Raw genomic sequence first — 288358 nt, 5'->3', positions numbered from 1 at the left:
TTTTGATTTATTTTAATTTTGATTTAATTATTTTGTGTGAATTGCGTTAGAATTGAACTGTGTTGTTTACCATACCGTTCATTTCGTGAGTATAGTTTATTTATATATATTTTTTATATTTTCATTTAATTTTTTAACTGTTTTTCTTATATTTCAGTGATGGGAACATCAGATCACTTGATGTTCCCAATTTTCTGATGGGAACATCAGACCATTTGGGAAGGCATCGTACGAGGGAGTGGGGAGGATGAGGGAACGGAAATGAGTGATGGTGGGGAGGACGAGGGGACAAGGGAGGGGGTAATGGTGGGGAAGGACGAGAGAACGTGGGGGGGGGGGGAGTTGGGGATGGTGGGAACGAGGGGACGGGGGAATGGAGAACGGTGGGAGGACATAGGGACAGGGAAGTGAGGCATGGTGGGAAGGAAGAGGTGATGGTAGAGTGGGGAATGGTGAGAAGGACTGGGGGACAGGGGAAGGTTGCTGTGGCTCAGCATGTGCGTTGCTGAGCCACAGAAACGCGTGGCCGGGTACAGCTAGTTCATAATAAATTAGTAAATCACATATGTACTTATTCATAAGCCAAATATTGACTAAGCAAGTGAGGCAGTCGGACATTCACATAAAAAAGTTGACATCAGTTCTCTAGCAAAGCACTTTTAGTATATAATACATACAGTTTACATGTTCTCTAGTGGTCTGTGCCCCTCTCTTACGGCTAATTGTAAATGTGAATTGTTGATGCGTTTGAAGATTCCTCAGACTATTCTATTTAAAACTAATTAATGTTAAAATATACAGATTCGTGGTATAGAATAAAAGATACACGTTATTCTCATGAAATCTTGAAAGAGGGAATAATGAATTGAGCGCCAGGGCGTAGAAAACGGTGGTGTGTAAGAGGCGGAGGGGTAACTGGACCAGAGGTGTCAGAGAGCGACGGACGGTAGCCAGGGCAACACTCTACCAACACCGCCCGCTGCCACCTCCATCACCCACCTGCCACTGCTGCCACTGCCACCTCCGGCTCCACCTGCCACCTCCGGCTCCATCTGCTACCCATAGAAGTGAGTTCTAATTTCTGCTTCTTTTTCTCATATTAATTTGTTTTCAATATTTCAAAGTTGTTAAATATTGTTAAATATTTTGAATTTATTAATTTTGTTATAAATATTGTTAAATATTTTTAATATAATTTTTTATTAAATAGTATCAAATATTATTAATTTATTAATTTTTTATTAAATATTATTAGAATTTATACTTTATAAAGTTTTTATTAAATATTTTTAATTTTATGTTTACTTTGCCTCGTCTCGAAATGGTTTGGGTTTTCTTTAAGTGTCATCGTCACCTGGGAGAGAGAGACGCTGAGGGCCTTATGCCGCTACACCAATCAGTGCTCTACTTTATTCACACTAAATCCTGACTAATTGTATAGTTTTGATCGTGGATTTTATCCATGTTTAATGTGTCTACCAATATTATACGGGGATGGGGAAATTACTTGGGTCACTTGTACTCACTTAGTTGTGCTTGTGGGGGTTGAGCTTTGGCTCTTTGGTCCCGCCTCTCGACTGTCAATAAACTGGTAGTGAATAAGGATGATTGTTTGAGGAAATGTGGGGTGGTGGTGCGTTGATACGTGAGTCAGTGTGGTTGATATGTATGTGTGGTGGAGAGAAGTGTCTGTATGTGTCATAATCTTGATACAAGTGTGTATGTAACACTCTGTATTACCCACCTGCTGGTGTGAGTGTGTACCATGACCCATTATATTATTGATCAGTGAACTCATCAACTTAAATAATTGCTTCACTAACTAATTACTGTATTCTATTGCAATAACAAAATTGCTTATTGTTAAAATATGTATATAGACACACAGGTATATATATATATATATATATATATATATATATATATATATATATATATATATATATATATATATATATATATATATATATATATATATATGCGAACAAGCCTGAATGGTCCCCAGGACAATATGCAACTGAAAACTCACACCCCAGAAGTGACTCGAACCCATACTCCCAGGAGCAACGCAACTGGTATGTACAAGACGCCTTAATCCACTTGACCATCACGACCGGACATAATGAGGTGAAAGCCGAGGCTATTTGAACCACCCCACCGCCGGCACTCGGATAGTAATCTTGGGCATAGCATTTTACCAAATCACCTCATTCTTTGGGGCACACGTGAGGAACACAAATGCGAACAAGCCTGAATGGTCCCCAGGACAATATGCAACTGAAAACTCACACCCCAGAAGTGACTCGAACCCATACTCCCAGGAGCAACGCAACTGGTATGTACAAGACGCCTTAATCCACTTGACCATCACGACCGGACATAATGAGGTGATAGCCGAGGCTATTTGAACCACCCCACCGAGTGCCGACGGTGTACATACCAGTTGCGCTGTACCAGTTGTACATTAAGGCGTCTTGTACATACCAGTTGCGTTGCTCCTGGGAGTATGGGTTCGAGTCACTTCTGGGGTGTGAGTTTTCAGTTATATATATATATATATATATATATATATATATATATATATATATATATATATATATATATATATATATATATATATATCTAACACGAATTTTCTCAATATTTCTTATGTTTTTCTTCACTGTCGGTGGTAATAATTATTACCACCGACAGTGAAGAAAAACATAAGAAATATTGAGAAAATTCGTGTTAGAATTATTAATCTTACCTTTACGGTCATATTCAACAACATATATATATATATATATATATATATATATATTATGGATTTACTGTTCAGTGGGTGTGGATATATATGCAGGACAGAGGTGAGGCGAGGTACAATGTCTTGAATGAGATAATGGGATAGTAATAAGATATTAGTGATATAAAAATGAATATCAATGATCCTATTCAAATTACCCTCTAACTGATCAATCAAAATGGATCTAAATTATACAAACCACTGCTAATGTTGAAATTATATGATTATGTAATCTGTATTAAAGCAGATTCAATAAGGTTCCTATTGAAAATGCTTTTACAATTCGTTATTGAAGAGGCCATCTCCCAATAAATTTGGTGAGAACTTTCTGACAAATGAACAAACAAAGCATTAGACAATTGGCCGTGTCTTACAGAGTATTTATGTTGCGAAATTCTAAATTTCAAATCTTTGTATGTTTACCCAACATAGAACCTCTTACAGTCTTTACAAGTTATTTTGCAAATGACACAATTATCATTACGAGGATTGTTTCTAACAAAGTCAGTCATTAACATCATTATCAACACCACAACACCGTCCTGAATCACCAAGACGTAGGGAGAGATACGACAATAATCACACACACCGACGATCGTGGGAGGCTTCATATGCTTTAAGGCTGTGTTCCTTCGGGAGCTGACACCAGTACTCAACATCCAGATGAATCCCTGGAAACACAAACCAAAACTGTCTCTATTTTCCGCTTGTTACAACTTGTAATAAAGTTGTTACATCTTGGCTTAACGTGTTTATGACGTATTAGAACGTTGTTACAACTTGCTATATTGGTTGTTATAACTGGTTAGGAAGTGTTAAAACTTGTTCGAACGTTGTACCAACGTCGTAGTTTCGGCGTGTGTTTGGTGGGATTAGACTTCGAGCGTACAGCCGTTCGATGGTCCTCCATGGATACAAATATACGAAGATGTAAGACCTGGCGGACAACTAGAAGTCGGAGTCAGGCAACAATCACCTCGCCCTATCGCAGGTGAGGTGAACCCACACTTATAAACGTTTAGATTTTTCCTTGATAGCTTATAGAAAATGGGTTAGTGCAATGGAATGCATTAATCTGTTAGCTAACCTGAATGGCAGACCAGGAGTACTGATATTCCTGGACCTCGAGAAAGCCTTAGAACTGGCTAGCGTCCCAGCTATTCTCTGCTGCATCAACGACAAACAGGTCAATGGCAACATGCTCCTCTGGACCAAAAAGTGTCTCATAAACAGAGAAGCAAGAGTAAAACTTCATGGCACAGTCTCTGAATACAAATAGTCTCTGAATAGTTTGAAGTAGCACAAAACAATTCTATGAGAGCTGCCCTGGTAGCCCATTTATGGACCAGGCTTGAAACTAATATTGGAAACCGGTTTATCCTCTCTTCAAGAATGAATATCTCAAAGAACAGATACGATTACCAGTAAGATAATTGTTTCCCATTATCCAGTCCCAGTACGGCAGGCCTTGGTGGTTGGACTTGGCCAAAACACTGGTAACTCTTGGGTTGCCAGAGCGAGACAACTCCTAAACAGACTACAGTTAAAACACCATCACCATAAAAACTCTCACACCTCAACAAAGGCCATCTTCTCCAGAAAGTAGCTGAAGATTCGCCCTCTGCAATATGGTATCTTTAGGCCACCAAGTTAGGCAGGTTAAATATCCCGAAAGGTATCCACAGGGAAATAGCAGTTCGGTTATATAGACTACGTCTAGGTTACAGATGCAACTGGGAGATTGGTGAACCCTGAGAGCGGGAGTGCATCTTCTGCCAAACAATGACAGAAAAGCCATTACTTCACTATCTCCTTGAATGTGCAGCAACCAACAACCTTAGAAGAGCTTTAAGAGTCCCTGAATCTTGCAGTAACCACCCTGAAGCCCTCAACACTGCCACTCTCCTGGTCAAAAAAGGTGTCCAGCAGCTGGACACCTTCATAAATACTGTCAAGCAGTGTCCTTCCCCGCGGTAGCAGCCACATAGTAAGGACTGACGATTTAAATGCAAGTTCAGCACACAGTATATCCTTTCACGAACACAGATCACATTCACTCCAAAACATCTACCACTTAAGGGTTATTCATGTCCGTGCCACCTCTTGGGTGGCTTGATCTTCATCAATCAATCAATCGTGTAAGGTCAGTACAGCTGTGTCAGTCCAACAATGTACTCTTGAAGACGCCACATTGCTGACCAGACGTCGAACAATACAAATGGAAAGATTAAGTGATCCTGTGTTTCTTCACCCTCCAGATGGTAGAAGATATTTGCGTGGAATAGATAATATCCAAACAGAAATTAATAATAGTCACAATGCTGCTGTGTTTAATGACATATTATATATAATGTGAGCGAGTGTTTTTGTACATATATATATTTATGTAAGTGTCTATCTGCCTGTGAGTGAACCTAAGTATCAATATACGCGAGCACATAAATATGCTGCTAATGTAAATGGAATGTTGCTTTTCAAATTCCTAGTACAACGTGTCCATCAGCTGACAGATCTGACAGAGGAGCCTCCAGGACCACCTTCATCTTCTCGACAGTTGCTCACGATACTGAGGCAGTGAACTAATATACTTCCTTGGAAATATTCTGTATCCCTCTGAATCCGGGTCCCCAACCACTCGGGCTGAACGGTAGAGCGACGGTCTCGCTTCATGCAGGTCTACGTTCAACCCCCGACCGTCCAAGTGGTTGGGCACCATTCCCTATCCCCCGTCCCATCCCAAATGTTTATCCTGGCCCCTTCCCAGTGCTAGGTAGTCGTTCTGGCTTGGTGCTTTCTCCTGATGGTTGGCTGCGTGCCTCAGAGTCCGGGTAGACGGCTGACCGGGTCACGCCGGTAATTGTAAATAATTTAGTCTATTGATTGCAAATGTGAGCGTGGTTGTAGCGCCGGAGCCGTGAGATTGTTGGGTAATGACGTGCATGCTTCAAGGGCAAGGCATTAGTGACTTCTGGCATACCTTATGGGTGAGGTATTAGCGGCTCGGTAGCATACCTCACGGTCAAGGTATGCCACGAAACGTGTCAATAATGTCACGAGGCATTATTGACTCGTGGCATACTTCACGGTCAAGACTTTATTAACTCGTGACATACTTCACGGTCAAGGCATTATTGACTCGTGGCATACTTCACTGTCAAGGCATTATTGACTCGTGGCATACTTCACTGTCAAGGCATTATTGACTCGTGGCATACCTCACAGTCAAGGCATTATTGACTCGTGGCATACTTCACAGTCAAGGCATCTGTGACTCGTAGCATACTTTTCACGGTCAAGGCATCAGGGACTCGTAGCATACTTCACGGTCAAGGCATCAGGGACTCGCGGCATACTTCACAGTCAAGTCATCAGGGACTCGCGGCATACCTCACGGTCAAGGCATCAGGGACTCGCGGCATACCTCACGGTCAAGGCATCAGTGACTCGTGGCATACCTCACGGTCAAGGCATCATTGACCTATACTATACGTGATCAATACGAGATGTTGTATATTCATGCATCTTTGCTGGCCAGGCGTCGAGCCCACCCTGCTATGATAGTCTGTAAGCCACAGTACAAAATACAAGTATGGATTTTGTACAAAGTACAAGTACAAGTATTCACAACCCCTCCCCCCCCCCTACTGTACCTTGGCTTAATGTTTATAGCGATATAATACATTTTAATATTCTTGAGAGCCCTTGTTCCCCTCAACAATTGATTGGTGCGGAACTACAGTCCAATCAATCTCTTGAAGATTATTAAAGTCTATCGACTAACAGGAATGCTTTTGCTCACAAGTATGTGAATATATACACATACTTTAGGTGTATATCTCTTCTCTTTGTATATCTAGAGAAGAGGGGCACACCTCTAGAGGTGTATAGAAAGTATAACATGAGCAATTACAATATTTGTTAAAGAATAATAAGTTAAAAATATATATGAAATACGAGCAATAATGCAATTTGAAAATTTTATATTATATGGCAACTACCTAAACGTTATATTTTCTAACCTTTCCGAAAATACAACAAAAATGTGTATGGTTTTAATACACCAAGATTCTTATATTAAGGTTTTATATCTTTTAGTACTGGCATACACTATGTTAACTCCATACTGGTACACCCACTACATCAGTACCGGTTTACAGTCTGCTGCTTCAGCACTGGTATACGATCTGCTCGAATAATACCAGTATACAATCCGCTATCCCAGTACCAGTATACAATTCAGTACCGATATACACTCCACTAATCCAGTACCGGTATACACTCCACTAATCCAGTACCGGTATACACTCCACTAATCCAGTACCGGTATACACTCCACTAATCCAGTACCAGTATACAATCCACTAATCTAGTACCAGTATACAATCCACAAACCCAGTACTGGTAGATAATCTACAATCCCTATACCGGTGTACAATCTTCTACATATGCACTGGTATACAGTCTAGCATAAATTTTCGTTAAAACTTCTGGATCGTTGAATAAATCTGAACTTTTTCAATTATCTCTGAATTGCACTTTATTGTCTAAATGGTCACAGGAACTTACATTTCTCTCACCCAAGTGTTTCTTGCTGCTTTAGGGGGCCGGGAGAGCGCCGTGCGCGGGGTCAGTGCCCGCTTATCTTATATGTAAATATTTTACATTCCTTCCAGCGGGTTCCGAAGAGCCACAGTAAGTCTGTACTCAAACATGGGTGGGAGAGACCGCAGACTTTCCCATGTGATAATCAACTTTACAATTTTTTTCCGTATTTCTCCATTTTAATTAATTTTATCGTTCTAAAGAAATTTTGCTTTCACAAACACACAGCTGCGAGTGTGTGTATGTGTGGGGGGGGGCCTTGCGGGTGAGAGGACAACGCTCGCGGTTTGTAGTCCTCAGGGTCTGGGTTCGATTCCCGGCCGAGGCATAAACAAATGGGCAGTTTCTTTCATCCTGTTCACCTAGCAATAAATGGGTACCAGAGAGTTAAACAGCTGCTACGGGATGCTTCCTGGGGATAAATGTGTGTGTGTGTTTGTGTACCCACCTATTTGTGTCTGCAGGATCGAGCATTGACTCTTGGATCCCGCATTTCGAGCCATCGGTTGTTCACATCAATGACTTCGGTCCCATTTCCCTATCATACCTTGTTTTAAAATTATGAATAGAATTTGCTTCCACAACCTGCTCCTTAAGTGCATTCCACTTTTCAAATACTCTCACGCTAAAAGAATACTTCCTAACATCCCTGTGACTCAGCTGAGTTTCCAGCTTCCACCCATGTCCCCTCGTTCTGTTACTATTCCGTGTGAACATTTCGTCTATGTCCTCTCTGTCAATCCCCCTGAGTATTGTATACGTTCCTATCATATCCCCCCCTCTCCCTTCTTTTTTCTAGTGTCGTAAGGCACAGTTCCTTCAGACGCTCTTCATACCTCATCCCTCGTAACGCTGGGACGAGTCTCATTGCAAACTTCTGAACCTTTTCCAGTTTCCTTATGTGTTTCTTCAGGTGGGGACTCCTTGATGGGGCGGCATACTCTGCAGTGAAAAGCTCCCTAAATGCCTCATTACTTAGATTTTTGAATGATGTTCTAACTTTTACCAGTGTAGAGTACCCTGCTGTCGATATCCTATTTGACAGGATAGATAAAGATAAACTGTTTAGCATGGATATGGATAGTACGCGAACAAGTGGACAAAAAAAAAAAGTGGAATCTTAGTACCTAAATAAGCTACAGAGACATTAGAAAGAACTTTTTCCCGTGTCAGAGTGAAGGGAAGACAAATTATTCAATCAGGAAAAGGAGAAAGACCTGGGAATAGACAAAGCCCCAAATCTGGTGTCACAAGCCCAAATTAGCAGAATAACAACAGCTGCATAAGCCATACTGGCCAACATCTGTGTATTCTCCAGAAACTTGGACAAAGGGCTTCCCGGACCCTATTTACAGCGAAGGTCAGACCCACCCTTGCATATGCATCCTCAGTATGGAACCCTAGCTTGAAAAATGACAAGGAGATACTAAAAAAAGGTCCAAAGATATGTAACGAGACTCGTTCTGGGGGTGAAGGGACTGAACTAGGAGGAAAGACTGTGGGAACTGAACTTTACCACACTGGAGGGAAGGAGACACAGGAGGGCACAAGATAACAAATAATATTCTGAGGGAAATTGACAAAGTAGACAAAACTGGGTTGTTCACAGGTAGTAACAGCAGAACAAGGAGGTTATATATGGCAACTGTAAAGCAAGATGAGTGAAAGAGATATGAGGGAATACATTTATCAGTGTTAAAGCTGTCGATACATGGAACAGTAATTGAAGCTAACTAGATTCAAAATGTTAAATATAAATAAGATAAAATCGTGTGAACTGAGTCATTATATTAATCAACGAATGTTCAGAAGGCGGGGCCAGGAGCCTAGCTCAACCCTGCTAGCACATCCAGGCGAGTACATGCATACACATGTTGAGAATGATGTATGAGGACGACACACCAACTATCCAGCAGCAATAGATATAGAAAGTTCACCGCCAGATGTGCTCCGAAGACCCGAAGAATGACCTGTGAGGAGAGGCTAAGCGATCTTCATCTCCAGTCACAGAAAAGCTCACAAGCTCAAGAGTCCCAACAACATTTTCCATAAAGTAGACATTATACATATATAACCGAAAACTTCTCACCGCTGAAGGATTCGACCCCAGACAGCCAGAAGACCCCCCATGTACCTTAGCGTATCCAGTGCTTTTCCCAGTCGACCACAACGACTGTTAACGGAGATGGAAAGTTGTCGGACCCTTGACCAACATGCGAGGTGACTCGATGAAATACCTGTTCCAAAAATTATCCACAGAATGCTGCTGAGAGTTCGGTTAAGGTTCCAGTCCTTTAAACAGTCGATGTACTCTACCCACAGTCTAGTGGGTAAAGTACTGGATAGGCTAAAGTGGATGTGGCCCCCCCCCCCTGGCTGTCTGGGGGTCGAATCCTTCATAAGTGAGGAGTTTTCTGTTATATTTACTATAGATCACCAGTAATTTATAGATTACTGTTATCAATAAATGTTTTTAATTATTTGATTTATATAAGATTTATATTTATCCTGCCCGAAACGCTGCGCGTGCTAGTGGTTTTACAAGACTGTAATTACCATATTTGTTTCCTCACATTCCTTATGTACATTCTTGTATATGCATAAATAAATAAATAAATAAATAAGGTTTCTGTACGTTTGTAATTATTATTGTAATTTTGAATTACCTTCGAGTACTAATGTCATGATTATCAAATTATATCTTGATTGATCACATCATATAAATGGAACCGAATGTTTTGTTTTGTAAGTGGTGTTGCTTTGTCTCGCTCTAACCTTGTGTTATAGTCAGTAAGGGTTCTTGGAACTGCTGGTGACTTTAATTCAACTTTGGTAGTTTAGATCTGATGAATACAAGAAGTAATCGAAACCTCATCAATTTTAACAAGATGATTTTGCTATATAACTTGCAGAATCATTGACATAGCAAAATCATCTTGTTAAAATTGATGACGTTTCGATTACCTATCGTATTCATCATATCTAAAAGACAAATGTTGAAATAAAATTCACCATCAATGTAAAGGACCGTTAATGACTATAAAACAAGATAAGAAAAAAAAACAGTCGCTTTCATTTACATGAAACGATCAAACAAGATAAAATTCGAAAATCATGACATTAATACTCAAAAGTGATTCAAAATTAAAATAACAATTGCAAACGTACAGAAAACTTATATAAAAGCAAATAATTACAATACTTATAGTTCACCAGTTGAACATCTTGCAAGAAACAATAATACTGCACAAAAATGATAACTAAAGGTTATATTATATATCCTAATTAAAATAATTATAAAGAGTACAAAAATGTCAACACTCAACATTAATATCCGAGACATAAATCAGGGGGGAACTAACGCAAATAATACGTTGCGTTAGAACGCTACGTTGACTATAAATGAAAACAAATGGCCAACTGTGAATTATTCAGTGCACAAATGAGCAGCTGAACCGTAAATATTTAACATAAGCCGCAGCTCCCTGCTATATGAGGATTCCCTTATTCTCGCTGGTCATTCGTGCATGTGTCTATCATTTTAAAATCGGATACCAGCCGAAAATGATTCACCTCATTACAAAGATTTCTAACCTCTGAGAATGATGGTTTGCATAATGGTAAGTTAGGTAATTGTTCGTATAGGCCTGGCCTTATCACTAGAATCTCTAGAAACTCTAGTGATTATTCACCAAACAAGAACGGATAAAGACGAGTTTTCTACCAGTTATCCCTGCCCACCGCCTGACTTAATGTTTGACTGGCATCCAGCCCACATCAGTACCTTATTTTGTACCTTATGTTTGATTACCCTTATATCCCTTATAATGATCCACGTGTGTCTCACTCCAGTGAGCGACCCACGACCGTCGCTTCTCGCTAATGTCACACAACGAACCTGAATAACCACAGTGATTTAGTTATAGATCATTAGTGATAGCAGCAATTGTGCTGGAGAACCTTGGGCGGGCATAACATATATTCTCCCCCCCCCCCTTTTTCATTATTTCCATTATCATTATTTGCCTTGAAATATTACCATTATTTGTTATTTTTTTACCATTATTTGACTGTCCTTGAAATAATGGGTCATTATTACCACCCAAGGTGTTTACACACACACACTTTAGGCTCGTGGGGCGTCACTGGTACCATCGCCAGTGCTTATTTCAGTCGATAAGGTCATCACGACCAGCCAGTTGTGGCAACAGTGTTTGTTAACCAATATATCCTAAATGGAATGTCTAGGGGCAGTAGGATTTATTGACTCGGGCTCCAGCTCCTGGACCCCAGCCTCTAGGCTTGTGAGACGCATTATGGAATGATTTCCGATCATCATTACTGCTCACTCTTACATTAATGTGTTATCTTGTTGTCTTCCTACTCATCTGGGTCTCTACAGCTTCCATACTGAGTTGGCTTTAGCTGCAGATAACTGTATACCTTAATAGTAGATAAGAGGGTAGTCTTTAGAAGTAGATAAGACAGTAGTCTTTAAATGTAGATAAGAGAGTCGTCTTTAATAGTAGATAAGATATTAGGCTTTATTAATAGATGAGAGAATATACTTTAAAATTAGATAATATAATATGCATTAATAAAAAATAATAAAGGAGATAATAATAGTAAATAAGATAATATGTATTGAAAGTAGATAAGATAGTATGCATGCATAATAAATAATGTGTTGCCAGTACGGTTTGATTAAGCCTTAAATGTGAGTGGTCATCTACTAATAATAGCTAAGATCTTATCAACCAATAAAGTCTACTATCATATCTACTATTACAGTCTACTCTCCCATTTGTGTTTCTGTAAACGAGGTTTGACTTGTGAGGAATGGTACTGTGTCGTGTAATGTGGTCGATAAGGTCGTCTGGACGACACAGTTATGACAACGATAAGGTCGTCTGGACGACACAGTTATGACAACGATAAGGTCGTCAAGACGACACAGTTATGACAACAATAAAGTTCACACATCACAAACGACAAGAGTCAAGGAATTCATGCACCTCACCGACCCATCCATCACTGTAATGCACTCGTGCAAGTGCATGATGGCTTGCAAGTGCATGTACACGCGGATCCACTTAGCTATTTGTCACGACTTGTAATTCTAACGACTTCGTTTCTAAACGGGATAGACGTTTTCCATGACGTCCAGACGTTTTGTGAAAAACGTATCTCTCTCTCTCTCCCTGGTCCTCAGCGCCTGCAGGAGGCTGGGCGGTGGGGAGGGTCGTGTCCTCCTCTCACCTGGGGCTCACCATAGCCCGTGCTACTTGGAACTTTTTGTTCTAAATAGTGACTCCTCTCACCTTCATCCCGTACGTAACTGCGTGTCATTTTCGGGTAATTTATCGACCTGATTCCTTTATTTGGTTCCAGTACATAGTAGTCGCTGTCTCTCAATGGTTTCTCCTCCAGGTGTCCAGGCATGTCGTGACCATTGTGAGAGGCGTGCGTGCGTGCGTGAGTGTGCGTGTATTGATTGCAACGTGACCATTGTCAGAGGCGTGCGTGCGTGCGTGTGCGTGTATTGATCGCAACGGGATCATCGCGACATTTGCTAGTATGGTCATAGTTGTTTCTTCCCCGAAATGATCAGTATTCTGTTTAGTCCATCATACAGCCTCGTTCGTCTCTGTGGCCCTTTATGGAACCCCTGGCGGCCATCTGGCGGCCACCTGGCCACCTGGCCACCTGGCTACTTGGCCACCTGGCCACACCTAGCCACCAGGCCACCTAGCCACACCTGGCCACACCTGGCCACCAGGCCACCTAGCCACACCTGGCCACACCTGGCCACCAGGCCACGTAGCCACACCTGGCCACACCTATCATGACTATTGTATGGGTCCTCGTGTTGTATTATCTCACTAAGTAAATCAGCTAAAATTAGACCCGTGTTAAGCGTATTATATCGACAGTTTAAGCGTATTATGCACACTTCAGTTAGTCTCAGCGTCGAGGGTAAACACAACTCTTAACACTGCACTTATGAAACACTTACTTTAACACTTACTTAACACTAACCTTATGAAAGGAACACACAGGAATATTGTGTTGGGAAGTCACACAAGAGTGAGTGGGAGAGTTTAAGTTTATTTAAAATTAAATGTTATTTATTCCTAATGGTAACAGCCGGTTGTCTGCTGGTGACAGGGGTGAGGTTGTCTGTTGGTGACAACGGGTGAGGTTGTCTGCTGGTGACAAGGGTGAGGTTGTCTGCTGGTAACAAGGGTGAGGTTGTCTGCTGGTGACAAGGGTTAGGTTGTCTGCTGGTGACAAGGGTGAGGGTGTCTGCTGGTGACAAGGGTGAGGTTGTCTGCTGGTAACAAGGGTGAGGTTGTCTGCTGGTGACAAGGGTGAGGTTGTCTGCTGGTGACAAGGGTGAGGTTGTCTGCTGGTGACAAGGGTCAGGTTGTTTGCTGGTGACAAGGGTTAGGTTGTCTGCTGGTGACAAGGGTTAGGTTGTCTGCTGGTGACAAGGGTCAGGTTGTCTGCTGGTGACAAGGGTTAGGTTGTCTGCTGGTAACAAGGGTGAGGTTGTCTGCTGGTGACAAGGGTGAGGTTGTCTGCTGGTGACAAGGGTCAGGTTGTTTGCTGGTGACAAGGGTGAGGTTGTCTGCTGGTAACAAGGGTGAGGTTGTCTGCTGGTGACAAGGGTGAGGTTGTCTGCTGGTAACAAGGGTGAGGTTGTCTGCTGGTGACAAGGGTGAGGTTGTCTGCTGGTGACAAGGGTGTGGACCACACCACCATCGACCACACCTGGTAGAAGCCATGTGTCATCCTGTCCTTGACATTGAAAAGTTTAATTTTCGTAGTAAAAAAAAAGTATAAACTGAAGGTCAGCGATGCTCCCAGCACCCTCGGGGACCTTCACGACGAAACAATGCTCCGGGTGCTCCACTTTTCATATGAATATTTCATGAGCATTACGCAAATTGAGCGCAATTTGAATATATATTTTTTAAATAGAGACCATTTTCTGACAAGTGATACGCTACAAAATTCGTGGAATGACTACATTCCCATGTTGTGTTTGTAGCAATGGTGATGAATGGTGAGATGCGAAGGTGCACGAAACTGTACGAATCGTAGAAACTTTCAGAGATACTTCTAGACCCTGAATTATGCCCAGATACTGTTGGGAATAACAGAGACACAACTAGAAATGCTCTGTTGGGCGTTCCTCTTGGCTTGGGCAACGTTCCTTCACTCTGGCCTCATTATCCTTATATCCCAGCTCCTATCCTGCCCTCATATCCAAGCTCCTATCCTGTCCTTATAACCCAGCTCCTATCCTGCCCTCATATCCAAGCTCCTATCCTGTCCTTATATCCCAGCTCCTATCCTGCCCTCATATCCAAGCTCCTATCCTGTCCTTATATCCCAGCTCCTATCCTGCCCTCATATCCAAGCTCCTATCCTGCCCTCATATCCAAGCTCATATCCTGCCCTCATATCCCAGCTCCTATCCTGTCCTCATATCCCTGCTCCTATCCTGCCCTCATATCCCAGCTCCTATCCTGCCCTCATATCCAAGCTCCTATCCTGCCCTCATATCCAAGCTCCTATCCTGCCCTCATATCCCAGCTCCTATCCTGCCCTCATATCCCAGCTCCTATCCTGCCCTCATATCCCAGCTCATATCCTGCCCTCATATCCAAGCTCCTATCCTGCCCTCATATCCCAGCTCCTATCCTGCCCTCATATCCAAGCTCCTATCCTGCCCTCATATCCCAGCTCCTATCCTGTCCTCATATCCCAGCTCCTATCCTGGCCTCATATCCAAGCTCCTATCCTGGCCTCTACCTTTCTTTATATATGTCTATAGTCATTATGGCTTAGCGTTTTCTTCTCATAATCATACTTTTGTATTGCCGCTAAAACAAAAGAGCAGAGCTGTTGTAGGATACACAGTCCTCCACAACACCTTGACTAACAATACTCATAAACCAATTTTGTGGTCAGATACATTGATGGTGAATTTCAGTTCAGAAAATTTCAAAGATCCGGACATCCGGTTTACAGCTACCATACAGTGACCGACCGTTTATCCGGACTCTTCAGGGACCCGCCCTTGTCATTGACCCTCGACAGCCGCAGATCAATTACCGGTTGAAGTATCGGTGATTGACAGTATTGTCGGTTCTAATAGGGGTCACCTCCCACCCCTGCTGTACCGCCCATCCCTGCTGTACCGCCCATCCCTGCTGTACCTCACACCCCTGCTGTACCACCCACCCCTGCTGTACCGCACACCCCTGCTGTACCGCCCACCCTTGCTGTACCACCCACCCCTGCTGTACCGTCCACCCCTGCTGTACCACCCACCCCTGCTGTACCGCACACCCCTGCTGTACCGCCCACCCCTGCTGTACCTCACACCCCTGCTGTACCACCCACCCCTGCTGTACCGCACACCCCTGCTGTACCGCACACCCCTGCTGTACCACCCACCCCTGCTGTACCGCACACCCCTGCTGTACCGCACACCCCTGCTGTACCATCTACCCCTGCTGTACCGTCCACCCCTGCTGTACCACTCACCCCTGCTGTACCACTCACCCCCTGTTTTCCGGTTTGTCCAACTCAATACTATCAGTTTCTACTCTCTAATATCGTTGTACGTCGGTATACGTACTATGGTACCATCGTTACTATGACCACTACCACAACAGGACGATGGGCTGTACCGGCAGGCGATAGTTAATAGTTACATTATAATGGCTTAATTATTAATTAATAATTTGTATTCATTATAATTATAATGAATTATAAATAATATAAATAATATTATTATATATAAATCACACAAACATCATATATCAATTAGAAAACCATTTGGGACAATAAGCCCTGGAAACACAAACCGAAACTGTCTCTATTTTCCGCTTGTTACAACTTGTAATAAAGTTGTTACATCTTGGCTTAACGTGTTTATGACATATTAGAACGTTGTTACAACTTGCTATATTGGTTGTTATAACTGGTTAGGAGGTGTTAAAACCTGCTCGAACGTTGTACCAACGTCGTAGTTTCGGTGTGTGTTTGGTGGGAGGTGACTTGAACCGACGGTCTGGAGGCTCTCAGACTCAATAATGATGGGACAACAGCCAGTCAACTCGGAACTCTGCTGAATTAGGAGGTTGTGGAGGCCGCAACTGGTGACCAACCAGGATGTAGCGAACAGCCCGCCTACACGCTGGCCTGGTGGTGACCCGTCCACACCTCAGCGCCCGAAATGACTCTCCATATTATTATCATTATTAGATGAGTGTGTCTGTAGTTTCTTAAGTGTAATGACGAAATTGTGTAAGCTTGATGGTGGGAGTTGAGCTTCAGCTCTGTTGTTCCCCCTCTCAACCTTTAATCAAGTGGTTATGTGGTCTGTGGCGCCAACATTCCTGCCATTCACAGAATGTATACATTGTTAATGTTAGTGCAGGGAACTAGTTAGTTGACTGACTGCCAGGGGGGGGGGACATGTATTATTCACGACTCTGTACTGGTGGTCGCGTGATACCTGTGTAGCCTTACCCATACTGACCTAAGTGTACCTGCGGGGGTTGAGCTTCGGTTCCTTGGTCCCGCCTTTCAACATGGGCTCTATCATGTCTACCTTTTAAACTGTGTATGGCGTCTGCCTCCAATACATCACTTATATAATGTTTTAAATGATGTCTTATATTTCTAAATGCAGTTCTGATGTTAGCCAGCCTTGCATACGCCGCCGATGATAGCCTTTTGAAGTGGTCTTCAGGACAGGCTCGGTGTGGTATTAACTCCTACATCCTTCGCTCTCTCCGGGTCTTGCAAGATTTCGTGTCCCATTTGGTTCCTTGTGTCTGGCCTCCAGATCACCTAGTTTCATTAATTTGCATTTACTTGAATTAAACTCTTGTAGCCATTTGTTAGAACATATTTTCAGTTTGTTCAGATGATCTTGCAGCCTCTTGCTGTCTTCGTCTTAATCGTCCTCATAATGTTCTCGTCGTCCTCATAATGTTCTCATGTTCTCGTCGTCCTCATAATGTTCTCATCAGCAGCAACCATTGAGAGAAAAGGGTCTATTCTCTATGTGAGAAAGTTTACATAGCACATCTATGAGTATTACCAAAAGTCTAAGAACTGTAGAGGACCACATTATGACGCCTCGCCACTCTGAGACCTCACCCCTCACAGTGACTCCCTGTCTTCTGTTGCTTAGGTACTCCCTTGTCCACTGGAGTGGCACCTCTGTAGCGTTGGTTACGTGGTAACTCTGATTGTAATATATTTGTCTACATAACGTGATTGTTATACATTTTGTTATATTCTGAATTCTCCAAAAACAATAAATAATAAATGTTGTATTATAGTTAATGGGTATAAACTTTAGCTGGTGAGGAAGATCAATAGTTGGATCCCACTATATTGTTCCACCAAGACCTACGTGGACACTGGTCAACACTTCCACAGTGAGGTGTTGACCAGGTCTACTATGTTCATCTGCAGTTACAACGTAACATTTTATCAGGAAAAATTCGCATAAAATAATTTTTTTATATAATCTTATGAAAATTATATATATATATATATATATATATATATATATATATATATATATATATATATATATATATATACATATATATATATATATATACATATATATATATATATATATATATATATATATATATATATATAGTAACCGGGAAGGTACAGGGTATATAAAACTTGTGACTCCTTCTTTATCAAGTTTAGAGCTTCCTTTCCCATAGCTCATGTTAAGGTTATTGAACAAGTTCCCGCCAGAAAGTTCAGATACAGCTTGTCCAGGCGTACCTTAGAACCTTGCCGAAGATCAATTCCTCTATCTACTTGGAGCGGGGGGGGGGGGAGAGATTAATTCAGCTATGTATAATTGACAAACTCACTTGAGTTATACCGAAGAGTCGTTAATGATCTCTGTGGCTCTCACGAACCAGGTCATCCATCTTGGAGTGGAGAATTTATTGTTGACTTAAACAGCCTTGACACATTCTCTCCAGAGTCATTATGGCTGACCCTCTGTACTCCCCCATGACATTCCTGCTTTAATGGGGCGAGTGTAGTCCACTTACACTGTCAGTGGTACAGCAGTAAGTGTAGTCCACTTACACTGTCAGTGGTACAGCAGTAAGTGTAGTCCACTTACACTGTCAGTGGTACAGCAGTAAGTGTAGTCCACTTACACTGTCAGTGGTACAGCAGTAAGTGTAGTCCACTTACACTGTCAGTGGTACAGTGTATTCACCATCCGGGAGAGTTTAGCTACACGTTAATTACTTCAACCAGTAAAAAATGACCCAAATGAACACCACAGTGACTTTAATTGTCAAGAACCACAACATTTGGACAATGGGTTAACAGAGTTGTGTGTGTGTGTACTCACCTAATTGTGCTTGCGGGGGGGGGGTTAAGCTCTGGCTCTTTGGTCCCGCTTCTCAACTGTCAATCATCTGGTGTACAGATTCCTGAGCCTAGGAAATATAGATATCGGAAAGTTGTGTTTACAACTCTCTTTCCCCACAAGTGTAGGAAGTTGTTGAATGGACATTGCTATTTGGGTAGGCTCATCCTCCTGTGAGGTAGTTGACAGGGGTTCAGGGGGAGGTGGGGTGAGGGATGGAGGGCTTAGGTCTTGCCCAGGCCTGCTTGGGGCAGGAAGAAGACCAAGGGATAGGAAGGCAGAGGATCCTGGAGGTAAGGGGGCAGGGAGGATTTGGGTGATATGGTGGGCATTGTGCAGGAGCAAGGAAGGATATGTGTTAAGGGTGGGAGGGGGCCTTAAGGGGTGGTAAGGTGGGGTGTTGCAGTCCCCTCTGGCGTTCCTGAATTGCTGGATTGGAGTTCCCCACTCTTCTCTGGGATTGCTGAGTTGGAGGCTGAGGTTCCCTGGCTCCCTTCGCTCTCCCTGCGCCTTTTCCTTGCATCTGCTGCCCTTATTATCTCGTCTCTGGTCATGTTCCTCTGAAGGTATACATCTTTGTAATACCTTGCATTTTTCAGTTTGCTCTACTTTACTAGTATGTCCTCTTTGGTGCCCTCGTTCCTGAATATTACCTGGATCAATCTGTGAATGTGTGTGTGTGTGTGTGTGTGTGTGTGTGTGTGTGTGTGTGTGTGTGTGTGTGTGTGTGTGTGTGTGTGTGTGTGTGTGTGTGTGTGTGTGTGTGTGTGTGTGTACTCACCTAATTGTGCTTGTGGGGGTTGAGTTCTGGTTCTTTGGTCCCGCTTCTCAACCGTCAATCAACTGGTGTACAGATTCCTGAGCCTACTGGGCTCTATCAGTCTATCTATCAGTCTGGGCTCTATGTGTGTGTGTGTGTGTGTGTGTTTGTGTGTGTGTGTGTGTGTGTGTGTGTGTGTGTGTGTGTGTGTGTGTGTGTGTGTGTGTGTGTGTGTGTGTGTGTGTGTGTGTGTGTGTGTGTGTGTCTCACTTGCCAGACACCACTGACAAACATCCTAGCAACCAGGCAATAGTTACCATTATGGGGTAAATATGAACCAAACACGCGAGCATATATGAGAATGCACATGCACAAGCACACACACACACACACACACACACACACACACACACACACACACACACACACACACACACACACACACACACATTGGTGAAAATGTGAAATAGGTGAAAATGGACATAGGAAAGTGAGCTTCACGGTAATGTACTCAAACATTGATGGGATTACCAACAAAACAAGTGAAGTGGCAGAAAGGGCGCAGGAAGAAAACCCAAAAGTAATAGGACTCACAGAAACAAAATTGTCAGGAGTCATAACAAATGCTGTATTTCCAAAGGACTTTTATATAGTAAGGAAAGAGAGAGACGGGAGAGGAGGAGGAGGAGGAAGAGTGGCTCTGCTGATAAGGAAGGACTGGAGTTTTGATGAGAAGGAAATTCCGGGCTGCGACGGATTCAGAGACTACATAACAAGAACTAAGACAATGGGTGGACCTAAGGTAATAGTGGCAGTCATTTACAACCCTCCATTAAATGACAGAAGACCTAGACAAGAGTTCGACAGAAACAACATGGCTACCATTAACATAATAGAGAGAGCAGCTTCAGTTGCCTGCAGGAATGGATCCAGACTCTTAATCATGAGCGATTTCAACCATGGAAAGATAGACTGGGAGAATGGGGACCAACATGGAGGTGAAGACACATGCAGATTTAAACTTTTGGAAGTGAGTACAAGGAACTTTCTGAGCCAGCATGTCAAGGGGCCCACAAGAATGAGAGGAAATGACGAACCAGCTAGGTTCGTGGCCCCCAGTGTGTGGCCACACTGGGGGCCACACACTTGGTGCCACACACTGGGGGGCCACATACTTGGTGCCACACACTTGGTGCCACACTGGGAGCCACACACTTGGTGCCACACACTGGGGGCCACACACTTGGTGCCACACTGGGGGCACACACTTGGTGCCACACACTGGGGGCCACACACACTTGGTGCCACACACTTGGTGCCACACACTCAGGGCCACACACTGGGGGGCACAGCTTGGGGACCACACACTGGGGTCAACATCCTGGGGGCCACACACTGGGGGCCACACACTGGGGTCAACACCCTGGGGGGCCACACACTGGGGGCCACACACTGGGGTCAACACCCTAGGGTCCCACACCCTGGGGGCTACACACTGGGGGCCACCACACTGGGGGCCACACCCTGGGGGCCACACACTGGGGTCAACACCCTGGGGCCTCACACTGGGGCCCACACACTGAGGTCAACACCCTGGGGGCCACACTGTGGTGAACACCATGGGGTGCCACACACCCCCGCCTCACAACACCAGGGGCCACACACCCCCGCCTCACAACACCAGGGGCCACACAAAACCGTCCCATAACACCAGAGGGCCACACACCCCCGCCACACAACACCAGGGGGCCTCACACCCCCGCCACACAACACCAGGGGGCCTCACACCACCGCCACACAACACCAGGGGGCCTCACACCACCGCCACACAACACCAGGGGGCCTCACACCACCGCCACACAACACCAGGGGCCACACAAAACCGTCCCATAACACCAGAGGGCCACACACCCCCGCCACACAACACCAGGGGGCCTCACACCACCGCCACACAACACCAGGGGGCCTCACACCACCGCCACACAACACCAGGGGCCACACAAAACCGTCCCATAACACCAGAGGGCCACACACCCCCGCCACACAACACCAGGGGGCCTCACACCACCGCCACACAACACCAGGGGGCCTCACACCACCGCCACACAACACCAGGGGGCCTCACACCACCGCCACACAACACCAGAGGGCCACACACCACCGCCACACAACACCAGGGGGCCTCACACCACCGCCACACAACACCAGGGGGCCTCACACCACCGCCACACAACACCAGGGGGCCTCACACCACCGCCACACAACACCAGGGGGCCTCACACCACCGCCACACAACACCAGGGGGCCTCACACCACCGCCACACAACACCAGGGGGCCTCACACCACCGCCACACAACACCAGGGGGCCTCACACCACCGCCACACAACACCAGGGGGCCTCACACCACCGCCACACAACACCAGGGGGGCCACACCCCCCGCCCCTCCAGGGAAGGGGTCATATAGACCAGGTGAGAGGCAGTGCGCGGCGCACACACCTGCCAGCCTCACCTGCCTCAGGTACACCACACCGGCGCTCCTCCACACCTGCGCTACACTCCGCCTTCCACACCACAACCTTCCAGAATTATCACTCAGCTTTATGCACTAAAGGTGAGCTTTAAATACCACTAAGCTTTATGCAGTAAAGATGACCTATTAATATCACTAAGCTTTATGCAGTAAAGATGACCTATTAATATCACTAAGCTTTATGCAGTAAAGATGACCTATTAACATCAGTAAGCTTTATGCAGTAAAGATGACCTATTAATATCACTAAGCTTTATGCAGTAAAGATGACCTATTAACATCAGTAAGCTTTATGCAGTAAAAGGGTGTGGGTGAAAAATTTAGTTCTATAATGAAATTATAGTAAATGTTTCGAAAGACCAATATGAATATTAATTAATAAGAGAACCAGTGGCTATTAGATTCTAATAATGTATTAATAAATGTAATTAATAATATTAAGAGAAATTGACTGTAATATTAATAATAATTTAGAACTAAATCCTTGCACCCTACAACTTAGGGGGTTAATTATATGAAGTTAATGCACTTAAAAAATAATAAGTTATTACATTTCTGTTAATGAAATATTGAGCTGTTAATACACATCTATTAATGAATTATTATATATAAATACAAATTTGACTCTCAATAATAAAGACTATCTACAGTACAAGACTGGAAACGTCTTAGCTGTTTCAGAGGAACGTAGATCGCGTCCAGCCTCTACAACACCTTGAAACCCGCCCCGAGATAGAATCCGTGGAACACGTGATCATGGGAACAGTTGCACGTCTCCCTCAGTTGTAATACCACGCTGAAGTGTGGTATTTATAATTTTATAAAATTTCCACTCCAACATAGTATCCATCCATTTAACTGCAAGATCTAAAATAATTGGAGGGATAATACTTGCACTCACATGGGTGTTTTAATTCGCCTGCATCGTCAGGACAGCAAACTAAATAGGATTGTAAATAATGGCCAATACTACAAACTCTATATAGTACTTCACTGCCGAACGTGGTGAACATAAGTTGGGAAAGTTGCACCCTCAATCGGAAGCTCGTAGAAGTACAGATGCTTGCCAAATTATTCGATTGTTGTCGGGCCGCTTCAGAACACCTTCACGCTAGCTGGTAAATATGGCCAGTCTCTCCTCCTTCCTCTTGGGTGGCGCATGCGCAATAGCTCCCAAGGCTGGGATCCTGAGTATAAAGCATAATATTCATTTAATGTTCAGTATGGAAGGAAATGGGTTTGACGAATATTTAAGTCATCAATAAATGTATTATGCGGCAACAAATATTTTCTCGTAGTGCATGTCAAGTAATTTAGACTACGTTAAATGAACGAGAAAGATTCAAACTGGAAATTTGACTTATTTTATTCACTGGAATAGCTAATCGTAGCTGTATGAATTATTTATAGTAAACGAACGTAAACAAATGAGTAAATCTATTATTAATTGATTATCCTTAATAAGGGAAGGTAAATGAGGCTGGATTCAATTCGATCCATTTATAATTATAAATTATTCCCTGTGAGTAGCTGGCTGACGCAACATGGCCATGATTCCAGGGATAAATCGGGCGGTACTGCGCCTTAATTATTAACTAAATGAATTTAGTTTCACTACTCTACTGGTTAGTATTGTTAGTAAATTATAATACCAAGTTCAAGAATTGCTTCTTCAAGTTCTAGGTGTTAGTAATTAAGTGTTGGAAATTTTCAACATAACTCCTGGGCGAAAAATTACGGGTCGCAGTGCTGACATTCTTATTACTCTTCCCTGAAATTATATTCATTACTTACATGTTAGAAAGTTAGTATGAACAACACGGATGTCCCGTGTCTGTGAAACAGATATGAAACTAAGTCATCATGGGAACATCATTTAAATGTTGAAAACATGAAATTATTGAGTCATCCAAATCAAGAAAGCTCTAAAATCTACAGTAAAATCAATGATGAGTGTCGCTATGACTTGTAATGGTTGAATTACGTAGTCACTGAATGGTTCCAACAGACTCAGAAAATATTCTCAATATCAGATGGTTATTATCTGCAATTATGCAGGATGAAAATACTGTACAAGTGGTAATTTTACATTGTTATACATTAATTAAAGAATATAAAGTATTAATCATTATATCATTGAAGATCAAGGAAACTTCGAATCTACAGTGAGTTCACTGTCTAGGGTTACTGTGACCTGTAACTGTTGAGTTACTAGACACTAACTCAGCATTGGAGTATCATGACCACCTCAAACTCAAATGAGGAATTGTCTGCACTTAAGCAGAATTAAATTTGGCTTAAATTTGTACTCTGGTGCAGTAGTCATTTGAAACTAATAGTATAACTAAGTTTCTAGCCTAGTTAAATTTCATTTATTATTAGAGAACTGATTATGTTTAATCATTAAAATCAAGGATAATCCTGAGTCGACAATGAGATTAGTAGCCTAATCATTATGACTTGTATCTAATTGAATTACAGCTCACAGGCTTGTCACTGAAGACATGAATTCATCCTCAATTTAAATGAGGAATAACAATTTAATTTAAATCAGTCTCTTATTAATAGTCAACTACATATATTTGGGAGCACAGACTCAGCTGATACTCTGTTGACTGTAACTAATGTCCCTTAATATCTACCTAAATAGAGGGTTTAATTTCCCTAAACCTACCTAAGTAGAGGGCTATGCTAATTGTGACAATCTACTATTTCTTTGGTAGCATCACCCTAGCTAAATGGTGAGCAGTTGAGCTGCTCGTTTGTTAATGCATTAGGCTACAGTGCTGTAGCTTGTTGACCAGACCACACACTAGAAATTGAAGGGACGACGACGTTTCGGTCCGTCCTGGACCATTCTCAAGTCGATTCTCACAATCGACTTGAGAATGGTCCAGGACGGACCGAAACGTCGTCGTCCCTTCAATTTTTAGTGTGTGGTCTGGTCAACATACTTCAGCCACGTTATTGTGACTCATCGCGTGCTGTAGCTTTCTTGAGACTTAACGAAGCACCTAGTCTAACAAAACTATTTGTGAGTAGTACGGCTTACTCAGTTTATAGTTATTACGCTACAATACTATAGTCCTCTTCAGACTTAACGGGGCACGTAGCTTAAGGAATTTCATGGTGAGCAATAATGGTTGCTCAGGTTATCATGGTGAGCAAAAAGGTGCTCAAATATCATGGTAAGCAATAAGGTGTTCGAATTATCGTGGGAGCAATAATGGGCTCAAATGATCGTGGTGAACAACAATGTGCTCGAATTAGCGTGGTGAGCAATAAGGCGTTTGAATATCATGGTGAGCAATAATGAGTTCGGATTATCATGGTGAACAATAATGCGCTCTAATTATCACGTTAATTCATAGGTGAACAGTTGAGTCTGCTCGTTTTATTCAGGTTAAATAAGTGCAGGATCCTTCTTGAGGGATAACTAAGCACAGAATCAATTAAAGATTCATTGGTAAGCATCATTGCCTGCCCGTATTAAGCATAATAAGTTACAGTACTATAGGCCCTTGTAAGACCTAACGAAGCACAGCAACTTAAAGTTTAATGTTAATTCATTAGATGGTAAGAAACCTAAGGTTTCTGGAAAGAATTAATTCACTGTTACTACGACCAATCTTGCTTGGGAGGCAATTTGTAACGGATTATCCTAACCTATACGTTTCCCGGTTTAAAGCTCTCTATTACATGTTCACTTACAGATTTGCAAATTATCAATTTTGCTTGTGCTGATACTTCTTCAAAAACGCTTCAAAGACTGCTTATGGGCTGAAGCGAGAAAGAAGAAGTAGGCCAAACAAGACTGAAGCAACACTGCAGGTGATATTTCATCAGGTGAATTACAAAAATCCTAGTTCAAAGAAACTTAGATTAAATGTGTTTGTCTGGTTAAGACTAATCTAAGGTTTTCTTGGCAGACCTTAAGCGCCAGATTATTTTGGACCATGGTCCTGGTAAACTTGCAGGTATGGAAGTTTCTTGATGACTTCATCTTCCTGTGAGATTCTTGGGTACTAGAATTTCTTACCTTAATTTTATTAATTTACATATAGGCTTTTATTTTTTACAGAGGCTTGGTCGCTGTGACTAGCACCGGTTTAGGTTGCTGACCACTGATTATCCACTGAGGTCCATGAAAACATCTCGGCAAATATTAATTGTACTAGACTCAATCTGGGTTTAATTACTCAGCTGTTTTTCTCCCTTATGCTTGTTGCTGGAGAATTAATTTACTGCTGATGATTAAATTTTATTAATATTGATTGTTAGCAGGCATAGGTTTGTTCAGGTTTAAAACTTTACCTGTAAGTAGGTAGCCTCCTTCTGATTTGAGCAAATTCATGCCCTGTTGTTTAACTTGACCAGTAATAAACTGGTAGTAGTAGTCTGCTTCTACTAGTAGATTCACATCGGTGAGGCAGTCAAACATTAACTGGATGTCAGCCAATTTAAATCCATTTTGTTGTAGGAATCTGGCTGTGTACCCTAGACCCTTAACATTTAGGTCAAATGGGATTTGATCGACAACTATGCCCTAGACAGGGCTGACATAACCTCCTATACGTACAAGCGGTTGTATTACTGTATACTCTTGGGGTCCTCTATTAATCATGAACCCTGACAGGTTTAATTTTACCTGTGTTATTGGTTTTAATATAAGTGCCTCTGCCGCTTTCTGGGTAATTAAGGTTTTCTGGGACCCTTTGATCGAGTAGGTCACGAACGGCGATCTTGACCACTTTATTCTTGACTTGGAGTTGGGCAGTGAGCAATATTGCATCAACTTGAGATGCTGGTGATTGTACACTGTAAACTTCTCGCACCTTGCAGCTCTGTACTTGGGTAGAGTTTCTATCACTTACCTTGGGGTTTCAATACTTGATTTAGCATACTTGCACAGTGCAGCATGATGCTGCCCCTTTTTACACCTATTGCATGTGTTTAGTGGGGTCTCACAGTTGTTAGTACTATGTGGTTTGAGATACGCCATCAATTGCACGTAATAGCAACACAGGCTATACTGAATATGTTACAATTCCATTTCAATGTTTCCGATTGCATTGATAAATTAAATTTTCTTAGGTTTCGAATTATTTTCATTTTGATTTATTTGTTTTGTGTGACAATTCGAAGGAATTGAGCTGTGTTGCTTACCATACCATTCATTTTGTATGTATAAGTATAGATGCCACACCTATGACAGGTAAAAACTATGCTTTTCTTGAAAAACAGCGCCATCTGTTGCATGTAAAAGCAACACACATGCTATACTAAATATGTTACAATTCCATTTCAATGTTTCTGATTGCATTGATAAATTTAATTTTCATAGATTTTGATTTATTTTCATTTTGATTTAATTATTTTGTGTGAATTGCGTTGGAATTGAGCTGTGTTGTTTACCATACCGTTCATATAATTTACAGGGGGAAGAAACATCTGGAATTGCTTCACAGAAAACAACAGCAATGTAGCTGTAGAACTTCCTGTCGAAACCGAATATATATAGAATAACATTTTGACTCAATAAGTGACATGACCTCGGCTATAACTGGATGACAGCATTGTGTGACTTGAACCGTCATGCGGTTAATCCCATCACCGATACTAACCAGTCTGATCTAATTAGTGCCTCTCATTGCTGGAGGTGCGAAATAACACTCTTCTGATTTGCTCAAGTGTCCATCACTTAGGCTGGATGGTAGAGCGACGGTCTCGCTTCATGCAGGTCGGCGTTCAATCCCCGACCGTCCAAGTGGTTGGGCACTATTCCTTCCCACCGTCCCACCCAAATCATTATTCTGACCCCCTTCCAAGTGCTATATAGTCGTAATGGCTTGGCACTTGTTGCATCCCTCACTCTTCTGCGATGATTCGCTCTCTTCCTGTGACTTGTGTCGTCTCTGAACTTACTAACGTTACCTTCACACCAAATCTCTCCTGTGTTACGGTCATCGTGTGAGGCGTGATAAGGCTTACATGTACTAATTGTCCGTTGTTGTCAGGAGGCGAGGTGTGAGGGATGGTGAGTGTGAGGTGTGAGAGTGGCGGCTCCCGGGTCCTCCACACCCGCCTGCTGCTGCTGCTGCTGCTGCTGCTGCTGCTGGCCAAGGTCTCCATGGCCTCCATCTGTGTCAAGTCCTTTACCTGGACTGACGCCAAGGTGAGTCTCGTGTGTGTGTGTGTGTGTGTGTGTGTGTGTGTGTGTGTGTGTGTGTGTGTGTGTGTGTGTGTGTGTGTGTGTGTGTGTGTGTGTGTGTGTGTGTGTGTGTGTGTGTGTGTGTGTGTGTGTGTGTGTGTGTGTGTGTGTGTGTGAATGTGTGTGTGTGTGTGTGTGTGTGTGTGTGTGTGTGTGTGTGTGTGTGTGTGTGTGTGTGTGTGTGTGTGTGTGTGTGTGTGTGTGTGTGTGTGTGTGTGTGTGTGTGTGTGTGTGTGTGTGTGTGTGAATGTGTGTGTGTGTACATATGGAGCACATATGTGCCCACATTGTCCACAGTTGGACCATAAAGCCAGACGACTCAACAGCGATAAGATCCACCAGGCTGAAGCCCAACAGAGAGCCTTCCTTTTCCCTCTTGCAGAAGTCAGTGACGCTGGAGAACCGCGGGGGGATGCCCACGCCTCAGGTGGTGGGCGTGTGGCCAGTGGCCTCAGTGGCCGTCCTCAGCCAGACCTTCCTCAGCTCCTCCACCCCCGGCTACTCCACCACCGTCAATGGTCAGGCAACACCTGCTTTCTTCGTGGAATAAATATCTGGGTTTCAAGCGCCTTGAGGCCTTTGTGTTCTGTACAAATTTTCACTGCTGCTCCTGGTATGGGGTGTATAATAAATATACTAAATCTATCATGTTTTGGGACCCCGTCAGGGTCATCATTTGTTAAGTCTTTATACGCGGCCACGTTGCGAAACCTGTACATCTTTCCTCCGTTATTGTGGCTGAATCTGTATTTACTAAACTGTATTAAGATTACGCGCTTAGAACTTCACAACCTGAAGCTGTTATTACTATTATTTTTATAAACAGTTTCGTAGAGTTTCACAGCTCACACAACAAACTTTTTAGTAAATGCACACTATCTCTCTCTCTCTCTCTCTCTCTCTCTCTCTCTCTCTCTCTCTCTCTCTCTCTCTCTCTCTCTCTCTCTCTCTCTATTAATAAATTGTTTCTCTAGGAAACAATTTATTGAAAATAAAGAAAATCACTCGGCCTATTAGACAAATCGGGCCTTGCATAGTAGGCCGAGAAATGCGTTCTGGCTACTAGGTACGACATATATATATATATATATATATATATATATATATATATATATATATATATATATATATATATATATATATATATATATATATATATATATATATATATATATATATATATATATATATATATATATATATATATATATATATATATATATATATATATATATTTGCTGACAACACGAATTATTAACTGTTGGAGGAGTGCTGCCCTTGACCCGCCGCTCACACTGAAGTAATCATTCACAATTTAGGTCACTGTTTGTGGGTCGCAACGACGGTGTCAGTTGCCTGGGCACTGTTGGTTCACAGTTTGTTGTTCCGTGGTGCTTTCTCTCCCCCTTGTTCCATGGTGCTTTCTCTCCCCCTTGTTTCGTGGTGCTTTCTCTCCCTCTTGTTCCGTGGTGCTTTCTCTCTCCCTTGTTCCGTGGTGCTTTCTCTCTCCCTTGTTCCGTGGTGCTTTCTCTCCCTCTTGTTCCGTGTTGCTTTCTCTCCCTCTTGTTCCGTGTTGCTTTCTCTCCCTCTTGTTCCGTGGTGCTTTCTCTCCCCCTTGTTCCGTGTTGCTTTCTCTCCCCCTTGTTCCGTGGTGCTTTCTCTCCCTCTTGTTCCGTGGTGCTTTCTCTCCCTCTTGTTCCGTGGTGCTTTCTCTCCCCCTTGTTCCGTGGTGCTTTCTCTCCCTCTTGTTCCGTGTTGCTTTCTCTCCCTCTTGTTCCGTGTTGCTTTCTCTCCCTCTTGTTCCGTGGTGCTTTCTCTCCCCCTTGTTCCGTGTTGCTTTCTCTCCCCCTTGTTCCGTGGTGCTTTCTCTCCCTCTTGTTCCGTGGTGCTTTCTCTCCCTCTTGTTCCGTGTTGCTTTCTCTCCCTCTTGTTCCGTGGTGCTTTCTCTCCCCCTTGTTCCGTGTTGCTTTCTCTCCCCCTTGTTCCGTGGTGCTTTCTCTCCCTCTTGTTCCGTGGTGCTTTCTCTCCCTCTTGTTCCGTGGTGCTTTCTCTCCCTCTTGTTCCGTGTTGCTTTCTCTCCCTCTTGTTCCGTGGTGCTTTCTCTCCCCCTTGTTCCGTGGTGCTTTCTCTCCCTCTTGTTCCGTGGTGCTTTCTCTCCCTCTTGTTCCGTGGTGCTTTCTCTCTCCCTTGTTCCGTGGTGCTTTCTCTCCCCCTTGTTCCGTGGTGCTTTCTCTCCCTCTTGTTCCGTGGTGCTTTCTCTCTCCCTTGTTCCGTGGTGCTTTCTCTCCCCCTTGTTCCGTGGTGCTTTCTCTCTCCCTTGTTCCGTGGTGCTTTCTCTCCCTCTTGTTCCGTGGTGCTTTCTCTCCCTCTTGTTCCGTGGTGCTTTCTCTCCCCCTTGTTCCGTGGTGCTTTCTCTCCCTCTTGTTCCGTGGTGCTTTCTCTCCCTCTTGTTCCGTGGTGCTTTCTCTCCCTCTTGTTCCGTGGTGCTTTCTCTCCCCCTTGTTCCGTGGTGCTTTCTCTCCCTCTTGTTCCGTGGTGCTTTCTCTCCCTCTTGTTCCGTGGTGCTTTCTCTCCCTCTTGTTCCGTGGTGCTTTCTCTCTCCCTTGTTCCGTGGTGCTTTCTCTCCCTCTTGTTCCGTGGTGCTTTCTCTCCCTTGTTCCGTGGTGCTGTCTCTCCCCCTTGTTCCGTGGTGCTTTCTCTCCCTCTTGTTCCGTGGTGCTTTCTCTCCCTCTTGTTCCGTGGTGCTGTCTCTCCCTTTTGTTCCGTGGTGCTGTCTCTCCCTCTTGTTCCGTGGTGCTTTCTCTCCCTCTTGTTCCGTGGTGCTTTCTCTCCCTCTTGTTCCGTGGTGCTTTCTCTCCCCCTTGTTCCGTGGTGCTTTCTCTCCCTCTTGTTCCTCTGTGTTACTTTCTCTCCCCCTTGCTCCGTGGTGCTTTCTCTCCCTCTTGTTCCGTGGTGCTTTCTCTCCCCCTTGTTCCGTGGTGCTTTCTCTCCCTCTTGTTCCTCTGTGTTACTTTCTCTCCCCCTTGCTCCGTGCTTTACACCTTCATTCATTAATAAAAAAGTAATTAAAATTCCCAACTACAAGTGTTTACAGTTTTAAAGTCGACACGTTGTTCGTCATACCTGGGCGTGGTGTGTATGTGTGTATGACCGGTGACTCCTGCTGGTGCTCCATACATGTTGTGTATGATCACACAGCTAGTTTACGGAGTGTCAACACTGGCTGGGTTAAGTATACACCCCACGAGACACTGTTTACTGTGTACTTCCAGATGCACCTGTAGATGGCAGCACCCTGGCGGTGGACCTCTCCAGCGCCCCTGATGTGGCCCCAGAGGTCAGTCACTATGCATACAACACTATTGTATTATACAACTCATTGGTATTTGAGGATTTTAGCTTTTATTGCAGTATAAAATAGATGCAACAAACCCTTCAGTTGGTGGTCAGATGTTTATGTCAAGTATTGACTTATTAAAGGTGTTGAAAGTGAAAAGTCAAATTCTTAATTATTAAAGTCAGTTAAAGTATTAAAGTCAATAATTATTAACATTATTAGTCAATAATTTTGATATTAAAGTCAATAATTTTGTTTCGTTGGTCACTACTTGTGTTTCCAGGACAATATTCTTGCCCATATTAGTTATACCAACGGCCAAGTTGTTACGGGTCACTGGTAACGACCATTAAGGTGATGCAGACGAGGAGTCACAATAACGTGGCTGAACTATGTTGACCGAAGCACACATTAGAAAGTGAAGGGATGACGACGTTTCAGTCCGTCCTGGAGCATTCTCAAGTCGGTTGTGGGATCGAGTTGAGAACGGTCCAGGACGGACCGAAACGTCGTCGTCCCTTCACTTTCTAGTGTGTAGTTTAGTCAACATTAAGGAGATGTTTAACGAGGCTGTGTTGGCAGACATGTGGGTACTACCTGGTCTGCGTCACCACCATGAATCAACCAGTTAACGCAACTCTACACTTCGACTACAAGTGCGTCATGCAAGTGAAGCAATGTATGGAAGGTGAGTCATCCGTCGTGACTCGTGACTCGTCGTGACTCACGTGAGTCGTGAGTCATACATATGTGTATGAGTGAACATACACTCATACACAGACTCGTGTATCACTTATTATGGATTGAACGTTTAACGTGTATTAAGCAGCTATTGCTTGGACTTGTTCATGCATATATATATATATATTTATATACTTTGATCTTATTTTACATATTTACTTTATATATTCAATATAATTATTATGTGGCGTAAAAATATGATGAGTTAAGAGACGATCTCAGAGTGTGTGGGATTACCCTAACCTAACCTGACCCTTCCCTACATCTCAGTTCCTTGTCCCCACTATCCCTGTACCTTGTCCCCCCCCTATCCCTGTACCTTGTCCCCCCCTATCCCTGTACCTTGTCCCCCCCTATCCCTGTACCTTGTCCCCCCCTATCCCTGTACCTTGCCCCCCCTATCCCTGCACCTTGTCCCCACTATCCCTGCACCTTGTCCCCCCCCCTATCCCTGCACCTTGTCCCCCCCCTATCCCTGTACCTTGTCCCCACTATCCCTGTACCTTGTCCCCCCCTATCCCTGTACCTTGTCCCCCCCTATCCCTGTACCTTGTCCCCCCCTATCCCTGTACCTTGTCCCCCCCTATCCCTGCACCTTGTCCCCCCTATCCCTGCACCTTGTCCCCCCTATCCCTGTACCTTGTCCCCCCCTATCCCTGCACCTTGTCCCCCCCTATCCCTGCACCTTGTCCCCCCTATCCCTGCACCTTGTCCCCCCCTATCCCTATCCAGTGCTGTACAACCATACTGGCTCAGCGCCTTCTTATAACTACCTATTTAATGATGAGTAAATTCTAGAAGTAACTGATGAGTGTGTGGGCAGAGGTGGACCTGGTGTGGGTGGCCGAGGGTGTCGGGGAGGACGCCCCGTATGTCTACGTCAACGCCCAGGGTCCCGTCTACGCCAGTGGTGAGTCACGCTCCTGCCCCGACCTCACCTAACCTACCCTAACCTTACCTAACCTAACCTAACCTAACCTAACCTAACCTAACCTAATCTAACCTAACATTACCAAACCTAACCTAACCTAACCTAACCTAATCTAACCTAACCTAACCTAACCTAACCTAACCTAACCTAACCTAACCTAATCTAACCTAACCTAACCTAACCTAATCTAACCTAACCTAACCTAACCTAACCTAACCTAACTTAACCTAACCTAACCTAACCTAACCTAACCTAACCTAACCTAACCTAATCTAACCTAACATTACCAAACCTAATCTAACCTAACCTAACCTAACCTTACCTCCCAGTGTTTACCTACCGTCGTCGATACAAGAGTATGCCTTAGTCAAGAGTATGCCTTAGTCAAGACTATGCCTTAGTCAAGAGTATGCCTTAGTCAAGACTATGCCTTAGTCAAGAGTATGCCTTAGTCAAGACTATGCCTTGGTCAAGAGTATGCCTTAGTCAAGAGTATGCCTTAGACAAGAGTATGCCTTAGTCAAGACTATGCCTTAGTCAAGACTATGCCTTAGTCAAGACTATGCCTTAGTCAAGACTATGCCTTAGTCAAGAGTATGCCTTAGTCAAGAGTATGCCTTAGACAAGAGTATGCCTTAGTCAAGAGTATGCCTTAGTCAAGAGTATGCCTTAGTCAAGACTATGCCTTAGTCAAGACTATGCCTTAGTCAAGAGTATGCCTTAGACTAGAGTATGCCTTAGTCAAGAGTATGCCTTAATCAAGAGTATGCCTTAGACTAGAGTATGCCTTAGTCAAGAGTATGCCTTAATCAAGAGTATGCCTTAGTCAAGAGTATGCCTTAGACAAGAGTATGCCTTAGTCAAGAGTATGCCTTAGTCAAGACTATGCCTTAGTCAAGAGTATGCCTTAGACTAGAGTATGCCTTAGTCAAGAGTATGCCTTAATCAAGAGTATGCCTTAGTCAAGAGTATGCCTTAGACAAGAGTATGCCTTAGTCAAGAGTATGCCTTAGTCAAGACTATGCCTTAGTCAAGAGTATGCCTTAGACTAGAGTATGCCTTAGTCAAGAGTATGCCTTAATCAAGAGTATGCCTTAGTCAAGAGTATGCCTTAGTCAAGACTATGCCTTAGTCAAGAGTATGCCTTAGACTAGAGTATGCCTTAGTCAAGAGTATGCCTTAATCAAGAGTATGCCTTAGTCAAGAGTATGCCTTAGTCAAGAGTATGCCTTAGTCAAGACTATGCCTTAGTCAAGAGTATGCCTTAGTCAAGACTATGCCTTAGTCAAGAGTATGCCTTAGTCAAGACTATGCCTTAGTCAAGAGTATGCCTTAGTCAAGACTATGCCTTAGTCAAGAGTATGCCTTAGTCAAGACTATGCCTTAGTCAAGAGTATGCCTTAGTCAAGAGTATGCCTTAGTCAAGACTATGCCTTAGTCAAGAGTATGCCTTAGTCAAGAGTATGCCTTAGTCAAGAGTATGCCTTAGTCAAGACTATGCCTTAGTCAAGAGTATGCCTTAGTCAGGAGTATGCCTTAGTCAAGAGTATGCCTCCTGGCCACCCATCCTCCTGTTTACTTTTTATAACAATGTGCACCATAGTACAAAGATTGACGTACTAAGAAATTAGACAGTAGAACTTTGTACTTTTCACTTTATAGAGTCCGACAAAATTAAGCTATAAACAAACTAGGGCCATTATATTTGTATATAGGGACAAGTATAGTACACACTTGTACTATATGAGGCCTCTGATATCGAGTATTAGACCTAGGAAGGTTAAGTTAGTTTATCTCTGCAACAGAAGTAGAAAATCATTTTTCCAGTTTGTTCAAATTCAATAGCACTGATTTCGACTTTCTAACTGCGTTGTACGTTGGTATATGTACTATGATCCTCATCCTTGCTGTAAGTACTACCAAAACAGGAAGATGGGCTGGAAGGTCAGTTATATTTCCTGTTCGTAAAGATGAGTACCTTGGTGGTGCAGGTATGACAGTGAGCATCATGAACGGGGGCCCGGAGGCTCTCTCCAGCTCCTCCGCTCTCAACGCCCCGGAGGTGGCCGCCTTCATCTCCTTGAGGGAACCTTTTGACGACAGCAGCACCCTCTTCTCCAACACCAACATGTAAGTCAACCACCAGATACATTCTGCACCAACACTTCCCCAGATCCTCTAATGTCTGTGAGAACATATTGAGATGCCTGTTAAGGCCCATCATGGGCCAGTTGGTGATGTGTGTGTCTGGGGACACTAGTGGTATATGGTGAGACTATATATATATATATATATATATATATATATATATATATATATATATATATATATATATATATATATATATATATATATATATATATATATATATATATATATATATATATATTGCAAACTATTGTTGGGTGGGAATAGGATTTCATGCATCTACTAACCCTGTATATGTATGTTCGAACACCCCCTCCCCCCACCACTTCCTCGCGGATATGAATCAATGTCACTGGGATGAACATAGGGTGGTCGGAGGTCACCATAATTCAAAAGAGAACAACGTGGCAGTGCCACATTCAGACCCCCACGAGGTGGTTATTTGTCCCTGCCAGACAGCGACGTATCTAAATATTTTAAAAACAAAACATAAGAAAGAGAGAGACAGACAAATAGACAAAGACAGAGACACAGAGACTCAGAAGCAGTAATTATAACATATCATAATGGTCAGGTCTGTCCCCCGCCCCAGGTCCCTCCAGGAGGCCATGCAAGAGTTCACCTCCATCAACCTGGTGTTTGAGTCCTACGGTAATGATGGACTCTTCCGCCTCCCGGGCTGGGAGATGTTGCTGATTGATGCCGGCACCAACACCACCATGGGTAAGTGGACCTCCCCCAGCGCTGTCTCGGTCCTTGGTAACACCTCTGTAACACTGCCTCGGTCCTTGGTAACACCTCTGTAACACTGTCTCAGTAGTTGTCAACACCCTAGCAACACTGCCTCAGTAGTTGTCAACACCTCAGCAACACTGCCTCAGTAGTTGTCAACACCCTAGCAACACTGCCTCAGTAGTTGTCAACACCTCAGCAACACTGCCTCAGTAGTTGTCAACACCTCAGCAACACTGCCTCAGTAGTTGTCAACACCTCAGCAACACTGCCTCAGTAGTTGTCAACACCCTAGCAACACTGCCTCAGTAGTTGTCAACACCTCAGCAACACTGCCTCAGTAGTTGTCAACACCTCAGCAACACTGCCTCAGTAGTTGTCAACACCTCAGCAACACTGCCTCAGTAGTTGTCAACACCTCAGCAACACTGCCTCAGTAGTTGTCAACACCCTAGCAACACTGGGCTGTGAAACCTTTGATAGAATATTATATTCAAATTAGACACATAAAAGATTATTCTCTGGGTGAGACTCGAGGTGGTGATAGGAGGAGAATAGACAGAGAAGGAGATAATAGACAGAATGAGAGAATAGACAGAGAAGGAGATAATAGACAGAATGAGAGAACAGACAGAGAAGGAGAGAACAAACAGAGAATGAGAGAAGTATATGTAGTGAGGGACACAGTACCGGGGACTTACCGACCTGCTGCTTGTCACTTGGATCAGGTTTCTCAGGCAACATAGTGAGGATGTTTTTACATCAAGGATTTTATGGTATTAATTGTTGTGTTGTACATCAGTGTTGTGTTGTTGTGGAGTTGTGTTGTATGTACATCAGAGGTGTTTGTCTGTGCATTGATACCGATGCCATCCAAGAATAAATTAAAGTAAAGCACTTAGACAATATCACATATAGTATGTCACTACCTCAAGTGAACAACATTGTCTCGAAGAATGTTTCACTGTTATACATCACTGCTCCCTGACCTTGTTTAACGACCCCTGCAGAAAAGGTCCACCTCAACTTCCAGTACAAATCTTTGTCCACCGCAGCGCTGCCGGCCAACTCCAGTCTGGCGGTGGACCTGAGCCTGTTGACGGGGCCGTCCAAGCTGCCGTGTCAGTCTGGCATCCTCGTCCTCCTCCTCGACCCTTACAACAGGACCAACGACGTCGACAGATCCAACAACATCGTTATGTTTCCCATCGACCTCCTGTGCTCCGGTGGTGGGGGTGAGTATGGAGATGTTGACTACATTGTTATCAGGGAGGGAGGGAGGGAGGGAGGGTGTTTTGTGCGTGTCTGTGTACTTACCAAACTATGCTTGTGAGTGTTGGGCTTTAGCTCCTCATTCACTTCTTAAATTGCCGTCATACCTATTTTTAACTGCATGGATAGGGGTCATTCGCCTCTATCACTTCCTGGCTCGTTCCCCTTCCACATTATTGTGTGTGTGTGTGTGTGTGTGTGTGTGTGTGTGTGTGTGTGTGTGTGTGTGTGTGTGTGTGTGTGTGTGTGTGTGTGTGTGTGTGTGTGTGTGTGTGTGTGTGTGTGTGTGTGTGTGTGTGTGTGTGTGTGTTTGTGTGTGTGTGTGTACTCACCTATTTGTGTGTGTTTGTGTGTGTGTGTGTACTCACCTATTTGTGTGCTCACCTATTTGTGCTTGCGGGAGTTGAGCTCTGGCTCTTTGGCCCCGCCTCTCAACCGTCAATCAACAGGTGTACAGGATCCTGAGCCTACTGGGCTTTACCATATCTACACTTGAAACTGTGTATGGAGTCAGCCTCCACCACATCACTGCCTAATGCAATCCATTTGTCAACCACTTTGACACTAAAAAAGTTCTTTCTAATATCTCTGTGGCTCATTTGGGCACTCAATTTCCGCCTGTGTCCCCTAGTGCGTGAGCCCCCTTGGGTTAAATAGCATGTCCTTATCTACCCAATCAATTCCTTTGAGAATCTTGAATGTGGTGATCATGTCCCCCCTAACTCGTCTGTCTTCCAGCGATGTGAGGTTAAGCTCCCATAGTCTCTCCTCGTAGCTCATACCTCTCAGCTCGGATACTAGTTTGGTGGCAAACCTTTGAACCTCTGTACAACACTAATAGTGGATTACCTGGTACGTGTGAGACTAATCTCAGTAGACTGTAAGTAATACCATCCTCTCCAGGAGCAGTTAATTCCAGTTGGCGGAGAGTTTGGTGTAGGAGCGATGAGAGTGTCGCAGACGGCGGCCAACGGAGCTTGGTCTCAGTAGACTTTACTGACGGTATGGTTAAGGTCCCTGTTGTGGGTTGCAGAGTCGATTGGGAGCATGTGTGAGGTGATCCCCTACATGGAGAGTGAGGGCCGCGACGCCATGCTTCTTGTCAAGGACAACTTCAGCCCCGCTAGTTACGTCTACAAGGTGAGTTACTCTTGTGTGTTGGGGGCTAGTTACGTCTACAAGGTGAGTTACTCTTGTGTGTTGGAGGGCTAGTTACGTCTACAAGGTGAGTTACTCTTGTGTGTTGGGGGCTAGTTACGTCTATAAGGTGAGTTATGTGCTGGCTACGTCAAGTAGGTGAGTTACTCTTGTATGTTGGGGGCTGGCTACGTCTACAAGGTGGGATATGCCTCAGCTATGTCTACAAGGTGGGGTATGCCTCAGCTATGTCTACAAGGTGGGGTATGCCCCAGATACGTCTACGATTGTGCATAAAAATTATCGATTCTTCGCTACCCAGGAAGATCCTGCCACAAAGCTATGATCTCTACGGGTGCTTGTGTATCTTTCTCCTGCTCACTAGGTAGAGTGAAGCACTGTACCCTTCACACTCCTCACTCTACCGTTATTAGAGCGCATAGCGCACACTCTCTCTTCACAAATCGCTCGAGCTTCAATTTGGAAGATCGATCTTTAATTTCCTAACTAATGAACACAATCCAAATGTCTGCACTTATAATTACCTTAGTCAAAGGATGAGCATTCTCCATGAGTCTCTCTCTCGCTTCACATGCAGTGAGCTCCGTTCTGCTCTGTGCGATGATGTGTTGTCAGGACACCTGTATTCACCTAGTTGTATTCACCTAGTTGTACTTGCGGGGGTTGAGCTCTGCTCTTTCGGCCCGCCTCTTAACTATCAATCAACTGTTACTAACTACTTTTTTACCCGCACACCACACACACACACCCCAGGAAGCAGCCCGTGACAGCTGACTAACTCCTAGGTACCTATTTACTGCTAGGTAACACGGGCATCAGGGTGAAAGAAACTTCGCCCATCGTTTCTCGCCGGCGCCGGGAATCGAACCCGGGCCACTAGATCACGTGTCCAGGGTGCTATCCACACAGCCACCAGCGCCCCGGCGTGTGGGAGTTGGGACGGTGTTGTCAGCACCGCTGACAACATGTGTAAGGGCTCCTGACAGCTGAATGGACAGCGCTTCGGATTCGTAGTCCTGAGGTTCCGTGTTCGTTCCCCGGTGGAGGCGGAGACAAATGGGCAAAATGTTTATTTCACCCTGATGCCCCCTGTTACCTAGCAGTAAATAGGTACCAGGAAGTTAGACAGCTGCTACGGGCTGCTTCCTGGGGTGGAGGTCTGGTCGAGGACCGGGCCGCGGGAACGCTAAGACCCGAAATCATCTGAAGAAAACCGCTTCAGTGGGAGTTGGGACGGTGTTGTCAGCACCGCCTCAGTGGGAGTTGGGACGGTGTTGTCAGCACCGCTTCAGTGGGAGTTGGGACGGTGTTGTCAGCACCGCCTCAGTGGGAGTTGGGACGGTGTTGTCAGCACCGCCTCAGTGGGAGGTGACATAGTCAGTTGAGCTCAATGCTCTACCTTGTCTAGACGCCTCACAGAGATCGCTTATTGTCTGTTCACGTTCTCCTTAAGTACACTTAGAGCTCCTCATAGCTCCGAGCTTCTGTTGCTCTATGTTACTAGAGTACACTTCAAGTATTAAGTAACCAACAGCCAGGTCACACTTGTAACGTCTGGGAACTCTGCCTCCTCTCCTCTCTTCCCCGTCACTTATACCGTTACCTTCCAGGGCAGGGCACTGTTACTTGCATGTCCGTAGCATATGTCTTTCTGAAGAATTACAGTCATGTCTCCCTGGGCTCACTGAGCGCATTATACACGCTTCTTCCTTTGTTTACGTCGCCTTCCATAACACGAAACACCGTGACTACAATATTACCATAGCATCCACGTGTGTGTGTGTGTACGCACCTATTTGTACTCACCTAGTTGTGTTTGCGGGGGTTGAGCTTTGCTTTTTCGGCCCGCCTCTGAACTATCAATCAACTGTTTACTAACTACTTTTTTTCACACCAAACACACACCCCAGGAAGCAGCCCGTGACAGCTGACTAACTCCCAGGTACCTATTTCGTGCTAGGTAACAGGGGCATTCAGGGTGAAAGAAACTTTGCCCATTTGTTTCTGCCTGGTGCGGGAATCGAACCCGCGCCACAGAATTACGAGTCCTGCGCGCTATCCACCAGGCTACCAGGCCCCCTGGTAGTTTGTGTGTGTGTGTGTGTGTGTGTGTGTGTGTGTGTGTGTGTGTGTGTGTGTGTGTGTGTGTGTGTGTGTGTGTATTTGAGTAAATCGTGACTCTTTGTGCACAATAAGGTAACTGTAACAAGGGTCATGGCAGGATTTGTTAGTCTCTGTATTTATTAATTCATGTGGTAATGTACTGTCATGTGTGGCAGGGCGAGGGCCACCGCCGGGGGTTCCTGACGGCGACGTCGGCCGACGTGGAGAAGAAGTCGATGCAGTACAATTGGGCCAACGACCGGGCCGCCAGGCTGCAGGCCCTGAACCTGTGCCCCATGGAGGATCCTGCCTCGGACGGGGCCCCCAACAACTCCCTGGTGATGAGGGCCAAGAGGGTCCTCGACACCCTCCTGGTGGATATGAAGTCAATGACGACGGATGTAAGTGTTTATAGCTTGTAGGAACACTCTGGGGTGACCGGGTGTGTCATCCGGACTCCTCAGCTTGATGGCTGATCTGTGCCCGGCTGCTTCTAAATTATTCCGGATAAGGAGTAAAGAACTCAGAGGAGAGCATCTCTCTCTCTCTCTCTCTCTCTCTCTCTCTCTCTCTCTCTCTCTCTCTCTCTCTCTCTCTCTCTCTCTCTGTCTCTCTCTCTCTCTCTCTGTCTCTCTCTCTCTCTCTCTCTCCTCCTTTCACCTTGCCCCCACAAGCTGTCGTACGGAAACATGTTTCCTTCTATAACTTGTATACATTTATGTTCATGATATTAACAAAGTGTTGACGTATACTAAGTCCTTTTACCTTCTTATCAGTAAACTAACAAGGGACCTTGTTCCTTAAATCTTACTGGGGAGAGTTCACATTGACGAGAGGTGTCTATTTGCCCTGCAACATTGCATCGTATATGTCACGTTGATAACTGTTGATGTCGACAGAGCGCGGAGGAGTTGGAGGCCCACCAGCAGGTGCTCCTGATGGCCGAGGTGGCCAGCGACCTGATTGGCGAGGCCATGGAGGAGGACGGCGTGTGGAGGAGCCTGGCGCTCAAGATCCTGGGCATGGAGGTCCGCACGATGATGAAACACCAGTTTGGCCCCTTGGCCATGATGATATGTTCTGGTGGTATGGGGCCCTTTGGTGAGACGGGACTGTTTGGTGGAAAAGGCATGTTTGGTGGAATGGGCAACCAGGATAAATGGGGGTCGAAGGGGCGAACAGATACATTTTTTGGATCGAGGCTATTAAATATATTACCTAACTTAGCATCTGTGTTTAATGGGACAGGACTCCCCTTCCAACTACCATCCTTCCTACTGAACAGAACAGGACTCGCTGGAATATTTGGATCCTGGAATATGCTTCGATCGTCGCTACCTTTAGGCCTGACAGCTGGACAGTGGAATGGAACGGGATTTCCGTTCGGATCCAAGTGCTGGCGGTTCAATGGAACGGGTTCACCCTTTAATCTGAGCTCCTTACGGTGGGGCGGACTGGGCCACTTGCTCTGGAATGGGTCGGGACTCTGGTTCTTAAATGGAACGGGACAAAATGGTGCGCTGGGACCTTGGTTGTGGAATGCAACCACACCATTGCCTTTTGGAACGGATCCCTGGTTATGGAACGGAACATCAGTCTGGCACTGTAACAAAACTGCAGCGACATCTATATTCCCAAACCTGAACAATTTGTTTGGAACGACAAGATTCCGTTTTCTCCATTCAGGACAAGAGTAAGTACCATCCTTTTTATATATCAATGGTCGTGTAAGTGTTCATACTGAATACATGTGTACAAATTGAACACATGTAATTATATTATAAATGCAATATTTCACATATCTTCGACATGTACTTCATGTCACATGATTCAACAGAAGAACATGTAATCAATACTAAGCTTTAAACTGTCACTTGTTTTCTAAATATGTATTAATCTGGAAATGTTTATAAATGGATACCCATAACAACCAGTGTAATCCGGTAGTTAAAGTTACCCCCCCCCCCATAACCCCGGGACTAGCACCGAAGGGTTTGGTCCTACTGACGTCTCCTAAGATCAACTGGCCCAAGTTACTGCCCAGTTCCCAATTAGTGGCTGTTACTAGCACAGGTGGTGGTGGTGTAGCCGGGCAGGCGAGGGCTGCCCCGCCCCACCAGCGGCCTCTCACTTCCACAACCATCATCTGCCGCTGTCTCCAGCTGGGTCGTCCGTCTTCTCTCCTCCCACCACGTGTGGCACTCTCTGGCACTCCATGACTCTCTGGCACTCCATGACTCTCTGGCACTCCATGACTCTCTGGCACTCCATGACTCTCTGGCACTCCCATTCATTGTGCCTCTATCTCTTCAAAAAGCACTTGAAAGTGACGCTTTCTGAAGTTAATTTTAGTCTCGTCGTTTCACCACTGCCCCGTGTTGGGGAGAGGCGCCCCCTATTGTGTGTGTGTGTGTGTCCCCCCTTTCACACCCCCCCCCCTCCCAGGGGCAAACTATCCCCAGGATGCACCCTTCAACTCTTGCCTAACTCCCGAGCACCTATTTTACTGGTAGGTGAACACCACCATCAGGTGAAAGAAAACGTGCCCAACTGATTCTGTCCTGTCCGCGGACTGAACTTCTCGACTCGGTTGTGAGTCGAGAAGGTACATAACACTGATATTAGCTAAGTCACGCTACAGGAAGGTCCTGGGTAAATACTAGTTTGGGAACAGCTGGATTGTTGATGAAACAAATTACCGGTTAACATAACAGACGTGGATCACTGAGTTGTTTCAAGCGTAGGTTAGACATATATATGAATGGGTATAGGTGGATATATACACAGGAGCCGGCTCGTAAGTTCCAAAAGGCTTTTTGAAGTTTAATTACTCATGTGTTCTTTTGACAATCTCGTGTTCTCTCACGTTGAAAACATATAACAAAAAATTCCATCAATCATGGAATTCATCGCAAAGCTCATCACAAAGACTTAAGAAGTCAGTTAATTTGTTAATTACCCGATGAGTGAGCCCAGAGAGATTTAATGCAACAACATGACTGTATTTGAACAGGTCACCGCGAACAGTTAACTTGAACAGTGGCGGGTGTAAGTTCTCGTGTGGAGACGGCAACACTGTACCGTGTTCCGCCAGGTGTGACGGTCGGCAACACTGTTCCAACGGTGCTGATGAGCTCCAGTGTGGCAACACCGGTGAGTGTTGCTCTGTTGTGTTGCGTCTGTGTCTCAGTGGGCCTGGCTGTGTGTCTGTGTCTCAGTGGGCGTGGCTGTGTGTCTGTGTCTCAGTGGGCGTGGCTGTGTGGCTGTGTCTTAGTGGGCGTGGCTGTGTGTCTGTGTCTCAGTGGGCGTGGCTGTGTGTCTGTGTCTTAGTGGGCGTGGCTGTGTGTCTGTGTCTCAGTGGGCGTGGCTGCGTGTCTGTGTCTTAGTGGGCGTGGCTGTGTGTCTGTGTCTCAGTGGGCGTGGCTGTGTGTCTGTGTCTTAGTGGGCGTGGCTGTGTGTCTGTGTCTTAGTGGGCGTGGCTGTGTGTCTGTGTCTTAGTGGGCGTGGCTGTGTGTCTGTGTCTCAGTGGGCGTGGCTGTGTGTCTGTGTCTTAGTGGGCGTGGCTGTGTGTCTGTGTCTTAGTGGGCGTGGCTGTGTGTCTGTGTTTTAGTGGGCGTGGCTGTGTGTCTGTGTTTTAGTGGGCGTGGCTGTGTGTCTGTGTTTTAGTGGGCGTGGCTGTGTGTGTATATGTACCTGATTCTAGCGTTTGTGTGTATACACATGTATGAAGGCTGGCGGTGCCAGTATGTACTGACAGACATAGTGGCATGCGCTATACCCTCTTGTTTACTGTTTTTTACCTAAATGTATCTATTGTGAGCTCCATCTCTTGTCCCCGCCCGCCCACTCTTAAATTTGAGAGATTAAAAGTACCTTCAGCTACACCAATACCATATCCTGAGTATTAGTAGTATCCATAATCTAAAGTATCTAACAGTGGTAAGGCTATATATAACTCTTAGATACCTATATCTACCTAAGAGTTATAGACCTATAACTCCTAGGTATCTAATAGTTATAGGCTTCAATACAAAAACACAAACAGATAGAGTGCAGCGTTGTTGTGTTCATCAATGTTCAGCGAATCTGACATAAACATCAATTATTTTCAGGTGGCGAGAACAGCAAGCAACCCGCCCGGACGGCCGCCCTCCGGCGCCAGAGAGGTGAGCTCTTGGTAACACTGTGGACGGTACCTCTTGGTAACACTGGGGACGGTACCTCTTGGTAACACTGAGGACGGTACCTCTTGGTACCACTGTGGACGGTACCTCTTGGTACCACTGTGGACGGTACCTCTTGGTACCACTGTGGACGGTACCTCTTGGTACCACTGTGGACGGTACCTCTTGGTACCACTGTGGACGGTACCTCTTGGTACCACTGTGGACGGTACCTCTTGGTACCACTGTGGACGGTACCTCTTGGTACCACTGTGGACGGTACCTCTTGGTACCACTGTGGACGGTACCTCTTGGTACCACTGTGGACGGTACCTCTTGGTACCACTGTGGACGGTACCTCTTGGTAACACTGGGGACGGTACCTCTTGGTACCACTGGGGACGGTACCTCTTGGTAACACTGAGGACGGTACCTCTTGGTACCACTGAGGACGGTACCTCTTGGTAACACTGGGAACGGTACCTCTTGGTAACACTGAGGACGGTACCTCTTGGTAACACTGAGGACGGTACCTCTTGGTAACACTGAGGACGGTACCTCTTGGTAACACTGAGGACGGTACCTCTTGGTAACACTGGGGACGGTACCTCTTGGTAACACGGAGGACGGTACCTCTTGGTAACACTGAGGACGGTACCTCTTGGTAACACTGAGGACGGTACCTCTTGGTAACACTGAGGACGGTAGCTCTTGGTAACACTGAGGACGGTAGCTCTTGGTAACACTGGGGACGGTGCTTCGTAACACTGTAGACGGTACCTCTTGGTACCACTGTGGACGGTGCTTCGTAACACTGTAGACGGTACCTCTTGGTACCACTGTGGACGGTACCTCTTGGTAACACTGGGGACGGTACCTCTTGGTAACACTGTGGACGGTACCTCTTGGTAACACTGGGGACGGTACCTCTTGGTACCACTGGGGACGGTACCTCTTGGTACCACTGAGGACGGTACCTCTTGGTAACACTAAGGACGGTACCTCTTATACAGTTATTATGGTACACTCCTACGTGTCACCAGGGGTGGAACAGGACTACAGTTTTATCTCTCTCTCTTTATCTATATCTATATCTTTCTAATCTATCTTCCCCTTCCACCTTCCTCTCCTGCTTTCCCATTCAAGAATATGAATCCATGAATATGGAATCAAGTATATGGATCTCTCAGATGCTCTACTTTTCTTTTTCATTTAAGCTTCTCTGTGTCTTCGTTTTTTTGTGTCAGAATGTCTGGCCTCTAATTTTAGACAGACAATCTCTCTTATAGTATAGATATAACATTCAATATATAGGTGTTCCTCCAATAACATTTCTGCCGTAGGACAGGCACTTGTGAGTTCTAAAAAATAAATTCTTAATATATTTTTCAGCGTCTTACGGCAAAAACAACAGAACCAGGAATAATTCAAGCGGAGAGAGAACACATTCGAAGCTGCAAGACGGAGGTTCCAACTGGGAAGAATTTTCAGCCGGTGGAGACTTCTCCAGCACCGAAGACTTCTCCAGCACCGAAGACCTTTCTGGCGCAGAAGACCTTTCTGGCGCAGAAGACTTTACCAACCAAGAAGACTCCTCCGGTTTCACAGACTCAGACACGCGAGGCTCAGGCGAGAATTCACAAGAGAGTCGAGAGAATGATGTTGATGATGGCGATGATGAGGACGACTTCAACAGATTCGGCGGACCTCCTCGACGTCGCCATAAGCCACCTCGCGGAGGTGGTCCTATAGGTCCCTGGGGTTCAGGGGGTTCCGGAGATCCCTGGGGTCCTGGTGGTCCTGGGGGTTCCGGGGGTCCTGGAGGTCCCTGGGGTCCTGGAGGTCCCGGGGGTTCCGGGGGTCCTGGAGGTCCCTGGGGCCCTGGAGGTCCTGGAGGTCCTGGAGGTCCCGGGGGTCCTGGGGGTCCCAGAGGTCCTAGGTAAGTCAATATACTAAGAATCTGGCACTGACATGTAAATATTTTGACAGACAATGATGTCAGGGCCCATTTAAAAAACAGGGCCGACCCGCTAAGAATCCCCGAATATTATATGCGCCCAATACTTGTTAGTTGAGTCCAGTAATCGTAGGTTGAGCCCGGTACTCGTAGGTTGAGCCCGGTACTCGTAGGTTTAGCTCGGTACTCGTTGGTTGAGTCCGGTACTCGTAGGTAGAGCCCGGTACTCGTAAGTTGAGTCCGGTACTCGTAAGTTGAGTCAGGTACTCGTAGGTTGAGCCTGGTACTCGTAGGTTGAGCCTGGTACTCGTAGGTTGAGCCCGGTACTCGTAGGGTTCATCTTACGACACACTCGGTCACCATCTTCCCTATACGTGGTTCTCACTGTCACAGTCTCTGTACTACATTGAAAGCAAAAATGCATTTAATATATTTTTCGTACAACTCATTGGAATAATGGTGGTAAGTTGTACACTGTAGGTGTACAGTGGTGTAGACGGTAGAATTGTTACACCCCGGTTGTGCTTCGGAGAAGCTTCGGGACCCTCGTGAGGGCAGTGCCACTCCAGGCTGTAATTCGTTTACCATACCGTGGTACAGTTGACTAAGGAGGTTTTAGTTAGTTTTTTAAACTTTGTTCAATATAAACCAATATTTTTTGACTAATTGTAAATAAAAAGGGCTGCAATTGTTCCAAGTTTTAGTACTGCAGCCTAAATAGAAAGGGAGATTTTTTTTCAACAAATATTACACATTTTCAAGTGAGTTGAAACGTTTCACCTTTTCAGATATAATCATTCTATGACACTTTTCTGACACATTAGCATATAATAAAGGATCTGTAGAAGGGAATTTTCGAAAACATCTTTAGTTTTCCTAATACAAATAGTCAAAGTTCCCCAAAAAATTATGCAAATATATCATGTTTATTGCTATTTATAAAATCAATAAATGAACTTAGGAAAAAAGCGCTTCCATCAGATTTTAGAGACATACACTTTACATATAAGGTGTAAGTTTCATGTAAATTGAATAAAAATGAAAGAGTACCAACTCGGTTATGTTACTTGAAAAATAAATCTTTTAAAATATTAAAGTCTAAGGTGCTGCCATCTGTGGCCGAGGTTGACATCAACCAATTTCCTCTAAAATTGGCACCCTTACAGACAAGCTTACGTGCAGTCAGATGTATAAGTTTCATGCAAATCGCCCGATAAATAAATAAGAAAAAAATAAGAAAACTATTTATAATTTGTTTTGAATATATACTATTGTGATAGCTGAGAGTCACAATAGTGCTGTGCTGAGAGTCACAACACATGAAATCATGAATAGACATGATTTCAGTTGACTTGTTTGATAATCGTTTTTGACCATTTTGTATTATTTTTTGCACAGCATTCAATATTTTTTTCTCCCTTCCTAATTATGCTACGATGCTGAGACTTGCACCAGATGAAACCCTTTTCATATACAACTTGTCAAAAAAGTTTGATTGAAATCGAACTAGTTTTCATTTATTGCATATTTTTTACATATTTGGAACTAAGGGGGCTTAAGGCGCATCTGGGAATATGCCGTGCGTAGGTTCGAACACTCATCACGGCCCTTGTGGATTTGTTCCAACTGGTAGTTTACCTCCTCATGAATGAAATACTTTTTTTTTATTTCTTTAAACTTTTTTTATATTGTATTTCTTTTCTCACGTAGCACACAGCCTCTCACAGTATGACTGTGAAATAGTGAAATGACGGTAAAGAAGACACATTTCAAAACTATTACTGCAAACTACTATGCAAAAATAAACGTAAAAAATATATATTCAGATTCAATAAAAATAATCACTTAATTTTAAAGTTTTAAGAACAATTCAAATTGAAGTTGAATGCAAGAAGTATTTAGTTAGAACAAAAATGAAGAACATTCATATTTAAACAGAACGTCCTCCAATGGATCGTGTTGTATTACACAGGATGTTTGGCGGCGACCCTCAGGCCCGGGCGTTGATGACGATGTGGAAGAAGGTGGAGCTGAGGCTGGCCAGCGGGGCGGGACCCGAGGACATGGTGGAGCTGGCCTTCCTCCCGCTCTCCACCCGCCTCAACATCAAGGACCTCTACAACATGTTCCGTAAAGACGACTTCTCCAAGTACCACAAGTTTATGAAAGCTCTTGTGAAATCTGGAGCCATTATGTTATTAATGTAAGTAGTGCATCAACACTCTCGTTACTAGAACAAGTAGTGTAGTCTTCCCGTTTTTCTCTAATTCTGTTATTATTATAATAACTCTACAAGTGATCGTTGACAAGTCTGCGTTACTGTTCTTGTTGGATGTATTCGTTACTTGTTCCGTTATAACTTATGTTACCGTAACATAAGTTATAAATTTACAGTTCGATTGGGACTTTCCCACATAACTCATGCCATATAACACCTAAATCCTGGTAATAACGTGGCCATATTTCTCGACAGGGAGTACGAGATGAACAATGAACTGTACGATATTCAGAGCATGATGAGCATGTCGGACAAGAGCGTTCAAGATCTGCTCGACTTCTTGAACACGAATGTGTCGGCGGCGGCGAGGGAGCGAGTGGGCGGGAGGCCGGCCTTGGAGGCCCTGCTCAACCTCACCCTCAAGTACTCGGCTCTCCTCCTCGAGCACAGGGTCACCGTCTTCGATTTTATGCGTTCTGTAAGTATTGGCCTTCTATGTGAGCGTGTCAAGGTAAGATGGCGCTACTTGTAGCTACAATTCAGTACGTCTTAGGTACAATTCAGTACGTCTTAGCTACAATTCAGTACACCTTAGCTGCATCGTAGACATTCAGTAGAATGGGCTGGATTTGTTGTGCTTCATTCTTTTTCGTGGTTGATGTTTGAATATTTAAATATTATTGGACCTGGTGGCGACGCTGCCACATCCTGGACTTGGTGGCGACGCTACCACATCCTGGACTTGGTGGCGACTCTGCCACATCCCGGACCTGGTGGCGACGCTGCCACATCCTGGACTTGGTGGCGACGTGCCACATCCTGGACTTGGTGGCGACTCTGCCACATCCCGGACTTGGTGACGACGCTGCCACATCCTGGCCTTGGTGGCGACGCTGCCATATCCTGGACCTAGACTATTTATTTAGACATTTAAACACTTGATTAAAGTTCATGTGAACTATTTACTGGAAAGTTTCTAAAGCCTACAGAATCTAGAAAGCTTCAGCGAGGTTGTTTATACATTACTCACCCCTATTTAAGTGACTGGAGTTTCTCGATTTGTTAAGCATAATAATTTAGTAGGCTGTGTCGCTCTGAAGCCTAAACAGAAAACTATTTATATTATCCTAAATTTATACTGTAACTTGATTCACCGTTATATGCATATAATATTGCAAGGTCTAGAATGCCAGGCCTATTTAGAAAAAAATGTAACAAAATACACAGTTTATGTTTCAAATAGAAATAATACGTAACACTTCCTCGATTTTTATTTCAGATTAGAGTCATTTTAGGGCAGAGCTTTGACATAAGTAACAGTAGGCCCTCGACCATCTAACAACGAGAGATTACTTACAAAAGTTATTGTATAACTATGAATTGGTAGCTTTAGTATTATAAGCAGAGTAACTCACATGAGAGTTATGAGAGTAACTCACAACAACGTGTCAGAAAACAAATAAGTCATCCCAGGCGCATGAGAGCAGGTGATGACGATCTGGTCCTCCTGGGCCCTTATCAGGTAGTTTCTGGTCCTCCTGGATCCTTATCAGGTCGTTTCTAGTCCTCATGGATCCTTATCAGGTCGTTTCTAGTCCTCATGGATCCTTATCAGGTAGTTTCTGGTCATCCTGGACCTTGTCAGGTAGTTTCTGACCGTCCTTGACCTTATCAGATAGTTTCTGGTCATCCTGGACCTTATCAGGTCGTTTCTGACCGTCCTTGACCTTATCAGATAGTTTCTGATCATCCTGGACCTTATCAGGTAGTTTCTGGCCGTCCTGGATCTTATCAAGTAGTTCCTGGTCCTCCTGGACCTTATCAACTCATGACTGGTGTCCTTATATCCTCCAGGTGGTGGACAAGGTGGACCCGCCGACGCTCTGCTCCTTGACGAAGAAGTTTGGCCCCAGCCCCAGCAAGGAGATGCTCTGCCTCAGGTACCGTGTTTCTCTCTCATAGTCCCAGGTGACGTGGTGGTAGCACCCGCCCCGTGCCTCGCCAACAATCTGATCTGGGGTTCGAGACCTCGCCAGGGAGGATTGACTGGGCGCTATTCCGTAACTGATAGCTACTGTTCACCCAGCAGTAATTTGGTGTCTGTCTGTAAACCGATTGGAGGGTCGACTTCCAGGGAACGGTAGTAGGGTAGGTCTTACCCATGAGCTATGGGAAGGGAACGGTAGTATAGGGTAGGTCTTACCCATGAGCTATGGGAAGGGAGTGTTAGTAGGGTAGGTCTTACCCATGAGTTATGGGAAGGGAATGTTAGTAGGGTAGGTCTTACCCATGAGCTATGGGAAGGGAACGGTAGTATAGGGTAGGTCTTACCCATGAGCTATGGGAAGGGAGTGTTAGTAGAGTAGGTCTTACCCATGAGCTATGGGAAGGGAATGTTAGTAGGGTAGGTCTTACCCATGAGCTATGGGAAGGGAACGGTAGTATAGGGTAGGAATGTTGCACCCAACAAATAGTCCACATTTTATATTTGACACACATGTCTCTAGCAGGTGTTATGACAGTCTCCACCATGACACACGTGACTAGCAGGTGTTGTGACAGTCTCCACCATGACACACGTGACTAGCAGGTGTTGTGACAGTCTCCACCTTAACACAGGGCAGCTCAGCAGGACGTGGACATGATGTCAGCGAACATAATGGCTCCACCAGAGAAGAAAAACGCCAACTTCTTCCAGGACCCCTTCAAGGACTTCATGACGTCTCTCAAGCTCAGTAAACAACGACCAGCTTACTGGATTATTGGTTAGTGGTGTTGCTCCTGATGTTACTCCCCCCCTTGTTGATGTTACTATCTCTGTTACTCTCCTCCTCTGCTGATGTTACTCCCCCTTGTTGATGTTACTTCCCCTGCTGATGTTACTGCTGTTGATACCCAGACGATAAGTCACAATAACAGGGATGAAAATATAATGACCAAACCACACACCAGAAGATGAGGAGACGACGACGTTTCGGTCCGTCCTGGACCGATATTATGATAATGGTCCAGGACGGACCGAAACGTCGTCGTTTCTTCTTGTTCATCACTCCTGCCATTTCTTACTGCCGATATTATCCCAGGTCATATTACTCCCGCTGCTGATATAGTGCCCCGACCCGTGTTGTGATCACAGTGCCCTCAGTGCCCAGCCCGCCCTCTGTGTCCAGCCCGCCCTCAGTGCCCAGCCCGCCCTCAGTGTCCAGCCCGCCCTCAGTGCCCCAGCCCGCCCTCAGTGCCCCAGCCCGCCCTCAGTGTTCAGCCCGCCCTCAGTGCCCCAGCCCGCCCTCAGTGTTCAGCCCGCCCTCAGTGCCCCAGCCCGCCCTCAGTGCTCCAGCCCGCCCTCAGTGCCCCAGCCTGCCCTCAGTGCCCCAGCCCGCCCTCAGTGCCCCAGCCTGCCCTCAGTGCCCCAGCCCGCCCTCAGTGCCCCAGCCTGCCCTCAGTGCCCAGCCCGCCCTCAGTGCCCCAGCCTGCCCTCAGTGCCCCAGCCCGCCCTCAGTGCCCCAGCCTGCCCTCAGTGCCCCAGCCCGCCCTCAGTGCCCCAGCCTGCCCTCAGTGCCCCAGCCCGCCCTCAGTGCCCCAGCCCGCCCTCAGTGCCCAGCCCGCCCTCAGTGTCCAGCCCGCCCTCAGTGCCCAGCCCGCCCTCAGTGCCCCAGCCCGCCCTCAGTGCCCCAGCCAGCCCTCAGTGCTCCAGCCCGCCCTCAGTGTCCCAGCCCGCCCTCAGTGCCCCAGCCCGCCCTCAGTGCCCCAGCCCGCCCTCAGTGCCCCAGCCAGCCCTCAGTGCTCCAGCCCGCCCTCAGTGCCCCAGCCCGCCCTCAGTGCCCCAGCCAGCCCTCAGTGCTCCAGCCCGCCCTCAGTGCCCCAGCCCGCCCTCAGTGCTCCAGCCCGCCCTCAGTGTCCAGCCCGCCCTCATCACCGTTGATACCACGCAGACCCAACACACTCTGAGTGTGACTGAAAGCCACTTTACACACACGACTCACGACTGATGTTCGAACATCAGTCGAAGCGTTTCAGTGACAGTGTTCCAATCGTCCCTTCACTTCACAAATACACATAATTGCCAATAGAGCCGTGGCGGTGAACCTTACCTAATATAGGGCTAATTATACACCAATAATACTTTTTTAAATATGAGTAAACAGTCTAAAGTGTTTTTTATTCATGAAGGTGTTTGGGAGCTGGATTAATGGGTATTTGTCCATTGTTTATGGAGAGGCTGCTTGCCTGGTGCTTGTGAGGCGGGTGCTGATGGCATGTACTTGTGTTAGTACTGATTATGTCAACTGTAACCATCTCAGGTGCTCGTATGAGCCTTCATCGTCTCTTGTATATGTTCGCAGAGAATGAAGGAGTGTACTACGGGGAGCAGAACTCCGTGACGGGCTTCTTCGTGTGGGACAAGGTGGCTGTTTGTTCCTGCCCCGACGCCAGTACTGGAGGGCCAGGCCAAGACGGTAGTGGAGCAGGAGGGAGTGGCCAAGGATGGGGAGGAGGAGGAGGAGGAAATGGTCAAGGATGGGGAGAAGGAGGAGGAGGAAATGGTCAAGGATGGGGAGGAAGAGGAGGAGGAAATGGTCAAGGATGGGGAGGAGGAGGAGAAGGAAATGGTCAAGGATGGGGAGGAGGAGGAGGAGGAAATGGTCAAGGATGGGGAGGAGGAGATGGTCAAGGATGGGGAGGAGGAGGAGGAGGAAATGGTCAAGGATGGGGAGGAGGAGGAGGAGGAAATGGTCAAGGATGGGGAGGAGGAAATGGTCAAGGATGGGGAGGAGGAAATGGTCAAGGATGGGGAGGAGGAGGAGGAGGATCCTGGAGCGCATCAGGAGATGGGGGATCGGGTAGTGGATGGGACGATGCATCAGGAGGTATGGGAAGGAGCGGATTCAGTGGTGGATGGGGAGGTGCATCAGGTGATGGGGGATCGGGTGGGTCGGGTAGTGGATGGGACGGTGCCTCAGGAGGTACGTCATGGAGTGGGTCTGGAGGTGGTGGGAATATAGCTGCATCAGGTAATGTGGAGACTAGTGGAGTCAGAAGTGGAGGAGCAGGAGATGGACAGAACGCCTCATGGCAAGACCTTCCGCAACAAGTTAAAGATCTCATCAACCAATATGCCGGAGGAAATGGAAAAGATGTAGACATCAACAAAATCATGGAAATGTTCAACTCTCAATCACCTCAAGACGACCCGAACACAGCAATGCTCCACGGAGACACAGATGGCACAGTCACTATGTTAGGTAAGATATCTCTAGTAGTAATACTTAATCTTTGTTGTTTGCGATTATATATATATACTAGCTGTACCCAGCCACAGCAACCTTCCCTTGTTTCTCAGTCCTCCCCACCATTCCCCCCTCCCCCGTCCCCTCATCCTACCAACCATTCCCCACTTCCCCGTCCCCTCGACCGCCCCACCATTCCCCCCCTCCCCTGTCCACTTTGTCCTCCCCACAATGACCCACTCCACCGTCCCCTCGTCCTACTAACCATTCCCCACTCCCTCCCCTGTCCCTTTGTCCTCCCCACAATCCCCCACTCCACTGTCCCCTCGTTCTTCCTACCATTCTCCCCCTCCCCCGTCCCCTCGTCCTCCCGCTAATACCCCACTCTCCTGATCCCCCTTTGCTGCCCCACTATTCTCCATTTCCCTGTCCCCTCGTCCCTACCATCCCCAACTCACCCGTCCCCTCGTCCTTCCCACCGTTCCCCACTCCCTCATCCCATGCATTCTTAAATGATCTGATGTTCCCATCAGAAAATTGAGAACATCGAATTATCTGATGTTCCCATCAGTGAAATAAAAAAAAACAGTTAAAAAAATACATAAAAAACAATGAAAAATAAAAAAAATAAACTATACTCACGAAATGAACGGTATGGTAAACAACACAGCTCAATTCCAACGCAATGTCACACAAAATAATTATATAAAATTAAAATAAGTCGAAATCTATGAAAATTCAATTTGTCAATGCAATCGTAAACAGTGAAATGAACCCGTAACATATTTTGTATAGCGTGTGTTGCTCTTATGTGCAACAGATGGCGCTGTTTCTTAAAAAAAAGAATGTTTTTACCCGGCACAAGTGTAGCATCTATACTTATACTTACAAAATGAATGGTATGATGAACAACACAGCTCAATACCAACACACTATCACACAAAATAATTAAATCAAAACGAAAATAAATCGAAATATATGAAAATTCAATTTATAAATGCAATCGGAATTGGAATCGTAACATATTTAGTAAAGCATAAATTGCTATTAAGTGCAACAGATGGCGCTGTTAAAAAAAAAACAGCGTTGAATGTAATGAAACTCCATTTTGTGGGTGAGCCCCGGAGGCTCCCTGGAGCTTATCGGGCTAATGTATGTTATATTAGACCGGGACATTAGCTAAGGAGTTCAGACCTACCAGAGACCAGCGCCAGAACCTGGCCTCTTCAGAGAGGTTTCAGGGAGCAATGACCCTGGAAAACCCCCTTTTGGTTGGGGTTTTCCTTATCTGCCATCGACCGGGGTTAGGCATCCAGAAAGGTAGGAATAACAAAACAAATCCCACATGGTAAAAAACTAAAACAGAAAACCGAACAGAGAGGTAGAAACTCCCTACAATCCCTAGGAAACAAGCAAACAATCAAACATCACACTTTACTGCCGCGTCGATCGTCCGCGCAGCCCTCCCCGCCCCGTGAGGGGAAAGGGGAGGCCCCGGACCTCACCATCCCGACTGCCTAGCATCAGTTCGGAAGCTAAGCTTCAACCAACGCGAAAAATCCGCTGACCGGTGGGAGGGAGGGTTGCCAGGGAGCCTCCGGGGCTCACCCAGAAAATGGCGTTTCATTACATTCAATGCTGGTTTTCTGTGGGGAGCCCCTACGGCTCCCTGGAGCTTCATACCCAAAGAGAAGGAAAAGAAAGGGCTGACCCGGGAGGCGGCTGCCACAAACTCCGCAACGTGAAGCCGAGACAACAGGCTGCAACCTGTGACCCAAGACAACAAGAATGCACTGGAGCAGACATGGTCACAAATAACGGGCAGCCAGGAACCTCTGCGACCCTCAAATCCTTGTGTCCGAAATCAGCCCTAGACGTCACTAACACGGCAGCGAAAGCTCCAAACGTCCGAACGGCACGGGCGCAAGGATAGACCGCAGATTGGTAGACTTAAAAACTCTGCGGACGACCTGGGAGGCCCGAGCCCTGAAACAGGGAATGAGGGGAACCGGATCAACCCAAAGTGTATCTCCAGACACAGTACGCAGGTAACGGCAAAGAGGCGCAACTGGACAACAAAGGACGCACCCCCGGCCGAACCAGTCAAGCATCAATAACCCAAGGACTCCTTCGGAAAGCAGCCGTCTCGACCGTTGCCAGAAGGACGGAGAATGGCTGTAAACCTACAAACCTACCACCAGTACCAAAAGAGCAGAAACCCCTGCACCGGAAGATAGCCGGAAGCTCCCTGAACCCGACCTGCAGAGGCTCATGTCAACAAATTATGGCCTATGAAAACCAAACTTGAACTGAAGGGGCTACCACAAACTGAGAAGAAGAAGGGCATCCTGATCAAGAGCCAGGACGGCTTAGGCGACGCATGAGTAGGCCGGAGGTGAAACAAAACACGAAAAAGCATATGGAAAGGGGCAGATGTGAAGTCCACCCCGAACACAAGCCGGAGCGGCTCCTCCAGCGCCGCACGAAACCAGACGACAGTAAGAAACATCAAATAACTGTAGTCCTGAAAACCCAAGAAAGGACAAGACAAACTGATGCGAAAGAGAAGATAATCTACGAAGAGCAAGAACAAGGTGAACAGAAACACCAGGAATGTCATACTATCGCTGAGACGAAGCTCGCAGGTGGGACACCATCAACAAAGCCACCTGATCACCATAGAGATGGTGATACACCCTCATCAAAATACCAGATGCAAAGACCCGAGGAGAAGGCCGAACCAGTTACGTGCAGGACCGGTCCGACCTGCCGAAAGAGACGGAGCCGCGGGAAAATGCCCCAGGTTCGGACACCTATCAAGCTGCGTCTGAAAATAAAGCTGGGCCAGCCACCAAGGGACCATGAGGACTACTCTCCTTGGGAATGGACTCCAACCGAACCAGAACCCGAAGCAACAACTGGACTGGAAGAAGAGGAACAGGTACCCCCACCTCAACCAGTCCTGCCGAAAGGCATCCACCATGAACGCCTCACAGGCGGGTAAGGGCACCACATAGAATGGGCGACGCCAACACGAAGATGTCCATGGCCCAGGAGTTCATACGTCTGGCAGAGCCAACGAAACGAGTCGGCGACGACCGACCAATCCGCGAACAGAGGAATGAACCGAGACAGGCTGTCCGCCAGGACGCAGAACACACCTCGGACATGAACCTCACGGCTAGCCAAACCCCGAGAATTCAGCAAACGAGCCACTCGAAGGGACCATACCCAAAGGTGAAACATCTAAGAAAAACCTCGTGGTTCCGGCAAAGAACATCCAGCGAACAGTCCAAATAGAGCTCGATGGTAGAGCACCGAGTGACCCGAACCCAACGAAGCGCGAACCAGACAGCCACGAACTCCCGAACCGTGCTGTGAGCCCGACGGATGGACAGGCCCCATCATCCCTGGCCGACCTGGAGAACACTAATCACAAAGACCAAGCCAAGAGATGACCCGTCCGTGAACACATCGAGCGAAGGCTCGGGAAGGTGCCAAGACACGGAACCCCAAAAACCCAAAAGAGGAAGCTGGTGACGCAGCACCAACACAAGGTCCCCGGAGGACGAACCCAACGATTGCAAGAGAGGCGGAAGGGAAGTTTCCAAAGGAACCAAACAGACTCCGAAGCCAAACCTGATCCTGCGGGCAGACCAGCACGTTGAAGTTCAGACTCTGGCACAATGTTCTCCAAGCTGGCAGAGTGTAATATGGTGCTAGTTGGCTGTTGACAGATGCCTCGTCATTGTCCAGTCCTATGTTGTCGCTGTATTTGTCGATTATGTTGGTGTTGTTTGATAATATATCTCTGGTGATGATCCAAACCTTTAAAAAATTTACGTTAAAGATTTTGCGTTCGATGATAATTGTTGTTGTTGTTGTTAAAGATTCGCTACCTGGAACAAAGTTCCAAGTAGCACCGGCTACGGTGAGCCCGTGGGGTGATAACTACACAAGTTTTAAATATAAAGAATTTATTTTTCAGTTTTATTAAACAATAGAAATTTTATGCAAAATTTTAAAATACCCTGAGTTACTTTATAATTTATTGAAAGACTTTAGTTTTGTTTTATTAGTTTTATTTAATTGTAATATACAATATATATAGGTTAAGTACTAATTGTAATTACAAAGCAACAAATGCTATTTACATGCTTGTCTTCATACTCTCCTAAGGTTAGGTTTGGTCGTGGATTTCTATACAGCTCTTCAGGTAAACTCTAATATTTACAATATTTTGTTGCGATGCTGGCGATTAAGTGTATTTATGTACTATACTGATAGTCAGGATTGTACTTATTACATTTAGTATTAAAACGTACTGTCTCTTCGGAGGATGGGCTGGATGATCAGATAATCACCAGAGATATTTTCATCCACAACAGTTTATCCCTGTATGATGCTCACGACTAAGCGAGTTCTTTCGATTTGCAACTGTTTTACCTCACCAGACACGTTCGAATCCACGTAGCTTATCAAGGTCAATGCTTGATAGGCTACGGAGGAGGAGCTAGAGGTTACTGCCCCTGCTGATATTACTCCTTCTGCTGATATTACTTTCCCTGCTGATATTACTTTACCTTGCTTATGTTACATTCCCTGCTGAAGCTACTTTTCATATAATATATTGCTTAAAGTAACGTATTGCGTAAAGTGTGGCACTGGAGCCGGCTCCGAGTGGCCGATGACACTCCCATACCACACATGCTTCATGTGTGAAACTTGGATAAGGATAACCCCCAAGTGTCTGACCTTCAATCTTCGACAAAGAAACACATATACATTCTTACAGACAAAGCTAGACGAATAAGAAAACATCTTCACCATGTTTATCTTGTTTGTTATATATTCTTTCAGATCTTTCGGACATATACCTGAGGAACTATCGTCAGGAGGAGGTGGACGGGAGGCTGGTGATCAGCGGACAGGTGGTGGTGTACGACAAGATGCGGGAACAGAACAGCTCCGTGTGTAAGGACTCGGACTGGGACGAGGACGACGCCCGGGTAGTGTGCACCGTCCTCTATGACGACCATCCTCGCGCACGGTCAGTACCTCCTCTCTCCATCTTCCTCTACAGCTTGCCATTGTCATAATCCATTTTTTTTTTTAGATATGGAGAGTGTCGGAAAGTTCAGTATTGTCGTATCTGCTATTTTAAACTGCATCTGCTGGATGCTATCAGAATCGCGGTAAGGCTTAAGTCCCGTGGAAACTCAGCCTTGAGGATAATTAGGAAAACTGGGTTATAATGATTATATCCGTGGATAAGACTGGATACATGTGGCTGCTAGATACGGTTGGATGGATGAAAGTGGATACAGAAGTGAACAGCGTTGGCTTGGAGTCGGTGGCTGGTGAGGTGACTGAAGGAACGCCCCACGAAGCTTGGTGTCCGGCCACAGAGTGACTGTAAAATGGCTACATAGTTCTGGATGCTTTCTCCGGGCTTTCTCCGTAAGATTAAAGGAGGCAGCTTGTTTAATTACCAGGTTGTAGGGGAGATGGGCCTTAGAAGTTTCTGTCCGAAATGTGGTGATCGCCAGAATTGTGTGTTTGGAAGTCAATCTTGCTTCTGGAGGAGTAGCACTTCACCAGAGTCTTCCTGGAGGATTGGTTCTATCACGTTGTTAGAGGACGAATCTACGCTTAGAGGTTATTTTGAATGACAATATGTTCAGGAGTCCTAGACCAGGGACGCTACAGAGCACAGTTCTGCATGCCAACCAGCTTAGGGTTCTCTGATTGTCTTAAACAAACGGGTTATGTCCCGATTGATCAAGGAGGTCTGGCGAGGAGTCCTAGCCCTCATTGGTTAAATCCTTGTCAACAAGACCCTGGCAAGATCGTTGGTAGAGAGGGGGTGGAAGGGAGGGGAGGAGAGGAGGGGTGGAGGGGAGGGGTGGAGGGATGGAGGGGAGGGGTGGAGGGATGGAGGGGAGGGGTGGAGGGATGGAGGGGAGGGGTGGAGGAGAGAGGTCAACAGGGCCCAAAAGTCTCTGCTGACTCTCGTCCAACCCGCCATCTTCCTCCTTCCTGTTTGTAGTCACTGATGGTCCGCTTGTTGGCCAGGTGGTCAGAGGTTCACCTCCCTGAAGGTCCAGGTGCATGAAGTGTTACTCCCACGTAACAGAGGTTTACATTATATAAGTTTACTCTGCCTTTGCTCTTGGTGCTGGATAAATGAAGAACAATTCAACACATAAATGACTCAGAAATACATTTGCATATGAGTAGAATCAGCCTATTTATCACTATCTCCTGCGGAGCCCTCGTCACCTACATGTATACACTACAATGATAGACTGTAGGTTCAGCACCAGTAGATATAGTACTTAACATTAGAAATATCAGCAAAAAGGGACATGTATAGTATAGCCACCTTAGGCCCTGGACGTTTCGGGCCTAATGCAAAATAAATCAGAACAAAATTAAATGTTTAATGTGGTAAACAATTGATAATTAAGAGGAAATAAGCTAATATATATGAGTAACTGTCAATGGCATATATTGTCATTGCCATTGAAGAAATTATTAAGTAAATATAAAATAGTTAAACGACAATGATGAAAGGCATAGGACTACATTTGTAACATATAAAACCCCCCAAAACAGCAAAACACACATAGCTTTTTTTTAGGAGGGGGTTCAGTTTAGATCATTTATTATGCACCCCATACCCATCTTGTGGGCGGTAGTGGAAAGGGATACAGAGGCACATAATGGGCTCAGGGACTGAACCCCACAATTCATTTGCCTAAGCAAGTTACAATCTTGATGAGCTAGTTACAAAATTCAGTAAAAGTCGTCACATCATCAATGGGTTCAGGATCGACCATAAGTACAGTTTCTAAATTAAGCAACTGACATATGTGGAGAGCTAGTGTCAAAATATATATGTTTGTCCTGCACACCGCCCCCCATCCAGTGGGCAGCGGTGGATAGGTTACAATCACTTAGTTACTACCTACAGTTAGCAAACTGGGGATATTTGGCTAAGATTTCTAAGCAGATCATTTTGAATGAAATATTTACATAACTTTGGAACATTGGTTATAGAATTGTCTCTGAATTCCCGTATCTTTTCGCACTCCATCACATAGTGACGGAGGGTATGCGAATAATTTTGTTGACACAGTTTACATTTGGTCAGGTCTACATCAGCAGATAATGAGAATTCCCAGAGATACTTGTAACCGAGTCTAAGCCGAGCAGTAGTAACATCTAGAAGTCTGCTGATTTTATTGGATGAACTATAGATGTGTGGCTCCTCTTGCATGATAGTATGATGATAGATGGAATTACTGGTGTCAATTTCACTCTGCTTCAGAAATCCTCCCCCCCACCTTGCCTTTGGGGTGTGGGTGGGGGGAGGAAGAGGAAATGTGAGTGAAATTTACTACATGATGCTAAGTAGATATTTGTTAGTTTCTCATTTTAAATACTATCTTGAACAGGTTGGAGGCGTCGTACTCTACCAGCGAGTCGTTCAACGACCCTTCCATCCCGGAAGTGAAGCTGGACAAGTTCCAGTGTCACGGGGACGAGGTGGACCTCCTCCAGTGCACTCACCGCTGGGACATCAATCAGTGTAAAGTGAAGGAACTTGCTGGAGTCAAGTGTGTGCTCTCAAAGCTCTCAGTAGAGCAACGCAAGATGCAGCAGCTTAAAAAATAAACAACTTATGCTGACATGAATTAAATAACAACAACAAATACTAAATTATTAATGGTGGTTTATGTATGATTGTATTGTTTGTTATCAAAGAATTGTTTAACCAAACCTGTTTTTAAACATTATTACGTTTACAAGCCCGTTAAAACATGCGTGACAGTTCAACACCTGCTTAAAACACACGCGTGACAGCTCAACACCTGCTTAAAACACACGCGTGACAGTTCAACACCTGCTTAAAACCCACGCGTGACAGTTTAACACCTGCTTAAAACCCACGCGTGACAGTTCAACACCTGCTTAAAACCCACGCGTGACAGTTCAACACCTGCTTAAAATACACGCGTGGCAGTTCAACACCTGCTTAAAACCCACGCGTGACAGTTCAACACCTGCTTAAAATACACGCGTGGCAGTTCAACACCTGCTTAAAACACACGCGTCAAATTTCAGCACCTGCTTAAAACACACGTGTGACAGACCAACACCTGCTTAAAACACCCACGTGACAGTTCAACACCTGCTTTAAAAACATGCGTGGCAGTTCAACACCTGCTTAAAAATACGCGTGGCAGTTCAACACCTGCGTAAAACACACATATTGGTAAAATTTTATATTTAAGATTTACCTCCTGAATAAATAATGTAATAAAATATTATTTATATTATAACTTTCTGTTGTTCTGTCAAGGTAGTAACTTGCGTTCCCTTGTCACCCATGTTGACACATGTCCTCTCCAGGTACACCAACTTGCGTTCCCTTGTCACCCATGTTGACACATGTCCTCTCCAGGCACACCTTATGTTGCTATGTGTCCAGGACACTGGACTGTGACACTTTATGTTGCTTATGTCTCCAGGACACTTAATGTGGTAAGACCAGATTATAATAAGATATGATACAAAATTATCGCGATGGTTAAGTGTGGTTTTAATGTCTCGCTTTCTGTTGTGGGTCCTCTGGTAGGTTAGGATAAGGGCACTTTAGTACGACAGTTTTTTGACGTTGGGGAACCTTAGGAGGACGGGCTGCTGGAAGATCCTGCCCCACAGTCTTAATGTCTCGTATCGTCTTAAGTTTCTTATGACTCAAAAGTCTAAAAATTGTGCAGCAGGTTGTTACACACCCAGGTACTGAGAGGATTATAACTACAGTATGACCATTATTGCCATAACAATAGCCTGGGCAAGGTATAGACTTGCCACAACAATGTAGCCAACTTTCTAACAAAGAATTTGAGTGAACGAGAGCAAGGTAAGGTAATTATTAAGGTATGGTAAGCTATGGCAGTTTGACTATATAACACTTGGAAGGGATATAATTACAGAATAGGAGCTGGGATAGGAGAAAGGAAGGAACTGTGTCCATCCACTTGGACTATTGGGGATCGAACGCCGACCTGCAAGAAAACGAAGCCGTCGCTGTACCGTTCGGTCCAAGTGGATGGACAAACTTAGATCAAACTGGAAGTTGAAATAAAATCTTTAAAACGCTCAACAGATTTGTATCGTATCTTGACATTTTGAAACAAATTAAAATAGAATAGTAAATTGTGACGAAATGAATTTAATATTAACGTTTAGGTAAGGAATAAATGCCTTAAGCTCATCATGGTATCAGTGATAAATATATCTTACAATTACAGAGATCTCTATTATATACAATATTTATGTAATTATGTAATGATAATGTAACAGCACATTTTTCATATTGTAAAATCACAATGCATGTTTTATGTAAATGATCTGAATGTAATATAATAATATTTACTTTGAATTTGGTCAGAGATGAAGATTTAACTTTGTTGTTCATGCATATTAACTGTTGATCATTCCACTGTGATAGTCACCAGCATAGCTTGCAAATGTCAAGGATATATATGGCTGACAATTAGTATAGAAGTCAATATATTAATACAGTATGCACTCTTGTAGGACTATAGATAGCTAAAAATTGAATATATTTCTTAAATATGCAATATATTTATTGTTAAACTCACGTGACAAATTATTTTATATAAGAAAATGTGTAAAGAATCAACTAGGGAAAACTGTAATTTCAGTGATCAGGACTGTGCTCTTTTTAATTGTTTTACATATAAAATTTACTTGCAATAAACTAAAATTGGTATAAAAAACTAATTTTGTTCATCCTTAAAATTTAACGAATATCGTCAACTTTACCTTTGGCAGTTGCCAGTGCTTGATAACTTCCATATTTATAGACCACATGGACTACATCTGTAGCCTCTCCTCATGTTTAGACAGTACTTATAGTAACTATGTAGGACATCGTACATATATTTACGTAATGGACAATTAGAAAGTAAAAAAAATTACAATTGAATTTAGACAAACCGGAAAAGGTTGTGTATTTATCTTGCCTGATAAACATTTACTAACCTAACCATCCTAGGCTACACGCTAACTGAATTGATACCTGCTAAGTTCTTAAAGGGGAACTTAAATATGGGGAAAACTCAGACCAAAAATCACTCATTCGTTCTTAAAAGATTCCTATGAGAGAAATTCAAAAAATATTTCAAAGTTTTATAAAATATATTTCAGGGTTTTTAGTTCCTGTTGTGCCCCACCTGTTTGAACCCGATTTTGTTTCAGAATATAAAACTGAAAATATTTCAAAAGACCATATTCAGGCAAAATATTGTTAAGGAAAATAGACATCTTAGCGGTAAGTTTTAGTTTTATATCCATTTACTGCTGTTTCTGCAGTAAAAAGATCGAAATTATTCAGAGACCATTTGAAGACCGAAATTAGTCAAGAGCCCAAATAAGACCTAAATTTATTCAGAGACCAGTTGAATACCGAAATATGTCAGAGCATAGTTGAAGCCCAAAATAATTTCAGAGACCATTTAGGACCTAAAAGTAGTCAGAGACCAGTTGAAGACAGAAATATTTTCAGAGTTCAGTTTAAGACCAAAATAATTTCAGAGACAGTTGAAGACTGAAAGTCCAGTAAAAGACCGAAATTGTTTAAAGATCATATGACTGAAATTGATCGGAATTGACAGACTATTTTAAGATCAAAATTGACTAGAACTTGACAGATTTTATTTAGAAGTATAATCTGTACTTCTACTGGAGTAATTAATGCCACATATAATCAGTACTGAAACTGGAGTAATCAGGACCACGTATAATCTGTGCTTCTACTGGAGTAATCAGGACCACGTATAATACTGACGGTCTTGGCCTCCACCACCTTCTCACCTAACTTGTTCCAACCGTCTACCACTCTGTTTGCAAAAGTGAATTTTCTTATATTTCTTCGGCATCTGTGTTTAGCTAGTTTATATCTATGACCTCTTGTTCTTAAAGTTACAGGTCTCAGGAAATCTTTCCTATCGATTTTATCAATTCCTGTTACTATTTTGTATGTAGTGATCATATCACCTCTTTTTCTTCTGTCTCCTAGTTTCGGCATATTTAATGCCTCTAACCTCTCCTCGTAGCTCTTGCCCTTCAGTTCTGGGAGCCACTTAGTAGCATGTCTTTGCACCTTTTCCATTTTGTTGATGTGCTTCTTAAGATATGGGCACCGCACAACCGCTGCATATTCTAGCTTTGGCCTAACAAAAGTCGTGAACAATTTCTTTAGTATATCGCCATCCATGTATTTAAAAGCAATTCTGAAGTTAGAAAGCGTGGCATAGGCTCCTCGCACAACGTTCTTTATGTGGTCCTCAGGTGATAGTTTTCTATCTAGAACCACCCCTAGATCTCTTTCTTTATCAGAATTCTTTAAAGATTTCTCACATAATATATAGGTTGTGTGGGGTCTATGTTCTCCTATTCCTCATTCCATAACACGGCATCTATTAACATTAAATTCCATTTGCCAAGTGGTGCTCCATATACTTATTTTGTCCAGGTCATCTTGAAGGGCATGACAATCATCTAAGTTTCTTATCATTCCTATTATCTTAGCATCTTCAGCAAACATGTTCATATAATTCTGTATACCAACTGGTAGGTCATTTATGTAGACAATAAACATCACTGGTGCAAGAACTGAACCCTGTGGTACTCCACTTGTGACATTTCTCCAGTCCGATACATTGCCTCTGATCACTGCCCTCATTTTTCTATCAGTCAGAAAATTTTTCATCCATGTTAGAAGCTTACCTGTCACCCCTCCAATATTTTCCAGTTTCCAGAACAACCTCTTATGTGGAACTCTGTCGAAAGCCTTTTTTAGGTCCAGATAGATGCAGTCAACCCAACCATCTCTTTCCTGTAATATCTCTGTTGTTCGATCATAGAAACTGAGTAAATTCGATACACAGGATCTTCCAGATCGAAAACCATACTGTCTGTCTGATATTATATCATTTCTCTCCAGGTGTTCTACCCATTTAGTTTTAATTATTTTTTCCAATATTTTGACTATTACACTTGTCAATGATACCGGTCTATAATTAAGGGGGTCTTCCCTGCTTCCACTTTTGTAGATTGGAACTATGTTAGCCTTTTTCCACACATCAGCTACAACTCCTGTAAACAGGGATGCCTGAAAAATCAGTTGAAGTGGAATGCTGAGCTCAGGTGCACATTCTCTCAGAACCCATGGTGAAACTCCATCTAGACCAACTGCTTTGTTCTTATTTAGCTCCTTGAGCATTTTTCCACTTCGTCTCCAGACACCTCTATGTGCTCTATGTTGTTCTCTGGAATTCTTATTGTATCTGGTTCCCTGAAGATTTCATTTTGTACAAACACACTTTGGAACTTTTCGTTTAGTGTTTCACACATTTCCTTTTCATTTTCCGTGAACCTATTTCCCATTTTTAACCTCTGAATATTATCCTTTACCTGTAATTTGTTGTTTATGAATTTATAGAATAGACTTGGTTCTGTTTTACATTTGTCTGCAATCCCTTTTTCAAAATTTCTTTCTGCCTCTCTCCTCACTGCCGTGTAGTTGTTTCTCGCATCTTTGTATCGCTGGTATGTTTGGGGGTTCGGCCTCTTACTGTATTGATTCCATTTTTGTGTCTTTTGGTCTCTGGCCCTCTCGCACTTTCTGCTGAACCAATCCTGTTTCCTAGTTCTGCATCTCTGTTTTGGTATAAATTTTTTTGTGCCTTTATCATATATTTCACAAAACCTGACATACATCTCATTCACTTCCTTGCCTAGCAACAAGTCTGTCCAATTATACTCACTAAAAAATTTTCTAAGGTTCCCATAATGTCCTCTCCGTGTGTGTGTGTGTGTGTGTGTGTGTGTGTGTGTGTGTGTGTGTGTGTGTGTGTGTGTGTGTGTGTGTGTGTGTGTGTGTGTGTGTGTGTGTGTGTGTGTGTTTATATGAGTGTGTTTGTGTGTGTGTGTGTGTGTGTGTGTGTGTGTGTGTGTGTGTGTGTGTGTGTGTGTGTGTGTGTGTGTGTGTGTAACGTTTCATGGTCATTTAGCAAGTAGAATGCGTGCGTATATGACACATGGTATGTGTGAGTCAGGTGGCGTGCGTGAGTAAGCTAAAGTGGTCCAGTTATTAACCTTGAGACTAGCAGGAAAGTATCGTGCCAGCGCTACCGAGCCCAGCGACCAACCAGCTCGAAGCATATTTCTAACAACCGCAATACGTGCACACGCACTCATATGTACACATTCTCAAGGATCAGAGTTCTGTACGCAACACAACAAATAATAAGCACACACACATACACACAATAGAGCCCAATAGGCTCAGGAATCTGTACACCAGTTGATTGACGGTTGAGAGGCGGGACCAAAGAGCCAGAGCTCAACCCCCGCAAGCACAATTAGGTGAGTACAATTAGGTGAGTACACACACACACACACACACACACACACACACACACACACACACACACACACACACACACACAATGGAATATATGCAGAGGGAGGAAGATCTTAGAACCAAGACAGTCCGGGAAATGATGGACTATATCAAACTGAGATTAAAAGAAGTAAGAGATTCATACCCTCAGTGAGAAAACAAAAGTAGAATAGAATATAATAACCTGCGGTTCAATAGACAGTGTCTATTGAACCACAGGTTATTATAAAGAAGCAAGAACGGCAAGCAGGAGGGAGTGGAAGAAATAAAGGTCAAGGGACAGGGGAAAACCGGAACAGATGCAACACATCTAGGAATGAATACATCAATAAACGACGAATATCGGAGAAAAACTAGGAAATTTATATTTCTTCGAAAGGAAATACACAACCAAAACTCTTATATAACTCATATAAGAAAGACAATAACAGTGAACGGCCCAGAACGGCCCCAGCAAGCATAAGAAATATTGCCGGAACAACCGTGGACATTTTCAAGAGGAAACTAGATTTATTCCTCCAAGGAGTGCCGGACCAACCGGGCTGTGGTGGGTATGTGGGCCTGCGGGCCGCTCCAAGCAACAGCCTGGTGGACCAAACTCTCACAAGTCAAGCCTGGCCTCGGGCCGGGCTTGGGGAGTAGAAGAACTCCCAGAACCCCATCAACCAGGTATCAACCAGAAGTGAGACTATTAAATATTGAGGTAACAGCCGAACACGTGCGGAAACAACGAGCATCACTAGACTAAACCAACGCTATTGGACCAGACAATGTATCACCGTGGATGTTAAATGAAGTAGCACAGGCCCTCAGCGTATCTCTTTTAAATGAAGTAGCACAGGCCCTCAGCGTATCTCTATCACTGATCTTTAATGAGTCATTTAGAAAGGAAGAATTGCTCAGCTGCTGGAAGAAGGCAAATGTGGTACCCATTTACAAAGAAGGAGGTAGAGAAGAAGGCACTTACTACAGACCAGCGTCTTTGACAAGCATACCTTACAAAGCACTCATAATAATAATAATAATGATTATACGACTATAGTTACATGCCTGGAGAGAATTAGGTTACCTTGAGGTGACCTTCAGGTGCTTCCGGGGCTTAGCGTCTCCGCGGCCCGGTTGTCGACCAGGCCTCCTGGTTGCTGGACTGGTCAACCAGGTTATTGAACCCAGCTGCTCGCAGCCTGACGTACGAATCACAGCCTGGTTGATCTGGTATGTAAACAAATATCAACGTGGTTTTAGGCAACGGAAATCGTGCCTGACGAAGCTACTAGAGTTCTGTGATAAAGTAACAATATATAAGGCAGGACAGAGAAGGTTGGGCAGATTGTGTATTTCTGGACTGTCAAAATGCCTTGGATACAGTCGCTCACAAGAGATTACTACACAAACTCGAGAGGCGGGCGGAGAAGCTCTAACATGAGTAAAGAATTACCTAATAGGCAAAAGCCTTCGACAAATGTGACCATGGTGGCCTCGTAGCCTGGTGGATAGCGCGCAGGACTCGTAATTCTGTGGCGCAGGTTCGATTCTCGCACGAGGCAGAAACAAATGGGCAAAGTTTCTTTCACCCTGAATGCCCCTGTTACCTAGCAGTAAATAGGTACCTGGGAGTTAGTCAGCTGTCACGGGCTGCTTCCTGGGGGTGGAGGCCTGGTCGAGGACCGGGCCGCGGGGACACTAAAGCCCCGAAATCATCTCAAGATAACCTCAAGAAGAAGATGGTGTTATTGCACATAAAATGCGTTCAAAAGGAATTAACGGAAAAATAGGCAGATGGATCTTCAATTTCCTGACTAACAGAACCCAATGTGTAATAGTCAACAAAATAAAATCCGGTCCATCAACCGCGAAGAGCTAAGTCCCCCAGGGTACTGTGCTTGCTCCAGTACTTTTTCTCGTCCTCATATCGGACATAGACAAGGACACAACCTATAGCACTGTATCATCCTTTGCAGATGACACTAGGATTTTTATGAGAGTAAACAACATAGAGGACAAGTCAAACCTCCAATCAGATGTAAATTAGGTCTTTCTATGGGCTACAGAAAATAATATGGTGTTTAACGAAGATAAGTTCCAGCTCATGCACTACGGAAAAAAATAAAATATAAAAACGGAAACCACGTACAAAACGCAGTCAAATCATAACATAGAACGAAAAGGCAATGTAAAGGATCTGGGTGTACTCATGTCAGAAGACCTTTCCTTTAAAGAACACAATAAAGTAGCCGTCACAACTGCAAGAAAAATGACAGGTTGGATAACAAGAACTTTTCACACTAGAGATGCTATACCGATGATCATACTCTTCGAGACGCTTGTGCTTTCTAGAGTGGAGTACTGCTGCACAATGACAGCCCCTTTCAAAGCTGGAGAAATTGCTGACCTGGAGAGCGTGCAGAGATCCTTTACTGCTAGAATCCACTCAGTAAAACATCTAAACTATTGGGACCGACTAAAGAGCCTAAATCTGTACGCCCTTGAGCGCAGGCGGGAGAGATACATAATAATTTACACCTGGAAAATATTAGAGGAGCTGGTCCCAAACCTGCACACAGAAATAACATCACATGAGACCAGAAGACATGGCAGGATGTGCAGAATACCCCCGTTGAAGAGCAGAGGTGCAACAGGTACTCTGAGAGAGAACTCTATCAACATCAGAGGCCCGAGACTGTTCAAGACGCTTCCGCTACACATAAGGGGCATAACTGGCCGACTCCCTCACAGTGTTCAAGAGAGAATTGGATAAGCACCACCTAAGGATACTTGATCAACCAGGCTGTGACTCGTACGTCAGGCTGCGAGCAGCCGCGTCCAACAGCCTGGTTGACCAGTCCAGCAACAAGGAGGCCTGGTCGACGATCGGACCGCGGGGTCGCTAAGCCCCGAAATCACCTCAAGGTAATAGACCAGAGTCAGAGAGTCGCAGTGAGAGGTGAGAGGTCGGAATGGTGTAGGGTAACAAGCGGAGTATCTCAAGGGTTGGTACTAGATCCCATAGTATTTTTCATTTATGTAAATGACCTATCAGCAGAAATTGAGTCTTATATGTCAATGTTTGCAGAACTAATGAGAAGAGTTGTGATGCACTGAGAACTGTAACATTCTCCATGATGACTTAAACGAGTTGCAGAGTTGGTTAAGGAAATGACTACTAGAGTTCAACACTAGCAAGTGTACGATGATGGAAATGTGAACAGGTGCCAGGAGGCCAAAAGGACAGTACACGATGAAGGGAAACTACCTCCCTATAACGAATGGGGAAGGCAGTGAGTTGTACTGGTAACAAGGGTAATAAGGTCTGATACTGTCTCAGGGCAAAGAAGTCCTTATTTACGTACGTATAATATTCTAATGCTGTTATTGTCATTCCTCTAGACTGGAACCAATATTTAATTGCCATCTAAATATTAGTATACTTTCCATTATTTCTTTGTAGTTTTTGCACCTATTTACTGAATATAATTTATGTTTTACCTGTCCGTAAGAACCTTGGAGACCAGGTCATATATATGAGAGGCTGCAGGGAGGGGGGGGGGGGGAGGGGCTAGAACAAGAGGGGTAGCTAGCTAAAATAACAGGGGAAGAACAAGTTAAATCATAGCAGTTACAACCTGCTCAATTTGCACCAACATATCTCAGGCACATAAATTCCTGTTCAACATTATCGTGAGTGGGAGGAGTCTGGAGCCAGTCACAATCCACTCTTACGGATCAATGCCTCCATGTTCCACTGAGGTTAATGACATACTGGAATGTCTTTTTAGTACCGTTAACAAGGAAACAATTAATATTATTCTTCAGCTACATCTCGCATTTAGGCGAGATATAGATTAGGCAGTTCAGTTTTGGTCGCCATACTGTAAAATAGACATAAGTTCAGTTGAACGCGTCCAGCTAACGAGGACAAAATTAATCCCAGGATTTAGTAACGTTTCACATGAACGTTAATTATTGAATAAGTTTTGATTAATGAAAGACGTGGGTAAATACAGGTTTAGGAACAGGGTTGTTGATTTATTGAAAGAGATTACCAGTTAACAGAACAGCAGTGGGATCACTTGATTATTTCAAGCGTTGGACAGACATGTGAATGATCTGCCACGAATGGGCCAATAGGGCTTCTGCAGTTTCCTTAATTCTTATGCTTTAATGTTCATATTATCTTATAATACATGAACACTTTTTCCTTTGTATGTTTAGAATGAAGAATTCGTTTTATCCTGTAAACAAGGCCAAGGTTGGGCACAATTTAGGGGGAGTGAAGATAATTGTTCTCACCTATTTATGCCTACGGGAGAAGTTTCCACTCATGGGTCCTACCTATTGACCTGCATGACGTCATGACTCACCTGCCATGAGTCATGACTCACCTACCACCTAATATATCCATGATTTTTTTTTTTTTTTTTTTTTTTTTGAGATATATACAAGAGTTGTTACATTCTTGTACAGCCACTAGTACGCGTAGCGTTTCGGGCAAGTCCTTAATCCTATGGTCCCTGGAATACGATCCCTGCCGCGAAGAATCGTTTTTTCATCCAAGTACACATTTTACTGTTGCGTTAAACAGAGGCTACAGTTAAGGAATTGCGCCCAGTAAATCCTCCCCGGTCAGGATACGAACCCATGACATAGCGCTCGCGGAACGCCAGGCGAGTGTCTTACCACTACACCACGGAGACTGTTTAAACAGCTCAATTGTTTCCTCCTTTATCTCATACTACGTTTCACCATTCAGACTGAAGAAATGGCTCTAGGATTCCTTGCAAGTCCTCTCGTTTTGTTGTTACTAAACTTAATCACTTCTTTCCTACTCGCTTGGTCAACCCTCCCGAGTATGGTGTTCGTCAAGGTCAGGTCATCACTCTCATACTGACCGTTGTGGGGTCAAGTCTGCTCACCTTCCCCTCGCACTCTGCGAGTGTGAACGTGAGTCTCGTTTAGTTGATAATGTGCGTGTGTACGTGTATGTGCGTGACCAGGTCACTCACCAGTGCGTGCGTGTGTACCAGGCACATTAAGGACGCGCGCGTGTGTGTAATTAAACTGTTCTGGTTGGCTTTGGAATTCTCTGACAAGAACAAGTGGTGGACGCGTCCCTAGCGACCACCCGGGTACTGACCAGGACATATTTGGCGCGCGCGAAAACAAACGTAACTTGTACAATTGGTCGCGCGCGCGTGCACACACACACAAGGCCATGTGTGCCTGGTGGCGCTGGTGGCTGTGAGGACAGCACGCTGGACATGTAATCCTGTGGCCCGGGTTCGATTCCCGGCGCCGGCGAGAAACAATAGGCAGAGCTTCTTTTATCCTGATGCACCTGATGTGATCTTTATATTGTATACTATTTAATAAAGAAAAAAAAAGAGATGATAGAAAGAGGAGACAAGTAGGGAGAAGAATTTGGAGAGAAAGAGAAGGGAGGAAACATGAACCAGTTGTACTGACTGGAACAGTACTTATGGTACTGCGTGTTGGTCGCTACGCCAACACTGGCCCGGACTCACCCAAACATTACCCAGGCACGTTGTGTGGGAGTGGCCTTCCCCACATTGCTACTTCAGCGTTACTCACCGCCGCTACTCAACTCCTGGGTCCCACACCACACCACAACGGAGTCTACATTTTAGTGAGAAATCTTGACGTTCATACATTTATTTTTTTAGCTAAAAGGAGACACTTGCTTTTTTCCCCAGATTATAATTGCCGTTGTTATGGACTGAACCTGTACGTAGGCTTATCGAGGCCCACCTAGGCCGACTGCTGACCCTTCCCAGGATGCAACGCTGAATACGTACACATTGGCATTATCAGAATCAGAAGCTTAATCCGTAATTATGTAAACGAACCATTACACTACTGGTTGGACTAACCAGATGTTTAAGAATTTAAATCAAAGTTCCACTTTTTTTAAGCATAAAGTATGTGATATTTAGTTTACAAGCAGGTATATTATAAAGACAAAGTGAGATTTAACATTTGATCGGTAAAACATTGGCACGATTTATATCACAAAATTTGGATGATGATACAATTAGAAGTAGAACTAATGTAAACTAATCATACCATAACCTTGTGTATATTTGCACACCCTCAACATGAGGATTATTCTTGGATGTCAAAGAAATGCAATGATTGAAATAATGAGAATGGAATTAAATTTACAGAGTGTGTGTGATAGAGTCCGTGACATTAACACTAGAGTAGCTATTCGTTTCATGCGGAGAAAAGGAGGGGATAAGCTGTTTGAGAGCGTTCAGACCTGCTTGAGTGACGTACACACTTCCAGGAAACTGAGGGAGACACGCTACACGAGGGGATTAGCTCATGACCTCAGGGAATACGATGTACTTGACTGCTGTAAACCCTCTCGACAGTGTAATAGGTCTGCTCCCTGGAAAGTACAGAAAATAGACGTCGAAATTGTACCCCTCAATGTGAAAAAGATTCATCATGAAACGGGACAATTACGGTGTATGTATGGAAGCATGATATCCCGGTTACCAAGAGGCAACAGTTTACATGTATATTGCGACGGGTCGGTGGCGGAGGATGGCAGGGCAGGGTGTGGTGTCCTCATAAGGGAATATACAGAGTTTGGGACTGTGGACAGGAAAATTGAACTCCGGCTTAGTAATTATATATCATCCACACAAGCTGAACTGCAGGCCATTCTGGCGTGTTTGGAGGAAGTACGTCATGACGGCAAAAATGTTTTTGTATTTGTCGATAGCCGAGGAGCACTGGAGTCCTTAAACAGTCGAAACCCAGTCTTCATGTCTATAGTTGAGGATTGTAAGAGAAGAATAGCTGAGATACAGCTGAAAGGTCATAGTGTGAAATTCATGTGGATTCCATCTCATGTTGGAATAGTGCTCAACGAGGTGGCGGATGACTTGGCCAAACGTGCCACATCAAAACCACAAATTGACATTGAATGTGAATTCACAATGAGACAAATAAGAAGCAAAATCAGAAATATTCAGGCACAGGCAGGAGTGGAGAGGAGAGGGATAATGTATGAGAGAAGTCTAACCATGCAACACTACATGTATGTGAGTCAAAACACCCTTTTCACTTATGGTAAAAGGAGAAATGCTTGGAGTGACTCTGTGTACATGCGGCTCAGGCTTGGGTACAAATATTACTGGGAATATGGGATAGGCGTTCATGATAATGACACGAAGTGTAAACTATGTGGTATGTTAAGGTCTCACACCCTTGCCCATTATGTTCTTGATTGTCCGTTGATTAATGTATATAGAAACACTGAGATAAGGACTGTTCCTGAGCAAATAGCCTGGATGTGTCACAAAGGAAAGGTTGATGATATTCTTGAGAGATATAAGAATTTTGCACCAAGACTGTAATATTTTGTTGAATTATCCGTATAACTAGGTCATAAAAGTATTTGTGTACGTCTGATACCATACCACTTGTGAAGGAGGAAATGTACATGTTTATCTCTCAGAATGTTTGGTAACAGGTTTATTGTTTGTGATGTGTGTCTATGTATGTACTAACACGTTGTACTGAACGGGGTGAGAATAGCTTGAGCTACCTCATCCCTTTGTGTGTATTTTACCTCAATAAACTTATTTCAATTTCAATTTCAATTTCAACATTTGCACAACATATTCTGAGGCTATCCCGGCTCAAATTCACTCCAAACTCACAGCTCATATAGCATTTTAACTCAAAACGGCTGCTGGTAATTCATCTCTTTGTGACAGTTGTTTCTTGCACAATGAGAACGTGATGTATCAATGAGAAAATCAGTAGAAGCAGTGAGGAGGAGGAGAAGTCGAACCCTCTCACTTGGTACACCCAAGCAAACGCCTTAAACCACTACACCACGTCATGGTCAAAAAGCAATGCAACCTGGGATTCCACTGAATCTTCTAGGGGTTCTGAGGCTTCCAACTGAAGCCCAATCATGTTTTTTACACATTGCCCCCATGCACTCTGGTCCAGCAGTTCTACCTCAAATGCTTCTCTCCAAATGCACAATGAAAGATGCATTTGCTTGGGAGTACCAAGTGAGCGGATTCGAATCCTCCTCGTGGCTCCTATTGATTTTCTCAATAGTTTCTTCATAATTCCAAATATTTAGCTGGAAGTTTCCCTGTTTTCTCTGCTGAATTTTGAATTATTGCCGCCGGAGGCAGCTAGTTTATTGTGCACCCTATACTCACCCTGTGAGCGGTAGCGCAAAAAAGCATTATAGAGGGCACAGAAGGTCTTTATCAGACCTCAACTTAGATTATTACATAAACAATTACATCTATCCTTCACACCTTACAATTACAATGTTAGCTAGTTACAGAAAATGTTCTATTTCAAGAGCTATATATTTACAGTAAGTCATTTTACATACATGTTAGGTCTTATCGCTAATACATAATTGTATGAGCAATGGAGATATTACAGAGTCATAGGGGAGCTGCTGTTTATTATTAGTCTTCACAAACGTAATTGTTGTTTTGATTGTCATCCATAAAGACGTGTCAACGTAAATGAGTTTGTTTACCGAAGACTGGCTCAGTGACTAGGTTTGTTGTGTTGTATTGCTGTTGTTAGATTGTTTGACTGCAATTACTTTGATTTACATCTTGAGTCCAAGTGAGCACCAGGTGTTCAGTTTAGTTCATTATACCAGCCGAGAGCGGGACAAAGAGAGAGTTCTACTATACTGCCTTTGAATAGCTGTCATAGTGTCACTTAGGACAATAAGTTACATTAAATTGTTGTGCCATGTATTAGTATTAAATGTGTTATTAAATGTTAATTGTTGTCATAAGAGGCTTTCATGTCAACACCTTCCAAGGGTATTAACCCCCATAACTCATTCTGCTACGAACTAGACTATTTCTTGCATTTAACGAGGACCTGCTTCTGGATTCGAACCCGATTCATAGCCATAAACACTAATACAAATTTGGTGTGAGAACCTATAGTTTTCCCTTAAGATTGCCACTGTCAATTAAGGAGCTAATCGACCTTGTGGATAGGAGTGCCAAGGAATTGGACTCTGGCGGTTGCTCTCGCCTTTTATTTTCAGTTTTAAAGTATAATCTCACATCTGACACTCAACGTCTCAGTTTTGTGTAGTACTTTCTGACTGAGGGTTTACAAATAAATAAAAATTCTCACAATAATAACATTAATTTATATTTGAGAACATTCCTGTTTAGAATGAACTGCATGTTAAAATTGCTGAATGTGTCTTTGGAGTCGACCGCTGGATGACCTTCACAGTACCAATACTGCCATACCCTACAGTTGTCATTGTGACGTGTTCCAATGTGACTATAACTAAGCTTAGTTCCCTGGGTGCTGTTGTATAGAACCAGCCAATACAGACTAGCTCCATTTAATAGGTTTGATTTGTTATAGATGCAACAAAATTCTATGAGGCTACAGCTACAACAAAATTCTATAAGGTCACAGATACACAAAGTTGTATGTGGTTACAAATACAAAGTTCCACGAGGCTACAACCAGTTATCGTCCCTTTGATCCAATAAACTCCCTCAACACCAAAAGTGGTTGTTTAATTATTTAATTTGAGCTAATGTCAGCAATGATAATTGTGAGCAATTCACGTCTTTGTTTCCAGGTTATTGTTAATATGCTGACCCGCTGGTTATCAAATACATTATTACCCAGCACCTAGAGAAGGTCAAACTGAGTACATATACCAACTCTCCGGTGAGGTGTGAGGGATGGTGAGTGTGAGGTGTGAGAGTGGCGGCTCCCGGGTCCTCCACACCCGCCTGCTGCTGCTGCTGCTGCTGCTGGCCAAGGTCTCCATGGCCTCCATCTGTGTCAAGTCCTTTACCTGGACAAATGACACAGTGAGTCTCGTGTTTATGCATATGTGTACTTTCTTGTTTGTACTTATTTCTACCTAGCTGTGTTTACATGTATTGAACTTCAGCTCCTGAGCTCCGCTTGTTTAGGTATTGGTTGTCTGATGCACTGTCCAGTTGCTTTCTAACATACCTAAATTCCTGTACCTCACTTCATGTACGTTTAAATCCTTCCGCATGGCTCTCAGAGCCATCAATATTACAAATTTTCATTCGTGATCTCCTGTTATGTTGTTACCTATAATAAATAGTTTGTTTTGGTCCACTCTAGCTGTCTCTTGAGCATCTTATGTATCGTAATAATGTTTCCTCTCACTTTCCACTTCTCGACTAATATGAGTCAAGTTCACTTAGTCTCTCTTCCCTTAAAGTTCCATTCCTCTTAAATCTATATACCAGCTTTTTGTCAAGACTGACATTTCTCGTTTCTTTTCGTGCTCTGTTGTACGTAAGCTCCATGCTGGAGGTGTGGGGACTGAGCACTGGTCTCAAGAGATTGATATACAATTCTTTGCCAGATTACATGTCCATGTTCTTGAAGATGGTTCTTATGTTTGCAAGTTTTGTATATAGTACCAATTTTTATCGTATTTATATGACTCTGATAGACTTAGCGTAATGCCTATCCTTAAATCCTTATTGTTTTCCAAATCTAACAACTTTCGTCTTTTTAAGCTGTGCTATTCATCTAGTCTATTGATGTCTTCCGAAATCCCTTGCTCATTACCATATCATCTACAACCAATGTTATCAAGCACTCTACTTCCTAGTTAGGTAATATACAATACGTAAATGATGCAAAAAAAGGTGTGAATGTAGGACTGAGCCTTGTGGGATCCCTCGTCTCTCACTGACAGCTTTCTGTATGTTAGGTACTCTTAAAGTTCACCCAGTTATCATTTTGTATTAAATCCTTGTTACAGATTTTGTTCTTTCTTTAATTTTTTCTAGTGTCCTGCTGGAGAAGAATTACTTTGATTCAAATCTAAACTTCTATTTCTATTGTCTCTCCTTTTTCTTATAAACTGGTATAACATTGGTTGTCTTCCACCTGTCTGGCACCTCACCTGCCCCAAGCGGGGCATTTAAAATAATTGTCAGTACTTTGCATAGAGTTTCTAAAGCTTCTGTTATTATTAATTGTGAAACTGTGTCTGGTCTTTCTACTTTTGTTTCATCTTGCAAAGTTGTTACTTTGCCTCTTCCTCCGTCGCAAGTCTGTCATTCAGTAATATATTCGAGGTAACTTCCTCACTCGTATTTCCCATCTGTTCAGGCTTAAGTTTGATGTTTGACAACCCGATTTTTGTATATCCATTATTTTCGCACTCATACATCATTTCCACTCTAAGGCTGATTACTTCACCAATAACTGTCAGTTTTCTCCTAACAAAGCTGTATAGTAACTTGTACAACTCAGCTTTGGGTTTATGATGTTCTGAAATTATTTATGATGTCTGATTAGGCTCTAATAAAATCATTCCTCCCTTTCTTGCCCCTTTATCGATTTTCTTCCATTCCCTATGTTCCATATTTCTTACATGCTTTCTTAGCTTCTGATCTTATTCCTTGGCGTTGTCTGCTTAACACAGTGTTGCTTATGTGCGTCTCTTAACTTTATTGATTGCATGATGAAGATCAAGCCACCCAAGAAGTGGCATAGGTATGTATAGCCTGTATTTTTTAACGTTTTTTCTCCACAGGAATGAAGGTGCCTTCACCTACTGTGCATTCCTGGAACATATTATACCAGCACATGTGCTGGTTATCTATAGAATTTAGGCTCCTATTATATTTTTGGCAGAACTTTTGTCTGCTTATGTTCCCGTCGGCAGTATATGCTAGGCTTTGGTTAGTTAACTTACTTTGTTCTTTGTCATTCAGTTCGGTTTTAACAGATATTTCAATAATGGTGATCGCTGGTTAGACTTAATGTGGGGAAATATATCGGGATTAAATGCAATAGGAGAATTACATAGGACTATACATCTGGTACAAGAACCATGATTTTAAAATTAAATAAATTCTAAAATTGATAATAAGTGAAACATAATTAAGCTCTTAGCTGCATGCAAGGGTCTTATGCTGGATTGTAAGTCCGCTCCTCTGACCTTGATAGTGGTAATGGGCTGTAGCAGGAAGGCTACAGCCTGAAGGCTGTAGACTGATCTTGAAGGCTGATCTGACTTATAAACTGCAGAATACTTTTCCTGCGGGTATACCCACACATTTGACTCGTAAATATAAACAAGGATATAATATAACAGCTCTATGACTGCAAGCACTGGTAAGGTTCATGATCTAGGACCTGAACTAAATACACACTCTAGCCTAGTCCTAGGAATATTTGTGCTGTTGCACGCAAGGTATATGTAACTTTGCATACACAGATTATTATATGCAATAAAATAAACTTTCTTGATAAATTAAGATAATGAATCTGGCAATTAAATGTATGATAGGTTATAGTGAAACATTATATACATAGGATATATGATTATTCAGCTATAAAAGCTCAGTTACTGCATGAGTAAGTCAGAACTTACTGATGATGAGGCGTTGCCTCGCTGCCTAACGACTCAATTTATATATTGATGTATTAATATTGTAAAACATGCTAATTGGCCAATCTACGCTCTAAAACAATTAATAACTTATCTTGAATTGAGAACTAGGAGCCTAGCTGGCAGTTGTCAGATGATGTCTCTTGCAGAGACCAGGCTCGATATTTTAATGACGAAATGGCAGCTTGATGTTGTTGTTTTGATTTTACAGCGTTGCTGTAAATGATATTAGTTACTTGCTCAGATATGGAGTGCACGTTGTTGCGTCTCACTTGGGAGATGAGGTGGTGGTGGGGCCTCCCAAGCCGGTGGTCCTCCACACTCTTGATTTAGGATTTATGTACCAGGAATTCCTCCCTTTTTACAGTTCAGATACACACATTCCCAGTATTAGGGAGCTATCACTAAAGATTCTGATAAGTTTGTACGTAATATCTTGCTGAAAAAGGAGTCTCCAGCCCTTCACAAGAGTGCACTCCTGGATGTAAACACGAGGCCACCATGTACTCCACGATTCTGGGCGCTTCTGCCGCACCGGCGTCTGCCCTTGGCGTCACTCTAGATGCCGGCAATGATTAAAACATTATTATTTTCTTTATCTAGACTGATTGTTGTGATAAAGTTATATCACAAAATAATTGCTTAATGGATTAAAAGATTATTGGCAGTACTTGATAATATCTTTTGTTCTTTAGTAAGGATTTTGAAATTACATCACAGGATGCTATAACTATGGTACTAGCAATATTTTTGATTACCTGGAAGCTTGTAGATTCTGGAGATCACATCTACAGTATTATATAAGCATTAAGCCCAATAGTGTACTTGACCAATGGTCATACAGGATACTGATGTAGATACAGTAGATATGATCAATAGATAAAGATTCTGATATATAGATGCGATATGGAATAATACATTTCTTAGATAACAATAATATTAATATGAGTGGAATTTTCCACACTTAATAACCAACCACTTGGGCTGGACGGTAGGATGATGGTCTCGCTTCATGCAGGTCGGCGTTCAATCCCTGACCGTCCAAGTGGTTGGGCACCATTCCTATTCCCCTGTCCCATCCCAAATCCTTATCCTGACCCTTTTCCAATACTATATAATCGTAACGGCTTGGCGATTTTTCCTGATAGTTTTATTTATTTTAATATTCTATCACGTCTTTTTTATCCTATTCATCATCTTCTCTCCTCTTGTTACCGGGTTGTTGTGGTCACGGTACGAGAAAATCCTTTCTTTTTACGAAAGAATTTTCGTACCGTGAAAATCCTTCACGGTACGAAAATCTTTCGTACCGTGACCGCAGGATTTGCATTCCCGTATGTTTACTCCTTTTGCGGGGACTCATTCCCAGTCTATCATGTCATGGCTGAAATCTTTTCATTATTTAAGTCTTTCCCACAGTCGCTTATCATTACTCTGTTACAGAAATCAGTGACCTTGGAAAACAATGGTGGCCGAGCACTGCCCCAGCTGCTGGACGTGTGGCAGGTGTCCTCTACAGCTGTCATCAACCACACCTTCCTCAGCAACAACCCTCCACCCTACACTACCACCATCAACGGTCTGACAATGAACCTTTCATATCTTCTCTTGGGAAACTTGTCATTCTAAACTGATATAAGATAAGAATAGAGATACCTTTAGAAAATCTATTGGGTCTGTACTGAATAATCTAACTGAACTGTATAATCTAAACTGGCCTACTTTATCCATTGGGCACTCTCCCTGTTATCCTAGAATACGTTATACAATTTATTCAATAGATGACCCTTCCGTATATCCAGGCTGTATCCCACCGGGATATCTTAGCCAATTTACTCAGGAATTAGTTATGTATGAGATACAAGGGAAATATTATTGTATTTAAGGGACTAGTTATGTATGATTACGAGGGCATATTAGTATAGACAAGGTGCTAGTTACATATGTATTATGTCAGTATGTGTTATGGGTATAGAGGCCAGGAGACGTGGTACACAGGAGGGAGGGAGTTACCAGGGGAAAGCGCCAAGCCATTACAACAATATAGCAGGTTGTGGTGTGTTGACAGATCTTCCCGGGGAAGGCAGCACCAAGGTGGTCGACCTGTCCGCCGCTCCGCCCGTCAACCCGCAGGTCAGCACAACACTTCACGCCACCAAACCACACACCAGAAGATGAGATGATGACACCACTTGGGGTGGGCGGTAGAGCGACGGTCTCGCTTCATGCAGGTCGGCGTTCAATCCCAACCGCCCAAGTGATTGGGCACCATTCCTTTCCCCAGTCCCATCCCAAATCCTTATCCTGACTCCTTCCAAGTGCTATATAGTCGTAATGGCTTGGCGCTTTCCTCTGACGGTTCCCTTCCCTTCATCTTCTGGTGTGTGGTTCGGTCGTCAAGTCTTCAGCCCCGTTGTTGTGACTCCTCGTCTGAACACCTCACCTATTGCTTAGCCCCCGCACGATACTATTATGGTGTTGCTAATGTATAAACAATTGTTTTGCTTCCGGTTGATACTAGAATCAGCAGAGTATGAGGGACACTTGAGGCTGCAATCCTATTGTACCTCTCAACTTCATGCAGTAAAGTAGATATATGGCGAAAGCACTGGAATATATATATATATATATTTCGAACATCGAGAAGCTCAACATTAAGGTGTAATCATATTTCCTAGTGACTGAAATGACGCATTGTGCTGTGCAATGATGAAACAAAACTACATTTACAGTTGTGCGGGAACTACCTGGTGTGCGCCACAGTCATGAACCAGCCAACAAACGCAACACCACATTACCACTACAAGTGCGTCAGCCAGCTGAAGCCATGCGTAGAGAGTGAGTCTATCATGCGTCACTCGTAGTAATGTATATTTTGCCTTCTTGTGAGAATAAGATACATGTTAGTATGCTTATTTGTGTATAATACATGTTTGATGTATAATGTGTCAACAGAGGTGGACCTCCAGTGGGTGGTTGAGAGTGTTGGTCAGGACCGTCCCTCCCTCTCCCTAGCTCCCCTGGCTCCTGTCTCCTCTACTGGTGAGTGTTGGTGGTGACTGTACCGTTATTGTGGTGACTGTACCGTTATTGTGGTGAGTGTTGGTGGTGACTGTACCGTTATTGTGGTGAGTGTTGGTGGTGACTGTACCGTTATTGTGGTGAGTGTTGGTGGTGACTGTACCGTTATTGTGGTGAGTGTTGGTGGTGACTGTACCGTTATTGTGGTGACTGTACCGTTATGACTCTACAAAATGTATACATACACCTGCCTTCTTTATGACACCCCTCCTTGGAGAGTACCCTACACCTGCCTTCTTTATGACACCCCTCCTTGGAGAGTACCCTACACATCCCTTCTCTGGAGACATGATCACCGTACACAAAATTATCTGGGGAATTGACATGGTTGATAAGGACAAATTTTTTTAGCACTGGTGGTACACGCTCCAGAGGACACAGGTGGGAACTGAGTACGGTGATGAGCCACAGAAACATTAAAAATGACATTTTCAGTGTCAGAGTAAGAATGCATTAGGAAGTAATGTGGTGGAGGCTGACTCCATACACAGTTTTAAATGTAGATATGATAGAGCCCAGTAGGCTCAGGAATCTGTACACCAGTTGATTGACGGTTAAGAGGCGGGACCAAAGAGCCAAAGCTCAACCCCCGCAAGCACAAATAGGTGAGTACAAATAGGTGAGTACACACACACACACACACACACACACACACACACACACACACACACACACACACACACACACACACACACACACACACACACACACACACACACACACATATCGAGACAGTTTCATCCAACATTTAATAAACTGATCCGTCAAACTGACCATGGACCAACATATTAACACTGATGAATGCCGATCACTCTTGAGTTCATGAAAGAGTTAGAGAGTGTAACACGGGGCGAGCACAAGCGTCGCCACCACCCACATCACCAAGCGGGAAAGATGGCAGGCAGATCAACAGGTTTTGCCAAATAAATAGTTACTTCTATCTATTGATTAATTATCTTTTTTCCCCCCTGTGGAGGCATCAAACTGAGCATTGTGAACACGGGTCCAGAGCATATGGACGACACGTCCGCCATCAATGCTCCAGAAGTGATGGCCTTCATCTCCTTGACGGAACCTGTTGATGACAGTAGTTTCAACTTCTTCAACACAACCAAGTGAGTCCAGTCGTTGGGACTGCTTGTGACCCCATGCTGTAGTGGCTGTTAGTGACTCATAGCCTAGGGGCTGTTAGTGACTCATAGCCTAGTGGCTGTTAGTGACTCATAGCCTAGGGGCTATTAGTGACTCATAGCCTAGTGGCTATTAGTGACTCATAGCCTAGTGGCTGCTAGTGACTCATAGCCTAGGGGCTATTAGTGACTCATAGCCTAGTGGCTGTTAGTGACTCATAGCCTAGTGGCTGTTAGTGACTCATAGCCTAGTGGCTGTTAGTGACTCATAGCCTAGTGGCTGTTAGTGACTCATAGCCTAGTGGCTGTTAGTGACTCATAGCCTAGTGGCTGTTAGTGACTCATAGCCTAGTGGCTGTTAGTGACTCATAGCCTAGTGGCTGTTAGTGACTCATAGCCTAGTGGCTGTTAGTGACTCATAGCCTAGTGGCTGTTAGTGACTCATAGCCTAGTGGCTGTTAGTGACTCATAGCCTAGTGGCTATTAGTGACTCATAGCCTAGTGGCTGTTAGTGACTCATAGCCTAGTGGCTATTAGTGACTCATAGCCTAGTGGCTGTTAGTGACTCATAGCCTAGTGGCTATTAGTGACTCATAGCCTAGTGGCTGTTAGTGACTCATAGCCTAGTGGCTGTTAGTGACTCATAGCCTAGTGGCTATTAGTGACTCATAGCCTAGTGGCTATTAGTGACTCATAGCCTAGGGGCTATTAGTGACTCATAGCCTAGGGGCTGTTAGTGACTCATAGCCTAGGGGCTGTTAGTGACTCATAGCCTAGTGGCTATTAGTGACTCATAGCCTAGGGGCTGTTAGTGACTCATAGCCTAGTGGCTGTTAGTGACTCATAGCCTAGTGGCTGTTAGTGACTCATAGCCTAGTGGCTATTAGTGACTCATAGCCTAGTGGCTGTTAGTGACTCATAGCCTAGTGGCTATTAGTGACTCATAGCCTAGTGGCTGTTAGTGACTCATAGCCTAGTGGCTATTAGTGACTCATAGCCTAGTGGCTATTAGTGACTCATAGCCTAGGGGCTATTCGTGAGTTCAGTCGTAGAGGCTATTCTTCACTGCTCATATAAGTTAGGTAACAATGATCACCTCAGTGTTTTCACAATAGTTTTATAACTTTCAATTTTACAACAGAATAATGGCCTCGTGTGTGACGTGTATACTAAAATACACCGTGTATAACTGAACTCTTGTGATCAGATACAGCGAGGGGGGGGAAGAAGCGACAATACAGCATTATTGGCTTTTGTATTTCTGTTTAAACGTTATTAAACTCCTGTTGTTTAAAATATTTTGTTTTATTATAAGAACGTAAACACAAGAATAAAGTATACTGCTGAAGGCCTATATTGGTCAATACAAGGCAGCTCCTATATCAACCTATATCATACATATACATGTCGGTATATTTGCTGTATACTGGTCAGAGAGTATAGTTGCTGTCGGTCAGAGAGCTGTTGTGGAGGCTAATATCCGTCCTGAGGGTAATATTAAACATCACACCAAACAAAAGCATGATAAGTCTCCATTTCTCAATAACTGAATAATTATCAAAACATTTGTCCAAATATTTTGTGTATGAGCTGACTTGAGCTCCTGTGTAGACATGTGAGGAAGCCTCTTGGACCAGGATTCATAAGGCATTTATTGGTCCACTTACGAAACCTGTACATCTTCCTCGTCGCAGTGAGGCTTAGTTTCTATTTATGAAACAGTTTACAGAGCTTGAAAAATTCACAACCCATGGTTATATTGTTATGGACAGCCTGGTAGGGCTTCAGAGGTCGTAAACTTTTTAATAAATGCAAATTATGCTGCCATAGCTAAAGAATGATGTTAAATGAACACTTAAGTGCTTGATGAATCCTGTCTTTGGTTCCCATAGCTGTGTTATCAAGGTCAAAGACACATCTTGCCTATTAATATTTTACAATTAATAATGTACAACATTACAAGTACACACTATTAAAATTGTTTAACCCTTTCAGATAATGATCTCTTTGCTGAGGCACTTTAGTATAAGTTGGTTTTGTATACATATACCAGGGTATTGATGTGTGTGTATTTATACCTGTGTATATGTGTATATTAACCCTCAAACTACACGGCTGTCCGTAAGGACTACGTCAAGGCGCATGAATATAAATGGTGTACTAATCAAAGGAAAAAAATGCAAATAGATATTGTAGCAGTGTAAGGGTTAGTGGGACGTTTTATACATTATTTGCCCTCTGTGGGCAATGTGGGTGGGATGGATAGCACATGTATGAGCAGTGTGGGTGGGATGGATAGCACATGTATGAGCAGTGTGGGTGGGATAGTTATCACATGTATGAGCAGTGTGGGTGGGATGGTTATTACATGTATGAGCAGTGTGGGTGGGATAGTTATTACATGTATGAGCAGTGTGGGTGGGATAGTTATCACATGTATGAGCAGTGTGGGTGGGATAGTTATTACATGTATGAGCAGTGTGGGTGGGATAGTTATTACATGTATGAGCAGTGTGGGTGGGATAGTTATCACATGTATGAGCAGTGTGGGTGGGATAGTTATCACATGTATGAGCAGTGTGGGTGGGATAGTTATCACATGTATGAGCAGTGTGGGTGGGATAGTTATCACATGTACGTATGTGGATAAGTATATTATCTTGTTATTTCATCCTAAGATCACTGCAAACTTCCGTGAAGGAGTTCACACAGTTCAACGTGCCCCAGGTGGAGTTTGGAGACGAGGGTTTGATCCGCCTGCCCGGCTGGGAGCTGCTGATGATTGACACACAACAACACGCCAGAGGTCAGTACCTCTCAACCCCTCCACTCATCTAATAGGTCGTATTTTTAACGGAATCGACTAATTATGTATATATATATGCGACGTATTACTAAAACTTTAAGCCCATAATATTGGTAAGTTTTCTGCTCATTGTTCTAGATAGGTTACAAAGAAAATATATAAAGTTCTCTTTCACACGTTTATAGCAGAAATTATATCATAATTGTTTTGATGACACCATGGTGATTGTGTTGACTACAGCACTGGCATACAATGAAAGGCTGGCGGCGGACCTGAGCCTGTTGACGGGGCCGTCCAAGCTGCCGTGTCAGTCTGGCATCCTCGTCCTCCTCCTCGACCCTTACAACAGGACCAACGACGTCGACAGATCCAACAACATCGTTATGTTTCCCATCGACCTCCTGTGCTCCGGTGGTGGGGGTGAGTATGGAGATGTTGACTACATTGTTATCAGGGAGGGAGGGAGGGAGGGAGGGTGTTTTGTGCGTGTGTGTGTACTTACCAAACTATGTTTGTGAGTGTTGGGCTTTAGCTCCTCATTCCACTTCTTAAATTGCCGTCATACCTATTTTTAACTGCATGGATAGGGGTCATTCGCCTATATCTCACTTCCTGGCTTGTTCCACTTCCACATTATTGTGTGTAATTACCAAGGTGAATTATCATTCACCTTGGCGGGAAACGCTGGCGGGTGGCACCGGCACTGGCACTGCAGCAGAAAATTCGTGTTAATTTCGTCTCCACTCAACGTTGCATGGCCTAACTGCTGCCCAGCACGAGTTAAGTGCATGGAGACTTAATATGCCATAACTCACAGTGAACCTCAAAAGTAATCAACCACAATTAACCAATTTTCATTGTGCCTGCCTATCAACAAACCCTTACGGAATGTTATCCTCTTGATATGGGCTTCAGGGGACAGGTCTGGCGTGATATTAACCCCCAGGTCTTTCTCTCTCTCTGACTCTTGAAGTATTTCATCTCCCAAATGATACCTTGTATCTGGTCTCCTGCTCCCTACCCCTATCTTCATTACATTACATTTGCTTGGGTTAAACTCTAACAGCCATTTGTTCGACCATTCCTTCTGCTTGTCTAGGACTTCTTGAAGCCTCAAGCAGTCCTCCTCTGTCTTAATCCTTCTCATAATTTTGGCATCGTCAGCAAACATTGAGAGGAATGAATCTATACCCTCCGGGAGATCATTTACGTATATCAGAAACAAGATAGGACTGAGTACAGAGCCTAGTGGGACTCCACTGGTGACTTAACGCCAATCTGAGGTCTCACCCCTCACCGTAACTCTCTGCTTCCTATTGGTTAGGTACTCCCTTATCCACTGGAGCACCTTACCAGCTACATCTGCCTGTTTCTCCAGCTTATGTACCAGCCTCTTATGCAGTACTGTGTCAAAGGCTTTCCGACAATCCAAGAAAATGCAGTCCACCCAATCTTCTCTTTCTTGCTTAATCTTTGTCACCTGGTCGTAGAATTCTATTAAGCCAGTCGGGCAAGATTTACCCTCCCTGAATCCATGTTGGAGATTTGTCACGAGGTCCCTTCTCTCCAGATGTGTTACTAGGTTTTTTCTCACGATCTTCTCCATCACCTTGCATGGTATACAAGTCAAAGACATTGGCCTGTAGTTCAGTGCCCCTTGTCTGTCACCCTTTTTGTATATTGGGACAACATTTGCCATCTTCCATATTTCTGGTAGGTCTCCTGTCTCCAGTGACCTACTATACACTATGAAGAGTGGCAAGCACAGTGCCTCTGCACACTCTTTCAGTACCCATGGTGAGATCCCGTCTGGATCAACAGCCTCTCTAACGTCCAGATCCAGCAGGTGTCTCTTGACCTCCTCACTCGTAATTTCGAACCCTTCCAAGGTCGCCTGGTTTACTTCCCTTTCTCCTAGCACAGAGATCTCACTTTGTTCTATTGTGAAGACCTCCTGTAACCTCTTGTTGAGTTCTTCACACACCTCTTTGTCTTTCTCTGTATACCTGTCCTCGCCTATTCTAAGTTTCATTACCTGTTCTTTCACTGTTGTTTTCCTCCTGATGTGACTATGGAGTAGCTTTGGTTCGGTCTTGGCTTTGTTTGCTATATCATTTTCATAATTTTTCTCTGCTTCTCTTCTCACCCTGACGTACTCATTCCTGGTTCTCTGGTATCTCTCTCTGCTTTCTGGTGTTCTGTTATTCCGGAAGTTCCTCCACGCCCTTTTGTTCAGTCCCTTTTCTTCCATACATGCCCTATTTTATACCATGGATTCTTCTGTTGCTTCTCGGATTTTTCCCTTTGGGCCGGGATGAACCTGTTTACTGCCTCCTGACACTTTTGGGTGACATAGTCCATCATATCTTGTACAGATTTAGCTCTGAGGTCTGTGTCCCAAGGTATTTCACTCAGGAAACGTCTCATCGTTGTGTGTGTGTATGTGTGTGTGTGTGTGTGCGAGCGCGCGTGCGCACGAGCGATAGCCTTATAATTGTAAATACTGTTTACCATATATTGCTGGATAATACTCAATAAACATGTTGCTTATTAAGCGCATTGAATTCAATTAGACAATATTTATTATAAAACACCATAATAAAACTGTAAGTATCATGAACATCGTTATGTAAATAGTGTCTAATGACAGGAAGGGTAGGGAATTATCAGGAGAAACCCCCAAGCCATTACGACTTTATATCCCTGAGAAGGGATCAAGATAAGGATTTGGGATGGGACCGGGGGGGGGGAAGGAATGGTGTCCAACCACTTGGACGGTCGGGAATTGAACGCCGACCTGCATGAAGTGAGACCGTCGCTCTACCGTCTAGCCTCTGTTTTTTGTTCTGAAGAAGTAACCTTTGGCATTTGACACACGTGTGGCGGGAAGTATAAACATTGTGAAAATTCAGGGAATTGTGGACCCACTGAAGGTCAAGGTGGTGATTGTACACTGAAGTTGTTGTGGCTTGCAGACACGACTTGGAGCATGTGTGAGGTGATCCCCTACATGGAGAATGAGGGCCGCGACGCCATGCTTCTTGTTAAAGACGGCTACAACCCCGCTAGTTACGTCTACAAGGTGAGTTACTCTTGTGTGTTGGGGCTGGTTACGTCTACAAGGTGGGTTATGTGCTAGCTACGTCTACTAGGTGAGCTTAGTATTACTTTTGCAATCAATAGATACACTCATATTTATATAATTACAGACCAGCTTATTAAACTTTATTCTTTATTAGTTTCATGAACAAATCAGCAGTGCTAAGTTATTGCCGAAGCAGTGAACCGAGTCCCGCGGTCTCTCAGTCCCAGGATCCAAGTCCCTGAGCGACTGCACTTCTCACCTTATTTGACTGAAAACTTAACGTTTGTCTTACTATGAAAAGTGTAGAAGTTAACTACGTTCTGGCACATTTTAGGTACAAGGAAAGTGTAGTCTAGTGAGGGAACAAGTTTTGTTAATAAATTTCTCGGTTCTGAATTACTTCGTAAGTCTAATAAAAAGTTAAAATGAACTTCAAAAGAAGCCTTCAGACCGGACCTGCTGGAAGTGTTAATCGAATTTCAACACTTTAGAAGTTTATGATAGAAAATGTAGTACAAAATGTATACCTCCATCGACTGCAGAAATGCGATGGGTACCATCTCTAGTTTCCACTGTTTCCGGAGGGGGTGAGGACGGAATTTATTAGAAGGTAAATAACACGATGACGTCTGTTTCAGAGCGAGGGGCGCCATCGGGGGTTCATGACGGCCAAGGCCGAGGACGTGTTGAGGAAGTCGATGGAGTACAACTGGGCGAGGGAGCGGGCCGCCAGGCTCCAGGCCCTCAACATGTGCCCCGGGAGGAACAACACCATGGACGCCGCTCCTAACAACTCGCTCATCATGCAAGCTAAGAGACTGGTGGATAAGCTCCTGCTGGATATGAAGCAAATGAAGACGGATGTAAGTGTTTGACCTGTTACTAACGCTCGCATGCACAAAGACTGTCTATGTTCCTGACACGCTTACAGCCCTAGAGACTAGTCTCTACTCTTTACTATTGTCACTAAACAATTAAAATAAAAAGAAAAAAGAAAAAAAAACAAATATATATATATATATATATATATATATATATATATATATATATATATATTTTTATATATATATATATATATATATATATATATATATATATATATATATATATATATATGTGTGGTGTGTGGTGTGTGGTGTGTGTGTGTGTGTGTGTGTTTGTGTGTGTGTGAGAAAGCTGCATGAACGCGCAAGCCATATATTACTAAGAACTCTTTGACTCGGCCAGGATTCGAACCCATGCCGTCCAGGATCACCCCTAAACGTACACAGTACCGTGACCACCGCACCAATGATCGTCTATAAGGATTGGTCAGTCTTGGCGCTAATTAACTAAGCTCCCTGACTGATCAACCCCCGACGACACTCATGGATCCATTTGGGTACAGTTTTTCATCAAATTCTGGCGCATGCACGGGCCGCACTGAGTCTAACATGTGTAAGAAAGAATAATAATAATAATAATAATAATAATAATAATAATAATAATAATAATAATAATAATAATAATAATAATAATAATAATAATAATAATAATAATCCCAAGTCCAGTTATAATGATATTCCATGAAGTGTTAGATAGTTCCAATGAGCAATCCCCATTTGACCTTGATGGGCAGATACCCCACAGGAATAGAGGTGCAAAGTTGGGTGAGGCTTTGGGGCAGAGGCCCCAAGCTTCTGGCCTCCAACCTCGAATAGACAGACACTACTATTGCAGCTTACTCTTATCAACTATTGAATTGTACTCTCGTGTTTACTATGCTCTATTCATATATCTACTATTAAAGTCTAGTCTCTTATCTACTATTGAAGTGTACTCATATTAGCTGTTAAAGTCTATTTCTCTTTGATATTTCTGTACATGGTTGTCAGCACTATGTGTCCTACACCAACATAAATGTTGACGTTGACAGAGCGGTGCGGAGGCGGCCTCGCACCAGCAGGGGCTTCTGTTGGTCCAGCTGGTGAGCGACCTGACCGGCCTCGCCATGAAGGAGGACGGCGTCTGGCGGCGGCTCTTCCTCAGGATACTTGGCGCACGCATCGGTTCGTTGGACATTTGCTCCGGTGCAACGAGCAAAGGAGCCCCTTGGTGGAATAGAAGCGGAGGATTTCGGGGAAGGAGCCAAGGTTCAAGATCGCGAAGAAATGCATACGACGGATTTATGGCTTCCCCCATCAAACAGGGGTTAGTTGGTTTGTTTCTCTGCATATCAGGTCACATAGAGGTTAGTACTCACCTAACTGCATTCACCTAATTGTGCTTGCGGGGGTTGAGCTTTGGCTCTTTGGTCCCGCCACTCAACTGTCAATCAACTGGTGTACAGATTCCTGAGCCTACTGGGCTCTATCATATCTACACTTGAAACTGTGTATGGAGTCAGCCTCCACCACATCACTTTCTACTGCATTCCATTTATTAACTACTATGACACTGAAAAAATTCTTTCTAACGTCTCTGTGGCTCATCTGGGTACTAAGTTTCCACCTGTGTCCCCTTTTTCGTGCCCCACCCGTGCTGAAAAGTTTGTCTTTGTCCATCCTGTCCATTCCCCTGAAAATTTTGTAGGCAGTTATCATGTCTCCCCTTACTCTTTTGTTTTCCAGGGATGTGAAGTTCAGCTCCTTTAGTCTTTCCTCATAGTTCATTCCTCTCAGTTCCGGGACGAGCCTGGTGGCATACCACTGAATCTTCTCGAACTTTGTCTTGTGTTTAACTAGGTATGGACTCCAGGCTGGAGCTGCATACTCCAGGATTGATCTTATATAAGTGATATACAGGGGACCTGAATGATTCCTTACACAAGTTTCTAAAGGCAGTTCTTATGTTAGCCAGTCTAGCATATGCCGCTGATGATATCCTTTTGATGTTATACTAGCACAACGTTCATATTAAACGCTAGGCCCGTAAGCCTCGGGGTCATAACTGTTTCAGGTCACAACTGTTTCTTCGCTCTTGTCTCAGCATGGAGGTTATATCATGTTTATATATAAAATTGAATAAAAATATTCACTTGGCTGAAGTAAAAATATATATACGCTTCTCACTGTGGCTATTAAACATGTTGTAAACTTTAAACTTTTGGCCATTTTGTTTTAGCATTACTGGTCTGATCTAACCTAAGGCTCTTGCTTTCGACCGCTTCTAAGCTGGAAGACTAAGTTTATCCATATTTAAGGTTTGTGTCCTTTGATGATGATAACCTTACCATGTATGTCTTAATTCTTCAGGAACAATGTCTTTAGTATTCATTGTCACCTTGTGAGGTTAGATGAGCTCATAAATAAATAAATAAACAACTCAACACAGACATGAAATGAAGTCAGTGAGAAGGTTCAGGTGGGCCTTGGAACATTATCAAGTCATGACTCTAAGATGACTTTTTCAAAACATGTATGTTACTTACCCACTGGTAAGCTCACCTATATCGGCCACTATATAGTCTGCTTCCTCAGGTTTGCCAACAGCGTCTGTATATTATGTTTATTTATTTATTTATTTATTTATTTATATACAAGAAGGTACATTGGGTTTGAGAGAATACTTTGGATAGTATAGTATTTACATTCTTGTAAAGTCACTAGTACGCGCAGCGTTTCGGGCAGGTCCTTAGTCTAGCAGATAATTTTAAGTAGGTAATTTCAATCAGAATTGATAAATGAAAGATACATTACAAGAGAAAAATGAGATGAGAGAGATAAGTAAGTATATTAAAGCACATTGTTATATTAAAGCTCTGATTGATTAGTCGAGAAATGAATCGCCACTGAAGTTGTGAACCCAACACAGATCCCAACGATCGTAACCAACACTTGAAAAGTGACTTTTACCCGCGACAATTTAATTAATCAATACACAGGTGTTAATTATAATAAATAATAAGATTGCGATAAAAAATGTCTTTGAACAGAGGGCAGGACTGTAATTTCTCGTGTACGGACGGGCAGACGGTGCCGTGTTTTACCAAGTGTGACGGGAAGAAGGACTGCCAGAACGGCTTCGATGAACTCAACTGTACCAGCCAAGGTAAGAAGACCAGACCATCGTTAGCCTCAGTTATGTCTTCCCGCTCTGGTCTCCTCACATGTCACCTCTCTCTTGCCTGTGAACTTTCTCCTCCCAGTTGCTCTACTGTTTTCCACCATCGTGTTGTTCCACCTCTGGTATCACATAAGATTTCATTTATGGAAGATGTTTGTGGATACTTTTACCATTGATGAGTTACATATAGGAGGCTCCAGACCACTCAAGATACAGTATATATATATATGTTTATCAGGGTCTTCATCGGCTGGAAGAACTTCCGGCTCATGGAACGGATCTTCCAGTGCAGACGACGCCTCAGGCCAGAATTCATGGGATAATGAAGACGATGATGATGATCATGGTAGTGGAGATAGCAGTGATTATGATGATAATGACGACGACAACACCGACCGTCCTCGACATCACCATCACCATCACCATCACCATGAATTCGGTCGTCGGGGCGGAGGTCCTCCGGGAGGAGGTCCTTGGGGTGCAGGTCCTGGAGGTCCGATTGACCCGGGGTAAGCTAAGTCCTGTTGAGTTTTGTTTACCGTTACAGTGTCATCACAGTTAAGTCGAATCATTTTTTAACAACCAACACCCACTGTGAAAACTAATAATTTTCACTAAGTATTTCTTATTTGGTGCATAAATGTCTATTCAAATACACCACTTTCCCAAATGTTTCCTTCATTACCCAAATTTCCCTATCAGAAGCATTCGTAGTTTCATCCAGTTGAACAGCAAACTTACCACACCGACTGATAAGGAGAATTTGTCCTGCCTTTATGTCTCCAGAAATAATTACAAAATGGCGACTAACCGTATTATTTGACAATGGCACTGCTGCCTCTTTTCGTGCGTGGTCAGACCCAAACATTATTTTGTTGATGGGAACAGCAGGTGGCTGGGTGAGCGATTCCCCTAGTGTGTGTGTGTGGCATCTTTGATTTTGCAATCAAGTCATTTCAGAGCTTGTTTTTGCCACATCCTTTTGATTAACTACTGTTTTGGAATCATTGTTAAGTCGCTGCTTCTTTGTAATACCTTTTAATGTTGAAAATATGCTGGAGGTCTTGAACAACAATGTTGGAGGCTTCCGCGTCAGATGGCCTTGGAGCTTACTGTTTTTTTGTTGACTCATTGACTAAACGGCAGAGCAACACCACACTGTGCAACCCCTCCCCTGCCTCTTACCGCCCATTCTGCATAAAAAAAACAAGTATGACAAAAAAAGGATTTTAGTTCGTACCGTTTCACACTGAGGACCCAACGTCAGCTGGTACGACACAAGCTTACTACAGTGTGTAACTGGTGCAGGGACAGTCACGTGACACGAGAACAGCGAGAGTTACAGTATAATGAGGTGTAGGTGTTAATACGAATAGGTTTTCACTGAAATGGGAGCGGCACACAGCCAGCGTAATACATTCCTGACACGGCCATAGTTAGCAACACAGGTCACTGGTCTACCACGACATACCACACACGACCACAGCAGGCAACACAGGACACTGGTCTACCACGACACATACCACACACGACCACAGCAGACAACACAGGACACTGGTCTACCACGACACATACCACACACGACCACAGCAGACAACACAGGACACTGGTCTACCGCGACACATACCACACACGACCACAGCAGACAACACAGGACACTGGTCTACCACGACACATACCACACACGACCACAGCAGGCAACACAGGACACTGGTCTACCACGACACATACCACACACGACCACAGCAGACAACACAGGACACTGGTCTACCGCGACACATACCACACACGACCACAGGAGACACCACAGGACACTGGTCTACCACGACACATACCACACACGACCACAGCAGACAACACAGGACACTGGTCTACCACGACACATACCACACACGACCACAGCAGACAACACAGGACACTGGTCTACCACGACACATACCACACACGACCACAGGAGACACCACAGGACACTGGTCTACCACGACACATACCACACACGACCACAGGAGACACCACAGGACACTGGTCTACCACGACACATACCACACACGACCACAACTGGCAACACTGGACCTTGTCCTAAGTGTACACTCAACTTTAGGACACACTGATCACTTTCTTCACAGTACTCCTTCTCTACGCTTTTACTGTCAATGGTAATGTGTATTCCCAGGCGTGTCGTTACCCAAAGTGTCGTTACCCAAAGTATCGTTACCCAAAGTAACCTCACTTTTACACAATTTGGGGCAATTTTCCCAGGTTTGGGAAGAACCGAGATACACAATTTTATTTAATGTAACAAACTTGACATTTTAATGTATAATGTAACGGACACCATTATATGAGAGGAATAACATCCCTGTTATACAATGATGTTCGAAATTTCGCTTCTAGTACTTAGTAATTAATATATTTTTTGCCATAGTTGTTACAATGTTTGATAATGGTCCTGGACGGACCGAAACGTCACTTCTTCATCATAAGATTTATGCGTTGGGTGTCTAAGCTATTTCCACTTTATTTTGAAATCAAACACGTTAGCCAATATTCATTGATATAGTTGTTTCTTGACGCTTTGTAAAAGTATCAGAGTGGCATATATATTTGAATACGCCATTTTAACCAATCTAACTTCTATCTGAATCTGAATTACTTCTCAATAATGTTATCAACACACTTCTTTCCAATAATCCATTGTTATTACTCTGCAAAACTTTAAACGCAAATCTGCAACAGAAACACATCATACCTGCTGAAGGTTCAAATTCAAATAAGTATATTGAGGTATAAATACACACAAAGGGATGAGGTAGCTCAAGCTATTCTCACCCTGTTACTGAAGACTATTGACATATGAGCCCCACTCCACCTTCCGTAATTCTTTCACTGATAATGCGGATTAATTAACAGCCATATTCCGGGGTGTTGCATAAGCATGTTTACCAGCTTCTTGAACCCCTTCAAGAACATAGAACAATGGATCGTGTTGTATTACACAGGATGTTTGGCGGCGACCCTCAGGCCCGGGCGTTGATGACGATGTGGAAGAAGGTGGAGCTGAGGCTGGCCAGCGGGGCGGGACCCGAGGACATGGTGGAGCTGGCCTTCCTCCCGCTCTCCACCCGCCTCAACATCAAGGACCTCTACAACATGTTCCGTAAAGACGACTTCTCCAAGTACCACAAGTTTATGAAAGCTCTTATGAAATCTGGAGCCATTATGTTATTAATGTAAGTGTGAATGAGCCGTCTCGTTATTACAGTAAGTGTGAATGAGCCGTCTCGTTATTACAGTAAGTGTGAATGAGCCGTCTCGTTATTACAGTAAGTGTGTATGAGCCCTCTCGTTACTACAGTAAGTGTATCAGCAGTCTCGTTACTACAGGAAGTGGTGTATGAGCATATGATATGCCAGTGAAAAGGTGGAGATGGCAAACTTGGCGTCTCGCTTCAGGAAAAGTCAGATGATCCCGGTGTTTCAAGTTGAGGACTGCTTCCTCAAGCTTGTAGTGTATACACGTGCGGGAGAAGGTATGGTGGGCCAACACCAGTTACAACATGATGCGGGAGGAGAACAGTGCCAACACTGGCATTTAACCGAGCGTTTTTGGAGATCCGAACAGGGGTCTTCCCAATGCAGGACAATGCAGATAAGCGGATAGCTGCATCCGGTGAAAGAGCAGCAGCGACACGTGTACCTAAATGGGTGGGGTTAAAAGTAGCAGAGGCATCCACCAAATCAACAAGGTGTTTATGGAGTGAGAAATTGTCAGGTGTAGAATCCAGAGGGAGGAGATCAAAGTATTTAACCCACGAAGCAGGGCCAAACAAGGCTTGGTACGTATTAGTACGGGAAGGTATCGTGCAAGTGTGGCTGTGGTGGGGACAGCGTTGAGAACCCCCAGAGAGAGAGAGGGGTTAAAAGGTGCAATAGTCACAATGAGAGACTGAGCCACACCAGGGGACGAGGTGGTCACCGCTGGGGGCATGTGGGTCGACCCAACCACAGAGGCGGGAGGGGAGCCGGAGGGAGTAGTCAGGAGGGTCAAAAGAGGAGCTAGGTCTGGGCCCAGTGTAGTGGGGGCTACAGACTCTAGTCCCCAACACAATTCGACTTGGGGGCTTGATCGCCCACCCCACGACCCTAAGAAATCATAAGAGGAACAGTATTCAGCGACATGAAAACGAGAGGTAATACTTTCATTCACGAATGTGCCCCCATACCCACCACGGAGCCACAATTAGAGAATAGGACACCCAACAAGAGACATGTTGCCAGTCTTGCCGGGGCCCCCTAGGGGTGCGTCGTGAGTATACGCCCCACATCAATCGCCACCTTATGAACTGTCAGTCTGTCGAGATCAGGTTAACGCCCAGGTACCTATTTATTGCTAGGTAACAGGGGCATCAGTGTGAAAGAAACTTTGCCCATTTTGTTTCTCCCATCATCCGGGATTGAACTCGGACCCTAGAATTACGAGCCCAGAGCGCTGTCCACTCAGTTATTAGGCCCCCCTGTGTGCTATAGCCTGGGACGTGTGAGTCAACGGTACACGCTCCAACACGGTGTCATTGTGTGCCTTGGTGTCGACGCTACACAGCACCACAGACTATATCAGTATAATAACCTTCCCAACTTGACCACCAGGAACTACGCCGAGGACAATAATCTTAATGATGTCCAGAGCGTGTTGAGCATGTCCAACGCCTCGGCACAAAGCCTCATGGACTTCGTGAGGAAGAATGTCTCGGCGGTGGTTATGAAAGAGACGCGAGGCATGCAGCCTATGACAGCCAACTTTAACAGCAGCATGCAGCCTATGACAGCCAACTTTAACAGCAGCATGCAGCCTATGGCCGCCAACTTTAACATCACCATCAAGTACATGCAGCTTCTCGTCAACCATAGAAATTGTGTTGCTGACTTCATTCAGTCCGTGAGTATTTGTATTTCGTATGATATTCCCTCTCTTGTTTACACATTTCATGCTTTTATGTCCACATACTTTCTGAGTTTTTTATTTTAATAATTTTTCACCCAAATGTAAAATAAGTTAGAATCACAATCAAAAAGTTATTACGTAACAACTTATACAAATCGTTACGGTTAAGACTGCACTAAGTATACCAGTGTAAACCAAACTTGCCTTTTTAAGATATAAATTGAAAAACATTTAACTTACACTTTGACTGAGGATATATATTGGTAAAATATATATCGACATATATTGGTAAAATAAAACAAAGTAAAATGTAATTTAGCACCATAGCGGCAAGACAGATACTGACCAAACATATATCATAGAATTAGGATCATAAGAAGACAATTTGAAAGAGAACTTATATAAATACCTAGCAGCTCTAGTAGGTTTTCCCAACCCATCCTCCTGTTTAGAAAGCAGTTTTTGTAACTATGTACACCATAGTACATAGATTGCCGTACTAAGTAATTAGATAGTAGAACTTTGTATTATTCACTTTATAAAGTTGGAAAATGAAGCTAAAAAACAAACTTAAATATTCCTAGGCCTAGTATGGCACACATATTAGGCCTCAGCTATCGTGTATTAGGCCTAGGAAGGTTAGGTTAGGTTTGTTTATTTTGTCTTTACAACATAAGTAGAAAATAGTTTTCCGGTTTGTTCAACTCAATAGTGCCAATTTATACTTTATAATTTCGTTATACGTCGGTATGTATACTATGGCCATCAACGTTACTATAAGTACTACCAAAACAGGAGGATGGGCTGGGTTTTCACAGCGATAATGATAGCGTAGTGTCCCACTACACTATAATAATGTGTTCATCTATGTTATTTACCAGTGACACCTATTAATGGGAAGCAGTAAGTCAGTATAACGTAACTGGGAAGCTGTAAGTCAGTATAATATAACACTGGGAAGCAGTAAGTCAGTATAACACAACACTGGGAAGCTGTAAGTCAGTATAACACAACACTGGGAAGCTGTAAGTCAGTATAACACAACACTGGGAAGCTGTAAGTCAGTATAACACAACACTGGGAAGCTGTAAGTCAGTATAACATAACACTGGGAAGCTGTAAGTCAGTATAACATAACACTGGGAAGCTGTAAGTCAGTATAACATAACACTGGGAAGCTGTAAGTCAGTATAACATAACACTGGGAAGCTGTAAGTCAGTATAACATAACACTGGGAAGATGTAAGTCAGTATAACACAACACTGGGAAGCTGTAAGTCAGTATAACATAACACTGGGAAGCTGTAAGTCAGTATAACATAACACTGGGAAGCTGTAAGTCAGTATAACATAACACTGGGAAGCTGTAAGTCAGTATAACATAACACTGGGAAGCTGTAAGTCAGTATAACACAACACTGGGAAGCTGTAAGTCAGTATAACATAACACTGGGAAGCTGTAAGTCAGTATAACATAACACTGGGAAGCTGTAAGTCAGTATAACATAACACTGGGAAGCTGTAAGTCAGTATAACACAACACTGGGAAGCTGTAAGTCAGTATAACACAACACTGGGAAGCAGTAAGTCAGTATAACATAACACTGGGAAGCAGTAAGTCAGTATAACATAACACTGGGAAGCTGTAAGTCAGTATAACATAACACTGGGAAGCAGTAAGTCAGTATAACGTAACACTGGGAAGCAGTAAGTCAGTATAACATAACACTGGGAAGCAGTAAGTCAGTATAACGTAACACTGGGAAGCAGTAAGTCAGTATAACATAACACTGGGAAGCAGTAACTTACGTATATTTAGAAATCAACAGAAACTGCTATAACTTTCTCTCTCAGGTGATGAAGGTCGACCCATCAACGCTCTGTTCCTTGGCAAAAAAGTCTGGTCCCAGCCCCAACAGGAAGATGATGTGCCTCAGGTAATCTCTCTAGGTCCCCACAGTGGCAAGGTATCCACACTAGTTAGGTCTCTACAATAGTTACGTTTCCAGAGTGGCTAGGTTTCTATAGTGGTTAAGTTTCCATAGTTGTAAAAGTTACATAGAGAATAGGTTTCCACAGTATTTAGGTCTCCACAGTTGATAGATTTTCACTTTGTTAATGTATCCACATCAGTTAGGCACCACCATAGTGAGGTTTCTATATATAGGTTAGATTTAAGTGGTGCTTAGGTAGTTACAGTAGTTAGGTATCCACAACGGTTAGGTTTCCAAAGTGATTGGGTTTCCACGGAGGTTAGGGTACCTCAGTGATTAGGTTTCCACGGCCAACAGTATTTAAAGTTCTCTTAAATGATTAAGTCTCGGATATTTTTAATAATGATATAGTGGAATAGATTGAATATAATGAGTGCACAATAAAACAAGAAGAACGTGATGAATCTATGAATATATATATATTGGAGCCATATGATGTTTGGAGCACTACGCAGGGACCCCGGTATTCATCAAGCATTTACGCAACCACTTACGAAACCTGTGAATTTTTCCCAATCAATCATGGCGGCTTTATTCACATTTATTAAACAGTTTATGAGCTCCGAAACACTACGAAGATATTTATAACAATCAATACCTCTTGAGTTGTGAAGTTTTCAATCTCGTCAGCTGTTTAATAAATGTAAACAAAGCCGCTAGAATTAATGATCCACAGGTATCATAAGGTAGATGTGTAAATACTTGGTGAATCCTGGTCAATGGCTGCTGGTTCGATATCGTACAGCTTCAGTGCTTAACATAATAGATATTTAATGAGTGTTGTTATACGCAGAGCGGCCCAGCAGGACGTAGGGCTCATGTTCGTGAACACTGTGGCTCCGCCAGAGGAGGAGGATGACGACGACGAGTCCTTCTTCCAGGATCCCATTATGGAGTTCTTGAAGACTGTCAAACTCAGTAAAGAGCTGCCAGGTTACTGGTTAATGGGTGAGTCAGTAATGATGTTGCTGCTGATAATATCAATACTGCTACTACTACTGTGTTTACTACTACTGCTGCTGTTACTACTGCTACTACTTCTACTACTACTACTGATCACTATCGTTACTAATGCTGCCGCTGAATACTACGACTACCTATACCGCTGTCACCACTCTTCCTATCGCCACAACTACTGATACTTTATTTTTGCAGGGATATTCCTGCGTGGGCCCTAAGCCTCTGGCTGGCCCACTAAGTGTTGCTTGTTTCTGTTTTACTTGGGCGGAGTATGAGTATTTATGACTCGTATGGTCGCTTCAGTAAGATTTTGTCCCATGTGCTTAACAACTTCTTCTGCTCTGTTGAATCTAAGTTGAAATATTAATGGGTTTGTAACTGTGCACTGTGCTAGATAATGTTCCAATGGTCTGTCAGTCATTTCTCCACAGTGCTGACATTTCCTCTCATATTCCGGAACCTGCAAGCCTATTTCCCATACACATGGGCATCCAAGCCTAATGGGATGTAAGTGTACTTCCGTTGTTCTACTGCTCCCTTTCATCAAAATAAGTGGTTCGTAGTTGGTTGAATTCTTGTACCAACCCGCAGATCCTGATGTTGCAACTGCTGTGTTGTGGTCATTGGGATTGTGAGGATACATAGCATAGTAATAACATTCTTGTAAAGCCACTAGTACGCGCAGCGTTTCGGGCAGGTACTTAATCTAAGGAACATATATGTAGGTAAATACTTGCAAAATTTATAAAAATGATAACAGTTACATAGCATGAAAAAAATAAAAGATGAGAGAAAAATTGTAGGTATATTAAAACACATAGCCCGCCAAACACACACCGAAACTACGACGTTGATACAACGTCGGAACAAGTTTTAACACCTCCTAACCAGTTATAACAACCAATATAGCAAGTTCTAACAACGTTCTAATACGTCATAAACACGTTAAGCCAAGATGTAACAACTTTATTACAAGTTGTAACACGCGGAAAATAGAGACAGTTACGGTTTGTGTTTCCAGGGAGGTAGCTCAGAATGTTAGTGTATACGCAGCTGTATTAGTCTCAATTACTTGCCAGAGTGTGTAAAACTTGTGTTGTTTACATTTACAGAGAAGGAAGGAGTGTACTACGGACAGCAGAACCCTGTCACTGGCTTCTATGTGTGGGACAAGTTGGCTGTTTGTTCCTGTCCAGGACGAGCAGCAACGAATGGACAAACAGAATGGGGAGGACATGCGGGATGGGGAGGGCAAGCAGGAAGTGAACAAGGATGGGAAGGACAAGGAAGGAGGGGAGGACCAGGAGGAGGTGGAGGACAAGGAAGGAGGGGAGGACCTGGAGGAGGTGGAGGAAGAGGAAGGAGGGGAGGACCAGGAGGAGGTGGAGGAAGAGGAAGGTCGGGAGGACCAGGAGAAGATGGAGATCAAGGCGAGTGGGGAGGTAGTGGAGGGACGGGTGAATCAGATCCCGGAGGATGGGATGGAGCAGGAGGACAGGGTCCATCAAATGCAGGATGGGATGAATCAGGAAATAGTGGACAGGGTGGATCAGGCGTTGATGGACGTGGTGGATCAGGAAATGGTGGACAAGGTGAATCAGGAAATGGTGGACAAGGTGGATCAGGAAATGGTAGACAAGATGGATCAAGAAATGGTGGACAAGGTGGATCAGGAAATGGTGGACAAGGTGAATCAGGAAATGGTGGACAAGGTGGATCAGGAAATGGTAGACAAGATGGATCAGGAAATGGTGGACAAGGTGGATCAGGAAATGGTGGACAAGGTGAATCAGGAAATGGTGGACAAGGTGGATCAAGAAATGGTGGACAAGGTGAATCAGGAAATGGTGGACAAGGTGGATCAGGAAATGGTGGACAAGGTGGATCAGGAAATGGTGAACAAGGTGGATCAGGAAATGGTGGACAAGGTGGATCAAGAAATGGTGGACAAGGTGAATCAGGAAATGGTGGACAAGGTGGATCAGGAAATGGTGGACAAGGTGGATCAAGAAATGGTGGACAAGGTGAATCAGGAAATGGTGGACAAGGTGAATCAGGAAATGGTGGACAAGGTGGATCAGGAAATGGTGGACAAGGTGAATCAGGAAATGGTGGACAAGGTGGATCAGAAAATGGTGGACAAGGTGGATCAAGAAATGGTGGACAAGGTGGATCAGGAAATGGTGGACAAGGTGGATCAGGAAATGGTGGACAAGGTGGATCAAGAAATGGTGGACAAGGTGGATCAGGCTTTAGTGGGCAGGGTGGATCAAGTGATGGTAAACAAGGAGGATTTGATCCAACAAACTCAGGAGGAGGGTTCCCATCTTCGTCAAATCAGGGAGGCAGCAGAGGCATGCTGCACGGTCTCTCAGAAGACACCCTCACACAGCTTGGTAAGAACTCGCTTAACTTGTTGTTGTTGTTGTGTTGATTTAGGGGCGACGACGATCGTGGGATCGGATGCGCCCCGGCTGCCCGATACCGGGAAATAGCGAAGGGATGGGGCCCCTATAGTCTCTTCAGGCCACAGACCCTACAATCTCCTCAGGCGACAAATTTTACAGTCTCTTCAGGCCGCGGACATGACGGATGAAGCGGAAGGTATGGCGAAGGATGTCATGACGGACGTCTTCGTCTCTCGCACCTGCCCCGTCAAGGAGAACGGGAACTGTGAGGCGGGGAATATTCAGCCTACGAACGGAACTCTGTAGTCTGACGCGAGCGCTATGAAATCGAGGGCAGTGAAGTAGAAGGTGCTCCACTGTATCCTCCTGGGTCGGACACCACTGGCAATATGGGGAATCTACCAGCCGTAGACGATGGAGATGTGCGGCCAGGCAAGTGTGCCCAATCCGGAAACGAGTGATGGCAGTGTCGAGGAGTCGAGAATGATGACGACGATAAAATTGCGTAAAAATTGCGTCTTCTTAAAAAGGGAGCGGGCATTCCAAAACACCACAGTATTCTCAGGATGGGGCGCCATTATCCCTGAAATACAACAGCTAACTTTTTGACCACCAGTGCACAGACGTCTCCAAAGGGGGAACCACTAGAAAAAGCCATAAAACCTTCATACAAAGTAAGTAAAATATGTGGTATCAATGACTTCCAGTCAAGAGGATGTTGATCTATGTTTCTCTCTGCCTGACGGAAGCGGTGGTCGGCTCGCGAACTCTCTTGACGGCGTCTGCGACTGGTGGGAGCCTCACTCTGGGCCTCATGTTCCCCCGGTGTCACAATCCCTTCGGAAAGTGCCTGGGGGACCAGAGGATCATCAGGGCTGTCTGTTGGAGCAGTACCTCCTGATCGATGGGTGTGTCGACGACGCCGGTGTTGGCTTCTTTGAGGAAAGGCAGGAGGGTGACGAGTGCTAGGCTCCGGCCGAGACTGAGCGTCCATGTCTGTATCCGTGGATGAGTTTCCGTCAGTGTCAAGGCTACCCAGGAGGGAAAATCGATTAGCAACCTGGGCGTATGTGGCATGTGACTGGGACAGGCAAGAGCGTCTGCTAGTTCCTACTTGTGAAGAGGCCCGACCAGGGGGAACCTGGAGGCGAGAAGAAGCGATAGGCTGATTGAGGGTACGCAACTTCTGGAACAGCTCATGTCGAGGTGTCCCCGCTGTTTTGTGATCGATGTCCAACTGGAGGGCCTCAAGATATACAGGGCAACTCTTAGACGTAACCTTATGATGGCCATGGCATAAAAAGCAGCGGGGTGCAGCAGAGCACCCACCGTCATCTCTGTCTGAATGGCCAGTTTTGCCGCAGTTTGCACACCGTGCTGTATTACGGCAGGTCAGGCGACTGTGGCCCAATAGATGACAAGCGTAACATCGTAAAACAGGGAAATTGTAGGGCTGAACCTGATACGAGGTCCTGTGTAGTGCCACTCGGTCAGGGAGGTGCCCATCGAACTTTACACGGACCATGGATGTCGGCCCTGCTGCTCCGCGAATCCTGGTAACTTCCAATAATCTCACTGATGCACCCCCTAATACCTGCAGAGCGGCCTGGATGTCATCCACATCTACACTCTGGTCAATTGGGCCAATCTTCCCATACCGGGCCCGAGACTCCTCCTCCTGCGACAATACCTGTCGGCACCTGACAGGCCAGTCCCCCAACTTATTAATGTCGGATACACAGATGTGTGATAGAGCCTCCTTTCTGATATGTAGCTTGAGTGCTGCACCCCTACCCAGGGTACGTATGGTCTCAGGCAGGCAATGTGGCCACAATACGGAAGCCTCGATTGCTGCACCTAAGGTACGAGGATTTGCAAAGACGCACTGACCTGATTCTGACTGGATTAGGACTACCACAAACGAGGAACGGGGTACCACAAGACTAAGGTCTTCTGAAGGGGAGGATATCCTCTTAGCATCTCGCTCTGGGGCAGCATCAGCCGACTCATCTTCTAGCAGACGTTTTCCTCTCTGGGACTTGCTGTCAACATCCATGGCGCCCCCGCTCGGGGAGGCGTCCATTTGGGAGGCTCCGGCCTCCCCCGGTCCTGTGAGCCCCTGGGTAGCTGCAGTGAGCACACACTGGCCCAAAGAAGCCAGCTGAATTAAAGATGAGTTCCAGGTAAGGTGTGGAAAGAAAGTCCAGCCAGGAGCGTTCAATCCGCGCGCCAAGATGGCCGACCTTCCCGCCCCCCAAGCTCGTCCGGAGAGTGTACGCCAGGAGTGTCAGCGAGGCCAGGCCAAGCCAGCAGCTGATTTTTGTTTTTCATCGCTTAACTTATTTATTCTTGGTGCAGAATGTGTACGTCGCTTCACATCCGAATGGACCTGAGTTAGATTCCAGGATTCCTTCTATTTACCAAATATTAAATAAATACCCGGGAATTAGGTTAATATATATATATATATATATATATATATATATATATATATATATATATATATATATATATATATATATATATATATATGTATATGTATATATACAACTATAATTGATTGAAATCTGATTGAAACTAAAAAAAACTCCCAAACTAAAATAAGTATGGACTATGGACTACTAACCAACTTAACAGGAAAAAAAAGCAGCTCTCCAGCACAGGTCCATTTCCTCTGATATCCACAAATTGGCTCTTCAAGTAGTGGCAGAGTGCAGAGATGAGCTCCTGCCTCTAAATAGTGTTGACAGCTCGTCGCATAATGACGGTATTTACTAAGTACAAAAGTCCCAAAAATAATCACTGGCAAATGTATCAGGAAATACATAATTACCTTTTATCACATTTCTATAACATCCGATCTTCGAGTTACCCATACATATTCTAAAGAATAACTACCGAAAGTCCGAAACTACACAGCCCTAGAGAGGAGGTTTCCTGCAGGTAATCACTTTAAAACCACTACATAATTAGTGTTATTATCTACTCCCTAGCCACAGATTGGTTTGGGTAACTCCAGACAATGGTACTTGAATGTTAGACGCGGCATATCACCTCAACCGACTGATTCCGGAAAATTTACCAGTCACTCTTTCCGCCCCAATGGGAGGTACATAAAAATTCTTCAAGCTAATCATCATAATGTAAATAACACTGCATGCAACATGGTAAAACCCGTGACTTTACAGCTATTCTACTAACGGAGGCCCCCTGGACTGCAGCCTCTAAAAGCCCATGCCTTAATCTGGCCCCGATTGAGAAAGTTAGAAGTTAGTTAGCATAGGGAAACCTCAATAAGTCTATATACGTACACGCTTTCTGCCCCTGACAAACGGGAATTATACGTACGTGATTCATAGATATGTAACACCACATTCTCGTAGTAGTTATTTCAGTCATTATTAGCGTAATTATTATGTCTGCTCTGCATTTTATTTACGAAGCTATACATTTCCAAAAATATCTCCCTAACTGAAAACTAAACAATGTTTAATACAAACTTACAGATCAATCCGATAAGCTTAGCCTTGCATCTCACACTGTTAAAAACAAAAGTGAATTAATTACCACACATGTATATTTGGTTTCTTATATATTTTGTTTAAAGTCTTGCAAACATGTACTTGAGGAACTATCGGCAGGAGGAGGTGGCTCGGAGGCAGGCGGTGCTGAGACACGTGGTGGAGTGCGACAACATAAGGGCTCAGAACACCTCCGGGTGTAAACACGCAGCCTGGGACTGACGCGGTCTATGGCGACGAATGGTAAGACACTAATCTTATATTAACTCATGATGCTTTTTTTGTATTGTATTTAAAGTATTGCAAGTACATGTCACCTTTATAGGGAACGTCCTCTCAAACGTTTCCAACGTCTTCTCGAACGTTCCCAACGTCCTCTCGAACGTTCCTATCGTCCTCTCGAACGTTCCCAACGTCCTCTCGAACGTTCCCAACGTCCTCTCGAACGTTCCCAACGTCCTCTCGAACGTTCCCAACGTCCTCTCGAACATTTCCAACGTTCTCTCGAACATTCGCAACGTCACATTTTAGTGATCTAGATGTACCAAATTGGCCGAACCTCAGCCTGTCCTCCTAAGGTTTACCAACGTCAATAAATTGTCATACTAAAGTACCCTCTCCTAACCTACCAAAGAACCCAAAAAAGAAAACGGGACAGAATGTCAATTTCGCGAGCCATACTGAAGAAGAAGGTTTTGGTGGTTGACAGTGTCAAAAGCCTTACGTAGGTCCACAAATAACCCAACAGGGAACTCATTTTTATCAAGAGCTGCATGAATCAAGTTAATCATACTAATAAGTGCATCGTTAGTGCTTTTTTTGGATCTGAAACCATACTGACAAGAGCTAAGTATATAGTGTTTGGCTAGATAAGTGTAAAGCTGCTTGTAGATTAGTTTTTCAAATATTTTTGACAAGTTTGGCAGAATTGATAAAGGTCTGAAGTTGTTGACATCAATGAGATCACCACATTTGTGGACAGGCGTTACTCTCACTTTTTTTAGAATATCTGGAAAAGTTTGGAATTCAAGTGACTTGTTGTAGAGCAATACAATGGCAGGGGCTAAAGATCTGGAGGCTTTTTTGTAGATTACAGTTGGTGTCTCCACAAGGGCACTAGACTTGGTCTTAAGGGAAAGGATTACCTCATTTACATCAGTGGAATTAGCGGGCGTTAGGTACAGAGACTGGGTAGTTACCTGTAAAATAGTTCTGAACATTAGTACTGGAAGATGGAATATCATTAGTTATGAATTTATTACAGAGCTTACTTTAACACTATACAGTAGTGGATAATTGCTGTGATACAGCAATTAATTTAAAGTGTGTGTTATAATTATTTACATTTTATGATATACTAATTGATGATGAGTTGGATGATAAAATGACAATGATGATAAAGTTAGATTAATATTTAACAAGTAGTGATAATATAATTATGAGGAATCATATAAACAGTAATATACAAATTATTTTCAACAGGGTACAGGAGCTGTTACCATCCAGTGAGCCATTAAATGACCCCTCAACCCCCAGAGGTCAACTTAGACTTTTTTAGCATCTTGAGGACAAGAGTGACATTTTGGAGTACACTCATTGTTGGGAGACTGACCAGTGTAAAGTGAAGGAGTTTACTGGGGTCAATGTGTGCGCTCACATGTGATGACCTGCTTCAACATGAAACAATATACATAATACAAGTTTTCCTGAATTTAAAAGTAAGCCTATTTGTCCGAGGGCCACCATTTCTAATGGTTTCTCAAAGATCCCCACATATGTCTCCTTAATATTGAGGTTTATCTATATAGCATTGTACACTGTCAGAATTATTTAAGAAATCTACTTAGCACTACTGTATTTACATTTTACAAACCTTGTGTCCATACACTGGTTTCCATGTGTGTCTATAGGCAATGGGCAGTTGGCAGTCTAAGTTCTGTTTACTAAGGAATTTTATATCACTCACGTTGACTATTTGAGCCATAATGTAGCCCATAACAGTGCTTGCAGGTAAGGAAGCAGGACACACACAGCTTACCCCCATGGTCAGGCGTGTAGCTAGTGCACAGGGTTTCTTCCCACCAGAGTGCTACATAGTCTAGCCGTCTTGGCGCCTTCTTTTGATAATTACTTACTTCCCATCAGAGTAAATGAGGTGAACTATGAGATAGGTTTTAGTTTCTTCAACTCCTAGATTCTATTGTATGTTGGCTCCGAATGCATAATAGAAATGGTGAATTAGCCAAAGCATTTACTGGAAAGTACACTCCTCTCAAATGAGGAATTGAGAATAAATAACCCTTAAATTGCCTGTAAGCAGGCTGTTAAAATATTACATAAGAACTTCAACAAAACTTCTTGAACCTGAAATACAGTGAAATCTACACTAGCTAATCTATTATCACACTATCATGCAAGAATAGCCACATAATTATAGGTCATCCAATAAAATCAACACTCAGCTATTACTAGTAGACTTAGGCTTGGCTGTGGCCTCTGGGATTTCACACCTTGCTGATTTGGATCCGACTACATGTATACTGACACCAAACCTATTCATTTGCCTTGCATCACTCACTATGTAACTAAATGTGATTTTTTTTAAAGATAATTATACCACTGATATTCAAGAAATAAACTAATAATTGATTAGAAATTAAATATTGACAAATTTGCCAACTATAAGTAGGTTACAGCATAAACTGAGCCTACTGTATCACTGTAACCTTTCCACCACTGCGCAATGTGGGGGTACGTTTAAAGACAAAATATATTTATGAGAGGTGGTACCCCTTCTTTAGTAGTTAGTATAAATTGGTTAAAGAACATTAAGGTTTAGTTCTAAGGTACATAATATAACTGTTCCTACCTGCCCCTCCCCCTGCTCACAGGTTTGATATGGGGTTCATAATATTCTAAACGGTGTATATTTGGCATGCTTATTCACTTGTTTCGTGTTGCTAATAGTGACACACATTCAGCAGAGGATCTGCGGCGGTAAGTTGGGTCTGGGCTCTTATATTGTTGTACTGTACTGAAGTCTGTGTTTAACTTATACATTTACACTACTTCTAAATAAAGCATTTACGCTGTCTTGTGTTTACCTTGCTACCTGTGTGACTCACACTGGAACGTCTGACCATTCTCAGTTAGTTGTACTGAAACAGATCATCATTTTGTGCCAAGTACTTTGAGCTTGATATTCAACACCTACTTTACAACAATTATTGCAAAAATTTTAAATTTTTAATGTATTAATGATTAATTAAAATTACATAAAAACTCATCATGACTATTCAGAATAAGGGTAACTTCCTTTAACCCATCTTAATAGTTTAGCTCCCTCAACTTTGGAATAAACCTTGTAGTAAATCTGTACACCTTTTGTTTAATTTTGTGTTTTATTAGGAACAAGACACATGCTTTAGAATGACCTCACAGACGTGTGGAAAAAAGCTAACATTGTTCCAATCTACAAAAGTGGCAGCAGGGAAGACCCCCTTAATTATAGACCTGTATCATTGACAAGTGTAATAGTGAAAATATTGGAAAAAATAATAAAAACTCAATGGGTAGAACACATAGAGAGAAATTATATAATATCAGACAGACAGTATGGTTTTCGATCTGGAAGATCCTGTGTATCGAATTTACTCAGTTTCTATGGTCGAGCCACAGAGATATTACAGGAAAGAGATGGTTGGGTTGACTGCGTCTATCTGGACCTAAAAAAGGCTTTCGACAGAGTTCCACATAAGAAGTTGTTCTGGAAACTGGAAAATATTGGAGGGGTGACAGGTAAGCTTCTAGCATGGATGAAAAATTTTCTGACTGATAGAAAAATGAGGGCAGTGATCAGAGGCAATGTATCAGACTGGAGAAATGTCACAAGTGGAGTACCACAGGGTTCAGTTCTTGCACCAGTGATGTTTATTGTCTACATAAATGACAGTTGGTATACAGAATTATATGAACATGTTTGCTGATGATGCTAAGATAATAGGAAGGATAAGAAACTTAGATGATTGTCATGCCCTTCAAGATGACCTGGACAAAATAAGTATATGGAGCACCACTTGGCAAATGGAATTTAATGTGAATAAATGCCGTGTTATGGAATGTGGAATAGGAAAACATAGACATATAGATATGATATCCAAGGCTGGATATCAAATTTCCCGAAAACCGCCGACGGGGAAGAGGGAGGGTTACCAGGGCGTCTCCCAGAAAATGGCATTTCATTACATTCAATGCTGGTTTTCTGGGGAAAGCCCCTATGGTTCCTCGGAGCTACTTCATCAAAGACTAAGGAAAAAAGGGGTCTTACCCAGGAGGCGTCGGTGCTCCACACCAACTCGAAGTCGAGACAGGCTGCAACCGCTGACCCAAAGCGATACAGGCCCAACTAGGAACTGGAACATTCACGAGGTTGCGTGCAGCCAGGACCCAGTTTGATCGCCAAAAACCCCGTGCCCGAATGTCAGCCCAGGACATGTTCCCAAAAACAGCAGCAAGAGCAGCGAACTTATGAACGTCATGGGCACAGGGATAGACCGCAGGCTGGCTAGACTTAATTAATAACCCTGCGGACGACCTGAGAGACCAGTACCCACGAAAAGGGAAGAAGGGAAACCGGATCAACCTAAAGCACGTCCCTGGACACAGAAGCCGTGGCAGGCAAATAACGGCGGAGTACCCTGGAATATGTCTCCCAGCTCACACACCAAAGAAAAGTCCTGAACCCAGGCCCAGCACAAAGAGAATCTGGAGCCACAATGACTTAGCCTTATCCCATCAGTTGAGGAACTGAAGGTGTGGATCGCTGGTGGGAGGGCTGGGAGCCGGTCGGCTGAGCGGACAGCACACTGGACTTGTGATCCTGTGGTCCCGGGTTCGATCCCGGGCGCCGGCAAGAAACAATGGGCATTGTTTCTTTCACCCTATGCCCCTGTTACCTAGCAGTAAAATAGGTGCCTGGGTGTTAGTCAGCTGTCACGGGCTGCTTCCTGGGGGTGGAGGCCTGGTCGAGGAGACACTAAAAAGCCCCGAAATCATCTCAAGATAGCTCCCCCTTCCGGGGAGGGGAAAAACTGCGGACATGCGGTTCGTGTGACGTCACACTTGTTTGCTCGCTTTCCCTTGGGGGAGTTCTATTTGTTTCGTTGGTTTTATCAGAATATGGGTTTGTTTTGAGGGGTTTACCTTTTTGGGTGCTTGTCCCGGTCAATGACAGATATAGAATGCTCCAAAATCACAAATGCATTTCTATAGGCCATTGCTCCTCATGCCTCTGAGGGGGAAAGCTTCTGGCCCGTGGTCTTGGTAGGCCTAGAACTCCACCCACATTGACTGATGCCATTAGTTGAGACTATCCCCATCAGCCTGGATAACTCCTGGGAGCCACAAGGGCTCCCCCCCCCCCCACACAGAAAATATATATTTTTGCATAAAAAGCTTCATATTTAGCCTAATTCTCATTATGGATATCCTCTAGCATGCATTAATTCAAGAGAAAAAAGCCCCACTGTCAAAATCATGAGATCTAGGATTTAAAAAATACTAAATTAACCATACTTTTATTTAATGATTTGCCAAAAGTTTCAAAAGATAATTTGAAATACAAGACTAAAACAATCATTAAAAAAAATCAAATAGACCCTATGAAAATATATACTGTGTTTGATCATACATTCATGCACTGAATAATGATGCAGAATCATGCTAATACAGTGCGCCAGAGCTGGGATACACTTTTATAGTCATACCAGAGCAGTACCTTTCCCATACATTATACATTGAAGGCAACTGACGGGAACATACTGTGGCATACAAAGAGATGACCTGCAGCCCAGATGTGCTTCATACACAGACCAGGTCACTTTTAGAGCAGCTCAACATTTTACAGTACAGTGACAACAGCCAAAAGTCAAATTGTGGCCTTAACTGGGAGGTAAAAATATTAAATAAATAAAATCCCAAACAATTAAATTATTAACACTTTTACAAATACTGTTCTAACTTTATTTTAACAATTTTCTTTGTCTTCTAAACCCTCCATATATAAGATTATTTGCAAAGACAATCATATAGAAAGTGAATATTGTGAAAATCCACACACAGGATGACCTAACCAAACACTGTACTTTGTCTAGAGAAGTGGATTGCAGTGAGAAATTAGCTTTACAAAGTAGTAGACAAAATGTGTTAGGGAAGAATTCATGTGGAGTGATTTAATGTATTAGTAATAAATTTTTTTCTTTTGAGGATTCCAAATAAATACGTGATGATTTTATTTAAAACTGCTTAAATATTTTTAAAGAAAGCAATGCAAAACAACAATGAACAAAGTTTGCTTTACCGCAACCAATTATGGAGGTTAAAAATATTCGAGTGTAGGGTGACAAGACTAATTTGCTAATAACACTCCATGGATACTCCTTTCAAGTGCTCTCTATTTATCAACTAGAACTATAGCATATCCTATTAATATGAATCTGGGACAAAATACTACTGAGCATTATGTTTTATGTGAAAATAACTATAAATGGGTTTCAATGGGAGCTACCCTACCAATATAAAAAAACAACTGTTTTATGGCCAACATATGTATTGTATGTTTAAAGACAATAAAATGAAATATCAATACAATAGGAACAACCAATACAAAATAAATTAAAATAGCTACCACTGGTCTTCACTATCCAATAATGAAAGGACCTTAAACATGGAGAACAAAAAGTTGCCATGGGACTATCACTCAATTTATATTTTATCCAAACTTTGTGGCACAAATTTAAATGTGAGTATTTAAAATTTCAAGTCAATACAGTTGAATAAGGCTTCTATGATGCTCAACAGGAATGCCATGCAAAACAACAAACATAACAAAACCATAGTTTCCGTACTGGGAATACCTAATTCTTACCAGTTTACTTATTGTCAACAACTTGGAGTATTATAAACATTTCCAAGTTTGTAGACAAATTAAAAAAAGTGTTTGTTTATTATGCTGGATATTAAATGTTTAAATTACAGCATTTAAAAGTGTAACTGAATAAAGAAAACAAAGGAAAAAATTCCACAATAAAAAAAACAACTCAGAACTATGGTAAAAAATGTGTGGTGAATTACAGAGTTAAGGTTTATTTCTGTAACAATGTCAGAAGTGACATCAAACCACACGTATAAAGATATGTGTACAGAAGTGAAGAGAGATTAAATGTATGAAATAACTTTGAACAATAATAAAAGGTACAATCTGAAAATATGCAAGTCTGGATAACTGTTCTCATGCAATATGACTTTGAAGAATATTTATAGTATTATAATAGATACACATTATATTCATGAGAACTAGTCCACAATGCAAAACAATCCCCTTTCCACACTAATCTATAAAGTATGGTGGATAATAAACTGGCGCAATGAGGATATAATGTAAATAATCTACTAATACTATACATTAAACCACAGTGTTCAAAGAAAAGGACCAAAGAGTAGTAAAGCCTCTTAAAGCCCTGCCAGATAAACTAAGGCAAACAATATCAATTTGGAAAGTTATGCAAAGTATGTCTGGTACAAAATGTGAAAATCCATGCCGATAAATTTAACAATTACAGTAATTCAAAAGCTTGAAAAATCAGTGATTAAATTTTTGGTTACTGTATTTACTGACACAAGGAATGGACTTCAGAATCATCAAGAAATGCCAGGTGAGTATTTGTTTGGGTGTCATGAAAATTTAAAATTCCCCAAGGTAGTTGCTTTACTTTGTGACCTTGAAGCTCTGCCATTGAACACACAATATGCAGTACGGTACAACAATTTTATTAGCAGCAGTCTCAACTAATGTGCTTCTGACAATACTGTAGCTGCTTTAGTTAGGTTCAATACTATTTTTTATTCAATTTAGAGTGCTCAATATGCTATAAAACTAATTTTTTTTGTAAGGAAAAGTTTAAGAGCTACATAAAAATTGCCACAAACTATCAAACAATTAAGTCAAGAACCATAGCATATCCTCAAAACAAAAAATTTATCACTTGAAAGAACTGTTCATATGTTTTCCCTAAGTCAACACAAATTATTTTATACAGTACTGTAATTATTTAGTTCCCAATATACCAAAGGAAAACAAATTATAGAGCTGACTATTGCTTTTATCCTTAAAAAAAAAAAAAAAAAAAAAAAAAAAGGCTTCAGTGCCACGTACCAACTCTGTATGCCATCATTAGTTAGAACAAAGTCCTAACTCTCTTTATATCAATTGACGACAATGCACAAGATTGTGAAAACCTCATACAGAAGTCTGTACATTACAAATGCTTGCTAGGATCATAAATCCACTTATTACATATATCACAGTCACCAAAATATTGGTACCCTTATCAAAGACATTCCACAACCTAAGACAAAAGGTATGCTCCCATGACCAACCCAAGCTCTTTTTGGCAATGCGGATTTTCTCTGAAAGCCTATATGGCTAGACAATTTTTCATTTTTACGCATTTTCATGTATGATATTAGTCTCCAGCTTTGAATTTATTGAGTAGCTTTCTTGCCTTTTTTCTTAGCCTTCTTTTCTTTCTTAAGGCCATCCATGTTGGAACGGAGGAATTGTGCAAACTGCAGTTGGAATTTCAGAGCATCCAGTGCCGAAACCTTGAGAGTAAAACAAATTAAGGTAAGTACAGTACTGGAATTATGTAACAGTGTTGAGTACAATGAAATGCCCGTATCTGGGTGACCTCTCTGAGTAGTTTTCCTTAGGTTATGTCACCAGCTCATGTAGGACACTGTCACCCTGCCAGGCTTCTGTTGACAACCTCAGCATGCTGAGGATCAAAGATCGACCACCCTAACAATGGAAAACTCAAAAATGTTCAATCCTAGTATGAAAATTATTTGGAAAACATTAATCACCAAAGAACTCTCAACAGCTCACTCTTAACTAACCGAACTGTCACCCAGTGGCGGCCCAATCTATCCAAGCGTTAGGGTGAAGAGGCCATGTCACACTTGAACCACAATATGTCCTATGTATGGGTAACTGGGACTCTAGGACAGGAATGGGAATCTACCAATATGCAACCAAGAAATTAGCATTTCATTGCAATTTAACTATTTCTTGGTTTTCACCCCTTGGCACCCCCAGTGAGGTCTACCTGCGTAAAGACAAAAGCGAAGAAAACTTATTTCTGTGGAATGGAGCTTGGTAGACTGGACCCAGGGACTTGGGACCGGATTCATCAAACAGTTATGCAAGTACTTACAAATCCGTACATCTTTTGTCAATCTTTGGAAGTTCTGCTTACAATTATTAAATAGTTTATGAGCTCCGAAGCACTAGGAAACTGTTTATAACAATAATATTTTATTAGGATATTTTGAAGCTTGTAAAGTGTTTAATAAATGTAAACAATGTACCAAACATTGGGAAAAGATGTGCAAGTTCGTAAGTAGATGTGTATAATGCTTGTTGAATTCTGGCCCTGGACTGGATACTTGAGAACTGTAACCACCGTCCAAAAGCCACACAGTGCTGTTGAGGAACAAGAAACAACAGGAAGGTCCACACAGAGTACATAATGTACAAAAGCCTGGAGTGCCTCCCCGCAGAAAAGCCTAAAGTTACCCGTGAACGAGCACCAATTTGTACACTGCCACCTAATGTGTATACTCGTTCAGTTTGACAACATCAATTTTCGTGTTAAGTCTTTCATTTTGGCATCAAATTGTTCGCAATAAAAAGGCGCGTATTTTAAAACTGGTCCCATAATAATAGAGCAATAACTGGAATTTTAACAAATATTTTAATACTGAAAGCTCATCACAAAATTATTTATATCTTTCCAGTGTTCTGACAAATTTTTGTGTTACATCTTTCATTTTGGTATCAAGTTGTTCGCAACGTAAAGGCGCGTATTTTAAAACTAGTCCCAACATAATAGCACAATAAATAGAATTTTAACAAATATTATAAAATTTTGACCAAAAACCTATTTATAATCATATAAGTGTTCGGACATCAAGTTTCATGTTACATCTTTCATTTTGGTATCAAATTGTGCGCATTCTAAAGGCGCTTATTTTGATACTATCCCGAGGTCGATTGGATAAAAAATGAATTTTATACAAATATTTTTGTAGTGGACGCAAGTCCGGTCCTCGGTTAGGACTCAGGAGAAAAATAATGGACGAGAGTCCGGTCCAAAGTTACCGATAGTGTTAATGCTAATGGTGCACAAGCCATTTTGTAAACTTCTAAACTTTACACAATCTCTATTTTGTGCTTCACTATATGCATTTTCCTAGCTTGTGCTATATTCTAGGACTGGTCTTCCTCTAGCATTCTAGTCTTCTTAAGCGTGTACTCTCCACATTAGTCTGGCATTGTATGCAAACACTGACATGTAGAAACTCGCACCTTTGGACAGGTCATTAACACATTAGAAAGAGCAAAAGATTAAGTAAGTTATTATCAAAAGAAGGCACCGGCACCAGGCTATGTAGCACCGTCAAAAGTGCGAGCTATTCAAAAGGCACTAATATCACTAAGAATGCCAATATGAGAAAAAAAAAAACGAATAAGGCGAATGATATCAAACGTATCTGATTCACCAAGGATACTATTGAGGGACACGTGACCGCGAGGGACAATCGGGAAGCAAGATGCACATACACCCTGGAAGTAAGGATATTCAACAAGGATATGCATGACGGTAGGAGGGACAATGCAGTTTGGACACTAAGGAGCAGGGCGGCGCTTTAAGTGCTTCCGAGTTAGACGGGAATGGCCAATACATACTCACCAGAGCTGTTTCCCACCACTGGTTATGGTGGCAGGAGGATGGCCATGGGGACACACTACCCCTTAAGAGCAAGCAGCTTGTTACCGTAACAGAAGACCAGCAATCCTGCCAACGGGGTATGGATTGAGGAATGAATAACAGGGTAGAAGTTGAAATAAGGAACACCTTTGTGAGAAATGGGACAAGTGTGAATAGCCTTCTTTGCGGCAGCATCTGCACACTCATTAAAGGAAACGCCAATATGGCTGGGAACCCAGCAAAACTCAACTGTCTTAAATTTGCTGGAAGTAAGAAAGTCAATACTGAATTTCAACAACCACAGGATAGACAGGATTAAAGGACTCCAGTCCCATGAGGGCATGGTGAGTCAACTAAAAAAAAAAAAAAAAAAAAAAAAATTACGGCAAGAAAGCAGTTGATGAAGAGCATGTAAAATAGCATAAAGTTCTGCCATGAAGATGCTAGTCTCCAACCCGTTCTCGCAAATTCGTATAGTCAATATTGACTTATTAAATAAGTGCATAGGTGACATACTAAACATAATAGATACCCTTAAAAAGCTTCATAGAAAACACCGACCTTACCTAACCTTGTTAGTATGTTAAGATAAGCATCTTATTGTTTCGTAATTACAATTATTACTTAACCTATACCTATAATAGGTTAGGTAACAATTGTAATTACGAAGCTGTAAGATGCTTATCTTAACATACTAACAAGGTTAGGTTAGGTCGGTGTTTTCTATGAAGCTTTTTAAGGGTATCTATTATGTTTAGTATGTCACCTATGCACTTATTTAATAAGTCAATATTGACTATACGAATTTGCGAGAACGGATTGTAGTCTCCGGAGGCAGCGACACATATATAGGTGCAGTCAGGAAATACAACGGAGTAGCCTACACCGTCAGCAGACTTGGACCCATCTGTGGAGATGGAGATGGAATGGGAGTGTGAAGAACAGTGAACAAGGAAAAGGTGTTTCAGAACTGTAGAAGGGGTAAAAGCCTTAGTCATGTGGGTCAGAATCTACAAAACTTAGGAAGAGGGGACCCATCCATGGGGGGCAAGGACGGAACAATAGGAGAAGAAACATTGGTAACATGAACTGTGAACCTTGCAAGCGAGACTACCGTACAGAAAGGGGAAGGTGGTGAAAGAGAACAGGGCCTACAGGAGGGATAATGGTCAAAGTACGACATAAGCGAGAGTGAGGGTGTTGTAGGGACAAGGCAAAGTATCGAAGACAGTATCGATCACGGCGATACTGTACAGACAGGATGCCGGTCTCAACATACATACTCTGGGTAGGAGCTGGCATATTAAGTGACTCTGGAGTGCCAGTGCCTTAAGCAGAGGTAAACCACAGAGAGCAAGCCTAGAAATGAAACACAGCAAACCATAAGGTATCCCTTCTGAGGATACCTAATTACAATGCCTAACTTAACACTCTTTGGTGAGAACTTCTACTTCATATAAAACATTGTCAAATTAAATGCCCCAGTATCTCAGGAAAAGGTCAAAGCATAACTCAAACAAATCATTGTTACCACTGTACTAATCTTCTTATCGTTGGTCTTTGCTCGCAATAAACAGCTATATTCATCAGGCTCCGGCAAAGGTTCTACTATGGACATCTTCCCATTCTTGAGTTTTCTAGGTTTAGGATGTGGACGAGTGCGACCATCATCTGTAAGGTAATAAATACACCGTACAGTATTGTATTTCTTGACATCACGTCAGATATAACATCAAATTGTCTTTTTTACAAACAAACATTTTGTAAAATTAAATGTTTCATACAATATAAAAAGATAAATTTTATTACTAAGGAATGGAAAATTATATTGAATTCAATGCAAAACAGATTAATCATCTTGACAATAAATTAACGAAATTGCTATATGTCAAAGATTAGACCAGAGAAGATCTTAGGGAAAATTAAAATGCAGAGCAGGGATGTCAATTTATGACAAATTCCATGGATGCAGCATCTTCAGCTGCAGGAAACTTAAAATATTAAGGTCCCTACTCTGTATCTGGCATAATACCCACATTTATGCCAGTTTATGAGGCATCTGTTGAATTATTACTACTACAGTATACAGAACCCTACTAATATTAATGGATATGTTTAGTAGAATACAGGAATAGCACATTGATTTTCTATATAAAAATTACTGTAGGAAAGGGATATACAGTACATCCATCCTGGGCAGTCAAACCCAAATATTGGTTGCTAACATGCTCATGTATTGGCAGGCCTGGGGCTCGATTCATATACAGTACTGTAATAACGGATCAAATAAAATTTGACTATAAATACAGTACAATGTCATACTTTAATACCTGTATATGAACTGTATAATGATGGTAACTTTATAAAAAGGGCTTCTTGTCTGTTTATACTGTACCAGTATTTACATTTCCTTTAATGAGTAACAAGTAATTTTTGGACATGACTGATTACAAAGCAAATATAAACATATTTTTATATCAATACATTTGAAAGGGTTTGCAAGATCTACATTCAAAAGATGTAGAAAGCCATTACAGTAGTAGTCTATGTTCAAGACCCACAACCAAGGATCCCAGATTTAAGTCCTGGGTGGGACAGAATGGTTGGGCACGTTTTTTTTTTTACTTGATGCCTCTGTTCACCTAGCAGTAAATAGGTACCCACGAGTTAGACAACTGTTGTGGATTGGATCCTGGGAAAGGTCAGTAGTTCAACCAAGAGGAAGCCTCAACACGAGCCTAAGCAGAGGCTTTCTGTCCCCAACAATGGAAGTTACATGCACACAGAAAATACTTATCTAAAAGAGAGATTATTAACTTTAGTAGTAAAGTTTTACTCAGCAACATAAACAGTAAGATTTTATGATAAAAATCTTAATATAACACCTGCCAAAATATTATTACTGTACAACTCCTCTTGCTAGTTCCCAGAAACAAAAATTATCTACATTACATAGATTTGTACACCTGCCAATTCCTTTGTTGAGTTGAGATACAATGCTGGTCATTATATTAAACCATTCTCTCAACTGTATCTGGTGATGGGATTGTTTAGTGACAATTGTTGTCATGTCCCACCAGCACTCTGCTGGCTGCTACTCAAAGAAACCAACTGTACCCTTTCTGTTTACCTACCTGTTGATTTTGGGGATCAGTGTCCCCATGGGCTGATCTGTGACCAGGTCTCCCTTTTGTTGGTTTGATCAACCAGGCTGTTCATTGCGGCTGCTCACAGCCTGGCTGATCAGGTATCCTTTGCAGGGGCTTGTCAAGTTCTTTTTTTAACACTGCGAGAGGTCAGCCAGTTATACCCTGAATGTGTAGGTGAAGTGTTGAAAAGTCTTGGGTCTTTGATGTTGATTAAGTTCTCTCTCAGCATGTCTATTGGACCTCTGATTTTTAGTGGGTTATTTTGCACATCCTGCCATGCCTTCTGGTCTCATTCCACATTATCCCCAAAGAAGTTGTTTGGACAAATTGCTTAATAGACGTTCGATCCCCTGCTTTGCACATCATTTTCTTAATTCAAAAATAAAAAATTTCCACTTTTCTCACTTTTTTTTTATTGACTTAAATATTTTTCTTTTATAATTTTCAGCTCCTCCTTAACACTCCATATGAATTTGCCGAACTCCTACTCACACACACACACACACACTGTAAATCTTAGTGAAAGCATATATATTACCAACTTTTTCCATTAAAAAAAAAAAAAAAACTTTTTACTATTACACAAATGTTGATGTTTCAAGCCAATATGCAAAGTCATCCTGGTATCAATAACAAAAATAATGCCCTGTAGCGAGACAAAGCTAGAGTATACCTACCTGGAATACCTAATAAACTAAAAATTGAGTTATTAACTAGCCAATTAATTAATTAAACACTTCAAAAGAAATATTTTAAGAAGTTTCATATGCACACACTTTTAACTCACATCTCTTTATTGTTACCGTCACTTCTCCCTTTGTGCGCGCATTGTGAAACATCAGAGTTAGCTCAGACATAAACTGGAAAAAAGAAATGAATGCATTACTGTATAGTATTTAAAAATAATATATATTTGTTCCATTACTGTACATAATTAATCTTTAGACAGTGACTATAGAGAAATGGTCATCCTGCCTATGCACAAAAAACCAGCATTTAGTGTAATGAAGCGCCTTTTACTGGGCGAAACCTGGAGGCTCCCCAGAGCTATCCAGGATATGTAACTGTATTAGTTTATTGGCATCAGTCAAAGTGCATGGAGTTCTTGCCTACCATGGATCACGAGCCAGAACCTGGCCCCACTCAGGGAGGAACGAGGAGCAATGGCCTGTAGAAACCACCATGTACGAGTAGTTGGGAGCATTCTATGTCTGCCATCAACCGGGTCTGGCACCCAGAAAGATAGGCGCCCAAAAACAAACCACTATTCTGGTAAAAATATTGCTACCGAAGGCTGAACAAGTGGACAGAACTCCCCAAACGAAATTAGCAAATGAGCATGATATCACATTGCCGCGCCGCTGTCTGCGCAACCCCCTCCTTCCCTGGAGAGGGGGAAAGGGGGAGCCCCAGATCCTTGTGCCGGCGATTCAACCGCCAGTTCTTGGGCTGGATATCAAAAACACCCGAAAACACTGCCGACCGGAAGGAAAGAAGGGATACCGAGGAGCTTCTTGGTTTCGCCCAGAAAAAGGCATTTCATTGCATTCAATGCTGGTTTTCTATGGGGAGCTTGTCGGCTCTCCAGAGCTAACAACTCAAAGACAAGGAAAAACAAGGACTTACCCGGGAGGCAGCCAGTCCTCACTCCTCAAAGCGAAGGCGAGACAACTGGCTGCAACCGCCAACCCAATGCAATGCAGGCCTTACCATGTCCAGGGACATCGACATGGTAGCGAGTGACCAGGACCCTGTTCGACCTCCAAATACCCCAGGCCCGAATGTCAATCCAAGACATGTTGCTAAAGATGGCAGCCAAAGCAGCAAACTTACGAATGTCGTGGCCACAAGGATAGACAGCAGGCTGTCTAGACTTAATAACCCTGCGGACGACCTGGGAGAAGCAAGCCCGGGAACAGAAGTGGGAGGGAAACCGGGTCAACCCAAAGCGCATCCCCAGTCAGCAAAGCCATAGCGTGCAAATAATGGCGGAGAGCCGCAACCGAACAACACATGATGCACCCTCGGCCCAGGGAGGGTACTGGAGCTGTGGTGATGGCCCAGGGTGGGTACAGGAGCTGTGGTGATGGCCCAGGGTGGGTACAGGAGCTGTGGTGATGGCCCAGGGTGGGTACAGGAGCTGTGGTGATGGCCCAGGGTGGGTACAGGAGCTGTGGTGATGGCCCAGGGTGGGTACAGGAGCTGTGGTGATGGCCCAGGGTGGGTACAGGAGCTGTGGTGATGGCCCAGGGTGGGTACAGGAGCTGTGGTGATGGCCCAGGGTGGGTACAGGAGCTGTGGTGATGGCCCAGGGTGGGTACAGGAGCTGTGGTGATGGCCCAGGGTGGGTACAGGAGCTGTGGTGATGGCCCAGGGTGGGTACAGGAGCTGTGGTGATGGCCCAGGGTGGGTACAGGAGCTGTGGTGATGGCCCAGGGTGGGTACAGGAGCTGTGGTGATGGCCCAGGGTGGGTACAGGAGCTGTGGTGATGGCCCAGGGTGGGTACAGGAGCTGTGGTGATGGCCCAGGGTGGGTACAGGAGCTGTGGTGATGGCCCTGGGTGGGTACAGGAGCTGTGGTGATGGCCCAGGGTGGGTACAGGAGCTGTGGTGATGGCCCAGGGTGGGTACAGGAGCTGTGGTGATGGCCCAGGGTGGGTACAGGAGCTGTGGTGATGGCCCAGAGTGGGTACAGGAGCTGTGGTGATGGCCCAGGGTGGGTACAGGAGCTGTGGTGATGGCCCAGGGTGGGTACAGGAGCTGTGGTGATGGCCCAGGGTGGGTACAGGAGCTGTGGTGATGGCCCAGGGTGGGTACAGGAGCTGTGGTGATGGGCCAGGCAGGGTACAGGAGCTGTGGTGATGGGCACAGGAGCTGTAGTGGGCAGGTCAGCAGATATAAACCAAACACCTCCACCACCAGCTGTCCTCATCAAAACACCTAGACTGTGAACTAATATAAGGGAATATGAGGCACAAGTCATCGCCATGACATATACCGTAGGTGAGAAGTGTGCTTCACGAGCGTGAGTAAGGTGTGAGAGGAGTATAATAAGGGGGACTGACCACGTCAGTAGCGAGGCGTGGGTGCTCCATCTCTGCCCCCGTGACGGCCGTGTGTACACTACCGCACCAGCCACCCAGCCCGGCACCGCTCCCTCACCACGCTCTCATACAACCACTCACCAATATATAATAAAAGTAGCCAAATATAGATTTTTAGCGATTGATGCCCTTTTCAGAGTACATAACCCAGCTTATTTGAACAGTAGCTACCCCAAAAAATGCAAATAGCAAACATATATAGTTGGATTTTTAACTAGGCTCCAAGAAGCTCAATTGGGCTATAAGAAGCCCAATTGGGCTACAAGGAGCCCCATTGGGCTATTTGTAGCTTAATCTAGCAGCTCTACTGCTAGGCTCGTGTTGTGTATGGAATATCCTCATCGCTTGTATCCATCATGGGTCACACGGAATATTATTATTTATCCTATTACTATGCCACCCAATTGCGTTATAAATATATTAGTGAGTCCCAAACATGTATAATATTGTGTGACCAACTGCATAAATATTTCAACAAACTGTATAAATATATCAACGAAAATGCCTTTTTTTTTATCAGTGATGTTATCTTAATTTGAAATACGGTAGTCTAGATATTGCGTATGAAGGCCTAGTAACTATACGTTGTTGTTGTTGTTTTAGATTTAGATACAAGCACAAAATTTCCATATAGCACGGGCGATGATGAGTATCTGTAGATTAATTGATTGATAAAGATTAAGCCACCCAAGAGATGGCACGGGCATGAATAGCCCGTAAAGTATCTGTACATTAATGCTCCTTCATATAGTCATCACCATGGACGGTATTTTCACCACACATTCTGTAAATTTATATAATTGTCAGTACAATAATAAGAAAGATTTCGACTGAATCTGTAAAATATATTACGCAAATATAACATGAAAATGTTGCTATTAAAAATTGGAACTGCGAAGAAACGTATGTTGTGCGTGCAGCGAGCCTCGGTTATCATAACCTCAATGTTTTGGTTCAGGATCAGCTGAGGCGCCGAGTCTGCTGGTCCGTCTGTCATTGAGGCTTCTCCTCTGCCTGGCAGCCCATCACGGAAACTTGTTACATGTACCACCCACCGGGATACGGCTGCCGCTCGGCAATATTACTCATCAAGACGGATTGTTACGACGTCTGGGGTCTCGGGGGGGATTTAATAGATTGTTTTTTGGGGGCGTCCAGTGGGAGTCCCGACGTGTAGGGCCGCTAGCTTTTGATCTGCTCTGTGTATTTTATGGGTGGCCGGTGCCTTTACTCTCATGGTTGGCCAAGTGTGCAGCACAGCATTGGTTTAGTTTTATGATGACATTTATAATTTTCGAGATATTGTCTCCTATTTGGTGTCCGCAGCAGAAAATGGTTGACAAGGGCACACGGCTAATTCTGTTGTCACAGAAAAATCAATGTAGCATAACAGAATAAATATACTGTATCTGCATGTATAGAAGTAATATGTTAATATGGTGATGTAGAGACGTAGCCAAGCTTTGTCCAGTACTAATAAAGACAAATTGTCTTGAGGAGCAGTACTGGGGTGTGGCATCTGCAGGATGTGGATGTTCGGGGTTGGCTTCCTGGTCCACCTCATATTCTTTGCATCAGTGTTTGACATCTACTTTCGAACACCTTTGAGCCATGGCATGACTCCACATTTACACCAACAGCAGCCAGCAGCACAGAGGCTTGTTCTTATTGTTGCTGATGGCCTCAGGGCTGATGCATTGTATGACAATGTAAACCACACCACCAGAGCTCCATTTCTCAGGTGTGTATTGTGTATATGGTATAGTTGATGTTAATATTTAAATTAAATAATTATATAAATTCTATACTGTATATATTTCTTATTCTAAAATCTAAGGAATTTATCATTATGCATATCAAGGAGCTATTTCCTTGATGTTGTTCTAAAACTTCTCCATGAGTGTTTTTTTCATTGTCATTGACAACACACACATTATACAATTTGCCATTCTCTACCAGGAATATATTAGTTACTGACTGTTACTCTCCAAAACCCTGCCATTGAATATTCTTCCACTTCAACCCAACCATTTGGGCTGGACAGTACAACGACGGTCTTGCTTCTTGCAGGTCAGCGTTCAGTCCCCAACCGTCCAAATGATTGGTTTCATGTATTTATTTTAAAGAGAATCAATTTTAATGTAAAATATATACAGTAGTAAGAATCCAAAGAGGTAATGTACAGTAAAATGATGAGAATGGATGTTGTACAGTATATGCAATACAAAAGGAGTTACAAAACTGCATTATAAAAAAAATGCTACTTTGAGAGATTTGTCATGAAAGCAAATCTCAGGACATTCTAGGACTAGTCTCCTGATTTCAGGACATAACTTCTTTGTAAAGAAATTTTGCTAGTACTGTATAACCATGCTATTAGGCAAAACTCATAGAATAACAGGCTTTTATCTCAGTTGTAGACTCAACAACAATGGTATAGTACTACCAAAATTGGATGAACCCATTGTCAAAATAACACACCATGGATCATGATACACTGGGAGGAGAACTCTCAAAACACACTAGAAGTAACATGCAATATAGAAATTGTTTTATATTTGCAAACATAAAAGCCTTAAAGTCAAAAGCAAGAAATAGAGATTGGTTGGTTGGGCCGGGGATGCATTTTGTTTTTGTCTGATTAAGGCTCTCCAGCCTGCGGTCTATCTCCATGCCCATGACGTCCACAAGTTCGCGGTTCTTGCCACCGTCTTTGGTACTGTGTCCTGGGAGGACGTTCGGGCACGGGGATTTTGGCGGTCGAACGAGGTCCTTGGCTGTTTGTTATCTTGTACAGGCCCAGTCGGGCCTGTGTCGCTTTGAGTCGGCAGATGCGGCCTGTTGACTCGACTTTGGGTTGAGTAGTGTGCAGCGACCGCCTCCCGGGTCAGTCCCTATTCTTTTCCTCTGTGGGTAGTTAGCTCCGGGGAGCCGTAGGGGCTTCCCCCAGAAAACCAGCGTTGAATGTAATGAAACGCCATTTTCTTGGTGAGTCCCGGAGGCTCCCCGGATTCCCTCCCTCCCTCCGGTCGGCGGTTTTTCGCGTGTTTTGACATCCAGCCTCAGAACTGGGGTGTGGATCGCCAGCGTGGTAGATCTGGGGCTACCCCTTCCCCCTCCCGGGGAGGGGGGAGCTGTGCAGACAGCGGCGCAATGATGGGTGACGTCATACTAGTTTGCTCGTTTTTGTTTGGGGAGTTTTATCCACTCGTTCGGTTTTTAGTTGCAATTTTCACCAGAATAGGGGTTTGTTTTGGGACGCCTATCTTTCTGGGTGCCTGGTAGATGGCAGACATAGACTGCTTCCAATTACACGGGGGAGTCTATAGGCCATTGCTCCTTGTGCCTCTCTGAGGGGGGCCCAGGTTCTGGCACTGGGCCCCAGTAGGCCTAGAACTCCATCGATTGACTGTTGCCATGGTCTAATATATACACATCAGCCCGATATAGCTCCGGGGAGCTTCCGGGGCTCACCCAGAAAATGGCGTTTCATTACATTCAACGCTGTTTTTTTTTTTTTTTTTTTTTGCATCCCTGTGTACAGGAGTCCTAGCAGATGTGTGGAAAAAGGCTACCATAATTCCAGTCTTCAAAAGTGGCATCAGAGAAGACCCCCTCAATAGACCTGTATCATTGACAAGTGTAACAGTCAAAATATTGAACAAAATAATTAAACCTAAATGGGTTTAGGTTTTAGGTAAGTTTAGGTCCAGGTTTCACCTGGAGGAAAAATAATATAAAAACAGACACAGTATGGTTTTCGATCTGGAAGATCCTGTGTAATGAATTTACTGTACTTAGTTTCTATGATCGAGCCACAGAAATTTTACAGCAAAGAGATGGTTGGGTTGACTGCATCTATGTGGACCTTAAAAAGGTTTTTGACAGAATTCCACATAAGAGGTTGTTCTTGAAACTGGAACATAGTGGAGGAGTGACAGGAAGGCTTCTAACATGAATGAAAAATTCATGTTAGACAAACGAGGGCAGTAATCGAAGGAATGTATCAGATAGGAGAAATATCACAAGTCGCATACCACAGAGTTCAGTTCTTGCACCAGTGATGTTCATTATCTATATGAACGACCTACCAGAAGGAATACAGGAATTATATGAACATGTTTGCTGATGCTAAGATACTAGGGAAGATAAGAAATTTTGACGATTGTCATACCCTTCAAGAAGACCTGGACAAATGGAGTACCCGTATATGGAGTGCCACTTGGCAAATGGAATTTAATGTGAATAAATGTCATGTTTTGGAATGTGGAATAGGAGAAGATAACCACACACAACCTAAATATAATGTGAAAAAACTTTAAAAATTCTGATAAAGAGGTATAGGGGTGGTTCTAGATAGAAAACTGTCACCTGAGGATCACAAAAAACAATTGTGCAAGGAGCCTATGCTATTTTTTCCAATTTCAGAATTGGTTTTAAATACTGTACATGGATGGTGAAATAAGTGCAGTGGTTGTATGGTACCCCCATATCATAAGAAGCATATCAACAAACTGGAAAAGGTGCTGGAATAGAAGAAAAAGGAGGCGATATGATCACAATGTACAAAATAGTAACGAGAATTAACAAAATTGATAGGGAAGAATTCCTGAGACCTGGAACTTCAAGAACAAGCTGCCAAAGAAATATAAGAAAATTCACTTTTGCAAATAGAGTGGTACACAGTTGGAACAAGTTAAGTAAGAAGGTGGTGGTGGCCAAAACCGTAAGTAGTTTTAAAGGGTTATATGAGAAAAGGTACTGGGAAGATGGGGACACCACTAGTGTAGCTCTCATCCTGTAATTAAGGTAATTAAAGGTCCACAGCTGCTCAATACTCTCCCAGCAAGCATCAAAGATGGACTTCTTGAAGAAGTAATTAGATAATATTTTGCAAGAAATGTTGGACCAACCAGGTTGTAGTGGATAGTGGGCCTACAGGGTGCTCCAAGCAACACCCTGTTGGATTTAAGTTATCACAAGTTGAGCCTTGGCCCAGGCTGGGCCTGGGGAATAGAAGGACTCTAAAACCCTCTTCAGGTATACTCCAAGTTCTATATACTCCAGGTAAGCAATTACATTTTTCAAGGCATAATCATGTTCATTATCTGAGGAAGTATACACTAATGCAATCTCTTACTTTACCAGATCTATCATAGAAAAGAAAGGAACATGGGGAGTTTCACACACACGAGTACCCACAGAATCCAGGCCTGGCCATGTTGCAATTATTGCTGGCTTTTATGAAGATCCAAGTGCCATTGCTAAAGGATGGAAAGAAAACCCAGTTGAGTTTGACTCGGTTTTCAATGAAAGTCGCCATACTTGGTGTTGGGGCAGCCCAGATATTCTTCCCATGTTTGCTTCTGGTGAGTTACTTAGAAGAGGATTTCAGCAAATTGTTGTTTTTAGTTTAGTTTTTCCTTTTAATGATTAACTGTGTTTGAGTTTATGGTGTATTTACATCCTAACCCTGTTTCATCCTGACCAACAAAATTAAGAGAATTTTGTTGGCAAGTTATATGATGCTTTTACATTTTAATCTTAATATTTTTTCTACCTTAGGCAGTAGGATATACATATACTTATTAATTTACACATACGGTATTGTTTTTCCTTAACCCTTAAGTTGCGCAACACATCATATGATGGGTTGAGTGACTTGCTATATATTGTGCATCCCATCATATGATGTATTGGAGTACAGTACTATGCAAGATTTAAACGGCCCGAGGATACACGGGGTTCACCTCACCTTCATCAGGGCTCTTGTAAACAGACGCCATTTTTTTTTTTTTTTTTTGTAAATATCTTGGGCCAAATTCCTGGGTGTGAAGGCCTCAGTATTGAGTGAGCCACCAAACCTGACGCACGAAGCATGAGCTCACAGCACTGCTGTTCAGCTTGTGACCACAGCATCACCTAAAAAATGTCATAATATACATGTTCATGCTATTATTTAGCGATGATATTATTACAGAAGACCCCTGACTGTGATAAAAATGACCAGGATTCTGATAATAGCAGGATTGCTGCAATAGTTAGCGCTGTAGTGGGAGGAGTAATCTTGGTGGGGAGGGAGGTAGCGTTGTCTACTGACTCTGTGTGACCATCTTTTACTGTCTGGACTCACTATACCAGCTTAGGTGTTCGCTATGGTAAACAAAACATGCAGATACTTGTATATAACGTCTGTATATAAAAGCAAAAACAGTATGGTGGGAGGAGAATGGTGGCGAGTCAGGTGAGGTGAGGGAGGAAGGGAGTGGCAGCCAGTGGTGGGCTGCCACTGCCACTGCCACTCAGCATACCAACTTAGTGGTTCGTTATGGTGAACATGAATGTAGATACAGGTACTTATATATAACGTGTATATACAGTGTAATAACAGCAAAAGAGTATGGGGGAGAAGCCATTTTGGTGATTTGGTGATTTTGGTGATCACCCCTACCAACATGACAAATCATGCAGGCCTCCATTTTGTTTCACACCCTCAGGAAGCAGCCTGTAGCAGCTGTCTTAACTCCCAGGTACAGTACCTATTTACTGCTAGGTGAACAGGAGTAGGTCTGTATATTAAAGAGGACCTGGTATGCACAGAACTACTAAACTCAAATAATGAGGTGGTAGAGGTACTTGGAATTAAGGTAGAGAAACTAAACCTAATTATTATTCTAATATATAAACCGCCAGATACAACGGTTGAGGAATTCACAAAGCAGATGCACAAAATAGAGAACATACTTGATAACCTAGCAAACTCAGCTCCAGATATTATCTTCCTTGGAGATTTCAATTTACCGAGTCTAAGATGGAGAATGGTAAACACAAATATCATAGCAGGGAACGACCCGGGAAATAACCAACCACAGGTCAGAAAACTTTTGAGATTCTGTGACAAATTCTCGCTCGATAAACAGATTACAGAACCAACCACGAACGAAAACACACTAGACCTGTTATTCACAAACAATGATGGTATCAATGGACTCGCAATGAAATTTCCAACACGGTGATATGAATATAAGCGTAGAATAACCCGCAAGAGTGTGGGAAGTGGTGAAATTGTTACCCGGTATCGGTGACGGGACAACACATGTGCGATACGGCGCTTTGAAAGTTTATACTTATTTCACTCTCATGACATTATTATTCTATGTACGTCATTCATTTTTGTGTCAATGTGTTCGCAATAGAATGTTCTATGAGCCCGTAGGTAAAAAAGATCAACAAAGAGTAAGATAGAATAGCGCCAAATATAAAACAACGCTGGAACATATCAGTGAGCATCAAACACACACGAAATGTTTTTACTTTTGTTATGTTTGTCAAGTTTATACTTGTTGCACACAGTTATTTTTGGTTGTACATTGATCGGAATAAAATTCCCTAAACAGACATATGCATATAATACATGATATGGGGGAAGCATTACCAGTATAAACGGCTAAAGTCACCCACCTGCAACCCGTTTGGGACACTCATGCAGACACGCTACACCCAAAAAAAAATCTATGAAGGTTCGAGTCTACTTATGGCAGTTTATGTGATACAGTGTTCATTCTGGTATCAAAATACTCGTTTCAGTTTGTAGTTCATGCGATTTTCAGAATCAACTGAATCGCTGGAGGTTCAACATTTGAGTCGGAGTCATCTGACAAAACCGTCTCGTCAAATGGCAGTGTGCCAGACATCTCGGGTTCTGATTCGGTTGCTGCTTCAGCTTGAGGTGTTGAAGTGAACAAGGGCCGCCTCACACCAGATGGTCCAGGAGTTTGCATGGCATCAGCATAGGCAGGACCTGTGTCATCATTTATGTCTGGAGCGTGCCGCAAGTGTTGAGATACTGTTGCTGTTTGAGGCCAATCTTCCGGGTCCCAGCACAATAGGGCCCAATTTGCCACCTCGTGGAACTGTAGCAATGTTAGCTTTTTTTGATCAGTTGTGTTGTATTTGTACAAAACAAAGGCATTATGCAAAGCCATTTGCAGGAAATAAAACGTTATCTTTTAGGTCCACTTGTGAGTTTTCCGGGTAAATGGTAATACCATTTGATTGAAGTGGTCCACACCTTTCATGAACTTATTGTACCATGCAGCCTAGTGGTGAGAAAGAGAGCCTCATGGCGCGCAGTTTGAAACAAACCCAAAGTAAATCGGATTAAAATTGAATTTTATACAAATATTTTAAAAGAGGACATAAATTTATGTCCACCATGCGGGAGCGGGTAGGCGAAACAGGACTCTGGGAGGCGTCCTCATCCGCAGAAAGTGTTAATATGACAGAGTGTTGGGAAGACGGGACACCATGAGCGTAGCTCTCATCCTGTAACTACACTTAGGTAATTGCACTTAGGTAATTACTCAGTATTTCAGATGTGAGTAATAGTCAACGAAGTAGTCCATGGTACACAGTGCGACTTCGCTCTTGTTGCATCAGGTACAGATAGATTTTCGCTTCCTGTTTCTTCGTTCTGTGTGCTTGCAAATAACGCACTCACGTACACCCTTGGCATTAGTACCTGTAGGTGGTATGTAGCCAAGCTTGTAAAACGTAAGGTAGTCTTGAAAAGATTACAGGAAAAGATAAACTTGTAAAAAGTTAGTCTTGAAAAGATCGCTTTGTAAGGTCCCACACAGGATGAGATTCAGCTAGCCTCAAAGAGTGTCCGTCAGTCAAGAAGAGATTCAGCTATTCTTGAAAATATCCATGGAAAACACCACCATGGAAGCCGCTAACACTGTTCATCTACGCTACTTATATCAGATGCATCATCACTGAATGCAGAAAACGATTCATCTATGTATCATCAAAATAAATTTGAGATAGCATAGGTGGGCAAGGGTGGCGCTCAGAGCTACAACTGGATACGCTCACTGTATCCTCCTCATAGGTGCTGTATCACTTGCATCCAACCTTTGTGTTAGGTCCTTATTGCACCTAACTTCACCAATATTATGACCCTTATGTTCTTCAAACAATAAGGTTTGAATTTCACCAATAGAGTGCTATCTTTCGACACTGCGTCGGACGGGTGTTTGGGAGCCAGAGGCGCGTGCACCACCCATGGTTGCTCACTTAGTACTAACCCAGCCAGCAGCCCTAAGGCATTCTGGGAATTTTTTCCAAAATGGCTGCCTCTCACTGGAGGTCCTAAGAGTCCATTTCGTACAGAACCAATTACGCACACATTTAGAATGGGTATGAAAAAACAAAAAAGAATTTTCTTGGCGCATTTTCCTACCGACTGAGAATACTCGGTTGGCGCAGTTGAGTGGTTAAAGACAAGAAACAGGGAAGTGTTGCCAGAGAGGATATGTCAGAATGGAGGGACTTATCTATAGAGCCCCTGAGGACTCATTTCTTGGCCATTTATCCTTCCTGATTTGTATTAATGATCTATTTGAAGAAGGTTAGGACTGAGGTTGATTGTTAGGTATTGTTGGAGGATTTAAAAATAATTAGAAGTAAGCAGACATACATATCACTTCTGTAGTTTAGTCCTAGCAACTGTATAAGGCAATGATGATGATTAGAAGGGAAATGAGACAAGAGAGATATTATTTTATTAAAAAAAAATTATGTTTGATTTGGTGTCTCACAAAGTTTTAAATCAAAATAATATTGTTGCAGGATTAAAAAAACCTTGATTGAACTTTGGAATAATTACATAATTTTATTACAGGTTCTGAAAGAGGTCATATTGAAACCTTTATGTACAAGGCTGAAGAAGAAGATTTTGCCAGCAGTGATGCTTCAAAACTAGATAAATGGGTGTTTGAGCATGTAAAAGACTTCTTCAAAGAAGCCATAGAGGATAAAAAGCTCACTGAACGTCTCCAAGAAGATCGTATTATATTCTTCCTTCATCTCTTGGGACTTGACACAAATGGACATGCCCATAAACCGCATTCAGAGTATGTTAATAATTTGATAAAAGTTAATGATGGATCTTTTTCTGGTGGGAACCCCCTAGGCTTTCCGGAGCTATCCGGGCTGATATGAATGTATTAGACCCTGGCATCAGTCAAAGCAAATGGCGTTCTTAGGCCTACCAGGGACCACGAGCCAGAACCTGGCCTCCTCAGAGAGGCATGAGGAGCAATGTCCTATAGAAACCCCTGTGTGGTTGGAAGCATTCTGTGTCTGTCATCGACCAGGTCAGGCACCCAGAAATGTAAGCGCCCCAAAACAATCCCCTATTCTGGTTAAAATATTGCTACTGAAAGCTGAACTAGTGGACAGAACTCCCCAAATGAAAACAAGTAAACAAGCATGATGTCACCACGTCGCCCCACCGCTAGCTTTGCACCCCCCCCCCCCTTCCTGGGAAAGGGAAGCCCCAGACTCTCGCACTGGCTATCCATCCTGCAGTTCTGTGGCTGATGTGAGGCTGGCAAGATCGTGCGACTGGCTCCCCTCCAGATTTCCAGTCCTGTGCCTTGTGGTGTGGTGCTGTCCTTGGTGGTGCGCAAGCCAAGAGTTTATTCACAAGTACTCGGGCTGCATGTGCCTAGGGTCACCTTTCCAAGGTGCCCTGTAAGTCCTGCCCTTGGGGCTTGGGGCCATCTTCCACAAGTCACCTTGCAGACTACTTCCGCAAGGTCTTTTGCTACTTAGTGATTGGCAGCCCTTGAAGTCAGCTGGGGAGTTCCTTCATCCCTGTTTGCCTTTGGGTAGGGGGTAGCATTCATCACTGGTTGTGGCGCAGGGTACTGTGCAGCTAGTTGTCAACGGCTCTGTTCTGCTGTCCTCTTGCAGGGTTTTTCTTTTGTTTTTGTTTTCTTGCCTGGTGGGAGGTTCTGCCCCTTGGTTTTGGTCTTGCCCGATTGTATCTTGGTGGTCCCCGGTAGGCCCCCGTGAGTGTACACGTCCCGGGGAGGGGGGGGGGGAGGGGTAGCTTTAACAGTTTGTTGGTAACTTTGTGTGCCGGTTAGCAGTACCCTGCCTGGGCTTCCCGTAGCGTGAGTTCTGTCTAAGAACTCTGAAAACCCCCACGGGGGCACGTGAGTCCAATGGATGTGACCCCCTAGGTCCCCTCTCACCTTGTGCGAGTTTTGGGGATGCTCGGTCCCTTTGTCTCCGGGTGACCTTCAACTTTTCTGCCTCCGTCATGCTGCCTGTTAGGTCGGTGACACTTACGACCTAGTGTCCTGCGAGTTTTGTTACTTGTTTGTGACTCTGTTCACCCAGTCCTTTGATGTCACTGTTAGGGTGCAGGCAGCTCAGGCGTTGCATGCTTGTTTTAGGGTGCTGCAGCGCGCTAGGTTGGTTGCTGCTCCGGAAGCCCGAGGCAGCCCCGCTTGGTTATAGGGACCCGGACTTGGAGGTGTTAGTCGCTTCGACTTTGGTTCAGTTTGCGCCCCCTAGTCCTTTCCCTGTTGTGGTTCGTTCTGGTCCTCCCCCCCCCCCCATCCCCCCTGCTTTCAGCTACGAAGAGTCTGAGGGTTTTGGAGTCAAGGCAGGGTTTAGTTGATGTGGAGACTCAGGCGAGATATTTGACTGGTTTGAGCTCCCAGCCGGTCTGCTTGTCTGCTCGCCTGGGATTTGGTTCTTTCCCAGCTCACCGGGTTCAGGTTCCTGGTGAACCTGAACCAGATGGTAAGTCCCATCTGTTTCTCTCTGAAGTTCGGTCTTGGCTGGGTCTTGTGTGGGACTCTCGGACCACTTCCTTGTCTCTCCCTCCGGAGTCTCTGTTTCAGCTGCAGTCCCGCCTTCGCTTGTTGTTGGGGGACTCCCGAGTCACTCGGCGGTTGCTCGAGCGTTTGTGCGGGATCCTGAGCTTTACCGTGATTGACTACCTACCACATCGGGTTTGGCTTTGTCAGTTGTTCTGGTTCCTTTGAGTATGTCCCTTCCGCCTCTCCGCAATTGCTGGGTTCGACCTCCGGGTGTCTTGCGTCGGCTGCTGCGTCACCGGCTTCCTCTTCAGGTTTTTCGGTGTTCAGTGCCTTGAGAGCTCTTGCATGATGTGTTTATGGATGCTCCGTCCTTTGGCTGGGGCTTTGTGATCAGTGCTCACCAGGTCGGTTAGGGGCGGTGGGGTCTGTCCTTCCATCGGGACCACAGCACGGGGCTGGAGTTTGCAGCAATGTGGGGGTTTGTAGCGGTGTGGGAATTTGCAGCAGTGTGGGAATTTGCAGCAGTGTGGGAGTCGCTTTTGAGGGTTCGGGTCGCTCGCGGATCGATGATCCAGCTCCATTCAGACTGCTCCCTGGTGGTTCATTGTTTGACCCGCGAGGGTTCGATGCGGTCCTTGGCTCTTTGGGGCTGGTCGCTTTGGATGACTTGTCTGCTGAGTTCTCTGGAGTTTGGCTCTCATTGCCGTTCATGTTTGAGGGTGTCCGACATCTTGGTGGACGGCCTGTCTCGGTTCATTCCCGTCCACATAATTGATGGTCGACAACAACTCATTCAGTTTGCTCTGCCGGACATATGGGCTCCCGGAAGTGGACCTCTTCGCGTCAGCATGGTCGAGGCGTGTCCCGGTATACTTGGCACCCTGGGGTCATTGCCTTGCTGCAGGACTGGGCGAGGAGGGGTTACCTGTACCTCTTCACCCTGGTTCAGCTGTTCCTTGAGGTCCTAGCTCGCTTCGAGACTTACCAGGGGAGAGTAGTCCTCCTGGCTCTTTGGTGGATGTCCCAGCCTTGGTTTCAGGCGCTGCTTGCTCGGTGTCCGAACCCAGGAGTCTTCTCGTGTTTCCGCCTCTCAGCAGATCGGGCCGGTCCGTTATGAGGCTGGTTCGATCTTCTCCTTGAGTCTTGGCGTATGGTCTTTCTAACTCGAGTCTATCACCACTTGTATGATGAGCAGGCGGCTTCGTTGTTGGTGTCCCTTCTGCGTGCTTCACTTAGATGGCAGTATGGAGTTCCTGGCAGTCCTTGTGTTATTTCTTGTCCCTTTGCTGGTTTACTTTGGTCTCTGTTCGGGTTATCTTGTCCTTTCTCTCGTGGTTGTTTCAAGACCGTCATCTTATGCCAAATACTGTCGCTCCATATTGTGCAGCGCTTGCGGAGCCGACCGTACGGCGTTGATGTTACTTCGGCTCCGATCTGCAGAGTCTTGGGTGTTGTTTCACCTTCGGCCTACTCATGCACTACATGAGCCATCCTGGTCGTTGAATTGGGTGCTCTCCTTTCTCTCTTCTCCCTCTGTTTGTCGAGGCCCCTTCAGTTCAGGATTGTTTCTCCAAGGCTCTTTTCTTGTTGACATTGGCCTCTAGAGGTCGTTTTTTTTTTCTGGATCGGAAAAAAACATGTGTTTTTCGCGGTTTTGACATCCAGCCTAAGACCTGCATGGTGGATAGTCGGCATTTGAATCTGGGGCTCCCCCCTTCTCCCTCCGAGGTGGGGGGGGGGGGGGTTACAGAGACAATGGCGTGGAGACGTCATACTCGTTTGCTCATTTTCACCTGGGGAGTTCTGTCTACTAGTTCGGTTTTCAGTAGCAATATTTTAATCAGAATTGGAGTTTGTTTTGAGGCACTTGCCTTTCTGGGTGCCTGACCTGGTCGATAGCAGACATAGAATGCTTTCAACCACACAATGGTTTCTATAGGCCATTGCTCCTCGTGCCTCTCTGAGGGGGGCCAGGTTCTGGCTCGTGGTCCCTGGTAGGCCTAAGAACTCTATTCACTTCAAGTGATGCCAGGGTCTAATACATTCATATCGGCCCGAATAGCTCTGGGGAGCCTCCGGGTCTCACCCATATAATGGCGTTTTATTACATTCATGCTGTTTTCTGTGGGGAGCCTCTACAACTCCCTGGAGCTTATCGGGCTGATGTATTTTAGACCGGGACATTAGCTATGGAGTTTCTTGCTCTTCGTAGGTTGTCTTCTCTTTCGCATCAGGTTGTCTTGTCCTGTCTTGGTTTTCCGGACAGTTATTTGATGCTTCTTCCTATCCCCTCATATCGTGCGGTGCGGGCGGAGCCGATCCAGCTTACGTTCGGGTTGGATGTCACATCTGCCCTGTTCCATACACTTTCTCGTGCTTTGTTACTCCTTTGGCCTGCTCATGCGCCGCCTGAGCCATCCTGGTCCTTGGTGAGGATGCTCTCTTATCTTTCCTCTCCTCGGTTTGTGGTAGCCCCTTCGGTTCAAGATTGTTTTTCAAAGGACCTATATTTGTTAGCATTGGCCTCTGGGGGTGGTCGGGTTGGGGAGCTTCCGGCTCTTCTCCGGCACAGGGGTTTCTGCTCTTTCGGTTCTGGTGGTAGGTTTGTACGTTTGCAGCCTTCTCCGTCTTTTCCGGTGAAGGCCGAGATGGCTGCTTTCTGGAGGGGACCTTGGGTTATTGATGCTTGGATGGTTCGGCCGGGGGTACGTCATGTGTTGCGTCTGGTTGAGGCTCTTCGCCGTTACCTGCGTGCTATGGCTGGAGATGTGCAGAGGAGCTGTGCAGCAGTAGTGTGTTATGTTTGCTTGTTTACTTGTTTCCTTGAGATTGTAGGAAGTTCTACCTCTCTGTTTGATTTTTGTTGTTAGTTTCTTACCTTTTTTTTTTTTTGTTATGCCTACCTTTCTGGGTGCCTAACCCCGGTCGATGGCAGATAAGGAAAACCCCAACTACATGAGGGTTTTCCAGGACCATTGCTCCCTACAACTTCTCTGAAGGGGTCAGATTCTGGCTCATGGTCCCTGGTAGGTCTGAACTCCATAGCTAATGTCCCGGTCTAATATAACATACATTAGTGCGATAAGCTCCAGGGAGCCTCCGGAGCTCACCCAGAAAATGGCGTTTCATTACATTCAATGCTTGTTTTTTTTTAGTTCTTGTTGATAACCCACTGAAAGTCACTTTCATGTTTAGGTTGTATTAGTTTTGCTATGTAAGTTGCCTTTCAAATTGTATTTGCACCATTCAAATTTGATGCTGTATGTTTAGCCAATGTGTGTCTCACCAGTTGTAAACAGTACTGTAGATGATTCAACAGGAGGAACAGTAAACATACAATATGGATAAGTGTTTAGTTTTATGGTTAAGCCAATAACTTGAGAAATTGTACAAGCAGCTACATAACTTAGTTTTTGGGTTTCAGTTTTAGACATGTGGCATGATCAAATTTTCTTTCAAAACTATTACAGGGAATACCTGAAGAATATTGAAATAGTTGATGAAGGAGTTGAAAAATTGGTTGAATTGTTTGAAGATTTCTTCAAGGACCAAAAGACTGCATATGTCTTCACTTCAGATCATGGCATGACAGACTGGGGTATGTACATACAGCATTAAACATTTTTCTTATTCTGAGAAAGCACCAGAAATTCTTTAGAAATTTGGGAAAATATATTTTCATTCCATTAAACATGTAATAAAGTCTCATTTCACTATGTCCTGTTTTGCATATTTCACAGCTTGAGTAGTAGAATTACCAGTTGTAGAACTCCCAAGCGAATAATAGCTGACTGTATTCACTAAAAGTTACTTAGTATCCCTGTACTGTATAATACTTCCATGGGCGCCAAGGGATTTTAGCGGTCAAACCGAGTGGTATGTATTTCTGGTGACTCCTGTCTGTTGCTTTGATGAGTGTTGTTTTGTGATTTTTTGTTTGTGTGGAATCTGTGTGCTTTGATGTTCAGATCTTCTAAACTGCAGTTCTCATTCCTCGCAACCCTTCTGGTTCCGTTCTGCACAGGTTTCATTTTTGTGTCTTTTTGTAGTTTGTCTTCATTGATTGGTATGATGGAGCCTAATAATTTATTATTATTATTGCTTCAAATCATATTACAATTGACACAACTTAAACATTAACACATCTGGTTTACAGAAGTAAAGAAATTTCATCTATTTACATCAGTAGTTAGTTATGTTGATTATTTAATAGTAACAGGAAATTTAGGCAAATTCAGTTGATAATGGTTAACTACAGGCCAAATTTACAGGTTCTCATGGAGCGGGTGACCCAAGTGAAACAGAAACTCCTTTTGTAGCTTGGGGCGCTGGAGTAGCCTTGCCAAAGGATCCTTCAGAATTTAAAGATAAAATGATCTACGATGCCAGGATAGAAAAGTGGGGTCTCTCACATGTACGCCGACATGACCTTCACCAAGCTGACATAGCTCCGCTGATGGCATCCATCATTGGCATCCCTATTCCAGTCAATAGTGTTGTAAGTTCACATTAATTAATTGTTCCTCGTATGTGTACTGATATGTATTGCCGTTGACGAAGAGAGAGAACCTGTGCTTAGGCTTATTGAAGTGCTTCCTCCCCCACCCCCCTAGTGCCATCTAATGTACTGACCCTTCCCAGGATACAGCCCACAACAGTTGTACCTGTTCACTATTAAATGAACAGGGTCATGGGAAGAAAGGAAACTTGCCCAACTGTTACTGTCCTATTGTGGGAATCAAATCCAATCACTCGATTATGAGTTGAGGTTGTAGAGCACAGTGCTTTATTAATTTATAAAGAATAAGATACGCACATACTTTACCGCAGACACTTTACTGTGTTTTTCTGAGGGGATCTCCTATGGCTCCCTGGAGCTTATCGGGCTAATGTACTTTAGACTTGGACATTAGCTATGGAGTTCAGACCTACCAGGGACCAGAGCCGGAACCTGGCCCCTTCAGAGCTGGCCCCCTCTGTGCTGGCTTCGAAGTTCTCAGCAACTTCTTCCCAAAGACAAACCTGCAACCCATTGGCACTCCAATAAAAATGTTTCCCTTTAAACACTTAAACAAAAATAACCACACAATATGTTTGCCTCCAACATCTATCTGCTCTCTACATACTGTGAGAGTGGATTCCCCTGTTTGGGCTGGTCCATGCTCCGCCTTGCTCCGCGGCCCTCACTCACTCTGGGAGGGTCCTCCGCCGTCAGGAGTTGGGCTCCCTCAGTCACCTGCCAGCGCTCAGAGGAGACGGATGTCGCTCCGCCCTCCAGGACGTTCCTCCCTCTCCACTCTCTTATTTTAGGCCTTCTGCCTTATCAAAACATGTCTAACTTATCAATAAACATTGCTACTGTTGCTGGGCACACGACCAACTACAAGTAATCGCTATAGACTAGCTTAACATCGTGCTTACTACAGATTGTTTAGTCGAGGGCGCTCCTCCCTCTGACGGAGTCTGGTCAGGGCACTCCCACGGCCCACGATAATGTCTCTGGGCGGCTTAATAAACACTCCTCGCCGTCCAGGACTTGAGACCACAACGTTCCCAGCTCGATTCCACAGCTGGAACGTCTGTACACTTCTCCTCTCTTGGAGATATATCACTAGGGGTTCCTTTCAGACAGGAGCTGAAACGGGGCACTACTTCCCCTTGCAATGTCTGGCACTCAAGTGAGGTCAAAGCCCTCCAGAAGCGAGCCTCACGCCTCCAGCAAATTATCCACATCTCCTAACCAGTCATTTATCTATTTTCTTATTAACTGCCCATAATCTCAAATTGTTCATCATATCCAACCCACTACTTTACATCTGTGTCTTCACCTCTATATTTCCTAGACCTTCTAGTCAGGTCAGGCTTGACAGAATAATTCTCAAAGGGGAGACTCGTTTTTTGGTTGCCTGGGATCATAACATATTCTATAGGCCATTTCTCCTTGTGCCTCTCTGAGGGGGGCCAAGTTCTGGCTTGTGGTCCCTGGTAAGCCTATGAACTCCATTCACACTGACTGATACCAAAGACTAATATATTACATATGAACCTAGGTAGCTCAGGGGAGGCTCCGGGTCTCACCCAGAAAATGGTGTTTCATTACATTCAATGCTGGTTTTATACTGTATTCTGTATTCTTATAATTTTACATTTGTATTTCAGGGCATACTACATGTTGAGTATCTTGGAGCATCAGATCAATACAAGTCGGAAGCTCTCTTTGCCAATGCTCGTCAAATGCTTGCCCAATACCAGCAAAAGAGAGCCCAAAAAGAGGAAGAAACATTGCCTATATTCTATTGGCCCTACACTGTCCTTACACTAGACAGGGAGCTCGAGTCTCTGGCTACAATTCGTAATCACTTGAAAAGTGCAAATTATGAAGATGCGGTAGGTGCATCAATTTTTAAGCCTTTAGGGTTTAAGTTCTTTCAGTCACAATTGAGTTATTGTCTTTATGATATGAGCTCTTTCAGTCATAAATTACTATCTCTGCAGGTTTTGCTGCATTAGAAGGTATTTTGTGTTGATCGGTATAAAAGAGGCCGTTAAATTGAGTGGATACTGGTATCCATAATTGGAAGTGAGCAGGCAAAGTTAAAAGGTTTATATTAGGTGACCTGAAGCTGATGATGGGCTCACCTTCAAGGGGACTACCCACTGTAAATGAGGCAGAGGGATTTAGATAATAGCATAGAATGTAGATTGATTTACATCCAATGATTAGTATGTGTGTTATTACCTATTTATAGTTATGTGGAAGAGAGCTATGCTCATGGTATACCTTTCTCTCTACCCTGTTATAAACCATTTAATAATTTCCAGGAGTTTTGGTGCACTTTAATTTCTGAAGTTTTACTGCCACTCTGCTCATGAAAGAATTTCCTGGTAGTTTTCCTACATTGTTTTCATTTTGTTTATTACTGTGGCTTCTTGTATTGTACCAGGTGTCAGGAGTTCTTCCTTGCCAGTCTTGCCAGTCTTCATTTATCCTTTTACAGAACATATATAAATACATCATTATTAACCTTTAGTAAAAGATTGTTATAGATAGGGAATTATCAGGAGAAAGTATGAAGCCATTTGCAAGTACAGGTATATAGGTTGTGTAAAAAGTTAATAAAGCATCGGTTACACGAATGTAATTGCACCATTGGTCTTGCTCATATGAGGCAGCAATGGCTTCAGGAGGGCACATAGCCATTGTAACGCTGTATGTGTTTGCCTAAAAATCAATGAATCAACATTAAAACCAAATATTTAGTATTGTATTTTAAATTAAAATAATAATAATGATAGTGTACAAATAAAAAGCATTATTCTCAACAAATTTTCAACAAATTGTTGAAACCTTTTGTTGGTCAACCTTTGTTGACCAACAAAGGTCAACAAATTTTACTTACCTTGTCAGGAGAGTAGTGTAATAATGACTTTCTTAATAATCTTTGAAGTCTTTTTATCATTTGAGCTACAATAAGGCATGTTTAAACCCATTGTCAGTGTTGTATTTCACAAAGAAGTGAAGCTCCTATGACAAAATTGATAGAAAATACATTTATTACAGTTTATATTTTCTTTGTGCCCTGTGCTAGAGTAATTACTGGTTAGTGTATTGGCACCCAAATTATAAATATTTTACCCTTTATTTCTTGTCACAAATAGCAAATATTTATATGCATTTTCTGTTGACCATTACTAGTAGCCATAAAGAACCAACCTTTGTGTCTAATACTCCACTCAAGATATCTTTCTGCAGTATTATACCATCAGTACACTCGCTCCTCCATGCAACACTTCAGATGCTTCTGTAGTAGATCCTGGGTTTCTATCCAGATTCCCTCTGTGTTGTGCTGTGCCGTGTGTTCAGAACTGCTCTTACTCTGGCATGGAAGCTAGGAGTAGTATTCACAGGTACTCGGGCTGCATGTGTTTAGGGTTCCCTTAACTGAGTGCCCTGTAAGTACCGCCTTTGGGGCTTGGGGTTATCTTCCACAAGTCACCTTGGGGTCTACGTCTGTTGGTCTTTAGCTGCTCGGTGATTGACCACCCTGAGTGTGTTGGGGGGGGGTGGGGAGGGGAGTTTCCTCCCTTGTTTATCTTGGGGTAAGTGGTAATTTTTGCACTGGTAGGGGCATGGGGTACTGCACAGCTAGTTTTCACCTATTATAGCGGCTGGCTCTGTTTCTCCTGGGTACGTTGTCCTCTTGTGGGGTTTTTCTCTTTCTTTTTGTTTCTGCTTGGTAGAGGGGGTCTGCCTTGTGTCCCTTGCCCCCTGTTATATTAAAGTCTTGACCTCCGGTGTTCAGTGGTACCCCCTGCTTGGCTCCCGTGATTGGACACGTCCTTGGGATTCAGTTTTAGAAGTTAGTTTGGTAGACTTGGGTGCCGGTTAGCAGTACCCTGCCTGGGCTTACTCTTGGTCATACAATTCTGGGGGCCCTAGGAAACCTTGTGGGGGCACACAGGGTCCAATGGATGCGAATCCCCGAGTCCCTTTTTGCCTTGTGCGAGTTTGAGTGTTGTTGTGTCTTCTTGTCTCTTGGCGAAGCTCATTGCTTTTGCCTCCGTCATACTGCCGGTTGGGTCAGTGACACCTTCGACCCTGAGTATTATGAGCATTGTTGCTTATTTTGTGACTCAATTCACCCAATCAACTGATGACATTATTCGGGTGCAGGTGGCTCAGGCATGGCATGCTAGGTATAGGTTGCTGCAACGTGCTAGGTTGGTTGCTTCCCCGGATGCCCCGAGGCTGCCCCAACTTTGCTTCTAGGGATTCGGACTTGGGGGTGTTGTTTGTTTCGACATTTGTTCAGTCCGCACCCCCTCGTTCTTCCTCTGTTGTGACTCATTCTGTTCCTCTCCACCTCCCTACTTGGTTCCAATTCCAAATTGTCTGAGGTCTTTGGAGTTGGGGCGGGGTTTAGAGGTTTCTGAGACTCTGGCAGTTTCGGGGGTTGCCCCTTCCGGGGTGGTGACGGAGGCATTCGAGTCCATTCATCCAGCCGTGGCACTGGGGTCTGACCAATGGGCCACATCTCTTCCTGCTTTTCTGGCCACCCCGGCTCTTTCTTGTGAGGCCAGGGGCTTTGGAGGATTACTCGCCCCCAGGGCCTGATGTGGAGGTTCTCGGGATTGGGGAGGAGCTGACTTGGGGACCTTAGGCTCCGCTGGACCCCGCCTGAGTTTTCCAACCTTCAGAGAGGGGCTTTCTGTTACAAGAAGTGAGGTTTTCTCCTACCCTCCTCTGCGTACAAGTAGGATTTGGGTTCGGCTCCTCCCCGGGTTTGGTTGTGTATCCCTGTGGGTCCTTTGGTTCCGTCCTTTCGGAGGTTTTCTGCTTCCTGCATCTCACTTACTGAGGTGCGGGCGGCCTTTGCAGCTTACCTCCTGTGCGACCCAGAATATGCCTCTATAATGGATCCGTCTTCCTTCAGGTTTGGGTCTTCGTCTCCATACTGGATTCGTTATGAGGTTCTGGAGTTGTCCTGGTTTGATAACTGCCCGATGTTGTCGTTGGAGGGTTGGAGTGCTTTCTGTCGTACCCACATGCTTGAATGGCGCGAGGCGTTGATGACAAATTTGAGCACCTTAATGTGTGCTTGTTTGCCCCTGCCCTTCTGCGGGATGTGGGCGTGATTCAGCTTTGCTTGCAGGTTTCCTCCCTGTCGGCTGCGCGTTTGGCTGAGGACTTACGCGCTTGTGGCTTGTTGGCTTCGGTCTTGTGTTTCTTTTCCCCTCCTGGAGCTGTCTTCGGATTGGCTTGCAGAGGATGTAGAGGTGCTTGGGGCCATTCCTGGGTCTGGTGCCTTGGTCTCAGCTGCTCGTGCATCATCTGTGCTGCTAAACCTGTTTGCACCGATTTTATGTGATGTGGTGTCGCGGTTCTTTGTTGCTCGTCTCGCATGTCGGCAGGTTGTGCTCACTTCCTCCATGGAATCTGCTTGGGCCCTTTCTCTTCGGTTTTCTTCGCCCTTTTGTCCTTTGCTGTTTGCAGACTCTGCGGTTGAGTGGTATATGCAGCTGGCTTCTTCCAGCTGTCATCTGGTTCAGGTTTGTTGTGGGTTGAACCTGGCTCCTCGCGTGTTCACACGTCTCGCCCAGATCGTGGTGGCCCGTCTGTGTCTTTTAGGTGTTCAGGTGTTGGCCTACCTCGATGACTGCTTGGTCTGGGCTCCCAGTCGGTCTGCGTGTCTGCTCACCAGGGATTTGGTTCTTTCCCAGCTTGCCGGCTTCGGGTTCCTGGTTAACTGGCGAAAGTCCCATCTGGCCCCCTCTCAGGTTCGGACTTTGCTGGGTCTTGTGTGGGACTCATACCGCTTCCGTCTCTCTCCCTCCAGTCTCTCTCCTTCAGCTGTGGTCCCGCAAGTACTGTACCAACCCCCGGGGGGCCTTGTGTCAGCTGCTGCGTCGCTAGCTTCCTTTTAAGGTTTTTCAGGGTTCAGTGCCGTGGCGCCTACCCAAGCCTTCGCTCGATGTGCTCAAGGATGCGTCATCTCTTGGCTTGAGGTGCTAAACACCTCAAATGATATGGTGAAAGTGCTGATAATCAAAATAGAGATCCTAAATGTAGTTATTGTCCTTGTATATAAGTCACCGGAGGCAAACCCTCGGCAGTTTAACCCTTCAATTGCGCATTGCATCATATGATGCTTTGACCGACTTGCATTAAATTGCGCATCGCATCATGTGATGCTTTGGAGTACTACGCAAGATTTAAACGGCTCGCGGATACACGGGGTTCACCACACCTTCATCAGGGCTCTTGTAAACAGACGCCATTTTAAAAAAAAATCGTGGGCCAAACTCCAGGGTGTTAGGGGCCTCAGTATTGAGTCGGCTACCAAGCCTGACGCACGCAGCATGAACTCACAGCACTGCTGTTCAGCTTGTGACCACAGCATCCCCTAAAAATGCCATAATATACTTGTTCATGCTATTATATAGCGATGATATTATTACAGAAGACCCCTGACTGTGATAAAACTGACCAGGGTTCTGATAATAGCAGGATTGTCGTGATATTTGGCACTGTGCGCCATGGAGGGAGGAGTAATGCTGTGGGAGGGAGGATGGTGGCATTGTCTTTTGAGTGTGTGTGGCCACCTTTTATTGACTGCACTCACCATACCAGCTTAGTGGTTTGCTATGGTGAACACAAATGTAGATACTTGTATATAACGTGTGTATAGTGCGAGATAACAGCGAGAGTAGGAGGTTGGGAGCCGCCATTTTGGTGAGGGAGGAGCGTCATCTGCAGGACTTACCATGTTGTTTACTGATGACCACGATGGTCTTTGGGCACCATACCAGTTTACTTGTACAAGTATGGTGAATAAAACAGGTAGATATTTATATATAATGTGTGTGTATATAGTGTAATAACACCACAAACAGTATTGTTGTAGGAGAAATATTAGTGAACACACAATATTGTGCTCGGGCATCAATTTTGTAGCCACCAGTCATGTATGGCTGGAATTGCCCATGTGTGGGTGCTTTTAAATGATTTGCACATTGTTATACAGGAGTTAATGTATATTGTTAGCAATATATAGTTACTAATAAATGTTACCATGTGTTACATGCTTATTTAATATCTTTTGCATGTTTGAATTGAGACCTTTTTAGTATATTTTCAGAACACAGAGAGCCTCCATCTAATCTCCATGACACAACATGGCATGGACTACTATCATCACTATGATCGACTGGCTTTGTCTATCCACATTGCTTTGGGTTTTCTTGGCTGGATATTTCTCATGATATGTCATCTGTTGAGGGTAAGTAAAGTACTTCTTATTTGGGTTATTCAGAAAAATTTACTCGCTAAAGAAGACTTAGTTTCATTTTTGAAAAGCTTGAATTTAGACTATTAATTTTATTTCTGATCCATCTCATTCAGATACTCACTAAGATAAGATTCACCATGTCCATAGGATTAGAGTATTCACAATCAGGCAGGATAGCATCCTGTCATTAGCACCACACACAACTTCTCAAGTGGTTCCTGCTGGCTCATAAATCAGTACTGGAGTTAATGGACAACATTAAAACCCAACTAAAATGACTGACAGAGGTCCCTAGGCGGTGTTTGCCTTTCGTGGCGTTCACTGCTGTGTGTTGTGTTGTGTGGTTAGGTTATCTTGAGATGATTTCGGGGCTTTAGTGTCCCCGTGGCCCGGTCCTCGACCAGGCCTCCACTCCCAGGAAGCAGCCCGTGACAGCTGACTAACTCCCAGGTACCTATTTACTGCTAGGTAACAGGGGCATTCAGGGTGAAAGAAACTTTGCCCATTTGTTTCTGCCTCGTGCGGGAATCAAACCCGCGCCACAGAATTACGAGTCCTGCGCGCTATCCACCAGGCTACTGGTGGCCAGGTGTTCCTCATCAGTACCGGCGCTTAGGGGTTTCCTTCCCTGAGCACCCTGTGAGTACTGCCCCTGCATGATAGGGTTATCTTCCCTGGGGCATTCAGGAACGATTCCTGTAGAGGTTCTTGCTGCTCGGCATTTGCCTCACCCTTGGGGCCAGCTGGGGCTTGAGGTCCCTGTTTGGCCCTGGGTAGGGACAGGTATTGTGTTGGGTAGGGCGTCAAGATGTTGCGCGACCTGCCACCTAAGCGGCGACCGGTTCCTGTTGCCTCTGGGAATGGTGTACTTTGGCAGGGTTTTTCTTTTGTTTTTATTTTCATTTGCCTGGTGGGGGTTCTGCCTAGTTTGGCTATAGTTCCACTGGTAGTGTTTGACGGCCCTCTGCTAGACCCCCGTGATTGTACACGTTGCAGGTGTTTTCAGTGTTGTCCTCTACCCCTTGTTAATTTTGGGTTTTAACCGGTTAGCATCACCTTGTCCGGGCTTCCCGTAGTTGTTACCCTACGGGCCCTGGAAACCCCTGTCGGGACTCGGTGGACCATTGAATGTGTCTTCCGGGTTCCAACCCTTCTTGTGTGGGTTCGTTGGTTGCTGTGCCCTTGTCTCCGGGTGACAGTCACCACTTTTACCTCCGTCATGCTGCCTGTTGGGTCAGACACCTTGACCCGGAGTCTTGCAAGTTGTGTTCTCGGCTTGTTCTCCAGTACTCTCTTGATGTTATTACTGTTCAGAGTACAGGCGGCATCCGCGTTGCAAGCTTGGTTTAGGTTGCTGCAACGCACTAGGTTGGTTCCCACTCGGATGCCCCGAGGCCGCCCCTTTTTAATTAGGTGCTGTTCTCCCTTTTCCCGGCTCCTGATTGTCGGAGTTAGGGAAAAGGGCCGAGACTCGGGCGGTTCTTGAGGTGGACGTCACATCTACCCCGTTCCGTAAGCTTTCTCGTGCTATGTTTCACCTCCTGCGTGCTCATGCGCCACCTGATCCGTCCTGGTTCTTGGACAGGGTGCTCTCCTATCTTACCTCTCCTCGGTTTTTGATGGCCACTTAAAGCTTCTGAACTGGTGTACTAGGCAGCATGCGCGGTGAAGTCCAGGGCCCACCTCCCTCCCCCTCTTTGGGAGGGAGGGCTGCGTGGACGGGCAGCACGGCAGTAAATTGTGATACTGGTAATTGCTTGTTTGCTCGTTTCCTTACTGGTAATTGCTTGTTTGCTCGTTTCCTTTGGATTATAGGGAGTTTCTACCTCTGTTCGTTTTTTGTTTTAGTTTCTTACCATGTTGGGTTTGTTTTGTTATGACTACCTTTCTGGGTGCCTAACCCCGGTCAATGGCAGATAAGGAAAACCCCCAACCACAAGGGGGGTTTTCCAGGGCCATTGCTCCCTGAAACCTTTATGAAGGGGCCAGGTTCTGGCACTGGACCCTGGTAGGTCTGAACTCCATAGCTAGTGTCCCGGTCTAATATAACATACATTAGCCCGATAAGCTCCAGGGAGCCTCCGGGGCTCACCGAGAAAATGGTGTTTTATTCCATTCAATGCTGGTCTTTTGGCTCCTGTTCTCTGACACACTCCTTATATTTTTGTAGCCAGTGTTAAAAAAACTCATTTTCAATTTTGTATCAAGACTTCTTAATTTGTATTTCCACTATAAGGATCATAGTGCTGTCTTGAGAATGGCTGGAGGGACCATCGAGGGCCGACGGGTGTCACGCTCATCTGTATTAATGGCTCTGGTGCTTGTGGTATGGGGAATAACAAATCTCACCAAGCTCATAGGTCAGTAATCATTATGTTTATTTAATTCATGCATGAGTTCTAGGGGAATAAATATTCTTCTGAATTTGTCATTTTTAACGATATGCTGTACAGAATTTCTAGAAATAATTCAAGGTATTATGTTGGTGTTATTTCATGCAATATACTCATCCTTAGTCTGGTGTATTTCATCATATAGAGCATACCACCCTAAATGCATATTTAGCCTCTGATGTAGCCTCATCATGGTTTTCCAAACCACATTTTAAAATAATAGAGTTAAAACATTTTATGATTATTGTTTCAAAAATGTTAGAAAATGGCTACTGTATTGTCAAAAAACCAACGTTGAATGTAATAAAATGCCATTTTCTGGGAGACCTGGAGCTATCCAGGTTGATATTGCTAATGTCAGACTTTGGCATCAGTCATGTGTATGGAGTTCTTTGGGCCTACCGGGGACTACGACCCCATTGATTGGGCTCCTTGTACCTCATTTAATGGGCCACCAGTGTCTCCTTAGATGAGGTACGAGGAGCAATGGCCTATAAAACCCCCCGTGTGGTTGGAAGCATTCTATGTCTGCCATCGACCAGGTCAGGTACCCAGAAAGGTAAGCGCCCCAAAACAAACCCCTATTCTGGTGAAAATTGCTACAAAAATCGAACTAGTGGACAGAACTCCCCAAACAGAAACGAGCATGATGTCACATGTCGCCGTGCCGCTGTCTGCGCAGCTCCCCCCCCCCCCCTCTCCCTGGGAGGGAGAAGGGGGAGCCCCAGGCCCCCCGTGCCGGCAATCCTCACCTCAGTTCTGAGGCTGGACATCAAAACACGTGAAAAACCGCCGACCAGGGGGAGGGAAAATGGCGTTTCATTACTTTCAAAGCTGATTTTCAGGGGGGGCTCCCCGGAACTACCTACCAAAATATGAAAACCAGAGGGACTTACCCGGGAGGCGGTCGCTGCTCACTCCTCGACTCGAAGTCGAGACAACTGACTGCAACCGCCGACACAAAGAGACACAGGCCGGACTGTCTCTTTGAAACTCTGTGTCTCTGTGTCTCAAAGAGAAACAGCAAGGGACAGAAGGGTGAAGACATTCTAAGAGCCAGGGCCCAGACAGATTCCAGGGAGGAAGCAAGCACTGCCTGCCGACACACAAACCAGGAGGCATAAAACAGCGACACCGTATCCCTCAGGATAAGCGCAAATAGCTTCAACAAGGCAGACAACGAGCGAGCCGCTGAACCCAAGGCATTGAACTCAGGAACTGCCCCAAGTGCCTTCACATCCTCCTCAAGCCAGTCAGAAGACAGCTCCAGAAAGGAAAAGAAACGCAATGCCGAAGCCAAGAGGCCACGAGTGCGCAAGTCCTCAGCCACCTACGGAGCCGAGAGGGAAGGAACCTGCACATGGAGCTGCATAATGCCAACATCCTGAGGAAGGGCAGGGGCAAACAAGCACTCATTGATGACAGAAGGTATGTCACACCTCCAAAGGAAACGCAGGACAGTCCACCAGCCAGGACGACTTCGGAACCTCATAACAGATCCAGTAGGGAAACAAAGACCCAAACCTGAACAAAGACGGATCCATAATAGAGGCATAATCCGGGTCGCACAGAAGGTAAGCCGCAAAGGCCTCCCACACCACATAAGGCTGGATGCGGGAAGCTGAAAACCTCTGGAAAGACGGGACCGAAGCACCCAAAGGGACACGGAACCGAACCCTGGGAGGGGCAGACACCAAATCCAGTTCGTACGCAGAGGGGGAAAAGAAAACCCTACTCCTTGTAAAAGTAAGACCCGCTCAGAGGACAGAAAAACCCAGGCGGGGTCCAACAGGGCCAAAAGCCCCCAAGTCAGCCCCTCCCCAGCCCAGGGATCCTTCACATCAGGACCTGGGGCTGAGTCATCTCCCAAAGCCCCGGTCTCAAAAGAAAAGGCCAGCGCAGCCGTAAAAGCCGAACATAAGGGGGCCCACTGGTCAGACCCAAAGCCTTCGGCAGGGAGAACCAACTCGAATGTCTCCGTTGCCACACCAGAAAGGGCATCCACCAAGAATGCCCGAGTCTCAAGACCATCCAAACCCTGCCCCGACTCCGAAAACCTTCTCAGATGTTTCACAGCCGGAAGCAGGGGGCAAGGGTGACCGAACCACAGCAGGGGAAGGATGAGGGGGCGCGGACAGAAAGCCAAAACAACCAACATCCCCAAGTCTGGGTCCCTATAAGCAAAACGGGGCAGCCTTGGAGCTTCTGGCACAGCAATCAACCTAGGGCGTTGCAAAAACCTAAACCGAACATGCAACGCTTGTGCCGCCTGTACCCGAATAATGTCATCAGTAGATTAGGTAAACTGAATCACCAGTAAGCAACAAAAATTGCAGGACTCTGGGTCGAAAGTGTCACCGACCCAACAGGCAGCGTGATGGAGGCAAAAACAGTGAGTCACCCTGAGACAAGGGGGACAGAGCAACCCTCGAACTCGCACAAAGCGAGGGGGGGACTCAGGTCACATCCATCGGACCCGTGTCCCCCTGTGGGATTTCCCAGGGTCCTGAGAAGGAACTCATGCTCAGGGAAGCCCAGGCAGGGTACTGCTAACTGGCGCCCAAGTCTACCAAACAGCTTTTTAATAGCTGAACCCCCGGGATGTGTACACTCACGGGGACCTAGCAGGGGGGTATCACCTGAAAAGACAAAAGTACTCAGTACATACGGGGCAATAACCAAGGCAGACCCCCCCACCCAGCAAGCCAACAAAAAGAAAAAAAAAACAAGAAGACAGCGTACCCAGGCGGAACAGAGCCGGCTGCTATGAATGATGAAAACAATCTGCACAGTACTCTGTGCCCCTTATCAGTGCAAACTGCCTCCTGTCCTGAGGCGAACAAGGGAGACAAAACACCCAAGCACACTAAGGGCGGCCGAAAACTGAGCAGGAAACGGCCAAGCAGAGGCAGAACACAAGGAACTTGGGGAAGGTGGCCTCAAGCCCCTTAGGCAGTACTTATTGGGCACCTAGGGAAAGGAAACCTAGGCGCATGCAGCCCAAGTACTGAAAAGATACTCCTGGGTCGCGCACCACCGAAAAGACAACCACCACACACAAGGCACAGAGCTGAAACAATGTCTGGAGCCAGAGCACACGACCTCTTCCATAGCATCAGCCTCAGAACTGAGGTGTGGATTGCCGGTGCGGGGATCTGGGGCTCCCCCTTCCCCCTCCTGGGGAGGATAAGGGGGGAGGTGGGCAGACAGCAGCACGGCAACGTGTGACGTCATGCTTGTTTGGTTGTTTATGTTTGGGGAGTTCTATCCACTAGTTCGGCTTTCTGTAGCAATTTTCACCAGAATAGGGGTTTGTTTTGGGGTGCTTAGCTTTCTGGGTGCCTGCTTGATACCTGCTTGATGGGGTTCTGAGAGTTCTTCTACTCCTCAAGCCCGGCCTGAGGCCAGGCTTGACTTGTGAGAGTTTGGTCCACCAGGCTGTTACTTGGAGCGGCCCGCATGCCCACATACCACAGCCCGGCTGGTCTGGCATTCTTTGGAAAAAGTCAAACATATTAACTTTGTTAATATCTGTTTGTAGTTTATCAATGTCTTCAGCAGAGGTAATTTTCATGCTGATTTTTATGTCATCTGCAAAGGATGATATGAAGCTATGACTTGTATTTGAGTCTATATCTGATATGAGAATAAGGAAAAGCAGTGGTGCAAGGACTTTACCTTGAGGTACAGAGCTTTTAACTGCGCTTGAACTTGATTTTATATGGTTGACTGTTACTCTTTGTATTCTGTTTGACAGAAAACTGGGTATTCAGCTTCCTACTTTACCAGTTATTCCCATTGACCTCATTTTGTGTGCTATCACTCCATGGTCACATTTATCGAATGCCTTTGTGAAATCCGTGCATACCACATCTGCATTCTTTTTTTCTTCTAATGCCTCATTGATTTTGTCATAATGGTCAAGTAGCTGTGAGAGCCATGATCTTCCCGTTCTAAATCCATGTTGGCCTGGATTGTGGAGGTCATTGGTTTCCATGAAACTAGTGACCTGACTCCTGATCACTCTCTCAAATACTTATATTATATGGGACGTTAGTGCAACTGGTCAAATCATTCTTTGCAAATCATTCTTTGCCAATGATTTGCTCCCTCCCTTGGGTAGAGAGGCTATGTCTGCTACTTTAAGCACATCTGGTATCTTTCCCGTGTCCAAGTTCTTCCTCCACACTATACTGAGTGCCTGTGCTACTGACACTTTGCATTTCTTTATAAATATTGAATTCCATAAGTCTGGACCCGGGGCTGAGTGCATGGGCATATTGTCAATTTCTCTTTCAAGGTCTGCCACGCTCGTGTTGATATCAGTTATATTTACAGGGGTTTGGATATCACTCATAAAGAAGTTGTCCGGATCTTCCACTTTCATGCTGTTTATCGGAGTGCTAAACATGTCCTCCTACTGCTTTTTTAGGATTTCATTTCTTTGCTGTGAGACAACAGCCTGACCTGGTTGATGGCAGACATAGAATACTTCCAACCACATGGGAGTTTCTATAGGCCATTGCTCCTCGTCCCTCCTTGACGAAACCTGGTTCGTAGTCCCCGGTAGGCCCAAAGAACTCCATACACATGACTGATGCCAAAGTCTGACATTAGCTATGTCAGCCTGGATGGCTCCCGGGACCCAAAGAGGCTCCCCCCAGAAATGCATTATTAATCTGCCAAATAAACTAAGTTAGTTCTGTGTTTGTCTTGTGTACATTACCAGACTGTGTGCAGTAACTTGAACAGCTTTCCATGTTCACATGGTGATGGTACAATAGCTTGTATGCAGATTATTAGTCACAATAACGTGGCGGAAGATATGATGACCAAATCACACAACAGGTAGTGAAGAAACAACGACATTTCGGTTCGTCGTGGACCAATATCAAAATGTCGTCGCCTCTTCACTTTGTTGTGTGGTTTGGTCAGCAATAGCTTGTATTCATTACTATACTTTCATATTGAAAACTATTTTTTTTATAATGCATTTGTCTTTATTTGGAATAAATGTATCATTGAAAGGTTTAATGAGTTAAAAAACTCTGCCTTTTACTTTTTTACTTTTGTCCATAAAGTTTCAACTGCACCAGACATTATAAAGTACTATCATTGGACTGGCACATCTTCAACTATGAACATGAATAATAATTTGTCAAAGTGTAAACAGCATATTTTTCAGTTTCCTAATTTTAATCAAATCCTAATTACAGGGCAGCAACATCCGTGGCAACATTACCTGTATTTAATGACACCAGTTGGACTGTGGGGCCTCGTGCACCACAGTTGTGCCCCGCTGCGTGTTGCTTGGCTCCTCGTGTCTTCATTCAATATGGTGTGGGAAGTGGCCATTCGTATACTCTTTATCTTTCTTGGGATTGAGATTCTGGTAGGTCCAATATGATTTATTGCCATATAAATGTTCTTTGAAATGTGCCTGTTTACTTGTCACTCAATTATTGATTCATGTGCAGTATTGGTAAATTTAGGTCGAAGATATGGATATTTTGTTAGACATTTAAGTTCTTTAATTGTATATTTTTCTGTGGGGAGCCCCTTCGGCTCCCTCGAACTATCGGTCTAACATGCAATTCATTAGACCTGGGCATTAGTCAAAGGAGGTCAACCTACCGAGGACCACGAGCCAGAACCTGGTCCCCTCAGAGAGGCACATGGAGCAATAGACATGGAAAACTCCCCTGTGGTTGGGGTTTTCCTTATCTGCCATCGACTGGGGTTAGGTACCCAGAAATGTAGGCATAACAAAGCAGACCCCACATGGTAAGAAAATTGCAACCGAAAACCGAACAGAGAGACAGAACTCCCTCCAATCCCAAGGAAACAAGCAAACATCACACCCCACAGCGGCACCGCTCGTTTGCACAGACCCCCATCCTCCCAGACCCATTATTGAATGGCTTGCAATTATGGAATTGCATTAGCCATTCCAGTTCGTTGGCTAATGCAATCCAAGGTGGTCATAATCTCTGGCATCAATTTCCTACGCAGTGCTTTGCCTTCGTGGTGTAGTGTCTATGTGTACCTGAAGTGTACCAAGGCTGCATGTGCTTAGGACAGACTTCCCTAAGTGCCCTGTGAGTACTTACATGTCAGGGTTATCTTCCCTGGTGCATTCGGAATGCCACTTTTCGTAGGGTTTTTGCTGCTCGGCATCTGCCCTGCCCTTGGAGCCAGCTGGGGTGTTATGTCCCTAGTTTGGCCTTGGGTGGGGGCCAACCAGTACAGGTACAACCTCGATTCAACGTACTATATGGGACCAACCCCAGTTCGTTGGAGCGTTGGACTCGTTGCAAGAGGTGACCTTCAGGAGGCGTTTGTGTCAGTGTCTTTTTTTTTCTTGTACACAATAAAAATGCATTATCATATTACATACTGTACCTATATATTACTTCAATACTAAAAATACTGTAATTCATAAATTTACCTTATTGTAGTTGTGGTGTCCATCTTGAAGTTTCGTGAAGTTGTGAATCCTCTACAGTAAATACGTACTGCAGTGCATTATGCCGTTAGCACTGTATTGACTAAAAGTAGTTCTGCTGTATGTTGAGTACTACAGTACGGTTTATGAAAACTATTGTACACTAAAATTACTGCAACTTTAATTTTAACGCTGTGTACTCACTTAAATTTAACACTTGTTCTAACTGTTCATGCCGCACACGATGTTTTTAGATGTTTGCATCAGGTTTGCTGGTGCTCGCTGCTGCTGTGGGTTCAGCTGCTTCTGAGCTGGTGCTGGCTGTTGTTGTACCAGTGCTGGGTACAACTGTGCTCGTGCTGGGTACGGCTGTTCTCTTGCTGGGTACGGCTGTTCTCGTGCTTGGTACGGCTGTTCTTGTGTTGGGTACAGCTGTTCTCGTGCTGGTTGATTTTCTGCTACAAGTTCTTGCAAAATATTGCTTCATTTTTGGCATTAATAAGGCACTATTAGTAAGCCCCTGAGACATTTTGTTTTATAACCAGAGCTGTAGTAAAAAAATGGTCAATTCCACTATTATTCTTCCACCGGTGGATAAATGCTGTACGTCAATCGCTGACAAAGCTAAGGGCACTGGGTGCATACTGTACGATCGCAGACTAAGTCTATACGTACACCCTTCAGTAGGCTGGTGTTTAACCCTTAAATTGCGCATTGCATCATATGATGCTTTGACCGAATAGCAGAAAATTGCGCATCGCATCATATGATGCTTTGGAGTACTACGCAAGATTTAAACGGCCCGCGGATACACGGGGTTCACCACACCTTCATCAGGGCTCTTGTAAACAGACGCCATTTTAAAAAAAAAATCATGGGCCAAATTCCCGGGTGTTAGGGGCCTCAGTATTGAGTGAGCAGCATGAGCTCAAAGCACTGCTGTTCAGCTTGTGACCACAGCATCGCCTAAAAATGCCATAATATACTTGTTCATGCTATTATGTAGCGATGATATTATTACAGACTACGGGACTACGGGAGTTTAACCTCACATCGCTGGAAGACAGAAGAGTTAGGAGGAACATGATCACCACATACAAGATTCTCAAAGGAATTGACAGGGTAGATAAGGACATCTATTTAACCCAAGGGGCACATGCACTAGGGGCACACAGGTGGAAATTGAGTGCCCAAATGAGCCACAGAGATATCAGAAGGAACTTTTTTAGTGTCAGAGTGGTTGACAAATGGAATGCATTAGGAAGTGATGTGGTGGAGGCTGACTCCATACACAGCTTCAAATTTAGATATGATAGAGCCCAGTAGGCTCAGGAATCTGTACATCGGTTGATTGACAGTTGAGAGGCGGGACCAAAGAGCCAGAGCTCAACCCCCGCAAGCACAAATAGGTGAGTACATACATATATATACGTACGTACAGTACTTAAATAAAAATTATTATTTACATGATTATATATATTATTATTATTATTATTCATAGGAAAATACTTCACTGATTCTGAATTGCAGGTGATGGCATTCTTCATTCGTCCAATGCTCTCCGTTGGACTGTTGTGCATTGGTCTGTGGCCGGTCATTATGTACTCAATGCAAGGGGCAGTGGAGAGATCCATGAGGCTTGTGTGGATTGGCGCCTGCATTCTTCTGGCATCATTTACATATATGCCTGTTGTGGGCAAGGAACCTTACTACCCAATGGTGTATGTTTTGTATTTCACGTTATTGTTGATTCCTTTGCAGTAGTTTGTTTCTTTTGGGTTTTATGTTTGGTTAGTTTTCTGATTGTATGGTAAGATTGGTCATCCTCAAAAAGCACCTTATATATTATATGTTGTTCTTATATGCAATTTTTTTTCTTTTAGTGGAACTATTTCATCTTGCATCATTCAGAATAGGAATAATAGTATTTTTTCTGTGGTGAGCCCCCTCCAGCTCCCCGGCGCTATACTGGGCTGATATGTATGTATTGGACCGTGGCATTAGTCTATTTGATGGAGTTCTTGCCTACCGGAGACCACGACCAGAACCTGCCCCCCCCCCCCCTCAGAGAAGTGAGAGGAGCAATGACCTATGGAAACCCCCATCTGGTTGGGAGCATTCCATGTCTGCCATCGACCAGGTTAGGCACCCAGAAAAGTAGGCGTCCCAAACAAACTTCACATAGTTATAAAATTAGTACCTAAAGCCGAACTGGCATGTAGAACTCCCCAATCTAAAACAACCAAACAAGCATGATGTTACAACCTCTGCTGCGCTGCTGTCTGTGCAGCTCCCCCTTCCCTGGGAGGGAGAAGGGGGAGCCCCAGACTGCTCATGCTGGCTATTCAACTGAATAGTTCAGAGGCTGAATATAACAAATGTGAAAACTGCCAACTGGAGGAAGCAGAGGTTGCCAGAGAGTTTCCAGGACTCACCCAGAGAATGGCGTTTCATTACATTCAACGCTTGTGTTCTGTGGAGAGCCCCTCCGGCTCCCTGGAGCTACCTAACCACAGAAAGAAAAAAAAAGAGAGACTTACCCGGGAGGCGGCCGCCACTCACACCTCAATACAAGGTCAAGACAACTGGCTGCAACCTGTGACCCAAGGCAACACATGCCCGACTAGGGCCTGGAACATTAATCAGATAACAGGCAGCCAGGACATTGATTGTTCCACCTTCAAAATTCTCCCGCCTGAATGTCAGCCCAAGACATATTACCAAAAACGGCAGTTAAATCATCAAATTTGGGAACATCACGGGCACGAGGATAGACCGCATGTTATCTAGACTAAATAACCCTGAGGACGACCTGGGAGACCCGAGCTCTTGAACAGGGAAGAAGGGAACCCGGGTTGACTCGAAGGGCATCCCTGGCCACCGAGCCTGTGGTGCACAAATAACAGCAAGGAGCTGCAACTGGACTCAACACATGATGCCCCCACAGCCGAACCAACCAAGTATCAACAACCCAAGGACCTCTCCGGAAAGCAGCCGTCTCGTTCTTCGCCAAAAAAGGAGATGGCTGTAAACGTAAAACCTACCAACTGGCCTGAAGGAGCAGAAACCCCTGCACCAGAGATCATGAAGCTCTCCAACCCGACCCCCAGAGGCCAATTCCAACAAGAAAAGAGCCTTGTCAAAACAGTCCCGAACTGAAGGGGCCACCATAAACAAAGGAGAAAAGAGAGCACCCGGTCCAACGACCAGGACAGCTCAGGCGGCACATGAGCAGGCCGGAGGTGAAACAACACATGAGACAGCTTGCAAAACGGGGCTGAAGTGACATTCATCCCAAACGCAAGCAGGAGCAGCTCTGCCAGTGTGTAGCCAGTCTGCTTGCTTCCCACTTTTGTTGGCGTGTTTTCGTATCTTTAGCGTCAGTCACAGCCCCTGTTGGCGGCCATTTTCGTCTGCCGGTTTCCATGCGTGGCCACCAGGGCGGCGTTGCGGTTTGTTTACATGCGACTGGGTGTGCGAGCGAGCTTCTTGGGTGAGTTTTTCACCTTTTTTCAGGGTTTTTTATTCTCCTGTTATCGTTTCTTTTCTGGTGTTTTCTGTCCATTGCCTGTTCCTCTGGGAACGTTTGGGTGTTGATTTTACACCGGGTTTTCCATTTTGTCTGTTTTGGGTCTGGGCCTTTGAGTTTGGGCTCAGTGTCCCCTGGCTGTTATGCTTGCTCCCACACCTTGTCCCTCGGTTTTCGGTCTGTTATGACCATTTTCCCAGGGTGTTCTGTCTGGGGCTATGCTTTGCCTTTCTGTGGTGTTCTCCGCCGGCAAATGTGGTGATTTGGGCTCCCCCTGGTTCGATTCTGGGTTCCTTTGGGTTCTTTGGTTTCGTTCCGGAGGTTTCTTCCTCTTGGGCGCATCATGTTTTGTGTCCGGTGCGGCGCTTCGCCGTTATTTGCGCGCCACGGCGCAAATAACATATCAAATAACAAATAACAAATCTGGTTGCTTCTGTGTCCGAGGACGCGCTGTGGGTCGATCCGGTTTCCCTTTTTCCCTGTTCGCGGGTTCGGGTCTCCCAGGTCGTCCGCAGGGTTATTAAGTCCAGCTAGCCTGCGGTCTATCCCCGTGCCCATGATGTTCGTAAGTTTGCGGATCTTGCTGCCGTCTTTGGGAATATGTCTTGGTCTGATATTCGGGCGTGGGGCTTTTGGCGGTCGAACAGGGTCCTGGCTGCTCGTTACCTTGTGAATGTCCCTGGGTCCTGTCGGGCCTGTGTTGCTTTGGATCAGCGGTTGCAGCCAGTTGTCTTGGCTTCGAGTTGAGGAGTGAGCGACGACCGCCTCCCGGGTAAGTCCCTCTTTTTCCGTCTGTGGGTAGTTAGCTCCGGGGAGTCGACAGGGATCCCCCCAGAAAACCAGCGTTGAATGTAATGAAACGCCATTTTCTGGGTGAGTCCCGGAGGCTCCCCGGCATCCCTCCCTCCCTCCGGTCGGCGTTTTTTTTTTTCTCGCATTTTTGACATCCACCCTCAAGAACTGAGGTGTGGGTAGCCGGCGTGGAGGATCTGGGGCTCCCCCTTCCCCCTCCCAGGGAGGGGGGAGCTGTGCAGACAGTGGCGCGGCGGCGTGTGACGTCACACTAGTTTGCCTGTTTTCTGTTGGGGAGTTCTATCCACTAGTTTGGCTTTTGGTAGCAGTTTTAACTAGAATAGGGGTTTGTTTTGAGGCGCTTACCTTTCTGGGTGCCTGTTCCGGTCGAAGGCAGACATCGAATGCTTCCAACCACACGGGGGCTTCTATAGGCCATTGCTCCCCTTGCCTCTCTGAGGGGGCCCGGTTCTGGCCGTGGTCCCCGGTAGGCCTAAGAACTCCATACACATGACTGATGCCAAAGTCTGACATTAGCATATCAGCCTGGGATAGCTCCGGGGAGCCTCCGGGACTCACCCAGAAAATGGCGTTTCATTACATTCAACGCTGGTTTTTTATGGTTGCTTCAACTATTATAGGGGGTTACAGTGTGCAAGTGGCAGTCAGCATGGGCAAGATGAGCACATATCATAAGGAAAACAATATTGTCATTGTTACAAATGAGTTCCATATTATATTATTCTGACATGACTTGAATGATGCTTTATAGGTTGATGAGAGGAATGCACAAAATAATACCTAAGAGGGGGTATAGATTATTACGGTGCTATAAAGATGTGCACCACTTGATGCCATTTAATCATTTCACATAAGTACATACATGTGCATTGTATTTAATTACAAATAATATTTCAGGGAAATTGCTGGATTAACTGCATTTTCTTTGGGAGGCATCGTCATATACTGGTGAGTATTTCTTCAGTTTGTCTGGTTATTTGAAGATTTGTGTTGGGCTTGTAAAAAGAGTTTAGTACAGTGCAGTGAATTCCTGTTCAAACAGAACAATTGGTATGGGTCTAAACGAGGGTATCATGTTTTCAGATTACATTTGATTTGTGGTGTTTAATGCCGCATTTCTGGGTGGGAGCTCCTTCGGCTCCCCGGAGCTATCCAGGCTGATATGCTAATGTCAGACTTTGGCATAAGTCATGTGTATGGAGGTCTGTGGGCTTACCGGGGACCACGAGCCAGAACCTAGCCCCCTTAGATGAGGCATGGGGAGCAATGGGCTATAGAAACCCCAGTGTGGTTGGAAGCATTCTATGTCTCCCATCGACCGGGTCAGGCACCCAGAAAGGTAAGCGTCACAAAACAAACCCCTATTCTGGTGAAAATTGCTACCAAAAGCCGAACAAGTGGATAGAACTCCCCAAAAAGAAACAAGGAAACGAGCATGACATCACACGTCGCTGCGCCGCTGTCTACACAGCTCCTCCCCTTCCTGGGGAGGAGGAAATATGTAAAGTATGGGGCAATATTAACATTACTCCTACAAGTCAGAATAAGTAGCTGTAGACAGTGGAACACTTAGGGGCCGGCGCTGCACCCCCCACCCTCCTTTAAGCCGGCAGCAAACAGCTACACAGCGGAAGGGGGGAGACCCAGTCCCCTGTGCCGGCTATCCACCCTTCAGTTCTAAGGCTGATGCTAGAGGCGATGGTCATGTGCTCTGGCTCCAGTGATTTTCAGCACTGTGCTTTGAATGTGGTGACTGTCCTTCAGGGGTTGCGTGAGCCAGGAGTTATTCTATGGTACTGTACTCTGGCTGCATGCACTTAGGGTTATCGTGCCTAGGTGCCCTGTAAGTACTGCCCTTGGGGGTTGGGGTTAACTTCCACAAGTTCCTTGGGGCCTGCCTCTGCTAGGCCAATTTACGTGGCTGGTTTGATCTTTTCCTCGAGTCTTCGCGTATGGTATTTTTGACTCTAGTTTATCATCATCTAGTTTATTATCATAGTTTTGTTATGCCTACCTTTCTGGGTGCCTAACCCCGGTCGATGGCAGATAAGGAAAACCCCAACCACAAGGGGGTTTTCCAGGGCCACTGCTCCCTGAAACCTCTCTGAAGGGGCCAGGTCCTGGCACTGGTCCCTGGTAGGTCTGAACTCCTTAGCTAATGTCCCGGTCTAATATAACATACATTAGCCCAATAAGCTCCAGAGAGCCTCCTGGGCTCACCCAGAAAATGGCGTTTCATTACATTCAACGCTGGTTTTTTGGCATTTTTACGCGATGCTGTGGTCACAAGCTGAACAGCAATGCTGTGAGCTCATGCTGCATGCACCAGCCTTGGTGGCTCACTCAGTACTGAGGCTCTCACTCCCAGGAATGTCTCCCTCAATTTTGTCCACGCCCAGAGGAAGGTTATGTGAACCCCGTGTATCTGCGGTCCGTTTAAATCTTGCGTAGTACTCCAAAACTGCATTTGGAGTGTTACGCACTTTTGCGTCAGTTACTCAACCCTGCATGTGCAGTTTTGCGCAGTTTAAGGGTTAATGGTACTGCATATTCAGATTAGTAAGATGGGCTATATTATCCATATCCCTAATCTATTGCATCATGCCCCAGCTGATTAAAATCTTTCCATTACATCCAATTTTATGGTGAATGGGTATGTGTTTGAGGAAGAATTGTACTATACTGTGCTTAGTATTCATAATAAAATAAAAAACATATATGCATTAATTATAAATATCTGTAAGATTATGTAATTATGAATATCTTTAAGACATAATCTTCATTTTGAAATTAGGATGACTTTCTAACAGACAAAAAATACCTAGCCACACTTCATGTTTCTTGATTCTCACATAATATATAAAACATGTATGTATAGTGTAAATAAAAAGTTTATAATGGATTTTTTTTTTTCAACACCACGAAGTGTTGACATGGGACACTCAAAAATAAAACATAGGACAAAGAAAAAAAGGTAGCTTTGAATTACTGCAAGCCTCCAACATTTGCCATGCATTGTGGCATTTAGAGGAACACTTTCTTAGTGCACTGATTAGATCATATGAAATGTACTTACACTCTGAAATGAAACTGCTCACACTACTTGGGTTTTAGTATGAGTCAAAACCTGCCATGACAATTACTTGCATGCTCTTCACTATAGTCTATTGTCCTTACTGTACTCAAGTTTGACTTTATATACATTTTGTTTCCTTTTCTTTGCTTGCCTAATATAAGCAGATGCATATATAATTTCATAAGGTGCAGACGATGATTCATAATAACATGGTTTAAGATACTATGACCAAACCACACACCAGAAGATGAGGAGATGACGACGTTTTGGTCTGTCCTGGACCATTATCAAGTCCACAATCAACTTGATAATGGTCCAGGATGGACTGAAACATCGTCGTCGCCTCATCTTCTGGTGTGTGGTGTGGTCTGGTCAGTATAATTTCATAAGGTGTTTTGACATGGATTTCATGAGAAAAGTTAGAGCTGAAATGTGGATGGTGTGTTTGTGTATAGAATAAGCATATTAGGGAGGGTCTAGCACAGCCTTAATGTTCATGACACTTTTATATCCTTCTATAAATTAATTGCATAAATAAAACAAATTTGGTTTTGATCCCGGTTTTATAAATATTTCTTAACACTTTAGCCCCCCATCTGTGCACTCGCTAGACTACCTCAAGGTGGCTCCAGCTTTTTCTTCAGGGGCCGGGGCTTTGTAGGACGACTCGGCTCCAGGTCCTGATGTGGAGGTTTCCGGGGCTGGGGAAGGGTTGTCTTGGCGGCCTTGGGCCGTTGGACCCTGCTTGGGTTTTTCTACCCTTGGAGCAGAGCTTGCTGTTACAAGGAGTGGGGTTTTCCCCCCCCCCCCCCTCCTCCCCCTCACCCTCCACGTACGAATTGGATTTGGTATCGGCCCCTCCTCGGGTTTGATTCCGTGTCCCTTTGGGTCTATTGGTCCCGTCCTTCTGGAGGTCTTCGGCTTCCCGCATCCTACCTCATGAGGTGCGGGAAGCCATATCAGCTTACCTCCTGCGCATCCTGGATTACGCCTTTATCATGAATCTGTCTTCATTCAGGTTTGGGTCTTCGTCTCCCTACTAGGTTCATTATTAATTAAGTTCCAGAGTCGTCCTGGCTAGCGGACTGCCCTGTGTTTTCGTTGGAGGCTTGACATACATTCTATTGTTCCCGCACACTTAAGTGGCGCGAGGCGCTTATGGTGATCAAGGTTTACCTGGGGGCGAGTTTGAGCACCTCGATGCGTGCTTGTTCGCCCCTGCCCTTCCTCGGGATGTTGGCGTGGTGAAGCTTCATGTGCAGGATCCCTACCTTTCGGCTGTGCCGGTTGCTGAGGACTTACGTGCTCATGGCCTGTTGGCTTCGGTCTTGTCATTTTGCAAGTCATGTCAGGCGCATGTCATTTTGAAAAAAAAAAATTATTTTTTCTTCCTAACCTGTTAATTTGTCTGATCACGGGATAAATAATAAAAAAATCGTAAGTGGCATATATTGCCCGCTATAGGGTGGGGAAGTCTGGCAAATTATAGGCGCTGACTCAGCGTGCGTCCCAGGCGGTCTGTTGCTCGCAAGCTGTCAGGCCGGAGTTGCCACAAAGAGATAATTACCGAATTATTTCAATGTCTCTGATTGATTTTTCATACTTTTTTTTGCTGTAATATTATTCAATAGTGTGTAGTTTGATATATTTATATAATAAAATGAGTGAATCATTGCTGTACTCAAAAATATGGTGTGAATATTGTTGATTCAATTATGTTCATCAATCAGTGAACAAATACTTTGTCGGTTATTACATTATAAGCACAGGTTATATATAAGTATCTGCATGTTTTGTTCACTATAACGAACCACTAAGTAGCTATTATGAGTCAAAAAGTAACGAGGAGTGACCGCCGTTTACCAGCCAGCCACTCCCGCCCTCCCTCCAGTCATCTGACTCACCCACATTCTCCTCCCACAATAATGTTTTTGCTATAATTCACTATATACAGACGTTATATATAAGTATCTACATGTTTTGTTCACCATAACTGTACATCTAAGCTTGTATGGTGAGTAAAGGCACAAAGATGTGGCTACTCACACAGTCAGCTGATCGGCGGCCGCCCTCAAGGCCAGACGCACTAATATTTCTCCTCCAACAATACTGTGTGGTGTTATTACGCTATATACACACATTATATATAAATATCTACCTGTTTTATTCACCTTACTTGTACAAATAAACTGGTATGGTGCCCAAAGACCATCGTGGTAACCAGTAAACAACACCGTCGTCTGCACGGTGGCGTCGTGCAGACGACGCCACCACCCTCACCAAAATGGCGGCTCCAAACCTTCTCTTGCTGTTTATACCCTCTATACACACGTTATATATAAGTATCTACATTTGTGTTCACCATAGCGAACCACTAAGCTGGTATGCTGAGTGCAGTCAATAAAAGGTGGCCACACACAGTCAAAAGACATTGCCACCACCCTCCCTCCCATAGCATTACTCCTCCCTCCATGGCGCACAGCGCTAAATATCACCACAATCCTGCTATTATCAGAACCATGGTCAGTTTTATCACAGTCAGGGGTCTTCTGTAATAATATCATCCCTACATAATAGCATGAACAAGTATAATTTGGCATTTTTAGGCGATGCTGTGGTCACAAGCTGAACAGCAGTGCTGTTAGCTCATGCTGCGTGCATCAGGCTTGGTTGCTCACTCAATACTGAGGCCAATAACACCCGGGAGTTTGGCCCACGATTTTTTTTTTAAATGGCGTCTGTTTACAAGAGCCCTGATGAAGGTGTGGTGAACCCCGTGTATCCGCGGGCTGTTTAAATCTTGCGTAGTACTCCAACACATCATATGACGTGATGCGCAGTTGACTGGAACAACGTCCAGCACGTCATATGACGTGATGGGCACTTTAACACTTTCGCCCTGGCATGACGCAGCATTGCATCATCCGTTTACTGGCGGTAATACCGGGGATGACGCAGCATTGCGTCATCCACTTTAAATAATCGCCAAAAATCATGTTTTTATCCGATTTTTTTTGGACTGGTTTTAAAATGTGCGCCGATGTCTTCCCATTTTCTTTGTTGAGCCTCGTGGCCCTCAGGTGGCTTGGCACACGCCGTCGGCCCATTGTTTTCGCTCCACTGTTGTGACCAATGTCTCCTCCCCTCACATCTCAAACGTGTGAACATTTCGCCTATTTTCCGTGACTATATTTCTTACTGCGGCTTTAGAAACTATCTACGCTTACTCCACGATGGATAGTGATCATGAACAAGGCCCTTCCAGGAAGAAAATTGCGAAAGAAAGGCTTGAAAAGGAAGGGAATTGGGAGTGTAGCTGGAAGGCGTCTGAGCGCTCACTTGCGGCAAACGCGTGGCCCGTCTTCAACTCGTCGGCGGTTGGAGCGTGACCAGGTTTTTTATTTTATATGCTAATGTTCCTCTAGAGAATTCTATTGCGAACCCATTGAGACCAAAATGAAAGACCTAGGACAAAAATTGAGGTGACCAGAGTGAAAATAGTGAAAACATTTTATCGCGTTTGCGCGCTTCTGGGTAACTCATTCGCACTTTCTCTGTTTGCTGCGGGTAATTAGCCGGGCTTTTGGAGTTTATATGCATTTAGTGCTGTAGAGAATTCTATTGCAAACACAATGATACCAAATTTAATCTCGTAGGACGAGAATTAAGGTGATAAAGTTGAAGAGAGTATACACTTTTCAGAATTTACGCGCGCTCCCGTGACACCCTGGGTCCCATATCGCAGAGTTGAAGGGTGGCGCGCGGGGTACGCCAAAGTGTTAAGGGTTAAGCTGCTAAGGGGTCCTGAGGAGATTTACACCCCCTGTGCTCAAGAAAAAAATAAATTCTAAATTTTTTGCGTCTTCTAAAAATGTTAATGTGTGTTCCCTGAGCATGGGGGCAAAAAAATCGTAGGTGACATATTATGGGCGCAATAGGCAGAGGAAGTCTGGCAAAATGTGGGCGTTGACAGAGCGGTCGTCAGAAGCGGTCAGCGTCACCCGAGCTGACAGGTGGGAGTTGCCACAAAGATATTATTACCTAATTATTTCAATGTGTGTGATTGATTTTTTCTTAGTTTTTTGCAGTAATATTATTCAATAGTGTGTAGTGTGATAGATTTATATAATGTGTGAATTATTGCTATGCTCAAAAGAATGGTGTTCATATTACTGGTTCAATTACTATGTTCATAAAACAATAAACAAATAGTTTTGCTGTTATTACACTATATACACACATTATATATAAGTATCTACATGTTTTGTTCACCACAACTGTACAACTAAGCTGATACAGTTAGTTCAGGAACTAAGAGACATCGCTACACTCACAGTCAGCTGGCGGCTGCCTCCCTCACACATTCAAGGTCAGGCGCACTAAAATTTCTCCCCCAACAATACTGTTTGAGGTGTTATTACACTATATACACACATTATATAAAAATATCTACATGTTGTATGCACTGTGACTGATACCTAAGCTTGTCGGGTGCATAGTGGCCACACAATACACAGCCAGACAAGTCATGCAGACAACGCCACCTCTGTCACCCAAATGGCTCCTCCCAACATAATCCTTTTGCTGTTATTACACTAATACACACATTATATATAAGTATCTACATTTGTGTTCACCATAGAGAACCACTGAGCTGGTATGGTGAATGCAGACAATTACGTGTGACCACACAATCAGTAAACGCCGCTATCTCCCTCCATCTCTCAGCATCACTCCTCCCACACAGCATTAATTATCACAACAATCTTGCTATTATCACAATCCTGGTCATTTTTATCACAGTCAGGAGTCATCTGTAATATTGTCATCACTAAATAATACCAGTTACATATTTATTTTGACATTTTAAGGCGATGCTATGGCCACAAGCTGAACAGCAATACTGTTAGTTCATGCTGCGTGCACCAGCCTTGGTTGCTTCAACGTTATTGTGGCTCTCACAGCAGAAAATATTGCCCATGATTTTTTTTAAACATGGTGTCTGTTTACTAGAGCCCTGAGGGAGCTGATGTGAACCGTTTGAATCGTGCCTAGCACCCTATGGCGTATATATACGCCATGTGCACCATGGGACATGTTAATCATGGCGCATATATATGCCATGCGCAGTTTAAGGGTTAACAGAGAAAATTGGACAAGAAGACATCGGTGAAAGGTGGAAGCATAAATGTGAAATGCAAAGTGTATGGAAGTACTCATGGTGGTCATTAAGTGTAATGCACTGAAAGAAGTTGGAAAGGCTACCTGTAGCCTCACCTCAACATTAAATACAACACCACAGCTTGAATACCAAGATGTTAAATTTATTAGGTTCAAATTGCTTCGAGGAGAGTCCCATAGAGCTAGATCCCACCTCATGCAGGCCCTGATAGGTAAGCATTGATTGACAAGCACCCTGTCCACAGCGCAGTAAATTTATGGGAGCCGGTCGGCCGAGTGGACAGCACGCTGGACTTGTGATCCTGTGGTCCCGGGTTCGATCTCGGGCGCCAGCGAGAAACAATGGGCAGAGTTTCTTTCACCCTATGCCCCTGTTACCTAGCAGTAAAATAGGTACCTGGGTGTTAGTCAGCTGTCACGGGCTGCTTCCTAGGGGTGGAGGCCTGGTCGAGGACCGGGCCGCGGGGACACTAAAAGCCCCGAAATCATCTCAAGATAACCTCAAGATAACCACCTACTTTGGCCACCCACATCATTCTACCTTCTGCAAAAGAACCATATATGATCATTCTCTTGGTGTGTATATCTAGTATTTTATAATATGTGGCACAGAGATCAGGGATATTTATCTCCACTGACTGGCTACAATCAAAATATATTGTCTAATTTTTCAAAATGATTGCAAACTATCTTTTTTAATTTCATTCTTCATGCATGCATAATTATTTAGTAAATGCAATATTAAAGAGAATTGCTTTGCAGTAACATAATTCAATCTTAGGAATTTGTCAGATTTAAAGGTAGTAACTAGCTAAGATGTTCATGGAAACTTACGCATGTGCCATCCTTTGTCATGTATGATTTCATTGCATGAAACTTAGACATACCTTTGTGAGTCTAGTGTTCCTGTACACATCTGTAATTATGTACATGTTGTATCATATTTAGATTTAACACTCCCAAGATATAATTCTTCTCATCATTTTCTTTGAAATAGGTTATCTTTTGCAAGCATGTTTTCCATCACAGTATGTTACGCAAAACAGCTACACTAAATAAAAAGGTGTTGCACCTTATCACATGTTGTTTTGCAGATGCTCTGCTGAAGGAATCTGAAGGCATTCATGATCACTGATAGTGTGTAGATATTTGAATATATAGGATTTGAAGCTTGTATGGAGTAAAGATGCACAATCTGCACTTTGCATCTAGTGTTTTCACAGGCACTTAAACATTCTTCAGGAAGTACCAATGCTGAGTGTTAGTCAAAATAAGCCATTTAAATTGCTTATGCATTTTTGTTGAATTTACTTGTAAGGATTTCTAACTAGGAGTATGATATTCATGAAAAATTTATGCTGTGCTTTACATAAGGCAATATAATATACAGTATTTACACATGTGTGAAAGTCTGCTTGCTGCACATGAAATACTTCACAAATTAATCAGTGAATATCAAAAAAACTTTTCTGTTAATGGTAATTAAAGAATATTAATAATATAATTGAGAATAAAATGATTTTAAACCTTAAATTACGGAAGCAACTTACATCAGGTGCAGTAGTGACGGCGGCCTTCCAAGACACATCCCGTCTGTAGTGTATATCCAGGGCATGATGGTTGTAGGCTCGGTGTACTTGGTCCACTCCACTGCTTTTAGCATCAGGCAAAAGGAAGGTTTGCCCTACATCAACCAAGTATCTGCATGGGGCTTACTAGGTAGGATAGGAGAATAACATTACTCCTTGTTCATCGTTGCACTAGCTATGTAAGGGTTATGAAGGCTGAAAAGTTAGCATTTCCTTGTTTTTATGTATTTGATATAACAGTGTTCTGGACATGTTCACACATACCAAAAAACAAGTGTTGAATGTAATGAAATGCCATTTTTTGGGTGAAACCCAGAGGCTCCCCGGAGCTTACTAGGCTGATATGCTAATGTCAGACTTTGGCATCAGTCATGTGTATGGATTTCTGTTTGCCTACTGGGGACCACGAGCCAGAACCTGGCCCTCCTCAGAGAGGCATGGGGAGCAATGGCCTATAGAAACCCCCCATGTGGTTGGAAGCATTCTGTGTCTGCCATCGACCGGGTCAGGCACCCAGAAAGGTAAGCATCCCAAAACAAACCCCTATTCTGGTGAAAATATTGCTACCAAAAGCCGAACGAGTGCATAGAACTCCCCTAAAAGAAACAAACAAACGCACATGACGTCACACGTCGCCGCGCCATTGTCTGCGCAGCGCCCCCATCCCCCCCACGCCTGCCATCCAACCATCAGTTCTGAGGCTGGATGTCAAAAACATGCGAAAAAACGTTGACCGGAGGGAGGGAGGGATGCTGGGGAGCCTCTGGGTCTCACCCAGAAAATGGCATTTCATTACATTCAACGCTGATTTTCTGGGGGAAGCCCCTTCGGCTCCCCGAAGCTAACTACCCACAAAGGAAAAACATAGGGACTTACCCAGGAGGTGGTCGCTGCTCACTTGTCAACTCTAAGTCGAGACAACTGGCTGCAGCTGCCAACCCAGGCCCGTCTAGGCCCAGGAATGTTCAGTAGGTAATGAGCAGCCAGGACCCTGTTTGACCTCCAAAAACACCGTGCCTGAATGTCAGCCCAGGACACGTTGCCAAAGCAACGGCAGCGAACTTACGAACGTCACGGGCAAAGGGGATAGCCTGCAGGCTGGCTAGCCTTAACCCTTAAGCTGCTAAGGGGTCCTGAGGAGATTTACACCCCTGTGCGCAAGAAAAAAAAATTCTAAAACATTATTTCGTCTTCTAAAAATGTTAATTTGTGTTCCCTGAGCACGGGAAAAATAAATAATAAATCGTAGGTGACATATTTTGGGCCCAATAGGCCGAGGAAGTCTGGCAAAATGTGGGCGTTGACAGAGCGGTCGTCAGAGTCAGTCAGTGTCACCCGAACTGACAGGTGGGAGTTGCAACAAAGATATTATTACCTAATTATTTCAATGTCTGATTGATCTTTTCTTAGCTTTTTGCAGTAATATTATTCAATAGTGTGTATTGTGATATATTTATATAATAAAATGTGTGAACCATTGCTGTACTCAAAAGTATGGTGTACATATTAGTGATTCAATTATTATGTCCAACCACACCAGGGTTTCTATAGGCAATTGCTCCCCATGCCTCTCTGAGGGGGCCAGGTTCGAGCTCGTGGTCCCCAGTAGGCCCACAGAACTCCATACACATGACTGATGCCAAAGTCTGACATTAGTATATCAGCCTAGTAAGCTCCAGGGAGCCTCCGGATCTCACTCAGAAAATGGCATTTCATTACATTCAGCGCTGTTTTTTTTCCAACCCATCCTCCAAAATGACAGTACGATTTAATACTAAGTGCACTTTCTTACTGTCATAAACAGTGCATAATTGCACTTATGGGGCTGTTACATATACCCAACTCCCTCCCCCGATTTAATTCTACTCGTTTTCTGTTAAGACACTCAGAATTTTAGGATGAAGTTTTCAATTTCAATTTGCAATACACAAGTTTTAAATATCAGGAATTTCTTTTTCAGGTTTATTAAACAATATAGATTTATACAAAATTTTAAAATATCCTGAGTTCCTTTACAATTTATTGATATATTTTAGTTTTGTTTTATTAGTTTTATAAAACTGTAATATCAATATAGCTATAGGTTAAGTACTAATTGTAATTAAGAAGCAATAAAATTATCATCTTCAAAAACTAAGACGGTTAGGTGAGGTTGTGGTTTTCTATTCAGTTTTTGAGGTAAACTCAAATATTCACAATATATTTGACAATACGATTTAATACTAAGTGAAAATAAGTACAATTCCTAACTGCAATGAATAGTACATAATTGCACTTATTTGTCTTCTTTGTTTTTTTTCTATCTGTTCTTCAATTAAATATTCGGGGTGTTTATGCCAACTTCCATTAACTCCAACTTCTGATCGCTCAGTTTTCCCCGCTTTGTGTTTGTCTCCAGGAGCCAATGCTTGCCGCTCGTCCTGGTCGCTTCCGTGATTATTCCTTTCTTTCTTTGCCTTCAGCTCTTGCTGGGGCCCATGCCTCTACTGCTGCTCTCTTGATCCATCTTGATATCCCCTTCGTCCCGCTACTTTTTCAGTCGCCCATCCAGTGTTCTGCGGCCCGTATCTTGCGAGTACTGTAAATGGTATACAGTCTGTTCCACATATCTCTCCTCCCCCCCCCTTCCCCGAATGTCCCACTTTCTCTTCCTGATTTTAAACACCTGTCGGATTCCTTACCAGAGCCTGTGCTCCTTTAGAGTGATTTTAACTGTCAGCATACCCTCTGGGGAGATGATCTTACAAACACCTGGTTCCGCCTTCTTAAACCTTTTGTCCTCTCTTCTTTTCCGTCTCTTCTTAATTCTGGTGAGCCAACTCATGTTGACTCCCGCACTCGCACCCTTTCCTGTCATGATCTTTCTCTCTGCTCGTTTTCTCTTTATTTGAACTTCACCTGGAGGGTTCTTGATGACCTACATAACAGTGACCATTTCCCCATCCTTGTCAGCTTCTTCTCTTTTTGCCCTCCCCCTCTCCTCCCCTAGGTGGCAGTTTGCCAGGGCTGACTGGAACCTCTTCACTTTGCGTGCTACTCTTTCCGACATCTCTGATCTGCCTTTTTCCCAAGCCCTCCTCCTCTTTCATGACACTGTTTTTGATGCTGCCATCTGCTCTGTTCCTCGCTCTACCTCCAGGGGTGTGCAGAAGTGCATTCCCTGGTGGAATGCAGGTTGTGCTCATGCTGTCCGCTGTAAGCTTGTAGTTTGGAAGAAACACTGTCGCCGTGGGACACCCGTTACTTTTATTTTGTTTCGGAAAGCAAGTGCGGTGACCCGTAGAGGGCCATCTATATGGCCAAGTGTGAGGGTTGGAGATCAGATGTCTCGCCAGTCCTTCACCTCCATGGTTCTAATGTGGCGGATCCGGTGTCGGTCGTGACTGAACATGGTTCTCACTTTTCGACTGTTAGCTCTGGTCAATTAATTCCTAGTGTTTCTCATATGTTTGTTCTGGTTGAAGTTGCTTATTGGATTTGCTTTTCTCCTTATATCCCACTCCATTTATTTGTAACTGATGTTAAAGAAGTTTTTCCTGACATCTCTCCACCTGCCAGTGACAGCAACATACTTACTGATGAAGTCATCACCAGAGATGCATGACTGATCTGGTTGCAAGATGACAAGCATTCAAACTTGGTCAGGTAAACACAGGCTCATCTGTGTGTCTAGTTTCCACCTGTGGACTCTAGTTCTACTGTATCTTGTTTTGAACGTGATCACTTTACCGACTATGTTAGCTCCCTTTAATATCCTCTAGATTATCACATCTTCCCGGGTGGGGGAGGTGATGCAGCTGTTTTGAGAGTGTGGAGAAATTTCTTGGATGTTTTGTTACTTTCATTGTAAGGGTGGTTCACTTGAGCCTTGATCCCCATTTACTCTTTGCACTCTGGAGGGGTAAGTCAGTGTAAGATGCTTTCGGTGGGCAAAGATTATCACAGAAACCTGGTGTGTCAGTCTACCTCTATGATGTTAGTGCATTAAGTTATAGGAGCTACCGAGGTGCAACCCAGAAAGGTTCATTTCAATCCACTCAAAGAATTTTTCTCCAATAATTTCTTCTTCGTCTTAGTATTGAATGTTTACCAGTTTCAAGTGTCACAAATTTATGCCCCCTTTCCCTACGAATAGTAAGGACTTGTTATACACACCATAGAATACTAAATATAGTAATATATTTTTCAAATTACCTTGCTTTCTATTTAAAAATATACTTAACAAAACACTAGAAAATCTTTATTAAAATAGAGGCAATTAATAAATTTGTATAAATCAAAATATTCTATTATTAAATCCTAAGAATATATATAAATTATTTTTAATGTGTTTTTTCTTTTCAGTTCTTTCATTTATACTGCCTCTCTTTGGCTCAAGAAATGTCATGGGTCGGCTCCTTTCTGTGACTGCATCATTTCTTTGTCCTTTCCTGCTGCTTTGCATCAGACATGAAGGCTTCTTCTATATTGCCATTACAATTGCAATGTTCCTCTGGCTACTTTTGGAATTCTATCTCGCTGGCAACAATGTACAAGTAAGTTTTCCTTTGTTTGATCTCTTATGTGGAAGTGAAACCCTGAGTTGAGATCCCACCGTTTCCATGGAGGGGAAGTGTGCAGTCAGGCAAGACAACATACAATATAGACCCACTGGACATTTTCAAGCACTCCAGCAAGGTTGTATCATAATGAGGAGAAATAATTAATCTTGCCCATAAATGGCCATCAGAAGTCTTTCCACAAAAATCAAAGCTCTTCCAAGTTTCAACTTGTAATCATAGATGACAGCCAAATGAGGACTCACTAATTCCTGGTTTGTATGTCACTCTGCCATTCTACACCCTCGGCATTCAAGACAACAGTGGGTTTATACTGACGGAGCAAGCAAATGATATAGGACAGAAAGAAGCTTTTCACAAACGCTCAAATCCTTATTTTCTGGGGGGAGCCCCCTCGGCTTCCCGGAGCTATCCAGGCTGATATGTAACTATTAGCTTTCTGGCATCAGTCAAAGTGTATGGAGTTCTTGCCTACCATTGACCACAAACCAGAACCTGGCCCCCTCAGAGAGAGACGAGGAGCAATGGCCTATAGAAACCCTCTTGTGATTGGGAGCATTCGATGCCTGCCATCGACCGGGTTTGGCACCTAGAAAGGTAGGCGCCCCAAAACAAATCCTTGTTCTGTTGAAAATATTGCTACCGAAAGCCGAACAAGTAGACAGAACTCCTGAAACGAAAATTAGCAAATGAGCATGACGTCATCACGTTGGTGTGCTGTGGTCTGTGGGGGCCAAGGTGGTGGGGGCCAAGACTGTCAGTAGTTTTAAAGCGTTATATGACAAAAAGTGCTTGGAAGACGGGACACCACGAGCGTAGCTCTCATCCTGTAACTACACTTAGGTAATTACACTGTGTGTGTGTGCACATGTGTATGTGCATACACACGCGTGTAATTACCTAAGTGTAGTTACAGGATGAGAGCTACGCTCATGGTGTCCCGTCTTCCCAGCACTCTTTGTCATATAACGCTTTGAAACTACTGACGGTCTTGGCCTCCACCACCTTCTCACTTAACTTGTTCCAACCGTCTACCACTCTATTTGCGAAGGTGAATTTTCTTATATTTCTTCGGCATCTGTGTTTAGCTAGTTTAAATCTATGACCTCTTGTTCTTGAAGTGCCAGGTCTCAGGAAATCTTCCCTGTCGGTTTTATCTTTTCCTGTTACTATTTTGTATGTAGTGATCATTTCACCTCTTTTTCTTCTGTCTTCTAGTTTTGGCATGTTTAATGCTTCTAACCTCTCCTCGTAGCTCTTGCCCTTCAGTTCTGGGAGCCACTTAGTAGCATGTCTTTGCACCTTTTCCAGTTTGTTGATGTGCTTCTTAAGATATGGGCACCACACAACAGCTGCATATTCTAGCTTTGGCCTAACAAAAGTCATGAACAATTTCTTTAGTATATCGCCATCCATGTATTTAAATGCAATTCTGAAGTTAGAAAGCATAGCATAGGCTCCTTGCACAATATTCTTTATGTGATCCTTAGGTGATAGTTTTCTATCTAGAACCACCCCTAGATCTCTTTCTTAATCTGAATTCTTTAAAGATTTCTCACATAATATATAGGTTGTGTGGGGTCTATGTTCTCCTATTCCACATTCCATAACATGACATTTATTAACATTAAATTCCATTTGCCAAGTGGTGCTCCATATACTTATTTTGTCCAGGTCTTCTTGAAGGGCATGACAATCATCTAAATTTCTTATCCTTCCTATTATTTTAGCATCATCAGCAAACATGTTCATATAATTCTGTATACCAACTGGTAGATCATTTATGTACACAATAAACATCACTGGTGCAAGAACTGAACCCTGTGGTACTCCACTTGTGACATTTCTCCATTCCGATACGAATGGATGAAGCTGCTACTTTCCGGAGGGGTCCTTGGTTTGTTGGTGCTTGGTTGGTCAGGCCGGGGGTGCATCGTGTTTTATGTTCGGTTGTGGCCCTCCACCGTTATTTGCGCGCCCCAGCTTCTGTGTCTGGGACGCGCTTTGGGATGACCCGGTTCCATTCTTCCCTGTTTGCGGGTGAGGGTCTCCCAGGTCATCCACCGTGTTATTGCGGCTAGCCAGCCTGTTTTCTTTCCCCGTTTTGGCGGCATGTCCTAGCTGACATTCGGGCGCAGGGCTTTTGGCGGTCATACAGGAGCCAGGCTGCTCGGTGTCTCGTGTCGTTCCCTGGCCCATTCAGGCCTGTCTGACAACTGGCTGCAACTGCCTTGGGTTGGCGGTTGCAGCCAGTTGTCTTGACTTTGAGTTGGGGATGTGCGGCGACCGCCTCCCGGGTGCGTCCCTCTTTTTTCCTCTGTGGGTAGTTAGCTCTGGGGAGCCAAAGGGGCTCCCCCCAGAAAACCAGCGTTGAATGTAATGAAACGCCATTTTCTGGGTGAGACCCGGAGGCTGCCCGGCATCCCTTCCTTTCCCCGGTCCGCATTTTTTTTTGCATGTTTTGACATCCAGCCTCTGAACTGAAAGGTGGATAGCCGGTCCGCGGGTCTGTGGCTCCCCCTTTTCCCTCCCAGAGAGGGGGGAGCTGCGCAGACAGTGGCGAGGCAACGTGTGATGTCACGCTCGTTTGCTCGATTCTTTTTGGGGAGTTCTATCCATTTGTTCTGCTTTTGCTAGCATTTTTTCACCAGAATAGGGATTTGTTTTGGAACGCTTACCTTTCTGGGTGCCTGACCCTTTCAATGGCAGACACAGAATGCTTCCAACCACATGGGGGGTTTCTATAGGCCATTGCTCCCCTTGCCTCTCAGAGAGGGGCCAGGTTCTGGCTCGTGGTCCCCGGTAGGCCCTCAGATCTCCATACACATGACTAATGCCAAAGTCTAACATTAGCATATCAGGCTGGATAGCTCCGGGAAGCCTTTGGGTCTCACCCAAAAAATGGTGTTTCATTACATTCAACGCTGGATTTTTGAGTTTTAACTAAATGTTCTTATGGCAGTTATTGTGAATGTCCATATAATCAGATGCTCCATATACTATAATCAGATGCTCCATAAACTATAATCAGATGCTCCATATACTATAATCAGATGCTCCATATGCTATAATCAGATGCTCCATAAACTATAATCAGATGCTCCATATACAATAATCAGATGCTCCATAAACTATAATCAGATGCTCCATATACTATAATCAGATGCTCCATATACTATAATCAGATGCTCCATATACTATAATCAGATGCTCCATATACTATAATCAGATGCTCCATATACTATAATCAGATGTATAATCTCCAGTGTCTCCTTTTCTTCACTGTTACTTGCCAGGAGTATTTGTTAAGATCCGCGACACTAGTGAAAGTTAGTGTTAACACATTAATTTAATTAAAAATTAGGTCACATGGATGAGTGGGTCTGTATATTAGGGAAGACCTTGTATGCTCGGAGCTCCTTAACATTACAAATGAGGTGATAGAGGTACTGGGATTAAAAATAGAGAAAATAAATTTAGTGATTATTCTAATATACAAACCGCCAGATGCAACGGCTGAGGAATTCACAGAACAGATTAACAAAATAGAGAATAGCCTTGATAATTTGGAGAACCCGATACCTGATATTGTCTTCCTAGGTGACTTCAACTTGCCTAGTCTCAGGTGGAGAATAGCAAACAATAATATTATACCAGGAAATCTATCAGGACCTAACCAACCACAGATTAGAGAGCTACTTAGATTCTGTGACAAATTTTCACTCAATCAGCAGATATCGGAGCCAACGAGAAATGAAAATATTTTAGATCTGGTCTTTACGAACAATGAAGACATTATCAGAGACATTACGATATCAGATACCACATACTCAGATCACAAGCTCATTGAAGTGCAAACGACCATCAATACTCAGAATAGACCTAAAACGTTGATAAAGCGAGAGGGGCTATTCAGTAAATTCAATTTTAATAATAAAAGGATAGACTGGGAGATAATAAACAGGGAACTTACAAACATTCCATGGGAAACTGTTCTAAGTAATACAAGTCCTACAGAAGGAATAGAAAAACTGACTTCGGAAGCGTATCAAGTCTGTTTAATACATGTTCCTTTGAGGAAAGCCAGAAAGAGATCCAACGTAGAAAGAGAACGCAGACGACACTATAAACGCAGGAAAAAAATAACGGAACTGCTTATGCAGACACGAATTTCCCGTCAAAGAAGGAATAATTTAAATAGGGAGATTGAAGAAATCGAGCGGAAATTGAAACACTCATATGAAACTGAAGAAAGGCAGTTAGAACAGAAAGCAATTCAGGAAATAAAGAAAAATCCAAAACATTTCTTCACATATGCGAAATCAAAAGCAAAAACCACTGCCAGTATTGGACCTATTCGTACAAGTGAAGGTTCATACACGGAGGATGACAAAGAAATTAGTGAAATCCTAAAAAAGCAGTGTGAGGACATGTTTAGCACTCCAATAAACAACATGAAAGTGGAAGATCCAGACAATTTCTTTATGCGGGATATTCAAACCCCTGTAAATATAACTGATATCAACACGAGCGCACTAAATTTGGAAAGAGAAATTGAAAACATGCCCATGCACTCGGCCCCAGGTCCAGACTCATGGAATTCAATATTTATAAAGAAATGCAAAGTGCCGGTAGCACAGGCACTCAGTATAGTGTGGAGGAACAGCTTGGACACGGGAGAGATACCAGATGCACTTAAAGTAGCAGACATAGCCCCTCTACACAAGGGAGGGAGCAAAGCATTGGCAAAGAATTATAGACCAGTTGCACTAACATTGCACATCATAAAAGTATTTGAGAGAGTGATTAGGAGTCAGGTCACCAATTTCATGGAGACCAATGACCTTCACAACCCAGGCCAACATGGATTTCGAGCGGGAAGATCATGCCTCTCGCAGCTACTTGAGCACTATGACAAAGTCACTGAGGCATTAGAAGAAAAACAGAATGCTGATGTGATATACACGGACTTCGCAAAGGCTTTCGATAAATGTGACCATGGCGTGATAGCACACAAAATGAAGTCAATGGGAATAACCGGTAAAGTAGGACGCTGGATACTCGGTTTTCTGTCAAACAGGACTCGGCGAGTAACGGTCAACCATATAAAATCTAGTCCAAGTGCAGTTAAAAGCTCTGTACCTCAGGGTACAGTCCTTGCACCGCTGCTTTTCCTTATTCTCATATCAGATATAGACAAAAATACAAGTCACAGCTTCGTATCATCCTTTGCAGATGACACAAAAATCAGTATGAAAATTATCTCGGCTGAAGACATTGAAAAACTTCAAGCTGATATTAATAAAGTTTTCGACTGGGCATCAGAAAATAACATGATGTTTAACAGTGATAAATTCCAGGTACTCAGGTATGGTAAAAATGAGGACCTTAAACATAATACAGAGTACAAAACACAATCAAATGTACCCATAGTAGGAAAACAGCATGTAAAGGATTTGGGAATAATAATGTCTGACGACCTAACATTTAAGGAGCATAACCAAGCAAATATTGCGACAGACAGAAAAATGATAGGATGGATTACGAGAACTTTCAAATCCAGGGATCCCATCACAATGGTTGTATTCTTCAAGTCACTTGTGTTGTCCCGTCTTGAGTACTGCTCAGTACTCACTTCCCATCTCAAGAACGGCGAAGAAGGTTAGGTAGAGAAATAGAAACAATTGAACTCAAGCTACAAGAATCATACAAAACTCAGGAGAGGCAAAGAGAGCAAAAGGCCATCAGTGAAATAGAGAGAAATCCGAATATTTTTTCTGCTATGCAAAATCAAGATCAAAAACCACATCTAGTATCGGGCCTCTGCGAAAGGGAGATGGAACTTTCACCAATGACAACAAAGAAATGAGCGAGTTACTGAGGAAGCAGTACGACTCTGTTTTCAGCGAGCCATTAAATGCACTAAAGATTGATAACCCAAATGAATTTTTCATGGATATGATACCAACATCAAATCATATATCAGACGTCGTCCTATCCCCACTAGATTTTGAAGAAGCCATAAACAGTATGCCTATGCACTCTGCACCAGGCCCGGATTCTTGGAACTCCATATTCATCAAGAACTGCAAAAAACCACTATCGCAGGCCCTTCACATTCTGTGGAGACAAAGCCTAGATACTGGCGTTATCCCTGACATACTAAAAACAGCAGAGATAGCACCACTCCATAAAGGAGGAAATAAGGCGGAGGCAAAAAATTACAGACCGATAGCACTAACATCGCACATCATAAAAATTTTTGAGAGAGTGCTAAGAAGTAAGATCACAAAATACATGGAATCACAGCATCTAGATAACCCCGGACAACATGGTTTCAGAACAGGGCGCTCTTGCCTGTCGCAGTTGCTGGACCACTATGATATGGCATTAGATGCTATGGAAGACAAACAAAACGCTGATGTAATTTACACAGATTTCGCAAAAGCCTTTGATAAATGTGACCATGGTGTTATTGCACATAAAATGCGTTCAAAAGGAATTACCGAGAAAATAGGCAGATGGATCTACAATTTCCTGACTACTGTAACAGAACCCAATGTGTAATAGTCAACAAAATAAAATCCAGCCCATCAACCGTGAAGAGCTCAGTCCCCCAGGGTACTGTGCTTGCTCCAGTACTTTTTCTCATCTTCATATCGGACATAGACCAGAACACAACCTATAGCACTGTATCATCCTTTGCAGATGACACTAGGATTTTCATGAGAGTTGGCAACATAGAGGACACGGCAAACCTCCAATCAGATGTAGATCAGGTCTTTCTATGGGCTACAGAAAATAATATGGTGTTTAACGAGGATAAGTTCCAGCTCATGCGCTACGGAAAAATTGAAAATATAAAAACAGAAACCACGTACAAAACTCAGGCAAATCATAACATAGAACAAAAAAGGCAATGTAAAGATTCTGGGTGTGCTCATGTCGGAAGACCTTACCTTTAACCACTGCACTGCGCAAAGCGCCTTTAGGCGCTCAGAGAGTTGTGCTTTTTGTTTTTTAATTTGGCTATATTTTAATGTTTTTTAATGTTTTCATTACTATTTGTGTTTTGAAATGGAAATAGTTGACTTTGGAAACATTTTGACATTAAATTTACCTGAACATTTGTAAAAATAACAAAAATATGTCCTTGACAATTGCACCAAGACGTTTTTGCCGAAAATAGGTGAGCAGTGCAAGGGTTAAAGAACACAATAAAGTAGCCGTCACAACTGCAAGAAAAATGACAGGTTGGATAACAAGAACTTTCCACACTAGAGATGCTATACTGATGATGATACTTTTCAAAACGCTTGTGCTCTCTAGAGTGGAGTACTGCTGCACAATGACAGCCCCTTTCAAAGCTGGAGAAATTGCTGACCTGGAGAGCGTGCAGAGATCCTTTACTGCTAGAATCCACTCAGTAAAACATCTAAATTACTGGGACCGACTAAAGAGCCTAAATCTGTACTCCCTTGAGCGCAGGCGGGAGAGATACATAATAATTTACACGTGGAAAATAATTGAGGGGCTGGTCCCAAACCTGCACACAGAAATAACAGCACATGAGGCCAGAAGGCATGGCAGGATGTGCAGAATACCCCCGTTGAAGAGCAGAGGTGCAACAGGTACTCTGAGAGAGAACTCTATCAACATCAGAGGCCCGAGACTGTTCAACACGCTTCCGCTACACATAAGGGGCATAACTGGCCGACCCCTCACAGTGTTCAAGAGAGAACTGGGTAAGCACCTCCAAAGGATACCTGATCAACCAGGCTGTGACTCATACGTCAGGCTGCGAGCAGCCGCGTCTAACAGCCTGGTTGATCAGTCCAGCAACCAGGAGGCCTGCTCGACGACCGGGCCGCGGGGACACTGAGCCCCGGAAGCACCTCAAGGTAACCTCAAGGTAACCTCCCCCTTCAGAGCAGGAAAGATTGCTGAAATAGAGGGAATACAGAGAACATGTACGGCACGCATAGACGCGATAAAGCACCTAAATTATTGGGATCATCTCAAAGCCCACCAAATGTACTCACTAGAAAGAAGACGAGAGAGATACCAAATAATATACACCTGGAAGATACTGGAGGGCCAAGTACCAAATCTACACAGTAAAATAACAACGTACTGGAGTGAACAATATGGAAGAAAATGCAGAATAGAACCAGTGAAGAGCAGAGGTGCCATAGGCACAATCAGAGAACACTGTATAAACATCAGAGGTCCCCGGTTGTTCAACACCCTCCCAGCAAGCATAAGAAATATTGCCGGAACAACCGTGGACATTTTCAAGAGGAAACTAGATTTATTCCTCCAAGGAGTGCCGGACCAACCGGGCTGTGGTGGGTATGTGGGCCTGCGGGCCGCTCCAAGCAACAGCCTGGTGGACCAAACTCTCACAAGTCAAACCTGGCCTCGGGCCGGGCTTGGGGAGTAGAACAACTCCCAGAAACCCATCAACCAGGTATCAACCAGGTACAATTGTCTGGTGATGTCTAGACCTGTCTGTGGGTAATGTATTGCTTTGCATTAGTGTGAAACTGAATGGCCAGCTCAGAATATTTTTTTTTATATCATTCTTTGCCCTTTTTTCCAACAGATTGCAATGCTCAAGTTTGCAACGTGGAGTAGAGAGAAGAGCGAAGGTGGAGAGAGAGTACTGGAGTGGTCAGATGTTCGACGTGCATACTTCTTTGTATCCTTTCTTATTTTAAATTTAGTGAGCTTGTGTTTTCGCTTATTCATCCCACTTCTTCACTGCCCTAATGTTTAACCCCCAAGATGCTAAGGGCTATTTGGCCTTTGTCACCCACAGGTGCATAAAAAAAAATTAAAACTTTTTTTCTTATAAACCTGTTAATTTGCGTTCCCTGATCACGGGAAAAATAATAAAAATATCGTAAGTGGCATATTTTGGCCTCAATAGGGCGCGGGAAGTCTGGCAAAAAAGAGGCACCGACTCAGCAAGCGTCGGAGTTCTGCTCTGCCCCAGTTGTCAGGTGGGAGTTGCCATGGCTGCAATCCCAGGGTAAACATGGGAGGATGAATCCCCCAGCACACTTAGAGCAGTCAATTACCGAGCAGCAAAAGACCAAGCAGAGGTAGACCCCAAGGTGACTTGTGGAAGATAACCCCAAGCCCCAGGGGCGGTACTTACAGGGCACTTAGGGAAGGCAACCCTAAGCACATGTAGCCCTAGTACCTGTGAAGATTACTTCCAGCTCACGCACCATCCTGAAGACAGCACTAGACACAAGGCATAGCACTGAAAACTAGAATCAGAAGTTGGAGTCACACGACCAAGCCTCAAACACATCAGCCGAGAACTGAAGGTGTGGCTAGCCCGCGTGAGGGGTCTGGGGCTCCCCCTTATCCCTTCCTGGGAGGGGGGAGCTGCGCAGACAACGGCGCAGCACGTGGTGACGTCATGCTCCTTTACTCATTTTTCTTTGAGGAGTTCTGTCCACTCGTTTGACTTTTCAGTAGTAGTTTCAACCAGAATAGGGGTTTGTTTTGGGATGCTTACCTTTCTGGGTGCCTGATTCAGTTGATGGCAGACATAGAATTCTCCAAATCACATGTGCAATTCTATTGACCATTGCCCCTCGTGCCTCTCTGAAGGGGCCAGGTTCTGGCTCATGGTCCCCGGTAGGCCTATGAACTCCATTCACACTGACTGATGCCAAAGTCAAATATATCCATATCAGCCTGGATAGCTCTGGGGAGCCAAAAGGGCTCCCCTGGAAAACAGTCTATTACTGTGTATATATATATATATGATTAAGCATGTATGTGGATAATATTTTATATTTTACATGAACTGTATTATGTCCTTAACGTAAGGTCCAGCTGTTCTTCATTGTGTTGGCGTTCTTTGGGACAGGAAACATAGCTAGTGTCAATAGCTTTGATCCAAGCTTCGTCTACTGCTTCATCACCATTTTCTCTCCTTTTATCATGGGTGGTTTGCTGCTTTTCAAGATCATCATCCCATTTCTGCTAGTTACCTGTTTTTTTCATGCTATCTGCACACTTATTGAGGTAAGCAAGGAGAGAAAACTGATTATTCATTTGTGGAATGTTTTAAACCTTACTCTTATCTTGTGCATTCAATTGTTATTTTATTTCAAGATGTGAATCAGTCGGCTAATGTGCTTTTATAGATAAAATACATAAAGTAAAAATGAGAAAGCATTTAGCTTGAAGAAAAGCAGGAATTGTACACTTTCTACAGCCTGCTGTCTCTCCAGTGTTGCTCTAAACTAGCTCCAACAAAATTGTCATCCACACTTCCATGAAAATAAACATTTCATTCATCTGGCCTGTATGGGTCTCAAACCGACGACCCCCATGCATATGAGTCTGAAGAGATCCATACAGCCCAGGTGAGTGGAATAGCTCCAACAAAGATTTTGTGTATTTGCTCCGTGACATTTGAATCGCTCATGATAATTCTATTATCATTAATAAATTAATGATAATTTATTATCATTAATAAATTAATGATAATTTATTATCATTAATTAAGTATATGACTTACACATTTCAAGATGATATAGCTGAGTATTGTAGTCAAATGAATAGCCAAGCTGCTGTGAATATCCAAACAAATGATGAAAGCTGTGCTGCCCTGATCACTCCAGAAAGTTACTTGAAGAAATTTATTTAAAATTTAGTTTGGCATTAAAAACAAAAAATAATCTTCCATTTTGCTTTGTCAGGTAGAACAAATTTTAAACATAGTATAGTATTACGTAGTGAGAATAAGAAGCACGTTAGAGTATGTAATTATATATATATATATATATTTGTTTGCAGATTCCTACCAGAGCACTATTCTACATGTTCCTGGTGATGTCAGACTTTATGGCCCTGCACTTCTTCTTTCTTATTAGGACAGAAGGGTCATGGCTGGATATTGGAACATCACTCAGCCATTATGTTATCTCCATGGCAACAACACTCTTCCTCATTCTCCTTCTCTTTATAGCAAAGGTTCTTACTACTTTTAATATTACAAAGGCACCGAAAGAGGGTGATTGTGTTCTGCCGAGAGTGTCGGTTAGTCGACCGCACCGGGACTAGCCAGTGGAAGTATTCCTCGGGAAGTGTTGTTTGACCGGGCTCAAAACCATTAGTTTTACGCCTCTATTTTTTCTAGCTCCTGTATCTCATTAGTGTTTCTTAATATTTATTGAACTATTTAATGTATAGAATGAAACATTAACAAATTTATAAACATTTTATCTTCTTTAAAATATAATATTGTAAATCTTGATCAATGAATCTCCTATATTTCCAGAGTTGTGTGACAGCTTTTACCTCATCATCAATTAATTATTAATGTAGTTGGAAAAGTGGCAGAATTTGTGCCTACACAGTTACTATAGTAATTAAATTAATCTGGTATCTCCTGTAGTTTTCTTATAGAATTAATTATAAAATATATTCAGGTATATAAGATAAATATTAAAGATCAATTATTTATTGACGTGTTTGCCCAAAAGGTGTCATTGAAGAACTTGTTAAGTCTCACTTACACTTGCCTACTCAACCATCCTCCTCATTCCTGCTGCCCCTTCTCTCCATCCTCTTTATGGCTGCTGCTCCTTCTCTCCATCCTCCTCATTCCTGCTGCCCATTCTCTCCATCCTCCTCATGCCTGCTGCCTCTTCTCTCCATCCTCCTCATGCCTGCTGCTCCTTCTCTCCATCCTCCTCATTCCTGCTGCCCCTTCTCTCCATCCTCTTTATGGCTGCTGCTCCTTCTCTCCATCCTCCTCATTCCTACTGCCCATTCTCTCCATCCTCCTCATGCCTGCTGCCTCTTCTCTCCATCCTCCTCATGCCTGCTGCCTCTTCTCTCCATCCTCCTCATGCCTGCTGCCCCTTCTCTTCATCCTCCTCATGCCTGCTGCTCCTTCTCTCCATCCTCCTCATTCCTGCTGCCCCTTCTCTCCATCCTCTTTATGGCTGCTGCTCCTTCTCTCCATCCTCCTCATTCCTGCTGCCCATTCTCTCCATCCTCCTCATGCCTGCTGCCTCTTCTCTCCATCCTCCTCATGCCTGCTGCCTCTTCTTTCCATCCTCCTCATGCCTGCTGCCTCTTCTCTTCATCCTCCTCATGCCTGCTGCCCCTTCTCCCCATCCTCCTCATGCCTGCTGCCTCTTCTCTCCATCCTCCTCATTCCTGCTGCCCCTTCTCTCCATCCTCTTTATGGCTGCTGCCCTTTCTCCCCATCCTCCTCATGCCTGCTGCCCCTTCTCCCCATCCTCCTCATGCCTGCTGCCTCTTCTCTCCATTATCCTCTCTTCCCTTTCCTTCTGTTATTTTTCATGTTGTAACCCTTATGTGCTGTTTTTGTCCCCTCTCCTCCAGACAAGTATTTTGATGGCAGCGCTTTATGATGGTTTATATGCTCTAAAGATGATTACCAATATTTATATCTAATTATTGTTGACTTTCACAATCCTCTCATGGCCCTGGAGTCTTTTTAACTCTTCATGTCCCAGAGTTGTCAAATCTAATATTGGCTCTTCCTCATCTTCAATAAATATAAAAGTCGAATTTTACTGAGTTTCCAGTCATATTAGTGTTGCCTCTAATGACTTTGTGGATGTCTAACTAGATAATGTATGGGCAACATAATATTAACGGCACTTAATGGTACAGAGACCCATCCCTTGCTACCAGACCTACATTGTTCCACACCTCATAGAAGTATCCATATAGGAAAATGAAATGAAAATAATCCTGACTGATGCCAGAAATCTAATATATCCCTATCAGCCTGGATAGTTCCGGGGAGCCTCCGGGTCTCACCCAGAAAATGGCATTTCATTACATTCAACGCTGGGTTTTTTTGCACAATTTTATACCTATCACAAATCTATCTACCGATAATTTATGCAATTCTGGACTTAAATTAATATTATCTGATTCACCACTCTTAATTAAAGAATGAATAATATTTCTTTAACAAATTTTACCAATAGTTTTGCATGAATTAGTCCAGGTCACAAGTCCAATGCATTGTTTGTTCACCTAAGAAATTGTAATCATTCGACTGGACTAATTCATGCTAAATTGCTGTGCAAATTTGTTAGTGAAAGAAATACTATTGAATCTTCTTTCATATACGTGATGAATTAGATAACATTAATATAACTCCAGGATTGTATAAATTATTGTAGATAGATTTGTGATGGGTATAAAATTGTGTAAAAAATGCATAAAGCTGCAGATGATTATTCCATAAAGAATGGGGGGGGGGGAACTGAAAGTGGCATATTTCCATCATGTCAATTCCATTATCTGATGTAATTTTCATTGCATTTTTCTTAGGGGGATACTTATGCACAACTGAATTATGTTTGTTATTCTTGCACCTTGCAAAATGTCCTGAATTTCAGTATTTGAAATTCCCCTCGATAATATCCTGTGAATCTAATACCGTTAACATCTATCGTCTTGTCTTTTTACTCTTGTACTGGCATCCTGAATGATATGGTTTCTGGTTTGGTTTCCCAGTGCTGGAGAAAGACTTATCAAGGTCCCCTTAAGTAAACAGTGAATATTTCCTAGGATGCAATCCACAACAGTTGTCTAACTTCTGGGTAACTAATTGCAATACCAGGTAAGTAATTATCAAAAGTAGGCACCAAGCTGTGATTGCTAGGTGAGAAAACAAAAAAATAATAATAAAATAAAGAGGCATCATATATAGGAAAATGCGCCCAAACACCTGTCGTCCTGGTGCGGGAATTAAACCCAAGGCCTTTCAAACGTAAGTAGAGTGTACTGTAACTTATTGTAATTTACTGTATATCATTCCATTCACTGAAGGTTAAAGTTAAATTCACAAAATACACTTTCATAATTTACTCTCAAAGGTTTTATTTACACCAAAATAATTTAAATTCTACAGTAATATAGGGAAGTATTACACAGTATCACACTGACACTATAATGAAAACTGTTAGTATGTAGTAGATTTTGTCAAAACCAAATTAATTTGCATTAATTTCTTAAGAAAAGTCTGTATTGCAGCCGAGTCGCATAAATTGCTGTACTTTGGGCTTGGTAAAGCAGTAGTTTGTACAAGCAGGATTTAGAAACCTCCTGCAAGCCTAGATAAAAACAAGTAAATTTTTTTTAATCTATACCAAAACCTGTAGTAACAATCCACTGTATCTTGTATACAGTATATACAAAACATATTGCAAGAGCATCCGAGTCTAAAACTCGCGTGCAATCCTAGTCATGACTGGCTTTTTTATACCGTAAATTAAGGTACACACATTACTTCTCTTAAGACATGTACAAGGTGGTATACATTAATTGACATAAGCTGTCTATATGGAACTCTATACCTAGTAACAACTTAACAAATCTGCTATGCAAATTGCAATACTGTACACTGACATGTGGGTTACCTAAAGAAACTTGGGTCGATATAACCTTCCACAGAAAATTTTCACTTTAATATTACCTTGCATTGCTTTGTTGCAAATACAACAATTCATAAATGTTGATACTGCACTTTTTAAATGCATTTTACTACATTACTGGTTAAAACATTTTTACAATATTAAATCTAGTTAACTCCAATCTATTACTATATAATCAATGACAACAGTTTTATATCTGTAACAAGTCAAAAACATGTTTAGTACCCATGCTATATGTATTTATGTAACCATGTGTGTGGCATAAATGTTTATTAAAGCACAATGCAGCCATAATAATAATTTTTTTAATTACTGTACTAGTATTCTGTTAAAGCATGCAAGATGTTTATAAAGTATTCTCATTCTAGCAACAATCAATATGTATACAATACTAGACTACACATATTAAACGTATAACATTCAACACATGACATGTACTGGTGTTGCAAGATTTCATATGCTACTACATATCACACCAGTGAAGATATTGGCATGATATGCAGTAGCATATCACATCATATGTGACTGCATATCATATCAGTGAAGCTACAACAGTTCAGTCAATAGTAGTCATTAATAAAAAATGTAAACAAACACTGGCATCATTACAGTATCCTAGGACCCATTTATGAGTCTCATTGCTGAGTCTGTACATTCCAAATTAAACAGTAGTGGGATAAAAATGAGATTTGAACAATATTCCAGAGGAAAAAAATTTATCGATGAAAAAGTGTAATACATCTCGGCAAAGACGATTCTTAGCTAAAGTGGGTTACCAAAGCTGTTGTGATTTATTATTATTATTATACAGTAAATGCTATAAAGTCAATGTTGCCAATAAGGGGGGATCATATGAAAGGGTAGGAAGAGGGTTTACAGCATTTAATATTGTGAAATATTTGTTTAGCAATAACCTCTGAAGGAGCTTCTGCTATGACCACCCCTCTAATCGGATAACTTCACCCTTAACATCTTACACGAGTCGTTATCAGCTCCCAGGAAGACCTAAGGCACCGGGGCTCTATATATTTTTCTCAAAGAGTGCACTGAAATTGCTAGTTCATAAGTCAAAATTTGCTTTGTAAATATTACATACAGAGCACCACTTGGTTTCCGAACCCCTTGGGGACGAGAACCGTCGGTTAACATGTAAGTTCGTATACGAGAAATAGAGGGGAAAAAATAAACTAGAAATGTAAAAAGAAATTTTTCCGAAAAATTTATGAAAAAACTCTAGGGAAAAAATCGTCAGGTTCATGGCGTAAATGCGACCGTGTTTTGTTTGTACTCATCAATAAGTGAAGTCCTGATCTGCTTTATAAAAGTCCTTAATTGTTCCTAACTGATTATTAAGACGTCTGGCAAACATCCTCTGGATGTTTCCTGCCAGCCTGCAGGAACATCCTGCCTAAAATATACGATGATGTACTGTACATTTAAGAAACAAATCTGGGTCACAGGTCTGTGGAGTGTGGTTAGGCTTACGGAGTCAGCCGGTCCCTCCCCCACCACCGACACACCTCCCCCTCTCCCCCCACCACCGACACACCTCCCCCTCTCCCCCCACCACCGACACACCTCCCCCTCTCCCCCCACCACCGACACACCTCCCCCTCTCCCCCCACCACCGACACACCACCCCCACCCCCCACCCCAAACCCATACACACACACACACACACACACACACACTCTCAAAGGTCACGTGGTTCACGGTTCACTTCAACACCCATATATCGCTTCTTGCCTGCCTGCCTGCCTGCCTGCCTCCTTCCCAGCCTGCCTCCTTCCCAGCCTGCCTCCTTCCCAGCCTGCCTCCTTCCCAGCCTGCCTCCTTCCCAGCCTGCCAGCCTGCCTCCTTCCCTGCCTGCCAGCCTGCCTCCTTCCCAGCCTGCCAGCCTGCCTCCTTCCCAGCCTGCCAGCCTGCCTCCTTCCCAGCCTGCCTCCTTCCCAGCCTGCCTGCCTGCCTCCTTCCCAGCCTGCCTGCCTGCCTTCCTCCTTCCCAGCCTGCCAGCCTGCTTCCTTCCCAGCCTGCCTCCTTCCCAGCCTGCCAGCCTGCTTCCTTCCCAGCCTGCCTCCTTCCCAGCCTGCCAGCCTGCTTCCTTCCCAGCCTGCCTGCCTGCCTCCTTCCCAGCCTGCCTCCTTCCCAGCCTGCCAGCCTGCTTCCTTCCCAGCCTGCCTCCTTCCCAGCCTGCCAGCCTGCCTCCTTCCCTGCCTGCCAGCCTGCCTCCTTCCCAGCCTGCCAGCCTGCCTCCTTCCCAGCCTGCCTCCTTCCCAGCCTGCCAGCCTGCTTCCTTCCCAGCCTGCCAGCCTGCCTCCTTCCCTGCCTGCCAGTCTGCCTCCTTCCCAGCCTGCCTCCTTCCCAGCCTGCCTGCCTGCCTCCCCAGCCTGCCTGCCTGCCTCCTTCCCAGCCTGCCAGCCTGCTTCCTTTCCAGCCAGCCTGCCTCCCTCCCTGCCATCATGCTAACGGGTAGTGTGTGTTAGGCTTATCTTCGGGAATGAGCCGGTCTCACCCCCACCACCAACAAACCACCCGCCCCCTACATCCCATCTCTCAAGGTCACGCGGTTCAACCGCGTGACTACCACTCACTCCCTGCCTGCAAGCTAGCCTGCCTGCCTGCCTGCCTGCCTGCCTGCCTGTGCCTGCCTGCCTGTGCCTGCCAGCCTGCCTGCCTGTGCCTGCCAGCCTGCCTTTCCCTCCCTAATTCTCACTACTTCCATCCCTTCCTGCCTACCTCCTAGCATCTCTCCCTACCTCCCCCTCCCTCTTAGCATCTCTCCCTACCTCTTAACATCTCTCCCTACCTCCCCCCCTCTCTCACTGATTCTCCCCCCCCCCCTCATTCATACTGCCTCCCACCTAAGCTCCATCGTCCATCCACCCACCACTGACGCAATGCGTGCATTTGGAGCCAACATGGTGCACAGATGTTTCTTGATTGTGCAGATATGTAAAACAAAAGCACAGAATGAACATTCCAGCCTTATGACAATTCAAAATAATAGGAATAATAGGCCGTGAATCTGTGAAGTCACAGTGGGCAAACTGGACCATCGCCCACCCACCACCACAAGCCGGCGTGACACTTGGCGGACCCCTTCCTACCCGAACTTTGTTCGGGTAGCATGACTCCCCAACCCCAATCGGGAAACTGGAAGTTTCGGATAACTAAAGTTCGGAAACCAAGTGGTGCTCTGTACCAATTTCCTTAAGTCCAACAGAGGAGTGAAAGTTTAGAATTAAACTAAAGGGTGATATAATCATCTGGCTGGTTTTGGAGAGCCTATACCCCAAGATTATATACCGGTGGCCCTGGAAAAACTAGCCAATTTCATCTACTGAAATACAAATTTCACATGTATATACACTGTGTACAGTATTTAGTCCACATTTATAATTAAAGCTATTCGTAAATAGGTTAAATAAAAATGTCACATTACCAAATAAAATGGTAGTGTACCAAACCCTTCACAAAATGTCCCTTGCAAAACCAGTCTTCAATTGTAATAACCATTTCTAATCATTTTCATTAATATTTTTTAATCACAGCATTGTATACAACTTAATGTTACAGTATTAGGTATTTGACGAAAGATTGGCACACATTTATAAAAGATAATATAAAAATGTACAAAACAAAAATAGAAACTTTGGGAAGCAGCATGGATCAACCCGTCCAACAAAGAACATCGCTTTTTGCTCGTATGCGTTAAGGCCAAAAATTGTCGTACTAGAAAATGGAAGCAGCTCACAAAAGCGACGTCCCGTTTTCTGTTTTGGGTCCTGTGGTAGGTAAGGAGAAGACTTTAAATTGACCATTTTCTTGACATTGGGTAACCTTAGGAGGACAGGCTGAATGGATATCTGTTAAGAGTGTGGGCAGCATATGGTTACTGAGCTACTATTAAACCTGCCTGTACCTTACATTTAAATTACGGAAAAACAAAAATTAAGTACCATCTCCCCACTGATTTAAATTTACGTGAGGCTTACCAGAAGACTTTGATCAATAAAAGAAAAAGGTTTGAATAAGGATGGTAAAGAATAATGCAAGAAAAATTATACCTTTAATCTTGAAGCTTAAATATTAATACTGTAGTATATACATATATATGGTGTACCATCCAATCAATTTAACTAAATTTTATACAAAAAAGCAATTTTATATTTGTGCCCATGCCATTTCTGACTAGACTGTTTACTTCAATAAACTTCAAGTTTCCAGAAGCAGTATAAACTTTTTAACATCAATTATGTGAATTAAATAGGCATCCTTAGCCAGTATAATATCAATACAGTTTATACTGGCTAGAAGATAAAATATCTAATAGACAGAACTATATAAAATTAGAATACTGTATAAAACTTTATAACTGTATACTGCAGTTGAGTTAGAAGATAAACGTATCTTCTAGTTGTATAGAACAACTAAATTGAGAAATGTGTTTTAACAATAGTTCTTAGTCTACACCCATATTTATACTGTCTAGACAATTCATAATCAACTGCATATCTAAATATATCATTCTAATTTAAACAGTAAATAAAGTACCTTTTAATGACAAATTTCTCATTGAGGGACATAGTACTGAAGATGGACTCGTGTGTGATTTTACATTACTCGCATAACCCATCCTCGAGCTACATTCATTCCATCCAGCAGCCAACCCAAAAGAATACACACACACACACGTCACATTGTCATATGACAATATGGTGTTATGCACACACACACGTCATGTAACAGTATGACAGTGATGGGAAGATGGACACCACGAGCATAGCTTTCATCCTGTAACTACTGTTGGGTAATTACATACAGTACACAGAAAATCAAATGAGAAGACTTTTTTTTTATAATTAAAATAGTCCTAGTAACTATACATTATAAATGTTCCTATTGTAATTTTTTTCTTTAAAAAAGAAATAAGCACACACACCCCAAGGGTTTTAACTAACTTTATTAAAAAATGCAAAAGAAATTGTTTTATTTTTCCAAATATTTTTATGCTGATTTGTTGTTAGACTTTATTTTCTTATTAGAAATTTGTCATTAATCAAAGCACTTATAATGACCAAGATTTGAACGGTAACCAATTATTTGCTACAGATTGACCTCCACCGCCGTGCTCCCAGGTGTCTCCACAAAACTGTTCAGGATGTTGAATTTATACTTTGGATGCATTTGGCAAGTCATGCAAAATAAAAAACAAAATTCAACTGTATACATGTATCGCTGTGAGAGGGTTCATTAAATCATTACACCTAGTAACACAGGTAATGAAAATAAAATGTGAAAATTTCAGAAATTTTGTTTAATATAGGTATTTTAAGATAAATTATATTTACATTATTGTTCAAACTGGAACCTAAGTAAAATGTTACTTGGAATACAAAACATTGCTTTAGAAGCAATACTCAGTTTATTTTTCTCACAAAATTGTTACCAAGTTCTGTCTTCATTCACAAACTGCAAATAAGAAATAAAACTAAAGTTTGGTTGTAGGCATCTATCTGACCAAAATTTCTCAAGGTTCACATACAAAAATTACTATAATACAGAACATGAACTTTTGTGTAAAGTGAACACTATATAAATAACGTACATTAAAGCTTATACACTAACACACACACACATTACATAGTAATTACTAACTACATAACCATTATCACTGTGCTCCACACTTGAATATAACAATCATCACAAGGTCATATCTACCAACATACACTTAGAAACTAAGACTGGAGTGATTACAAAGTTTACAACAAAGTTTACAAAAGGCATACAACATTCATTTTCCTGCAGGGAAATTGAGTTTGAGAGTATAGTTACTGTAAAAAAAATAAAAAAGTGTCGCTGGCCTTCCAAATATGCGCAAAATTTAGATGCAAAAAGTTATACTGTAACTCCCAAAGTTATGGGTCTATGAATAAACTAGGGCAGGAAACCTTAGACCCAAGAACCTTGCACATATGTAAAAATGGTGTGAATCGCTCAGACACCGAGTTCAACAGTTTGTCTCAGTTGAAAATCCTGTTCATGGAGAAAAATATACAGGCATACCTCAGAATAAGAGTTTAATCCGTTCCTGGAGACGCCTCGCCTTCCGAAAACTCGCATTCCGAAGTTAATTTCCCCATAAGAAATAAAGGGAAATGAATTAATCCGTTCCTGACTACCCCAAAAACCCCACATCAAACTAAATTTTTATACCTAATTTACCTAATTCATCTAAATAAACCTACAAAACTGTGTTCCAGTTATTACTTACCTTGCTGTCGAGTGCTGTAGGCGTATGGAAGATGGTGAGGAGGGGGGAGGAGGAGAGGAGTTACTGTTTGGAAGGGGAGTCCCCTTCCATAATCACATCACATAACCCCATGCCTTGTAACACTATGGATACCACTTCTCTTTCTAAATTTTTCAAACCAGCCCCTGCTTGCCTTAAACTCTTTCTTATCTGCATCACTCGTTGCAGGGGTATTCTTTAGAAGGTCTTCGTGCAACACCCTGGCTTTCTCACAAATAATGGCCTCCGAAACACTATCACCCCTCAACTCCTTGTCGTGTATCCAAATTAATAACAACTTTTCCACTTCTTCAAGTATTTGTGGTCTTTGTGCCGTTAATGTTCTTACTCCTTTTGCCACTTTAGCACCCATAATCTTATTTTTCTTCTTAAGTATAGTGCATATTGTTGATGTGGCTTTGTTGTACTGCCTACAAAGTTCAACAACACGTGTACCGTTCTCATGCTTCCGAATGATCTCTTGTTTCTCCTCTATTGTCATCCTCACATGAGCTTTCTGGCCTTTATCCTTACCACTGGCTTTCTTGGGACCCATGGTGAGATATATAATAACAAATTGTATAGACAAATCACCAAAAATCCAACAAAACACTGAAAATCAGCGAGAAGAATTGATGTGGGGGTAGTCACTGAGCGCGAGACAATAATAAACTGAGGGGCGGAGGGGCGACGAACGCGCTAGGTCGGCTGTATGCGTATCAACAAACTCGCGTCCTAACTCGCCTCCCGAAGTAACCATCGCCTTCCGAGACAAATTTTTGGAGTAAATACACCTCGCCTTCCGAAAACCTCGCATACAGGGACAATCGCATTCCGAGGTACCACTGTAGGTAAATTTCTAGACAATATATATAGTAGTTCAAATTGATGTCATGCCATATGCAAGTTTTAATAAATATTGCTTGGCATTCGTACTTGAATATGTGAAAGTTGTAGTTGTATTTTTTAATGAAGGAAAAAAAACCACAAACAAAATATAGGGATAATTATAATGATTTAGGGGGATCTATATGAAGATTTTAGGGCTCTATCACTTACATAATCTGGTCCCTAATCATCAAAATAAAATAAAAAAGAAAATAGTCTGAAATCTGAGAAAAATCAACCAAAAAAAAATTAAGTCCCAAGTCCTGCCAGCTGTGACTCATTTATTTGTTGACCAATTTCATTCTAGTTTCACATAGTGATTGTTATGCATTCTCCATGATGTACAAGTTTTAATAAACAAAGGAGAAAAAACTGAAAACAAAAAAATGTGCCCCTCCCCTCACCCACAAAAAAAAGGGGGGGGGGAGCCTGACAGCTGAGTGGACAGCGTTTCGGATTCGTAGTCCTGAGGTTCCGGGTTCAATCCCCAGTGAAGGCTGAGACAAATGGGGGAAAAAAGTTTCTTTCACTCTAATGCCCCCTATTTAAGAAGAAAATAGGTACCTGGCAAGTTAGACAACTGCTACGGGCCGTTTCCTGGGGATGTGTAACAAAAAGGAGGCCTGGTCAAGGACCGGGCTGTGGGGATGCTAAGCCCCGAAATCATCTCAAGATAACCTCAAGAAGATAATCCCCCCCCCCCCCACCAAAAAAAAAAAATTGGACATTGGTAAAATTAACAGATATTAACATAGAGCAATATATTTATATGATATATAACAAAATAGAGCCTAATAACATACATACTCATTTTTAGTTGTTATTATGTATTACTGTACTCAGCAATGCTATAAAGACACCAGCTGCATATCCACTTTGTGGACACTTCTTACTACTATTGTTCTGTGTGTGTCAGACAGGTGCTTGCATCTCTCTATTACTGCATTATCCCTCAGTTCCCGTTAATAGGAGTTGTTCTCCTTATAATGTTCTTCTTTCTAAAAAAAAACATCTAAAATCCATTTCTGAAAATATTGGGATGAAACTTTCACGACACTGAAGCCAATAATTTGGAGATTTGTTTAACATTTTTAACCCTTAAACTGCGCAACATATCATATGCAGGGTTGAGTAACTTGCAATAAATTACGCATCGAGTCATATGACGCGATGGAGTACTATGCAAGATTTAAACAGCCTGCGGATACACAGGGTTCACCTCACCTTCATCAGGGCTCTTGTAAACAAACGCCATTTAAAAAAAAAAAAATCTGGGCCAAATTCCTGGGTGTAAGGGCCTCAGTAGTGAGTGAGCCACCAAGTCTAGCGCACGTAGCATGAGCTCACAGCACTGCTGACCAGCTTGTGACCACAGCATCGCCTAAAAATGCCATAATATATATGTAAATGCTATTATTTAGCGATGATAGTATTAGAGAAGACCCCTGACTGTGATAAAAATGACCAGGATTCTAATACAGTAATAGCAGGATTGTTGGTGATAATTAGCGCTGTAGTGGGAGGAGTAATCATGGTGGGGAGGGAGGTAGCATTATCTGCTGACTGTGTGTGACCACCTTTTACTGTCTGGACTCACTATACCAGCTTAGTTGTTTGCTATGGTGAACAATACATGCAGAGACATATATATAACACCTGTATATAGTATGAATAAAAGCAAGAACAGTATGGTGGGAGAAGAATGGTGGCGAATAAGGTGAGGCGAGGGAGGGAGCGAGTGACAGCCGGTGGCGGGCTGCCACTTCCTGCCACTGCCACTCAGCATACCAACTAAGTGGTTCGTTATGGTGAATACAAATGTAGATACTTATATATAACGTGTATATATAGTATAACAACAGCAAAAGGAGTGTGGGGGAGAAGCCATTTTGGTGAGGGAGGTGGCGACATTGGCATGATTTATCATGCTGGGTAGGGGTGGCCACTATGCTCTTTGGGCACTATACCGGCTTAGTTGAATAGTTATGGTGAACAAAACATGTAAATACTTATATATAATGTGTGTATATAGGGTAATAACACTACAAAGAGTATTGTTGGGGGTGAAATTTTAGTGCATCTGACCTTGAATGTGTGAGGGAGGCAGCCGCCAGCTGACTGTGTGTAGCGATGTCTCTTAGTGCCTGAACAAATTGTATCAGCTTAGTTTTACAGCTGTGGTGAACAAAACATGTACTTATATATAACATCTGTATATAGAGAATAAAAGCAAAAACAGTATGGTGGGAGGAGAATGTGGGCAAGTGAGGTGTTGAGGGAGCGAGTGACAGCGAGTAGCTGGCTGGTGTGTTGCGGTCCCTCCTCGTTGCTTTTTGACTCATAATACCTACTTAGTGGTTCATTGTAGTTAACAAAACATGCAGATACTTATATATAACCTGTGTATATAGTGTAATAACCGACAAAGTATTTGTTCACTGTTTGATGAACATAATAATTGAATCAACAATATGCTTTGAGTACAGCGATGATTCACACATTTTATTATATAAATACGGTATATCACACTACACACTGTTGAATAATATTAGAGCAAAAAAAATGAAGAAAAATCAATCAGAGACATTGAAATAACTAGGTAATTATCTCTTTGTGGCAACTCCTGCCTGACAGCAGGGAGCAACAGATCGTCTGGGACACACGCTGAGTCAGCGCCTGTTTTTTGCCAGATTTCCCCGCCCTATAGTGGGCAAAATATGCCACTAACGATTTTTTTTATTATTTTTCCCAAGATCAGAGAACACAAGTTCTCTGCCTTTTGACTCGCAATATCAACTTAGTGGTTTGTTATGGTGAACAAAACATGCAGATACGTATATATATAACCTGCGTATATAGTGTAATAACCAACAAAGTATTTGTTTATTGTTTTCTGAACACAATAATTGAATCAATATGCACACCATAATTTTGAGTACAGCAATGATTCACACATTTTATTATATAAATACATCACACTACACACCATTGAATAATATTACAGCAAAAAAAAAAAACAAAGAAAAATCAGACATTGAAATAATTAGGTAATTATCTCTTTGTGGCCACTCCTGCCCAACAGCTGGGGCTGAGCATACCGCCTCGGACGCATGCCGAGTCAGCACCTCTTTTTTTTTTTTTGCCAGACTTCCCCACCCTATAGCGGCCAAAATATGCCACTTATAATCATTTTATTTTTCCTGTGATCAGGGAATGCAAATTAACAGGTTTAGAAGATTTTTTTTTTATGCATGTGGGTGACAATGGCCAAATAGCCCTTAGCAACACATGGGTTAAATGACACTGTAATGGATACTGCACATGCCATACCCACGAAGGTATTATCCAAGAATAGTAGGAACCAGTTTTATCACATACCCAAGTGGCTGGAAACTTTAGTGCGGGTCTCCAGATGGTGAGACATTACCCATTTGTAGGAGAACTTTACCCGTAGGTCTGGATGCCTAAAAAATGTCAACCTCATTAGTAATAGTTATAAGCTTTTTACTGTACTATAAGACATTTTAAATTAGAGATGCATTATTTTGAACATTTTCAAATAGAGAAAGAACCTTTTGAAACAAATATTAAAAATCTAAAAAGATATAGTACAATGCAAACAGCAGAAGTCTTAAATATGTCAGAATACAAACATGTGATGCAAAAATAAAAATATCCACACTTTTTCAGCTAAGTACCATAGTACTGTACTTCCATGGATGAAGCTATCCAATTTAAAATTAAGAATGTTGTCTCCACACACCAAATTTCTTGTTCACAATTCCCTCATGGTGAAGGGATGCATCAAATAGGCAGAGCAGACCATCCAGTATCCACAGCAAAACCTACAACCAGGTTGTGGTGGATATATGGGCCTGCGGGCCGCTCCAAGCAACAGCCTGTTGGACCAAGCTCTCAAGTCAAGTCTGGCCTCAGGCCGAGCTTGGGAAGTAAAAGAACTTCCAGAACCCCCATCAAGCAGGTAACAAAGCAGTAGAGGTTTAAGTGACCCACCATCTACCCACTAAGAAACAGTGCATTCCCATCACAAAAGTGAGAATGTGGTCATGATACAGTATATACTTTTTTTTCTTGTCTTACCATCGTCATTAGACCATGCATGTAATTTTCTCACCACTTGGCAATCTGCTACACTAATAATTCAACATAGAGGTATACAATTAAAAACTTTGACCCCTGCCCATGCAGATAAGAATATGGAAAAATCAATTACTGACAAGATGTTTTACAGTCATATTAGCATTACCTGAAAAAACAGTTACTATAATACAGTATATAAATATTTCGGCCCATCCTCCTGTTTTGGTAGTACTTACAGTAACGATGGGGACCATAGTACACATACTGTACTGACTTAGAACTAGGGTATACGAGCGTTTCAGCATGTTCTGTGGGGAAAGGGATAGGGGGTGGACGAGTGCATGGGCAAGGTTCTGTGGTGGGGTGGGTCCAATGTATGCTGGGTAGGGGTTGAGGGTGTATAACTAACTTCAAAGAAACATAAAAAATTTATATGGCAAGAATTTTAAGTTATCCCTACAAGGCATACATTGAAAATCATATGAAATAAAATTAAAATTTATTCATAGCTTTAATAGAAAAATGAGGTAATAATTTAACAAAACTTAGGAATGGAATGTTCAATATGCCATAGTCAATAGAATAATGGTGAAGTATTGGGACAACCAAGAAATGAATCACCATATGGCACACAGAGAATAATGAAAGGTTTCAGCAAGATGGTGAGTATGGTTACATAAATAAAGGAATGTAAAATCGTACTACTCATACCACTCTTCTCCAGCTGGGAGTATAAACTTGTAGGCTTCTCTGCAAATAATTTACACTAGAGCAACATTTCCAAAAATATTATAAATAAATATATTTTTTCCCAGATATACAATTCCCTGTACCAAAGCAGTTACAACATGTTATGAATTATTTTCACAAATCTTTCAAATGTAGTACTGCATTATATACATATTTAACATACAGAATTTCAATTTCAAATTATTATATTTGATCCAAAATAGATGGTTTTTAACTTAATTTTTTTTTATTTTAAATACCTCCAGATTAATCCAATAAATAACCAATTAACAATTTGCACTGAAGCATCATCAAAATAAATTTTTTAGTAGAAACTGTCTACCAATAGGAAAACAGACACGTTCTGATATCTGTGTAATAAATCATTTCCATGAATTCCACATTATATAATCCTTACAGTACATGATATAAAATGAAAACACTCTGTTGGAATGATCAAACCGGGAAGAAAATTATATTGGAAACTATTAAATATAGGAAAAGATATTTGTGGCATTTAGTCACAAAATCATTGCACAAAAATCTGAACAGGAATTTGTTCATAGACTCGGAAATAAAGCAATAGATTTAGTTTCAACCTAATTTCTATACATACATTAAATCTGATACAAATACATATAATGGCATATTTATACACACACACACACAATATAGTAACTAGACAAGAACACCCTGCCACTCAGTAGTAATCCTAGGCACACCACCGTAGTGGCCCAGCGTCACCAACAGTGCCGCGGCCCACCTTTGTGGCCCAGCGTCACCAACAGTGCCGCGGCCCACCTTTGTGGCCCAGCGTCACCAACAGTGCCGCGGCCCACCTTTGTGGCCCAGCGTCACCAACAGTGCCGCGGCCCACCTTTGTGGCCCAGCGTCACCAACAGTGTCGCGGGCAAGCACTCACTGTGGCATCCACACCACTTTATCATACAGTGCACAAAGTACCAAGGGTCACTTTTTTATATGAAGAAAATATAAATAGTTGGGATTGGATAATATTATAGTATAATGAGTTTATTAGAGGTATAATATAAACTACACAATTACCTATGATGAGTTAGCAGATATATATGTATTTACTATATCCTATCGAAGAATAGTAGGTAATGCGAATTACAATCCCGTATCATGGGATATTAGGTATTAAAACTGGGCTACCTTGCCCTGTCATGTGAACAATTAATAATATCCATATTATACTATTATCCAAATTGATTAAGTTATACCTGTCGCATAACTTTGCTCCATGCATCGTACAAAAATATTTAATTTACACAATGTTAAGACGCACTATATACTGATCTCCAAATAATTATAAAATATAACAATTAATTTAATATGCTTCCATAAATCTTTCCTCTTGACAGACATTTCACCCAAGCAAATGAAATGCTGCAGCAGAGATACAATTACCACATCTTATTGGTCAATTATGTACTCATAAACAAAATAAAATACTATACTATACCTGTACTGTATTACTTACCTTCATTCTTACAGAAGAAGGGAACAACAATTGAACTTTAAGGCAAGTGCAACAGTTATTAATTCTGTTTTGATACTGTAAGTGATTCAGAAAATCTTTAACATCAATGAATAGGCTTTATCTCCCTCATTTTTTTGTTTCTGTTGCAGAAAACAAACACTGAAAATTTTAGGAAATGGTTTTGGTGATCTTTTGGTGATCAAGAAATCATCTCAAGAGAAGATGGATCTGTAAATAAACTTTAACTACCACTTACTACATGTGGGTATCATTACTGTTGCTAAGTATGGAACTATACAATGTACTACTTTTTGCATTCAATTATAATAAATTAAGTTTTTCTTTATGTGTATACTGTACTGTCATGAGCTTGTGTTTGCATTTGTTTGAATAACAAATTATAATAAATTTCTTCATTTGGCTTTTCATGATTTTATCATGTGTGTATAATCTGTAGATGATTAAAAACTTAAACAATGAAAAAAATATCCCAGATTAACGTCATTAATGACACTATCTGGCTATCAGCAGGAATTTAAGCTCTTCACATAGCAGGTACGTACATCCACCTGTCTTACAGAGACGTGTATGCACCCGAGAGCTTGCCAGAATTGCACTAGGGTACTATGGACTCTCATGTTTTACCTTTATAAGAATCCTTTTATAAATTTGTAATGCTCAATTGTTTTCCTTTTCGCAGAAACTAAACAAACAAATCTGAAAGCGTTATGCTACTTTGGCAAAGACAATTCAACATTCACACAAAACTTACATTTAACACCTCAACATCTTTATTAGATAACTCAAGGTTGTAATATTCCACGTACAATAAGAGAGTCTTGGAGCATATTGTAAAGCTGTAGCTGTTGCTCTGGCTTCAGCATGTAAACCTGTGGATATTGCAAATACGATTAAATAACATTTGCGAACATATGCGAACATTTGCATAGCATATCACAGAATAACAGACTCCACACCCAGATCACCATCAATATCAAAAGAAAAACTACAAAAAACTGATACTATATATTTCAATACAAATTTCACAGTTGAATTTGAAGCTGATAATTCGCTTTTTCTGTGGGGAGCCCTGTTGGCTCCCCGGAGCAATCTAGGCTGAATGGATATGTAAAACTTTCTGGCATCAGTCAATGTGCACAGAGTTCTTGCCTACCGGGGATAATGAGCCAGAACCTGGCCCCCTCAAGAGAAGCACGAGGAGCAATGGCCTATAGAAACCCACATGTGGTTGGGAGCATTCTATGTCTGCCATTGACCGGATCTGGCACCCAAAACACACCCATATTCTGGTGAAACTATTGTTACCAAAAGCTGAACGCGTGGACAGAACTCCACAAAGAAAATTAGCAAACGAGCATGACGTAATCATGTCGCAGCGCCACTATCTGCGCAACCCCCCCTTCTTGGCAGGGGGAAAGGGGGAGCCCCAGACCCCCACATGGACGATCCACCCTGCAGTTCTCAGGCTGATGTGCTACTAGTGTGGTCTCGTGCCTCTGGCTCCAGCGATTTGTCTCAGTGTCTGTGCCTTGGGCGTGGGCTGTCTCTACTGGTGGTGTGCGAGCCAGGAGTAATATTGTCTCCACTCGATTATCCGGACTACTGTAGACACGCGATTATCCGGTAAACGCCCTTATACGGCCAAAATCATGACCGGATAAGGTTATCTCAATATCCGGCCAAAATGCCCATAGGAGGCGGAAAATCGGGTGTTTGACCAGATAAAAAATCTGGGCCGGTTAACTTACTGCCGATGTTACACTATCTGGACAGTCAGACGAACAAGCAGTGAATTGTCCGGATACAAAAGCCAGGCGGCGAGCCTGGCATGTAGAATCACGTGTGCAATTGTTGGCAAATCAAAGAAACCAAGAGCCTTGCAACATTGCTTGGACAGACTGCCAGTGAAATATTATAATTCACAAAATACATGGTTTACACAGATCATTCTTTCCTGGTTTCATAATGTGTTCTGCAGGGAAGTTCATGACTATCAAGTTCAGAAACTCAAAGTATGGCCAAGCGAAGTTCGGGCATTACTGTTGCTTGATAATGCGTCTGCCCACCCCAGAATTGACACGTTAACCTCACATGATGGTAAGATAACTCCCTAACTTAGGGAAAGAAGCCCCTAAGCGCATGCAGCCCCGGCACTGATGAGGTACTCCTGGCCACCGCACAACACAACACACAGCAGTGAACGCCACACAAGGCAAACACCGCCTAGGAAACTGAGGCCAGAGAAGCGTCTATCCTGGTTGACATTAGCTTACGATCTGATACTAGGCAGCCAGCGCAGTAGGTCCGGGGCTCCCCCCTCCCCAGATCAGGGTGGGGAAGGCTGTGCGGACGATCAGCGTGGCAGTAAAGTGTGATGTTTGCTTGTTTGTTTGGAGAGCTTCAAGAGATCCACGACCTTTAACCTTTCATTGTATTCACCCACATGTAACTTGTAACCAATAAAAATATCAAATAAAGCATAAGAAAACATAAAAGGAAGGAAGGGGGGGGGGGGTGAAAGGATAAAAGAACATGGAAACTACATTGGGGGGACCTAAGTATCTCCTCTAATGCTTTGTGTGTGCTTTTTTTTGAGACTTTGGTCTCCCCTTCTTCCAGCCAGAGGTGGTACAACCCTAATACTGTATTATATACAAAACATACTTTTATATTACTAGCAAGTGTTTATCAATAAAAATCTAACCTTTTGGAGAAGTTTCTGAGGAGATGTCTCAGAGATGAAGGTCATAATGTATACATTCACAAATGTGGCCATCAAATACTGGCAGTCAAAGCGGTCCATCATCCCACCATGGCCAGGAATAACATCACCAAAGTCCTGTGAATATATAATAGATGGTAAGCCATGAGTCAGTAATAGTTAATTGAGCCTACTGAAATGACAAAAAATGTATGTATAACAATTTAACATACAACAAATTTAATAATGTGCCTTTTTGAAGATGAACAGTAAATCAAAAGTTTTGAGAAAATAAGATTTTGGCCACTTACAGAAATCAATAAATTCAGAGCTGAGGAATATGGGAAAAGTGATCAGTGATGGGTCAAGATTATCAAGGTCAATCAAGTAAGGTGAAGAAGTAGACATGTTAGGTCAATTCTTGTATAGCTTACTATAATGAATTAAGGGTATACAGTACGTCTTCACACATGGTAATTAAACACAATACAAGCAGTTCCCTAACTACAAACCAATTATGTTCTGAGAATGTGTTCGTAAAGCAGTTGTTGGGAATGCAAAGCTAGACTTCTCCATAAGCCACAATGCAGCAAATTTAATAATGTGCCTTTTTGAAAATGAACACGAAATCAATATTTCATGGTGGGCCCATAAATGAATCCCCCACAAAACCAATATTTTGGGAACATATAATATAAAAACAGTATACAGTATTATTTATCTTGAATGATGAAGTTATCCTGCTTGTTAAAATTAGCAGTTTTTGAAGAGTGGTCTAATTCCATGAATAAATATATGGAAATACATGTGTACTGCATTGATGGTCAGCCATTTTATAATGGCTGACAAGCAAATATGTCATTCATTTGTCAAGTAAATATTATTACAAGTTTCACAAGTAAACACCTCCCCCCCACCTCCCTCCTGTCACCAACCCATGGACCCCAACCCACCAACAGAGTAAACACAACCTGGTCTTGTACAAATCATGTGAGTGAGTCACTGAGGACCTACACCTACCTACACTACACTGAGGACCTACACTACATTCAGAGTTCACAGCACCCACACCAACCACCCGCCCACAGCTCCCGGCACCCACACCTCCTGGTACAGTGGTAGATAATTGGAATAAGCTAAATGAGGTGGTGGAGGCCAAAAACATCAGTAGTTTCAAAGTGTTATATGACAGAGTACTGGGAAGATGGGACACCACGAGCATAGCTCTCATCTGGTAACTATGCTTAGGTAACTACACTTGGATAATTACTCTTAGATAATTACACTTAGGTAATTACACCCACCACCCACAGCCCCTGGCACAAACATCCACAGCTCTCGGCACCCATCACCCAAAGCTCTCGACACCCATACCCATCACCCACAGCTCTTGGTACCCCACACCCACAGCTCCCTGCACTCCTAAAGCTCGCCCACTCACTCCCAGCAAACTCCTAACAGACTGGCTGGCTGCTTAACGGTGTCAGCTGTCTCACTCCCTTGCTTCCCTCCCCATCATCCACACACACCCTGTCTCTCCCAGCAAGGTTCCTCCCTCCCTTTCCCCAACACCCACCTATCCTCCACCCTCAGGACCCACCCATCTTCCACCCCAAACACTATCCCATCACATCTCCTCACCAGCCAACCAACAATCCCCACCCCCTATAAACCACTGGTGGTTGTGGATTGTTAGCATCAATGAAAACAACAACCACTTCTTGCTTTCACTTGTATGAGCATCAAGCCGATTGGATTTCGACGACGATTCTGGTCCTCAATCCACAATGTTAACTTTTTCATTTATCAAATTAAATGTGATTATTTCCTTATTGTCTTTGATCTCAGTGGTTTAAAGACAGAGAGAATGTTCCTATGGATGAATGTTCATGAAGCGAATGTTTGTAAAGGGGGATGGCCTGTATGTGTGTATGGGGAGGCATTGTCAAAACTCACTCTCCCACTCAGATGCCATCACTCACTCAAGGCTATTTGTTGAGGTATGAGCGGATACATCTGTGTCCTTTTGTGTCTCGCATCTGTTTCAGACTTTAGGAAAACATAAAATAAATAATTTCTTCAAACCTTTTATATTCCAATGATATCTTAGTAGAGGCAAACCAAACCAATGATATCTTAGTAGAGGCAAAACATCAAAACAAACATTAAGCCAAACTACAGTATGTACCACTCACCTTTATCTTAAATGCTCTCTTAAAGCCACTAGCAAAGAAACCTCCAAAAGGTCCAATCACACTACTGAAGACAGAAAGTGCAATTGAATGGAGCACGAATGGGTATATTGTTGCCGTTTTCTTCCATCCCATCTGAAAAGTAAAATATAAATACATATACTGTATAATAATAATAACGCTGAAGATGTCAACAGGTTATGAAATGTAGACACTTATTAGATGTTAAATTTATCTTCTTTCTTATACAAATTTGTAAATTTTTTACAATCAATATCACTAACCCATTAACCTTTTTTCCATGGGATGGGAGCCATAAGCATAAAAGAAATAAGGGAGCAAACAGAACAAGACTCGAAAAAGATGCCCTCCATCCATTCGTCACATCTTCCACACTACGTACGGAAGCATCGAAAAAGCATTTTGCAGTACACCAATGCCTTCAATATCTTATCCCCATCCAAATATACTGAAATTGTTTTTTATTTCTGGGTATTAACCACTGAACTGCTCTGCATTAAAATATGACACAACCGAAGTGTGCCAAAAATAAATTCTTTCCAAAAAATTATTTTCTCTTATATTGTTAAAATGCAGTCTCTGATCATGGGGAAATTAAAAAAAAAAAAAAACAGCGTTGAATGTAATGAAACGCCATTTTCTGGGCGAGACCCGGAGACTCCCCAGAGCTTTACCAGGCTGATATGCTAATGTCAGGTTTCGGCATCAGTCATGTGTATGGAGTTCTAGGGCCTACCGGGGACCACGGCCAGAACCTGGCCCCCTCAGAGAGGCAAGGGGAGCAATGGCCTATAGAAACCCCCGTGTGGTTGGAAGCATTCTAGGTCTGCCATCGACCGGGTCAAGCATCCAGAAAGATAAGCATTCCAAAACAAACCCCTATTCTGGTGAAAATTGCTACCTAAAGTTTACTAGTGGATAGAACTCCCCAACAGAAAACAAGCAAACTAGTATGACTCACACGTCACCGCGCCGCTGTCTGCGCAGCTCCCCCCTCCCTGGGAGGGGGAAGGGGGAGCCCCAGACCTCTCATGCCGGCTATCCACCCATCAGTTCTGAGGTTGGATGTCAAAACATGCGAAAAACCGCCGACCAGGAGGGAGGGAAGGTTGCCGGGGAGCCTCCGGATTCTCACCCAGAAAATGGCGTTTCATTACAGTCAATGCTGGTTTTCTGGGGGAGCCCCGTCGGCTCCCCGGAAGTAACTACCCACAGAGGAAGGTCAAAGGGACGGAACCGGGAGGCGGACACCACGCACCCCTCAACGGAGGCGAGACAACCGGCAGTAAACGCCAACCCAAGGCGACACAGCCCCGAAAGGGCCCGGGAACAACACGAAACAACGAGCAGCAAGGCCCCTGTACGAACACCAAAAGATCCATGCCCAAATGACAGCAAGGACACGCCGCCCAGACGGCAGCAAGAGCATCAAAGCCATGAACATCACAGGCATGGGGAAAGAACACAGGCAGGCTAGCCGCAATAACACGGTGGATAACCAGGACACTTTCACCCGCAAACAGGGAAGAACGGAATCAGATCAACTCAAAGTGCCCCGGACATAGAGGCCACGCTCTTGAAGTTAACGGATGTACCGGCAATATGGCGCATGCTCGCAGGTAGGACGTTTAACAACCGCAGACCTCTGATGTTTATACAGTGTTCCCCGATTCTGCCTATGGCACCACTGCTCTCCACTGGTACTATCCTGCACGTTCTTCCATATAGGCGGGACCAAAGAGCCAGAGCGCAAACCCTGCAAGCACAACCAGGTGAGCCCTACCAGGTGAGTACAGAACCAGCACCACAACCCACACACCTCATAACACGAAAGAGGTGTGTCCCCTGAATGACACTAGCATGAGTTGGACATGCCTATGAGTGGGGCTGGAGGGTTGAAAGGGGACAGTCACCAGTGTGCCAACAGTCTCATTCGTACATAAATACACCTAAATAAAGACAGGTATATAAACATCTCCGCATCCAGTGCCCGGCCGAAAGACACCAGACCGCAGAAACTCACCTGTCGAATGGAGGCACGAATGTGACACGACCTAACAGTGCCAAGAAGATCCTGGGAGCACCGCCAGGTGAAGAAGCCAGAGCCGGACACGCAGGAGAGCAGGGTAGAGGCGAAGGAGGAGGCCCACACCTAAGACAGAGAAAACCTCGGCGTCCTCTCCACAGCTGTAATCCAGGAGACCCCCCGGAGTGACGGGGCACATACCAGAGAAGGGAGAAAAGCGAGAGGCGAAGCACCCGAGAAAAAAAGGGGCACAAAACACCAGCACTGAAACACACCGCCCAGACCAAAACAAACTCCCACGGCGCATGCGCAGGACACACTGGCCGAATCGCATAACCCGCCCTGCGGGAAGGCGCCAACCAGGATTACTGCACAAGAAAAGTAGCCAAACAGAACGCAACCCTAGGGAACCGCTAATTAGAAAAAACAACCCATCACATGGGACAGGAGCCAAAAGAGGAAGCAGCGACAACATAACCGGCCAATGAAGCAAAGATAAAGAGCCCAATGGGAACCCAACCGGGCCACGAGTAGCCCAACTGGACTACAAGTAGCCCAATACGGCGACCCGGACTAGGAGCCGACAGACATTATAATAATACGGGAAGTATCGAAAACCTTCCCGAATCCACGAGAACACAGAAGCAAACACCAGTTCCGAAGGCACACAAAGGCACAGTTGCACCCGAGACCAAAAGTCACGTAGAACCCAAGAACAGGGAAACATGACGAAGATAATCCGTCCCAAAAAAAGGGGGGAGCAACGGAGAAGAGCACCCACCTACAGGACGGAACCAACCGGCTCAAAGGACAAGCAACCGAGCCCGGGGAGGGGCCGACGCCCAACAACTCATACGGCGAGAGGGGAGGAAAAACCCCACTCCGCGTAACTGCAAGCCCCGCCTAGAGGGGAGAAAAAAAACCTAGCAATAAAAATAGAAATAAATAAAATAAATAAAATAAAAAATAAAGCAATAAGCAATGAAAAAGCCGGTACAGGGCCTAGGCCCCGTACCGGCCTAGCCTAGGCCCCGTACCGGCCTAGCCTAGGCCTAGGTCATATTGGCCTAGGCCTAGGCCAATATGGCCCAGGTCATATTGCCGGTACAGGGCCTAGGCCCCCCAAGTCAGCCCCTCTAGCCCCGGGAACCCACACGACAGGCCCTGTCGTGTGTAGAATGCTTCCAACCACACGGGGATTTCTATAGGCCATTGCTCCCCTTGCCTCTCTGAGGGGGCCAGGTTCTGGCCGTGGTCCCTGGTAGACCCTAGAACTCCATACACATGACTGATGCCAAAGTCTGACATTAGCATATCAGCCTGGTAAAGCTCCAGGAAGCCAACAGGGCTCCCCCAGAAAAAATATTGTATGTGACATACTTTATGGAGCTGGGAAGTTGAGCAATACTCTTTTTTGGGTGCTGAGAAAACTATAGATGTTCCCTGTTGTAAGAGAACACCTATGGTACCAATATGAGAACGCCTATGAAAACTATAAATAAGTGCTGAGCGAAGGAGTGCTCGGGGTCAGTCAACCCCGCCACCCTGCTGCGAATATAATGTTTTACAAATATTTTGATGTTTCTCATTAGTTTCTTCTCTGGTTTTTTGTTGTAATATTTAAAAGTGTGTGATTTGTGGAATTTATATAGTTCAAAGTGTGGAGCATCGTGATGCTCAAAATTATGGGCTGATATATATGATATACCTGTATATATTATATTCTACGATCAATCAGTGTTTTTGCTGTTATTACACTATATACACACATTGTATATACCCATCAACGTGTGTTCACCATAATGAACCACTAAGTTGGTATGGCGAGCCCAAAAAACCAGCATTGAATGTAATGAAACTCCATTTTCTGGGCGAGTTCCAGAGGCTCCCCGGAGTTATCCAGCTATCCAGGCTGATAAGGATACCCTAAACTTTTGGCATCAGTCGATGTGGGTAGAGTTCTAGGCCTACCGGGGGCCATGAGCCAGAATCTGGCCCCCTCAAAGAGGCACGAGGAGCAATGGCCTATAGATATGCAAATGTGATTTTGGAGCATTCTGTATGTGCCATCGACCAGGACAGGCACACAGAAAGGTAAGCACCTCAAAACAAACCTCTATCCTGGTGAAAAATGACGAAAATAGATAAACGAGTGGACAGAACTCCCCAAATGAAAATGAGCAAACAAGCATGACATCACACGAGCAGCACCGCATGTCTGCATAGCTCCCCCTTTCCCGGGAGGGAGATCCCCAGTCCCCCGCACTGGCGACCCACACCCTAGTTCTGAGGCTTGATATCAAAATACACAAAACACTACCAACCGGAGGGAGGGAGGGTTGCCGGGGAGCCTCTGGGACTCGCCCAGAGAATATATTTCATTACATTCAACGCTGGTTTTCTGGCGGGAGCCCCTACTCCTCCCTGGAGCTACTTCACCAAAGACTATAAAGAAAGGGGACTTACCCGGGAGGAGGTCGGTACTCACATCTCAACTCGAAGTCAAGACATGCTGTAGCTGCCAGCCCAAGCGACACAGGCCTGAGAGACCCGCACCCAAGAATAGGAAGGAAGGGAAACCGGGTCAACCCAAAGCGCATCCCCGGACACAGAAGCCGTAGCGCGCAAAGAACGGCAGAGGGCCACAACCGGACACAACACACGATGCACCCCCAGCCTGACCATTCGAGCATTAACCCAAGGACCCCTCCAGAAAGCAGCAGACTCAATCTTCGCCAGAAAAGAAAGAGACAGCTGCAAACAAACAAGAAAAAGCATTGGAAAAACAAACCTGAACCGAAGGGACCACAACAATCTGAGGCGAAGACAGAAACAAGAGCACTCTGTCCAAAGACCAGGACAGTGTAGGCAGCGAATGTGTAGGCTGGAGGTAAACAACGCCAAAGACAGTTCACTCAATGGTGCAGAAGAAACATCAAAACCGAATGCAAACTGTAACGGCTCCGCCAGCACCGCACGAGACAAGACAAGTGTCAAGCCGACAGTCCCAAAAACTCCACGAGAGAAGGACGAGACCACGTAAATAAAAAGCGTACGATACCTACAAGGAGACAAAGAGAAAAGAAAGGACCGCCAGCAAAACCCCATACCGCTGCCAAGACGAAAGGTGGGACACATTCAACGATGCCACCTGATCACCAAACAGATGGTGAGAGACTCGAGTAAAAAATATCAGACTGGAAGACTCTAGGAGAAGACCGATCCAGCCCCTTAACGGACCGGATCGATGATTTGAAAGAGGCGGAGCCGAGGGAAACCCCCCTGGGTTCGGACACCAAGCAAGAAGCTCCCAGAACCAAGGCTGGCAAGGAACCAGAAGGAACGTCTGCCAGGGAACCAGGAACCCAAACCTGGCAGGCCAAAAAAAAACCCAACCCGGGCGAGCAGACACGCTCCGTCCGGGAGGAAACCCCCCACCCTGGGACCCCTAAAGGATCAACAAGGCCAATAACGGATGACAATGAGAAGCAGCAACTTGCTGAAAGAACTGAACCGCAGATCCCGCAAACAGTAAGGACAATGGAAAAGGTCGGAGCCAGGGCCATAACCCTGCAGAGGCAGGAGTGATTGATTGGAACCTACAGCCACCAGCAGACACTGCAACATAGAAGCTGGTAGTGACATACAAGAAGATGAAAGAACTCAGTTCAATAACTTAACAATGGGGCTGTCAAATCGCAGGGAACTGAACCCGCACACAGTACAACCTAGCACCATCACTAGTATTGCCAATGAGCACATACTAAGAGACACAACAATGTGTAGCAGGGAAGATGGGAAACCGGATCAACCTAAAGAGTGCCCCCGGACACAGAAGTGCAAATAACGGCTGAGGGCCACAACCGGACACAACACATGGTGAACCCCCGGCCTGACAAACCAAGCTTCAACAACCAAAGAACCCCTCCGGCTGAGGGGTTCTTTGTGAAGCGTGGAGCGAAATAGTGAAGCGGCTGTGACACAAGGTTGAGGAGAGCAGCTGCGACTCTTTTTAAGCGAGAAGCCAGGTTAGAGTTTTCAATCCCTATACTGTACTTGAATGAAATGATAGTTAAATAATGTGCTCACATAACTATTGTAAAACACTAACAACATTCAAATACTGTACAGTGCTTCCTATGGGATCTACAGCATCCCTAACATAGCTTTCGGTTAACATCAGTAGCCCCCAAAGTTGTTTTAAGTTGCTTCATGCATTCCTGGTTAACTCTGGTTAGACAAAATTCAGTATTTATTGTCTCAGTTTTTTGCAACACGTTCATTAGTTCACTAGTTGATTTCAATTACAGCACTGTTTGTAAAAATTGCTTATTCAATACATAGTTAAATACACGCTATTCATTAATAACTAAACCAAATGTGGTGTTATTTTTATGTATGATAATTGCTTCGTATTTATTTTAACTTATTCTTGCCTCTGGTGGTGTTGTTGTTTCATGAATGGTGTCGTTCCAAATGTGTGGACGGTAGAGCCAGCATGTGGTTTTAGAAGCAGCCTGCAGATGGTAACATTCTTTTAAAAGGGTAAATAGTTTTTCACCAAGAGCTTATACGGGTAAGTAACTTTTCATAAAGTAATCATTATTATTTTTTTTAACTGGAAAAATGAGTCTGTAGGATGAGTATGGCAAAGTGAGAAAAGGGAAAACTAGGTGGGAAGAAGGGAAACTAAGCAAAATGAGGGAGAAGGAATACTAATTGAGAAGGAAAACTATGAGAGAAGGAGGAAACCAAGCATGAAGGAAAACTAAGAGAGAGGAGAGGGAGAACTAAGTGAGAAGACAGAAAACTAAGTGAGATGAAGGAAAACAGAGGGGAGAAATGAAGAGGAAAAATGGGTTGATGAACCATTTATTCAATTTTTCCCTAGTAAAGGCATGTAGATGAAGATGAGGAACGAAAGAAAATGTAGTAGTAGAGCTTTCAGATTGGAATGTTCGATGGGCTGGGATTTTGTCAGAGGGCATTGAAAGGAAGGAAATATGTAGTGGAATGGTGTGAACATTATAAGAGCAGGAATTGGAAAATTAGAAAGTAAATGTGCTAATGAATGATAAGAGCCATGAGGCAATGAGTGACGTACTGTGGCCTGTTGTGAGCAGATCTGAAATTCAATTGTGTTTAGGTGAAAGTGATTGTTGTGATTGCCTGTGTAGTATGATAGTGATGAGAATCAAATTTTGTTTGTGTGGGGAGACTGTCAAGCTCTTGTTGGTGTTTTTGTTTTGTTTTTCAAATAGAGGAATATTATGTCCAGTCATGGACTCAATGCCACAGGAACTTAGCAGATTTGTTACACGTGACTTCCTTCCATTCACTTGGGCTCTAGGAGACTTGAACCATGGACCCGTGTGTGAGGCCGAAGCTCTATTGACTGAGCTTTGAGTAGTCTCAATAAGAACAGTTTCCTTATTAAGTCTACTTTATAGTTGACAGTTCAAGTCTCCTAGAGCACAGATGAATGGAATGTTTATTTTTACCGAAGTGTGGGTGATAATTTATATGACTTCCTTATTCTGAATCAAACAAGTTTAATGTTTTTGCTTGTTAATACTTCTCACATGGTTTATCCATGCAAGAGTGATCGACTTTACTAAGGTCTTTGTTACCACACTGGTTAGGAATACTAGCATCTGGCTCACATAATTTTTAATCACCTTTTTTATATATGAATAAAATACATTGGACATTTTTCCACTGAACTGCCAGATTCTCTGTATTGAGTAATAACTGAAATACTGTATAGCCCAGTGGGAAGCTGAGATCAGCAACACTTTACCTTCATATCCAAGGTCTTGCTGGTGCCACAGCTTTCATTTTGTCCAGGTCTACAAGTAGCTGTTATACATCCTCTTTTGAATAAGCAAATGTGTTCAAAGTACCATATGTTGCGGTCTGTTTGTAATTACCTAAGATGAGTTACGCTCGTAGTGACCCGTCTTCCTCTTTGTCATATAACGTTGTTTTATATATATAAAATGATATATTTGTCATTGTGTGTGTGTGTAATTACTTAAGTGTAATTACCTAAGTGTAGTTACAGGATGAGAGCTACGCTCGTGGTGTCCTGTCTTCCCAGCACTCTTTGTCACATAACGCTTTGAAACTACTGACGGTCTTGGCCTCCACCACCTTCTCCCCTAACTTGTTCCAACCGTCTACCACTCTGTTTGCGAAAGTGAATTTTCTTATAATTCTTCGGCATCTGTGTTTAGCTAGTTTATATTTATGACCTCTTGTTCTTGAAGTGCCAGGTCTCAGGAAATCTTCCCTGTCGATTTTATCAATTCCTGTTACTATTTTGTACGTAGTGATCATATCACCTCTTTTTCTTGTCTTCTAGTTTTGGCATGTTAAATGCTTCTAACTTCTAACCTCTTCGTGCGTGTGCGCGCGCGTGTGCGTGCGTGTGTGTGTGTGTGTAAGTAATTACCTAAGTGTAATTACCTAAGTGTAGTTACAGGATGAGAGCTACGCTCGTGGTGTCCCGTCTCCCCAGCACTCTTTGTCATATAATGCTTTGAAATTATTGACGGTTTTGCCCTCCACCACCTTCTCACTTAACTTGTTCCAACTGTCTACCATTCTGTTTACAAAAAAAATGTTGACTTAGGTAAAAGGAAGAGTACCTGTGATTCTTGGGGTCGACCTTAGGACCGTTGTGACCCCAGCGGGTGACCCCACACACTGACCATGACTCTTAACATGACACGTGTGTGTGTGTGTGGGTGATATAAGTCCCATTTGTTCAGGTGCAGACTTTGTTCCTTTCTATGTAGAGCTTAACACACACCATCTTCCATCTCAATTTCTTTTTTGGGGGGCTTGCTTGCTAACTTTTAACACCGGGGTTTCATTTTTATTTGCACTGTAATTACTTTTAATAGAAGGGATAAAAAGGTTTAGACAATCCCCTTTACATAGTGTTGCTCCCCCATCCCCTTTCTCGTTCCAGTGCAATATGACTCCTATCATCAATATTGGTTAATACCACAAAATGTCCAGCAAATTCATAATCTTATGCAACCCATCTCATTCTTTTTTTGTTCAACTTTGACCTATTTTAACATATATACTGTACTGTACCTTATCCACACTTAGAACCTTCTTACATTTTACCTTCTGAATACTTAGAAAGCAATGAAAATATATGTATTATTGGAGGCCAAAATTTGGATAAAACATTTCTATTGTCTTATATCAACTTTGTAAAAATATATAAAATTGAATAGCATATTGAATAACAAATATTGCATCAAACAATAGATCTAACTTACCAAAGCAAATATGTTTGCCAATGTTTCAGGCAAGCTATATTCTTGGGGTCTGAATATCGGAGATGGATCACAGGTGTAATTAAAACTGTCTTCAGACTCGCTGTACTCCACTGGGCACACAAAGAACGGATACTGGCACATCGCATACGACAGCTGTTCAATGTACGATACCTTCAGTAATTTGCTATGTGATGCATGGTTAATTTCACAAAAAAGAAAGAAAGCACAATCAAATAAAAGTACAATACAGGTGAACCTCATTTAACTTTGGGATTAGGTTCATGAAAACTGAGACTTTAATTTAACATACACAATGCATAAACTTGCATGTCTTTTTAGAATTCAATATAAATCTAAAATAAATTACTAAATTAAAAGCAGATTTTTATCCAGTTTAAAAAAGGTGTTAAAATAAAGCAACTTACCAGCATTCCGAGGAACACTGTTGAAATACCACCCCCAATGAAGCCTTCCCATGTCTTCTTTGGGCTGAGTTGAATAAGTGGAGTCTTGCCAAAAAAGAAGCCAAACATATAGGCCATGACATCATTGATTACAATCATGGAGACAGGCACGATGAACCAGATCATGCCGTGGAAGATGTTAATGATGATGAGGTAACTCTGGGTAACCACGATGAGCAGAGCAACGTGTGTCCAAGCAAACAGAGAGAATTGTCGCATGTAATATCTCTTCTTGAGGGAGAGCACAAACCACACAAATCCAACAATGTACATGGTAAATGATGTTAATCTGTGGTAGGCAATCAACCAACGCATTATGTCCTGTTTGGAAGACAAAAAATAAACTATATATACCGAGGAGTAAGATAGGGTTAGTTTGAGAGGCAATGTAGTTTATTAGTTCAGACCAATACTATACCTGACACTGGTAAGAAAGGAACTTTACAATGGACACGCAAATATATCGATAAACAATATCTAATGATTATTATTTTAGATAACCAAGAAATTCTGTATCACCCAGTTCTATAATATAGGCCTAGTTATATTTTATTTCATTTACAGCTTTAAACTGAACAACAAAAACAAGATTAAAATGTACTTACACTCTTAGAAAAAATAACGCTGAAATAATCTGCCACCAATGACTCTCCATAGAAGAAATAATTACTTGTTATTAAAAACCACCAGGAGAGAGATCTAAACCAAGGAAGACCATGCATACGGTAAACAGAGTACCCAATGTTGATGATCTCCTTGAAGCACCATACCTGCACCAGTAGTGTCTGAAAAATGGAATGAAATAATTAAGATAATGGCTAAAAGGAAAATATATTTAGCCATAAGTTTATAATTAATTTTATATTTTTGTTGGAAGAATATGTAATTTGATACAAGACACACAGCTTCTTGTATCAGAGTCACTCGAGGATGCTCTCCCTCGTCCCATGTAAGTACAGTATATCACAATACTGTACAAACATTACAAAATAATCATATAACAATGAATCCAGCAATTGATCTGCTGGAAACCCTGATTTGCTTGCAGTCTTTAACCCCTGGGCTGCACTTGCCTTCCAGGAGGCATTTGTGAAAAAAACAAAAAAACATATTTTGTCTTTCTACATTGTTTGGGTATAGTGAAGCAATGAAGTATTTATTACATTATACCCTTACAAATAACATGACTTTTTAAGCCCGTAAGATCTTACCGTAAACATGAGAGCCAGTGGGCCAACATAAATTATCAAACAGAAGAGGCCAATCATAAGCCAGGTGAAGATGCCACGTATTACCCAGTTTCTCCATCTGTTGAAAAAAGTGCCTTTTTTACACAACTTCAGAGACAAATGATTGTAAATAAAAATTAATTAGTAGTGACAGCAAAACAATTAAATAACATCAAGAAAAGGATTCCAAGAAATGCTTTACAATACAGCACAATGGTTTAAAGAGCTTCCTCAAACACCAATATGACTGAATATATCTACATTTTCTCAAACTGACAAATACCTCATATATGTTCCTATCCTGGAACAGGGAACGAGGGAAACCGGATCAACCCAAAGCACATCCTCAGCCACCCCAGCCAAGGCGCGCAGGTAACGGCGAAGAGTCGCAACCGGACACAACACATGATGCACCCCGGCCGAACTAACCATGCATCAATGACTCAAGGACCCCTCCGGAAAGCAGCCGCCTCATTCTTCGCCAGAAAAGACGGAGATGGCTACAAACACACAAACCTACCCCAGGACCAAAAGAGCAGAAACCCCTGCGCTGGAGGAGAGCATGAAGCTTCTAGACCAGACCCCCAAGGCCAATGCCAACAAAAACAGGGCCTTGGAAAAACACTCTTGGACCAAAGGGGCCACAACAAACCGAGGAGAGGAAAGATAAGAGAGCACCCTGTCCAAGGACCAGGACAGCTCAGGCAGCACATGAGCAGGCCGGAGGTGAAACATAGCACGCAAAAGCGGGGAAGGGCGTCAAACAGACTGGGAGACGCCGAGACAACGCCGACGCAAAGAGGTCCACTTCCGGGTGTCCGTACGTCTGGCAGATCCAACGAAACAAGTCGTCGTTGACTGTCCATTCCGTTGACAGGGTAATGAAGCGAGACAGGCTGTCTGCCAGGACGTTGGACACTCCCCAGATATGAACCGCATGGAGAGCCAAACCCCAAGAATCCAGCAGATGAACCACTCAAAGGGACCAACCCCAAAGAGGCAAGAACCGAAGAGAACCCCCATGGTTTAGGCAACGAAACACCGGAGAACAGTGCGAATGGAGCCGGATGGTCGAACCCCGAGTGACCCGAACCCTCCAAAGCGCAAACTAGACTGCCGCGAATTCCCAAACCGTGCTGTGAGCCCGAAGTAAGGACGGATCCCACTGACCCTGGCCAGGCTGGTGAGCACTGGTCTCAAAGCCCCAGCTGAGAGACGACGCGTTCGTGAACACATCGAGCGAAGGCTCGGGAAGACGCAAGGCACTGAACCCCGAAAACCCCGAAGAGGAAGCCGGCGACGCAGCAACTGACACAAGGCCCCCAGAGGACAAACCCAACGATCGCAAGAGAAGCGGAAAAGGGCGTCCACGAAGGAACCAAAACAAACACCGACGCCAAACCCGACATGGAGGGTAGACCAGCACAGCGAAGTTCAGACTTCTGCACAACTGCTCGAGCAACCGCCGAGTGACCCGGGACCCCCTCCGAAACAGCTGAAGGCGGGACCGCAGCTGCAGCACTGCCTGTGGAGGGAGAGACAAGGAAGCGGTCCGAGAAGCCCAAACAAAACCCAACCAGGTCTGAACCTGGGATGGAACCAGATGGAACTTCCTCCAGTTCACCAGGAACCCAAACCTGGCGAGCTGGGAAAGAACCACATCCCTGGCGAGCAGACAAGCGGACTGACTGGAAGAGCACACCACACAGTCGTCGAGGTAGGCCAAAACCCGAATCCCTAGCAGATGCAGACAGGTCACCACAACTTGGGTAAGACGCGTGAAAATGTGAGGTGCCAGATTCCCGCCAAAAGTAAGGCAATGAAAGCGGTAAGCCTGACACCCCACCACAAAACCTAAGCAGTCCCTGGACCCCGGATGAATAGGAACGTACCAATAGGAGTCCTTGAGGTCCAGGAATACCATCCAGGCACCTGGCTCCAACAGAAGACGAACCTGAGACAAAGTAGTCATCCGAAAAGAGGGGCAAGGAATCCAGGGGTTCAGATGAGACAAGTCCAGAATAAACCTTAGATCCGCACAGTCCCGTTTCGGCACTGGAAACAGGTGGGAAACCCACCTGAGGGACAGGAGTCGTTTCAACCAAGTCCAAGAGCACCCACTCCAAGATGACTTGACGAAGTGCAGAAGCAGCCTGCTGTACAAGCCACGAACCTCCTAAAGGAGAACGAGCCGCCCAACGCCACCGCAGACCAGAAGAAACGACCGAAAAGGCCCCACAAATCGTTGGACCAAGTGTGGGCAAACAGAGCGAGCCTGCTTCCCATCGCCTCGTCAACAGGGCAAACTGCGAAAAGGCTGATGCCCCTTACAAGAAACAACCGAACAGAGCGATCACCACGCCGACCAGACGACACCGACGCCGAAGGCAACGTTGGTTACCCCCCCACCTGGGGGGTAACCACACCTGGGGAGGGGGATGAACCACACCTGGGGGGGGGGGGGGGTTAACCACGCCTGGGGGGGTAACCACACCTGGGGGGGGGTAACCACACCTGGGGGGGAACCACACCTGGGGGGGGGTAACCACACCTGGGGGGGGTAAACACACCTGGGGGGGGGGTAACCACACCTGGGGGGGGGGGTAACCACACCTGGGGGGGGGTAACCACACCTGGGGGGGGTAACCACACCTGGGGGGGGGTAACCACACCTGGCGATGATATCAGGGCTTAACGTCCCCGCTGCACAGTCCCCGACCAGGCCTCTTGGGGCCAGATTCAGGAAACAGTTACGCAAGCACTTACGAACCTGTACATCTTTCCTCAATCTTTGGCGGCTTTGTTTACAATAATTAAACAGTTAAGGCGCTCCGAAGCACCAGGAGGCTGTTTATAACAATAACAACAATTGATTGGGAAGTTTCTTGCTTGTAAACTGCTTAATAAATGTCAGATTAACGAAAGATGTACACGTTCGTAAGTACTTTCATAACTGCTTCATGAATCTGGCCCCTGGTTGCTGGATTGGTCAATCAGGCTGTTGGGTGCAGCTGCTAGCAGCCTGATATAACCACACATGGGGGTAATCACACCTACACAGAATTGTGTGTACCTCGGTGGTAGTGGAGAAAGAAGAGTATGAAGGACACTTGGCTCTTGACTAGCTCCTTGGTTAATTTGCTTTGTTCTATGTTCTCTTACTTGCTCAGGGAGGCGATCATCGTCCGAATCAGATCCAGGTACAACCTGCAAATTAATAATAAAGGGTAAGTGAGTACTGAGCAGTACTCGAGACGGGACAACACAAGTGACTTGAAGAGTACAACCATTGTGATGGGATCCCTGGATTTGAAAGTTCTCATAATCCATCCTATCATTTTTATGGCTGACGCAATATTTCCTTGGTTATGCTCCCTAAACGTAAGGTCAGCATCCATCCTTATTCCTAAATCCTTTACATGCTGCTTTCCTACTATGGGGAGATTCGATTGTGTTTTGTACCCTGTATTATGTTCCAGATCCTCATTTTTACCATACCTGAGTACCTGGAATTTATCCCTCTTAAACATCATGCTATTTTCTACTGCCCAATCGAAAACTTTATTAAATAAATAAATAAATAAATATGTTTATTCAGGTAAGGTACATACATATAAGTGATGTTACATAAATGGATCAATATATAGATAGAGCTAGTACATACAATGCCTAAAGCCACTATTACGCAATGAGTTTCGGGCAGGAAAAACATTAATATCTAGAACTTAATACTAATTGAGCATAAAGAATAAAATGTGTTGAGAACAAATACAAATAAAGATAAAAAAAAAAAGGGAGGAACATGACTGAAAAGCAGCACAAATACAATAGGTTGACAAACCTATTATCAGCTTGAAGTTTTTCAATGTCTTCAGCCGAGGAAATTTTCATGTTGATTTTTGTGTCATCTGCAAAGGATGATACGAAGCTGTGACTTGTATTTTTGTCTATATCTGATATGAGAATATGGAAAAGCAATGGTGCAAGGACTGTACCTTGAGGTACAGAGCTTTTAACTGCACTTGGACTCGATTTTATATGGTTGCCTGTTACTCTTCGTGGTCTGTGCGAGAAACAACTGAGTATCCAGCATCCTACTTGACCAGTTATTCCCATTGACCTCATTTTGTGTGCTATCACTCCATGGTCACATTTATCGAATGCCTTTGCAAAACCCATGTATACCACATTTGCATTCTGTTTTTCTTCTAATGCCTCAGTGATTTTGTCATAATGGTCAAGCAGCTGTGAGAGGCATGATCTTCCAGCTCTAAATGAGCTGGCTTGGATTGTGGAGGTCATTGGTTTTCATGAAACTAGTGACCTGACTCCTGATCACTCTCTCAAATACTTTCATTATGTGGAACATTATTGCAATTGGTCTATAATTCTTTGCCAATGCTTTGCTATCTCCCTTGTGTAGAGGGGCTATGTCTGTTGCTTTAAGCGCATCTGGTATCTCCCCCTGTGTTCAAGCTCTTCCTCCACACTATACTGAGTGCCTGTGCTACTGGCACTTTACATTTCTTTATAAATATTGAATTCCATGAGTCTGGACCTGGGGCTGTGCATGAGCATAGTGTCAATTTCTCTTTCAAAATCTGCCACGCTAGTGTTGGTATCGGTTATATTTACAGGGGTTTGGATATCATGCATAAAGAAGTTGTCCGAATCTTCCACTTTCATGCTGTGTATCGGAGTGCAAAACATGTCTTCATACTGCTTTTTTAGGATTTCACTAATTTCTTTGTCATCCTCAGTGCACAAACCTTCACTAATACGAATAGGTCTAATACTGGCAGTGGTGTTTGCTTTTGATTTACCATATGTGAAGAAATATTTTTTTTTTTTTTTTATTTCTTGAATTGCTTTCTATTCAAGTTGCCTTTCTTCAATCTGATATGAATGCTTCAATCTCTGTTCGATTTCTTCAATCTCCCTGTTTAAATTATTCCTTCTTTGTATGGAAAGTCGTGTCTGCTTAAGCATTTCCGTTAACTTTTTCCCTTCTTTTGTAGTGTTGGCAGCGTTCTCTTTCTACATTGGACCTCTTTCTGGCTTTCTTCAAAGGAACATGCTTCAGACAGACTTCGTATGCTTTAGAAGTTACCTTTCCCAGTTACCCCAGAAGAAAAGGCAGAGTCCAGGGAAAAGGCAGCAAAGAAAGGACCGCTGGCAAGACCCTATAGTCCCGACAGGAGGAGAAGGCTCGAATGCCTCTGTCCCCAACCCGAACAGGGCAGCCTTTGAAGCTGCCCGAGTCTCAGCACCAACTAAACCCCGCCCCGATCCCATCACCCACAGATGGTTCGGAGCCGGGAACAGGGAAGGGGGGGGGGGGGAAGAAGGGCAAATAATGCTTAACCAAAACAGGGCAGCCCTGGGGCATCCGGGTGGGAAACCAACCTAGCGTGTTGCAGCAACCTAAACCTAGCATGCAACGTGGATGCAGCCTGTACACTAACAGAATATCAACAGAATAGTACTGGAGAGCAAGCAGAGAACACCACTCACAAGACTCCAGGTCAAAGATGTCGTTGACCCAACAGGAAGGATGATGGAGGCAAAAGAGGTGACTGTCACCCAGAGACAAGGGCACACAGCAACCTTCAAACCTGAAAAGGTGGGCTGGAACCTGGAAGACGCATCCAGTGGTCCACCGAGCCCCAACAGGGTTTTCCAGGGCCCGTAGGGTGACTACTACAGGAAGCCCGGGCAAGGTGTTGCTAACCAGTTAATATTGAAAGCTAACAAGGGGGAAGCAAAACACTGAAACCCCTGCGGCATGTACAATCACAGGGGGCTTAGCAGAGGGCCAACAAATAATTATAAGTGGAACAATAGTCACACCAGGCAGACCCCAACAGGCTAGGAAAAAAAAACTGCAAAAGTACAATGTCCCCAGAGGAAACAGGAACCAGCCGCCGCATAGGTAAGCAGGCTGCACAACATCTTGACGCCCTCACCCGCACGACACCACTTCCTACCCAGGGCCAAACAAGGGCCACCAAACCCTAACAGCAGGGTAAATGCCTAGCAGCAAGAACCCCTACCAGAAATGGTTTCACAAACACACCAGGGAAAAGAACCCTAACACGCAAGGGCACTACTCACAGGGCGCCTAGGGAAGGAAGCCCCTAAGTGCATGAAGCCCCAGCACTAATCAGTAACACCTGGCCATCACACAACAACAACACTGCAGAGGTCACCACTAAGGCAAACACTGCCTTGGAAACTGAGGTAAGAGAAGACGTCCACCCTGGATCATATTAGCTTAGGAACTGGATGACCGAGTAGCCAGCACGAAGAGATCCAGGGTTTCCCCATCCTACCTTTCTGGGTGGCTAACCCCAGTTGATGGCAGATAAGGAAAACCCCCAATCACAGGGAGGGTTTTCCAGGACCATTGCTCGCTGAAACCTCTCTGAAGGGGCCAGGTTCTGGCTCGTGATCCTTGGTAGGTCTAACTCCATAGACTAATGCCACGGTCTAATATAACTCACATTAGCCCGATAGCTCCAGGGAGCCATAGGGGCTTCCCACAGATAAAAACATGGTCAGGCTTGAATTTCCCCGCTGAAATTGTTCAGAGGGAGAACAGATGAGTGTGTGTGGTGTGTAATGTGTATGTGTGTGTGTGTGTGTGTGGATGATCAGCTGCTAATAAACAATATTTATGATATATTAAAATTGTAATCAAAAGCTCTTGGTTAATCACATGCCAAATTTCATTTTCAGGAGGAATATGAACTATTAAAATGCATTTTGAAAGGGAGAATATGTATTTTTAAATTAAAATGATTAAAAATGACATCCAGAAAGCTAAACTACACAATATCAATATGAAGCTTAGTATTATAATTACACACGTGCAGTAAGGATCAAGTCGATTCAATGAGGTATTCAAGATGACAAGGAAACCTTGAGAACAAATTTAGGTACCCCTACTGGGAATGCCTTATTCTAAAAAGTACACTGTGACCTTCATTATCTGGATCAATTGGTATCTCTGGATATCTGGATCAATTGGTATTTCTGGATGTCTGGATACAGTAACTGAAAATCCAAGTACAGTAACTGAATATAAGATGAAAGAAGTGCGTTCCAAACAAATTACAAGTGTTCTAGATAATGTACTGTATAACAAAGTTGGGGGTGGAATATAAAAATAAAATCATAAGGTATCCCTATTGAAATACAAAATAAATCCTGTAAACATCAACACAATTATCAAGAATGGGCATCACCCACCCTTACATGCTCTCCTAGGAAATAAAAATTTCTGAGTATAAACTTTCAACAAACATGTAACCAAGTCAAATTGCTGCTCCCTTGCCAGACAGTATCTTCTTCCATCCAACTTAAAGAAATATGAATGTCGTGATCAAATCTCTTAAGTAAGAGATCAGGTACACATGCATTCTTTGACTGTACAGTTGGATACTGTATAGTGAATTATTTAGTTTACTGAAAATGTACAAGAAACCTTAAGAGGAAATTTATAATTTCAAATTAAAAGTATTTAATGGACACCAAACATCAATACACCACCATTGAAAGGGTGAATGCATCCTTAAGTGAGAGAGCTAGGCAAACAGCAGCACCCCTTTAAGGTCTCACTGGTCTATGTCACCTGCAGGCCCTCCACAGTCAAGGCCTATTTTTAACCATGATAAATTTCACAAATTTGATTTATTGTAGTAAAAAATGGCAGTTAACATCATGTCATTCCTCTTGTTTCATGTTTGTGGGTTAAGTTATTTACAGGTATTTATATTTCAGTATTTACACTAAATGATGAGGATAGACAGAGGTGAATAAGGGACAGCAAACCCTTCACAATCTGAAGTATACCATTGATAACTGGACTGAAGCTTGAATGCAGGTGAAAGGGACAACTTAAACTTTGAATAGTTGAAGGTGGAAGGTGGGTCTTTTATAACATATAAGTGAAAACGATCATTGGTGCGGTGGTCACGGTACTGTGTACGTTTAGGGGTGATCCTGGACGGCATGGGTTCGAATCCTGGCCGGGTCAAAGAGTTCTTAGTGATACATATACATACATACATACATATATATATATATATATATTATATATATGGAGGAAATTGCAAATGCATAAATGAATGGGGGTAAGTTAAACAGAAGTACGGATGGCACAGAAAGTCAGATTAATCACTATACTGCAGAGCACCCTAAGTCATTCTGGGAGTTGTAAAATTATATTTTTAATTAGGCTATATTTTAGTGTTTTTTAATGTCTTCAACACTGTATTTTGAAATGAAAATGGCCGAGTTTGGAAACACTTTGACATTAACTTTACCTAGACCTTTATAAAAACAAAAATATGTCCTTGACAATTGCACTATGAAGTTTTTGCTGAAACCAGGTGCACAATGCGGTGCTTAAAGGGTACCTATAGTCTCTGAACCCAATTTCCATGCCTTGAAAAGGACACGAGCTACAGGAGAGAAGGGGCAGGGGGGGGGGGGTCTGGCACAACAATTCACAGAAGACCGTTGTAGGATACCGGGAACCTCATTTGAGAGTGACCTGGCCAGTTGCACAGGTTTCATCACCCCCTGGCAGGGTGGAGTCACTAGGCTCCACCTCTTTTCTTGGGCAAAAAAGAGGGGAAAGGTTTTGTAATCTTTTATTTTCCACAAAGTTTGCAATTTTTTTTTCTTGCAATGTATGTTATCATTTTATTAATTCTGCTAGAATTTACCTATTTAAAATTATCTGTTAGATTAAGGACCTGCCCGAAACGCTGCGCGTACTAGTGGCTTTACAAGATTGTAAATACTATGCCATGTATTCTCACAAACTCAATGTACCTTCTTGTATATAAATAAATAAATAAATAAATAAATAAATTTCATCACCATGTATTTGTTTTTTAATTTATTTATATACTATACAGAAATAGCAGTTCCTGTGGTGCAGTGGTAAAGCACTCGTCCAGGGTTGGCCTGGGTTCGTATCCTGGTCGGGGAGGATTGACCAGGTGCCAATCCTTAACTGTGGCCTCTGTTCACCCAGCAGTGAATGGGTACTTGGTTGTTAAACAATTTGGCGGGTCATATTCTGGGGAAAATTAGTATTAAGGACCAGCCCAAAATGTTATTCATGCTAGTGGCTTTACAAGAATATAAGAACTCTTGAACTGAATATATAAATAAAATTAAAAAATAATAATAAAAATGTACTTTAGGTTTTGAAAAAAAACATACATTGGTAACCGAGTATTACATTCTTGCAAAGCCACTAAGACTTTACATGTTGTGTAGTCTAGAGCAAAAAGACAAGTTTAACTACTGTAATATAATACCTAACATACTAGTCTAGCATACCTGGTCCAACTCCAGACATAAAACCATGCATAGTTGCAAGGGGTAAGTCACACTAGCAATAAATGTATCTTCTGCCACTGAATTACTTTACAGAAATAACAAAAATCTTACTTATTACTAATTCTTGTAGTAAGTAATTATCAGGAGGAGACAGGAAACCCTCGAAGATTAGCAAAAGGCTTATTAATAATTGAAAGCCATGAATTCCTTGACAACCAACTCTAGCACACGACCTATGACTTAACAACGCAATCTACACTGCCAAACTCAACAATTATTTCCTGTGCCTACAATTAAGGAGCGTAAAACTGCTTGACAAAGAGGTGAGGAGGAGAAAGATGTAGTGGGAGAGATACTATGGCCTCCCAGCGAGGCCTTCCTTCACTACCGCTGGATGCAACACATCTCAGCCCAACACCCTCACAGCCACTACCTGCTCGGCTCTCTCCTCCGCGTCGGCCACACGCTTTCTCAGCTCGCTGTCCGCCTGAGAGGTCATGTCTGAGTGGTGGTGGTGGGAGCCTGGAGGAGGCTGGGAGACGAGGCTGGCACCAACGCGGCACCGTCTGCAGCGACTGTGGCTGCTACGGGTCGGCCGGAGCGCGCACCCTCCTACCCTAACCTCCCCCCGGGTCCCATCACACTATATCCCGATATTTTTCATCTACTGCCATATTCCTCACTCAAATATCTACCCTCGCTCGCTTATTTTCATTAATTTTATTATTTTAGTATCTCATGGATATTTGGTGTTTACATAACAAAAGAAAACCAGGCTGTGAGGACGGGCTCCAGCGTTCTCATCAATTTTCGACAGACGAAACTACTAGTATTTAAATAAAAGAAAACGGACGACGTAAAGTAAAGTAAGGTTAATTTTATTCAGGAAAGTACATACATAGTAAATTTTAGCCAAATATCCCCAGTTTGCTAACTGTAGATAGTAACCATGGTAAGACACTTACCATGTGTCTTCTTCAGGTATAATCTTCAGGTATATCAGGTACTTCAGGTATAATCACCGATAGCACTACAGACCATTACCCGACATTTCCAGTTGTGACCAGACCACGGTCGTGTGCGGTCGCAGTGTTGGCGCTCTTGGCGTCCGCTGCTTGGTGGGAGGTGGAGTATTGCCCCCACACTCTTCGTCTTTGCACGTGGTGATACAGGATATTGTGAATTTGTTCTCGATTGTTGACAGTGCCTACGAGTGTCGAGAAAATGGCTGAAGCGGTATGCCTAAGTGGTAGTGAGGAGGACAGACAAGATGATAACAGACCGTTTGAAGTAGCAATGAACAAAAAGAAACGGAGAAATAATAACAGACAGCGAGACAGTGAGAGTGACGATGAAATTACAAAGAGTCCGAAGAATGAGACCCTGCTCAGCAGGACTCAAGACAAGCAATTTAATAGAAGGAAGAGGCTGTTGTTCCCTACAACATGCCAATTGAATTTCCACCAAAAGCTGGAGTGGACGGTACGTCTGGCTAAAGAATGCTTGGCATACGAACCACTCTTCACCGGCCCTACATAACAGTTGGGACTGAACAAGCCGTGGAACGCCTCACAATGGTTGGTTTTGAAAATGTAGTGATGGTTCCTCCAGAAGGTATGTTGCACACAAAGATCATAGTTTTCAAGTTTCCAACTTATTTGGATCCTGACTGTCTTCTTCTTAACAATGATAATGTTGTCTGGGCAAAGAGGAACAGTGTTCGTGGTGACAAACAAAGCCAGGTTGTTGCCTTGGTAAAGGGTGAGGCGCCGGAGAAAATTTTTGTGCATGGACTAGGCTATAGGAACGTTGCAAAATACGTTGAGGAGCCCATACTGTGCATGAAGTGTTCACGTTGGGGACATATGGCATGGAAATGCCAGTTTGACCCAAGGTGTCGGTATTGTGGGAAGAAACACGACTCGCGAGAGTGTAGAGTCAATATTGAAAGAAGTGAAATAATCGTCCCATTTTATTGCAACTGTCGAGGCAGCCACAATGCTGGTTCCTCTCTATGCCCCATGAAGCCTCATCTGAAAGAGACTAGGACGGGTCCTACAAGCAGGATAGATGTATCCTCGCAGCAAGGAAAGATTGTGCAAGAGGAACATGGAGGAAACAGCTGGAAGCCAACGACAGCCCCTATGATCAATGTGTGGGAGAAAGGGACGGAGAAAATAAAGGCGAGCGTAGGGAAAGTACATCATGCAGTGGAAAAACTAAAACCTTGTGAGGACAAGGTTCAGGATAATATGGTCACCTCAAGTTGACACACACACACACACTTTATTTTTTTTACACAGGTAATTACAGACAAAGCCATGAAAAATGAAACACAAATGAACACTTTATTGAAGTTCAATTAGGCTTATGGAGCCTGGAGATCATCAGTATAGCTGGGCCCTGTAGGTTTTATTCTTAACGTTAAAAAACAAACAGTGGGACGAGGCATCGAGTACGCACTTGTTACGGACCCGAGCCCAGCGTCCGAGCATGGAGCAGTGACGACAGCGCCATCTGTGGGTCAGCTCCCGAAACCCTCTCCAAATGGACGACGCCATCTAGTGAGGACAGGATATACCGGCCACAAGGGGTGGTTTCCCGTCCTGATCAGCTCATAACACAGCCGCTGCTGACCTCTGGTGAGGTGACGCTTAGACAGCAACGCCATCTATGGAGTGGATAGGTGGGCGTTTGTGTCTAAGCCTGTAAGTGAGGTGCCCTAGAGTGTAACTAGTACTGATGACGTGTCTGATTACAGAGTCGACCTGGGACTGCTGTAGTGGACGTTGGATCAGTCTACCCAAGGCAGCCGTAGAACCTCCACGCATTTGCTGCTGAAGCTGCGAGTCACCCCCCCCCCCCAGATGAACACTGTTGTGTTAGCCTGCCTGTGACGTGGCAGTTGAGGAATTGTCGTACCCGGGGCTGACTGGTGGAGAAGACTGGCCACTGGGGTGTTTTGGTGAGGAGAGTGATCTGTGGAATCACACGAGGCTCCTGCCTAGGGCTCGCAACCCTAGTATCGGTCGTGGAGTGGCCTAACCAGCGGAACTGATTGGAACCTGCCAGCTACAGGCTGGATTTGTGGTTGAAGGCCTCCACGACGGTGCCCCCAGTGGAACTTTGATTTGGCTGGCCTGTGGCCAGGGTAGACTCGAGAGAATCGAAGGATTCAAAGTGAGGCCACAAGAAGAGAACCAGGGCTACTCGTCTTGAGCACCGTTAAGCAGAGCATCCTGTGTCTTCGGAGGAAGACAAGTGATTGTAAATAAGTGTAGTAATAGTAACAGCAACAGCGTGTGACTGTTTATATATTTATTTATTTATTTATTTTAATATTTATATTTAAATATAATATATTTAACTTTAAGTGCAGTTTTATCCCTTCCCCTTTAATTTACTTGCGTTACGGAACACACCCCTTGAAAGCCACTACTAGCTTGGGGCCGGATACCCAAACTCTACTAACATCAGAGAAAGAACCCAGTTGCGACCCAATAGGGCCGTAACAGCACTTGTATTTCTCTAGTAAATCCGTACCTATAATGAAGATATATTTCTTCTGGATTTGGGTGTACACTTAAGTCAGCCTCTACATATACGTTCCCCTCCATGTGAAGTCGCAACGTTTTGGGAGGACATTTCTCGAGCCCTATCCTCTTTAAATATAACATAGAGACGAACGTCTCATCAGACCCCGAATCAACATTAATTTTTTCTGTGCATTGGTCATTAAGTTGTGATGAACCTGGCAGCGGAATCCTAAGGAAGGATGATATGGAATTACAGTCCTGACCCTTTATTTTGACAACTTTGGAGGTCCTTGAAATATATATGAGAATTATCCTGTTTAAATTGTAGAATAACCTGGTACTCAGTCATGAGAGAAAACCCAAAGTAAAGCACGGGGCATTTTTGGTGTGGGTGGGAAAATTTCTTCATTTGTGGCGTGGAAATTTCGACTTTAGTGACCAACTCCTTACCGTTTTCTAGTTATATCTTAACGTTTTCGACAAATCTGAGATTGAGGTTTCTGTATTCGTTAAAGAAGTGGATTTTACAATATTCGGTGGCGGATACATTGTTATCCAAGCAGTTTTCTTGCGTATCTGTCTTCTATCATAGTGTATGTTGTGCCAGTGTCCACGTACATGGCGCAGGATTTACAGTTTACCAAAGCCTGGAGGTAATTATGCCCCTCCAGGGCAATCTCCAAACCCTTCAGGGATGGGGGCTCAGTGCGTACAGTGGGGTCAAGGAGTTTGATTGTTAACACCTGTCCATTGGAGCTGACCTTATATCCAGTAACCTCATCGGTGAATTTTTGTCTTTTCACGGGATCATTGTTGGCCTGGCAACCATCCCCCTTCCTCTTGCAGCCACCTACCACTTCTTTCTTCTGTGTGTCCATAACTTAATGCTTCAGAAGAGAGGAGAGGAGGACAAGAGTTTAAGCTCGACTGCTTCCTTTCTCGTCTTACAGCGAGTCGCTCTCGCTTACCTAAAGCTTATATCCCACTTACATTATATTAGTCATGCTACAGTATCATCTTTAACATTCAATTTTTCTTTTATATATGTAAACAAACATAACTTTATGTATTACCAAATACTCTTTGGTAAGTACATAAGCACTGTATATTTTGTGTTACAAATACTTAAATTTATACTCCCTCCAAATACTTAAATTTATACTCCCCATAGCTAACTGCTATGGGGAGTATATCTTCGCCAGCTTCAGAGTCAAGGGTGCCGAGTCTGTCCTGTCTGTGGGTGCAGTCTATAGAATTCCTAACACTGATGTGTCCGAATTCAACTCAAACCTTAGAAATCTAATACTTGATAACAGACTGAACAAAAACCATCTAATTATCGCAGGGGACTTTAATATTGACCTCTGCGAGCCTGAACACCCTACTGCTGTTAGCTTCCTCATACCCTTAATCACTAGACCTACTAGAATCACTGATAGCACTGCCACGACTAGATCACATCTGGACGAACATAACCTCTCCGCTTACTTCAGGTATAATCACCGATAGCACTATACAGACCATTACCCCACATTTCTCTTAACTAACATTAGCAAACCACCTCTAGAGTCAAGAGAGTTACATTTTAGACTGCACAATGAAACTGCTATAGACAATTTTATAACTGCTGCTGATAATGTCAACTGGGAGTCCGAGTTAGGTAACATAAGAGGACATCAACCTAGCAGTGCAATCTTTTCTTCAAAAAACTCTTAGCCTTTATAACACCCACTGTCCTATGCTTACAAAAGAAGTCACAACCAAAAGGCTTAACAATCCCTGGCTTACAAAGGGAATACTTAAATCCATTAATAAAAAACATGACCTTGAGAAGAAGTATATGTTAGGAATTGTCTCCAAAGAATTCTCAAAGAATTACTCATTATTGCTATCTAAGATAATTAGACGAGCCAAAACTAAATACTACGAAGATAAATTTACCCAAATAAAGAGCAACATTAAACAAACTTGGAGCACAATTTCACAAATATTGGGATCAAAGAAGTCTTTAAATAACAAACCAACACTCCTGTCCAATAACGATGGTCAACTTTCAGCCTCTGATTCTGCTATTGAGTTAAATAGGTTCTTCTCTTCCATTGGGTCATCCCTTGCAAATGATGTTCCATCTTCCAGTACTGATGTTAAGGACTATCTTACAGGTAACTATCCACAGTCTCTGTACCTAAAGCCTATTAATTCCACTGACGTCAATGAGATAATCCTTTCCCTTAAAACCAAGTCTAGTGCCCTTGAGGAGATACCAACTTTAATTTACAAAAAAGCCTCCAGATCTTTAGCCCCTGCTATTGCTTTGCTCTTCAACAAGTCACTTGAACTCCAAACCTTTCCAGATATTCTAAAAAAAGCGAGAGTAATGCCTGTCCACAAATGTAGTGATCTCACAGATGTTAACAACTACAGACCTATATCAATCCTGCCAATTAACTTGTCAACAATTTTTGAAAAACTAATCTATAAGCAGCTTAATTTACTCATATCTAGCCAAACACAATATACTTAGCCCTTGCCAATAAGGCTTCAGACCCAAAAAAAGCACTAACGATGCACTTATTAGTATGCTTAACTCGATTCATACAGCTCTTGATAAAAATGAGTTCCCTGTTGGGTTATTTGTGGACCTGCGTAAAGCTTTTTACACTGTCAACCACCAAAACCTTATTCTTAAATTACATCATTATGGAGTCAGAGGACACTCCCTGCAATACCTCAAATCCTACCTTACTGACAGGCTCCAGTATGTTTCTGTGAATAATACAATTTCTCCCACCCTACCCATCAACATTGGTGTTCCTCAGGGCAGCATACTTGGCCCTCTCCTCTTTCTCATCTACATTAATGACCTTCCAAATGCCTCCCAACATCTCAAACCAATTCTATTTGCAGACAACACAACCTTCATTTACTCCAGTCCTTACCCCCTTGCTCTAAATGCCACAGTAAATACTGAGCTAAATAAAGTCCATCTTTGGCTAACTGCCAACAAACTCACCCTTAACATTGACAAAACTTTCTATATTCTGTTTGGCAATAAATCCTCTAATCAAATAAATCTCAAAATAAACAATACCCAAATTTGTAACAAATTAGATGGCAAATTCCTTGGCGTTCTCATTGACCACAAGCTGAATTTCCAGGGACACATTCTAAATATATAAAAAAAAGTTTCAAAAACTGTGGGCATTCTTTCTAAGATCAGATATTATGTACCACGCCCGGCCCTGGTGACTCTCTATTACTCCCTTATCTATCCATATCTCAACTATGGTATTTGTGCTCAGGGCTCTACTACCCAAAATCATTTACGTCCTCTAATTACTGAACACAAAGCTGCTATTAGGACAATATCCAACTCTGGCCCCAGACATCACTCGGTACCCCTACTCAAATCTCTGAATATGTTAGACATTAAGTCACTGCACATTCTCTCATGTGTATTATACATATATAAAACGCTAATCTGTAATGCCAGTTCTGACCTCAAAAGCTTCATAGAAGGTTGTAACAGAACCCATGAGCACTACACCAGAAATAAATACAGTTTTGATATTCCTAGAGTACGACTTAATCAAACTAGAAATGCTCTACAAATCAAGGGGCCCAGAATGTGGAATGACCTTCCCAACCATGTTAAAGACTGTACCTCTCTCAACCAGTTTAAGATAAAAACGAAGCTATACCTAATAAATTCCCTGTAACCTACCTTACCCTTCTATTGTCAACCAATGTCTGTTTTTTTAAGAGCGCTGTTTGTCGACATAATTGTATTTGTGCTGCTTTTTCAGCTATGTTTTCATTTCTTGTTTTCATTCTACTCTTTATGCTCAATTAGTATTAAGCTTGTCATTTAAGTTGTTCATGCCCGAAACGCTTTGCGTAATAGTGGCTTTAGGCATTGTATGTACTAGCTCTACCTATAAGTCAACCAATCTTTGTAAAAATTTCTTGTATGTATGTACCTTACCTAAATAAACATTTATTTATTTTATTTATTTATAAATAGTTCAGAAAAGCCGCAAAATGCTAATATTTTGCGCTGTTTTGGAAAGTAAATAAAGTACGAGAAGGTGCAGCCCCGCTGGAGGAATTCCAACAACGCGCACCCATATTGTTTTAGTTTAGTTCATTTATTATGCACCCCATACCCATCTTGTGGGCAGTAGTGAAAAGAGTTACAGAGGCACATAATAAGCTCAGGGACTGAACCCCACAATTCATTTAGCTAAGCAAGTTACAATGTAGGCCAGTAACCAAGCTTGTTAACAGAAAAAGAAAAAAATATTGATTTATGATAGTGCCATATCAACGAATTACATATATAACAAACATCTGAATAAACCAAAATATTATTTGTTAAATATAATTGTGCACAAATATCTCTCAAATATACTAAAACAAATGAGAAAAATGTCTTGCTGGCACTGTGGAAATAAATGTTGTGGATGCGTGTGATGGTGGGCGGTGAGGGGGCAGGTCTGACAGACAGACTCACGCCGCCCACCATAACATACTCCCGGGTACTGCTCACTCCCATCTGTTTTGTAGCTATTTACCACAGTTGCCTTAGCATTTGTGCGAGGAGATGAGTCCTGGACAGGTTCTGGTGCAGCTAGAAGGTAGCAAGGCAGGGCGGGGGGTTAATACGCCACAATGAGCTAGGAATTTGATTCATGGATTCATTATACGTAGGTTCTAGTTTATGTTGTCATGGCTTAATTTATTCTGCTTCCTTTATTATATTATTGAAGGATTTGGTAGCCAAAATTCTTGGTTAGACCCACGTATATGTAGATACTGGAGTTTGAGTCTTTACGACAGTCAAGTTTAGCGAGGCCGGAAGGAATTAGGGATACAAGTCACAAGCAATAACTTGGGTAGATCTAACATCACAAATGAGAGAAACCACCACTATATTTATGAGATATGACTCCTTTCTCATATAAGTATGTGAGAGCCTACACGAGGTAATGCCACTAGAGTTTGTGCTAACGTCAGCACACGCCGTGATCATGTCCAGTTAGGACTTAGACTCTCCAGTTAGGCGAGAGACCTGCACCTTGTTGTTGTAGATTTAGCTACTCGGAACAAGTTCCAAGTAGCACGGGCTATGGTGATCCCGTAGTGGACTTGCCTGGCACAGGAGCGGTGCTGTGACCTGCACCTTCATGTGACCACTGTATAATAATTCATTGTATCACGGAACAGGAAGCCAGTGTGTATTCATACACGTTAGGCTTATATCGAGGCAAGGTCAAATTTCTGACCCCACCCAGTATGTACCCCTACAACTAGCTTACTAACTCCCGAGTACCTACCCACTGCTAGGTGAACAGGTGCATTAGGTGAAAGGAATGTGCAAAACCATTTCTGTCTTGTCTGGGATTTGAACCTGGAATTCTAGATTGTGGGTCGAGAATGAACCCGACTGCACCACCAGGACCCAATACTGTACACACATGAGGTGTACAGATGTTGGTGTATTTCTATTATACAATAATAGAAACCCACAAAAGTTCATAAAAGTTTTTTTTTTTTATTATTATGGACTACCTTCGAGGAAATAATCATAGAATGAGAGGAATTACAAACTTGTAAATAAAGAAAAAGTGGTATGTCATTATGTAACTATTCCAAGTGGATTTGCACTAATCCTTACTCAACCCTAAGACCCACTAACAGATAGCATGTGTTTGCATAAATCAAGAAACCCAGCCATTGCTAATATTGAACTCTACCACCTAAACTGTGTGTAAGCCTTGCGGCTGCCACTCGGTTTGCACACTTCCGACAATTATTCCAGTTATGTTGCTGTGTAAACCATTTTAGTCATTTTAGTCATTTATTCCTGGTAGGGCCACCAAGACATAACAGGAAGCTTTAAAAGATGCTGTTTTTGTGTATGTATCGGAACAGTATGACCACTCAAGTTTCACCACCAATGATCACTTTCCATGAATATGAAGCTGCTTCTGAGGGACACATCAAATGTATCCCATGCACTACTGTAATTAATTTAAAACATTGATTAAATTTTATCTCCAGTGGAACCTCGGTATTTGAACTTAATTGGTTCCTGGAGGCAGAACGAATGCCAAAGTTCAAACACTAACAAAAAAAGTTCCCATGAGGTATAATGTAAATTGGGTTAATCCATTCCAGACCACAAAAATACATTAATGCAATAATTAAATGAAATAAATCAACATAGTGTGCACTTTACCTGTACTTAGGAGAGTTGATGGCATATGTTACCTATTACCTATCTACCTACTTGTATTACCTACTTAAAATTGTGTTAGATTAAGGATATGCCCAAAATGCTATGTATGCTAGTGGCTTTACAAGAATGTAAAATAAGCATTGCTATTTTTTTTTTTATAATTATTATTCCCCTCCTCCCCCCCAATACACCTTGTATATAAATACAATAAATGTGGAAGGTGGCATGACAGAGGAAGAGATGTTATTCTTTAGCAGGGGAGTCCTCTACCATTATAACTTGTGGTAGTTGTGCTTCTGGGGTTCTTTCTCTTTTCTGTCTTTTTCCATTTCCCGCATTACACTCACTGGAGGCTTTTCTTACAAGAAATTTGTCCAAGGATGATTGCTTTTGCCTGTGGTTTAAAATGTTTCTAAAGTGAGACAACATTGTCATTCAACAGGTTTATAACACAGTTTGTCAGAGCTTTGTCAGAGTGATATTTTTCAAGAAAACTTTGCACTTGCCCACATTTTGCACACACTTATTTTATTAGAGGACTAGATTCAGGCATACCAAACTCGGTAACGAGCAGATACACGGGAACCACTTTCATATTGAACCATGAGGTCTTCAACTTTATTGTGGTTCTAACCATTTTTGTTTGCTTGGCCCCGTATCACAAACTCCCGTATCACAAACTTTTTTAAGTGATATGGTGACTTATTTACACTAAAAAATATAAAAAATATAAAAATTATCCAAGAGAAAAGTGCAGTGAACCACAGCTGCGGCAAAGCCGACACATCATGGATGTGTGTATACATGTAAATGCTGAGCAAACGTACAACTACCGAACATGAACACAGCGTCTGAATGCCGAAGTTTTATTTGGGGACGGCTCGAATACTGAAGTTCCACTGTATTGTTGTTCATATAGTGGTTATAATAAGTACAGTATATATATCCAGTTGTCTCGTCATAAGCCTATGCATATCTCGGATCCCTTTTTCCACAAATGTGCCTGACTATTTGGTCAGAACTTTTGAAATAATTTGTGGTGTAAACAATTCCAACTGATGTAATCACCAAAACCCAAAACAGTTTCAACCATCATTTTGAAGGTACACGTTCTGTTTGAGTGGGAGATCAGTTCATTTCATCGATGCTTACTTCACTAGCTGTTGCAGTACCAAATTGTTTCAATGAGTTTATAATCATGTGTAATTGAGCCTGTAGTGATGTGTGCCTTAATGTTCATCAGCTATAGGAACATTGTAACATTAGTAAATGCATAAATGACATGTGATTGAGCCTGTAGTGATGTGTGCCTTAATGTTCATCTGCTATAGGAACATTGTAACATTAGTAAATGCATAAATGACATGTGATGTGTGTACAAAATTTGACTTTCCAATAGACTAAAGTATAAAGTTGTTGTGGCAATGTATGAATTGTTAAAATCCAATTGTATAGTATCTTAACACACAAAACTAAATATATAGTTGAGTTTGGTAGATTGCATATCTGAAAAACAATTTCCACATTTTTCAAGCATGGATGGTTTCGGTGACAGCTTCGTTCCCCCAGCGGAGGGAACTACACTAACTACGGAGGTAGACCCTGCTGCCGAATTCTTAGCTAGGGAACAGGACCAACTGGCTGGCTTAGGGGACGACATTATTCCAGCTACTCTCGGGAATGATCAACCAACACTAGTAGCAGGTAAGCAAACACAATTGGCAGCAAGTGCTTTTTATTTGATAGTTCATGATAACTTTATACATTGAGTTAACTGATTCTGTTTTTCGTTATATGTATACATTTTGTTTCTTTATATTTCTAAGAACAATATATACAAGTTATCATATACTGTACTATATATTGTCTTTAGAGGTTGAAATTTGAAAGTGCTGTACAGTACAGTAATATCCTCTATAAATGAATGTAAACGAGTGTATGGGTGTGGGTGGGTTAGTCAGTGTTTATGGGTGGAGTGGGTAAGTGAGTGCCTATCAGTGACTGGGGGGAAAAGAGATTTAGCTTTTTAGGCACCCCCCCCTACCTAGCTATACCTGGCATGCTAACCAATCCTCTCAACATAAACATTTTCATCATATTTCTTATTAAAGTTGTTGCTAGAATTAGCTTCAACACCCTCTTCAATGCATTCCACTTTCCTACCTTCCATAGAGGGAATGAGAACGTCCTTAAATCTCTTCGACTCGATTACATATTTAGCTTCCACCAATGTCCTTGTCGTACCTTTTTTATTTAAATAGGTTTCCATTATCCACTTGATCCATTCCCCTCAAAATCTTATATGTAGTGATCATATTTCCTGTTTATTCTCTCCTCTAAAGGTTGTGAGGCTGAGTTCTCTCAACCTCTCCTCATAGAGGAGGTCTCGCAATTCTGGTACTAATCTAGCTGCAAACCTCTAAACTTTCTTAAGTTTCTATATATGTTTCACATGGTGTAAGTTCCATACTGGAGCTAGATTATTAAGTAATGTCTCACATAGGCAGTGTGTATGGACTTGGAAGCCTTCTTGTTTAGATTCTTAAATGACATTCTTATGTTTGCTAACTTCCCATATGCTTCTGATGTTATCCTGTTCATGTGAGCTTACTGTTGGCCAGACCACACACTGGAAGGTGAAGGGACGACGACGTTTTGGTCAGTCCTGGACCATTCTCAAGTCGATTGTGATGACGAAGTAGAGACAGACAATTAATAGGCAAGATAGAGGTGAGGAGCAAAGTAAAGTGTAGTAGAGGGGATAGTAGTAGGAATAAGAACTGCAGAGGGCCTATTGGCCCATACGAGGCGGCAGCTCCTACAACCACCGAATGAGAAGGAGATAGTAATAGGAATAAGAGGAGGATAGCATGCTTACTACTTGGGCTGGACGGTAGAGCGACGGTCTTGCCTCATGCAGGTTGGCGTTCAATCCTCGACTGTCCAAGTGGTTGGGCACCATTCCTTTTCCTCCATCCCATCCAAAATCCTTATCCTGAACCCTTCCAAGAGCTATATACTATATAGTCCTAATGACTTGGCACTCTTTCCTGATAGTTCCCTTCCTCCCTTCTGGTGTTAGTGTTGACATTGTTTATTACTAGGTTCGTTTCTCTTATTTTTCTTGTTGCCTTCCCCTTATGGTATAGTTAAAAACAGGTCTCGTGTTCTCCTTACCTATTTCCATTTCTTTCCACTTATAGTATTTTGATTGAATTCCAGCAGCCATATATCTACCCACTCCTGAAGCTTGCCAAGATCTTCTTGCAACATCCTATAGTCCCTTTCACTTCTTTTTCTTCATTAACTTTGCATCGAATGCAAACATCGACATGCACAAGCTCATTCCTTCTGCCAGGTCATTTATGTAAATTATAAAGATCAATGTTCCTAGGACAGTCCTGTAGAACACCATTTTCCACTCTAGCCTGACATATCCTCTCTTTGACATTGTTTCTTGTCCATCAAGTACTCTTGTACCTAGTAGTACCTTTCCTGTTATCCTTGCTTCTCTTTTCATATTTTGTGTATTAGTCTTTTGTAAGGAACTGTTAAAAACGTTTGGCAGTCGTAAGATGATGCAGTCTGTCCATCCTTTCTCGTCAAATTTTGGTGACCATGTTATCCTCATTGAGCATAAAACATGATTTTGTCTTCTTTGAAGCCATATTGTATGTCTGATATAAAAGTATGTCTGACATAAAATTTACTCCCCCAAACGTTTTACAATCCTTTTTTGAATTTTTCTAGAATCTTGCATGAAATGCATGTGAATGAATCTGGTCTAAAGTTTAGTGCTTCATGTCGGCCCCCTTTCTTGAATAGCAGAACTGTTTTCCTTTTCCCAGTTAGTGGGTGACTGGGTGGGCAAGCAGTCAAAAGTTAACATGTGTACTGTACTTTGGTGTACAGTATACCATACTAGTATTTGTTTTTCCCAGCTGATGTAATTATTCACTTAGCTAATGGATTGTTAAAAGCATCATAATTTTCTGATAATAAATATTGAATTTCAGGTGGTGATTTTTTTCTATTGTTTTGCCAAATTATTCTGCATTGTACAAGTGTCTAGTAGTACAGTAGTAGAATAAAGTCTCGCATGGGAATGTTTGTTTGCTGCAAATTTAAGGCTGTGTATTTTGGGTGGAGGATGTAGGGCAAAATTCTGAATGTTGTGTAATTCATTTCTTCAATTTTAAGCCTATGTGTTTTATTCCACCATTATATCTATTTTCTTTGCAAATTTTCTTTTACTACATTCATAGATAGTAATGTAATTTCTTCACTTGGTGATGTTGCTCTGTAGGAAATCATATATACAAGCCTAATATTATGTACACAATATTTTAAAGGCTGTCATCATATAGAAATGTACCTTTGGCTTGTATATATTATTCCTGGTTCCTGCTTGAGTTGGAGCCCCTTGGTTGCATGAAATGTGTCTAGTGCATGGTGGTGTCTCATCTCCAGGCCTTGATGGAGAAGCTGACTTGTTTGGGGGTGCCCCCGTGAATGGTGGCCCTGACCTGGAGAGTTTTGAGATGCTGGGTGGAGATGAGGTTCCCCAAGGTTAGTGTTATAGCTTCCCCCCCCCCCCCCTTAAACCATTTTATATCATGTAGAATTATTTCTCTTAATTTACCATGTAGTTTTAAGGTGTGTAATTTTTTCATTTCTATTTTTTCTTCATCACTCCCAAATGTAAAATTTCAAATATTTTTAAAATTTGGCCTGATTATTTGAGCTATCAGTACATCATCCTTAATGTATGGGCTGACTGTAGATGTGTGTATCTCTGGATTACAGTATGTGTAGGTAATCCTTAAAATGTTAAATATGTATGTGTATACAGTATTGGGCCTAGCAGTCGTCTTAGTGTACTGGTTTCCGTGAAGTACTGTATATGGTACTGTATCATAATTGTCAGTTCACCGAAATATAATACAGTACAGTACTAAGATATATTTTCAGGGAATGAGTTAAATCTTTTAACTGTTGACTGACATTTATTCATTTTCATACAGACAGCCCTTATGTATGCCTGAAGCTATGATTTTTAAGTACATAGTTCTTTATATATGCAAATTAGTGGTAGTTTCATCTAAAAATTTGCAAATGTTTTTTTCAAATGTCTACAGCAAAAGTGACACAAGATTTGATTTAAGGAGGCTATTGTACAGTGTGTGTGTACTTGTTCGTTGTACAGTAAAGTATACTGTATGTTATATTATGACTGGTATAACAAATATCCTGCACAGGTGATAAAGCATAAAGTAGTTTACTTTGATGATGTATTGCCACAAAAAATCTTGTGGCTTGCAGTTATCATCAGATCACATGGTCTTTCCTGTCAGTGTTTGAATTTAGCTTTAGATGACATTACCAGATAGAATAGCAGTCAAGTAGTGGGTTGCAAGATACTTCCTTTGAAGCTATTGCAAGCAGATGAATGCACAATATCGGTGTACACATTACATTGTTGGGCTATATTCAGTACTTGCTGTTTTTGTCATTTGTGTGTGTTTACATAAAATTTTCACACATGGTGTAAGTTATTGAAACATAAAAACCATATAATTTGAGCACGACATCTCCTCTACATGATGAATTGGCAGACAGAGTATGAATGGTGTGTCTGGACCAAATGACCACCCTGCACTTGCCTTCCTCTGATGTGCATGAAACCAGAAAAAACTTGGATTGGGGGGTTAGCAGCATTTAAATATAATTTTATTGTAAGGATTTTGGGATACAATGCATACTGGGGCATTAACCTTGGATGCACATGTGCACATTGAACCCAAGATGGGACTATCTGGGCTGATTGCTTTGCTTTGTCTAATTCTTTGAGCAGTTTTTCTACCTCTACCTTTTCTTTTCTACCTTCTAGACACTTGTATACTGTATACTCATAAATTGCATTATGAAGGCAATTTTGTGGCTGGTTCCCTAAAAAAATCTCATCCCACACAAGTCACTTTGGGGCTGTTCATTTAGCATGTCACATATTTCTTTTTCTGTCTGTGAATCTGTTACCCATTGTAACTCTAGATTTTATACTTGTGTATTTTGCTTTTAACCACTGCACTGCCCCACCCGACAAAACACGAGGTATGGCAGTGTGCCACCCGACTCTTAAGTGATGTTAGGATATTGTAAGATTCAAAATGCGCACAGTAGGTTGTGTATGGGATGCCTGAGACCTCCAGTGACAGGCAGCCATTTTTAAAAAAATTCCCAGGTGAGCAACCATGGGTGGTGCATGCACCTCTGGCTACCAATTCCCTGTTGGACATGGTGTTGAAAGATCGCTCTCTGATGGTGAAATTCGGTCCTTATTGTTTGAAGACGATAAGGGTAGTGATATTCATAAAGCAAGGCACAATAAAGACCTAACACAAGTGTCGGATACAAGTGATACAGCATGGATGAGGATGATACAGCGAGCGTATCCAGTAGAGGGTGAGCGCCAGGTGTGCTGCAGCCTCACATGGTATTGCGCTCGCCATTATCACCACCTGTGTCATCTCCAGTTTTTTAATAGTGATACTATAGATGAATTGTTTTATGGGTTCAATGATGCTGCTTGTGATACAAGTGACATAGATGAACAGTGTGTTAGCAGCTTCCATGGTGGGTTACTATGCCAGTGGTGGTGGTCATGGTGCCAGTACAAGGTGCACAGGTACAAGGAGCACAGTACAAGGAGCACAGGAGCACTTCTCGTGAGGGGAAGACTTGTGATAATTTTCTACCAAACAAACCACAATTTGATGATACTGATGTTGGTGTTGCACTTACTTTCCCATATACTGGTGAAGATATGAGTAAAGTGAATATTTTATGGTTTATTTACAGACAGACAGACAGAGAGACTGACTGACTGACTGACTGACTGACTGAGAGGCAGACAGACAGACAGACAGACAGACAGACAGACAGACAGACAGACAGAGGCAGAGAGTCAGTCCAGTCAGTCACAGATAGACAGATTTATATAATAGAGATGGATGGATGGATGGATGTCATCACTGAAATATCACTGCTGTTATAATGGAAGGGGACTCACCTTCCAAAAACTAACACCTCTCATCCTTGCTCCCTTTCCTCACTGTTTCCATACGCCAACAAGAGCCCTCAATAAAGGAAAAATATACTTGTACATACTGTAATACAAGATTAGTAGTAGTATGTATAAAATGTATTTTTAAGTTAATATTTTTGGGAGTGTGGAGGAGATTAATTCAATTAATATTATTTCTCATGGGAAAATTCGTTTTGGTTTTCAAATTTTTGTTTTTTCGAACTGTCTCTGGGAATGGATTAAATTAGAAAACGAGGGTACCACTGTATATTTTTTAATGTATAATATGGTGTTTTTCTTTTTGCTTTACCTTTTGTCATCTTCATTAATTTTTTCATCTTAATATGCATGTACAGCATAGCTTCAGTTTTTCCATACTATTTTTCTCTTATTTTATGATTAATGTTTCATCGATGAATGTCTTGAAAATAGAAATTATTGAAAATGGTTTTCTTTTCATGTTAATTTTTACTGTTTATATAAAATATTTCTTGACTTTCTATAGCAAATTTTCCTATTTTGTGCTCTTTTGATAATGTATATTTCACCTATTTCTGTTAATTCTTGATGTAATTAGATATGACAATATAATTGTATACAGTATCAGTGTTCTCCCTCAGTTGATGTGATCTTTACTCATCCTCACTTGTGTCCTTCTCTAACCATATTCTGTCTCCTTTACTTGAACCCTGCTGGTTTCATACTTTATCTACTTTCCTGTTCATGCACACTCCTGGCTTATACTCTAATGCACTCTTGGTGCCTTTTCCTCCCGCATGCTTCTGCTTTGTCTCCGCACGCTCCTGGTGCCTTTCTCCCTTGCACGCTCCTGGTGCTCTTGATCGCCCCCTTTCCCTCTGCACACTCCAGGCACCTCTGATTGTCTTTCCCCCTTCCCCCACACACTCCTGGCATCTTTGCCAGTCCCCCCCCCCCCCCTTTCCCACTGCATGCTCCTAGAGATCTCCTGCTTTCTTTTGCTGTATAAACATTAAGCCGACACCTTTTTACAATACCCTTTTCTTTTATTTTGATAACTATTTTTAATACCCTTTTTCCCTCTCTTGCCTTTTTCTCAAAATTTTTCTCCAAAAAGTGTCTGACAATGTGTGTGTGTGTGTGTGTGTGTGTGTGTGTGTGTGTGTGTGTGTGTGTGTGTGTGTGTGTGTGTGTGTGTGTGTGTGTGTGTGTGTGTAAATGAACATTTTTTGTGCATGTGTGTCTTTGTCCATGTGTCTTTCTGCGATTTAAGTACTGTATTCTTTCGACGCAGAATGTTACAAATTTGAGCTCCAGCTCTTGTTCCTATCTATTTACCTGCCAGTCCAATATTGTGCAATATTGTAACTACTGAAACACTTGTACCTCACCCTTTTGTATCTTCTTTTTAATCCTTGTATATAATTAGCATCACAAATACATTCCACTTGCTTATTTTCATCACTCAAAAAGTCCTTCCTTATAGCCTTCTGTCTCATCTGAGATTGTTTCAACATTTGCCATAAGTGTATGTGATGCAGGAATGATCTGATGTATGAATTTATACTTATATATACAGTACTTGGTTTCATAGGGACTGTACATGGAAGATAAATGGGTAGAATTAGAGAGAATTGTAGGAATACAGAAGTAACAAACCTCTGTTTAGAATTGTGTGTGAAATTAGAGCTAGCAATATACAAATCTTTATTTTGATGTTTCTCTGGGTTCTTTGGGGGAGAACACTGTTCATTTGCAACAAATTATAATTGTAATAGAAATATGTGCAGAATTATTACAAAATGAATATATTTTCTGATTTCTCCTGTCAATGTCATTGCCTCTGCTTCAGAAAAAGCTGCTCCTCCTCCTCCTCCTCCTCCTTCAGTCTTTGGTTCTGTGGACTTTGTACCTCAGCCCTCGGGGGAAGATCCCTGGGTCTCAGCTCAAGCCCCTTGTCCAACGGACGAGTCTGTTGCTCAAGCCGTTGAGGATACTCTTGGGTTTAATGAGCCCCTATCCTCCCAGCCTTTTACTGTTGGTCAAGGAGAGGGGTTCTTATCAACATCTGACCTAGCAGGAGCACCAGCAGGAGCACCAGCAGCTGATGCAGTAACAGCTGAGGCCACACCAGCCGAAGCGGCAAAAGCACCCGAAGGGCATTATACAGGCTTTGGGGCGGAGTTTGGGGGAACATCTGTGCCTACTGGTGATGCTGGTACCTCTTCTGGGGCTTTCTCTTTTGTGGGTGGTGAGTTGGTGATGGGACGGAGGATGGAACTACCTCGGCTCCCTGATTTGGGGCATGATATATAACCCTTACATTTTATCACAGATTGAAAGCTTTGAGACTGCTTTTTGCCATTCCATTTGTAATATTTTTTGGGAAATTTAGATTATATAGTTTGGTGCTTTATATAGTTTATGGAGGGCATAAAATCTACAAGCTAGTTGGAATGGTATGAGAAGTTTCAATATATGTGTTGACAGTAAGATATTTAATATTGCATAAAATCAGAATAAAATCAATAAGTATTTTGGAATTAATACTTTTATTAACTTACAGTGATCTGTAAATTTGATCAGGTATTAAAACTTTAACAACATAAATCTGTGAAGTGAAATTAATTAAATTTGATGAATATTATTTTTAATTTTTGTTAGGCTTCTGTATGCTAATTGTTCCTTCTGTAGATTAATATTGACAGTCAGAGTAGGTGGACAGATAATGCCCATATATGAATTGGTTAGTTTTGAGTCAGTGTTTTTGTTTTGTTTTTTTTGTTTTTTGCCGAGTCTGTTTGGTATCAGGGAACTAGAGCCTGTCCACTAACTTCAAGGTACAGATGCTCATCTTATTTGCTTGATGTAGTCTATTGTCGAGAGTCTGTATCCACCTGAAACTGTGCCCAGAAGTGATAGCATGCTCAGTAGTGTGCTTTAAAGACTGGGATAAGTAGCTTATCAGAAACTTTACAAAGACTGGGATAAGAAGTCTTATCCCAGTTTTTGTAAAGACTGGGATAAGTCTTTCACTGCTTGGTTAGCCTAGTAATGCATGGACATTTGTGACCAATTTCTGCTTGCTCTCAATAGCTCTTTGCTTATAATAGGGGTTATTCCCTACCTATTTTTTAGTTTTGCACTTTAGTTCAATATTAATGTTATACAGTAAAACCTTGATAATTTAAAATTAATTAAAGGAAAGTATTTGTGAATTTGGTAAATATAATTTTGTTCTAGATGTGAAAGTTTGTTTCTTAATATTTTTAATGTGTTGATGAGCTGTCTTGGAATAATTACACTGAACTCTCAGCAGGACTGCATTCGAGAAGGAATCATTCAGATAACATAACAAAAAAATTTTTCATTATCAACCTTTATAAATTACCATACTGAAAAAGTACATTAATCCCTGCTTGTTCATAATACAAGAGTATCTTGTGTATGACACAGTTTGTCAATATTTTGCATACAATCCATTCTGAATAATATTGTAGTCAAATTATATTTTTCACTATATGTACTATAATTGTACTGTTGTACTTAGGGTAGCTGGAGCAGTCCATGATGTAGTTGGAAAGATGAAGTGAAGAGTTCAAAGATAGGCATTGTACAGATTACAGTGTGTTACTAGGAAAATCATATTTGTATGCAGTGAGCAAGTATGAATGTTTGGAAAGGGGGGGAAGGGGCGATAACAGTAACTAAGTGTAGTTACAGGACAAGAACTATGCTCCTGGTGTCCCATCTTCCCTGTACTGTCATATGGTGCTTTGAAACTACAGTACTGACATTTTTGGCCTCCACTCCCTCCTCACTTGTTCCAACCATCTTCCACTGTTAGCAGAAGTGAACTTCAAAATTTTTTTCTTCACTTTTGTTTTCTTAATGTCTAAAATTACTTGGACCATCTCTGTGCACAGAGGTGTAAATGACTGGAGGACTTTTTTTTGCAGGGATATTCCTGCGCGGGCCCTAAGCCTCTGGCTGGCCCACTAAGTGTTGCTTGTTTCTGTTTTACATTGTCACCACAATGTGGTGACAATGCTTCCATGAGTACACAAGTGAGATGTGTAACACTATCCTCTGCGTGCATAACCAGAAGTAGTATGTCTTCCCATGTACTCCAGCTGAATTGTAAATGAAATTTGATTCCCAACTCAAGGGTATTGCAGCCTGGGATAAGGGCAATAGCAACTGCACAGCATTGCAACAATGGGCTAGCAAGTCTAGCTGAGAGCCCACCATTCTTTCAGTTTGAACTTGTCCTCTTGTTCTTGAAGTTGTAGTTTTAACCAATTTTTTTTCCTGTTACTTTACGAGTATTTATTTTATATGTAGTGATATCACACACAGAGATCACACTAACGTGATGCATCAAATGAACAAATCCACAAGGGCAGTGACGAGGATTCGAACCTGCATCTGGGAGCATCCCAGACACTGCCTTAACCGACTGAGCTATGACAGGGTTAAAAGGGTTGAAACCGAAGTTCTACTGAACTTACTGGATCCCGTAGCCTCTCCGAGGCACAAACCAGGCTTTTACACCCCCCCCCCCCCCACACACCCGAGCTATGTCAATAGGCTGTCCTTTTAGTGTCAGTGTCTGCAGTGTCTGGGATGCTCCCAGACGCAGGTTCGAATCCTCGTCACTGCCCTTGTGGATTTGTAGTGATATGTTCTTTTTCTTCTTTTAGCTTTGGTATATTTCAGACCGCTAGGGTCTCCTCGTAGCTCTTGATTTTTTTTTTTTTTAGTTCCAGAAGCCAATTAGTTGCGTGCAATTTGCACCTTTTCCAGTTTATTGATGTCCTTTTTGAGATATGGGCACCATAAAACTGCTGCTTATACCAATTTTGGACTCGCAAGGCCATGAATAATTTCTCTAATAATCTACCATCCAAGAGCATGAATAATTTCTCTAATAATCTACCATCCACGTATTTTAATCCTTAGACCGCGCAATACATATATAGACGATGGGAGTAACTTTACTAAAACCGCGCAATACTCATACAGATGATTGAGGCTCTAGCGCATGATTTTAAATGCCCTGCAAGGGATAGGGGCAGCTATAGTCCAGCTATGACCGATAGTTAACAGACGCCACCTAGAAAAAAAATCGTGGGCAACATTCCTGGGTGTGAGAGTCTCAGTACTGAGTGAGCCACCAAGGCTGGCGCACGCAGCATGAGCTCACAGCACTGCTGTTCAGCTTGTGACCACAGCATCGCCTAAAATGTCAAAATATATATGTACATGCTATTATTTAGCGATGATAGTATTACAAAAGATCCCTGACTGTGATAAAAATGACCAGAATTCTGAACATAGCAAGATTGTGGCAATAATTAGCGCTGTAGTGGGAGGAGTAATCTTGGTGGGGAAGGTGGCAGCGTTATCTGCTGACTCTGTGAAACCACCTTTTACTGTCTGGTCTCACTGTACCAGCTTTGTGGTTCGCTATGGTGAACACAAATGTGGATACTTGTATATAAAATGTGTATATAGTGTAATAACAGCAAAAGGAATATGTTGGGAGCAGCCATTTGGCAAGGAAGGTGGCTTCATCTGCATGACATGTCATGTTGTGTACTGGTGGCCACTATGGTCTTTGGGCACCATACCAGCTTATTTGTACAGTTATGTTGAATAAAACATGTAAATACCTATATATAATGTGTGTATATAGTGTAATAACACCACAAACAATATTGTTGGAGGAGAAATATTAGTGCGCCTCATCTTGAATCAGAGAGGCAGCCACCAGCTGACTGTGTGTAGCTACGTTTCTTATTGCCTGAACTCGCCATACCAGCTTAGATGTACAGATATGGTGAACAAAACATGTAGATACTTATAAATAACGTCTGTGTATAGTGAATAAAAACAAAAACAGTATGGTGGGAGGAGTATGTTGGCGAGTGAGGAGGTGAGGGAGGGAGTAGCAGCCAGTGGCTGGCTGGTGTGTGGCGGCCATTCTTTGTTGCTTTTTGACTCACAATACCAACTTAGTGGTTCGTTAAGTTGAACAAAACATGCAGATACTGTACTTGTATATAATGTGTATATAGTGTAATAACAGCAAAACTATTTGTTTATTGTTTTATGAACATCATAATTGAATCACTAATATGCAGACCATAATTTTGAGTACAGCAATGGTTTACACATTTTATTATATAAATATATCACAATACACACTACACCCTTGCTCTGTTGTGATGAGCTCCTGGTATTTCCTGTTCAGTTCCTCGTACACTTCTGGTATTCTCTGTGGACGAGTCCTCTCCAATCCTTAGTTTATCTGGTCTTCAAATGTTTTCCTTCTCGTGTGGCTGTGAAGTGACTTGGGTTGCTTCTTTACTTTATCTACAATGTTTTCCAATTGTCTTTCTACCTCCCCTCTTACTGAGAGGTACTCTATCCACTCTCTTGTACCTCTCTTAGCATTTTTTTTTTAATTTTCTCGTAATTTTTCCAAGCCATCGTACTTAAATTGTTTTCTTACATCCTTAAACATCAGGATAGCTGATGAGGCACTGAGTGGCTATACTGTAATAGGCGAGGCACACAAGTGAATTTTTTTTTTATAGATTTTTTAGGATGGTGATTACTTCCCTGAGTAATCAAGGTTAGTTTGGAAGAGAATGTCAGCAAGCACATTCTTATCCATAGTATAAAAAAAAAAGTTTTTAAGGCAACCAATGACTGGCTTGCTTAGCTTGTGGGCAGGTGTACTGTATATCTAACACTGGGAACTGTAAGCCTCTGCTTGTTGAGAAATGTTGTTGTTTTTAGATTCAGTTACTTGGAACAAGAAGTTCCAAGCAGCACGGGCTATATTGAGCCTGTAGTGGACTTGCCTAGTACAGGAGCGGGGCTGTAACTGATCAGAGAAAACACGAGACACTGTAGAAACACCAAGGGGCTTTTAAAGGCTGTCAGATCTTGATGATTTTTCATCTGGCTCTCTAGTAAGAAAGCTTGGATTACTACTAGTCTGTTCTCTGATTGGTTCAAGAATTATTTCTCCAATTATTGGAAAATACTGTAGCACAAAGAATCTGGCTCACTGATCATTGCTAGTTGATAATTCCCTAGATCCAGTCACATATTACCATATGTGGAATTTGATGGAATTTCTTTTAAAAAATGTCATTGATAAAGTCAGTTGATCATGGTAGTATTGAAACCTTTAGTGCATATTACAGCACATTACTGTACATGCATCAGATGATGCATCAGATTGTTAAAGATGCGGGTAAGGTCATGCAGACAATACAAGAGATCTGGCTATCCTACAATGTCACAAATGCCAATAACAGCATTACTATGGCTCAGAAGGAAGCTACAAATTACATTAGATGCATTCTGGAGAAAATTGCAGTATGCAAGAATGACAACTGGTTTTCAACAGTTGTTTGATCATATCTGTAATTTTGTAAAATTCATTTTATTAAATGCATCAGGCTAATGTGCTGAAAATGTTGGACACTCACTGAACAATTAAAGAGGAGGAATTGGTCCATTTTGGTAATGATGTAGTTTCAGTGGAAAAGTATGATGGCAATGAAGCTTCTTAGACATGCAACCAATCTTAGCTAAAGCTATCAGAAAAATGAATAAAACTTGCTGTTTATGCTCCCAACTAAGAATGTACCAGTGAAGTGAATTGTGGGATATGTGAAGTGAAGTCATGCTACAAGAGCTACAATGCTACCATGATTGATAAACGGGGGCAAGTTTCCGTCAAAATGTTCTTCACCTCTTCTGTAGCATGGCCACCATTTTCATCCTCTCCACCACCATTCACAAGTGTGACCATATCTGATCAAGAATATTTGTCAGACAATAAATTGCCAAACAATAAATCCCAAACTTTTGCAAGCACTTGGATTTTTCATGTGTGGTTAGTGTTCAGTTTGTCGTCTTACTTGTAGGTTACGTTAGTGTACTGTGTTTATTTACAGTATTTAAAATGTTCAAAAGTTAAAATATTTTGGGCTAATGCATTTTGACTTTTAGTATGGGAGTCAATGAAAATAATGGCTATTTTAACATTTTTGGTCATTGAACACATTTTAGGGAATGCTTTCTGTTTAAGTTAGACTTGCCTGCCATTACTGCTCTAATTATCTGACACAGTAAATTATTATTCAACCCCTTCCTCCATGAATTATGGCCTTACAATGAAATGACTGCATTTGCATATTTTCTAAATTACGAAGTTGTCAGAATTTGCCATATCTGTTGGAATTGAAGTAGATTATCAAGGTTATATTGTATGTTTTGTAAGTCAGACTGAATTTGTAACATACTCTTTCTGTATTAAAGCTTGATGTACATTAATAATAGTTGTATTAGCATTAAAAGTTTTAATCTTCAAAATCAACTTATGAAAACGCTATTGTTCTATTCATTCTGATGAATTGTGTGAACTTGATGTGTGCGCTTAAGGGAATGAAGAGTCAAATAAAAACAATGAACTCTGTGCAGAAAGCTACAACTTTGGGTAATATTTCAGTTTTATTTGACTCCCCCCTTCACATTACACACAATGCTTTGGAGCCAGTTTTTGTTGTTGTATGTTGAGTGTGTGTTCCTCTGTTTCTGTGCTTATTTTTCCAGTTGATGTAAATGAGGCTCTACTGTAACACAACCCAGAATCATGCCATGGTAAAACAGTGAATTGTAGTGTGAATTATATCTGTATACAGATAAGTCTAGTTTAGTATATGATATATCAAGCCATGTAGTATGATGCACATTGTGTTTGAGACCATACTCATTTGGATTGAGCTCAATTTTAAGCACCAGTTTACACATGTTGAATTAAAATGCATACCATATTGCTGATACTGTGTGCATATACCCATAATGTGAATACAGCACAGTACTGTTTTGTTTGGAGTGAAACCCAACTTAACAAACTGACACGTTTGGCTAGATTTTAGATTTGGTTCGGTTTTGATATGTATAAATATATGGAGTACTTCTCTACACAATACAATATTACATTGTTTGTCATGAGGACAGCTTGCATAACTTATTTTCATTCCAGCCATGATTATAAAATATTGATATTGTACCATTATGAAGCAGAGGAAGGCATTCTTTTTTGTGGCGAAAGATAAATATATATTGTTTGCTCTGACACTTCTTGCAATTGCAGAATCTGCACCAGCAGCGCCCACATCTGAACCTGACCTGGGTGAGTCGGTAAAGGCCACCTACAGCCCTAAGGGGCTAAATGTGCATGCTGTTTGTAGAGAGTAAAGATTGCTTGTTTATATATATTCTATGCATTTTTCAGGTCCAGATTTATGGGCAACTGAAATTTACTTCGTGCACAACTACTTTTTATTTTCATAGCAATTAGGTTTACAGGATTCCAGTACCTTGTGTAGAGCAGTAAAAAAATGTACAGCTTTCTGTTTTGTATTCCTTGTGTTATTTTATTTGTTTTCCACTTTTCTGTTGGGAGTTTCTTTCTAGGGGAGTCATTTTTATCTTTTCAGATGTAGATTCCACAGGTTAACCAAGACAGTGGTCTGTTTTGATTCACCTACCTTTCTGTGTTACTTTTCACAGTCTTACAGTTTTACTGTCTTACCTTACCCTGGTTGATGGCAATTATGACATTGTTTAAATGTAAAGTGCTCATAGGCTATTGCTCCCTGTGCCTCTGTGAGAGGTCCAGGTTATGGCTCGTGGTCCCTGGTAGACATAAGGACTCCTGTGACTGATGACCCCAAACTAATATACCACATATCAGTTTGGATAACTTCAGGGAGCCTCTGGGGCTCACCCAGAAAATGGAGTTTCATTACATTCAACGCTTTTTTTTTTTTTTTTTTTTTTTTTTTTTTTTTTTTTTTTTTTTTTTTTAGATGCTTACTAAGAGAAGGCCGTTCTTGTTGAAATTATGCACACACTTTTTTTTTAAGCCAGCTTTTTCATATGGTGGAGGCAGGGGTTACTTCCTTGATTTTCCTAATGTAATCATTTTCCAAGCTGCATACAGTATTTGAGAGTTTTTGATTTCAGAAGAAGAGGGGATCTGGGAAGGAATGTCTACCCTACAGTAGATTTTTTTTGTTTTTTTTGTTTTTTGTTTTTAATGAATTTAATTTTTAACTAGTGTTCCAATGTGTTGACAACTTTGAGAATGGATATCTAAATTCACTTTTGAAAGGGTAAAGCTATACTGTATATTCTCACTAAAGAGGTTTTATAAGGTTATAACTTTGTGATGATTATTTAATTTAAGGCATTTGACAAATTTTATAGGAGCTCCCATGAATTTTACTGCATTTAATGAGGTAACTTAACTTTTTGCATAAAGCAGTTAAAATACAGCTCGTTATATCAGAACATTTTATATGCCAATTTGTGTAATAAACAAATGATACTTTCATACGGTTTTTGTAATATGAGTATGCCTTTGTGTCCTGAATTTTGTATTTTGCAAAATTCCCCATGTTTTGTATATGAAAAAGAGGGTTTGGGAGGGTTTAGAGGACTTAAAAGACTGAAAGGCTTGTGCGGTGATACAGCCTCTTGGTGAAGCATTTGTTATTGTCACCTCTTAATGGGAAGCTCCCGGGAAGAAGTAAGATCAGAGATATACATAGAATAACTAGATTGTAGGAAATTAATCAGGGCCAGGATTCATCAAGCATTTTATGCAACCACTCAATAAACCTGTACATCTTCATTAATCATGGCAGCTTTGTCTACATTTAATAAGCAGATCTTGACCTTCAAAACTCTCTGAAGTTGTTTATACTGATGATAACCTTGGATTGTGATGTTTTGAAACTTGTAGACTCAATTAAATGTAAACAAATCTGCCATTAATGTTGAAAGATGTGCAAGTTTACGAGTTGCGTAAGTACATGATGACTCCTTGTTCAGTTTCGCAGAGTAGTCAACGATTAAGGGTGTGATTTAGTTTAACTTAAATAGGGCTTTACAATATGATTTTCCGAAAGTTTAAAAGAGGGCTGCTTATGAATGTTAAATACATAAGGATGTTGGCACTGGGAAAAAAGTGAAGTGCATTTAGATATGCCTTAACTAGCTTAAAGAGAAGCCTTTGCATGGAACACTTGGCTGTGTGCTTAGGAGTAATTATAGTTTGTTGGCTTATACTTTTGTGCAGAATTTGGAAAAGTGCATTACCATTATTTTGTTGTGGATTATTATGCAGTATACAATATAATGTTAATTTTATCAACAAACGTAACGTGAAAGAAAAGTGAATGTAGTACTGAAATGTTAAAAGTGGCCAATTAGCTGCATTTCCTGTAATTAATTTTGAGCTGTACCAAACGTTTCAACCGTTATGTGTTGTGTTAAATGTGTATTCAATAAGTTGTAGAACTTTTTAAAAACAAAATACAGTAATGCAGAATTTCTAGCTTTAAAAGTGACAGTTTGTGCCATAATTTACCTGTCATCTTTGTCTGAATATTAGAATTATATTAAATGAATAAAATAAGGTAAATATTTCTTGGATAGGTATTACTGAATAATTATAAAAATGGTGAATTGGCATACTGAATAGTTGTCACATTAACATGAGGTATTAAAGCTAGACTGCACTGTATGATCCGGATTTTTGTTGGTTTCAGCTCGGTCTCCTATCCCATATGTGCCAAGGGAGGATCCAGAGAAAATCAAAATCTGGCGTGAGGCGCAAAGGATTCGTCTGGAGCAGAAGGGTATGTTGAATATTATCACGAGAAGGCTAAAAGCCGCTACAAATTTGATAGTCCTATACAGTGCTGTATAGCAAAGAAATTTTGTTATAAATGTTGATATGTGTAACTAAGTTAATTACATGATTATACAAATTAGCAACCCTTTTAATATGGAGATGCTGCTTGCATATACAAGTAAATGTGGATCTGAGTAGCTTTGTTGTAGGAGTGTGGGATTCATGCAACCTAATTAAATATTAACACTTTAGTGCGCGCGGCACTCGGTAAAAAAAAAAGCGCCTTGTGCGCGCGGCGTTCTGAGCGCTCAAGCGTAAACACAAAAAAGTGTATAATCTTTTCACGCTCCTAACATCAATTCTCGAGCTACGTTTTTCATTTTAGTATCAATGCGTTGGCAATAAAATTCTCTACAAGATCATATGCATAAAATGTCACCAAAGCATTTGCTATCCCACCACGAAGTAAATAAACACGAAGATGACTCGCCGTGACACCCAAACAGGAAGTAAATGTTCCTACTCTTTCGTTTGTTGCCAGCCTCACAGTCATCCTACAGCGCTTATTTTGATATCACTGAACTCGCAATAAAATTCCCCACCCAGACATATGCCTATCAATGTCTAATTATGTTCCGCACGAGTGTGGGAACTGGGCGAAGCGTTAGCCGTGATTTCAGCAGCGACGACACTGTTGTGATGCAGCGCTTTGAAAGTTTATACTTATTTCACTGTCCTGACATTATTTCTCGAGCTACGTATTTCATTTTTATAGCAATGTGTTCGCAATAGAAAGTTCTATAAGAACATGGGTAGAATTGGCCAACAGAGCGTCAAATAAATTTGCGGCGAATAAAATCTTACGCGAATCTTACGCGTGTTTGTACCCATGAGCGTAAAAAGTTTTTACTTTGCTCATGTTTTTTCAAGTTTATACTTGATTCACACCATTTTTTTTGTTTGTGTAGTGTTCGGAATAAAATTTTCTACACAGACATATGCATATAAATGTAGAATCATGATCGCGGCCAACACAAGAGTGTGTGGAGTGGGCGATTACCCTCGTTGTCACCAACTCGATAGTCTCTCCTCTAAGTTACAATACATTGCTGTTTTCTCAAATAGGCACTGTGCCTATTAGAGAAAACGAAAATTTAATGGCAAACATATTCATACAAACCCCAAGTCGATCGAGTAGTAAATACCCAATATAAAACACGGTCCGTAAATTTACGTCGTGATCCGACAAGCGGTTAAGCAAAACACCCGTAATTCCAAGTGGAAAATCCAGGGAAGTGTTAACTTATTTGTTGGTTATATCAGTAAATTTGGTGTCGATGTTTGCAAACGAATTGTCTAGTTGATAGATGTAGAACCAAAAGTGTGTTTATAATAACTAGATTTTTGTCGTCTCTGCATTTTGCAGAACATAAACCTGATGCATTCGGCGGTTCCCTCCTTGCGATCCATTAAAATATCTATACTTCACGTTTTCTCTGTTCTTTCTTGGGTTATAACTATAAATTTGGTGCCAAAATATTTGCAAATGAATTTTCTAGAGAATAGATGCGAAGAGCAAAATTTAATTTTTAATATTATGCATGACGATGAATGTACAAAGTAGCACGGGCTATGGTGAGCCCGTAGTGGACTTGCCTGGCTCCTGGCACAGGAGCGGGGCTGTAACTCTGTGATGAAAGTGTTAATTTACATGACTTGTATCGAGGTGAAGGTGGATTACAGCCCCCACCAACTCTCTCCCTCCGCTACACTGCAAATGGATATGGAAGGCTATTTTGATTAGTTACACTGGCCACAGGATTCTCTCTCAAAATGTTTGAGGGCTTAGTTTTATTATGTGGCAATAAGCAAAAAAAATTTTAATGAATGCAATAGATTTTGAGTACCTGTGGAAACTAGTAAAAATAGCTGAAGTTATTATCTTGTAATTCTAAAATAATAGTTGGGCTTGTGCTCAAACTGCTGAACAACACGTCTCCAAATTCAGACATCTACACACTACTGTAGTTAAAAGTTAGCAGTATTACGACTAGTGAATAACAAATGTCTCCGTGGTGCAGTGGTAAGACATTCGCCCGGCATTTCGCGAGCTTTGGCTTGGGTTCGTATCCTGGCCAGGGAGGATTAACCGGGTGCCAGTCCTCAACTGTAGCCTCTGTTCACCCCGCAGTGAATGGGTACCTAGTTGTTAAACGATTTGGCGGGTTATATTCCGGGGGGAAATTAGGATTAAGGGCCTACCCGAAATACTATGTGTGCTAGTGGCTTTACAAGAATGTAAGAACTCTTGTATATATATTTAAACAAAAAAATAGTAGTTACTGCTTATTAACTGGCTGTACTGTACCATGTATTGGTATTTCTGCAGATGCTGCCGAGGAAGTCAGCAAGATTGAGCTGAAGGAGAAAGCCAAGAAGGAGCTTGAAGATTGGTACAAGCAACATGAAGAACAAGTTGCAAAGACACGTCAAGCCAACAGGTGAGTTCTTGCAATATCATTTTAAAACAAGATTTACCTAATACAGTATTTGTTTACAAATTTTTGTTTTATTCATTTTATGAGTTGCTAATATTATTGATAATGTTTGATATTTTGTCTTGAGGACATTTATAGCCTGGTGTTGATTTACTTGGATCATATTAGAAAATGTGTCGTCATGCACTACCCTAGCACAACTTGTTGCATGAAAGCTTTTCATAGCATTTAATAACATAAATCAACTTCATATATACAGCACTAAATAAATGTAGAGTTTTATGCCTAGTCCTGGCCTGGAACTTGTACAAGCAGTAACTGTGCACATAGTCTCTCTCTCCCCCCACCCACAAGTCACTTGCTAATAAGTGGTGTTGCTCCTGTTTTGTCGTCTTGTGGTGATCAGATGTATTGTCATATTCAAATTTGTACTGCTTCTGGTGGCACTGAAGTCTTCTTTTTTTATTATTATTATTAAACTTTTGTTAATTTGTACAGTACAGTACAAGTTCATATCATATCCACTACCAGTTTATTTATGTATTTTTTCTTCATTTACCATGAAACATTTTTGTCAGTGTGCTGCCTTGCTTGTTTTTCCAATGTTGTTTACATCCAGCGGTAAAAGGGGCACAATGTGTATTTTCAGCCCTTGTGTAGTTTGGTGCTTGCTAGCCTCTCCTTCCTTGTATTTTTCTTTACTTTATTTAGCTTTGGTATTACTCCTTCAGAGATTTTCTCTAAGGTTCTCTTCATGGCTCTTATTTGTTTTATTTCTTCACCTGTGAAGAACAGGACGGTGCCATGTGTCACTGTACGCCACAATGCCCTTGTGTGGGGCACTTTCCAGTGGACAGTGCTTCTTTACCCATTTTATTTATGTTCCATTTTCCACTCTGCCATAGTCTGTATTGAGTCGTCTTGCTGCCTCCCAACAAAATGTATTCATGTGAATGTATTTTGTTTGGTACATGACACATGTTTATGGTTACAAGTACTGTATTGGTGCCACTCATTGGCACACAATATAGATGACAGGCTTCGTGCAGATGACTTCACCTGACGAAGCAAAATGCCTTCAGTATACTACACACATTGCTACATCCAGCCACAGCACTATTATCATCAGATTCCTGTCACTAAATCATGAATAAGAAGCATTTTCCACAAGTTTATATTTTAGGTCAGGTTTCGTGATGGGTAGAGGACTGCACCTCGGCTGTGTGCTGTGAATGTCTTCCTCTTGCTATGAACCTCATGACTAGTATTGTGTTCACAGATATCTAAATCTTGTACATATTTTTTCTTACTATCAGAATTATCTGTCATTATCATTGCAAATTATTGTAGTTATGTACTTATTGTCAGTTATTAAGTGGTGCTATGGCTCCAACCTGCACAACTGTGCTGTGAGCTCCTGCATGTGGCAGCCTTGGTCACTCTGGCAGTACTCTGAGGCTCTCATAGCCAGGAAGGATGCAGATGATTTTTTTCATGGTGGCATCTCTTTACTGGAGTCCTGAGGAAGAGGATGCGAGTGTAAACGTAGAAGTTTGAATCGTTTCCTACAACTCGCTACAAGCGAGTTTTCTCGGCGAGTGCACCATCCGTCAATCAAGATGGCTCGGTATGCACAGTGCTGGGGTTAATGGGTAATGAGTGATCTTAACCATTTCTCAGTTGATGTGGTAATATTATGTATGTATTACAAACTTCTGAAACAGTTAGAAACAAATGTGTGTTTGTATCTTAATTTGGGCAGTGTAAGGGAGTTTAATTTTTGTTTAACTTTTATGTTTTCATTATATGTAGTCTATTAAAAGCAGATGTGTCCATCTTGAGCTTTCTCCATTAACTGTGTTTAATATGAAATGTCATCTGGTAGCCTTAATATTAAGAACAATATACAAAGAAATCACATTAACATGATGTATCAACGAGAAAATAAGTTTGAGTCACGAGGATGTTTGGAACCTGTGTGGTGGCTGGTCTAGAGCATGCCTGGGGGTGGCCGGCACATGGGTTCCAATCCTCCTCATGGCTCCTACTGATTTTCTCCTCGTGAACAATCTTAAGCAAAGTGTCACTTGTTATTTGTAATAAATGATTTAGTCCCAAGTGTAATTTTGATTCAAACTTTCATGCTTCAAGGGAGGCATCCAAGTAAGTGTTGCATGTCATATTTACAAGCTATTAATTTCTTAGCATTTGTACAAAGATCACTTTTGTAGAAGTTTTCTTAAGTAGCAGAAAAACCTAATTTTTTTTTAATAATTGGGCTTGTTAGATTTATATGTGTAAAGTTTATTGAAAAGCATGATATTAGGACATACATTGATTAATTTATACAGACGTGCCAGAGTAAATAGGTCACATGGATGAGTAGGTTTATATATTAGAGAGACCTTGTATGCTCAGAGCTCCTTAACTCTAGAAGCGAGGTGGTGGAAGTACTGTACTGGGAGTAAGGATAGAGAAAACTAATTTCGTTATTCTAATATACAGACCACCAAATGCAATGGTTGAGGAATTCACAGAACAGATAAACAAAAGACTTGCCTCGACAATCTGGCAAATCCAATACCTGATATTACCTTCCTAGGAGACTTCAACCTGCTCAGTCCAAGATGGCAAACAATAATGGCAAACAATAATATTACACCAGGATATCTTTCTGGAAATAACCAACCACAGGTCAGAGAACTACTTAGATTCCATGACAAATTTCCACTCAACCAGTAGATAACAGAGCCAACTAGGAACAAAAATATTCTAGATCTGATCTTCACAAACAATGAAGACATAATCAGTGATATTACAATCACAGATACCACATACTCAGATCACAAGCTCATTGAAGTGTAAACTAACATAAATACTCGAATAGGCCTAAAAAAATGGTCAAGCGAGAGAGGTTATTCAAGATTTAATTTCAATAATAAAAGGATAGACATAAGAAAAATTAAAAAGGGAATGTTCAAACTTCAGTGGGAAACTGTTTTAATTAATAAGTCCCATGCAAGGAATAGAACAATTGACTTCCAAAGCATATAAAGTCTGTCTGAAACATGTTTCTTTGTGGAAAGCCAGAAAGAGGACCAATGTACAGTAGATAGAGAATGCAGACGACACTACAAATGAAGGAAAAAATAACGGAAATGCTTAAGCAGGCACTACTCTCCTTACAAAGAAAGAATAATTTAAAACGGAGATTGAAGAAATCGAGCAGAGACTGGCATTCTTATCAGATTGAAGAAATTCAACTATAATAATAATAATATATTTAGGAAAAGTACATACATAGTTGCAGAGTTACAGTACAAACATTGTTTGATTTAAAGATAGAGGTAGTACATACAATACCTAAAGCCACTAGTACGCATAGTGTTTCAGGCAAAAGATCAGAAAGAACTAGAACAGAAAGCAATACAAGAGATAAAGAAAAAACTAAATCTTTCTTCACACATGTGAAATCAAAGTCAAGCACCACTGTCAGTATTTGGCTATTCTTACAAGTGAAGTTTCTTACAGAGGATGACAAAGAAATTAGTGAAATCACACACCGTACTTTTCCCAACATTAAATTCTGTGGCCAGCCTAGAAACGGAGTAGCCACGTGCATGTTTATGATGTCTAATTTCTGCTCACTGGATAAAAAACTCTTCTTCCTCTTTGTAGATACAGCATGATTAGCAAGCCCTTGAGACATCTTGTTGTATAAATAATACAGCTGAAGTCTAAAAATGGTAAATTTCACGATTATTCTTCCACCGGCGGACAAACACGTCACTCGCAGACAAAGCTAACGGCATTGGATGCCTACTTTATGAACGCAGACTAGGTCTATACGCCTTGCAGTAGACTGGTGTTTAAGCCAGATCCAGTAACATAAATTTCTCTCAAATATTGGATTAACATCAAATTATATATTTTTGGGTTATATATTTAGTTTAGTAACATTATTAGGATAATAAGAGAGATAAAAAAACTTATTTTAGAACCAATTTATTTTTAATATTATTTCAAGGCCGTAGGTCACTAAACTGTGGCAACGAAATCAAACGAAACACGCATGGTGCTGTGTGTGTGTGTGAACACACACACACACACACACACACACACACACACACACACACACACACACACACACACACACACACACACACACACACACACACACACACACACACACACGTACACGTGTACGTGTACACGGGTCTGGCCATACTCGCTTAACTCATGGTCACTTGATGGAGCGCCGCCCTGCTCCTTATTGTTCTAATTGCATTGTCCCTCTTACGGTGTGGAATGTCCTGACTTTCGGGACGAGCGTGTCTTGTTTTCCGACAGTCTCCCGCAGTCGCTTGTCTCTTGATAGTATTCTTGGAGACTCGGATACTTTTGATATCGTTCGCCTTATGCGTTTCTGTTCTCGTATTGGCATCCTTGGTGATATTTAGCGCCCTCTGATTATCCTGCACATTTGATGGTGCTACATAGCCTTCCTGGTGTGGTGCCACCTTTTTGGTAATTACTTACTTCAGATGTTTTAGGGGTGGTAGTTTGGCTCACACACTGAGTGAAGCATTAGCCAAATTATACTGCAAGCTTGGATAATTAACAGTATAGGATGCTTATAGTCAATTGTGTTAAAGGATGGAGCAGAACTACCCAAGAGGAAGAATTTAAGATATGGTATACAGTACATACATGTTAGACTTCAGTGTGGTACAATAATTGGAGTGGTGATAAAAATTGTAATATTTGTGGTAGTGTGTGTAGTGGCACTTTTGTGAATGTAGTAGGCATCCATCAGTCTCAGGAGGGTATAGTAGAATTGTGGGTGTTACACAGTGTGAATTATTGGCATGTTAGAGGAAATTGCTCAAAGATAAGGATAAATTTAAGACACACAAATAAATTGTTAAATTTTCTGGCAGGTCTGCCGAGAAAGAGCTAGTGGCTGATACGGCGAAGATGGAACCAGGGACGGAATGGGAGCGTATAACCAAGTTGTGCAATTTTAACCCCAAGACTTCCAAATCATCTAGAGACATTTCTCGTATGCGCTCCATCATCCTGCAGGTGAAGCAAAATCCACCTATCAAGGCTTAAATATTTGTAGACTGAATATACTTAGGTTTCTGTGCTTCATTTATTAATAGTTAACATATAAGTATCTGAAGATGTATTATTTGCTTCCATAAAGACTACAGTGAATATCATTCATGTATATTCATCCTGGTCATAAACAGGTTTAGTGCATGAGTACACGATACAATTAACTTTGGACTAGTTTTAATCAATAGACTTCATAAAATAGTTTAGCCATCTGTTGAACTATACAAAAGAAACCAATAATAGCTCTAACCTTGGAAGTCCATGCAAGATGGTAAATGTTAATCCTGGCCTGCGTGAAATAAAAATGTTAGTTCGGCAAGTTTTGGAGGAATCCAACTTTTCATAAGTGATGAGGGCAATGTATGGGGTGCATAATTAATGAACTAAACTAAAACTGATGAAGGCGATATAGGAGGTCGAGAGCTTGGTGATAGTCAGCTTTGGAACTTAAAATTGTATGGTGCAAAAGTGTACTGGCAAGGTTTCTGCAGAGGCTTAAGTAGATAGGCTTTTGCTTCATACAGTACTTTAGTGTATCATTTATGTTGAAGTTTCTTAAATTTTCTGTAAAATTCCTTGTGTACTGACTTGTAACAGGTTTTTCTCAGTATGTCATCTGTTTGTATATGAGAACAACATTACTTTTTAATACATGTTCTGTATTAACTCATTGTGTAAATTTAACACTTTCAAATACCTGAGTAATTAGGTTATAAAACATTTGGTTTTATACCAATGTATGATGTCTAAGAGATTGTGTAACATATATATATATGTATAATGTGTATTAACAAAATAGCCAGCATATTCAAACATTCCTAATGTATTTAAACGGTATATATTAAACTAGGGAGAGTTTATGAAAAGTTTTTTTTCTGTTACCCTTTGAAATATTTTTGTTACGCATATTTTGGAAGGAAGTTGGCTATTCCTGATTTCTGGCCTGCATCAGGTCTATTTCCTGAGAAAGATAACAAGGCAGATTTTGAAGGATTTGTGGCCAAGAAAGTTAGTGAAGAAAAATTGAGAACTAGCCTATGTCAGAGAGATATAACCAAGAACAGAATTGGTGACAAACACTAGAACAGCGTTCTTCAACCTTCTTATATCTGCGGACTGGCAAAAATAGGAGAAATGTCTAGCACACCAGTTTATGGCTAAGACAAATAAAAACCATTGTAAATAGTATTTTATTTATTAAATCTAAAGTAATAAAATTAAAATTTTTAGGTCGTGCAACATCTACTGCTGCTGATACTCTGTTAGAAAATTTTATATATAGGGCTGCAGCGTTGTTTATAAGAGATGAAGTGCTGCATTAACATCTTTGATTTATTTGTTTGGTTTTTATTACCGACATGGCTGAAAAAGTCTTTTCACAAATAGGAAGTCGAAAAAACAACAGTTTGATAGCTTTATAACTCTCAGATGGATATTCTTTTTCAAGTGATATCCAAAATTAAGACAATGCATCTTGTCTAGACACCAGAGTAACATCAGAAGACAACTCAATCGGCTTTTCTTTTTCATGAGGATCAAGTGCGCATGATTGTATGTTTTCCAAGAATGAATTATTAATCCAGAGATTAAATTAATGAGGATCCTCATCTTCAGGGAAGTAATTATTAAACTTTTTAGCTAACCCCCTTAAATGTTGACTTACGTTGAATATGACATTCTGGATGACATCAGCAACAATAAAAAATTCTCTCAAAAGTGAAAACATTTCAATAACTTCCTCTTGTGCGCGACTATCCCAAAGAGTCTGCTTCTTTTTGAACGCATCCACTTTATTTCTCGGTGTAAAAATATTTGTTCAAGACCCCTGGAGAAAAATAGTTTAAGAAGGTTAAATATGTCTATGTATGCAAGCTTAGCCATTCATTCCGCGAGAACTAAACCACACATCCAGGAGATGGAGACAACGTTTCGGTCCGTCCTGGACCATTATCAAGTCAATTGTGATAATGGTCCAGGACAGACCGAAACATTGCCGCCACCTTATCTTCTGGTGTGTGGTTTAGTTCTCATATCTTCAAGCTACGTTCTTGTGACTCATCGTCTGCATCCATTCTTCTTTTAAGAAAGGCTCTGAAAGGCTCTTTACACTCCTAGCGAGCATAAGAAATATTGCCGGAACAACCATGGACATCTTCAAGAGGAAACTAGATTGTTTCCTCCAAGGAGTGCCAGACCAACCGGATTGTGGTGTGTGTATGGGCCTGCGGGCCGCTCCAAGCAACAGCCTAGTGGACCAAACTCTCACAAGTGAAGCCTGGCCTTGGGCCAGACTTGGGGAGTAGAAGAACTCCCAGAACCCCATCAACCAGGTATCAACCAGGTATCTGCTAGGTCAGATTTTTGCCTCGCAGAAACTGCTTTACTTCTTCCTTCAGTTTGAAAAGGCGTGCAAGAACCCTTTCTCTTGATAACCACCTTACTTCTACATAGAAAAGACGGTGGTGGTGCGAGTCCATACTGTGTCATGAACAGCCTGGAGTTCATAGCTTGATTATGAATTTCATTAATCTTCACTGCGTCATTCATCAGTGTTCATTTCAGTAGAAAGCTTCTTTGCAGCTTGGTGCTCCCGGTGGATCATACGGCGTGTGGACGAAACCTCTGGGTATGCTACTTCCTTATTTTCACAACTACTCTTGAGCGACATCCAGTCATGCTCGCATTACCATCTGCACACACTCCGACACATTTGCTTCAGTCTGAGCCCTGCACATGAAAATATTCATAAAGAGCATAAAATATATATAATGGTTCGTCCAGGTAAGTTAAGGCAACAAAGAAGTTACTCTCATAAATCTTCCTCTGCTCGACCCACAGTAATGTAGCACCCAAATCATGTAGTGGCTACAAGATTTGGGCAAAATTTCTTGTGAATCTCCAGGAATTTTCCACAAACCACAGGTTGAACACTACATTAGAAGATGGCATAGATAAGTAGATAGATTATGATAAGGATGCCTCAACCTTTCAAAACATGACTGATGAAGAAATTGTAGGTTTAGTTACAGAAAAAAGCCAGAGGAAAAGATGAGGATGATGACAAGGAAGCGTTAAAGGAAAAAGTAACGCAAAAAAAAAATGTTCAGAAATACTTTGAAGGCATTCTTGACTATGGAAATGAGTAAGAGTTGGCAACCCTTCCTCCGGTTTAGATAGTATGTTTTGTAACTAAGTGGACCATTGTGCATTTTGATTATATATATTCAAGAGTTCTTACATTCTCGTATTACCTTGTACATTTCTTGTACTACCACTAGCACACACAGCATTTCTGATAGGTCCTTAACCCTTTAACTGCGCAACGCGCCTGCAGGCCCAGGCTTCGGGTGCGCAACGCACCTCCGAGTGTGTTTATTTTTCACGTTCCATTCAAAACTCCCGCGGCTACATGGGGTTCACATCAGCTTCCTCAGGGCTCTTGTAAACAGACGCCATCTTTAAAAAAAACATGGTCCACATTGCCGGGTGTGACAGCCTCAGTAGTGAGTGAGCAACCAAGGCTGGCACTCGCAGCATGAGCGCACAGCGCTGCTGTTCAGCTTATGACCACAGCATCGCCTAATATTATCAAAATATATATATATAATCTGTTTTATTTAGCCATGATAGTATTATAGAAGAGCCCGAGAGTGATAATGACTGGGTACAATGTTCAAGTATCAGTGATTCAATGCTGTTCACGATGTTCACAGCGCTAGCCACAGCACCACAGCATTATTTCGTCCATCTAGGAATCTTCAAACGACTTTCTAGGTTCCTTTTCAAAATAAATTTGTGGTCAATTATTCATTTACAGGTATTAGTGACCAGGATTGTGGTTATAATTAGCGTTGTGTGTAGGAAGGAGGAATTTTGGTGAGGGAGGGAGAGAATTGAGGTGCCTCACTGTGTGGCAGTAACTCTTGTTTTGCTCACCATACTAGCTTCGTGGTTTGCTATGGGGAACACACATGTACATGGGTATATACAGTGTGTGTGTGGAATAGTGTAATAACAGCGCCAGGAGTATGTTGTGAGGAGCTATTTTGGTGAGGGAGGTGACGTCGTAATCGTGGCGTCGTCTGCTGTGTGATTTGTCATGCAGTGTATGGTGGCCACTGTACTGTTTGGGCACAATACCGGCTTACTTGCATAGTTCTGGTAAATAAAACATGTAGATAGGTATATATAACATGAGTAAATAGTGTAATAAATACAATAACAGTATAGTGGGAGGAGCAATGTTGGCGAGTAAGATGTTGGAGTGAGGGAGACTGGCTGGGTGTGGCTGCTCACACTCGCAGTGTTCTGAATGTGTTGATGGTGAATGTATATAGTGTGTGCATATGTTGCAAATATACATAAATGAACATGAAACATTGGTGTGAATAACTGTATGATTTGGAGGAGCAATGTTGGTGAATACAATGTTGGAGGAGTGAGGGAGGGCTGGCTGAATGTGGCTGCTCACACTCGCAGTGTTCTGAATGTGTTGATGGTGAATGTATATAGTGTGTACATATGTTGTAAATATACATAAATAAACATGAAACATTGGGGTGAATAACTGTATGATTTGGAGGAGTAATGTTGGTGAATACAATGTTGTAGGAGTGAGGGAGACTGGCTGGGTGTGACAGATCACACTTGTGGTGTTCTGAATGTGTTGATGGTGAATGTATATAGTGTGTGACAGTGTATAGTCTGTAAATAGATTGTATATATACATAAATTAGCATGATACATGGTAAATATGTGCAACATATGTGTACACAAGTGTCCTTGGACAGTACGGATGTTTTACTGCCATAATATAGTGTACGTGTTCATTATACATAGGATTAGCACGTAAAAACAAATATAATGTATTTGGAACTGTGCGCAAAAAATGAACAAAAATATATTTGCTGCAATTCGCGCGCCTTACTGGCCCCGGGCGCTTACGGCACGAGCGAACAGGGAATGATGACGTCACACAACAACTTACGGACCCCCATAGCAGCCAAAGTAAGTACAAGTACGAAATTTTTTTGACATTACCATACTGAGGGAAGGGTTTTTGACACTTTAAAAAAGCAAAAGAATTTTTTCAAGATAATTTATTTCCTGTGCACTGGGGGAGTGTCATATTTATAGGCCGCGCAGTTAAAGGGTTAATCATAATTTTTCCAAGAATATGGCCCAACAAATCATTTAACAACTAGTACCCATTCACTGCTGGGTGAACAGAGGCTACAGTTAAGGATTGACACCCAGTCAATCCTTCCTGGCCAGGATACGAACCCAGACCAAAGCGTTCGCAAAGTGCTGGGAGAGTGTCTTACCACTGCGCCACAGGGACATGGATTACATAGATGTAATGGACAGTTAGATAGTAGAATTTGGTACTACAGTATTCATTTGATCAAGTCCAAAAAAAAATTGTTAAAACTAAACTTAAATATTCCTAGGCCTGGTATAGCACACACATGTACTATATATTAGGTCTTGGGGTGTATTGGGCCTAGGAAGGATAGGTTAAGTTTGTAGCGGCACAAAAATTTTTCCGGTTCGTCCAAATTCAATAGTACCGATTTCTACTTTCAATTTGCCGTTTAAGTCAATGTATGTATGAGGGTCCTCATCGTTACTGTAAGTACTATGGTATATGTACTAAATACATATACCTTTATGTACTACCTAAACAGGAGGATGGGTGTGAGTTTGAGACAAAGGACATGTTGAGCCAGTACAATTTGTATATGAAGTTTTTACAAACAAGAGTGAAGATAATGAAACACATTTCATTTCAAGAATCTCTTGCAAAGGGTTCCAAGAAATTTCCCATTGAACCACCTGCACCTGGCTCATCACATGATGACCCAAACACTTCAACATCTGAAGTTATCTCTTCACTATTAATTTAATATTCACTTCAGTCAACCCAACACCATCAACATCCACCACCATCTCTTCCCTCTAAATTTCTTCCCCTAGATTTTCATGACAAACCACTTGTGTGATGGGGATTTTTTTAGCATCACCTAGTTAGCTTTTTTGACACACTGTACTCCACTTCATATAGTCTAGGGTAGCTGCACTCTTGCAGATGTACCTCATGTATTAATAAAAAAAAAAAGTCCGGACATAACAGGTTATTCTTTGTCTCGGGTCCGAGCTGTCCGGAAAGCATGAGCCCTCTGTATGCTATGGAAGTTGAGCCTGGCCTCAGGCCAAGCTCGGGGAGTAGAACTACTCCCAAAACCCTCTCCAGGTATGCTCCAGGTATGAACCTTAATAACACTGGAAGAATGGAGAAATAGTACAGTATTTTATATACAGTATTTGTATCATGGCCTGTAAAGGTTATAAATGAATGAGTATGTGTTTTAGAGTGAAAAGTAACACTGAAAAACCATTCATGGACCCAAGACATACATGTACAGTACGTCAATAGGAACATGAGGAAACACTTCTTCAGTGCCAATGAGCAAGTGGAGCAGACTAAAAGGGAAAATATTTGAGGTAAAGGGTAATAATCATTGCATTAGATGACACAGTTTAAAAGAAACTTAAGAAAGAACTGTTAGATAGGCACAAACAGGTGGGTGCATGCACACCATGGTGGAAGCCTGGTAAGAGAGTGGGATTAGAGAGATAATGGTGTGATCCCCATAGAAGCGTCCACGGCACGGCTCCCACACCCACATGCTGGTTGCATCACTACCCAGAGTTTGGGGTAAGAGGAAGATATGACTACTGTTATTGTGATCAAAATGAATGCAATAGTAATATGTTGACTAATTTTGAGCTGATAGTGTTGTGTTGTGTTATAATGAGGGGATGGTATCATGATCCAAAACTAAGAGGGTTAAGTTACTAGGACAGATTAAGGGAATAATACCTCGACCCTAGAATAAAAAATAGGGAGGGGGGATATGATTTTGTGGTAGCTAGGATTTACCTATATACAGTGCGGCATATAGTTTTGGGTCGGGAACCGTTGCCCTCGGAACTACCAAGGGCAATTGATGGACCTCCCAAGGGTAACAATTGCGAGTAACAGGCCACTACCTTGCTGACCTCTCTGGGAGCAACACCTCTTAGCCAAGGTAGAATAATAATAAGGTTTGAATAATTCATTTATTCAAATTATATTTCCATTACTGAATACTAAAGAGCAGGAAAGACAAGTAACAAAATTAGATTTTTATTTATAAAGTAAACTTTCTAACATGGCGACTTTAGTTATAAATTATTACCATAGTTAAAACCCACTTAAGATTATTATGATTCAATTACAGTTCACACAAGATCAGAGATTAACAAACAAATACGGCTTGCAGTAATCGTTTGCTCTAAGTGACAATCTTTTGTAGTCACAATATTAACAATATTTATCACATACAGTGTTATTGCTTCACTTAAAGACTTGTGTTCTACAACAATAACATTACACCAAGTTATATTAGCTTAATAAATACAAGATCACAAAAAATCTTCAAATACAAAAGTTTCGATTCGTACACCAAAGACACACAGTACCCCCAATGTCACCCTCATACAGATGAAAATTTATATTTATTCCAGAAAATAAATATTAAGTAAGGGCAAGACAGCTGTAGAAGGGAATGTTGGCATCATTGGTGGTTGCCACCTGTACACAGCCATGGAAACTTTATGCTTGAAATACCAAAATTCTAGATTTTCCTGCATGTCTATTACTGATGAAAAATTAACACCATTATTAGGCCTTCACTTGAATAAGTGTATATATGTACACAACTCATTGGGTGGGGTGTGTGTGTGTGTGTATGTATGTATGTATGTATGTATATATATATATATATATATAGTTAAATGTCAAGTTTTTCCCTGAGTGCTCTGTGTTCCCTTCTCTGAGGCTGTGGGTCCCTATAATTACACCAGTGGTGGTACCCCCCTATATATATATATATATATATATATATATATATATATATATATATATATATATATATATATATATATATATATATATATATATATATATATATGTATGTCTGTATGTATGTCTGAGGTCAATTTTTTTTATTGGAGTTAAAATTAACGAAGATATATGACCGAACCTAACCAACCCTACCTAACCTAACCTAACCTATCTCTATAGGTTAGGTTAGGTTAGGTAGCCGAAAAAGTTAGGTTAGGTTAGGTTAGGTAGGTTAGGTAGTCGAAAAAACATTAATTCATGAAAACTTGGCTTATTAGGCAAATCGGGCCTTGCATAGTAGGCTGAGAAGTGCGTTCTGGCTACTAGGTACGACATATATATATATATATATATATATATATATATATATAATTGATCCATAATTATTTATATTTTTGAGGAAGCAGGTTTTCTTGTATAAACAAGTTTTTAATATGACCAAAAGGATTAGGATTAATTGAATGATTGAACCACGAATCTTTTTTTTTTTATCTTTTTCTCCTCAGAAGGAAGTTGAAAAACTGACTCTTCCAAAGTGAAGAAGACAAATAGAGTAAATAGAAGAATCATGGTATGAGCTATGATCTAACCATTTTGGACATTTTCAACATGTACATATAATTATAGTTACAATATATGTTACTGCGTATATCAACTCGTCCTCCAAAAATGAGTGCACCTATTTCTACTACGGATGGATTGTACTACTGTATTTGAATTTTAAAAAGTCACAAAATGAAACAGTCTTTCTAAACTTAAATAAGCGATTGTAGGCCTAAATTAAATGTATACATGATTGTGGAAAGTTAGGTTTGATTGTTTCCTCCTTTTTCCGACATCCACAAAGTCAATAATACAAAATGTGGACTTTGTGGTACATCAGTTGATCATAGTACATTCCATCCACAGTAGCTATTGGTACATACTATTATTTTTGGAGGGCAAGTTGTATGTATTATATAGTTTGCTAGTAAAATAGTTCTAAAGAAATCAATTGTTTGTTTCAGAAACTACAGTACAGGTATTTGGTTAATGGAACAGGGTAGAAGTATTTTTCAGCAGGAATGCCTTTTAGTCATCCATATGGCTGGTATCATGGCTTATAAACTCTTTCTACTCACAGCCTCATCATAAGCTGCATGAACACCCTTAGCCACATACTCATCGATCTTCGATACCATCGATACCATAAACGATCTTCCGGAGGGTATAGACTCATTCCTCTCAATGTTTGCTGATGCAAAAATTATGAGAAGAATCAAGACGGATGAAGATAGACAGAGACTACAAGATGACCTGGATAAACTGGAGGAATGGTCTAGAAAATGGCTGCTAAAGTCCAACTGGAAAAGGTGCAAAGGCATGCTACAAAATGGCTTCCAGAACTGATAAAACAAGAGTTATGAAGAGAGGCTAGTGGCATTAAATATGCTAAAGCTAGAAAATAGAAGAAAAAGAGGTGACATGATCACCACTTAAACAATAATAACAGGAATCGATCAAATTGACGAAGGAATTCCTGAAACCAGCAACTTCAAGAACAGAGAGATTCCAGCTAAGGTCACTGATTCCAGCTAAGGGATCAAAGGTGCCAAAAAAATATTACTGTAGAAAGTTTTGTTATGCAAGCAGAGTGGTAGATGATTAGAACAAGCTTATTGAGAAGGTGGTGGAGGCCAAAACAGTCAGTAGCTTCAAAGCGTTATATGACAAAGACAATTGGGAAGATGTGGCACCATGAGCATAGCTCTCATCCTGTAACTACACTTGGGGTAATTACACTTGCATATGTACGTGTCAAAGTTTTGCACTACTGGTACAGTATATATTTTGTGGAGTGCCCAAGAAAGAAGACAACAGTCAAACTTTAATTCAGGTACAATAGGAAAAGTATACAAATGTATTAAATTAAGCCTTGGATTGGTTGTTAGCCTTAGTTTACGTTTGGTTTATGGTTACCGAACCACATTTTATTATGGCCTTAAGTATTTCAATAGTACAAAATGTTAATATTTTTTGGGTGGAACAGTCCATATTTTGTACATTCTGTCCATAGTAGCTATAGCTTCTGTTATATTTGGAGGACGGGTTGAAATTTTACAGTAGTAAATGGTTCTCACACGAGAAGGATCTGCGGTAAGAATCTGTTATATTTTATGGGAGTAGTTCATGCCACTCAAACCTAATTTTAATAATAAAAATTTATGTAATATTATACATAACTTCAGAATTATGAAGAAAGTGAATTTGAGCTTAGTTTAACTCCTAACCTATCACTTGAGCACAACTGACCCAAGTACTCCAAACATCTGGAGATGATTTAACACTTAAAACTCTCCAATTGCTTGTGAGTGATTGGCCCAGATACTGCACTCTAATTGCCTGGAGATGATTTAAGGTGCCCATTTTTTTTTTTTTTTTAAGTCCCATCCATTCTTGGGAGACGTCATTTGAAACTAGAGACCTCTGACGATCATTTGTCATATTTGGAAATAATTCTGAGACCCTTTAGTTTCCTTCCAGGGGAAAATATGTGGAGCAAGTCAGGTGTATCGCCATCCAGTATGGAAATATGCAAGGCAACCATGCTAGGAACCATTGAACTTTTAACAGCAGCAAATGATTGATTTCCATGTATATATTTACAAAATGTGTGCTGTGTGTAATAAGCTGTAGGCTTATATACATATTAGTACAGTATTATAAATACAGGGTGTGCATATATTTTATACATGTTTAGATACAGTATATGTATAAAACATGTATTTTGTCGATGGATATCTATCGACAAAAGACAAGTTTCCTGGCAACTACAGCTAAATCACAATAGGTAGACACTTTAGTGCTTCCTGGACGCTAATAAACTGACAGTGCCTAACTGTCTACCTATGTCTGCTATACAGCAGCAATGGCAGCAAAATAGGCGAAGGAATAAACAATCATATAGTAAACAGCTGTGGATGGTAAGTGTCAAGGAAAACAACACAACTAGTCTGCTGCTGACACTAATTGTACCAACACTTGCATGTGAAATTACCTTGCTCTATAAGAACTTTTGAGAGTCAAGAGGATTATAGCTCTTTACAAGAGTGGTCACAGTACTGCTGACTGGGGCAGTGTTACAGTCTGACACTAGTGGACGATGTGCACGTTTTTATATGTATATATAAATCATATTTTGATGTGATTTATTTATGTAGTGAATTGAGACACAAGATGATTTTCCAAATGCAAATGATATTCCATCTTCCAGTACTGATGTTAAGGACTATCTTACAGGTAACTATCCACAATCTCTGTACCTAAAGCCTACTAATTCCACTGACGTTAATGAGATAATCCTTTCCCTTAAAACCAAGTCTAGTGCCCTTTAGGAGATACCAACTTTAATTTACAAAAAAGCCTCCAGATCTTTAGCCCCTGCTATTGCATTGCTCTTCAACAAGTCACTTGAACTCCAAACCTTTCCAGATATCCTGAAAAAAGTGAGAGTAACCCCTGTCCACAAATGTGGTGATCTCACAGATGTTAACAACTACAGACCTATATCAATCCTGCCTAACTTGTCAAAAATATTTGAAAAACTAATCTACAAGCAGCTTTACGCTTATCTAGCCAAACACAATATACTTAGCTCTTGTCAATATGGCTTCAGACCAAAAAAAAAAACACTAACGATGCACTTATTAGTATGATTAACTTGATTCATGCAGCTCTTGATAAAAATGAGTTCCCTGTTGGGTTATTTGTGGACCTGCGTAAGGCTTTTGACACTGTCAACCACCAAAACCTTCTTCTTAAATTACATCATTATGGAGTCAGAGGACACTCCCTGCAATACCTCATATCTTACCTTACTGAGAGGCTCCAGTAAGTTTCTGTGAATAATTCAATTTCTCCCACCCTACCCATCAACATCGGTGTTCCTCAGGGCAGCATACTTGGCCCTCTCCTCTTTCTCATCTACATTAATGACCTTCCAAATGCCTCCCAACACCTCAAACCAATTCTATTTGCTGACGACACAACCTTCATTTACTCGAGTCTTGACCCCCTTGCTCTAAATGCCACAGTAAATACTGAGCTAAATAAAGTCCATCTTTGGCTAACGGCCAACAAACTCACCCTTAACATTGACAAAACTTTCTATATTCTGTTTGGCAATAAATCCTCTAATCAAATAAATCTCAGAATAAACAATACCCAAATTGGTAACAAATTAGATGGCAAATTCCTTGGCGTTCTCATTGACCACAAGCTGAATTTCCAGGGACACATTCTAAATATATAAAAAAAAGTTTCAAAAACTGTTGGCATTCTTTCTAAGATCAGATATTATGTACCCCGCCATGCCCTGGTGACGCTCTATTACTCCCTCATCTATCCATATCTCAACTATGGTATTTGTGCTTGGGGTTCTACTACCCAAAATGATTTACGTCCTCTAATTACTCAACACAAAGCTGCTATTAGGACAATATCCAACTCTAGCCCCAGACATCACTCGGTACCCCTACTCAAATCTCTGAATATGTTAGATATTAAGTCACTGCACATTCTCTCATGTGTATTATACATATATAAAAAGCTGAACTGTAATGCCAATCCTGACCTCAAAAGATTCATTGAAGGTTGTAACAGATCCCATGAGCACCACACCAGAAATAAATTCAGTTTTGATATTCCAAGAGTTTGACTTAATCAGACTAGAAATGCTCTACAAATCAAGGGACCCAGAATGTGGAATGACCTTCCCAACCATGTTAAAGACTGTACCTCTCTCAACCAATTTAAGATAAAAACGAAGCACTACCTAATAAATTCCCTGTAACCTATCTTACCCCTCTATTGTCAACCCATGTCTGTTTTCTTAAACAACGCTGTCTGTCGACCTAATTGTATTTGTGCTGCTTTTTCAGCCATGTTTCCCCTTTTTTTATCTTTATTTTTATTTGTTCTCAACACATTTTATTCTTTATACTCAATTAGTATTAAGTTTTTAGTCATTAATGTTTTTCCTGCCCGAAACGCTTTGCGTAATAGTGGCTTTAGGCATTGTATGTACTAGCTCTATCTATAAATCAATCAATTTATGTAAAATCTCTTGTATGTATGTACCTTACCTGAATAAACATTTTATTTTATTTTATTTTATTTATTTATAAGAACGGGTACTTGAGAAGCTGTTCTGAAGGACGAGGGTTTATAACTGGCATTAGTATAATGGGGACCTCCTGGTATAAATTAATACAGGGTGTGCATATTTTTATACACACATTTCACCGCATATGTATAGAGTATTTCTAAAGTTATACGTAATGAATACAACTATTGACACCAATGAAGCATGTCAACACACAAAAATTAATCAAATGAGAAATTCTGAGAAATAGATCATATGCCTATGGGGCACCTTGTCTCATTTCTATCCAAAAACTCAACTTCCGGGCCACTACAGTTAACCTGCGATAGGCTGAAACATTTTACATTGATTTTCATGATTTCTAAAGGCTAATTAATAATGTGAAACGAAAAAAAATTCAGAACAATGTTTTCTTGTGCATAACAGACAATGCATCAAAATAGCTTGCACAGTTAGGGGGGTTAATGCCTTGATATTGAAAGTTACATTATTACATGTAAAGCAAATGAGCAGCTGCCATCTGAACATACATGTCATCATAACGTCTAACAACCAAGTCTACTTTACAGAAGGATTTGTTGTGCTCTGTTATGAAATCCTTTCTGAGGGGAGCCCTGTTGGCTCCCTGAAGTTATCCAAACTGATATGTGCTATATTAGTTTGGGGTCATCAGTCACAGGAGTCCTTATGCCTATTGGGGACTATGAGCCAGAACCTGACCTCCTCAGAGGCATGCAGAGAGCAATGGCTTATGAGCACTTTACATTTAAACTATTTCATAAATGCCATCGATCAGGGAAGGACTCAGAAAGGTAGGCGAATCACCATTTTCTGTAATGTTTTGAAACGCTATTTTCTGGGTGAATCCCGGAGGCTGCCTGACACCCCTCACTCCCTCAGGTTGGTTATTTTCATCATTCAAGAACTGGAGTGGTGGGCTGCCGACTTCCCCTCCCCGTCTCCAGGGGGGTTGTGGGTAACGCTAACGAGCGGGAGTGCTAGTTGTACAACCCGTTCTCGCAAATTCGTAAAGTCAGTATTGACTTATTAACTACGTGCATAGGTGATATACTAAACATAATAGATACCCCTAAAAAGATTCATAGAAAACACCGACCTAACCTAACCTTGTTAGTATCTTAAGATAAGCATCTTATTGCTTCGTAATTACAATTATTACTTAACCTATACCTATTATAGGTTAGGTAATAATTGTAATTACGAAGCAATAAGATGCTTATCTTAAGATACTAACAAGGTTAGGTAAGGTCGGTGTTTTCTATGAATCTTTTTAAGGGTATCTATTATGTTAAGTATGTCACCTATGCACGTAGTTAATAAGTCAATATTGACTTATTAAATTTGCGGGAGAACGGGTTGTACGAAGTGTTGCTTGTTGGTTTTTTTCTAGGGGTATTTATTTTTATATTTTTTTGATGTAGATTGCACAGGTTAATCAGACACTTGTATGTTTTGATTTGCATATCTTTCATGGGTCCTTCCACGGTTGATGGCAATAATGACATTCTTTACATTCTTAAATGTAAAGTGCTCATAGGCCATTGCTCCCTGCGTCTCTCTGAGGGGGCCAGATTCTAGCTCGTGATCCCTGGTAGGCATAAGGACTCCTGAGACTGAAGACCCCAAACTAATATAGCACGTATCAGTTCGGACAGCTTCAGAGAACTTCCGGGGCATACCCAGAAAATGGGGTTTCATTACATTCAACACCGGGTTTTCAATACTGATGACAGCTACAAGACGCTTGAAGGTTTTGTACAATGTCTGATGGATGAAAGGAGTGCAGTGTTCACCAGAGTCTTGCATGCATGGTAGCACTGTATTCTCAACATACTTTATATTGCAGTAATTTCAATTTTGGATGCCTAGAAGATATTTAGTGTGTGTGTATAGGGTCTGTCCTATTTCACTAAATCCTTAATTAGTTTTGCAAATACCGCTGTACTGGTACTGGTTAAATAGCACTGTTGTTATGTATTCAATTACGTTTTTGCACAAAATTTTGTGAAAATGAATCGTAACAATTTGTGAATGCTAGAATTGCTTGTCACCCCAAAATTCTTGCTGTAGAGCATATGTGACTTTCTTCAGGTCTTTATACTCACCAAGTTGTGCTTGCATGGGTTGAGCTCTGGCTCTTTGGTCCCGCCTCTCAACTGTCAATTTATGGAACACTATTGATGTGTGAAGTGAGAGCGAACATATGATCAAGGCATTGCCACCCGCATACTCTATTACTGGACCACCGCTGACTTGTAAAAGTCATACTACCGGATTTCTACTGAAATCACAGGAAGTCTGGAGGCACCTGCTGCAGTTAGTCCAAGTTTTTATGTATGACCCACAAGCACTCGGGTGGAAGGGCAAAGTGGTCCTACACCATACACCCCAACTTCAGAAATGCACACAAATCACACCCCTTGTGATGTACTGTATATCTATGAGAAAATCCACTAGGAATTTGGACTGGCTTCAGTAGGTGCTTCCAGACTTCCTGTGATTTCAGTAGAAATCCAGTTGTATGAGTTTTTTACAAGTCAGTGGTGGTCCAGTGGTAGAGTATGCAGCTGGCAATGCCTTGGTCGTAGGTTCCCACCACCTCACAGCCCTAATGGATTTTATCATTGATATGTATCACACTTTAGTATGATTTATGTGTGTTAATGTATTGGTATGTAATAGTATCTTTATCTTAACTGCCTAATAAAATGAAAATATCTGCTAAGAGTGCAATTTTTGTTCAAATTGTTTGTGTATAATTTATTGATTTATCTTTGGGTCATTAGATAAATCCTGATACTGTACAATGCTCTAAGTGACACTGTACTCAAAGTGATGATGGTCTTGGGAATGGTGTAGTAATGAGAGACCATCACTTGTATGAACTTAGAGTGGGAAGAATATAATGACATGGAATAGTCACGGTAGTCTAACAGGATGAAAATAGAATAATTCACTCAAAGAGTATGGCTAACTAACTAACTATATTTCCTAACTAGGTTATGGAAATATTGCTGTGTTAGTACCTCTAGCCTGATCCATTATGTGCAGTTTATGGTTGTGCCTCCATCTGTGCCTGCAACGTCCTTATATTCCTTACTCCTTCCATTAGCTGTAATGACAGTGGACATTGCCAGGCTTATTTCTTGCCTGCAAACGTCGCACTGCTGCAGTTATTTTAGAAAAGTATACATAGCTGTTAGACTGTGTAATAAAGACAATTATAGAAAAGTTATTTGAATGGAAAATTCCCCTTAATCTGACAAATTGAAAACTAATTAAATATTTTTATGGAATTTTTTATTTCAGGTAAATGTTTTAAAATACTGGGGGATATCTGTGTGATTCGGGAGCAGTGAGCAACAGGTCTTAACCCAACACTTGCAATTACATGTAAGTTTCTGCACCGAGTAAGCATTGATATATCACACAACAAGCAATTCGAATGACTTACGTATCTATATTAACCAGTTACTCAATGCAGGGGTCCCCTGTAAAGAAATAATAGTTGGATTTGTACTATGACAATAGAATTATTGTTTACAATTTTCCACACCAGCAATCTTTATACTTCTATAACATGTATATTCTAAGTCATCTATATTACACACACAATATTACACATCTTTGACACAATGCATGGTGACCAGGAGTGCCACTAAGCTATCTACATGCCAGATTATAAAGAGCTGAAAATGTTGCCATCTGAGGTGCTTATTACATCTCCGATGCCACCCACAGCAGTCACTGGTAGGACAAGTGTCTACTTTTACAAACAACAATGTACTACAAATATTACACTATACTATTTACCTTACTGTGTTAAGTAACCAATGAGTTTAACAAGCAGGTATCAAGCAGTTTTGTATGAAAATTGTGATAATTTAGTATTTATCCTTTATCCTTTAGAATCCTTTATTTTAGATTACCATCCCAGTCAAAGGCATCTGCTGCAACCGGCCACAGAGCGATGTGGCCCAATGAGGACATTACTTATTCACCACTCACCTCTTCTTCTTTCCCCTCATTTGCCTCATCACCTGCTGGAGCATCATCTGCTGGTGCACCTTCAGCTGGTGCACCTTCTGCAGTAGGGTCTTCTGCAGTAGTGTCTTCTGCAGGTCCATCTTCTGCAGTAGGATCTTCTGCAGGTCCATCTTCTGCAGGTCCATCTTCTGCAGGTCCATCTTCTGCAGTAGTGTCTTCTGCAGGTGCATTGACTGCAGTAGAATCTTCTACAGTTGCATCATCTGCAGCTGCCTCTTCTGCAGCTGCCTCTTCTGCAGCTGCCTCTTCTGCAGCTGCCTCTTCTGCAGCTGCCTCTTCTGCAGGCGCATCTTCTGCAGCTGCCTCTTCTGCAGGCGCATCTTCTGCAGACGCATCAGCTGTGGTTTCAGTTGCTGGTACCACCTCCTCCGCACCATCACCTGCTTCTCGAGCCAAATCATCCTCTGCATCCTTTCCTTCTCCCTCTGTGGTAATGACTTCCCCTACATTTTCAACCTCGTTTCCACCTTCCACACCACCTTCATCCTCGTTTTCTGCTTCCTTGGAAGTGATTATGCTCTCCACTTCCGTGTGGCCATTTCTGGTTGCCCATGTCAACAGATCCACACTCTCTGAGCTGTTCATGATTGGGATCATTAGCCCAGAGTATTGGGCATTTGCCTGGGGAAGAAGAGAGAGAAGTTAGTTGTTAGAAAAAAGTGTGTTTATATATATATATATATATATATATATATATATATATATATATATATATATATATATATATATATATATATATATATATATATATATATATATTATTAAATATGACCGAAAAAGTAAGATTAATAATTCTAACACGAATTTTCTCGATCTTTCGTACATTCCTTTTCACTGTTGGTGGTAATTCAAAAATCAATTCTCCAAAATTCATTTTTATTTCTAGTCTGACGCGACACTTGAGCGCGTTTCGTAAAACTTATTACATTTTCAAAGACTTTAGTTTACACATACACAACTGAATAGAACTTACACATCTCCGATTTGTTTATATCTACATTTTAGTGAGGTGGATGGGGTGAGGTGGTATTAATAGGGTATTAAATTCATCAACACAAGACAGAACACGAAACAATGGGTATTGAATGGAAGTGATTGTAGAAAGCCTATTGGTCCATATTTCTTGATGCTTCTATATTGGAGCGGAGTCTTGAGGTGGGTAGAATATAGTTGTGCATTAATTGGCTGTTGATTGCTGGTGTTGACTTTTTAATGTGTAGTGCCTCGCAAACGTCAAGCCGTCTGCTATCGCTGTATCTATCGATGATTTCTGTGTTGTTTACTAGGATTTCTCTGGCGATGGTTTGGTTGTGGGAAGAGATTATATGTTCCTTAATGGAGCCCTGTTGCTTATGCATCATTAAACGCCTAGAAAGAGATGTTGTTGTCTTGCCTATATACTGTTTTTTTGGAGCTTACAGTCCCCAAGAGGGCATTTAAAGGCATAGACGACGTTGGTCTCTTTTAAAGCGTTCTGCTTTGTGTCTGGAGAGTTTCTCATGAGTAGGCTGGCCGTTTTTCTGGTTTTATAGTAAATCGTCAGTTGTATCCTCTGATTTTTGTCTGCTACGGTGGCGGGCTCCGATGGCATTCATTATGAGATGCTTCGCCATCTCCCTCCATGCACGTCTCAGTATTTACCGAGTCTGTATAATCGGATCTGGGAGTCGTCGTCAGTCCCTGAGGACTGGCTCGATGCCGTTGTCCTCCCTGTTCGCAAACCAGGGTGTCTGGGTACTTCCCCTAAGGACTTTCGCCCTGTTGCCCTCACAAGTTGTGTCTGCAAACTCTTTGAACGTATGGTTAACGTTCGTCTGATGTGGTTCTTAGAACACCATCACCACCTCTTCCCTTCTCAATTTGGTTTCCACAAGTGCCGCAGCACGACAGATGTCCTGGTGAACTTGGAGGTCGATATTCGTACTGCTTATGCTGCAAAGACGTCCGTTGTTGCCGTCCTTTTTGACCTGGAAAAGGCTTACGACACCACTTGGCAATATATTCTATCCCAGCTTCATTCTTTTGGCCTTCGTGGTCGTCTCCCTCTCTTTCTCCACAGCATCCTCTCTCATCGTTCCTTTCAGGTAAGGCTTGGTACTGCTCTCTCTGCCTCTTTTCAGCAATGCGAAGGTGTGCCCTAGGGTAGTGTTCTGAGCACTACCCTTTTTCTGGTTGCCCTCAATGGTCTTCTTTCCTCTCTCCCTTCAGGCGTCTTCTCTGCTCTTTATGTCGACGATCTTACCCTTTGCTGTCAGGGTGATGATTCGCCTCTCCTTCAACGCCGGCTTCAACTTGCGATTGATGCCGTGTCGTCTTGGGCCATTGATCATGGCTTCAAGTTCTCTACTTCTAAGACTTGTGCCATGACTTTTACTCGGAAGCGTGTCGTTTTTCGTCCTTCGTTGTCGCTTTATAGTTACCCCATTGTGTACAAGGATTCTGCTAAGCTTTTGGGGTTGATTTTTGACACTCGTTTGTCTTGGTCGCCCCATATCTCTTACCTCCGTGTTGAATGCTCTAGGGCCCTTACCCTCTTTTGGGTATTGTCCCATACTTCTTGGGGAGCGGATAGGGGCACTCTACTCACTTTACATTCCTCTCTCGTCCTGTCAAAGCTCGATTATGGTTGCCCTGCTTACTCGCCTGCTTCTCCTGCTCTTCGCCGTCTTGCTTTGCAACATTCTGGGTTGCGCCTCAGTTCTGGTGCCTTTCGTTTGACTCCCGTTCTCAGCTAGTATGTTGACACTGGCTTCCTGTCTCTCCAGGACTGTCGTGATTGCTACTGTCTTCGTTATCTTGCGCAGTCCTTGCAACATCCTTCCTCTCGCCTCTGTCGTGCTTTAACTTTTGCCTCTCCTGCGGTTCTTGTTCGTCTTCACCACCTCCCTCTTTCTGTCCGGTTATCTCGCTTACAGGATTCTCTTTCCGTTCGTATTTCTAATATTTCTCCTCATGTTGTTCCTTCTTTGCCCCTGTGGAGAGTCCCCCTTCCACAGTTTTGTACATCCTTGACCCGCATCACTAAAGTTTTTACCTCCCCCCCTACGGTTCTAAAACGCCTTTTCCTTGCGCACTTTTCTTCTCATTCCCGCTCCGTTTCCGTCTTTACCGATGGGTCTAAGTCTGCGGACGGTGTTGGCTACTCTGTTGTTTTACCTGATTGCACTTATATGTGTCGCTTACCTCCGGAAACTAGCATCTTCACAGCGGAACTTTATGCTATTCTCTATGCTCTTCATCTCCTGCTTTCTCGTGAATCTTCCTTTGTAGTTGTTGTTGACTCTCGTAGTGCTCTCATGGCTCTCGGGTCCTTTAATCCGGTTCATCCAGTGGTTGTCGAGATTCAGCATTGGCTGTTTCTTGTTCACAGTAAATTTAAGTCGGTTGAGTTTTGTTGGGTTCCCAGCCATATTGGTGTCTCTTTAAATTAGCGTGTGGATGCTGGTCACGGGAGAGTTAACGTGGTGAGGGAAGGATATCACCGCGGGGGTGGGGGGGGGGGGGGGAGAACACGGTCGACTTTCACTATTCACTGGGAACTGTCTATGAATAACTCTACACAAATAACACTACACCCCAGACTCCTGTCTCGTCTGAGACATACAATACAACTCTTCTCCCACGTTGATTGATAAGGATTAAGCCACGCTAGAGGTGGCACGGGCATGAATAGCCCGTAAATTCTCTCTCTCTCGTAACGAGCTATACCCGTCTATTCCCAAATTCCGTTGAATGGACGGATTTGAATCTGGTAACAAGAGATCGCCTTCCAACCTTTGAAACTACTCGAGGTAACTACTCGAGGTGTGGTTTGTTTGACCTTACCTAATCTTCCTGTGAATGTCTCGTAAGTCTGGCACCATCCCAAGTCTACTCAAGTCACCTCAACAACTGTTACAACCCCACATGCACCTCGCTGAAGAGCAATTACCCCCACCTAATCCCCTTCTTCCCTGATCTAGGAGCCTGCCACCAGCTACCTCTCCAGCAGCATATATGTCCGCAGGCAGGCCACTTCCCACGCCTGGTGGCTCGAGGGCTTGGCTCTCCTCTAGGCCAACCAAGCCCCACAAGACATCATTCCAAGATAAAATTCAGACCATAAAAAACCAACATGGAAAATTCAGAAATGAGTACCATACAGGGAAGAGGAACCGCAAAACATGTACGTAAGCATCGGAATGTGTGTAGTATATAATGCCAATCCCCAGCCTGGCAAGAGAGCGAGACAGAGATATCAAGCGTATGCTAGGCTATTAAGCAAACACACCTCTGCAAGGCGGACAGTCCAACTATTATCATAACTCACTTTATTAAACATTTCTGGAATATTCCCTTCACCTGTATCTCTCCAACCTTTACTAAATAAAGAGGTACCCACCTGTAGGAGAGCGACGACAGCATCGACGTTGTTGGTGCTGGCGGCCGTGACCAGGGGCGCCTCCATGTTGTTGGAGGTGGAGTCCACATTGACACCCAACTGGAGAAGAACGATACATTTTTACACCAGAAAATAAGTGAGTAAGATTGCAGGCTCGTGCCAGCATGATGGGACACCCCAGACACGCCCCACAAGCTGCACTGCCCACGATATGTATTGCTCTCTGCTTGAATATAGCTGTTGTATTTATGATATGGAACCGTTCAACAAATCTCTAGAGTGTCATACCTTCACTGATATTCTTAAAAGAGCATGAGTAACGCCAGTTCATAAAGGAGGCAATCCGGCAGACATAAACAATTATAGACTAATATCAAACCTACCCATACTATCAAAAATATATGAAAAAATTATCTACAAACAGCTCTACTTCTACCTCGTAAAATTCGACATACTCAGCCCCTGTCAGTTTGACTTCCGCTCCCAAAAGAGTGTCAACGATGCAATTATTACATATATTCTACTCAGCCCTTGACAAAAATGAGTTTCAGATTAAACTCTTCATTGACTTGAGAAAGGCCTTTGATACTGTTAATCACAACTACCTTTTATTTCACCGTCCAAGTACCGTCCAAGTGGTTGGGCACCAATTTAAGAACAGATGACTGTTCTTGAATTGATCAAGAACAGTTATTTTCTACTCATTTAGTAGTACAATGTCTACAAAAGTAGAGTTGTGTTAAGATTACTCTGATAATTGACTTCAAAACCTTTCCTCAGCAGTGATATAAGAGACGGTTAAAAATAGTTCGGTTAATATTGAAGAATATAATCGGCCATCAGCCACGTGTATTCAGGTAATTTATTTGAATTAGGCAATTCTGGTTATCAAACTGAACTGCGCCAGTTCAGTTTGAAGCACATTCCTTATATACTGCCAAATTCCATGAACCGAAAGAATTGCAAAATATAGGGCACAAAAAGTTATTTTGTTCAGAGTTAATTGTTATTGGGAATTCAT

At 42.6% G+C, this 288358-nt stretch overlaps 7 protein-coding genes across 27 annotated transcripts in view; 4 read left to right on the top strand and 3 right to left on the bottom strand.

Annotated features, from left to right (window-relative positions):
• Positions 1–918: 918 nt before the first annotated feature.
• Positions 919–64140, top strand: LOC123754530 (uncharacterized). Of its 8 annotated transcripts, none has more exons than XR_011229034.1 (24): positions 22095–22207; positions 25840–25972; positions 28144–28301; positions 28720–28855; positions 31610–31674; positions 32257–32362; positions 33239–33325; positions 35338–35476; positions 36087–36217; positions 37282–37461; positions 38532–38638; positions 40936–41160; positions 41659–42452; positions 43773–43912; positions 44872–44925; positions 46315–46861; positions 48852–49082; positions 49353–49575; positions 50952–51037; positions 51717–51862; positions 53441–54340; positions 59186–59375; positions 61786–62743; positions 62796–64140. XR_011229034.1 is itself a non-coding variant. In XM_069326354.1 (24 exons), exons 3-24 carry the CDS (start codon positions 28161–28163, stop codon positions 62003–62005), a joined length of 4794 nt encoding a protein of 1597 aa, XP_069182455.1. In that variant the 5' UTR covers positions 22095–22207; positions 25840–25972; positions 28144–28160; the 3' UTR covers positions 62006–64140. The 8 variants fall into 8 exon arrangements, 7 of the variants coding, with proteins under 7 accessions (XP_069182453.1, XP_069182452.1, XP_069182455.1 ...); XM_069326354.1 differs by having other exon boundaries at positions 46315–46764; positions 46819–46861; positions 61786–64140; XM_069326350.1 differs by having other exon boundaries at positions 25840–25957; positions 61786–64140.
• Positions 64141–73370: 9230 nt separating this feature from the next.
• Positions 73371–111343, top strand: LOC123754254 (uncharacterized). The gene is made up of 21 exons (XM_069326347.1): positions 73371–73473; positions 77464–77701; positions 81724–81859; positions 82349–82413; positions 83013–83118; positions 83236–83322; positions 84338–84476; positions 87170–87297; positions 87538–87717; positions 90273–90379; positions 91021–91245; positions 92298–92572; positions 94296–94411; positions 94665–94935; positions 97426–97656; positions 99074–99362; positions 101223–101305; positions 102156–102310; positions 103435–104718; positions 108372–108494; positions 109734–111343. The coding sequence occupies exons 2-20, from the start codon at positions 77570–77572 to the stop codon at positions 108452–108454; spliced, it is 4092 nt and encodes a 1363-aa protein (XP_069182448.1). The 5' UTR covers positions 73371–73473; positions 77464–77569; the 3' UTR covers positions 108455–108494; positions 109734–111343.
• A 2472-nt stretch (positions 111344–113815) lies between these two features.
• Positions 113816–125418, bottom strand: Srp14 (signal recognition particle 14). The gene is made up of 4 exons (XM_045736479.2): positions 125295–125418; positions 123017–123089; positions 120612–120751; positions 113816–116912 (listed from the first exon to the last, which is right to left on the bottom strand). Exons 1-4 carry the CDS (start codon positions 125322–125324, stop codon positions 116793–116795), a joined length of 363 nt encoding a protein of 120 aa, XP_045592435.1. The 5' UTR covers positions 125325–125418; the 3' UTR covers positions 113816–116792.
• An 802-nt stretch (positions 125419–126220) lies between these two features.
• PIG-N (Phosphatidylinositol glycan anchor biosynthesis class N) lies at positions 126221–187745 on the top strand. 5 transcript variants are annotated; one of them, XM_069326346.1, is made up of 17 exons: positions 126290–127074; positions 130482–130702; positions 135019–135250; positions 140425–140552; positions 141226–141452; positions 143114–143341; positions 148594–148734; positions 150980–151103; positions 156353–156528; positions 159112–159302; positions 162821–162871; positions 164850–164897; positions 171736–171899; positions 176114–176304; positions 184934–185029; positions 186184–186375; positions 187153–187633. In XM_069326346.1, exons 1-17 carry the CDS (start codon positions 126860–126862, stop codon positions 187417–187419), a joined length of 2892 nt encoding a protein of 963 aa, XP_069182447.1. In that variant the 5' UTR covers positions 126290–126859; the 3' UTR covers positions 187420–187633. The 5 variants fall into 5 exon arrangements, with proteins under 5 accessions (XP_045592436.1, XP_069182447.1, XP_045592437.1 ...); XM_045736480.2 differs by lacking the exon at positions 164850–164897 and having other exon boundaries at positions 126221–127074; positions 187153–187745; XM_045736481.2 differs by lacking the exon at positions 164850–164897 and having other exon boundaries at positions 171742–171899; positions 187153–187745.
• Positions 187746–202547: 14802 nt separating this feature from the next.
• Positions 202548–230229, bottom strand: Cds (CDP-diacylglycerol synthase). Of its 4 annotated transcripts, XR_006772369.2 has the most exons (11): positions 230041–230229; positions 223324–223457; positions 220233–220329; positions 219627–219806; positions 218983–219342; positions 218558–218710; positions 215696–215776; positions 209216–209347; positions 207024–207158; positions 203672–205188; positions 202548–203633 (listed from the first exon to the last, which is right to left on the bottom strand). XR_006772369.2 is itself a non-coding variant. In XM_045736484.2 (10 exons), the coding sequence occupies exons 1-10, from the start codon at positions 230104–230106 to the stop codon at positions 205102–205104; spliced, it is 1425 nt and encodes a 474-aa protein (XP_045592440.1). In that variant the 5' UTR covers positions 230107–230229; the 3' UTR covers positions 202548–205101. The 4 variants fall into 4 exon arrangements, 2 of the variants coding, with proteins under 2 accessions (XP_045592440.1, XP_045592441.1); XR_011229033.1 differs by lacking the exon at positions 215696–215776 and having other exon boundaries at positions 230041–230226; XM_045736484.2 differs by having other exon boundaries at positions 202548–205188.
• Positions 230230–237524: 7295 nt separating this feature from the next.
• On the top strand, positions 237525–266663 carry Clc (clathrin light chain). Of its 7 annotated transcripts, none has more exons than XM_045736486.2 (9): positions 237525–237681; positions 240919–241088; positions 243855–243953; positions 248300–248698; positions 255629–255667; positions 258093–258182; positions 260568–260679; positions 262828–262839; positions 265617–266663. In XM_045736486.2, the coding sequence occupies exons 2-9, from the start codon at positions 240920–240922 to the stop codon at positions 265789–265791; spliced, it is 1095 nt and encodes a 364-aa protein (XP_045592442.1). In that variant the 5' UTR covers positions 237525–237681; position 240919; the 3' UTR covers positions 265792–266663. The 7 variants fall into 7 exon arrangements, with proteins under 7 accessions (XP_045592442.1, XP_045592447.1, XP_045592446.1 ...); XM_045736487.2 differs by having other exon boundaries at positions 237639–237780; XM_045736491.2 differs by lacking the exon at positions 243855–243953.
• A 15529-nt stretch (positions 266664–282192) lies between these two features.
• The window catches only part of LOC123754260 (ankyrin-3), an 18876-nt gene continuing 12710 nt past the window's right edge, over positions 282193–288358 (bottom strand). Inside the window, exons 5-7 of the mRNA XM_045736493.2 lie at positions 287338–287436; positions 282918–283577; positions 282193–282400 (exon numbers count right to left, since the gene is read on the bottom strand). Of these exons, the coding sequence (XP_045592449.2) occupies positions 282368–282400; positions 282918–283577; positions 287338–287436 (792 nt within the window). The 3' untranslated portion in view covers positions 282193–282367. The remainder of the gene's footprint in view (positions 282401–282917; positions 283578–287337; positions 287437–288358) is intronic.

This window comes from Procambarus clarkii, chromosome 18, assembly GCF_040958095.1.
Source record: "Procambarus clarkii isolate CNS0578487 chromosome 18, FALCON_Pclarkii_2.0, whole genome shotgun sequence".
NCBI lineage: Eukaryota > Metazoa > Arthropoda > Malacostraca > Decapoda > Cambaridae > Procambarus > Procambarus clarkii.
Note: the sequence above shows the minus strand (reverse complement) of the source record. Positions and strands in the feature narration are given on the sequence as shown.

What these genes read in the sequence shown, in the direction of transcription:
- PIG-N (XM_069326346.1), top strand. Translation starts at nt 126,860, where the DNA reads ATGTGGATGTTCGGGGTTGGCTTCCTGGTCCACCTCATATTCTTTGCA. An exon ending in CTATTCCAGTCAATAGTGTT is followed by an intron (nt 141,453 to 143,113) that starts GTAAGTTCACAT and finishes TTTGTATTTCAG; the next exon opens with GGCATACTACATGTTGAGTA. An exon ending in CTATCTGCACACTTATTGAG is followed by an intron (nt 186,376 to 187,152) that starts GTAAGCAAGGAG and finishes ATTTGTTTGCAG; the next exon opens with ATTCCTACCAGAGCACTATT.
- LOC123754530 (XM_069326352.1), top strand. Translation starts at nt 28,161, where the DNA reads ATGGTGAGTGTGAGGTGTGAGAGTGGCGGCTCCCGGGTCCTCCACACC. An exon ending in CTCTTCTCCAACACCAACAT is followed by an intron (nt 35,477 to 36,086) that starts GTAAGTCAACCA and finishes CCCCCGCCCCAG; the next exon opens with GTCCCTCCAGGAGGCCATGC. An exon ending in TCTTCGATTTTATGCGTTCT is followed by an intron (nt 49,576 to 50,951) that starts GTAAGTATTGGC and finishes TATATCCTCCAG; the next exon opens with GTGGTGGACAAGGTGGACCC.
- Clc (XM_045736486.2), top strand. Translation starts at nt 240,920, where the DNA reads ATGGATGGTTTCGGTGACAGCTTCGTTCCCCCAGCGGAGGGAACTACA. An exon ending in GGCTTTCTCTTTTGTGGGTG is followed by an intron (nt 248,699 to 255,628) that starts GTGAGTTGGTGA and finishes TTGCAATTGCAG; the next exon opens with AATCTGCACCAGCAGCGCCC. An exon ending in GATTCGTCTGGAGCAGAAGG is followed by an intron (nt 258,183 to 260,567) that starts GTATGTTGAATA and finishes GTATTTCTGCAG; the next exon opens with ATGCTGCCGAGGAAGTCAGC.
- LOC123754254 (XM_069326347.1), top strand. Translation starts at nt 77,570, where the DNA reads ATGGTGAGTGTGAGGTGTGAGAGTGGCGGCTCCCGGGTCCTCCACACC. An exon ending in GCTTCCCCCATCAAACAGGG is followed by an intron (nt 92,573 to 94,295) that starts GTTAGTTGGTTT and finishes GTCTTTGAACAG; the next exon opens with AGGGCAGGACTGTAATTTCT. An exon ending in TTGCTGACTTCATTCAGTCC is followed by an intron (nt 99,363 to 101,222) that starts GTGAGTATTTGT and finishes TTTCTCTCTCAG; the next exon opens with GTGATGAAGGTCGACCCATC.
- Cds (XM_045736484.2), bottom strand. Translation starts at nt 230,106, where the DNA reads ATGACCTCTCAGGCGGACAGCGAGCTGAGAAAGCGTGTGGCCGACGCG. An exon ending in AGAGAGCATTTAAGATAAAG is followed by an intron (nt 207,159 to 209,215) that starts GTGAGTGGTACA and finishes ATATATTCACAG; the next exon opens with GACTTTGGTGATGTTATTCC. An exon ending in CTCAGAAACTTCTCCAAAAG is followed by an intron (nt 205,189 to 207,023) that starts GTTAGATTTTTA and finishes CAATATCCACAG; the next exon opens with GTTTACATGCTGAAGCCAGA.
- Srp14 (XM_045736479.2), bottom strand. Translation starts at nt 125,324, where the DNA reads ATGGAGCACCCACGCCTCGCTACTGACGTG. An exon ending in CACGCCTCGCTACTGACGTG is followed by an intron (nt 123,090 to 125,294) that starts GTCAGTCCCCCT and finishes TCTTTTTTCCAG; the next exon opens with TTTATGTCTGAGCTAACTCT. An exon ending in GACGGTAACAATAAAGAGAT is followed by an intron (nt 120,752 to 123,016) that starts GTGAGTTAAAAG and finishes ATTACCTTACAG; the next exon opens with ATGATGGTCGCACTCGTCCA.